General features: G+C 41.9%; 6 protein-coding genes, 3 long non-coding RNA genes and 1 other non-coding gene across 15 annotated transcripts; 5 read left to right on the top strand and 5 right to left on the bottom strand.

The window, feature by feature from the left end:
- Positions 1-19,379: 19,379 nt before the first annotated feature.
- LOC106599005 (phosphatidylinositol 3-kinase regulatory subunit gamma) lies at positions 19,380-60,306 on the bottom strand. 3 transcript variants are annotated; one of them, XM_014190048.3, is made up of 16 exons: positions 60,051-60,306; positions 52,207-52,979; positions 40,472-40,564; positions 30,582-30,656; positions 30,092-30,229; positions 29,444-29,663; positions 28,703-28,788; positions 28,275-28,374; positions 27,875-27,973; positions 27,288-27,468; positions 26,550-26,675; positions 25,921-26,063; positions 25,533-25,709; positions 22,200-22,271; positions 20,705-20,878; positions 19,380-19,994 (listed from the first exon to the last, which is right to left on the bottom strand). In XM_014190048.3, exons 2-16 carry the CDS (start codon positions 52,523-52,525, stop codon positions 19,811-19,813), a joined length of 2,187 nt encoding a protein of 728 aa, XP_014045523.1. In that variant the 5' UTR covers positions 52,526-52,979; positions 60,051-60,306; the 3' UTR covers positions 19,380-19,810. The 3 variants fall into 3 exon arrangements, with proteins under 3 accessions (XP_014045523.1, XP_045570494.1, XP_082829421.1); XM_045714538.2 differs by lacking the exon at positions 60,051-60,306 and adding an exon at positions 59,890-60,032; XM_082973295.1 differs by lacking the exon at positions 60,051-60,306 and adding an exon at positions 57,705-57,790.
- Positions 60,307-62,305: 1,999 nt separating this feature from the next.
- On the bottom strand, positions 62,306-143,020 carry LOC106599001 (microtubule-associated serine/threonine-protein kinase 3). Of its 2 annotated transcripts, XM_014190039.3 has the most exons (28): positions 142,834-143,020; positions 141,145-141,176; positions 117,843-117,931; positions 116,953-117,025; positions 114,356-114,376; positions 114,124-114,202; positions 95,849-96,006; positions 92,343-92,418; positions 90,625-90,834; positions 87,007-87,108; positions 86,582-86,714; positions 82,347-82,414; positions 81,976-82,061; positions 80,145-80,353; positions 79,664-79,802; positions 79,113-79,245; positions 78,074-78,239; positions 76,864-76,965; positions 75,845-75,967; positions 74,892-75,013; positions 73,205-73,386; positions 72,668-72,789; positions 72,260-72,451; positions 71,692-71,918; positions 71,134-71,256; positions 70,496-70,632; positions 69,810-69,997; positions 62,306-66,078 (listed from the first exon to the last, which is right to left on the bottom strand). In XM_014190039.3, the coding sequence occupies exons 1-28, from the start codon at positions 142,870-142,872 to the stop codon at positions 65,270-65,272; spliced, it is 4,140 nt and encodes a 1,379-aa protein (XP_014045514.3). In that variant the 5' UTR covers positions 142,873-143,020; the 3' UTR covers positions 62,306-65,269. The 2 variants fall into 2 exon arrangements, with proteins under 2 accessions (XP_014045514.3, XP_014045513.3); XM_014190038.3 differs by lacking the exons at positions 141,145-141,176; positions 142,834-143,020 and adding an exon at positions 120,208-120,667.
- An 8,153-nt stretch (positions 143,021-151,173) lies between these two features.
- On the top strand, positions 151,174-153,976 carry LOC106599003 (bone morphogenetic protein 4-like). The gene is made up of 2 exons (XM_045715754.2): positions 151,174-151,519; positions 152,120-153,976. Exons 1-2 carry the CDS (start codon positions 151,174-151,176, stop codon positions 152,911-152,913), a joined length of 1,140 nt encoding a protein of 379 aa, XP_045571710.2. The 3' UTR covers positions 152,914-153,976.
- Positions 153,977-160,065: 6,089 nt separating this feature from the next.
- LOC106598999 (uncharacterized) lies at positions 160,066-166,368 on the bottom strand. Its single transcript, XR_001327339.3, has 3 exons — positions 166,261-166,368; positions 165,590-165,912; positions 160,066-165,270 (listed from the first exon to the last, which is right to left on the bottom strand). It is a non-coding gene; the product is annotated as an uncharacterized LOC106598999 (long non-coding RNA).
- A 2,304-nt stretch (positions 166,369-168,672) lies between these two features.
- LOC123741613 (uncharacterized) lies at positions 168,673-189,575 on the top strand. 2 transcript variants are annotated; one of them, XR_014391850.1, is made up of 4 exons: positions 168,673-168,851; positions 172,448-176,744; positions 187,867-187,939; positions 188,135-188,252. It is a non-coding gene; the product is annotated as an uncharacterized LOC123741613 (transcript). The 2 variants fall into 2 exon arrangements; XR_006769074.2 differs by lacking the exon at positions 172,448-176,744 and having other exon boundaries at positions 188,135-189,575.
- Positions 186,864-190,839, bottom strand: LOC106598996 (uncharacterized). The gene is made up of 2 exons (XR_001327336.3): positions 190,778-190,839; positions 186,864-190,617 (listed from the first exon to the last, which is right to left on the bottom strand). It is a non-coding gene; the product is annotated as an uncharacterized LOC106598996 (long non-coding RNA).
- Positions 190,840-192,451: 1,612 nt separating this feature from the next.
- Positions 192,452-194,331, bottom strand: LOC106598995 (uncharacterized). The gene is made up of 5 exons (XR_001327332.3): positions 194,197-194,331; positions 193,439-193,540; positions 193,266-193,323; positions 193,084-193,153; positions 192,452-192,728 (listed from the first exon to the last, which is right to left on the bottom strand). It is a non-coding gene; the product is annotated as an uncharacterized LOC106598995 (long non-coding RNA).
- An 8,704-nt stretch (positions 194,332-203,035) lies between these two features.
- LOC145850254 (CREB-regulated transcription coactivator 1-like) lies at positions 203,036-209,595 on the top strand. Its single transcript, XM_082973057.1, has 8 exons — positions 203,036-203,169; positions 203,579-203,667; positions 205,412-205,497; positions 205,740-205,774; positions 206,338-206,549; positions 206,778-206,896; positions 207,243-207,419; positions 209,569-209,595. Exons 1-8 carry the CDS (start codon positions 203,036-203,038, stop codon positions 209,593-209,595), a joined length of 879 nt encoding a protein of 292 aa, XP_082829183.1.
- Positions 207,246-225,957, top strand: LOC106598992 (CREB-regulated transcription coactivator 1). The gene is made up of 3 exons (XM_082973294.1): positions 207,246-210,434; positions 210,870-211,038; positions 215,057-225,957. The coding sequence occupies exons 2-3, from the start codon at positions 210,885-210,887 to the stop codon at positions 215,263-215,265; spliced, it is 363 nt and encodes a 120-aa protein (XP_082829420.1). The 5' UTR covers positions 207,246-210,434; positions 210,870-210,884; the 3' UTR covers positions 215,266-225,957.
- A 1,029-nt stretch (positions 225,958-226,986) lies between these two features.
- LOC106598990 (mediator of RNA polymerase II transcription subunit 26) lies at positions 226,987-236,509 on the top strand. Of its 2 annotated transcripts, none has more exons than XM_014190026.3 (3): positions 226,987-227,297; positions 232,819-232,893; positions 232,989-236,509. In XM_014190026.3, the coding sequence occupies exons 1-3, from the start codon at positions 227,226-227,228 to the stop codon at positions 234,669-234,671; spliced, it is 1,830 nt and encodes a 609-aa protein (XP_014045501.1). In that variant the 5' UTR covers positions 226,987-227,225; the 3' UTR covers positions 234,672-236,509. The 2 variants fall into 2 exon arrangements, with proteins under 2 accessions (XP_014045501.1, XP_014045499.1); XM_014190024.3 differs by having other exon boundaries at positions 232,816-232,893.
- The last annotated feature ends 8,519 nt before the right edge of the window (positions 236,510-245,028 follow it).

The following is a 245,028-nucleotide window of genomic DNA, read 5'->3' as shown; positions in this document are numbered from 1 at the left end:
AAGCCGAAGAACACCATCTCAACCATGAAGCAAAGGGATGGCAGCATCATGTTGTGGGGGTGCTTTGCTGCAGGAGGGACTGGTGCACTTCACAAAATAGATGGCATCATGAGGGAGAAAAATTACGTGGATATATTGATGCAACATCTCAAGACATCAGTCAGGAAGTTAAAGCTTGGTCGCAAATGGGTCTTCCAAATGGACAATGACCCCAAGCATACTTCCAAAGTTGTGGCAAAATGGCTTAAGGACAACAAAGTCAAGGTATTGGAGTGGCCATCACAAAGCCCTGACCTCAATCCTATAGAACATTTGTGGGCAGAACTGAAAAAGCATGTGCGAGCAAGGAGGCCTATAAACCTGACTCAGTTACACCATCTCTGTCAGGAGGAATGGGTCAAAATTCACCCAACTTATTGTGGGAAGCTTGTGGAAGGCTACCCAAAACGTTTGACCCAAGTTAAACAATTTATAGGCGATGCGACCAAATACTAATTGAGTGTATGTAAACTTCTGACCCACTGAGAATGTGATGAAAGAAATAAAAGCTGAAATAAATCCTTCTCTCTACTATTATTCTGACATTTCACATTCTTAAAATAAAGTGGTGATCCTAACTGACTTAAGACAGGGAATTTTTACTAGGATTAAATGTCAGGAATTGTGAAAAACCGAGTTTAAATGTATTTGGCTAAGGTGTATGTATACTTCCGACTTCAAGTGTATGTATGTATATAAGGATATATGTATGAATGTTTATATATGCATATGTATATGTATGGGTATGTATGTATATGGATATATATATTTACCAAAAGAAGATATGGGGGATTGTAAATGATGCAGACAATTACATTGTTGGAAGCAACAATCTTTCCTCAATATTAAGCTGATCCACCCCTAAAATATTGTAAAAAATACATACCATGCAAAACATAACATACCATACTAATTGGAGTGTCCAGGATTTACATTTACTATGTTATGTTTACCCCTGAGTCCAGGTTAAGATCTTGGAAGTTCCCTTTTATTATCAGTAACCATGCTGCTGTTTCTTGTTTCACCGAACTCGTTTTACTAAGCGTCATGGTGTCATGAGCAATGCACACCACAGCAAAAAAAGTAATACGCCTAATTTCTTGTGAAAGATGAACCAAGTGTCATGGGATTTTTTAGGGCTGTCCTATAATCTTCAGAGCAAACAAACAGGACAGGAGGATAACTTTACGATGACGGCAGTTGACTGTCTACTTTTCTGTACAGCCGGTTCTCCTATATCAAATTTATTCAAATGTATTTATTTATACAGCCCTTCTTACATCAGCTGATATTTAAGGATTGATTGTAGCCTGGGTGGCGGTCTGTTTCTGATCCCTTGCCAACTCCTTATAGAATTGTCATGCCAAACATCAAGATCATGTTTGGCATGACAATGAGTGACAAATAGATCAGGGACCAGGCTACATCTATTGTGGTCTGGGAAGAAACCCAGGCAATATTGTACGCAACAAAGCTGCATGATGTCTTCTGTATAAACAGTTCTCACAAAGTGCCCTGATCCCGGCCTAAAATATGTATTTTTGTTGAAAGTGATCCTTTAGCAATTCGGTTCAAATGCAGTGCATGTTTGATTGATTCCAACCCTCAATGTGTACAGTGCCTAGTGGAAGTTTACACCCTCCTTGCACAGCCTTCACATTTTGCTGCCTTAAAATTAAATCTAAAAAGGGATTCAATTATATTTATTTTCTTACAGATCTACACAACCTAGGGGAGAGGGGATAAGTTGTGCCAAGGGTTAGTTGAGCCACCCCTTGTTTCTATGGAACCATACACAAAATGAATCATGTGACTAAATATTTAGAGATCATGATTTCATGGAGTGAAGGAAGAAATCACATGGAAAAAGTGGTAAGCAAGTTAGGTCCCCAAAAATTATTTTCACAAAGTCAAATGAATGTATAGTGTTAAGAGGTTTCATGATGCTTGTATCTAAATCAAAGTAGATAGTTGACTGTTTATTACATTTGTTGGGGTCTCTATAAGCTTCAATATGAGGTCCTAAACCTAGCATGAAAGTGCGTCCTTGTAGCGGAGTAGGCCAATATAGTCAAAATTGTTGCTTTGGGGTAAATTGTGCCAATATCAACATTTAACCAGAGGCAAGTTGAGCCAATGGCTCCACATACCCCATACAAATTATGATTACATTAGGTCAGTAATATGCATAGCATTTTTGCGATTTGTCATGCATATGAACTCAAGATTTTTCAAAGGTGGTGATAATATTTCATCAACTACAGAATTGTGTAGATCTTACCCCAATCGAGCTCAACCCTGTTCCTAGTCTCAATTTACCCCAGACCTGGGGAAAGTTATGCCAAGAGACCACATTTCTTTGGACAAACTATGTTTTTAAAACTGTTATCTTTACATACATTTTCATTATTTCCAGGAAACACAACATCATGAAATATGTAGATATCTTTGTCTGAAAGAATACTACATTTCTCTTGACGTAGTGATGCCAAATGTTACATTTTCTTTGTCTCAACATACCCCACTCTCCCCTACTCCACCTTTTCAAAGTGAAAGAAAATGATAGAACATGTTCAAATTAATAAAAAATAAAGATGCATTGATTGTGTATGTCTTCACACCCCAGAGTTAATACTTGGGGGAAGCACCTTCGGCAGCCATTACAGCTGTGAATCATTTTGAATAAGATCCTACCAACCTTGTACAACTCTTAGGGCAACATACTGAGTGTTCAAAACTGTAGGTGCAGCTCCTCTTTCCATGACATAGACTGACCAGGTGAATACTATGATCCCTTATTGAGGTCACCTGATACATCCACTTCAATCAGTGTAGATGAAGGGGAGGAGACAGGTTAAAGAAGGATTTTAAGCCTTGAGTCATGGATTGTGTATGTGTGCCATTCAGAGGGTGAATGGGCATGACAAAAGATTGATGTGCCTTTGAACGAGGTATGGTAGTAGGTGCCAGGCGCACCAGTTTAAGTGTGCCAAGAATTGCAATGCTGCTGGGTTGTTCATGCTCAACAGTTTCCCTTGTGTATCAAGAATGGTCCACCCCGAAAGTTAATACAGCAAACTTGACGACTGTGGGAAGCATTTTAAACTTGTAATTTTTTTTAATTTCACCTTTATTTAACCAGGTAAGCTAGTTGAGAACAAGTTCTCATTTACAACTGTGACCTGGCCAAGATAAAGCAAAGCAGTGAGACACAAACAACAACACAGAGTTACACATGGAATAAACAAGCATACTGTCAATAACACAGTAGAAAAAAAGAAAGTCTATATACAGTGTGTGCAAATGGCGTGAGGAGGTAAGGCAATAAATAGGCCATAGTAGCGAAGTAATTACAGTTTAGCAAATTAACACTGGAGGGATAGATGAGCAGATGATGATGTGCAAGTAGAAATACTGGTGTGCAAAAGAGTAGAAAAGTAAATAAAAAACAATTATGGGGATGAGGTATGTAGATTGGGTGGGCTATTTACAGATGGTCTATGTACAGCTGCAGCGATCAGTTAGCTGCTCAGATAGCTGATGTTTAAAGTTAGTAAGGGAAATATAAGCCTCCAGCTTCAGCGAATTTTGCAATTTGTTCCAGTCATTGTCAGCAGAGAACAGGAAGGAAAGGTGTTGGCTTTGGGGATGACCAGTGAGATATACCTGCTGGAGCGCATGCTACGGGTGGGTGTTGTTATTGTGACCAGTGAGCTGAGATAAGGCAGAGCTTTACCTAGCATAGACTTATAGATGACCTGGAGCCAGTGGGTCTGGCGACGAATATGTAGCGAGGGCCAGCCGACTAGAGCATACAGGTCGCAGTGGTGGGTGGTATAAGGGGCTTTGGTGACACAACGGATGGCACTGTGATAGACTGCATCCAGTTTGCTGAGTAGAGTATTGGAAGCTATTTTGTAAATGACATCGCCGAAGTCGAGGATCGGTAGGATAGTCAGTTTTACGAGGGTATGTTTGGCGGCGTGAGTGAAGAAGGCTTTGTTTCGAAATAGGAAGCCGATTCTAGATTTAATTTTGGATTGGAGATGTTTAATATGAGTCTGGAACGAGAGTTTACAGTCTAGCCAGACACCTAGATATTTGTAGTTGTCCACATATTCTAAGTCAGAAACGTCCAGAGTAGTGATGCTAGTTGGGCGGGTGGGTGTGGGCAGCGAATGGTTGAAACGGTTTTACTAGCATTTAAGAGCAGTTGGAGGCCACGGAAGGAGTGTTGTATGGCATTGAATCTCGTTTGGAGGTTAGTTAACACAGTGTCCAGAGAAGGGCCAGATGTATACAGAATGGTGTCGTCTGCGTAAAGGTGGATCAGGGAGTCAACCGCAGCAAGAGTGACATCGTTGATATATACAGAGAAAAGAGTCGGCCCGAGAATTGAACCCTGTGGTACCCCCATAGAGACTGCCAGAGGTCTGGACAACAGGCCCTCTGATTTGACACACTGAACTCTATCTGAGAAGTAGTTGGTGAACCAGGCGAGGCAGTCATTTGAGAAACCAAGGCTGTTGTCAGCCGATAAGAATACGGTGATTGACAGAGTCAAAAACCTTGGCCAGGTCGATGAAGACGGCTGCACAGTACAGTGTTTTATCGATGGCGGTTATGATATCGTTTAGTACCTTGAGTGTGGCTGAGGTGCACCTGTGACCAGCTCGGAAACTGGATTGCACAGCGGAGAAGGTACGGTGGGATTCGAAATGGTCAGTGATCTGTTTATTAACTTGGCTTTCAAAGACTTTAGAAAGGCAGGGCAGGATGGATATCGTTCTATAACAGTTTGGGTCTAGAGTGTCACCCCCTTTGAAGAGGGGGATAACCGTGGCAGCTTTCCAATCTTTAGGGATCTCGGACAATATGAAAGAGAGGTTGAACAGACTGGTAGTAGGGGTTGCAACAATGGCGGCGGATCATTTCAGAAAGAGAGGGTCCAGATTGTCTAGCCCAGCTAATTTGTACGGGTCCAGGGTTTGCAGCTCTTTCAGAACATCTGCTATCTGGATTTGGGTGAAGGAGAAGCTGGGGAGGCTTGGGCAAGTAGCTACGGGGGGTGCGGAGCTGTTGGCCGGGGTTGGGGTAGCCAGGACGAAAGCATGGCCAGCCGGAGAGAAATGCTTATTGAAATTCTCGATTATCGTGGATTTATCGGTGGTGACAGTGTTACCTAGCCTCCGTGCAGTGGGCAGCTGGGAGGAGGTGCTCTTATTCTCCATGGACTTTACAGTGTCCCAAAACTTTTTAGAGTAAGAGCTACAGGATGCAAATGTCTTTTTGAAAAAGCTAGCCTTTGCATTCCTGACTGACTGCGTGTATTGGTTCCTGACTTCCCTGAAAAGTTGCATTTCGCGGGGACTATTCGATGCTATTGCAGTCCACTACAGGATGTTTTTGTGCTGGTCAAGGGCAGTCAGGTCTGGAGTGAACCAAGGGCTATTCGGTTCTTAGCTCTACATTTATTGAAAGGGGCATGCTTATTTAAGATGGTGAGGAAATTACTTTTAAAGAACGACCAGGCATCCTCGACTGACGGGATGAGGTCAATATCCTTCCAGAATACCCGGGCCAGGTCGATTAGAAAGGTCTGCTCGCAGAAGTGTTTTAGGGAGCGTTTGACAGTGATGAGGGGTGGTCGTTTGACCACGGACCCATAGCGGATGCAGGCAATGAGGCAGTGATCGCTGAGATCCTGATTGAAAACAGCAGAGGTGTATTTGGAGGGTAAGTTGGTCAGGATAATATCTATGAGGGTGCCCATGTTTACGGTTTTAGGGTTGTACCTGATGGGTTCCTTGATCATTTGTGTGAGAATGAGGGCATCTAGCTTAGATTGTAGGACTGCCGTGGTTTTAAGCATATCCAAGTTTAGGTCACCTAACAGAATGAACTCTGAAGATAGATGGGGGCAATCAATTCACATATGGTGTCCAGGGCACAGCTGGGAGCTGAGGGGGGTCTATAACAAGCGGCAACAGTGAGAGACCTATTTCTGGAGAGATTCATTTTTTAAATTAGAAGCTTGAACTGTTTGGGCATAGACCTGGAAAGTATGAAAGTAGATTGCAACTTCTCCCCCTTTGGCAGTTCTATCTTGACGGAAAATGTTGTAGTTGGGGAAGGAAATCTCAGAATTTTTGGTGGCCTTCCTTAGCCAGGATTCAGACACGGCAATGACATCAGGGTTGGCGGAGTGTGCTAAAGCAGTGAGTAAAAACAAACTTAGGGAGGAGCCTTCTGATGTTAACATGCATGAAACCACGGCTTTTTCGTTTACAGAAGTCAACAAATGAGAGTGCCTGGGGACACGCAGGGCCTGGGTTAACCTCCACACAACAGAGGGGGAGTAGGATGAGGTCGTCTAGTGCGTTGGGGACAGAGAATAAAGTGAGCAGATTTCTGAGCGTGGTAGAATAGATTCAGGGCATAATGTACAGACGGGTATGATGGGGTGCGGGGACAGTGGAGGTAAACCCATCTATAGCCAAGTTATGCTGGGTGAGGTCACCACATGTGTGGGAGGTGGGACAAAGGAGGAATCTGAGGCATGTTGAGTGGGACTAGGGGCTCCGCAGTAAACTAAGACAATAATAACTATCCTAAACAACAGTGTACAAGGCATATTGACATTTGAGAGAGACATAAAGCGAGGCATAAAGCAATCACAAGTGTTGATTGGGAGAGCTAGCTAAGGCAACAATGGGTAAGACAACAACAGCTAATCAGCTAAGACAACAACAACAGGTAAAATGGCGATGAACGGGCAGAGAGGGTCGGTTAACTACACACAGGGCCTGAGTTGGGGCCGACAGATAAACAAAAAATAAACTAAATGGAGTACCATGATTAATGAACAGTCCAGCAGGCATCAGCTATGTAGCCAAGTGATCATAGGGTCCAGTGAACAGCAATAGATGGAACAGGGAAGCCGCGGGGTAGTCGTTACTACTCTAGCACGCGGGAGACACAGCGTTTATAGTTAGCAGGCCGGGGTAAGTAGAAGCGTCTGCTCCGACATCCGGCAAAGGCCGGTTGAGGGCACAGCAGATGGAGTTAAGTGGGCGGACCAGTCATGGTGGTACGGCGGGGCGCCTTGTCGACAAAGGGTCCAGACCAGATGGCGAAAGAGGTCATTGTAGTTGTAGTAATTTTGTTTGTTAGCCGGGAGATGCGCCTGGCTCACGGCTAACTGGTGCTAGCTTCGGGGCAGGGGAATTAGCCTCTATAGCCACTCGGTAGCAGCGATGATCCGATGCACAGGTCCAGAGCTACGGCAAGGATCCGGTGGAGTGGTGGATTCTAGCCGTGTTGGGGTAGAGTCCGGAAGGCATCGGCTGAGTAGCCAGGTTATCACAGAGTAGGCCGGGAGGTGGGCCTGGCTCAGGGCTAGCTTCGGGGCTGGGTCACTCGGTGGCAGCTAGCTAGCTGTGATGATCAGGAGTAATGGTCCAGGGTTTATGGCAGGAATCCGGCATTGTAATGGAGAAAACAGTCCGATGCTGGCAAGTATTATCCAGTGGCTAACAATGGCTAAATAGCTAGTAGCTAATTATCTTCTGATGGCTAGCTTCTGATGGAGGTTCTGGCTATAAGGTCAAAAAAAATTGCGGATCCGGAAGGTATACCGGAAGGTATATTTAATTTAAAAATGGAAAAGAGATTGAAAATAAATTGAAATATATACAAAAAAGACGAAAAATACAAAGTACACAAAAGGACGACAAACCACATCTGCACTGCTATGCCATCTTGAGAAAAAAAAAAGAAAAAAAACATGGGCCAGCATCCCTGTGGAACACTTTCGACACCTTGTAGAGTCCATGCCCCAACGAATTGAGGCTGTTCTAAGGGCAAAAGTGGTTGCAACTCAATATTAGTGTCACAGATAATGTCGTACTCTTCGGCGAATATGTCGTATGGGAGAGAGAAGGACCAAGGCACAGCGGGATTGTGGACACTCATGTTTATTACTGACAAAACATGTAAGGCATCCACTTGAAAAAAAAACACTAGACAGTACTCACAACATGGACAGTCTTGCAGGCTATACAAAACGCAGTGCAAAATCAATTCCCCACAACCCCAAAGAAAAACACACACACCTATATAGGACTTCCAATCAAAGGCAACTATACACACCTGCCTTCAATTGGAAGTCCCAATCACCAACACAACATTTAACAAACACAAACCACCTGCCACATCCTGACCAAGACTAAGCAATACGCCCTCTGCTGGTCAGGACGGGACAGTACCCCCCCTCAAGGTGCAGACCCCGGGATGCACCTAAAAAAAGAAAAACACAAGAAAATCCCCAATACCCCAACAAAACCAACAAACAATGACCCCTAAACAATAAGGGAGGGAAGGGAGGGTGGCTGCCGTCACCGACGGCACTGTGCTACACCCTCCCTCCCCTCCCCAACCCACCTATCCTGGAGGTGGCTCAGGTGCAGGACGTGGACTTCGTTCCACCTTTGGCGTCGCCCACTTCGGTGGCGCCGCTAGCTGCGCCGGGCAGACGTGCCACTCGGGCTGACCCTGGCAGACGGACCTCTCGGGCTGGGCCGGAGGACAGGAGGGCCACTCGGGCTGGGCCGGAGGACCGGAGGGCCACTCGGGCTGGGCCGGAGGACAGGCGGGCCCCTCGGGCTGGGCCGGAGGACAGGAGGGCCCCTCGGGCTGGGCCGGAGGACAGGAGGGCCCCTCGGGCTGGGCCGGAGGACAGGAGGGCCCCTCGGGCTGGGCCGGAGGACAGGAGGGCCCCTCGGGCTGGGCCGGAGGACAGGAGGGCCCCTCGGGCTGGGCCGGAGGACCGGAGGGCCCCTCGGGCTGGGCCGGAGGACAGGAGGGCCACTCTGTCAGCCCCGAACAGGCGGGCCACTCTGGCAGTTCCGGGCAGTCGGCCACTCTGGCAGTTCCGGGCAGTCGGGCCACTCTGGCAGTTCCGGGCAGTCGGGCCACTCTGGCAGTTCCGGGCAGTCGGGCCACTCTGGCAGTTCCGGGCAGTCGGGCCACTCTGGCAGTTCCGGGCAGTCGGGCCACTCTGGCAGTTCCGGGCAGTCGGGCCACACTGGCAGTTCCGGGCAGTCGGGCCACTCTGGCAGCTTCTGACTAGCGGGCGGCTCTGGCGGCTCCTGACTAGCGGGCGGCTCTGGTGACTCCTGACTGGCGGGCAGCTCTGGTGACTCCTGACTGGCGGGCAGCTCTGGTGACGGACGACTGGCGGGCAGCTTTGGCGACGTACGACTGGCGGGCAGCTCTGGCGACTTACGGGCAGCTCTGGCGACTGTTGACTGGCGGGCAGCTCTGGCGACTGTTGACTGGCGGGCAGCTCTGGCGACTGTTGACTGGCGGGCAGCTCTGGTGTCTGTTGACTGGCGGGCAGCTCTGGGGACTGTTGACTGGCGGGCAGCTCTGGTGACTGTTGACTGGCGGGCAGCTCTGGCGACTGTTGACTGGCGGGCAGCTCTGGCGACTGTTGACTGGCGGGCAGCTCTGGCGACTGTTGACTGGCGGGCAGCTCTGGTGTCTGTTGACTGGCGGGCAGCTCTGGTGACTGTTGACTGGCGGGCAGCTCTGGTGACTGTTGACTGGCGGGCAGCTCTGGTGACTGTTGACTGGCGGGCAGCTCTGGTGACTGTTGACTGGCGGGCAGCTCTGGTGACTGTTGACTGAAAAAAAATCTTGGGGGTGCCTCTCGGTCTCCCTTACCCGTCGTGTTCCCCAGTCCTCGCCAGACTTCTTCCGCTGCTTGGTCCTGGTTTGGTGGGGAATTCTGTCACAGATAATGTCGTACTCTTCGGCGAATATGTCGTATGGGAGAGAGAAGGACCAAGGCGCAGCGGGATTGTGGACACTCATGTTTATTACTGACAAAACATGTAAGGCATCCACTTGAAAAAAAAACACTAGACAGTACTCACGACATGGACAGTCTTGCAGGCAATACAAAACGCAGTGCAAAATCAATTCCCCACAACCCCAAAGAAAAACACACACACCTATATAGGACTTCCAATCAAAGGCAACTATACACACCTGCCTTCAATTGGAAGTCCCAATCACCAACACAACATTTAACAAACACAAACCACCTGCCACATCCTGACCAAGACTAAGCAATACGCCCTCTGCTGGTCAGGACGTGACAATTAGGAAGATATTGTTCTTGTTAAAATTGCTCAATCTCAGTAAATCTGGTTGGGAATTAGTGATGGACATACATATTCAGACATTCTGATTTTCCAGCAGATGTAAGTCAGGACTGAGACTGGACCATTCAGGAACACTCAACACCTCTTGGAAAGCCCTTCTGGTGTCTTTAGAATAAAAATGTGTGTAATGGTCCCACTGAAAAATACAACTATCCCAGGGTTAGGTTTTCAGAAGACTCGGGCAGGTTTTCTTTTAAACTTTTTACCTGGACCTTGATCCTTTCATATTTCTTTTGATCCTGACAAACTCCCCTGCCACTGACAAGCATACAGATAACATGATGCCGCCACCACAAGACTTGAAAATACAGAGGATCAACAACATTATATAAATTTAATACAACACAACACAGGGCGACTCCAACACCATGATTAAGTTTACAGACAACACAACAGTGGTAGGCCTGATCACCGACAACGACGAGACAGCCTATAGCGACTGGCCGGGTGGTGCCAGAATAACAACCTATCCCTCAACGTAACCAAGACTAAGGAGATGATTGTGGACTACAGGAAAAGGAGCACCGAGCACGCCCCCATTCTCATCGACGGGGCTGTAGTGGAGCAGGTTGAGAGCTTCAAGTTCCTTGGTGTCCACATCAACAACAAACTAGAATGGTCCAAACACACCAAGACAGTTGTGAAGAGGGCACGACAAAGCCTATTCCCCCTCAGGAAACTAAAAAGATTTGGCATGGGTCCTGAGATCCTCAAAAGGTTCTACAGCTGCAACATCGACAGCATCCTGACCGGTTGCATCACTGCCTGGTACGGCAATTGCTCGGCCTCAAGGCACTTCAGAGGGTAGTGCGTACGGCCCAGTACATCACTGGGGCTAAGCTGCCTGCCATCCAGGACCTCTACACCAGGCGGTGTCAGAGGAAGGCCCTACAAATTGTCAAAGACCCCAGCCACCCCAGTCATAGACTGTTCTCTCTACTACCGCATGGCAAGCGGTACCGGAGTGCCAAGTCTAGGACAAAAAGGCTTCTCAACAGTTTTTACCCCCAAGCCATAAGACTCCTGAACAGGTAACCAAAGGGTTACCCGGACTATTTGCATTGTGTGCCCCCCCAACCCCTCTTTTACACTGCTGCTACTCTGTTTATCTTATATGCATAGTCACTTTAACTATACATTCATGTACATACTACCTCAATTGGCCCGACCAACCAGTGCTCCCGCACATTGGCTAACCGGGCTATCTGCATGGTGTCCCACCACCCGCCAACCCCTCTTTTACGCTACTGCTACTCTCTGTTCATCATATATGCATAGTCACTTTAACCATATCTACATGTACATACTACCTCAATAAGCCTGACAAACCGGTGTCTGTATATAGCCTCGCTATTTTTATAGCCTCGCTACTGTTGCCTGTCTTTTTACTGTTGTTTTTATTTCTTTACTTACCTACACACACACACACCTTTTTTTTCGCACTATTGGTTAGAGCCTGTAAGTAAGCATTTCACTGTAAAGTCTACACCTGTTGTATCCGGCACACGTGACAAATAAACTTTGATTTGAAACCCTCTGTATTTTCAAGTGTTGCGGTTGGCGGCATCATGTTATGTGTATGCTTGTTATCGGCGGGGACAAGGATAAAAATAAATATGAAAGGAGCAAACTGAGTCTTCAGTTCGGACTTACATTTGCTTTCAAAATTACGGAAACAAGGTTTCAATATTGCTGTCCATCAATGATTCCCAACCATTTCTACAGAGCTTGAGCAATTTTGACAAAATCAATGGAAATACAGTTACCCTAAGTTGGTAGAATCTTATTCAAAATGATTCACAGCTGTAATGGCTGCCAAAGGTGCTTCCATCAAGTATTAACTGGGGTGTGAAGACATACACAATCAAGACATTTTAATGTATTTGTAATTAATTAGGAAATGTTTCTATCATTTACTTTCACTCTGAAAATGTGGAGTAGCAAATCATTTTGAAATGTAATCCTTTTTTAGATACAATTTTAAGGCAACAAAATGTGAAGACTGCAATGGGTGTATAAACATTCACTAGGCACTGTGTACACCAACAACAACAAAATGTCTCCCTCATGTGGTTGAAATTCAATACGGACTGCGTCACAAGTCAGCCTCAACACTAAGTCCACCAGCCTTGAACTGACTGGAATTAAAATGGAATTGACCCCAACTGACAGGGGGCTGGTGAGGGGATGAGGGCTCATAATTACTGGAATAAAGTGAATGGAATGGTACAAACACAAGGAAATTGTGTATGTGTGATGTGTCAGTACCATTCCATTTCAGCCATTACTAGGAAACCGTCCTCCCGAATTAAGGTGCCACCAGCTACCTGTGCTGCAGCTCTATCCCCATTTATCCTCGTCACAGGTTTGACTGAACTCATGCCTACATGTTAAACTTACTGACAAAATACTCATGGAGACCTCTTTCTTTTCTTACATATTTTATTATTATTTTTTTAATCATTGCATCATCCTAAGGAAAGAACCGTACAGAAGTAAGAGTACCTGTTTGAGACAACTCCGAAGCAAGCTGTACACAGAAAACAAAAGAAAAAATGTTGCATCTGAATTATCTAAGACAGACTGGAAAAAGATGAGAAGAATAATAATCTTCCCTACATAAAGATTGTGCACACCACAACCAGGAGAGAAGACTCCCACTGGTTCACCAACAGTGCTCCCTCTGAGTTCAATTGCACTTTGGTGTAGAGTAGCTTTATCAGACAGTCTGGTTCATGTCCATTTACCGTTTTGAAAAAAGGGAAAAACATGATGCCACATCTCGCTACAATAAGAATCATATTATCATACTGTACTTTGATTTCTCCAAAGCAAAGAAAGGCTTGTCAAAATGTACTGCACCAGACGTGCATTCTACGACTGTCACATGATCACAAACACCACCTAGGATGAAATCTACATTGAAGGGTTGCAGAGATTAGATAACAGAAGTAAATGAAAGCATCATTTTTAATTGAGTCTGTTTTGAATGACAGAGAGCAAGTCAACAAATGTACTGCATTTCTCCATCTTAGTGAGACGAGGATGACCTCTTAGTGCAAAATCGAAACCCATGCCTCTTCACATTCCCAATTTCCAAATTAAAATGTACTAGTTGGCTAAACCTCTCTCTCACTCTTGAAAAGCAGTCTGAAAACTAAAGCCTCCCAAATCATCTATGGTTTAATCTACAGCCAAAACCTAACTTGAGACTTGCGACTAACTCCAAAAAATGTATGTATTATTATATATTTTTTTTAATCTCCCATTGACATCAATGCACGATGTGCAAAAACGCAAAGTTAAGATTGTCTAAAGTTTGGCTGTGCATACACAAGGTTCAGTCTAAGAGGATGTAGTCAGCAGTACAGAAGGTAAAGGAACATCATTTAGAGGACTGCCTTTAAAATGCAACCAATCCGTTGGAAAACGGCCTATGTGTCATCGATATGTGTCAGAAACATTTATTCTAATGTCAAAATTTACTACAAAGTGTAAATAGGATAATTTTTGTCATAAAGTCAGTCTGGTCTAAAACGGAGTCTGGAACATACGTGTGTCACAACAGGTTAATTAATGTTGGGTTTTGATTGGACAATGTCCATTTACCCACTAACATGGGATGAACAGCTGCGGTGATTGCTCTCTATCCAATAGCATACACAGTAAGGCAGACGTGCTCAGCAGCTCAGACTTTTAACATAAGACAATGCGTCTCGGATTTTTTTACTTGAGAAATACTGCACCAAACACCTTAGTCAGATTTCTAATTTTGCAACTAAAACATCCTCGGCGAAAACGTCTAAATTAATTACAGATTTCTTGAGTTATCCTAGATTCATTATGGGATTTTGAGGAAGGGAAATAGGCTTCTAGTGTCTAATGGGGGACAAACATCATTAACCAAATGAGGAATCGGTCAGGAAACACACCTCCAAGACTGAAATCTACTTTTTCTAATGAGAAACAGAAAAACACATGCCAATCAGCGTGTTCAGCCTCTCTTTAATGATTCTAAGCCACCCAGGGACCATTCTGCCCTGGGTGCCATTTAAAAAAAAAATATTGTCGATTTTGTTCTAAGCAGACGATGGTAACAATTCTCATTTTGTCATATTGAGGGAGCACTGTTTGACAAGTAAAAAACCACAACATCTAAACAAAAAGAATAAGCAGTCATAACATCTTCAAGTTTAAAATGACAGAGGAAAGAAATAAATCAAATCAATCTATCAGAGTCATTTTTAGTGACAGACAGATTGATTCTCAAACGCATACTTGCTATTTGGTTAATTAGATATCGTAAACATTTGTACTTTTCTGTATGGAGGAAAATATTCAAGCTAGCTTATTTGATAGATTCTGTACGGTTATCATTAACAAACAAAAACAAACAAAACAAACACTTGGACAGACAAATCAATTGGCTTAAAAGCCAAATTAAAAACAAACCCAACTCAGGCACCTTAAAGGAACACTTTCTAATGCCATCATTGTTCCATGTATAAAGGTCTGTTATTCACCGAAGGAGTGTTTCTGAACCATTTACATTTGTACCTTAACTATTGTTGTTGGCAACATGTTTGGATGGTATAAAGTATGTGTTTTCTAGTGCATTTGGGGGGACTTTATCCAATGATTAATAAATGCCCCGCTCTTCGAATCATACATTATTTTCATACCATCTCAAACACTCCCCTGGTGAAACTTTCAAACTGCCTCCTTTTGCTAAATAAAAAACACAACCAGAATCTCAAACTGAGAATACATGTTCATGTCAAAATAAAAAGAATTGCCACCATGATCTGAAATAAAGGAAAATAAAAAGGTGCTTTCCCCATCCTATGGACAAAGCAGATCTGTACAGGAAACTATTTTCTGCTAAAAAAAACTCTCTTATGATCTTAAAAATATACAGGCTGTAGTCTAGATAGCAGCTAGTCCCAGTGTTGATCAGCTCTGTTGTCACCGCCCTTGGTAGGATAGCAACAATGGAGCTTTGCTGAAAGACACTGGTGTCAAGGCTACTGATAATCTCGACTCAGACTTGATACAAACACATATGTGTGAGTTGGTTAAATGGGGCCAAGGTTGACCAATCAGTATGATATCATCATGGACAACTAGATTGAGAGCTGCATTTTAAACATAGATGAGCCTGCCTCCTCTTCATTATAATTATTATGGGTCAATTAAAATCAATAGAACCACAATCAAAAAAGAAGGAAAGCTTGCTGTTGATTATGATAAAGCTCAGTTTCTGGAAACTAGAAATCACTTGGCCCACTGATGAAATGCTGCTGTGGCACGTCAATAGACGTGTTACCATATAAGCTCTGATTAAGTTAGCTTCTGTTTCTGATCCGTTTACAGCATAATTAAATCAGAATATATAACCCAAAACAATATGTCAAGATATATTTCAATATATTTCTTCCAAATATGCTTCAAACCTAAATATTCATCAAACGTACTAAATGTTAATTACTTGTATTCAGTAAATGATATGGTAGAAGTATGATACCTTATTACAGGTATTTTGGAGCAGAGATAAGCAATAATGGGTAATTCATCTGATCATTTTGGAGGGTGCTCGGACACATGCTGTTTCACGATAACAGGGTAAAGGACAATTCAAAGCAACTTCTGCTCCAAGAAAAAGCACAACAATGGTCAACTCACCCTGATCCCTCTTCCGCAAACCAATCTCATTGGGCACAACCACTGAAACACGATCACTGCACAAATGTTAACATTAATGTTAATGCAAGTGACGTTAATGTGACTCCATGACATTCATATAGCATTAGAGAGCTGAGGACCGACCAATTATACCGATTGCATATGAGCTAGCTTCCCTTTCATTTGGTTTGAAACGGGTCACCCATTTTCAAATGGGAAATGGGTAGGCCTGACACAATCAAAACCAGACACGGAACACAGTTTTATAGTATATACAGTTAAACAATTGAATCATGAAAAACAGCAATAATGGACATTAGTCCCTCTTGCCTCAATGTCAATTTCAAAACAGGTTCAGAATACAGGCTACTATTTCTAAGTTTGTCATGCCTCCACCCTATGTATTGTGTAAGGGGACACCAAAGTTTTTTTCACTTTGATTCACAAAGAAAGTCAGATAAAACATCCCTGACAGGGGACGCTTAATAAAAAAAACACTATCATGGCTTACTGAGCTTCACTGACATGGTTTAGGATTAATTCATACTTTTTTAGACCTAGACACACTCAATTAAGGAGTGTGGAACAGGAAAAAGCACATTCACAAAATGATGGTCCGACAGACTGTAAATAAATACGTCAGTAGCTGGGTAAACTGGATCTGAATTCACAGGGTATTGATGTGAAAACACAGAAATACTGCATGCATTCAATTGAGTGCTTATGGAATGAGATTCGGCTTATTAAACAAAACGCGGTGTTGGGCAACGACTGTGTATTCACATTTCTATCCACTCTAGGTTTGATTCAATAAACTATACAACAAACCCCAAAGGAAACTGCCTCGCTCACTGAAGAGGACCAAGCAATAGCCACAAAAAAGAACAAAAGAGAAGCATAACTTAACAAACAACCCATAACTCGCACCACACACACACACACACACACACACACACACACACACACACACACACACACACACACACACACTAAAGGAAAGACGATAACTATGCTCATTTGCCAGTTCTCTTCGAGGGGTGACATTAGTTGCCTGGCTACTCAGACTCCTTGCTCCAGCCAAACGCTATGCCACACCCCCGGACGTTAGTTTCTTACGCAATACCTCCCCGACCCGTCACCGAATGCAAATATATTCGGGGCCACCTGATTGGTCCAGAAACCGATGGGTTGGGCCAGAGCCAGAACACAAGTGGGTAAAGCGGCGGTTTGAAAATTCGTCATTGGCTTTGACACTAATTGGTTAGAGACAATCCAATCGCTGATTACTTTATTTTGCACAACGCCCCTCCTCACCACAAATGACTTCAATGATGGTAGTCTCGGACTAAAGTATGTAGCGAACGACAGAGAAGCGGAAGAATTTAGTGCGGGTCGTCAGGCTATGACATTGGCAAATGCTTTTTAAACAAAGACTACAGTACACTGTGGCTCTGTCTACAGGAGAGAAGCTCTTCTGACAAAAAGACAAGAGCTAAGTAACACAGACAGAGAAGGCACTTCTTAACTTTGTGATTCATACTCTTTTATATCCCTCTCAAGGCACCCAACTAATGTCACTCTGAGTTTAATTCTTGTCTAGTCTTTTGGCCAAGAACTGTGCAAAGCACCATTAAACAGTACCAATGTATTTATCCTTAACATAATTTTTTGTCTCCAACCAACATTTGTACCATCTAATTTCCCATAACTAATTAACCAATCCAATTGCATGACTGTTCAATTGCAATATTTACGCATCATACTTAATCTGTATTACCAAAAGAGCGAATCACACTTTGAGCAAATTATCATGTTTAGAACTGCCCAAAAAGGAGTGGCCATCATTCTACAAATGTTCCCTCTTTCTCAACGAATCTAAATGCAGCATTTAAATCAAGTCACCAAATTTAAATCCTCGATATCCTCAGTTTCATTACATGATGTTTCTTTAAAGGGAAAATCCATTCAATAAAATTGATTCGATTTTTTTCTGTTGATACAGTCCTAAAAAATACCAAAGATAGTTTGAGTGGATTTTCCCTTTAAGTCAAGAATCAACCTTCAAATTTTGGCTGAAGTGTATTCACACAAACAAAGTCTATGCTATGGAAAAGGAATAGAAGCATTGGCAAAGTAAGTCCCTGAAGCCACATAACAAAAGTACTGCTCTGTACCCGTGGAGGGATTCACTCGACAGTGAGTGTGTCTGTAAATCTCCATGTATTCTTATTCACTTACTATTGTTTGTGCATTATACTGGTCTACGACATGAGACGTACACACTTAAAACAGCACGAGTACTAGGGCTAGTGTCTAGGTACTATCCAAAAGAAGGATTTACATGCATTCCGTACTTATAGAAAATCTCGCGAACCTCCGTGGTCATGCTCAAAACGGATCAGATATTTTTTTTGCTACATGAAAGACATCCTTCATTTGGCTCAAGTTTAGCTGGATACTGTGCATCCTCCAGCAGTTTCCCCTGCGGGGGGACACAGTTGGAAAGGAAAGCATTCAATACTTTCTGTTTGCATGGTTATGTACAGCAAATACAGCTTTTAGACTGACAGTCACACTGCCTGTTACTGTCTGTAGATATATGGGTCATATAACAGCTTTCTACAATAATCTGTTTGTTTCTTATGTACAACAATGTTCTACAGCTCTGTGAATCAAGCTTGTGTCAAATAAAAACAACAGTCAAGCTCAAAGAGGAAGTACTGTGAGTCGTAGTAACGCTGTGACAAAAGCAAATGCTTGTGAGAATAACATTGTACTAGACAGGCTTCCTAGAGACTAATCCATACAGTACCGAGAGTTAAGATCCAATAGATTGATGCTCTGTGAGTATATTCATGTAGAAATAAAAACACCAAGAATACTAACAGTAATACCATAGTCAATTATGGCTACAGGCTATAGTATAAAAGAAAGCACTAGAAGCAGAGTTGGGGTCAATTCCATTTGAATTCCACTCAATTCAGAAAGTATATTAAATTCCAATGTAAAATGTTCCTCATTGAAAAGCATTAAAGATCATTGGAATTGGAATTTCAGTGTACTTCCTGAAATGACTGGAATATAAATGGAATTGACCCCAACCCTGACGAGAACAGAAATGTAGAAACGAGCATGGAGAGATTTCTCCACTAGCCATGATTAAACGAAAAAGGGAAACTTCAATCCCTTTAGAAACTGTATTCATCAATACACTATATATTTGATCTATTGTGAATATCATCTATATATTCACAATACACCAAATATATCACATCTCTTTTCATAAAGAATTTATATCTTACAACAAACTGGAGGAGAGCCCACGGCAGTTTCATGGAAATTGGACTTAAAAAACAATATCTATATATATATATATATTTCTAAAGCTGTAGTTTGCTCTCCCTCCCACCACCCACCCACCCACCCCACAGTCCCCTTCTTTCACAACACAGGCTTGTGGTCAATCAAGGCTCTCTATGGCACTTAAGCAAGCTTTTTATAGAATCTAATAGTTTGACCCTCCACCCCAGCCCTCCTTTTCAGCACCATGCATCTGAAAGCTGGCATCAACTTCCCTTTCCCCCCAAATCTATTCTACATCCAGTATCTTTACCCTCCAGCTTCCCGACTCTCTCCTTTCCTCTCTCACTCCTCTTGCTCTTCTAACTATGGTCTGAAAGCTTATATCATAACTGTGTGCTTATGTTGTTTTTCGTCTACGAACACGTCTATGTTTTTTGTCTCATGTTTACTGTGGCTGGTACTGTAGTACGTAGTGTGCTTGATTTGCCATGCTTTAGAAGCTCTGGTCTCCATTGGGGGTCATCATGCCACGCTGCCCCTCATCTGGGGTGCTGCTGCTAGGTCTGGGTGAGGACCGGGTAGGCCAGGGTTACATTCAGCTGGTCGTTGTGTTGGACCAGGGACTCATGCTTGTAGTGGAGCACCAGGTCCTTCAGGGAGCCGTAAAGGTTGTAGGGCTCGGCGAAGCCATAGCCTTTGTCCGTCTTGTAGATGACGCAGTGCTTGGCATCGCCATCCACACTGGGGGAGACACAGCGATTACAATTTTATGCAAACAAACAAACATAAAGATTTCCTTAGTAATTAAAAACCAAAACAACATTTTAGTTATACATTAGGGTTGGTCTGAAGACAAAAAATAAAGGAAATTCACAATCATCACAAGCCCCAACTTTACCCATGCGCTACCAAGGTTTTTCAGGGCACAGCTTTGACCTACTCCACACTGTAAAAACATCCTGTTGTTTTCACGGCAACTTACTGGTAGCCAGTTACCTGTAAGTTACTGTAAAAAAGGTACAATATATTATGTAAAATTCCAAAGCAACTGTAAAGTTTACAATGTACTGTTAAACCAAAGTTTCAATGGAATTTAAGGTTGAATACTGTACTTTATTTTTACAATAACTTACAGGTAACTGGCTGACAATAAGTTACAGTACAAACGACAGGATTGTTTTTACAGTGCAGTAGCTATATGGGTCTCCCCTTTGTTGTCTACTGGTGTCCCCTTAAATCAATGGCACAGTGTACAAATGTCATTTGAGGGGATGCCAACAACATCTATTTAAAATTGGCAAGTAAGAATAGGGATATAGTATGTGGTTTTAGTTACAACCACATACTATTTTCCTACTTGCCAATTTTAAATAGATCAACCCATCAATGAATAATCTTAGCTCTTTCAACTGACACAAAAGGACATGTAACACATTGAAATAAACACTCACACTACAGAGCAGGCATAGGAGCCCTTCTGCGTCTGGCTCTCTCGGATGAGGAAGGTGCCGTCACACTTGTCCCTCAGCAGCTCCTCTGCCTGGGTGCGCTTGATGTCGCCCATGTACCAGGTGCCGTCGTCGTGGTGGGGCGAGCCTTCGTCCTCCTCCACCAGCCAGTAGGAGCTGTAGGAGGGAGATAAAAAAAGAAAACATATTTAACCTTTATTTAATTAGGCAAGTTTAGTTAAGAACAAATTCTTATTTACAACGACGGCCTACCCCGGGCCAAACCCGGACGACGCTGGGCCAATTGTGCACCGCCCTTTTATTTTTTTACATTTTATTTCACCTTTATTTAACCAGGTAGGCCAGTTGAGAACAAGTTCTCATTTACAACTGCGACCTGGCTAAGATAAAGCAAAGCAGTGCGACACAAACAACAACACAGAGTTACACATGGAAAAAACAAGTGTACAGTCAATAACACAATAGAAAAAAAGAAAGTCTATATACAGTGTGTGCAAATGGCATAAGGAGGTAGGAAATAAATAGGCCATAGTAGCGAAGTTATTCACAATTTAGCAAATTAACACGAGTGATAAATGAGCAGATGATGATGTGCAAGTAGAGATGCTGGTGTGCAAAAGAGCAGAAAAGTAAATAAAAACAATATGGGGATGAGGTAGGTAGATTGGGTGGGCTATTTACAGATGGGCTATGTACAGCTGCAGCGATCGGTTAGCTGCTCAGATAGCTGATGTTTAAAGTTAGTGAGGGAAATATAAGTCTCCAGCTTCAGCAATTTTTGCAATTCATTCCAGTCACTGGCAGCAGAGAACTGAAAGGAAAGGCAGCCAACGGAGGCGTTGGCCCTATGGGACTCCCAATCATGGCCGGATGTGATGCAGCCTGGATTCGAACCAGGGAATGCAATGACGCCTCTTGCACTGAGATGCAGTGCCTTAGACCGCTGCGCCACTCGGGAGCCCAAAGATGGGGCGGTTAATGACTTATCGTCTTACTGGATGTCTTTCTAAATCCTTTATAACAGTTTTAGGTTTATTATTAGATGTATTTTGGTGCTGCGGACGTTTGGGGAGATGGTGCAGAGTTTAAAAGCCTTGGGGCCTTTTAGGGAAAGACAACATGATCATTGTCAGTGGGCAGAATTGGTTGCAATGATGTAACTATGTCGTCTTATAAAATTTATTTTCACAACCAGAATATGACATAAATTTGACGTCAATACAGAATATAAGGCAATAGTTTCAAATTCAACATTTACAGATGGCCAGATGTGTAAATGCCAGATGGGCTGGTTAATATTTTGCCTATTTCGGCCTGTCCAACAACTTTTTTTAAGCAAAATTATAATGGGGGTAAAATGGGCGGGTGTATTAGAAATGCCAGAGCCGATTTCTGGTTCCAGTCCGCTCCTGCCCATGTACGTAGCTCTTAACAAGCGATCTAATAACTTGTCAAACATTCCTTCTTCATCACTTACTCTTCTGCCTCGTTCTTTATGCCCAGCCATTCATTAATCTTCTTCTGCCTCGTCCCCTTCTGTGTCAACCATCTGCAAGACAAAAGAAAGAGAATTTGACTCCATTCCTCTTCAATTCAGTTCACAAATACTCATAGAAAAGAATAAGAAGCATAACATAGCATCATATAGCCTAGCATTGTATAGCCTAGCATTGTATAGCCTAGCATTGTATAGCCACCCAACCAACATGTCCAGGTGGGGAGCAACGGCTCTACATGGTTATCTTAGCTGGTACACATTTGGGTTGACCTTTTGGGCAAGACATGGAAAAACCGAGTGAATATGGTCAGGGTCTGTCTATGGGACCCAGTTGGGCCTACTACCAGGGTCGCACATGGGAAAACCCATGTGGACTATAACATGGGTCCTAAATGGGCCCTGAATCATTTTTCACATTGGCAATCTGGTGTTAGTTTTTCAGGAATTATGATTGGGACCCAATCGGGTTAACCATTTAAGTCACACACAGGCAAACCCATAGGTCCCAAATGGGCCCTTTACCATTTATAAAGGGGCTATCTGGTGTGAATATGGCCAGGGATTGTCTCTGGGACCCTGTTGGGCAGAGCACCTGGGTCATGCATTAGAAAACCTGTCCATGGAGAAAACCCCTGTGGGTTATAGTGTGGCTCCAAAATGGGCCCTGAATACTTTTTTAATGCGCTGTAAAAACGGCATCTAATGAAATGTAGAGAAGTTAAATTAACAAAGTTGTGTCAACATTTTCATGTTTGTGCGGGTTTAATTGTGACGTATTATATCATGCTGGTGAAATTCCTGTCAACATAATGTTTGCCTGAAAAGCCATTAGCTAGTGCGTGCTGTCACATTTTCTTTAAAGACTCATGCACATTCAATATTTTGAGGAGCAAGGGCATATGACGGAATTTCAAATTCAGGCGCTAAACCAAAGACTGTACAGTAAACATTGGGGTTCTAACTCCATGTCAAGGCAAGACAACGGGAGCTGGGAATCTACAAAGTGATTTGATCGGTAAGTGGAATGGACTATATGTGATGTTTTTTGTGTGGTTAGCTAGCTAATCAGTTTTGGTATTTTCTGATGTTGCCTGGCTGCAGACTTGTTATAACTAACGATGGCTAGCTAGCTAGCTAATGTTTGGCATTGTTTCTAGTAAGCTAGCTAACGCTATGTTTCTAACTCAAGACGAGCTGAAACAATGTGGCTAGCTAGCTCAAAAATCCTCCTTATTGTCGAGGTAGCTATCTAGGCGCGTCACGAACATACTAGCCCTTGGTTTATTGTTGAGCTAGTTCCTGTCAGTGTTGCCAACTCCTCAGTAAGGAAAGTAGCCATTGGCTGTCCTAAAAGTCGCTAAATGATGGCATCACCTAATTTGCATAACTGGCCATGTGCATGTAATTGTGATGGACGCTGTAGGAGAGGAATAACGTCGTGGGAGAGACAAAAAGTGAGTAAAAAACACCCTAAATATGTTTAGAAGTACAAATGAGCAAGCTGCAGAGAGTGGCACACACAGTGAATAAGAACCAGATATTTGAGGCCATACTCCTCCTTCAGCACTTTATGCACCCCATTGTTAATCCCCGTCATAACAGAGTCCCTATCCCCAGGAGTTTCTCTTTTTTAAGACAACACTTCTCGAGGAAAGCCTCAACAGCACGGGCTATAGATCTGGCATCTCCTCCCTCCAACTCAACAAGCCCCAGAAAAGTTTATACAATTGTCTGCTTGGTGTCACTTAAGTACCTTATCACAACCCCCAGGTACTTAGAAACACTTACATCCGTGGACTCATCGAGGAGGAGGCTGAAACGCTGGTCACCCACATCTGCGACCAACTTTTTCAGAAAGTATGGTGCTAGAACACCATTAATCATTTCTGTGCACTTTGAAGTAAGTGGGTAGCAGCAGTGGAGTCCGAGAAAGCAGCTCTACATGCTTCTCCAATGTGATCACATGCCAGCATGGAACAGTGTTCAGTGATAGCTAATGCCATGGTGGCCTCAGCCTTTTTTGCAGAGTAAATTTTTAAAACCATAAATGGCAGCTTGTTTTGGGTGGAACTGCTTAGCCTTTTGAGTATGTTTTTGAGTTGTCGTGTTTTTTTACATCACTAAGTTTGGTGTAGAAATCAGCCTTACAATACAGGCAGTATGCCCGTGTATCATCTCCTGCTCTGACTGCAGCTGGGAAGGACTGCTGCACGAGGACTGGGACGCCTGTGACTTCTTTGGGACGGGGATGGGGCCCACGAACGATACGTGCTTTCCCGTCAGAGTCTCCAATAACACCAGAAAAAGTCACTAGATTTGTCGCTAGTCGATTTTTTTGAAAATGTGTCGCTAGAGGGGTCTGAATAGTCGCTAAATATAGCGACAAAGTCGCTAAGTTGGCAACACTGGTTACTGTTAGCTAGCTCGTTTTGCATGGGAGCCAACAAAAATGGCTTGCTTGCTGAACAAGCTTGCGTTAGTAGTAAAGGAAACACTCATGATATGTTTGAACCACTTAGTTAACTATGTCGTTCTTTGTGAGTGTACATTTCTCAGTAGCTAATTATACGGCCCTCGCTGTATTTATCGGCCGTTGACTTACTCGGTCCAAGTTTCAAGCCATGTTAATTGCTACCCAGGCAAGTACAATCTGAATCAGAATGACGGCTGCCATTTTTCAGAATGCTGATGAATTGTTCAGGAATCGCTTGGCAAATGATTTGCGATTCACATGCTGTAATATGCTGGGAATGTATTTTTTTAAGTATTTTTTTGAGTGGAATCAATTTAAGGACTCAAGTGTTGTTTGTGGAATTTGTAGTAAAATTAAACTGAAATTAGAAAGTTGGCCTCCTACACTAACTGAACTAAAATTAATACCATGTTCAATTATTGAGCTAGCTAAAATTGGCTTGTTAGAACAGACTGTCCAGAAAACTGATTCTGAATGGTCCAAAATATTAAAGAGTCTTTCAAATGAAAAACAAATAAGGTTACTGTAGCCCTATAAAAATGGTATGGGGTCCACATGGCTGCGTTTATACAAGCAGTCCAATTCTGATCTTGCCCAATTATTGGCAAAAGAGCTGATCTGATTGGTCAAAAGACAAATTAGTGGAAAAAAGAAACAGAATTGGACTGCCTGTGTAAATGCAGCCATAAGGACCCATGTTGTAGCCCACGTGGGTTTTTTCCATGTCTATCCCATAAGGTTAACCCAACTAGGTTCTAGCTAAGAGTCCTTGGATAAAGACTGAATATAAATGTAAGGGCTGGGATAGTATAGCATCATACAGTATAGCGTTTTCTTACACCAGGTACTGGTCCCTGATCTTCCTTAGCTGCATGAGGTCTGGTTTCAGGCTGTTCATCCTCTTGTCGATCTCTCTGTTGTCGGTTGCCTGCTGTTTCAGGTCCTGCTCCAGCTTCCTCTTGCTGTCGTGGATCTCTGTCACCCGAGACTTCAGACGCTCCGAGTTGCTCTGGATCCTGAAGTGAGTGGGAAGAAAGCTCCATAACAGTTTTTGCTCTGAGGTTCATTTGTAGTGGTCTGGTTTGGTTTGACTGTTCTTTACAATACATTGACTGAATGTTGTTTTAAAATTGGCTTAAAATACATGCTACATACATACATAGGTACTAGTTTGATACAGGCTGTGGTATAAATACCCTTGTCACTATGAATAGGCAAAATGCTTACTTCTGGATCTCTTTGTCGTTGCCTTCACGTCGGAACTTCTCGATGGTCTCTTTGCTGTAGCGCTCCTGAGTCTCACACTGCTCTTCGAAGATCTTGATGGTCTCGTTGAAGGCCTCGATGGCCGTGCGCTTCATCTGGAGCTCCTGACAGAGACACAAAGGGGATCACCTCATGACAATTAGGAGGCATGTGATTTTCCATCATGCCGTTTTCACCAGTTCCTTCACATCATTGGTTACAGAGGAAGGATACAAAAAAGACAAATACAAGACAAATCGTTTTGTGACAGAGCTTGAGAGGGGTGGTCCAGAAGTCAGTAGTGTGGACTAATAGTTTCTATACAGTATAGTATGCCTACAGTATAGTAAAGCAATAAGGCCCGAGGGGGTGTGGTATATGGCCAATATATCACAGCTACGGGCTGTTTTTAAGCACGATGCAATGCAGAGTGCCAGGATACAGCCCTTAGCTGTGGTATATTGCCAATATGCCACGAACCCCCGAGGTGCCTTATTGCTATTATAAACTGGTTACCAACGTAATTAGAGCAGTAAAATAAATGTTTTGTCATACCCGCCAATCAGCATTCAGGGCTCGAACCACCCAGTTTATAATAAGCAATATAGGACCTGTGAGGTACGTGTGTACTCCTCGTAGAGCATGTCGTACTCCCAGCTCTTCTCCTGGTACTGCTCGTGGTACACCTTCAGCTGCTCGCCCACCGCCTCAGTGCTGTCCTCCTTCACCAGCTGCTCCTGAGGAGAAATGTTAGCCAGAGCCATATATTTAGAGAGTTGGGGCAACTTTTAAAACAGGACGTCATGTTAGTGCCTTTGAGCATTCCATTTATCCATTCATGACGAGAATCTTGAGCATAGCATTGTTAATAATTCAGAAAATTCAGTGAACTGCTATTGGTCAACATTGCCCATGGGGAGCTAACATGGCTGCCATGGAATGTAATGTCATGTAAATGGGTCATAATGCAGAAACCTCAATGTCCTAACTCTCTAAATATATGGTTCTCACGTCAGCCAACAGTCGGTGAGAATACTCACCAAGCAGCCACTCAGGATGCAATACAAATTCAAATACAGCAATACAAATTCAGCAGGAACTGTTTTCTCCATTTTGGCATCAAAAGTTCAATGAAAAGGCCATTCCAACTTGCATTCTAACTTAATTGCATTATCCAGGAACTTCAGATGCCTAAATGGCAACCCCTCAGATATTTCACAAATATCACCATAGTATCAATTACAGGAGGGTTTTGTGTAGCCTGAAGAGAGGTGGGCCAGCAAAAATACTTTTTTCATTTTCATTGACAATTGTATGTTGTTCAGTTGTTGTTCATGTAGTGTATGTACCTGCTGGAATTTGGAGACAGGGTAGAGGAGCCGGGTGTCCAGCTTGGCGTTGTACTGGGCCAGGGACTCATGGCGGTAGTGGTTGATGAGCTCCACCACCGTGATAAAGGTGAGAGGCTCTGAGAAGCCATAGCGACCTTCCCGGTGGCAGACCTTGATCAGCTTGTTGTTTCCGCCTTTCCTGTGGAACAGTTGAGAAATCAGTCTTAAGTCCTTTAGAAAGTAGTTGTAGTTCTTTCCTTAACGTTTTTTTACTCTGCTCTTTTTCAAATGTGAACCCAAGACATTTGACCTTTTTGGTCATTTAACAGATGCTCTTATCCAGAACGAATTACAGTAATGAGTGCATACATTTTAATACTGGTCCCCCCATGGGAATCAAACCCACAACCCTGGCGATGCAAGCGCCATGCTCTACCAACTGAGCTACAAGGGTCCCAAGTATCGCAATAGCAAACATTCCACATTCAAAAAGGAGATAGAAAATGATACACAGAATCAAGTATTCACAGAGGTTCAGGAATGGTAATGTTAATGGTCCTGTTGACATAACATGTATATATAATCTACTGGGGGCTGCCTCTCACCTGAGGGTCAGTGTGTACTCTCCCTCCAGTTTGCTGGAGGCGTCGCGGACCATGAACGTCCCGTCAGGGGTGTCTCTCATCTTCTCATTCACTTCCTCCCTGGGAACACAACGGCACAGTTAGAGGCAATTGGGAATTCATGAAAGCACCACATCCTTCACAATACAACTTAATCACTTGCACGCAATTATAATAGGCTGTTCAATGTGTGCAGAGTATCCTATACTACAATCCACAATAATGTTTACTATAATCCCGTTTTAATCCACCCAAAAATGCAGTACATTGGATAGATAAGTACTATAATCCTAAGTACTAAACTATAGGCCTACTATTTTGTTGATGTATTAAATGATTTCATTGATTTAGAAATGCTATTGTTACATGAATGGCTCTTTACCTGGAGATTTCACCCCAGTACCACTCCGAATCACTCAGTATGCTGCTCTCAGTCATGGCTGGAGTTGTAGCTTTGACCTTTACTGGCATGGCAGGTAAAGCTACACATAAACATAGACGCCCATTAGTTAGGAAAGGTTTTGACAAGCATCACAGTTGATTAATAGAATAAATGTAATTCAAACAAACAGATCCTGACACACGAAACAAACAACTTTTTGCCGGGAACATTTCATCAGTCTGTACTAATCAGCACTAACTCATTCAAATACCAAACAATTGCAAACTACCATTGCAAAACAATTGCAAACAAGTTGAGCCAACAGTAAATACATTCCATTCTAAAAACAGTATTTCCATCCATTCTAGCTTCTATATTAATTTCTATGGAGCCCTCCATTTTGAAGCACTGCATCTATCCATCTATACCTGGGTGCGGGACTTCCTGTCCCATGGCCATCTCCATCAGAAGCCTTTCCAGTGCCAGTGCAGGGAACTCCTCCCCCACCTCCCACCTGTCAATCAACAACGGCAGGGAGTCAGACACATGGTCATAGGATGTTCAGTCAACGGCAGGTCATTCAAACACATGGTGCTGTGCAGGGAGAGGAAAAGCACTCGACTGCAATCTGTAGTAACAGCATTTGGCCTTATGGATTTCATCTGGAGTCGCACGAGGGAGCGAGATCTAACGGTCACATCCTTTCACTCACCCAGTGACGTTGGAGCTCTCTTGTCTGTTTCACGAGGATATCGCTGTTATGTGGTAACTCAGCAATCTGACACAAAATGGCTGCTGTATATTACCAAGTTAGGTGCAAATACACAATGGTGGGGTTTGATGTTACAGTAGTTACCCAATACAATGTAAAGTGCTTTGAGACCTAGTGAAAAGCAACTAAAAATAAGCAATCTATTAAACTGCTTGCACACCGCACACACCACCAAACGCTGATTGAAAATGCCAAATTGGACAACAAACACCAACCAACACAGACGAGCGGCGTACACTGACCCAACTCTGTTTGTTGGTGTTTGTCTGGGTGATGTGAAAGTGGCTTTAGAACATTGTAAAAACAACCAACTTAAGAATGTTGAAGTGTGTTGGGCCTTGTTTACAGTGTGCAACCTCCTTTATTCTTATGTTAGATTAGGGATTCTCCTACTCACCCAGTGGCGGAGCTGGGCCGGATCAGCAGCGGCCCAAAGACCAGACCAAGGGTGTGAAGGTCCAGGCCATTAAGATGGGAGGTCTGGATCACCTTACCCAGGTGTGTGAGCAGGTAGTGCAGGGTGAGGTGGTGATGCAGGGGCATGCTGGTGGCCCTCTCCAGGACCAGGCTCAGCTCCCTGCCTCCACTGCTGCTCGCCGCCACAGCCTTGGACCAGTCTGTGGGAGGACGGACACCACATGTGTTACGGCAGCCCGTTACGCACACACAACCGCAAGTGCACACACAAACAGGAGCTCTCTCAACACACACACACAACACCCCCTTCTCTTTCTCTCATATGCAGACAGGCATGCAGGCACGCACACCGTCCCTGACATCACCAGGGACCAGGGTAGCAATATAAGTTACAACATTTCTGGGATGCCTGTGAATAGCTCATCCCCAGCACTCCACACTGGGCCTATTCCCTCAGGCAGGAGGGGGGCATGTGATTGACTCGCCATACAATTTATCTGTTTGCTCGTTCGGCTTCATGTGATTCTGTTACTTGCTATTGCCTGGGTCTGTTTCGTCGGGGCTGGGGATGGGTTGGTGGGGGGCACTGGTTGCGCACAAGCAGGGGTGAGTGAAATGTGGCATGTACCCGCGGCGCCCTGCTGCAGCACAGCCTGCAGGTCTGGGTAAACACCGGGGGGGATGACAGGGGACGGCAGCTCCCGCAGGTAGCGGAGTAAACACTCCGACACAGCGCCCACGTCACTACCAGGCCCCGACTCCACCTCTGGGGAAAGAGGTGAGAGAGAGAAACAGTCAGCGGGTCTGACCAAATGGATTTAATTAAATCAGATTTGTCACATGGAAATTCCCTAGAAAGCATTGGGAGCATTTTGACACGCATTGCATGATATTCATACATTTATATAGGATACTAGCAAGTTGTATCCAGTCATACACTGGGTGTGAGAAAAGTATGAACATGCATTATTTATACAAGTAGTACAAAGAAAATGTTGTCACTGCAAATATCCTCACAAATGTAAGTCAGTCAAAGCTCTTCATTTCAATGATTAATGACACATCACTACTAATTCTAACAGAACAAATACATCTGAAGAGTGATAATAATAACTCGCCCTCTCTCTGGCTCTGTGTTGGGCCATCTGAGGCAGATGCGAGACGTGTCCTGTACAGTGTCTTGCAGTCCAGACCTGCAGAAAAATCAAGATGATTTGAGACGTTAGCTCATCGTCCTTCTAAAAGAAACCCTCTACAGTGTGCATGGCAGACAGACAGGTCACATTAAATGTAAAGACCCTAGGGATGTGATTATGAATACACTCCGGGGAGCTAAGATGGAGGAAAGTGGAAGAGAGACATCTGTGTGGAAGAAACAGTCGAAAGACGTTTCAGTTTGAGGAACTGTTTTAGTCTACATCCCAAATGACACCGTATTCCCTTTATAGTGCTCTACTAAGTAATGCAGGGAATATGTAGGGAATAGGGTGTCGTTTGGTACACAGCTAGGTGATTCTTGCTAACTTGGTATTACTCTTGCTCAAGACAAAAATAATTTATTTTGTAATGGATAAAATCACAAATGATTGACTGTTAAATTAATCATCAGATTAATTTTTACATATTTCCCAAAACCTCGCAAAAAATACATCTCATTACCGTAACGCTTGTAAAGTAAGAAGGAAAAAAAACATTGGATGGTGAAAATGTTGCAAATTGGCTAGATAGAGAAGTTATTAGGGTGGCAGGTAGATAACATGTGTGGCATGTTCATAACCTTGATTTTTTTTATTTTCTGTTTTAAACTATTATTAATATTTAAAGTACATAAATATAGAGCAAATTACATTTTATGCACAGCTCAAATAATATGGATTCTGTAATATTATTCTAGAAATATTTTATCATTGATGCATTTTGGTAATGAGAGCCATGTTACGGTAGATGAGACCGCATTAAGGTAATGAGTAAATGGTACTACATTAAGAGCAAAAATATAATTTTGAACCATTTTAACCATCTGAAGAATGAACAACAAATGAATAATGAACACCACATCCCACATCCCACCCCCCTCCCAGTACTTCATGTTTTTTGTGTTCTTTAGGAGTTAACTCTGCCAGAGACTTAAGTCAATTTCTGTTTCGTTTTTTTGGTACATGTGAAATATGGAAATGATACCAAATTCAATTTCATGAGTCACTTACATACAGTCCCTCCCTATTTATCTAATTACATAAATAGCTAAACTCCATTAGTATGCAATTACAATGCAATAGCATGATTACTGTGTTACTAGTGTAGGCTAACTACAGTGTTACAACCAGTGCCTACAATAATGCTAATCACTAATGCTAATCGCTAACTAAATGCCACTTAGCTAAATAGCTACTAGCTAGGGCAAAGCAAACGTTAGCTCGAATACAGGTTGCTACCCATGTTGTAGATCAGCATGTTTGTGCAACGGCATGTTCTGAATCAGATAGTCAATTCTAAAAATGTTGTCTAAATGTTATTGAAATATGATTAGGATCCCCTGGGAAACACCGATCAACACGTTGGTTCCCACCCTTTCATAACTCCTACCTGGCTTTTTCCATTTGTTGTCATGCTAAACACCAACCATAGGATTAGAATAATCATTCTATCTCTATGATTCCAACAGTTCACTCAAATGTTTTGATATATAATCGCAAGTCAAATCGCGATCTTTGATTTAAAAATTGCCCATATCATGCAGCCCTACTAATAACCTGGTAACTTTACCAGTTTATGCAAACATTTTGTGGCACAGAAAGGAAAATGTATATCTTCTTCAGGAGATGCACGTTAAAAGTAAGTAGGTAGGCTATATATCTTAAAAATGTATTTTTTTGCTGCTTTTAAAATGTTGGCGGTGCTTCTAACTTTTCTACCAATGAAAAACAGTGCTACCAATGATTTTTTTTAATTTAGAGCCCAGGTTACAATACAGGTATAAAACCAATGTCATGTGCATTGTTACCAAACCTTTCTGTAAGGGCATAGGAGTCATCAATAACAATCACCCAACACACAGCTGGGTGATTCTTGCTAACTTGGTATTACTCTTGGTACATTTTGAAAAGACCCCACATTTTTGGGGGGAAATGGATAAACTACCATCTCAAAATCAGATAATTATTTTTTTTTACACATTTTCTAAGACCACACACAAAATAAAATCTAATTACCATAATGCTTGTAAAGTTAGAAGAAGAAAAAAACATTGCACGGTGAAAATGTTACAAATAGTTTTAATTGCCTAAAGATACAGGAGAGTTATTACAAAACATTTTCATAAAAAAATATGACATTTTGATTAAGTATATTTTCATTTTAGCCAGTTCTCATTACCGTAACATAATGAGAACTGTACTCCTCAAGCAGCTCTGGATTTCTGTACAGTTGCTCTTTATGCTTCTCCACCGTATTTTTTGATGCAGTCCTCTTTCTTTCCTTACCTGCCAATCTTAATAACAAGATGTTTAGATTAAATCAGATTATGTTTATTAGACTACATTATTAAAACAACCCCTAAAAGGAGAATTACACAAAACAAATGTAGTTGGTCAGATGTTTCCATACCTCAAATGTAGTCGTAATTCACCCAAATTACATTGGCACATTGGTTTCCTTACCCTGTAAGCAGTTGATGGACAAGATAGCAATCCATGCTTTGATTTTGTTTAGCATTTATAGCACAAAACCAATGCAAGTGGATATCCCTGATAAGCAATTTCAAGTTCCATGTCCAAATCGTCCAAATCATCCCAAAGTGTAAAATGGATTGTATAGCTCAATAAAGTTATTTCAAGATGATTTTGAAATTAAATGTGAAAAATGCTAATTTCAAGGATATTCACTTACATTGGTTTTGTGCTATAAATGCAAGGAGACAGTGACCAGGTAAACAAAACCCAAGCATGGATTGCAGTCTTATCTCGTTCATAGACTGCTTACAGGGTAAGAAAACCAATATGTCAGTTGTGTGAACTATCCCTTTAAGTCCACATGCCAGGCCATTCATTGTGTAGCAGCATCTATATGCATGGTGTTGAGGCATACAGCTGGCTCTACACAAATCACTGGCATGGGGTGTGTATTTATCTTGTGAAAAGCCTGAGCTGGCATACACCCAAAACAGTTAGTAGAGATGCTGACTAATGGTGAGTAAACTGTAGGTTATACAAATAAATAGAGTCTCACACTTTATATAAGCTCCCAGTAATGTATTGGGTAAACCACCAACATTTCGGCATCAATGTTCCCTCTAAGCTAGCCCGAGACCGCCGCGCAGATCCCCCGGGAGAGAACTTCACTCAACTTTCTTGTACTGCATTCCTAGTCGATCGCCAAACATTTCTGTAAAAAAAAAAAAACGATGATAAAGCCTTGTGTTCCAATTGAAAAAAAAATAATAATTTAGTCTCGGGCTGTTGCCAGTAGGTGCACCCGATTCAGCTGCCTGAATCAGGTAATCAAACTGACATTTTGAACCATTTCATTTGTCTGAAGGCATAAACTCTGCCTTTCCGGCAGGCCCAGAGAGCAAATCATGTATAGTATAGGCTTACCACTGGCCAATCGGATGGCTCAGATGACCGTGTCTGCAGTAACGTAGCAGACATAAAAGAAAGCTACAACAAAGTTGATACTGTAAGATTTCAAAACGTTTAAAACCATGGCTAGAGAGAGACTGTCAACAAAAACAGCAAAGAGAAGCTGTTTTTATGAGTGCGTTGATGTTTAAAGTTCTTACTCAGCGCCGTCAACAAGCCATAAAATACGCATTCTTCCTATTTCCACTCAGCACTAAAACAAGCACTGCAACAGCAACGAATGAGTAGGAAAGTATCTATAGGCTTGAGGTTGATGTTATTATTAGCGGCTTGGGCCTTTTTTAATATCGAGAAATATTTCACTTTCTCTGTTCATAGGAGTAACAACATGAATTTGTTCATGAGGCAGAAATAATGCGGTGCGACTCGAGTTTTGCCATCAGTTGGAAGACGGTGTCACTTTTTGTCAGCGGAGTAAAGGGAGAGCAGAGGGATAGTAAGAAGCGAACCCTCAGTCTGCTGCTCTCTCCGTCCGCTGAGAGTGACCATCAGATGCAGGCACCGTCAGTAAAATAAAAAGCAAATGATTTAAATGCACAGTAACATTCAAAAGTTTGGACACACCTACTCATTCAAGGGTTTTTCTTTATTTGTACTATTTCCTACATTGTAGAATAATAGTGAAGACATAAAACTATGAAATAGCACATATGGAACCAAGTAGTAACCAAAAAGGGTGCAAAGCTGTCAAGGCAAAGCGTGGCTACTTTGAAGAATCTCAAATATAAAATATATATTTTTTGGGTTACTGCATGATTCCATGTGTTATTTCATAGTTTTGATGTCTTTACTATTATTCTATAATGTAGAAAATAGTACAAATAAAGAAAAACCCTTGAATGAGTAGGTGTGTCCAAACTTTAGACTGGTACTGTATGTAAATAAGATATTTCGGTTTTTAAGTTTTAATACATTTGTAGAATGTGAAATGTCAGAATAATAGTAGAGAGAATAATTTATTTCAGCTTTTTTTTCTTTCATCACATTCCCAGTGGGTCAGAAGTTTACATACACTCAATTAGTATTTGGTAGCATTGCCTTTAAATTGTTTAACTTGGATCAAACGTGTCGGGTAGCCTTCCACAAGCTTTCCCACAATAAGTTGGGTGAATTTTGGCCCATTCCTCCTGACAGAGCTGGTGTAACTGAGTCAGGTTTGTAGGCCTCCTTGCTCGCACACTCTTTTTCAGTTCTGCCCACAAATTTTCAATAGGATTGAGATCAGGGCTTTGTGATGGCCACTCTAATACCTTGACTTTGTTGTCCTTAAGTTATTTTGCCAAAAATTTTGGAAGTATGCTTTTTGGGGTCATTGTCCATTTGGAAGACCCATTTGCGACCAAGCTTTAACTTCCTGACTGATGTCTTGAGATGTTGCTTCAATACATCCACATAATTTTCCTCCCTCATGATGCCATCTATTTTGTGAAGTGCACCAGTCCCTCTTGCAGCAAAGCACCCCCACAACATGATGCTGCCACCCCAGTGCTTCATGGTTGGGATGGTGTTCTTCGGCTTGCAAGCCTCCCCCTTTTTCCTCCAAACATAATGATGGTCATTATGGCCAAACAGTTTTATTTTTGTTTCATCAGACCAGAGGCCATTTCTCCAAAAAGTATGATCTTTGTCCCCATGTGCAGTTGCAAACCGTAGTCTGGCTTTTTTATGCCGGTTTTGGAGCAGTGGCTTCTTCCTTGCTGAGCGGCCTTTCAGGTTATGTCGATATAGGACTCCACTTACTGTGGATATAGATACTTTTGTACCTGTTTCCTCAAGCATCTTCACAAGGTCCTTTGCTGTTGTTCTGGGATTGATTTGCACTTTTCGCACCAAAGTATGTTCATCTCCAGGAGACAGAACGCATCTCCTTCCTGAGCGGTATGATGGCTGCGTGGTCCCATGGTGTTTATACGTGTGTTTGTACAGATGAACATGGTACCTTCAGGCCTTTAGAAATTGCTCTCAAGGAGACTTGTGGAGGTCTACAATTTTTTTTCTGAGGTCTTAGCTGATTTATTTTTATTTTCCCATGATGTCAAGTAAAGCACTGAGTTTGAAGGTAGGCCTTGAAATACATCCACAGGTACACCTCCAATTGACTCAAATGATATCAATTAGCCTATCAGAAGCTTCTAAAGCCATGACATAATTTTCTGGAATGTTCCAAGCTGTTTAAAGGCACAGTCATCTTAGTGTAAGATTTTTTTAAAGTTTAATGTGCCTTTAAAAAGCCTTTAAATTATAAAATGGTAACTCAGTTTTTCCCTATCATTTTTTTTTTTGCAGTGGTGGGATTATGAAGGTTTATGGAAGCATGAGGGGTGGTGGTTGTTCAATTTTTTTTCTTCAGGTTTTCAAAAACATAAATAATTAATAGAAAAACACAATTGGATGTGCGAATATTGCATAAACCACATCAGGAGACAATTTTTTAGGTCCAAAAATATTTTATAAAATAAATCATTTTTTGTGTAGTTATTCTTTAATTCAAGTGTGCATGCACCTAGCACTGTTGTTTGGTTAGCAGTGTATCTGTTGCTCACATAGTGTGATGGAGTTACATTTTACATGCATCAGAAACAGTTATAATTACCCAACTTATAATTACCATAAGGCAACCATATGGCATGGTAATGAGAATTGGTCATTATGGTCATGAGAAGCCCTTAGCAAATTTAGCTAACAATGGCAGAAACCACTATGACTCAGCAAAAAGATTTACATCATCAATTCATGCTCTATTATACTGTAAATAGTTTATTCAATGTTTCTGCTCAAACATCAAGTATTATACAGTTGGGCCTCCCGAGTGGTGCAGTGGTCTAAGGCACTGCATCGCAGTTGCTAGCTGTGCCACTAGAGATCCTGGTTCGAGTCCAGGCTCTGTCACAGCGGGCCGCGACCGGGAGACCCATAGGGTGGCGCACAATTGGGCCAGCGTCGTCCGGGTTAGGGGAGGGTTTGGCCGGCAGGGATGTCCTTGTCCCATCGCGCTCTAGTGACTCCTGTGGCGGGCCGGGCACATGCACGCTGACACGGTCACCAGGTGTGCGGTGTTTCCTCCGACACATTGGTGTGGTTGGCTTCCGGGTTAAGTGGGCATTGTGTCAAAAAGCAGTGCGGCTTGGTTGGGTCGTGTTTCGGAGGACGCAAGACTGTAACTACCAATTGGAAACTGTGGAGAAAAAGGGGTAAAAAAAATATTGTTAAGTATTACACAGTTACGGTAATGATAATATAAAAAAAAAAAATGGGTCAATGGGGTGTACGAGGACTATTATCAAATTTAAACATAATAATAGAGAAAAGACTAGCTTACCTTGTAGCCATCTTTGATCTTCTCTTCTTGGTAGTGCGTTATGGGCCGAATGTTATTAATGAAAAAAACTGTACTTTGTAAAGGAACTTGAAGAAATGCTAAACACGTGATCATTTTTTGGTGTAAAATATGACTCATTTGTAATGTGAATACCCAGAAACAATAACGGTCTTTGAATATGTATCACTTTAAACAACATTTAATTGATTTTAATTAAATATGCTAGTTATTTTATAAATGAAATGCATGTAAAGTCCTACAAAATGTACATTACAGTAATGAGATTGAGTAATATATTTAATAAAAAAAAAAACTAAAATAAGATTTTAGCCTAAAACAAGTTAAAGAGCCAGAAACCAAGCATAGTGAGCATTAATATGTGAAATTGACACGTCTGTCCAACACGTATATATTGTACTTTATACAATTTTGTGGTATTGGGTAGAGTGGGACGAAAGGTGTGTGTGCCCCACCTTTGTGCCTGTGCATGGCTGTGTGTGCACGGTTATTTGTGTGTGTGCACGGTTATTTGTTTGTGTGCACGTCTCTGTGTGTGTCCGTGTATGTATGTAGGGGAAAACTGGGACAAAAGGAACACGTTTTTTCCCTCTAATTACTCAGATCTATGCAGTTAGTGATACCATATCTCATGACAAACAACTTATATGTCTACCATTAGCAACTGTAATTTTGAAGTAGTTTCGCGAGCCAATGCTAACTAGCATTAGCACAATGAAGAAGTCGAGTAGATACGCGAAACTCTAACTTCCTTCATACTGAGCATAGACAAATAAAAATGGTATCCACAAGTTCATCTGACTCTGGGGAAGTACTGTAGATAAAGGGCCTCATTGCCAAAATCCCGAAGTATCCCTTTAAATGGGAATGTAGAGTATGTTTTTCACCATTTTCAATGATTATGCAGGTGCGCTCCAGCTGTCCTTGGCGCACTCCTCGTGTCTTGATAGAATTGTAAAACATTATTCTCTTCACAACTTCACAAACGGCAAACTCATCATGCTTATCACATTTCCATGGCTTGACACATGGTATTCAACCCCAGAATCATAAATATATTTTTTACCATTAACCTGTCGACAAAAGCTTATGCGAGAAGCTGATCGATCAAGTCAATTAATTAAGGCATCATTCTAATGATGTCATATAATTTTCAAACATTCTGTCATTTGTTGAGATTATGCTAACATTTTAAAAGCAATATGAACTAGAGGAGACAATGGCCTGTGATTAAACGTTTATTTTATTTCAGGTCCCTCAGTTAACATTGTGTTACTTTCGTCCCACCCGTCTCTCCTGTAATTTCTCCCAGGCTAAGACCCAAGACTAGCTGGCATGATACTTGAAACCTATGATGGGTTAAGAAAATTACATTGTTGCAACCTTAAACTAAACACCTCTACAACCAACCTTTCCAACCAACCTTTCCAGGTCCGTTTTTTTTTACTTACAGAAACATGTTTTGTAGATAACTGGGCAAAACATTGTCGGCATTGGGCTGTTTTTTTTTTGCAGGGAGCTTGTCCTCCGCATTAGGAACGGGCTGACTTCACTACATCATTCTAGCATCAGTGTCATCTGAGAAAATGGCCGTGTTATTTCGCCCTTTGTTACTTTAGTCCCGGCTCTCCCCTACGCGCACTGAAACTGTGAATGAAGACCTCGTCCTGAGTGGTGTTAGTTGGTAATACAGTGTGAATGAAGACAGTCCTCCTGAGTGGTGTTAACCTCTCTAGCGTAGGGGGCAGTATTTTCACATCCGGATGAAAAGCGTGCCCAAAGTAAACTGCCTGCTACTCAGGCCCAGAAACTAGGATATGTGTGTTATTAGTAGATTTGGATATGATGTCTGTGAGTATAACAGAACTTATTTGGCAGGTGAAACCCCGAGGACAAACCATCCAGGGGCAAAAGAATTTGAGGTCACTCTTTTCAATGAGTTTTCTATGGGGATCTAGATTTCTAAGGCTCTTGCTTGCAGTTCCTATCGCTTCCACTAGATGCCAACAGTCTTTAGAAATTGGTTGAATGTTTTTCCTTTGTGTAATGAAGAAGTAGGGCAGTTCAGAATGAGGGTCAAGTGAAGTGTACTGTTTGTTAGAGGCGCATGACCTGAAAGCACGCTCCACTTTGTTTTTGTCCGGTATTGAACGCAGTTTATCCCGTCTTAAATTTGATCGATTATTTACGTAAAAAAAGACCTAAAGTTGTATTAGGAAAGTTGTTTGAAATCTTTGGACAAAGATTACAGGTAACTTATTAGATATTTTGTAGTCATGTTGCACGAGTTGGAAGCGGTGTTTTTCTGGATCAAACACGCCAAATAAATGGACATTTTGGATATACAACGACAGAATTAATCAAACAAAAGGACCATTTGTGATGTTTATGGGACATATTGGAGTGCCAACAGAAGAGGCTCTTCAAAGGCAAGGCATGAATTATATTGTTATTTCTGAGTTTTGTGTCGCGCCTGGCAGGATGAAATATGATTGTCTGTGTTTGTTTGATGGGGTGCTGTCCTCAGATAATAGCATGGTTTGCTTTCGCCGTAAAGCCTTTTTGAAAACTGACACCGTGGCTGGATTAACAAGAAGTCAAGCTTAAGTTTGACATATTGCTTGTGTATTTTCAAGAATGTTAAATATTTACAATTCTGTAGTTTGAATTTGGCGCCCTGCACTTTCACTGGATGTTGGTCAGGTGGGACGGTAGCATCCCATCTAGCCTAGAGAGGTTAATTGGTAATACAGTGTGAATGAAGACCACTGTCCTGCATGACACCATGAGCACACAGGTGAGAATAAATATCAGGGACAAATAAACACTACAGTATTGGCTGTATAGTGCAGTCTGAGCAGATATGAGACTGGTTTTGGACTAACGGAATACTACCTGAATAATATCATGTATTCCCATTGTGCCTCTCCTCTGAAAGGCGACTACTAGGATACCGCTGTATATTTCTATTTACTGTGTATGTATGTTAATGTTTGCGTTGTGTTGCATTGCCTTGTGTGTGAGTGCGTACCTTTCTTCTCAATGGCATCCACTAGGTTCACCAGGGTAGGGGGAGCAGTTTCTGGTGGTGTGAACTGCTCGGTCAAATCCAGAAGAGAAACAGCTGAAACAACAACACAAACCATGGTTATATTTTCTGGAAAAACCTTAAAAATTAGATTCCAGAAGGCCTCCATTGACAGAGCGCTGCACTACCGGACTATCGCTTGTCCTTTAAAATGTGAATGCATGTGCTTTTCATTTCATATTTGCTCAAGGAAGACCACATATCCCATAAACAGCAGTTGGAGGCAGCCAAAAACACTATTGTCTAGACTCCAGAGACTGAGTCCCTTATACATTACATTTACATTGTCCAAAAATAGAAATAATCCCAGACAAGCAATGTACCATTGAGAAAGGAAAGGGGCTTAGTGAACAGAAAGACGATACACAACCAGAGCCAGCCGGTCTGTTGAGGGACAAAAACTTTTCACCTCACCACAACTACCCCATACAGTAAATCAAACATCTTTTCAGTCACAGAGGGAGAGCGAGGTAGAGAGTGAGGGAGGGCTAACAGAGAGAAAAAGAGATCCCATTTCCCTTCACTCTCCTCGCTCTCCTTTTCCACCCCTCCAGTCATTTCTCTGCGTTTGTTTCGCCTTGGCCCTTTGCCTGAGTGGAGCACAATAAAGGATTTAATCAAAAGCCCTGTGTCCGGCTGCCAGGGCCTCCTTTTCGGGCCCACCGCACCCGAGGCCAGTGCTTTGCAGCCTCCTTCTCCTGGCAGTGCACGGCTGAACCGCGGCTGATTATTGATTTGGGGAGTTCAGACGAAAGCGCAGCGTCAGCACATTCTGCACCTCTCTAGCTCTCTCCCTCTATCCGTTGCACGTTAAACATGGGAACTCCTTTTCCGGAGTGATGAGCGGTAATAGCCTGTGCTAGCATGCAGCAGCAGTGTCCATTTTTGGTGGGTTGATTTTCGCAGGGGCAGACTTAGCAATTTCAAAATGCCGTTGAGGGGACCCTCCCCCGCACAATTGAAAATGTTTATTTCATCTATGTTTTTAATTTCAGTAACTCAAAAAAAAAAAATATATATATAGGCCATGTAAACAACTTTACATGGGGGGAAGGCAGCTGGGGCTCAATTTCAATTGACTCCTTTCAGAAGTCCACCCATGCATGGTCGGACTCTAGCAGCAGTTGCTCAGTTGTCATAATGTTCTTCCCACCAATAGGTATTCTCGTATCTGGTAAGGAAATAGTTCAATAATAAAGGAAATAAATACCTATCGATAAATACAGACTATGCAAGTCATACTAAAATCAAGTAGTTATTCTTTTTAACAGCATAGTACAGTGAATATTCAATTCAACAGGACTGAAGGCAATCCACAGACATGCAGTCTAGCATGGAACTAATATGCACTTGGGGTTGGGGTGGGCCGCAGCCAATAAAATAGGGAAATCAAATCCAATAGGCAAAAATATAGACTATAAAAACCACAAAACAAATGTATTCCAATACTTTGGAGGTGGGTGGCAGGAGAATCAAATGCCATATACTCCTCCAGAAGAATAACTCTACCATCCCTCGCTCTGTCACACACACGCTCAGAGTAGCTTGGGTTTTTGTGCAAATGAGGGGGCGGGTGGGGTGGGGGGGACAGCTGTGGCCCTGGAGTCATCTTTGGGTTTTTGGAGAGAGCACCAACTCATCATTACTCAATTAGAACCACCTCGGCGGTCTGTGTGCTGGCAGGCAGGCCTGCGACTCAACATGTCATGGAGAGAGAGGCAAATGGAGAGAGAGCAGAGAGAGAACACAGACAGACAGAGACAAAGAGAGAACAGATGGAGAGAGGGAGAGAGCAGTATAATCATGTGATAACCGTAACCAGCTTTATTCACGCTGGGATGGGCCGTCTGTGTGGAAGTTTAATGGTCTGTTTTGGTTAGGGCTGTTGCGGTCATGACATTTTGTCAACCGGTGATTGTCACGCAAATAACTACCGGCCTCACAGTAATTGACCGTTAATTAACATAAAAACATTTAGCATCTCCTGGCTTCAACGCATAGTTTACAAGCCACTAATGCAGACATTTGGAACATCCACATCTGAAAATGTCTAAGAAATCCATGTAATATAGCCTACACCATCACAATGAATCCATGATTAATTTTAGACAGGTCTAAAGAAACATGCTATGAAGAACAGAACAGAATAGCATACTCTGAGTTGTCCTTATGTTAGGCCCTGATCTGGCTACACTAGTTCATTTAGACAAGATTTTCTTAGAATTACGTGGCATTATTTTATAGTATGAATAACACAATTGAACATAGCTGAATAAAATAGAAATGATATTGTCTCCAAACGATTTGAGGGAGTGGGCACATCGGCTATTCTGTGTTCAGCAGTTACCAAAGAAACAGGTCCTCCTATATGCTTAATTTAGAGTTATTTATGTAACATTAGTTGTGATACAAATGTTGGGCTATATGGTGCTGCATGATGCCACTCTAATGATGATTTGAAAAAAAAATCAGATGAAAGGCATGAGCTCTGGTTTGCTTTTTGCGCAGGCTGTACACACTTCATCAGTCTCTCATTCACAATTTGAGAAGAACTTGATACTGTCTCAAATTTCCCGGCTGCATCCACTTTGTGTGGTTGTAATGCCCCTCCCCCCCAGAAATCCATGCCTTTTGCGACCAGTGGCCGTCGTGCCCTTGGGCTGAATACTCAATCATCAAGTTTGCAGACGACAACAGTAGTAGGCCTGATTACCAACAATGATGAGAAAGCCTACAGGGAGGAGGTAAGGGTCCTGGCAGAGTCGTGCCAGGAAAATAATCTCTCCCTCAACAAAATGAAGGAGCTGATCATGGACTTCAGGAAACAGCAGAGGGAGCACCCCCCACCCACATCGACGGGACCGCAGTGGAGAAGGTAGAAAGCTTCAAGTTCCTTGGCGTACACATCAATGACAATCTGAAATGGTCCACCCACACAGACAGTGTGGTGAAGAAGGCTCAACAGCGCCTCTTCAACCTCAGGAGGCTGAAGAAATTTGGCTTGGCGCCTAAGACCCTCACAAACTTTTACAGATGCACAATTGAGAGCATCCTGTCATGCTGTAGCACAGTCCGGTGCGGCAACTGCACTGCCCGCAAATGCAGGAATCTCCAGAGGGTGGTGCAGTCTGCCCAACACATCACCGGGGGCAGACTGCCTGCCCTCCAGGACACCTGCAGCACCTGATGTCACAGGAAGGCAAAAAAGATCATCAAAGACATCAACCACCCGAGCCACAGCTTGTTCACCCCTCTATCATCCAGAAGGCAAGGTCAGTACAGGTGCATCAAAGCTGGGACGAGAGACTGAAAAACAGATTCTATCGCAAGACCATCAGACTTAAATAGCCATCACTAGCCGGCTACCACCCAGTTACTCAACCCTGCACCTTAGAGGCTGCTGCCCTATATACATAGGCATGGAATCAGTAGTCACTTTAATAATGGAACACTAGTCACTTTAATAATGTTTACATACTGCTCATCTCATATGTACAGTTGAAGTCAGAATTTTACATACACTTAGGTTGGAGTCATTAAAACTTGTTTTTCAACCACGCCACACATTTCTTGTTAACAAACTATAGTTTTGGCAAGTCGGTTAGGACATCTACTCTGTGCATGACAAGTCATTTTCCAACAATTGTTTACAGACAGATTATTTCACTGTATCACAATTCCAGTGGGTCAGAAGTTAACATACACTAAGTTGACTGTGCCTTTAAACAGCTTGGAAAATTCCAGAAAATTAGGTCATGGTTTAGAAGCTTCTGATAAATGATGTCAATAAGCCTGAGTCAATTGGAGGTGTACCTGTGGATGCATTTCAAGGCCTCCCTTCAAACTCAGTGCCTCTTTCCTTGACATCATGGGAATATCAAAAGAAGTAAGCAGAGACCTCCACAAGTCTGGTTCATCCTTGGGAGCAATTTCCAAACATCCTGAAGGTACCACATTCATCTGTACAAACAATAGTACGCAAGTATAAACACCATGGGATCACGCAGCCATCATACCGCTCAGGAAGGAGACGTGTTCTGTCTCCTAGAGATGAACGCACTTTGGTGCGAAAAGTGCAAATCAATCCCAGAACAACAGCAAAGGACCTTGTGAAGATGCTGGAGGAAACAGGTACAAAAGTATCTATATCCACAGTAAGTGGAGTCCTATAATCGGCATAACCTGAAAGGCCACTCAGCAAGGAAGAAGCCACTGCTCCAAAACCGGCATAAAAAAGCCAGACTATGGTTTGCAACTGCACATATGGGGACAAAGATCGTACTTTTTGGAGAAATGTCCTCTGGTCTGATGAAACAAAAATATATAACTGTTTGGCCATAATGACCATCGTTATGTTTGGAGGAAAAAGGGGACGCTTGCAAGCCGAAGAACACCATCCCAACCGTGAAGCACGGGGGTGGCAGCATCATGTTGTGGGGGTGCTTTGCTGCAGGAGGGACTGGTGCACTTCACACAATAGATGGCATCATGAGGTAAGACAATTATGTGGATATATTGAAGCAACATCAAGCCCTTATCACAGCTTCCCTGTGGCTCAGTTGGTAGAGCATGGTGTTTGCAACGCCAGCATGGTGTGTGCAACGCCAGGGTTGTGGGTTCAATTCCCACGGGGGGCCAGTACAAAAATAAATAAAGTGCCTGAAATTAAATTAAATGTATGAAATGTATGCATTCACTACTGTAAGTCGCTCTGGATAAGAGCGTCTGCTAAATTACTAAAATGTAAAAAATGTAAGACATCAGTCAGGAAGTTAAAGCTTGGTCGCAAATGGGTCTTCCAAATGGACAATGACCCCAAGCATACTTCCAAAGTTGTAGCAAAATGGCTTAAGGACAACAAAGTCAAGGTATTGGAGTGGACATCACAAAGCCCTGACCTCAATCCTATAGATAATATATGGGCAGAACTGAAAAAGCATGTGCGATTAAGGAGGCCTACTAACCTGACTCAGTTACACCAGCTCTGTCAGGAGGAATGGGCCAAAATTCATCCAACTTATTGTGGGACGCTTGTGGAAGGCTACCCAAAATGTTTGATCCAAGTTAAACAATTTAAAGGCAATGCTACCAAATACTAATTGAGTGTATGTAAACTTCTGACCCACTGGGAATGTGATGAAAGAAATTAAAGCTGAAATAAATAATTCTCACTACTATTATACTGACATTTCACATTCTTAAAATAAAGTGGTGATCCTAACTGGCCTAAGACAGGGAATTTTTACTAGGATTAAATGTCAGGAATTGTGGAAAACTGAGTTTAAATATATTTGGCTAAGGTGTATGTGTTACGTTCGTTGTTGGAAGGATTAGACCAAGGTGCAGCGTGGTAGGCGTACATCTTTCTTTATTAAATGAACACCGAAAACAAAACAAAAACAAATACAAACAAAACGTAACGTTCAGAAGGGCTACACAGCACAGAACCAAAAACAAGATCCCACAAACAACAGGTGGGAAAAGGCTGCCTATATATGATCCCCAATCAGAGACAACGATAGACAGCTGCCTCTGATTGGGAACCATATCAGGCCAACATAAAAATACAAAAACTAGAGTACCCACCCTAGTCACACCCTGACCTAACCAAAATAGAGAATAAAAAGGATCTAAGGTCAGGGCGTGACAGTATGTAAACTTCCGACTTCAACTGTATATACCGTATTCTATTCTACTGTATTTTAGTCAATGCTACTCTGACATTGCTCGTCCTAATATTTATATATTTCTTAATTCCATTATTTTAGATGTGTATTGTTGTGAATTGTTAGATACTACTATGTGTGTGACCAATCAAATTTGATTTGAATTGAATATAATAATTATAAACAATCTACCGGCTGCGTGCCGAAGAAGCTCTCACTCACATGGCTCTCTGTCATGTGATAAGGTCTTTCTCACAGGCTACAAGTGAAGACAGACACATCGGGGACGCAACTGAGCAAGTCCTTTTCCAATTCCGAGGCGCATATTGAAAATATTGGAAGAACTGTCCACATTTACTTTTCGTCATCCAACAAGATGAGTAGGACTAGCAAACAGCAAAAGCACTAGCCTGTAAATCTACTATCCCCCACAGTACAAATGTTAACCTATTCTATTCTGTGCGAGATATACATATTCCAAACATAGTCTGGGACAGTTGTTGAATGCAATAGATCCCAAATTAACACAACCAAAAACCTGTTTTAATCAATGAGCCTGACGCAACAGATGAGAACATTTAGCTTAAAATGTTGATAAACTATTAGGCTATTTCTTCACATTAAAAGTGCTGCAATGCAAACGGCAGTAGGCTATAAGTGCAAATGTTCCATTAGCAGGAAAACACCCTTCTCAAAAGTGTCCACAAATGTGATTATGCATGTAATGTTTTTATTATAAAAAGGTGCACTTATATGGTGAAAATTATCTTCCACAAACTTGAACCTCACGTGCTGCATATGTATGCCAGTTAGGCTCTACACCCGTTTTAAAGCAATTTAATGTTCTTCATTTTAAGAAAGTTATTTGGCCACTTTAGTTGTGATACAAACCTTATCAAAATATATAGGCCTACGGGCTAGCCTAAATGACGTGTGCGACTATGATTTGAAAATGTTGCCAAAAAAAAAGCATGCGCTGTTTCTTGCTAAGTTAATATTGTCACCCATCACACTATCCTTGATTTAATTGCGTATTTACATATACTAAATAATATATCTAGACCGATCGTAAAAAATATGTCATCTATGCACTTAAATAGCGAATGAAGGACACTTTTCCCATTATTCATTTTCATGTCAACCAGGTAGGCTATACTCCTGTTGTAAAGATAAGCAATGTGCTTAATGTTCGGAAAGTTGAGAAATAAATATAGTTGGCCGAGCCTATAGAAGGCTGATGGGACCTCCTCTTTTTAATAGAGGCCATCACTCTGTTTTCTCACACAATTGCATAGCCTATAGAAATGTTGCGCAACATGAGCTCATAGGAACTCATGAAGTGTTTGATTACATTTCTGATCACATTTACATTGATGACAGCATGATTAGAGGGACAATAGAGTGCCGAGTACCAGGTAGTTAGCAAGTTGATAAGCTACTGGAGATGCAGTGCAAATATTTTAGCTTCAAATAGCAAGGCCTTCTCCAATCTGCTTCGGCTGTGCTACCACACAAAAGGACTGATTATTTGGTTCAAACATTTCTTGCTAACCTATGGCTATGAATTCGCTAATGCCTTCAAAACATTGTGCAATGTAATATGTAAGACACAAATGTGAGAGTCTGGTAATCATGTCAATTATTTAGAAAAGTTTAGAGTTTGTATTTATTTTGTTCTGTCGCCAAACTGTTCTGTCGCCAAACTGCATATATCATGACAAAATTTTGACTTCTGTTTGTTTGGGTCTTTGGCAGTTACATTTTTTGGGACACCATTTTTGTGTTGTTGATGCAATTCGAAGTTTGGTAGCCGAAGTCTACACCCCTTTGTTGGTGATTGGTCAACAATAATGGGGGGGGTGCTAGGCCCTTCTGTCTGCAGTGCACTACTAGTTTACATGCACATTGTTACACTTGAGAAGTACTGCACCAAACATCTTAGCTAGATGTTAAATTGCGTGACTAGACTGATGCAAAAACCTTTATATTCATGACAGATTTCTTGATTTATCTTCAATTAATTCGGACTTTATAGGCACAGGCTGTGCACTTCTTTGTATTTGGTCTCCGTTAAGGGGTGTCTCATTGTTTATCGAAAACGTGCATTTCTATGCTAATTAAGTTATTAACAAGTTTAGCATTGGCCATTGTAATGTGAATTGTGCAACCAAATCACCATTCAAGTTACACATTTCTGACAGCTATTTTTCCTCACTTGTATATTTTGTACGTACAACCTCTGGATTCAGTCTTCTCATCACCTGCACTGTAAAATAAGTTCCACCTATTTTTGCACCCGAAACCTCAGACTCAACTCAAAGTAACTTCACACCAATTCCAATAGAGAAATCTACATGTGTTTATCGAACATTATTTTCTCTGGATCCTCCTTATAAAACTTTTCTTAGTTGATAAAATAATGTGCCACGTGTATAAAACATATGGATTGTCTTTTAAAAGTCACGGCAGAATTATGCACCTAAAAATGTATCCTATTCCTCATTCCAGCCATCAAAGAATGCATCTGTTATCTGCACAATACATTATGCAATGTAGAACAAGGCAGGAGATTCTGCTAATGATGCGTCAACAGCTCTGTGATGTTATGCAGTAGTGCTGCTCATATTGCATGGGCTACAGTACATCTGTAGTTCTGAACAGTGCATCCCAGCAATGTAGACAGGCCGTGTATTAAGTACCATATCACTCCTTGAGTCAAAATGTGCTTCAGACCCAGATTACATTGATGCGGCCCAGTCTGAGGGGGCCAGGCCACTACGAAGTTATAAAGCTCAGTATTTACATTGCATTGGTTTGCTTGACCACTCTGTTTCGATTTGTTTTATTTTACCCCCAAAATCTATGCTTTTTACTGGGGCATGTAAAAACGAGCCCGAGCAGAAACGAATCCACAAGTGGCTGCCCACAGTTCTCCAGTCACAAAGAAACGTATGGCCCCAACAAAACAAATATATTGTCCTAAAAGCAAGCGCAGTTCCAGCTGGTTCCTACATATCTGCTGCCTGAGACTGGGAAGGCCTCACTCCCCTTCCTTCATTGGATTCTTTGAAAACTGGTTCCTGGTAAGGGGCAGGGAGCAGAGAGAAAAGGCCTCTCCGTTCTGAGAACTGGGGCGGGTGGATAGTTTATAGCTGCCTGGAGACAGTATCAGAAGAGTATGTGAACCAGGGGGATGAGGAGGAGGCGGAGGAGTTTGCAAAAATGCCAAGCCATGGTTCACTTCAGCAGGCAGTAAAAGTGAGGCCAGGGAGAGGAAGGAGAAAAAAAGCCTCCCTCCTCACGAGCAATGCTTCGTTTTAATGTCAAAGGAGAACTGTTGGGACTTTAGCCTGATTTTGATTTAAAATCTGGTGTAATTCCCCCAAATTCCTGGGTTTCTCTGGCAAATAACACAGATTGATGGGAATGGAAGCATCTGTAAAAGCTATCTGAAAAGATTATACCTACTTGTCTCTTTTCAAACTGGCAGGACCAAAGTTTAGAGCGAATCTGAGCGAAAACATGTACTTATGGGATTCTTCCAATAAGCCATTTTATTCTAAGTTAAGTTTCCCTGTGAACATGTAAGAAAGAAACTAGTGTACTCATTACATTATGCCTCCACTAAGCATTCTAGAATACTTATACAAAATCAAGACAAAGCCATGTTCAAATGCATGAACAAATCAGCCCATTGGATAAAGTTAGGTTTGCCGTTTTAACATGCAATTCATATCAATTCAACCAAATATTAAGGCCAAATGCTAAATCTGTAAAAAAAAAAATACAAATAGTAGGCTACACTCACACAACAACAACTAGGGCCTCAATTTCTTGAGGGAGATAGAAAGATGATATCTGTAAAAATCTGGGCCTACCCATTCCTAATCTACAATGCACTATTGGTGCTGGGCCAAATCAACTCCCTGCTCCCTCCCTCCCCTCTCCACTGTCTCTCTTGGCAAAGCATTTGGCACGTCTCCCCTGCTCTATCCAAATCAGAGAGACCTCTGCTGCCCAACTGGTTTCTCTAGCCAAACATCAACTCTGAGGAGCCCCCCCCTAGTCTGGCCTAGGCCTATACGTTCACTTCAGCTTACCATTAAACTCTACCACTGGTTCTTCCAGGTAAAATATTCATCATGTTCCTATCCAGGTAGCATAATCAAGACTTGCAGAATTCCAGTTAGCTCTAATGAGTTTGGAGCAGGCCTGTGCTTGGGCTTAATAGGCCTGCACTGGAGTGCTTACCAAATGAGTCAACATGAATTACAACGAGCCACTGTATAAGTGATGAACTAGAGGTAATTCAAAGTTTAGCTTACCTGTCACTAAAGGGCAGAATGGAGCGTTGGGGAACATTACCTTAGACAGAGGAGGAATGTGCATTTTCAACCCAATACAAATCACATAAGTAACTAGATAAATCATTTTTTATCCATTTTGGCCCAATGAACCACTGGCCTTCCAAAAGAAGAAAGCCATAAATGAGATCTTAGGGCTAAATGCGAGGGAGTGAGAGCGAGGAAGAGCGAGAGAGAGAACTAGGAGTACAGAAGAAGGCAAAAGCCAAGGGTATATTTGAGTTGGAGAGCGCCACAGTAAAAATACTTCATGAATTAATCATCCATATATTTATGCAGTTATATAGTAGTTCAGAGATTAAAAGATTGGACAGGTTATCGCTTGGTGAAACAATGTGATAGTGTTTCCTCACAATCTGACTTATTCATAATAAATAAACTGGAACATTTCTCTACTCAGGGGTAACCCGTTAGAAATGCACTAAAGCAAATCCACAATTTACCTCTCACAAGTTCAGTTGCTAAGTTCCTTAATAACCTCTCATATGTGTACAGGGAGTTTAGCAATACATGTGTAATAGGTATGTAAAAAGATTGCAGCACATCTAATGTGTAGCACTCACTAATGAACTCTTGGACACAACCTTGTACAACACGATTGAATGCAACTCACCCCAATCCTTTGCAGGAGAGTTGAATGGAGGGTCAAGGCAATAATATAGGAGACATTAAAGAAAACCTGACCAAGAGTCTGGTCAGTAACTGGATTAGGTTCAAATTAGAAATTGCTTAGTTGCGTTTGGAATGAGAGAGGTTTATGACAGCTCTTTAGTCTTTACGGAAGATTACAAGGGTCAGTCTGCGGTCGGAGCAAACCGTGAAAGCCTTGGACAAAACAATAAGCCAAGAGCAGCTCAATTAAGACACATTATTAGTAGTCAATATACTAAACCTTTCTAGCAAATATGGACTTCGCATTCAAGGATTTATGTTCTCTTCAAACAACACCGCTGGAGTTGGTTTTTCATAACATTTTTTACAATGTCATCACTATTTTGAGAGGAATGCACAACTCTCCTCAACGTTGAAGGGCAACTTCATTAGAGTATTAATAAACATCTCAAATTGTATTTTTTTTAAAGGAAGTAGTAAAACAAACTATAATGCTGGTGACTTATCTCTGCAGAGACAATCAATCAACAGAATATAAATATCTAGTGAAATACACTGAGTATACTAAACATTAAGAACACCTGCTCTTTCCATGACCGACTGACCAGGTGAAAGCTACATTATGATCCCTTAATGATGTCACTTATTAAATCCACTTCAAATCGGTGTAGATGAAGTGGAGGAGACAGGTTAAAGAAGGATTGAGACATGGATTGTGTATGTGTGCCATTCAGAGGGTAAACGGGCAAAACTAAATATGTAAGTGCCTTTGAACAGGGTATGGTAGTAGGTGCCAGGCACACCGGTTTGTGTCAAGAACTGCAACGCTCTTGGGTTTCTCACACTCGACTGTTTCCCTTTTGTATCAAGAATGGTCCACCACCCAAAGGACATCCAGCCAACTTGACACAACTGTGGGAAGCATTGGAGTCAACATTAGCCAGCATCCCTGTGGAATCCTTTGGGGGCGGGGGGGGGGGGGATACAACTCAACATTAGGAAGGTGTTCCTAATGTTGGATATACTCAGGTCTTACCTTGCTGTGACAGCTCAGGCCCTGGGGCTGCTGGGAGGATTCTTTGGGAGCGAGGCTGACTGGATGGCGGTGACATCCTCACGTGGCCCACAAACTGAACGTATGTCCCTGGGAAGTCCCCCCTCTGCTTGGTGCGCTCGTTGAAGCCCAGCAGCCAGCCTAGGAGCTCGGGACGCTCCTCGTCCCCCTCCTTGAAATTCAGGGAGAGCAGGGAGGCCTTGCTGACGGTCAGAATGTCCCCGGGTTGCAGATCAACATCTTCCTCCAAGTCCTTGGTGTACACGTAGAGGGCACGGTACTGGAAACCCTCAACCGCCATTTTGGGAAACCGAGAAAAGCTGCCGAAGACGCTGAGAGGATGCGAATGTCGGCCCGATGCTACGGCAACCCAGAAATGTACAGGCAGTAGAGGGTGATGAGTAGTGGCCGTTTAGAACTTTCAACCGAAGCTAAGAAGCATTGCTAAAATGGCCGAGTCTATGGAGGAAGGTAGGTAGGGTGCTGCTGCCTCAGAGCAGCCCGGTGTTGGCACTGTGGAGCACTTTCCTCAGCTTGATACCCCGGTTTAACCAAATGATGGAACAGAGGGACAGGGTTGGCAACATGCTCCTTCAAGTGGCAAAAACTAGCTGGAACGGCTCTAAACCTAACTAACCGAGACGTTGGTCTCTTCAGTCTACCTGTGTTGTCTGTGGGGGTGGATGGGGGGCAGAGTAGGACACTATAATAGTACTTGGTTCTTTCAGGCTCCTCACGATCTGGACGGTGACAACCTACAGAACACAGAGGAAAAACAAGTGGTTTTAAGGGAAAAATACATAGACAATGTAAAAATAATCATTTAGAATATACACTACCGTTCAAAAGTCTGGGGTCACTTAGAAATGTCCTTGTTTTTCAAAGAAAATCCAATTTTTTGTTAATATAACATCAAATTGATCAGAAATACAGTGTAGACATTGTTAATGTTGTAAATGACTATTGTAGCTGGAAATGGCAGATTTATGGAATATCTACATAGGTGTACAGAGGCCCATTATCAGCAGCAACCATCACTCCTATGTTCCAATGGCACGTTGTGAGCTAATCAAAGTTTATCATTTGAAAAGGCTAATTGAGCATTAGAAAACCCTTTTGCAATTATGTTAGCACAGCTAAAAACTGTGCTGATTAAAAAAAATATATAATAAATAAAACTGTCCTTCTTTAGACTAGTTGAGTATCTGGAGCATCAGGATTTGTGGGTTCGATTACAGGCTCAAAATGACCAGAAACAAAGAACTTTCTTCTGAAACTCGTCAGTCTATTCTTGTTCTGAGAAATACAATTATGTTAGCACAGCTGAAAACTGTTGTGCTGATTAAAAGTGGCCAGCATGACAGAGTCGCCTCTTCACTGTTGACGTTGAGATTGGTGTTTTGCTGGAACTATTTAATGAAGCTGCCAGTTGAGGACTTGTGAAGCATCCATTTCTCAAACTAGGCACATTAATGTACTTGTTCTTTTGCTCAGATGTGCACCGGGGCCTCCTACTCTTTCTATTCTGGTTAGAGACAGTTTGCGCTGTTCTGTGAAGGGAGTAGTACACAGCTTTGTACGAGATCTTCAGTTTCTTGGCAATTTCTCGCATGGAATAGCCTTCATTTCTCAGGACAAGAATAGACTGACGAGTTTCAGAAGAAAGTTCTTTGTTTCTGGCCCTTTTGAGCCTGGAATCGAACCCACAAATGCTGATGCTCCAGATACTCAACTAGTATAAAGAAGGCCAGTTTTATTGATTCTTTAAATCAGCACAAAGGTTTTCAGCTGTGCTAACATAATTGCAAAAGGGTTTTCTAATGATCAATTAGCCTTTTAAAATTATAAACTTGGATTAGCTAACACAACGTGCCATTGGAACACAGGATGCCCATGTAGATATTCCATAAAAAAAATCTGCAGTTTCCAGCTACAAGAGTCATTTACAACATTAACAATGTCTACACTGTATTTCTGATCAATTTGATGTTATTTTAATGGACCAAAAAAAGTGTTTTTCTTTCAAAACAAGGACATTTCTAAGTGACCCCAAACTTTTGCACGGTAGTGTATATACAGTACCAGTCAAAAGTTTGGACACACCTACTCATTCAAGGGTTTTTTCTTTATTTTTACTATTTTCTACATTGTAGAATAATAGTGAATACATCCAAATTATGAAATAACACATATGGAATCATGTAGTAACCAAAAAAAGTGTTTTATATATTTTATATTTGACATTCTTCAAAGTAGCCACCCTTTGCCTTGATAACAGCTTTGCACACTCTTGACATTCTCTCAGCTTCATGAGGTAGTCACCTGGAATGAATTTCAATTAACTGGTGTGCCTTGTTAAAAGTTAATTTCTGTTGTGACAAGGTAGGGGTGGTATACAGAGGATAGCCCTATTTGGTAAAAGACCAAGTCCATATTATGGCACGAACAGCTCAAATAAGCAAAGAGAAACAACAGTCCATCATTACTTTAAGACATGAAGGTCAGTCAATATGGAAAATGTCAAGAACTTTTAAAGTTTCTTCAAGAGCAGTCGCAAAAACCATCAAGCTCTATGAAGAAACTGGCTCTCACGAGGACCACCACAGGAAAAGAAGACCCAGAGTTACCTCTGCTGTAGCGGATGAGTTCATTAGAGTTAACTGAACCTCAGATCGCAGCCCAAATAAATGCTTCACAGTGTTCAAGTAACAGACACATCTCAACATCAACTGTTCAGAGGAGACTGCGTGAATCAGGCCTTCATGGTCGAATTGCTGCAAAGAAACCACTACTAAAAGGACACCAATAAGAAGGAAAAAAATACTTGCTTGGGCCAAGAATTACAAACAATGGACATTAGACCAGTGGAAATCTGTCCTTTGGTCTTATGAATCTCTGCATGTGTGGTTCCCGTGAAGCATAGACGAGGTGGTGTGATGGTGCTTTGCTGGTGACACTGTCAGTGATTTATTTAGAATTCAAGGCACACTTAACCAGCATGCTACCACAGCGATTCGTACTTCCACCTGGTTTGTGCTTAGTGGGACTATCATTTGTTCTTCAACAGGACAATGACCGAAAGCACACCTCCAGGCTGTGAATGGGCTATTTGACCAAGAAGGAGAGTGATGGAGTGCTGCATCAGATGACCTGGTCTCCACATTCACCCAACCTCAACACAGTTGAGATGTTTTGGGATGGGTTGGACTGCAGAGTGAAGGAAAAGCATCTAACAAGTGCTCAGAATATGTGGGAACTCCTTCAAGACTGTTGGAAAAGCATTTCTTATGAAGCTGTCATCAATGAAAAGGGTGGCTACTTTGAAGAATCTAAAATCTAAATATATTTTGATTTGTTTAACACTTCTGTGGTTACTACATGATTCCATATGTGTTATTTCAGTTTTGATGTCTTCACTATTATTCTACAATGTAGAAAATAGTAAAAATTAAGAAAAACCCTTGAATGAGTAGGTGTGTCCAAACTTTTGACTGGTACTGTGTGTGTATGTGTGTGTGTGATATATATAACTAGTTAGTCGCCTACAATAATCGAAGCATCCCTGTGTCACGGCCACAAAGCATGAAAATGGCGAACTGTGGCAGTGCTATGCCTTTGTGCAATCTTGGTTGGGATGATGCTACTGCGTCATAACGTACCACAGACTCCCCAAGTCATACTGCATCACATTTTCAAATCTCTATTTTGATTAAAAGTCACATATACTATACTACAGTTCTCAACCATTCCCTGATGCTCTGAATGGGATAATACAGATAAATACTCGCAATAGCAATGTTTGAAACACAGAAAAATATGACCAGCCTTACAGTTCTAAAGCATCCAAATGAAAGAATGCGGATTCATTTAAGACCATTTCCTATGAAGGGAAATTGGGGTATTATGTCCGACGTAAGACTGTTCTGTTGCTCCAGAAATATTTCGGCAGGCTTCTCCAAAAGTAGCCTAATCATGCCAAAACCCTTCAATGCAACAACATTGAAAGAAAGTCCTTTCGATGCAAAACGCTCCTTGCTCTTATAATCAAACATGATTCATTGCAGAAAAACATCTCTCCCATGAAATCATTCACATTCATACAAGCTTGCTTTATAAATGTTAGTCAAAAAAGTCCTCAATGGCAATGTAGACCCATTACATCATTGTTTTTGAGATGTCATCTAGGCCTAATAAACTATTCAAGACCAGTTCAGTGACAAAATCATAATCTGACAGTTTTGAAAGGTTACTTTTCATTAATAGGACTGTCTCTTCTCAATCGATTTTGTCGATTAAGTCAGAGCCACAGTAGGAAAATTGGAAAACACGAAGACTACTGTATGCACGGTCAAAGACATTACCTTTGTTTTTACTGTAGCTTCAGCAAGAGGAGTGAAGCGACAAAATAAAAAAGCCAGTAAGTTAACCATCAAAATGGCAACTGCGCCTCAGAGAGAGATTAGGCTTTCAAACTAGTGTTTGGTCCCACAAAGTAAGGCGAGATGAAGTCTCCTTTTCCCCTCTGTGGGTGAAGTGATGACCAAAAGAAAATCAGAGATAGAGCTGTAATGGAGGGGTTGGGCTTGTGACTCGGGACATAAGAGCTTAGAAGCCCCCAGAGTTTTTTGGAGCATCTCTCGAAACATCCAAATCACTACTCTTTGTGATGTCGCTTACGACATGCTCGTCCATTAGGTTTGTTTTTGACTGGATATGATAAGTTGCTGCTAAAATCTAAATAAGCCAAAATTCGAACTGTACACTTCTCAGTGGCGCATCTTCAAATCTGGGTGTACGTGCACTCGAACCTCAGACAACCCCCCCATTCAAAAAGCAAGCAAACATTCTCGTGATCATCTCTGAGTTCTAATATCACCGCTATAAAACCTTAAATAATTATCATGATTACAGGCCGAACCATTGGGCAACACTACTCACCCCACTTCTGAGGAGAGAGGAACTGCACAGACTCACCAAGGCTCTCTGTCCGACATCCTCCGTGTCGAGAAAAGAGGTGCCAGGGTAGACACGTGGCACTGGCATACCCAACCACAGCCCGCAATCCTCACACCACCAACCCCCCCCCCCACCCCTCTCTCCGCCCTCCCCCCGCCCTCACCCACCAAAAAAGTCCATTCCACTTTGCCATTTTTTGTTTGTTTATATTCACAACCTTACAGAAGAAAGCTGCAATCGTCCCGCACTCTTTGGTAGTCCCAATTCAGCATCCCCCCCCCACACACAGCAATATAAATGCTGCAACTAATACGAGTTGAAAGGAGAATCATCTCTGTTACAGTCCTGCACATTGAAAAAAAAGCCTCCATTTCAAGGCAGCAGCTTGCAGGCTCGTCGTTACTGGAGCCATCCTTTTTTCCTCACTTTTATTCAGTCAAGAAACGGCACACTTATCAGGAGAGCCCAAGCGGCTGAGGGAGACCACAAAAAAATTATTAATGAATAAAAGGCAAGAAACTCACTGTTGCTAGAGAGAGGGAAACTAAGCCTGGCCTCCCATTGGCTGCTGTTTGGCCATGTGCTCCGGAGTCACCAGAGAAGCTTGGGCAAATCAAGGAAATGTTCTAATATTAGAAAATGTATCTAGGCAGTGATCAAGCTCCTGACCCAAACAACTCCACCTTTTTTACATTGCACTTTGCATCCTCAAAGACTGACTCGGTTTTTTGAGGAGGACACTGAAATGTATGCAGTATGATAATAAAACAAATATATTTATGAAAAAATGGATTATACAGATACAATTAATGTCTGGTGCTGCAATATTAGGTAAGATATATTTTACAATTACTAGGAATGGACCATTAAAATTAACAAATAACTGATTTATCAAAATCTGGATGACAAATGTATTAAATTCAAAACAGAAGGTTCCTTTACAGCATCAGAGGCATTGTTAGGAGCTAGTGACAAGCATTTTGCCGCACTGTTAGGAGCTAGTGACAAGCATTTTGCTGCACTGTTAGGAGCTAGTGACAAGCATTTTGCTGCACTGTTAGGAGCTAGTGACAAGCATTTTGCCACACTGTTTACAGCTAGTGACAAGCATTTAGCTGCACTGTTTAGAGCTAGTGACAAGCATTTTGCTGCACTGTTAGGAGCTAGTGACAAGCATTTTGCTGCACTGTTAGGAGCTAGTGACAAGCATTTTGCTGCACCCGCTATAACAACTGCTTAACTGTGTACGCAACCAATAAACTTAGATTTTCTTCATTTTAAATCAAGATTAATATAACTAGAAACTCAAATAGACATTTGTATTCTTTGTGGGGTCACCAGTCATACAACCTCATACAAATTAACAGTGTGTATCAACAGGAATAAGCTGTAGGGTTGTTAAGAGTATCTGCAAGCCAAGATATTTTGGTATATAATCATTGCAACTTTCGAACAATTTTGCAATACCTTTATGTCGTAAGTAAGTAAAGTAGTGAAACATAACTCCACCTTAAGTGGTCCTGAACTTCTCAAATATGTGTTGCTTTGTTTGGCTGAAGCTGGAGCTGGCTAGCTTAAGGTCGATACAGCAAAATCTCTGTAAAACACTTGCTACAGATATTGTAAATTTGTCACATTGTGTTAAAACCACGATATAGCCTAGAGGAAATTACACATAGGCCCACTTAACATTTTTACAAATACCTTATATTTTATGAAATAAAGAAATATAAATGAGCAATTCTACGATAATGGAGTGACACTGAGACACAGATTTTTCACTTTAAAAAGTATGTCAAACAAAAAAACAATACATTTTCAGCGAAATTGTTAAAAGCTAATGATGAAAAGTTAAACTGAATAAATATTGGCATGCCCTACCACCTCTCAACACAACTCAAGGTGTTCCTATGCTTTGAAAAAGAGATACAGACGTTCGAGGATGTCCTAAGTAGAAGTCTATTCAACGTAAGTGTTCATATGTAGGCTAGTTGCTTCTCTTTTATTTCTAAATTGGAGAAAAAAAAGTTATAGAGTGTAATAGTTAGTCATTGCTAACCTTTACATAAGCAACCCTACATTACCCTAACCCTAAGTACAATGCACAAAGTAGCTAACGAGTTAATACAACAACAAGAAACTTACACTGAATTTACATAAATTATTACACAGCAATAGCGACTGAACAGACATGTGAACAGGCATTGTTGCCACAGACATTGGTGATCCTGCATGTTTTGGAATCAATCCAAGAGAAATCTGGAAATATAATTTTGGCCGTGTCCTAAACCAATGCACATGTGCAGAATACGCGTAACGTTTAAACAACAAAGCGCACTAAATGTGTAATAACAATATTAGAATGGTCCAAAATATAGGGTTGCTGTCAACTACAGCTAAGTTGCCCATGTTGCAACAATGTAGCAAGTAAAACTCGCACATACACTTGCAGATGACTTGTTCGAGAAATTCGCAACCTTTGCCATTATTTTGTCTGTGTTAAGCACAATGTTGCTACACTGAGTAAAAATGTAGCCCACAAAATAGTGCAACATTGACGTGCCGTATGGGAACTCTGGAAAATATGGTTACAGTAGCTAGCTAGCTCGACTTGGTCGATTTTTACATGTCAATAGAGAGGCGCACGTTAGTACTGCAAGTGGCAGACATTATGCAACTAACTAGGTATTATTTTAACATTTAGCTTACTTTAAAGAAAACGACTTGTTGCAGTGTCCTCGACAGGTTTATAGACCTGTGAAAGTTCGTACTGCCTTGTGTGCGTAGGGCACCTAGTTGAAGATCTTCCACCATTTTCCCGTTCAGAGGCTATAGCACTGGAAATGTGCACCAACTTAGGAAAAACTCACCCGCAGACGCAGATACTTCTTCCAAATATCTCGCTGCAGCGGCACTTTAACACGTCGAAATGCAGACAGCGAGTTTCCTTATCTTTCACCTGTTCTTTCCCTCAATGCTTTAAAGTCGTCCACCTCCTTTGATTACTTCTAGTCCGGTTTCTTTCTTTCTCCCTTTCTTTCTTTTGCTGCACATGACTCTCAGCTCCCTACACAGCCATTTTCCAGCACAGCACGGCGCAGAAAAGTAGAGTGCGTGGGAACTAATATGAACAGCACGGGAAAAAACGAACCCAGTCGGAAAACCGAATCATTGCAGGACGGGAAGCATATGGCCATTTCCATGTAAAAGAACCCATGAGCACCAACCTGTGAAGTTTATAGGATCATGTCAAATTGTGTGTCAAATGAAAGCTAAGAGTCTATATTTTTTTTAATTAAGGCATATATCCATTTATCAACCATTTTTCATCCAAAAAAATTAAGAATAAAAGAAGGCTTGGTCAGTTGGAAAAGGGTTCATAGAAAACATATTTTTCTCATTTTCATCCCTCATGAGGAGGGAGGATAATGAAAGTTCACATAAGTGACAAGTAGTTCGGGTTTTTACTGATATCAATTTTGTTTATTAATTATTAAGTGATTAAATCCAAATCATTAACAGAATTTCAGTAAAATCTGTAACAGAATGTCTGCAATTGAATTGGCTTCAATGGGAAATCATAGTAGGCACAGACCACAAGTTTGGACAGCACAGTACAGTAAAGCAAAGTAAAGTATAGTTTACTACAGTAGAGTACACTAGAGTTAAGTACAGTATAATGTATTGTACTGTATTGTATTGAAATATAGTCTACTGTACTCTACTGTACTGTGCTGTACTGTACTCCACTGTACTCTACTGAGCTCTACTGTGCTGTACTTTGATGTCCAAACTTGTGAAATATAGATGTCTATGACTGGTTCAGATTTGGTCCTGACCAACTAAATGTTGTGTTGTTTGAGGGCAGAGCTCATTAAAATAATAGCCAATGTTTAGAATAATACCCAAATATGCAAATTAGGATATTGCATATCTATGCCTTTGTGTACCTATTCAAGATACATCACCATGAAGAGAATGACATTCATATCCATGCATTTCTGTGCAATACAGATCAGGGACCCATGATGAAATTCCATTACCGTAATTCCGTTACTGGGTATAAATCCACTTCACTTACTGTTGTTCAATAACCAAAATCAAAATAGATTTCTTCAAAGTCAATGTGTCATGTCATAGCTGACACCCCATTCTTTCTGTAATCGTTAAATCTTAATTTGGAGCATATATTTAACAGTTTTGGTAAAACGTGGACACAAAAAACAGTGGGAGATTTTACCTAAATTATGTTACCAAACTTTGCATCTGCACAGTTCTTCCAGTAAATGTTTTTGTAAAATGTTCAGTGTAAATATTTAAAAGTAGTCCTTGTGCATAGTTGTATGGTTTGTTAAATTTTTCAATCAATAGTTTTTTGTTTGGCATACATTTCAAAGTGAAAAATCAGTCTCGGCGCAATTCCGTTATCGTGCAATTGCCCATATGACCATGATAAATATTTCCTCTCCTGAATTGAAGCATTTCAATCATCCTAAAAAAAAGTACTTTGACAATACAACTATTTCATGCCTTTTCATAACAGCATTTTATAAAAATTGATTGATTATACCATAACCTTGTTCAGAATGCTGATGAAGGATAGTCTGTGCTGTATCAGGAAGAGCTAATAACTAGGCTACTCCATCTTTTTTGTTGTTGTTGTTGCCAATTAGCTACCAGGTTGAACAAAGAATATTCAAATTTAGGAAAAAGATTTGGCTCCCGAGTGGCACAGTAGTCTAAGGCACTGCATCTCAGTGCTAGAGGTGTCACTACAGACCCTGGTTCGATTCTGGGCTGTATCACACCTGGCCATGATCAGGAGTCCCATAGGGGCGGCGCACAATTGTCCCAGCGTCGTCCGGTTTAGGGGAGGGTTTGGCCAGGGTAGGCCATTATTGTAAATAAGAATTTGTTCTTAACTGACTTGCCTAGTTAAATAAAGGATAAATAAAATAATGTACTTGGCCTTCAGATGTGAAGACTTATTGTTACAGACGATATATGTTTTGAATAGAGAAATATGCATTTGATCACAATAAGCCTCTATAGTTGTTAGTGTTGTGAATGTGCTTCTCCAAAATGTTGTAAGATGTAAGTCCCAAAAAGAACTGTACACTTCATATTATTCTTCTGCCATTCATTTATTTCAAACACTGTTAGACAATTGAGAGAAAATGAATTTCACACCAACTTCCACCAGAAACCAGTTTGGGAAATATACAATGAAGTTTGAGGGCCACCAAGGTAAGACAAAACAAACATTAATTATGTTTATGGATTACAATTGACCATTACAGATATCCCATTTATCAAACATCAGGAAAAATATGAGAAGGTAGTTGTAATCAGTTGGTTATATTCTGCGTGCACCTCAGGCTTTCACCCCGTTTTATTATTGAAGTTGAATCGAAGACCACTAAATGAATACATTTCAGTTATGTAAAACTACACACTAATTTGGGTGCATTCAGAACAAGTCTTTTTTCTTGTGTTACATTAAACAATGTAAAAGTGCAGAATGGGTAATATATTTGCAATCAAAGAATCAGATAAATTCCCTAGCAAGCAAGACCATGAAAACAACATCTGACTAATATAACAAATAGTTATTCAGTTCAGTGAAAAATGTCTAGCATGAGGACACAGTATTATTTCCAATAAATGGACCACACTTTGACAACATCAAGATCTGGGAAATCCATTTTGAATTGAATGACCTATTTTATTATACCCTCACAAAAATCACACTTACTTGTTTCAAGTACTAATAAAGTATATATATAAAAAAAAGTAGATACGTTTTAGATTTCTGACCTTCTGTTATCCTATCTCGTTCCAGTTGTTCAAGTATTAGTTGGTGACACATTATTATTTGTATTTTAACTTGGTCAATATTCCCATATCCCCAGCCAACTGTGAAACACGTGTTCCTAACATCATCTGACATACAGTAAGACAGTTCATCCTAATATGACAGTTTATCTGAAATAACCACGAGTGGAAGAATTTTTGTTGTTCATTCTATAGTTGCAGAAGAAAACAATGACAGTATACAGTGTTGACAGCCAAACCATTGCCTACATCTTCAAATCTCTCACCATTCTATTAAGTCTGTTGTTCTTGATTGCCAACTTCCGTTTAGGTTAGTTATGGTGTTTGTAAACAGCATAGGCATATCAGCAATGCAACAAGACTGCTTCCATATCCAAATATACAAAACACAGTTAAATTTCTTTGTCCTTCAGGGCTTCTGTGGGAATCCTGCTGATCCCTGTCATTCGTTGTTCAGAATAATTTAAAGGGGGCCTCCCGAGTGGCGCAGCGGTCTAAGGCACTGCATCACAGTGCTTGAGGCGTCACTACAGACCCAGGTTCGATCCCAGGCTGTGTCACAACCGGCTGTGAGACAAGATCAAAATTGGGAAGGGAAAAAGGGGGTACATTTTTTTCAAATAATTTAAAGGGCCAATCAGCAGTTGAAACAATAACAAAGCGTACTCTGCTCCCCGCCACTGTTTCAGTAAAAAGCTGAGGAATTGGCTGGAGAAATGCAACCACTAAAATTCATGATATCAAAAAAATATATAGTTTTAACCATGTTTTGAGGCTTTACAGGGTTTGTTTACATTTACTTTGTTTACAACCACTGGAGAAAAACAAGTTTATATTTTGGGTTCTGATGGGGAACGACAGTTGAACCAAGCTCATGAGGCTTTTATAAATTATAATATTCTACAATCAATGGGTACATATCATTAATTTATAAGTCCAAAAATGGATGGAGCAACTGCAGATTTCCCCCTTCAACAGTGAAGATGGAAAAAGTTCACATACAGGACACATCTGACCCTAAAATGTAAACATTCATTCATATAACATGGTTTTAAAAAAACAGCACAGGGAGACAGTTTCTACATACACTGCACAATTCTTAAAATGCAAAAGGAAAACAAGAGTTCTGAAAAATAATGAGAACAGTGTTAGGGGATAACGCCTAACCTGTGCAAATACACTCTTCCGCTAGATTACATTGTAGGGTAGCTTGCTTCAACAAGCAGGTCAGTATGGCATTGCAGGATCACCAACAATCTAGTATCAAAAAGGTAGCAATGGCAGAACAAAGCGTCCTTTATTTTGTGTCCCGTCAATCATTTTGTGATTTAAACCAATGGAAGAATCAGTGGAGTTTATCCATTTGATGACATCACTGGAATGATTGACAGGGCTTGGCAGCAGGGCTCAATCCTGAAGCTTCCTATGTACAGTACCTCTTATTTAGAAGGGTTCTTATGAGAAATCCATGCTTTGGCACGGGGGCACTATTTCACTATCCCTGTGACCATGAATCATTACTACCACATTATTGTTCTAGTGTGTTAAAGACGGCACTGAATTAAAGGGCTTGGACACACTAAGTACATAAACATTCAACGTATGTTTGAAAGGCCTATTTTGATCAGACAAAATCAGCAGCCATATTTCATGTCATGAAACACTTTTGGAACACTAATAGAATGTTAAGCAATTTAACAGATATTGGAGAAAACATTTTATTCATCGTCTGTCTGCATCTATAAGCCACATCCAAATCTTTGTTCTTAATTTAGTTCATTAACTTGGAGTTTCCTCATGTCTCTATCCATTCACACAACATAATGGGCGCATCAAATTTGTGACATTGTCACAAATAAGGGCCAATAAATGAAGTCATATTCAGCCCGAAACAAATAAAATGAACATAAAATGTAATAAATAGGTTATTTCATAAAAAAAAGGTATTTACAAAGTACAAAAATGTTACAGGTGCTACAGTGAACCTAAAACCAAAGGTGGGAGGGATTAAACCAATTTTGTCTCAACAGTTTCGAGTGTGGTACGAGGCATACTGTAACTCAACCGTGTGAAGTCTTTTTGTTGTTGTTGTACTCTCCCTCCAGTTGCCTCAATTGGCTCAGGCTTGAGTATATTCTCGCGGATAAACATGCAAGCCCTTCATATACGGTACAGTAGCCGGTCAGAGAGCATGTAACCTTAGTCTAGGGTGTGACTCTACCTAGACCTTTCACCTTATTGGAGCAACACTAGACTAATACCCCTCCTTCTCCCTTGGCTTGGATTTCTGCGCTGCTGTACCCTGTGCTCCTCGCCCTGCCACCTCCAGGCTCCAGTCGGACTGAGCTGAGTTGATCCACGACGCCTTGAAACGCGGCTGCCTGATGGGAAGCGCAGGGCTTTGGGCCTCCTTTTCCTCCGGGTCGTCAAAGCTCACCTCCTGCACCGCCTCCTGCTTCTTAAAGGAGTCCCTCCTCTCAGACAGGGCCAGTTTCCTCATCACCACCACCTCATTGGAGCGGTGGTCGCTGCTGGCCGACTCCCTGTGGCTTCTCTGACCGCCCAGATAAAGGCCCTGGCGGCCATGTTGTTCTCCCACACAGACAAACCCTGTGGCGGTATCCTCCAGGTCCTCAAGCCCCTCCCCCTCCGACAGGGGCATCTCCATGGTGTGTCGGCGGGTGGCGTAGGCCTTCTTGTCGCCGTGGTACACCCCTGAGAGCTTCTCAGCCGACTGCACCCTCTTGAGGAGGGGCGAACGGGGCGGCTCGGCGCTGCGGGGGCGCACAGAATGGCGGGCGATGGTGGGAGGGGACAGGGTCTTGCCGTGGAAGCCGTGGAGGCCCTTTGAAAGGCTGGGGAGGGAGGATGGAGAGCACTGGGGGGAGAGGGGCTGCGGAGGGGGGATACAGGCCAGCGGGGAGGGGGGGATGCTGCTTGTAGACTTGCAGCGACCTGCCTTGGTGTAGCGGCCCAGGACGTGAAGGGAGCTGGGACGGGCCTGGGGGACGGGGGAGTTGGGAGAGCTGGAGCAGGGAGAGGAGCTCTGGGGGGAGTTGGAGTCTGAGAGAGAACAGAAGAACATGATGTAGATAAGCCTTTGCTTTGTAATTGCAGAAATCAAACAAACATTCTCACTTTAGTGCTGATAACTGTTTGATAATAGCTAGAATAAACGTTATCCTAAACTTTTTCTGTATGACATACAGTTCCAGTCAAAAGTTTGGACACAAACTCATTCAAGGGTTTTTCTTTATTTTGACTATTTTCTACATTGTAGAATAATAGTGAAGACATAAAACTATGAAACAACATATATGGAATCATATAGTAACCAAAAAGTGTTATATCTAAATATATTTTATATTTGAGCAACCTTTTGCCTTTGACAGCTTTGCACACTCTTGGCATTCTGTCAACCAGCGTCATCTGGAATGCTTTTCCAACAGTCTTGAAGGAGTTCCCACATATGCTGAGCACTTGTTGGTAGGGCTGGGCGATATGACCAAAATATCATATCATGGTATTTTTCACATTTTTGACAGTATTTTATGTTCTTGATTAATAAAACTTCCACATTTGCTTTATGAGTAGTGCGTGACCCTAAGGTGGCAACACATACACTACCGTTCAAAAGTTCGGGGTCACCTAGAAATGTCCTTGTTTTTGAAAGAAAAGCCAATTTTTTGGTCCATTAAAATAACATCAAATTGATCAGAAATACAGTGTAGACATTGTTAATGTTGTAAATGACTGTTGTAGCTGGAAACGGCAGATTTTTTATGGAATGACTACATAGGCGTACAGAGGCCCATTATCAACCAATGGCACGTTGTGTTAGCTAATCCAAGTTTATCATTTTTAAAGGCTAATAGATCATTACAAAATGTTAGCACAGCTGAAAACTGTTCTTCTGATTAAAGAAGCAATACAACTGGCCTTCTTTAGGCTAGTTGAGTATCTGGAGCATCAGCATTTGTGGGTTCGATTCCAGGCTCAAAATGGCCAGAAACAAAGACCTTTCTTCTGAAACTTGTCAGTCTATTCTTGTTCTGAGAAATGAAGGCTATTCCATGCAAGAAATTGCCAAGAAACTGAAGATCTCGTACAACACTGTGTACTGCTCCTTTCACAGAACAGTGCAAACTGGCTCTAACCAGAATAGAAAGAGGAGTGGGAGGCCCCGGTGCACAACTGAGCAAGAGGACAAGTACATTAATGTGTCTAGTTTGAGAAACAGACACCTCACAAGACCTCAACTGGCAGCTTCCTTAAATAGTACCCGCAAAATACCAGTCTCTACATCAACAGTGAAGAGGCGACTCCGGGATGCTGGCTTCTAGGCAGAGTTCCTCTGTCCAGTGTCTGTGTTCTTTTGCCCATCTTAAGCTTTTCTTTTTATTGGCCAGTCTGAGATATGGCTTTTTCTTTGCAACTCTGCCTTGCTTTTCTTTCAAAAACAAGGACATTTCTAAGTGACCCCAAACTTTTGAACGGTAGTGTATATTCTAAATTCTAAATTATTTCAATGGGTCTTTCTCCAGTCGGATTGTTTTATACTATTCAATTCAACTTAAACCAAAAATAATTTCATGCATTTCCATACATTTCTGCACTTCCTGCACTCATTTGAGATTATTTCCACACTGCTACGATATGGGGGAAAAATACTACGCCTTATTTTAAACCAAATATTGCAATTGTGATTTAGATCAAAACACTTGGGTGAACTTTTGGAATCATGGAAAAAGATTGTTTATTATAATTCTATAGTTAGAATATAAATAATAGTGGGAACTTTGCATAGTGTTGTTTGACATGACAACGAATGAAAATGCCATGGACGAGTTATTGTAACAGGGTAGGAAGCAAAGTGATATTCCGTGTTTCCTAGGGGACCCTATAATCTTTGGCTACATTAAATCTTTATTCATATAGCCAACATATTCATGCTTCGCCTATTCCTCTTTGATTTAGAAGATACTATTTCCTCCACCAGTATTGGTATCAGGCTGTATTAGCTAGCTATGTTTGCTCTGACTCAGTACTTTTATTAGCTAGGCAGCTAGCCAGCTAAATAGCGATTAGCATTAGTGGCTAACACGATTTAGCTTAACTTGCTAAGAAAATACAAACTATCTGTTTGCAGATGTAAGAAACACGAACTAATATTGTAATTATAGAACGCTTGTGGGTTTATATTAAGATCAAAGTGAAAACAACATCGTTGTCATCAACATTGACCATGCAGACTGAACGAAAGTGTCTCGTGGTCAAACAACAACAAATGCGCTCCTTGAGTGACAGGGGGTGGGACTAGGTCTGTGTGGAAAGCGAGAGAGAGCAGAGGGATGACTCAAGTAGCGCAGTAAACTATAAAAATGGACGTTATACACGGCGTATCACATTTAACAAACCAAACATTCAAATACCGTTATAGAAGGTCAAGTAAAAACCCAAACCGGTCCGTGCATAAATACCGGTATATAGTAAAATACAGTATTCCGCCCAGCCCTACTTGTTGGCTGCTTTTCAGTCACGCTGCAGTCCAACTCATCCCAAACCATCTCAACTGGGTTGAGGTCAGGTGATTGTGGATGCCAGGTCATCTGATGCAGCACTCCATCACTCTCCTTGGTCAAATAGCCCTTACACAGCCTGGAGGTGTGTTCGGTCATTGTCCTGGTGAAAAACAAATGATAGTCCCACTAAGCGCAAACCAGACACCTCCTCCTCCATGCTTCACAGTGGGAACCACACAAGCAGAGATCATCCGTTCACCTACTCTGCGTCTCACAAAGACACGGCGGTTGGAACCAAAAATCTCAAATTTGGACTCATCAGACCAAAGAACAGATTTCCATCGGTCTAATGTCCATTGCTCGTGTTTCTTGGCCCAAGCAAGTCTCTTCTTCTTATTGGTGTCCTTTATTAGTGGTTTCTTTGCAGCAGTTCGACCATGAAGGCCTGATTCACGCAGTCTCCTTTGAACAGTTAACGTTGAGATGTGTCTGTTACTTGAACTCTGTGAAGCATTTATTTGGGCTGCAATTTGGCTGGTAACTGTAATGAACTTTTCCTCTGCAGCAGAGGTAACTCTGGGTCTTCCTTTCCTGTGGCGGTCCTCATGAGAGCCAGTTTCTTCATAGCGCTTGATTGTTTTTACGACTGCACTTGACGAAACATTCAAAGTTCTTGAAATGTTCCAGATCGACTGATCTTCATGTCTTAAAGTAATGATGGACGGTCGTTTCTCTTTGCTTATTCGAGCTGTTCTTTCCATAAAATGCACTTGGTCTTTTACCAAATAAGCGCATCTTCTGTATCCCACCCCGAACTGATTGGCTCAAACCCACAAATTAACTTTTAACAAGGCACATCTGTTAATTGAAATGCATTCCGGGTGCCTACCTCATGAAGCTGGTTGAGAGAATGCCAAGAGTGTGCAAAGCTGTCATCCAGGCAAAGGGTGGCTGCCTTGAAGAATCGCAAATATAAAATATATTTTGATTTGTTATAGTTTTGATGTCTTCACTATTATTCTACAATGTAGAAAATAGTAAAAAAATAAAGAAAAACCCTTGAATGAGTAGTTGTGTCCAAACATTTGACTGGTACTGTATGCCATTAAATCCAAAGCTTTGGCATAACACACGTTTCTTCAAATACAAATTTACTTGGTCTACCACAAGGGTTGAAACATTGTCAAACGCCCACTTACCAACACAAAACTATGCACGGCACAAAATGGTGGCCTAGTTTCGATCCAATAAAGAGGCAAGCTAGCAACTCACCTCCAGACTGGTCGGGGGCGGGGGAGCGGCAGGGTGTGGATGGCCCAGGTGAGAGGCTCTGGGTGGGGGAGCCAGACAGGCTGTCACTGGAGGAGACCGAATGTTGGAAGCCAGAGGAGAAACTGCGACTGCTCTGCATGGGAGGAGGGGTGTGCTTGGACAGCTTCTTCCAGATGCTACGTCGTCTACTACAGGAGAGAAATGGGATTCAATGAAAAGGCTGTGGGTATACAGGCTTTCAGAAATCAGTTATTAGGCCGATTGGGTATTAGATGATTTTTATAATACTCTGATATATGATTATGTGAACGCAAAACATGGCAATGTTTGCATTCTGTGGCACAGAATTAATATTTTTTACAAATGGCACCCAATAGAGGAGGGCTTTTTGTCTTATCTACCATGACACCCAGATAGCAGGCACTACAGTAGTGGTGACTGGAGTAACTGTTCCTCATATAATGGAGAGCCCTGTAATGTTCTGTCTTCCCTGTGGCTCAGTTGGTAGAGCATGGTGTTTGCAATGCCAGCATGGTGTGTGCAATGCCAGGGTTGTGGGTTCGATTCCCACGGGGGGCCAGTACAAAAAAATAAATAATGCATGAAATGTATGCATTCACTTCTGTAAGTCGCTCTGGATAAGAGCGTCTGCTAAATGACAAAAATGTAAAATGTTCTGATCTTACCTGTCCTGGCCATCCTTCCTCTTGCTCTTCTTGCTGCGTCGAGCCATCTTGCTCTTGTAGCTGGTCTTCCTGGCTGGGCCCACCTTAATGGAGGTGTTCTCCAGGGCCGTGGTCTGCAGCATCACCTTGCTGCCACTCTGGGAATAGAACGGCGATTGTTTTACTGGGCACCAAATGTTCTATGTAGGATAGAGATTGCATATGGAATATATATTTCCTGCTTATAGAACAGTGATCACTGATTTGTAACAGGATTGCACAGGTGAAAGTAACAGGGTCTAATATGGCCACCTGTCACAGGGGTTGGACGACAGGGACAGGGACAACTGCAGTGGGGTTAATATTGACATGGGCAATATAAGGACTGAGGAATTTCTTGGGGTTTCTTTTCAGGGAGACTGGTCTTGAGAAAGGCCTTGTGCTGAAACGTTAACCGGCTATATCCTCCGGTCTTGTTTCCTTTGTCATTTTTGGGGACAAAATGTAGTCATACTGTTTATATCAGAAGGTAGCAAGGAATGAAGGAAGGTAGGAAAATAGGCAAGACAGAGAGAGACAGAGAGAGCGACAGAGACCAAACAAAGAGAGGAAGAAGGAGTATCAGGAAAGCGTGATGGTCCTCTTCCAGTGGGTCTCACCTTGAGAAGCAGCTCCACCACCTCAGTGTGCACCAGCCCCTGGACCGACTCCCCGTTCACGTGGGTGATGAGGTCACCAGCCCTCAGGCCCGCCTCGTGGGCCGGAGTGCCCTCCTCCACACACTACAGGAACACATGAAGAATAACCAACCAGAATGTAACCCTGACTGCTTTTGCATTTATCAATGCTTTCAGAACAAAATGTAAAACAAGACGAAATAATATGTTGGCTATAGAAGAAACCGTAACAGACTGGCACGCGAGCTAACAATAATACTAGTAGATTAAAACCAGCCAGACATTTGGTATTTGAAAGAACAAGTGTTGTTATAAACAAATATTACACATAATGAAATAACTAAACAACACAAACCAATACCAGACCACACAGATAGTTCAACCAGACAGTAAAACCAAGTCCCAATACTGCAGCAGTACTAGGAACCATAGAGATACATACTTGAGTGGCCTGTTCCATGAAAATGTCCCTGACCAAGATGGCCACCCTGTAGTCATGTTGTCTAGTGATCTATTTAATTCTGTGGCAGGAACACTTACCCAGACCATGTGGTGCACGGTGTAGACGTCCAAGTCCCCCATGTAGACGCGGATGGCGCGCAGGGCGAAGCCGAACCTCTTCCCAGAGCTGTGGATGACCACGGGGGGGCGCAGGCTGGTGATGCTGAGGGACAGGTCTCCCCGGCTTGGGGACGAGTCCCGGGATGAGGGGTTGGAGGATAGGGACAGCGACGACTTGGGGCTGCTGGGGAGACCGTCCGTGGTGTCTGGGGGTATGGAGAGAGAACACGTTAGGATTGAGGAATTTCTTGGGGAATTTAACAAAGTATAAGTCAGTAAAAGCATATCAATCATATAGGTTACAGGGCATTGTAGGCTACATACACAATACAGTGGTGTTGTTAGCATTATGCTAACCTCTGAATAGAGTCAGTGGCTGCATCTCAAATGCTTGGCCCGTATAAACGGCAACTTTTGGCCATAGCTCTGGCCAAAAGCAATCTACAGAAATGTATGTTACCAGGAATACGGTACCGTTTGAGACTTGACCTTTCTTAACGTCTGAGTATACTGGTACAAGCTAGCTAGCCCTGGTGGTTTAATTTACCTGGGGTGATGATGAGGGACAGGCCTGAGATGGAAGCTGACTTGGGGACCTTGCAGGCCGCCGGGGGCCTGGGCTTCTCGGGGGTGTCCAGCTGGTGCCCGATGCGGCGGGACGCCCCACGCCTGTAGGAGGGCCGCGTGCCTGTGCTGTTACTACGGAGACGGATACGCCGCAAGTTGGACACTACCCCGTCTGAGAGAGGAGGGAGAGAGAAAGAGAGAGGGGTGGGGGGATAAGTGAATGTCTAACAGTGCACGCTAGAGTATGGGCATTCTTCTCTTTTAGTAATGTAAGCCCAGTACAAATCGCACAAAATCTGTATGGGTGTTTACTTTACGGATATGACTGTGTCTGTGTGTATAGGCCTAAACACATTTGTGTGTGTTAACCAGTGCAATCTAAACTCACCCTCTTCCTCAGCTGCGATGGCGAAGCGTGGCATGGTGTCCAGGCTCTGGGTGCTGTTCATCACCAGCGGACTGGCACTCCTCTCTGACTGGGACGAACTGGAGGAGGCCCTGGGACGCAGGCTAGAGGACAGGAGGGAAAGAGAACAGAATGAAGTGTGATTTCTCCCTTATAACCACACACTGTTAGGAAAAAAAGGTGCTTATCTAGAACCTAAAACGGTTCTTCGGCTGTCCTCATGGGAGAACCCTTTTTGGTTCCAGGTAGAACCCTTTTGGGTTCCATGTAGAACCCTTTACACACAAGGTTTTATATGGAACCCAAAAGGGTTCTACCTGGAACTAAAAATGATTCTGCCTGGAACCAAAAAAAGATGATCCTATGGGGACAGCCAAAGAACTCTTTTGGAACCCTTTTTTCTAGGTGTATAAAAGGCAAATGTAGCAGAATTCTGTCGATGTTTTAGCTAGAGCTAAACTTGTCTCACAAGTACACACCAAACATAGTGTAGTCTGAGGCCCTTTCTCTGTCTCTCACCTTCCTCTGTGGCCCTCCGTCCTCCGGTCCCCGCTGGCCACATGTTTGTGTCCCTCTCCTGGGGAGAGGACACCCCTTCCATCCCACCTCTCCTCCTTCTCCTCACTGTGGCTGCGGTCCGACGACGACAGGCTCTGATTGGATGGCGTTGACGTGGACAGGTGCTCTGTGCTGCTGTACACCTGGGGGGCACAAAGAGGTCAGGGGTCAGAGAAAAGGTCACAAAAAAGCCCAGTGAGATGACAAGCATGCTTTTTAAGGGTGCAATATGCAGAAATCACTCCGGCATATTCTGGTTGCTAAATTATTATAGTTAGCCTAATTTCACAAAACAACCAATGTATAGTGTAGAGCAGGGCTCTCTAACCCTGTTCCTGGAAAGCTACCATCCTGTAGGTTCATACTCCAACCCTGTTCCTGGAGAGCTACCCTCCTGTAGGTTCACATTCCAACCCTGTTCCTGGAGAGCTACTCTCCTGTAGGTATTCACTCCAACCCTGTTCTTGGAGAGCTACCCTCCTGTAGGTTCATACTCCAACCCTGTTCCTGGAGAGCTACCCTCCTGTAGGTTCACATTCCAACCCTGTTCCTGGAGAGCTACTCTCCTGTAGGTATTCACTCCAACCCTGTTCTTGGAGAGCTACCCTCCTGTAGGTTTTCACGTCAACCCTGTTCCTGGAGAGCTACCCTCCTGTAGGTTTTCACTTCAACCCTGTTCCTGGAGAGCTTCCCTCCTGTAGGTTTTCACTCCAACCCTGTTCCTGGAGAGCTACCCTCCTGTAGGTTTTCACTCCAACCCTGTTCCTGGAAAGCTTCCCTCCTGTAGGTTTTCACTTCAACCCTGTTCCTGGAGAGCTACCCTCCTGTAGGTTTTCACTCCAACCCTGTTCCTGGAGAGCTACCCTCCTGTAGGTTTTCACTCCAACCCTGTTCCTGGAGAGCTACCCTCCTGTAGGTTTTCACTCCAACCCTGTTCCTGGAAAGCTACCCTCCTGTAGGTTTTCACTCCAACCCTGTTCCTGGAGAGCTACCACCCTGTAGGTTTTCACTCCAACCCTAATCTATTGCAGCTGATTATAATAGTTAGCTTGTTGATAAGATTAACCATTTTAGTTACAACTGGGGTTGGAGTGAAAACCTAGCTCTCCAGGAACAGGGTTGGAGTGAAAACCTACAGGAGAAAATATAGAAATAACGCACATAGAACAGGGCTTTTCAGGCACGAAGATAGTAACTTTGCAGAACGACATCTCGGAACGCACAACTCGTTGATCCTTGTCACGGATGGGCTACTGCAGCTGGCCGGGTTCCACTCCTATCAGCTAAAAACAAGAAGCAGCTCCAATAGGCACGCGATCACCAACACTGGACAATTAAGGAGTGGAAAAAAATTGCTGGTTCCTGTTGTGTCATGCTGATGGCAGTCAGGATTTGGGGTAAGCAGCATGAGTCCATCCTGCCTGGTGTCAACAGTACAGGCTGGTGGCGGTGGTGTACTGTTGTGGGGAATGTTATCCTGGCACACGTTAAGTCCCTTGATACCAATTGAGCAACGATTGAACACCACGCCCGAAAAAATCAGGCTGTTCTGGAAGCAACAGGTCCGACCCAGTACTAGATGGGTGTACCTAATAAACTGAAAAGAATACATCTGAACGATATGAATAGTTGTTAGGTCATTTCCCACCTTGCTAAAACGATGTGCCACGGAGGAGAACTGCTTGAGCTCCAGGGACGTATCTTCGTCACAGGTCTCATCATCATCATCATCATCTTCCGAATCCAGGTGGCTGTACCGCTCAGACCGGGCTGAAGAGCAACAGAGACACACATTAGTACAAGTAGGGTTGGAAAACTACCAGTAATTTACAAAAGTTCTTTGTAACTTTGGTAATTAACTAGAATTCTTTGTAACTTTGGTAATTAACAGGTACTCTATGGCAATCTATGGTAACTTCGGTAATTTATACTTTAAAAATGTATTCATATAAAATAATCTTAATCTGTGTCCATATCGTCCATGAGTTTCAAGATCATATATCATGGTTCAAGAGAAAATAGCCTAAAAAATGACATTTTCAATTAACTCCGCAACTCTTCCAACAATTGACTTTTTTCACGTCTGCCACAAGTTTGGTGCCAAAACATTTACAACAAAGACATATTGACATGGTAAAATAAATAAAAGCATGTAAAAAATATTAAGGATATTTAATGCTGAAACTTTCATATTAAACACAAACGATGATGGGTTATATTTAGGGTACTGTTTTACAGCTTAGTCATTCTATTTTAAAATCATCATATTTTATTGTTTCAAATCTTAATTTACATATTTTATTATGTTATGAAAATTCCATAACATTTGTAAATATTCCAGTAGTTTAGACTATGAAAAGGTACCAGTAATATACCCTAAATACAAGTCAAGAAAGGAGCAGCAGCATACTACACAGATTAGGTTAAATTGGCCCTAACCCCTGACCCTGGATCAGATATTTTATCACCCCATATGATTAAGATTAGGCTGGCGGGTAAGGAATTCTGACCCTAGATCTGAGGTTAAGACCAACTTATAAACTTCAGTACACAACCACATTTAAAATACTCCCAATGAGAATGGTAAAGCTCGCCACCTACTGTCAAAGTAACTGGTGTCATCCTCAGTCTCCAGTTGGGGGATAAACTCAGCTTTCTGTCGTAGCAGTCCGTTCCAGTCCAGACCCACAAAGAACATGTGCATCTTGACCTCTAGTGTTCCCCCTGGGAGTAACATGGGGATGCATGATTGTATCATCGATTTGATCAAACTATTCATCAATATCATCAACTGAATACACTAAACATTAGGAACATCTTTCTCATATTGAGTCCCTCTTTTGTCCTCAGAACAGCCTCAATTTGTCAGGGCATGGACTCTACAAGGTGTCAAAAGCGTTCCACAGTGATGCTGGTCCATGTACCATACCCCATTTAAAAGCACTTCACTGAAGTGGATTTAACAAGTGACGACATCAGTAAGGGATCATAGCCTTCACCTGGATTCACCTGGTCAGTCTATGTTATGAATAGAGCAGGTGTTCATAATGTTTTGTACACTCAGTGTAGTCAAACCCACATCACTTTAGGTGGTGCATATTTGGTTCATCTCATCAAACCAACTTGGTGATTAAAACAACTATTATGACATTGAACCATTTCAGTAATCTGAAGGGGCTCCCGAGTGGCGCAGCGGTATAAGGCAATACATCTCAGTGCAAGAGGCGTCACTACAGTCCCTGGTTTGAATCCAGGTTGAATCACATCCGGCCGTGATTGGGAGTCCCATAGGGCGGCACACAATTGGCCCAGCGTCTTCCGGGTTTGACCGGGGTAGGCAGTCAATTGTAAATACGAATTTGTTCTTAACTGACTTGCCTAGTTAAATAAATAAACATGTAAAATTGTATTGTGTGTATTTATTGATCTGTGGCAATGATATTGGTCATGTCCCTAAATAGAACTATCTTGTGATAACTTCTTCAAAAGTCTCAAAAAAGTATCCAAGAAGTGACTTGTTCAATCAGATACTTCTAAAGTGTCCTAACATAATACTGTACTGACATCATACCCAAAATAAATACATGTATTTTTATAAATGCAATAAAGTAGCCACCCACCAGTCCCGAGGCGGTCTAGGGGGCTTTGTCTCAGCAGCCTGGTGATCAGGTCCTGGGCATCAGCAGGCAGGGTGTCCTCCCCCTCAGGCCAGATAATGTCATCTGTGAAATACACACGTTTTGGAATACAATTTAATCTGAATTACACACAATACAACATGAAACATTTGGCAATAGTTCAAACAGACTGGTAGTTGTGAATTGTGACATTGGTGACAAGACGTTCTTCTTGACATTGGTGACGAGACGTTCTTCTTGACATTGGTGACGAGACGTTCTTCTTGACATTGGTGACGAGAAGTTCTTCTTGACATTGGTGACGAGAAGTTCTTCTTGACATTGGTGACGAGAAGTTCTTCTTGACATTGGTGACGAGACGTCCTTCTTGACATTGGTGACTAGACATCCTTCTTGACATTGGTGACTAGACGTCCTTCTTGACATTAGTGACTAGAAGTTCTTCTTGACATTGGTGACTAGATGTTCTTCTTGACATTGGTGACTAGATGTTCTTCTTGACATTGGTGACAAGACGTTCTTCTTGACAAGACGTTCTTCTTGATATTGGTGACAAGACGTTCTTCTTGACATTGGTGACAAGACGTTCTTCTTGACATTGGTGACAAGACGTTCTTCTTGACATTGGTGACAAGACGTTCTTCTTGACATTGGTGACAAGACGTTCTTCTTGACATTGGTGATGAGACGTTCTTCTTGACATTGGTGACTAGACATCCTTCTTCACATTGGTGACTAGACATCCTTCTTGACATTGGTGACTACAAGTTCTTCTTGACATTGGTGACAAGACGTTCTTCTTGACATTGGTGACTAGAAGTTATTCTTGACATTGATGACGAGACGTTCTTCTTGACATTGGTGACTAGAAGTTCTTCTTGACATTGGTGACTAGACGTTTGAAAGACACCTGGGAATGTGTGCCTATCACAGAGTCAGACAAGGTAGAGGGGGTGCTTGGATCAAAAAGACAGAGAGCACCATGCAAAAGTGGCAATCAATGGCCAAATATAAGAGATGCACCCTCTAGCTTTTCTAACTGTAATGCATATTTACTGGATCTATTTGACCAGTCAGAGCCACGTTTACCCAAGCCTGGATAAACCAAAGTGAATGATTAAAACAATAATAAACATAGCATTTAGTCTAATTTAACCAGGCTAATGTATCCCATTAATGAGATGACTCTCACCATTGACCACTTGTCCGAAGAGCTGTTCGGGCGTGTCCCCGAAGAAAGGCACACAGCCCACCAGGAACTCATAGAGGATGATGCCCATAGCCCACCAGTCCACCGGCTTCCCATAGCCCTGCCTCAGGATCACCTCTGGGGCGATGTACTCTGGAGTACCACACACCTGGGACAGAGAACCAGAAGAAGGGAGGATTTAAGAATGGACATTGGATGATAAAATGAGTATAGGGCAGGTAGGTAAACAGAATGAGAAGGTATAAGAGAGAGACAAATAGAGAGCGAGAGAGAGAGAGAGATGGAAAAAATCTGATCAAGGAGAGAGAATAAGAAACAACAGTGAGTGAAATTTAAAAACGGCAAAAATTGAGAGAAAGAGGACAGAGAGAGAGATGGAGAGAAAGAACACACAGCAGAGAGAGAGAGATGGAGAGAAAGAGAAGAGAGAGATGGAGAGAGATGGAGAGAAAGAGAAGAGAGATGGAGAGAAAGAGAACAGAGTGAGAGAGATGGAGAGAAAGAGAACAGAGAGATGGAGAGAAAGAGAAGAGAGATGGAGAGAAAGAGAACAGAGAGAGAGAGATGGAGAGAAAGAGAACAGAGAGAGATGGAGAGAGAGGACAGAGAGAGGACGGAGAGAGAGAGGACAGAGAGAGAGGACAGAGAGAGATGGAGAGAGGACAGAGAGAAATGGAGAGAGGACAGAGAGAGGACGGAGAGAGGACGGAGAGAGAGAGGACAGAGAGAGGACGGAGAGAGAGAGGACAGAGAGAGAGGACAGAGAGAGGACAGAGAGAGATGGAGAGAGAGGACAGAGAGAGGACAGAGAGAGATGGAGAGAGAGAGGACAGAGAGAGAGGACAGAGAGAGATGGAGAGAAAGAGAACAGAGAGAGAGAGATGGAGAGAAAGAGAACAGAGAGAGATGGAGAGAGAGGACAGAGAGAGGACGGAGAGAGAGGACAGAGAGAGAGGACAGAGAGAGATGGAGAGAGGACAGAGAGAAATGGAGAGAGGACAGAGAGAGATGGAGAGCTCACCTGTTTGTCTATAAACTCCCTTGTGTCCTTCTCAATGTGTCCCTCATACAGGTTGGTGGTCATGTTCATCAGGCCGATCTTGGACAGGCCAAAGTCAGTCAGCTTGATGTGGCCCATGGACGTGATTAGCAAACTACGCAGGAAGAAAAATACATTAGAAATAATTGACCGTCGAACAAACAGAAAGCTGGATAGTGAACAATGCCGAAAAGCCTTTGTGCAAAGAAGGTCCAGAATGTATGGAATACGCTATATATACACCTATAACCAGCCGCTCCTCTTCAAATGGCCACTTTGAAAAAATATATAAGCCTAGTACTGAAAAAGAATCCATCAACTCTATAGCGGTAGGCAAGTGGAGGCTGCTGAGGGGAGGACGGCTCATAACAATGGCTGGAACGGAGTGAATGGAATGGCATCAAACACCTGGAAACCATGTTTGATGTATTTGATACCATTCCACTCATTCCTCTCCAGACATTACCACAAGCCCCTCCTCCACAATTAAGGTGCCACCAGCCTCCTGTGCGGTAGTTAGGTTTCACACTGACTTGTCAGGTTTGAGGTCTCTGTGTACGATGCCGTAGTTGTGGAGGTACTCCAGTGCCAAGACTGTCTCCGCAAAGTACATCCGGGTCATGTCCACTGGCAGCGGGCCAATGTTCTTCAACAGGTTGGCACAGTCCCCACCTGAGGAAGATAGCAAATAGAATGGAAAAGGCTGACAGCAACAAGCATGAGAGCCTACTTTGATTTGTGTGCTACTGCGACTTGATGCACCTGAGCTCAATTTTGAGCCTCATAGCAAAGGGTCTGAATACTTATGTAAATTAGGTATTTCATTTTTATATACATTTGAAAACACTTCTAAAAACCTGTTTTTGCTTTGTCATTATGGGGTACTGTGTGTAGATTGATGAGAGGAAAAAAATATTGTATACATTTTAGAATAAGGCTGTAACGTAACAAAACGTGGAAAAGGGGAAGGGGTCTGAATACTTTCCGAACTGTATATCTTAAGCAAGAACCTACCTTCTACATACTCCATGACCATGCAGAGGTGGCGTCTCGTCTCGAAGGAGCAGAACATGGAGACCACAAAGGGGTTCTCAGCGAAGGTCAGGATGTCCCGCTCCACAAACACCTGCTGGATCTGGTTCCTCAGCATCAGATTCTGCCGGTTGATCTTCTTCATGGCAAAACGCTGCCGGGTCTCCCTGTGCCTCACCAGGAACACAGCACTGGGACCATGGAAAAGGAGAGAGAGAGCCAGAGAGAGAGACAGAGCCAGAGAGAGCCAGAGAGAGAGCGAGAGAGCGAGCCAGAGCGAGAGCAAGAGAGAGACAGAGTGAGAGAGAGCCAGAGAGAGAGCGAGAGAGAGCCAGAGTGAGAGAGAGCCAGAGAGAGAGCGAGAGAGAGCCAGAGAGAAATCGAGAGAGAGCGAGCCAGAGAGAGAGCGAGAGAGCCAGAGAAAGAGCCAGAGAGAGCCAGAGAGAGCCAGAGAGAGAGAGCCAGAGAGAGCCATAGAGAGAGAGAGTGAGAGCCAGAGAGCGAGCGAGAGAGAGCCAGAGAGCAAGAGAGAGCCAGAGAGCCAGAGAGCAAGCGAGAGAGAGCCAGAGAGCGAGAGAGAGCGAGAGACAGAGAGCGAGAGCCAGAGAGCGAGCGAGCGAGAGCCAGAGAGCGAGCGAGTGAGCGAGAGCCAGAGAGCGAGCGAGAGCCAGAGAGCGAGCGAGCGAGAGCCAGAGAGCGAGCGAGCGAGAGCCAGAGAGCGAGCGAGCGAGAGCCAGAGAGCGAGAGAGAGCCAGAGAGAGAGCCAGAGAGCGAGCCAGAGAGCGAGCCAGAGAGCGAGCGAGAGAGAGCCAGAGAGCGAGAGAGAGCCAGAGAGCGAGAGAGAGCCAGAGAGCGAGAGAGAGCCAGAGAGTGAGAGAGAGCGAGAGAGCCAGAGAGCGAGAGAGCCAGAGAGCGAGAGAGAGCCAGAGAGCGAGCCAGAGAGAGAGCGAGCCAGAGAGCGAGCGAGCCAGAGAGCGAGCGACCGAGAGAGAGCCAGAGAGCGAGCGACCGAGAGAGAGCCAGAGAGCGAGCGACCGAGAGAGAGCCAGAGAGCGAGCGACCGAGAGAGAGCCAGAGAGCAAGCGACCGAGAGAGAGCCAGAGAGCGAGCGACCGAGAGAGCCAGATAGCGAGCGACCGAGAGCCAGAGAGACAGAGAGCGAGCCAGAGAGAACGAGACAGAGAGACAGAGCGAGAGAGACAGAGAGAGAGCGAGAGAGAGAGCGAGACAGAGAGCGAGACAGAGAGCGAGACAGAGAGAGCGAGAGACAGAGAGAGCGAAAGACAGAGAGCGAGAGACAGAGAGAGCGAGAGACAGAGAGAGCGAGAGACAGAGAGAGCGAGAGACAGAGAGAGAGACAGGTTGCTTCTTAATGACAGTATTAAGTTAACTCTTCTGCACTGATGTGAGAGAGCATGATCAGTAAGCATGTATCATATTGCTTTTGCCATATTTTGTTTCCAGATCAGTGCAAATGAAAGAGAGGAATCAGTCTTCACAAAGACTAGTAAAACACAATCTCTGTCCAGAAACAACCTCTAGTCCCTACCCCCTAGGCACTGTGGAGATCTCAGACGATTGGACCGATGTACATAATATGTCGCAATTTGTCCTCACAGCACTAACAATATTTGGACAGGCATTTGGGCAGTGTGTCATAAACATTGGTGTGACATTTGTTGAAGAAATGTTAAACTGCCATTTTAGCCAACTGTATGGCACCACACATTCACTTTCAGTTTCACTTCCCCGTTGAGCACACTCACATTTCCTCAAAGACAGAGACCGCTCTAAAATAAGAGCTCTTCCTCACCCATAGGCCCCGTTGCTGATGAGCTTGATGGTCTCAAAGTCGCTCTCTAGTGGTTTCCTGCGAGAAGGAGTGCAGGCTGCCCGGTTCTGAGACACAAAATGAATGAACAAAGCTATTTGACCCGAACACAAACAAATTTGCCAGGCCGGAATGGCTAAACAAGCTGTGTAACTGTCGCAGTTATGTTTACGTTTAAAAGAGCTTTCATGAGCTTTGTTCTATGCATCTCATCCAAAGCCAAGCCAACTCAATTCTGGAACATGCTAGTAATAGGCCTACACAGTACTTGCTACACTATGCTAATACAATGCTTTCCATCACTATGATCTAACCATCAAGGCTGAACTTGTAACTGTTTCTGGTTGCCTTACCTCAGTGTCGTCGGTGTCTCTGCAGGCCGCTCCGTTCCCAGGACTGGTCTGCTCCAGATGGACCATGTCTACGGTACAACAGCGGTAGAGAGACCATGGTCAGGCACCAAACAGAAGGAAACACCCAAACAAACTGCCTGGATAATACGAGACACTCATTTTCTGTAGTAAAAAAAACATTCAAATGTTTATGTTGCGTGCCTTGATGAACATGACCCTTGCACTGTCACGCTCTTCAACTCAGTGTGATCCCAAGTTGATCTACTGCATTGTCAGAGACAATATGGGAGAATCACTAAGCACAGCATCTTTTCAACAAGTAGCCGCTTGGCCAGGTTTCCAACTAAACCTATAGTGCTTCAAATTAAGAGATAGTGGTTGGTTTGGAACTGAGCCTGGAAACTTAAGGGGAAGACAACCCTGGTATGTACCAGGAAGAGCAACAGAAATAGCCCAAAGGCCGGCAGATGACGATATTGATCTGGTATTGACCGGTTTGTGCCTAAAGATTCTCCATTCAGGCTTCACATGCATTGATTTCCCCCATAACTAGATTTAATGGTGAGAAGGGGGATAAAAACGGGGAAAATATGCATACTTTCTTAACTTCTTATGGCTGGAATCCTGGTAACAGGATCGATAGACAACAGCCAGTGAAAGTGCAGGGCGCCAAATTCAAACTACAGAAATCTCATAATTAAAATTCCTCAAACATACAAGTATTTTACACCATTTTAAAGATAAACTTGTTGTTAATCCCACCACAGTGTCCGATTTAAAAAAGCCTTTACTACGAAAGCACACCAAACGATTATGTTAGGTCAGCAACTAGTCAAGAAAAACACAGCCATTTCTCCAGCCAAAGAGAGGAGTCACAAAAAGCAAAAATAGAGATAAAATGAATCACTAACCTTTGATGATCTTCATCAGATGACACTCATAGGACTTCATGTTACACAATACATGTATGTTTTGTAGAGGTCGACCGATTAATCGGAATGGCCGATTAATTAGGGCCGATTTCAAGTTTTCATAACAATCGGTAATCGGTATTTTTGGACACCAATTTGCCGATTTAAAACTTTTTTTTTTTACCTTTATTTAACTAGGCAAGTCAGTTAAGAACACATTCTTATTTTCAATGACGGCCTAGGAACGGTGAGTTAACTGCCTTGTTCAGGGGCAGAACGACAGATTTTTACCTTGTCAGCTCAGGGATTCAATCTTGCAACCTTACGTTAACTAGTCCAACGCTCTAACCACTTGCTTTACATTGCACTCCACGAGGAGCCTGCCTGTTACACGAATGCAGTAAGAAGACAAGGTAAGTTGCTAGCTAGTATTAAACTTATCTTATAAAAAACAATCAATCAATCATAATCACTAGTTAACTACACATGGTTGATGATATTACTAGTTTATCTAGCCTGTCCTGCGTTGCATATAATCGATGTGGCGCGCATTCGCGAAAAAGGACTGTCATTGCTCCAACGTGTGCCTAACCATAAACATCAATGTCTTTCTTAAAATCAATACACAAGTATATATTTTTAAACCTGCATATTTAGCTAAAAGAAATCCAGGTTAGCAGGCAATATTAACCAGGTGAAATTGTGTCACTTCTCTTGAGTTCATTGCACGCAGAGTCAGAGTATATGCAACAGTTTGGGCCGCCTGGCTTGTTGCGAACTAATTTGCCAGAATTTTATGTAATTATGACATAACATTGAAGGTTGTGCAATGTAACAGGAATATTTAGACTTATGGATGCCACCCGTTAGATAAAATACGGAACGGTTCTGTATTTCACTGAAAGAAAAAAACGTTTTGTTTTCGAGATGATAGTTTCCGGATTCGACCATATTAATGACCTAAGGCTCGTATTTCTGTGTGTTTATTATATTATAATTAAGTCTATGATTTGATAGAGCAGTCTGACTGAGTGGTGGTAGGCACCAGCAGGCTCGTAAGCATTCATTCAAAAAGCACTTTCGTGCGTTTTGCCAGCAGCTCTTCGCATTGCTTCAAGCATTGCACTGTTTATGACTTCAAGCCTATCAACTCCCAAGATTAGGCTGGTGTAACCGATGTGAAATGGCTAGCTACTTAGCTGGGTGCGCTAATAGCATTTCAAATGTCACTCGCTCTGAGACTTGGAGTAGTTGTTCCCCTTGCTCTGCATGGGTAACGCTGCTTCGAGGGTGGCTGTTGTCGATGTGTTCCTGGTTCGAGCCCAGGTAGGAGCGAGGAGACGGACGGAAGCTATACTGTTACACTGGCAATACTAAAGTGCCTATAAGAACATCCAATAGTCAAAGGTATATGAAATACAAATCGTATAGAGAGAAATAGTCCTATAATTCCTATAATAACTACAACCTAAAACTTCTTACCTGGGAATATTGAAGACTCATGTTAAAAGGAACCACCAGCTTTCATATGTTCACATGTTCTGAGCAAGGCACTTAAACGTTAGCTTTCTTACATGGCACATATTGCACTTTTACTTTCTTCTCCAACACTTTGTTTTTGCATTATTTAAACCAAATTGAACATGTTTCATTATTTATTTGAGGCTAAATAGATTTTATTGATGTATTATACTAAGTTAAAATAAGTGTTCATTCAGTATTGTTGTAATTGTCATTATTACAAATAAACCCCCAAAAAAATAATCGGCCGATTAATCGGTATCGGCTTTTTTGGTCCTCCAATAATCAGTATCAGTGTTGAAAAATCATAATCGGTCGACCTCTAATGTTTTGTTCGATAAAGTTCATATTTATATCCAAAAATCTCAGTTTACATTGGCGCGTTATGTTCAGTAATGTTTTGCTTCCAAAACATCCGGTGATTTTGCAGAGAGCCACATCAATTTACAGAAACACTCATCATAAATGTTGATGAAATTACAAGTGTTATGCATGGAACTTTAGATAAACTTCTCCTTAATGCAACCGCTGTGTCAGATTTCAAAAAAGCTTTACGGAAAAAGCACACCATGCAATAATCTGAGTACGGCGCTCAGACACAAAAACAAGCCATGCATATATCCGTCATGTTGGAGTCAACAGAAGTCAGAAATATCTTTATAAATATTCACTTACCTTTGATGATCTTCATCAGAATGCACTCCCAGGAATCCCAGTTTCACAATAAATGTTTGTTTTGTTCGATAAAGTCCATCCTTTATGTCCAAATACCTCCTTTTTGTTCGCGCCTTCAGTTCACAAATCCAAATTCACAACACGCAGGCCAGACGAAAACCAAAAAAAATCCATTACAGTTCAAACGATGTATAGAATCAAACTTTAGGAATCAATCTTTAGGAAGTTTTTATTAAAATCTTCAATAAGGTTTCTACTGGAGAATTCCTTTGTCTTTAGAAATGCAATGGAACTCAGCTACCTCTCACGGGCGCACGCATGACTGAAGCTCATGCCCTTCTGGCAGACCTCTCACTCAATCAGCTCTTATTCTCCCCCATTTCACAGTAGAAGCCTCAAACAAGGTTCTAAAGACTGTTGACATCTAGTGGAAGCCTTAGGAAGTGCAATATGACCCCACAGACACTCTATATTGGATAGGCCAAGACTTGAAAAACTACTAACCTCAGATTTCCCACTTCCTGGTTGGATTTTTTCTCAGGTTTTTGCCTGCCATATGAGTTCTGTTATACTCACAGACATCATTCAAACAGTTTTAGAAACTTCAGAGTGTTGTCTATCCAAATCTACTCATAATATGCATATCTTAGCTTCTGGGCCTGAGTAGCAAGCTGTTTACTCTGGGCACCTTATTCATCCAAGCTACTCAATACTGCCACCCAGCCATAAGAAGTTAATGAAACACCATTTCCCACCACCATGGTAGTGGTTAATGCTACTTCCTGTTGTTGTACCCTACGCAACATACAGGACTAGCATTCCTAAATGGAACATTGTGTTTTATTAAGAAAGTATGCATATTTTCCCAGTTTTTTCCCCCTTCTTGCCTTTAAATCTAGTTAAGGAGAAAATCGATGCCTTTGAAGCCTGAATGGAGAATGTTTTTGGTACGAACCGGTCCACGGGGTTGCGAGGGTAAGACGGAAACATCTCAGGAAACCCTACAGATACCTTCCAATGGCTGGTCATGCTTTAGCCAATGTTTAGATTAGATAAATCTGTGAGGTCCATCCTTCTTTTTACCACTGTGGGATTCTAATAGGATAAGGAAGCCCTGTGGTACTGTACCTTCCAGAGGGTCTCTGGTGAGGCCCAGCTGGCTGATGATGTAGCGCGGGATGTCTGTCTTGATGACCTGGCCCACCTTGGCGTGGCCCTCGGCTGCCTCCAGACGATGAAGGAACTCCTCTGGGTCAAACTCCTATTGGGGTGAAAAGCCAAGAGGAATATGGGTTATTATTATCATCATTTACATTAAATAGATAAGTATATATAAACCAGGGTTATTACAGTTTTATAACCCTGTAACAAGCTATCAAGTACACTCAGTGGTGGAGTACTTTACACTACCTCAATGTACTTAACCTATGAAAAATAATTAACATCATAGAGACTGGGCAAAATGTATCTTGGTCGTTCTGTATCATATTAGTTGTGTTGGTTGGCAATTGCTTTACGGAGCACAACTTCCTGAAAGAGTCTGTGAATCTTACCAGACATTCCAGTAACCTGGCTGGCCTGGAGATGATGATGAGAATCTTCTTCACCAGCTTAATGATGACGGTCACCTCCTCGCTCTCGGATCTCTCGTACGCCTGATGACCAAGATAAAACAATACAGATAGAGACAGGTTATATGCCTGACATATGCCATAGTTACTCATGACAGGGCAGTGATTTGTATGAAACACTGGCTTCAAAACATTACCTTGTGATACTTTGGCTCTTCCGTAACAAAATAATGAGTGACTGTTCTCACTTATGCAAAGATTAGGGTCAAAGAGAGTTCTTTGAACGGCTTCTCATTAGTAATCTGTTAGTACTTGGTTTGTCTATATTAGTGCCTTCTACTGCTGCAATCGTGTAAGCGTAACTTACTCAATTTCACTTACAATTACATTGCAGCATTTTTAAGCCTGAGTATCCAGGCGTGAGAATTAACTTTTTGAAAAGTCCAATTTACAATATTCTACTAACTCGATGCTTTGACAAAGTGATTGTGATAGGGGATCAGAGAGTACTGAGGATCCTACAACACAGTCTAATGTGAGGGCACAACAAAGTGTACATTCAATGACAAGGTTGCATAACACTGTAATTCTGTCCAGGCTGTGGTGCTTTTTTAGGAAAGAGCACATCTTCGGCCTTGGGACAAAAACTGACCCATTATAAGATGACTCAATGTTCTTAAAAACTCTGAGATGCATCCTATATTTAAAAAAACAAATGACCATACTTTCCTAGTTTACATTAACTACGGGGAAAAACTCAGCCAAAAAGCTCTAACAAAGCAGAACATAAAGGTAAGCCATTGTATGTAGAGCAATGGTCAAGCATTGGAAAGTGACTTAATAAGCCCTAGTTACGCAATCACAAGCAAGACTGGAGAGATCCATCTAATGTAAAATGGCAATTGCACCAGCGCCGACTAATAGTCTAGATTAGAATCCTAGTGTCACGCCCTGACCATAGTGAGCCTTTTATTCTCTATGTTGGTTAGGTCGAGGTGTGACTAGGGTGGGTAATCTAGGTTGTCTATTTCTTTGTTGGCCTGGTATGGTTCCCAATCAGAGGCAGCTGTTTTCGTTGTCTCTGATTGGGGATCATATTTAGGCAGCCATTTCCCCACTGTGTTTTGGGGGGTTTGTTTTTTGTGTAGTTGCCTGTGAGCACTCCAGAACGTCACGTTTCGTTTGTTCTTTATTGTTTTGTTTGTGCTGAAGTTTCACTTTATAATAAAGATGTGGTACACTGTGCCTTGGTCCAGTTCTTACGACAACCGTAACACCTAGCACTTTGAGAACCTATCAAACGTCAAAGTCCAATACAATACAAAAATACAACACTGAGGACATTGGAGGCTTTCCAAAGTGCGATCAACGCAAAAACATTTATCTAAAAAAAGAAGACAAATACTGCAGGAAACAATGCAGAAAACATTTGGTTTGAAGGGCCATTTATTTTGTGTCTCACATGTCATGTGACGTGATCCAGTGAACCTTGGCTAATAACACATTCACAAATTGGGGGTGGGATACCAGTGACATCTCAGTAACCTGTCAGTGAAAATACACCAAAAGCAGCAGTGATTTAGCAAGATGCAGTATCTTGAGGGAAAAAACTTTAAACACAAAATTTGACTCAGTCGGGGTATCTCGACACGCAGCAATAATTTCCTCTACAAACCTATCATGGAGGAGGGAAAACACCCTCAATCTGAACGCAGGCCAACTCCCTCCCTGTTGCAATTTTCATTGAACATTCGTACACACTGAATCAGACTTTTAGCTGACTCATTCAGTAGAGAGCCAATAGAAATGGCAGAGCTCCTCAGACCACAGCAATTTGACAGTGCCTAAAAGTTCCATCTCTGAGTACACTCGAGTAAATCTATGAGAGCCTACCTTGTGCATACAGTTGAAGTCGGAAAGCTACATACACCTTAGCCAAATACATTTAAACTCAGTTTTTCACAATTCCTGACATTTAATTCTAGTAAAAATTCCCTGTCTTAGGTCAGTTAGGATCACCACTTTATTTGAAGAATGTGAAATGTCAGAATAATAGAGAGAGAATGAGAGAATGATATATTTAAGCTTTTATTTATTTCATCACATTCCCAGTGGGTCAGAAGTTTACATACACTCAATTAGTATTTGGTAGCATTACCTTTAAATTGTTTAACTTGGGTCAAACGTTTTGGGTAGTCTTCCACAAGCTTCCCACAATAAGTTAGGTGAATTTTGGCCCATTCCTCCTGACAGAGCTGGTGTAACTGAGTCAGGTTTGTAGGCCTCCTTGCTCGCACCCTTTTTCAGTTCTGCCCACAAACGTTCTTTAGGATTGAGGTCAGGGCTTTGTGATGGCCACTCCAATACCTTGACTTTGTTGTCCTTAAGCTATTTTGCCAGAACTTTGGAAGTATGCTTGGGGTCATTGTCCATTTGGAAGACCCATTTGCGACTTAGTATTAACTTCCTGACTGATGTCTTGAGATGTTGCTTCAATATATCCACATATACACATTTTCTTACCTCATGATGCCATCTATTTTGTGAAGTGGACCAGTCCCTCCTGCAGCGAAGCACCCCCACAACATGATGCTGCCACCCCCGTGCTTCACGGTTGGGATGGTGTTCTTCGGCTTGCAAGCCTCCCTCTTTTCCTCTAAACATAACGATGGTCATTATGGGCAAACAGTTCTATTTTTGTTTCATCAGACCAGAGGACATTTCTCCAAAAAGTACGATCTTTGTCCCCATGTGCAGTTGCAAACCGTAGTCTGGCTTTTTTATGGCGGTTTTGGAGCAGTGACTTCTTCCTTGCTGAGCGGCCTTTCAGGTTATGTCGATATAGGACTCGTTTTTACTGTGGATATAGATACTTTTGTACCTGTTTCTTCCAGCATCTTCACAAGGTCCTTTGCTGTTGTTCTGGGATTGATTTGCACTTTTCGCACCAAAGTATGTTCATCTCTAGGAGACAGAACGCGTCTCCTTCCTGAGCGGTATGACGGCTGCGTGGTCCCATGGTGTTTATACTTGCGTACTATTGTTTGTACAGACGAACGTGGTACCTTCAGGTGTTTGGAAATTGCTCCCAAGGATGAACCAGACTTGTGGAGGTTTAACATTTTTTTCTGAGGTCTTGGCTGATTTCTTTGGATTTTCCCATGATGTCAAGCAAAGACGCACCGAGTTTGAAGGTAGGCCTTGAAATACATCCACAGGTACACCTCAAATTGACTCAAATTATGTCAATTAGCCTATCAGAAGCCTCTAAAGCCATGACATACATTTCTGGAATTTTCCAAGCTGTTTAAAGGCACATTCAACTTAGTGTATGTAAACTTCTGACCCACTGGAATTGTGATACAGTGAATTATAAGTGAAATAATCTCTCTGTAAACAATTGCTGGAAAAATGACTTGTGTCATGCACAAAGTAGATGTCCTAACCGACTTGCCAAAACTATAGTTTGTTAACAATAAATTTGTGGAGTGGTTGAAAAACGAGTTTTAATGTCTCCAACCTAAGTGTATGTAAACTTCCGACTTCAACTGTATATTGCATTATACTTTAGCTTAGTCATCCCAAAAACATTCAGCCTACCTCATGCAGTAGCTTCTCCAGGTTCTCCTGTAGCTCTATGAAGTAGCGTGAGGTGACCAGGCCCATCTGGGACTTGTCTAGGCAGTCTCTGGCCAGCTCCACTAGCTGGTGCTGGATGAAGCCCAGCACGCCGTCGGCCAGGGGCAGGTTGCTGTCTGGGGAGCAGTCGGCGAGGATGTCCAGCAGACGGCCCTCCATCTGGGCTGTGGCCTGGAAAATCACATTACATTTAATGATAAACTTTATCTAAAGTGCATTTCACAAATACAGTGAATTCGGAAAGTATTCAGAACCCTTCCCCTTTTCCACATTTTGTTACGTTACAGCCTTGGGTGAAATTAGATTTTTTTCTGTCCCGTCGATGTGGATAGGGGGGTGCTCCCTCTGCTGTTTCCTGAAGTCCGCGATCATCTCCTTTGTTTTGTTGACGTTGAGTGAGAGGTTGTTTTCCTGACACCACACTCTGAGGGCCCTCACCTCCTCCCTGTAGGCTGTCTCGTCGTTGTTGGTAATCAAGCCTACCACTGCAGTGTCGTCTGAAAACTTGATGATTGAGTTGGAGGCGTGCATGGCCACGCAGTTGTGGGTGAACAGGGAGTGCAGAAGAGGGCTGAGAACGCACACTTGTGGGGCCCCTGTGTTGAGGATCAGCGGGTGGAGATGTTGTTACCTACCCTCACCACCTGGGGGGCAGCCCGTCAGAAAGTCCAGGACCCAGTTGCACAGGGAGGGGTCGAGACCCAGGGTCTCGAGCTTAATGACGAGTTTGGAGTGTACTATGGTGTTAAATGCTGAGCAGTAAATCGATGAACAGCATTCTTACATAGGTATTCCTTTTGTCCAGATGGGTTAGGGCAGTGTGCAATGTGATTACGTTGTCTGTGGACCTATTTGGGTGGTAAGCAAATTGGACTGGGTCTAAGGTGTCAGGTAGGGTGGAGGTGATATGATCCTTGACTAGTCTCTCAAAGCACTTCATGATGACAGAAGTGAGTGCTACAGGGCGATAGTCGTTTAGCTCAGTTACCTTAGCTTTCTCGGTGGTGGCAGCATCATGCTGTGGGGATATTTATGAGCGGCAGGGCCTGGGAGACTAGTCAGGATCAACGTAAACGATTAACGGAGCAAAGTACGAAGAGATCCTTGATGAAAATATGCTCCAGAGTGCTCAGGACAGAGTGCTCCAACTGGGGCGAAGGTTCACCTTCCAACAGGACAATGACCCTAAGCACAAAGCCAAGACAAAACAGGGGTGGTTACTGGACAAGTCCCTGAATGTCCTTGAGTGGCGCAGCCAGAGCACAGACTTGAACCCGATCAAACGTCTCTGGAGAGACCTGCCAAGCTTGCAGCGTCATACCCAAAAAGAGTCGAGGCTGTAATCGCTGCCAAAGGTGCTTCAACAAAGTACTGAGTAAAGGGTCTGAATACTTATGTAAATAGTTTATTTCCTTTTATTAATTTTTTTATTTATTTCAAAACATTTCTAAAAACCTGTTTTTGCTTTGTCATTATGGAGTAGTGTGTGTAGATTGATGAGGGAAAAAAACAATTGAATCCATTTCAGAATAAGGCTGTAACGTAAGAAAATGTAGAGAAGCAGATCAAAGTGAAATATAAAAGTAAACAAGACGAACGTATTTAGATCAGACGTGTACATGATGAATCTATTGATGTGCTAGGAAAAGCAGTGTGGCGAGTCAGGAAATAACACCTACCTTGGGAAAGCGCTCTTTGTAAACGTGATTCATCATTACAATCTCATTATCAAAGGTGCCACATGTCCGACCAGGGCTAGAAGAAGAGAAGACAATCACAGTCCAGTTCTTCATTAGAGTACGAATAATCTTAGCGTTAGAACTTTCAAACAGAGTAGAAATTCAAAAGTAAGCACAAAAAAACATATCAAATGCAACTTATGGCGAAGTTTAGTTCAACAGTTATGTAGTCATGACCACACTTGTTGTCTTCAGTTGGGTTTGATTACATGGGTGCCCAGGAGTGTAGGGCTCACCCTTAATAAATCAGGGCAGTCTCATCAGGATCCCCTTAATCGTTAAAAGGTGCAATATGCAGAAATCCCTCCGTCATTTCCTGGTTGCTAACATTCTAAAAGTTCATGTAACAAAACAAGCAGTCATTGTTTAGAGAATCATTGTACCATCTAAACCGCTGTGAAATATATTTTCCATGACCCAAAATATTGCATTTTCAGCAGTTTGAAGCTGGTGTACAAAACCAAAAGTGAAAGACACAAAAACTAAACTTAACGGGAAGCATAGAAATAGCACACATAGAACAGACCTACCGCTTCTTATACTTGCTTTCAATGACAATGACAGATCTATAACTCAAATCTCTATGTGCATTTGGACGGGTCGCCCAATAAGATATATACTGCAGCTTTAAAAAATATCAACATTTGTCCAGACAGTTATTTCTAGGTCACGCCAAAGAACACCTGTGTAATATAACCCTTTGCCTTGTTTGAAATGAATCTGAACGGCATTAAAAAAAATATTCATTTTGTTACGTAATGTATTAAAATAATAAGGATAAAGATTTGACCATCATAATCTCCCTTTGGCCTTTCTCTCTGGGCATTTCGGACTTCAAAACAATTGTTGAAAGAGGAGCCGGAAAACTGCAGGATACACGTTTTGCTTTTTCCTATTTTAAACTAAGTTAGCAAACTTGCCCACCACAATTGCAACCTCAAACAGCTGGCCAAGTCCTGGTATTCAAACTGCAACAAACAGAGTTTAAGAATAACATTTGGTGTCAACAAAATATACAGTTGAAGTCGGAAGTTTACATACACTTAGGTTGGAGTCATTAAAACTCGTTTTTCAACCATGACACAAATGTATTGTTAACAAACTATAGTTTTGGCAAGTCGGTTAGGACATCTACTTTGTGCATGACACAAGTCATTTTTCCAACAATTGTTTACAGACAGATTATTTCACTGTATCACAATTCCAGTGGGTCAGAAGTTTATACACTAAGTTGACTGTGCCTTTAAACAGCTTGGAAAATTCCAGAATATTATGTCATGACTTTAGAAGCTTCTGATAGGCTAATTGACATCATTTGAGTCAATTGGAGGTGTACCTGTGAATGTATTTCAAGGCCTACCTTCAAACTCAGTGCCTCTTTGATTGACATCATGGGAAAATCCAAAGAAATCAGCCAAGAACCTCAGAAAAACATGGTAAACCTCCACAAGTCTGGTTCATCCTTGGGAGCAATTTCCAAACCCCTGAAGGTACCACATTCATCTGTACAAACAATAGTACGCAAGTATAAACACCATGGGACCACGCAGCCGTCATACCGCTCAAGAAGGAGACGCGTTCTGTCTCCTAGAGATTAACGTACTTTGGTGCAAAAAGTGCAAATCAATCCCAGAACAACAGCAAAGGACCTTGTGAAGATGCTGGAGGAAACAGGTACAAAAGTATCTATATCCACAGTAAATCGAGTCATATATCGACATAACCTGAAAGGCCGCTCAGCAAGGAAGAAGCCACTGCTCCAAAACCTCCATAAAAAACCCAGAATATGGTTTGCAACTGCACATGGGGACAAAGATTGTACTTTTTGGAGAAATGTCCTCTGATCTGATGAAACAAAAATTGAACTGTTTGGCCATAATGACCATCGTTATGTTTGGAGGAAAAAGGGGGATGCTTGCAAGCCGAAGAACAACATCCCAACCGTGAAGCACGGCAGTGGCAGCATCATGTTGTGGGGGTGCTTTGCTGCAGGAGGGACTGGTGCACTTTACAAAATAGATGGCATCATGCAGGAGGAAAATTATGTGGATATATTGAAGCAACATCTCAAGACATCAGTCAGGATGTTAAAGCTTGGTCGCAAATGGGTATTCCAAATGGACAATGACCCCAAGCATACTTCCAAAGTTGTGGCACAATGGCTTAAGGACAACAAAGTCAAGGTATTGGAGTGGCTATCACAAGGCCCTGACCTCAATCCTATAGAAAATGTGTGGGCAGAACTGAAAAAGTGCGTGCGAGCAAGGAAGCCTACAAACCTGACTCAGTTACACCAGCTCTGTCAGGAGGAATGGGCCAAAATTCACCCAACTTATTGTTGGAAGTTTGTGGAAGGCTACCCAAAACATTTGACCCAAGTTAAACAATTTAAAGGTAATCCTACCAAATACTAATTGAGTGTATGTAAACTTCTGACCCACTGGGAATGTGATGAAAGAAATAAAAGCTGAAATAAATCAATTCTCTCTACTATTATTCTGACATTTCACATTATTCAAATAAAGTGGTGATCCTAACTGACCTAAGACAGGGAATTTTTACTAGGATTAAATGTCAGGAAATGTGAAAAACTGAGTTTAAATCTATTTGGCTAAGGTGTATGTAAACTTCTGACTTCAGCTGTATATTTACAAATGCAACAGCGGGCTCCGTTGTATGTACATTTGTTGTCATATTATCGTGTTTGTGAGAAACTGGTTGCTCTCAGCACTGTCTAGTTAAAATGCTACATCTAATGGCCACAAAACTTTGGTGCCAACATGGAGGCCTGTTGACTAAAATCTGCCCTATATATATATCTATATCTATATATCTGTGTCACTAGCAAGCACGGGCCAGTCTTAGCAGCTCGGTGCTGGCTGGTTCACGCAGTACACGTCACAGGAAATCTGACCACATCAAAGCACAGCAGAACTCAGACACTCCTAACGCCTGTACAACAGCCTCTTTCTAACCACCACGAGAACCAGATGGGTCAGAGACACGTCTGTCTTTTAATGAGGGGGTGACTAACTGACTAGGAGACACCGTGATGTAAGAACATAAACACTATTATGCAAACAGAGCCTGGATGAAGTCAACAATCTTGGTATTGTAAAGTCGATGGAAAAGCCTTCACCTCTATGCACAGATAAGAATCCACACAAATGTTTGTCAAAGGAAGTACTGTGATTGACATAAAGCCACTAAGTAAGAAGTTACTGTACTTCATAAAAAAGTAGTCAAAGCAATTTCAGCAAAGTACATTTTCCCAATGAAAATACGTCTTGTCCGAACATTAGGAAAAATGTGTTGACCTCATTCCGAAATAGGACTGCTTGATATGTGATTACCTTCGAGGTGTGAAAACATCCTATAAATGTTTTATTTTGGGGTGAACTGTCCCTTTTAAGGGTGTTGGTGATCTGATTGGTGAGTGTGTCTACCTGAGACTGCGGGAGCGGAGCCTCACGGGGGGTGAGGGCTGCCCCTCCTCGTCCGCTACACTCTCTGTGCTCCGGAAGTGTTTAAACAGGAAATGAAGCTCATCTGCCGTGGGCTGGAAGGGCAGCTGGTGCAAGAGCTCCTGGGAGGAGGAGGAGGACTGGGGGAGGAAAAGAGAGAGAGAGAGAAGAGAGAGGGAGAAAGGATCGGTAGGGAGAGAGAGGAGGGGCAGGGAGACAGAGTGAGGGGGGATAGCGAGAGAGAGAGAGAGAGAGAGAGAGAGAGAGAGAGATTGAGAGATCAGTATGTGTTCCAACATATTACATGGCCTCTGAGGCCTTGATACATCAACAAGCCAGAGCTTGGTAAATACACTACCATTAGAAAGTTCGGGGTCACTTACAAATGTCCTTGTTTTGAAAGAAAAATAAATAAAAGAATTGTGCATTATAATAACATAAGATTTATCAGAAATACAGTGTAGACATTGTTAATGTTGTAAATGACTATTGTAGCTGGAAATGGCAGATTATTTATGGAATGACTACATAGGCATACAGAGGCCCATTATCAGCAACCATCACTCCTGTGTTCCAATGGTACGTTGTGTTAGCTAATCCAAGTTTATCATTTGAAAAGGATAATTGATCATTAGAAAACCCTTTTGCAATTATGTTAGCACAGCTGAAAACTGTTGTGCTAATTAAAGAAGCAATAAAACTGGCCTTCTTTAGACTTGTTGATTATCTGGAGCATCAGCATTTGTGGGTTTGATTACAGGCTCAAAATGGCCAGGAAACAAAGACCTTTCCTCTGAAACTCGTCAGTCTATTCTTGTTCTGAGAAATGAAGGCTATTCCATGCGAGAAATTGCCAAGAAACTGAAGATCTCGTACAACGCTGTGTACTGCTCCCTTCACAGAACAGCGCAAACTGGCTCTAACCAGAATAGAAAGAGGAGTGGGAGGCGCCGGTGCACAACTGAGCAAGAGGACAAGTACATTAATGTGTCTAGTTTGAGAAACAGACGCCTCACAAGTCCTCAACTGGCAGCTTCATTAAATAGTACCCACAAAACACCAGTCTCAACGTCAACAGTAAAGAGGCGACTCCGGGATGCTGACCTTCTAGGCAGAGTTGCAAAGAAAAAGCCATATCTCAGACTGACCAATAAAAATAAAAGATTAAGATGGGCAAAAGAACACAGACACTGGACAGAGGAAGATTGGAAAAAAGTGTTATGGACAGACGAATCTAAGTTTGAGGAGTTCGGATCACAAAGAAGAACATTTGTGAGATACAGAAAAAATGAAAAGATGCTGGAGGATTGCTTGACGCCATCTGTCAAGCATGGTGGAGGCAATGTGATGGTCTGGGGTGCTTTGGTGGTGGCAAATTGGGAGATTTGTACAGGGTAAAAGGGATCTTGAAGAAGGAAGTCTATCACTCCATTTTGTAACGCAATGCCATAGCCTGTGGACGGTGCTTAATTGGAGCCAATTTCCCTCTACAACAGGACAATGACCCAAAGCACAGCTCCAAACTATTCAATAACTATTTAGGGAAGAAGCAGTCAGCTTGTATTCTGTCTATAATAGTGGCCAGCACAGTCACCGGATCTCAACCCTATTGAGCTGTTGTGGGAGCAGCTTGACCGTCAAGTCAATCCAACTTGTGGGAGGTGCTTCAGGAAGCATGGGGTGAAATCTCTTCAGATTACCTCAACAAATTGACAACTAGAACGCCAAAGGTCTGCAAGGCTATAATTGCTGCAAATGGAGGATTCTTTGACGAAAGCAAAATTTGAAGGACACAATTATTATTTCAATTAAAAATCATTATTTATAACCTCGTCAACGTCTTGACTATATTTCTTATTCATTTTGCAACTAATTTCATGCATGTTTTTATGGAAAACAAGGACATTTCTAAGTGACCCCAAACTTTTGAACGGTAGTGTATGTGCATGATGCAATCAAAGACACACCCTTCGTAAACTCAATATCTATGTTCATTTTAAAAGTGCTGACAAAACAAACTGTGTTGCATAGACTTCAGGTTAGCTCAGGTCTGAAAATAAAGGAGATTATGGCTGAAAAGATTTCCCTTAGGAAATGTAGACCATCACACTGCTTTACTATGTATTATACTGTGAGACAAACGCTAATGCTTAGTAGATAAACTGTCTTTGATGTTTCTACAGAGTGAACTATATTTCTCAGTTAAATTGGATTTTGTGGGAATGTGCAATAAGGGCACAACATCCTACATCCAGTTGGGTCTAAAAAAGGATTCTGTGAGCTTTCAGTGTGTCACCAGAACCTGTATTTCTATCCACGACAGACCAAGGCGCTGTTGGCTGTGTGTATTTTTCATTTCAAACCAAATGCATGACACGCAGACAGAGTGGAAATTATGAGCTCAAAATTATAAGCTCGTGTTTCACAGGAGGCGAGGATCCGAGGCTCATCTGACCGGAGGAACGCTCCCGAGGAGGAAACCGTAGAGGCACCCGTACCTAGTGCTACATAAAGAGGTTACTGACACTGGGCACTGAATGGGGTATTGTGTGGGAGGGACTGACCTCACTGCCATGCATTTAGCCGTAGAAAATCACGGTCCAGACATAGGGCCCTGGTTAGAACGGGCCCTGGTTAGGTCGGGCCCTGATTAGAATGGGCCTTGTTTGGATGCCCTGGGTTTGACTTCCTGTATACTGTGCAGTACGAGGAAAGGTGCAATGTCATCGAGTACTTTTCTCTGGCTGGTGATGTACAGTTTTTCCACAAGTCTAGGGTTAATTATTAACCTGGGTTTCCCTACATTTCCTGGGCTTCCAACACCCAAACTTTCCATTCAAACCAATAGGTGACTAATTATCTTGGGCTGGGGAAAATAATTATAGCTAGGAAAAAGGGCCCGCAACACTGAAATGGTGCTGGGAGAAACACAAGCAGTGCAAAGGCACCAGCCAATGCCCTGACACTTTGTAAAAAGATCAGAGATTATTTCACTTCAAATTAGGTCATTAATGGCTTTTAATCATGAGGGTAAATTAATAAATCATTGTGCAAAACGTTTAAAAACAGTGTAGTCATCTTCCGAAGTTCCTGTCTTAAGTCAGCTCTACCATAACTCCCTCAAGCCAAAACACTGATGAAAAGCTTAAAATGGATGAGGAGGGCTTGCGAGGTGTTTCATCAGTATTACTGTTCTCCCATGAGGTGACTCATGTTCCCTGCTCTTTGACTCGGTCACACAGCTGGCTTACATAATTCACAGACATGCTGAAAGGAAACCACGGACACTCAACCTTTTCTAGGGGACACAGCCAGTGGACAATATAGAGATGAACATAAACCCATCCTTTGGTGAATCATAAATGGCCATGTGAAGGCCAGGAGACTTAAATCCAGGAACAAGGACAAGCAACACGCACAGAATATCCCAAACGAGCGCCCAAAAAGACAGAATATCCCAAACGAGCGCCCAAAAAGACAGAATATCCCAAACGAGCACCCAAACGAGCGCCCAGAATAACCCAAATGAGCGTCCTGTGTTCCAACGGCACGTTGTGTTAGCTAATCCAAGTTTATAATTTTAAAAGGCTAACACAACGTGCCATCGGAACACAGGAGTGATGGTTGCTGATAATGGGCCTCTGTACGCCTATGTAGATATTTCATAAAAAAATCTGTTGTTTCCAGCTGCAAGAACAGCTCAAATACTCAAAAGAGAAACGACAGTCCATCATTACTTTAAGACAGGTATTCCAAAATTGGGGTACACACAATGTCGTCGGGGGTACGTCAAATACACATTTTCTTTCTTCACATTTTCAGTGAGTTTTTTTCCCCCTCGCCTGAGTAGCCTCATTTCACTGCCAAAAATACAATTAAACCATCCAGTGTTCAGCGAAATAACAACAACGTCAAATACAAGTATCCTAGTCAAATAATTAAACATCCAATCACATTAACGGTTACTCTCTCGCGGGAATTCCACTAACGGTCCGTATGTAGCCAAACGTAGCTGCAGCTCATGTTGGTATCTGTACTGATGGCACAAAAGCCATAACAGGGAGACATAGTGGAGTGGTAACGCGCGTGCAAGCAGTTGCTCCCGACGCCACTTGGGTACACTGCAGCATCCACCGAGAGGCTCTTGCTGCCAAGGGAATGCCTGACAGCTTGAAAGACGTTTCGGACACTACAGTGAAAATGGTTAACTTTGTTAAAGCAAGGCCCCTGAACTCTCGTGTATTTTCTGCACTATGCAATGATATGGGTAGCGACCATGTAACACTTTTACAACATACAGAAGTGCGCTGGTTATCAAGGGGCAAAGTACTGACACATTTTTTTACATGTAGAGACGAGCTTAAAGTTCTTTACTGACCATCATTTCCACTTGTCTAACCGCTTGACCGATAACGAGTTTCTCACACGACTGGCCTATCCGAGTGATGTTTTTCCTCGCCTGAATGATCTGAATATTGGGATTACAGTGACTCTCCGCAACTATATTCAATGTGCGGGACAAAATTGAAGCTATGAATAAGAAGTTGGAGCTCTTCTCTGTCTGCATTAACAAGGACAACACACGGGTCTTTCCATCATTGTATGACTTTGTGTGCAAATGAACTCAAGCTTACGGACAATGTCAAATGTGATACAGCGAAGCACCTGAGTGAGTTGGGTGCACAATTACGCAGGTACTTTCCCAAACCGGATGACCCAAACAACTGGATTCGTTATCCCTTTCATGCCCTGCCTCCAGTCCACTTACAGATATCTGAACAAGAGAGCCTCATCGAAATTGCAACATGCGGTTCTGTGAAAATGTCATTTAAATCAGAAGCCACTGCCAGATTTCTGGATTGGACTACGCTCAGAGTATCCTGCCTTGGAAAATCACGCTGTTAAGACACTGATGGCCATTGCAACCACGTACCTATGCGAGAGTGGATTCTCGGCCCTCACTAGCATGAAAACTAAATAGAGGCACAGACTGTGTGTGGAAAATGATTTAAGACTGAGACTCTCTCCAAAACAACACAACATTGCAGAGTTATGTGCATCCTTTCAAGCAGACCCTTCTCATTAACCTGTGGTGAGTTATTCACAATTTTCAATGAACAAATAAGGTTTTATATGTAAGATGGTTAGATAAATATCAAAATGATTGATTATTATTATTATTATTTGTGCACTGGTCCTATAAGAGCTCTTTGTCACTTCCAACAAGCCAGGTTGTGACTAAAACTCACACTCATTCTTATGTTTAATAAAATGTATCGTATAGTGTGTGTGGCAGGCTTACAATGATGGCAAAAAAACATTTGAGAGTGCGCTGACCCTCGTGCTAGAGGGGGTACGCAGCTGGAGGTTGAATATTTGAAGGGGTACGGGACTATAAAAAGTTTGGGAACCACTGCTTTAAGACTCGAAGGTTTGTCAATACGGAACATTTCAAGAACTTTGAAAGTTTCTTCAAGTGCAGTCGCAAAAAACATCAAGCTCCATGATGAAAATGGCTCTCATCCGCCACAGGAAAGGAAGATCCAGAGTTACGTCTGCTGCAGAGGATAAGTTCATTAGAGATACCAGCCTCAAAAAAATAAATAATAATAATTTGGCATTTAACTGCACACCAAATAGATGCTTCACAGAGTTCAAGCAACAGACACATCCAAACATCAATTGTTCAGAGGAGACTGCGTAAATCATAAGGTAGGCCACTTGATTTGAACAGAGTGGACAGGCTAACATGCATACCGTTGGGGATGGACAAAAGGGTGTGTTCATAACAATTCAACTGTTCAACCTTGTTAACCAGCAAATAAATCCAAGTTTAGCTGGTTACTAGTGCGTGAGAGATTGTTTATGAGACCTAGTTGTGTTAATTTTCTATAATGCCTGCTACAAGATGTTGGTCATGATTAGTGAACGTTCATTATGCATGGATCTGTTAAAAAGCCATCACTAGCCGGCCTCCACCCAGTACCCTGCCCGGAACTTAGTCACGGTCACTAGCCGGCTACCACCCGGTTACTCAACCCTGCATCTTAGAGGCTGCTGCCCTATGTACATAGACATGGAACAGCGGAGGCTCCTCAGAGGAGGAAGGGGAGGACCATCCTCCTTATGGAATTTAATAAAAATAGTGAATCATGAAAAGTTATCCTTTTAGATAAAACTATACTAAATATATTCACGTCACCAAATAATTGATTAAAACACACTGTTTTGCAATGAAGGTCTAAAGTTACCTCAACAGCACTCTGTGGGGTAGCACCATGTAGCCAGAGGAGAGCTAAACTCAGCAAAAAAAAGAAACGTCCTCTCACTGTCAACTGCGTTTATTTTCAGCAAACTTAACATGTGTAAATATTTGTATGAACAGAACAAGATTCAACAACTGAGGCATAAACTGAACAAGTTCCACAAACATGTGACTAACAGAAATGGAATAATGTGTCCCTGAACAAAGGGGGGGGGTCAAAATCAAAAGTAACAGTCAGTATGTCGTGTGGCCACCAGCTGCATTAAGTACTGCAGTGCATCTCCTCCTCATGGACTGCACCAGATTTGCCAGTTCTTGCTGTGAGATGTTATTCCACTCTTCCACCAAGGTACCTGCAAGTTCCCGGACATTTCTGGGGGGAATGGCCCTAGCCCTCACCCTCCGATCCAACAGGTCCCAGACGTGCTCAATGGGATTGAGATCCGGGCTCTTCGCTGGCCATGGCAGAACACTGACATTCCTGTCTTGCAGGAAATCACGCACAGACCGAGCAGTATGGCTGGTGGCATTGTCATGCTGGAGGGTCATGTCAGGATGAGCCTGCAGGAAGGGTACCACATGAGGGAGGAGGATGTCTTCCCTGTAACGCACAGCGTTGAGATTGCCTGCAATGACAATAAGCTCTGTTCGATGATGCTGTGACACACCGCCCCAGACCATGACGGACCCTCCACCTCCAAATAGATCCCGCTCCAGAGTACAGACCTTGGTATAATGCTCATTCCTTCGACGATAAACACGAGTCCGACCATTACCCGACCATCACCCCTGGTGAGACAAAACCGCGGCTCGTCAGTGAAGAGCACTTTTTGCCAGTCCTGTCTGGTCCAGCAACGGTGGGTATGTGCCCTTAGGCGACGTTGTTGCCGGTGATGTCTGGTGAGGACCTGCCTTTACAACAGGCCCACAAGCCCTCAGTCCAGCCTCTCTCAGCCTATTGCGGACAGTCTGAGCACTGATGGAGTGATTGTGCGTTACTGGTGTAACTCGGGCAGTTGTTGTTGCCATCCTGTACCTGTGCCGCAGGTGTGATGTTTGGATGTACTGATCCTGTGCAGATGTTGTTACACGTGGTCCTGTCTCCCTGTAGCGCTGTCTTAGGCATCTCACAGTACGGACATTGCAATTTATTGCCCTGGCCACATCTGCAGTCCTCATGCCTCCTTGCAGCATGCCTACTGCACGTTCACGCAGATGAGCAGGGACCCTGGGCATCTTTCTTTTGGTATTTTTCAGAGTCCGTAGAAAGGCCTCTTTAGTATCCTAAGTTTTCATCATTGTGACCTTAATTGCCTACCATCTGTAAGCTGTTAGTGTCTTAACAACCGTTACACAGGTGCATGTTCATTAATTGTTTATGGTTCATTGAACAAGCATGGGAAACAGTGTTTAACTTCATTGGGATAGGGGGCAGCATTGGGAAGTTTGGATGAAAAGCGTGCCCAGAGTAAATTGCCTGTTACTCAGAAGCTAGGATACGCATATAACTGGTAGATTTGGATAGAAAACACTCTAAAGTTTCCAAAACTGTTAAAATAATGTCTGTGGGTATAACAGAACTCATATGGCAGGCAAAAACCTGAGACAAATCCAACCAGGAAGTGGGAAATCTGAGGTTTGTAGTTTTTTTAAGTGATTGCCTATCCAATATCCTGTGTCTGTGGGGTCAGATTGCACTTTCTAAGGCTTCCAGTAGATGTCAACAGTCTTTAGAAGTTGTTTCAGGCTTGTATTGTGAAAGGGGATCGAATAAGCGCTGTTTCAACAAGTGGTCAAGCTGAAAGACATTAGTTTAGTCTCGCGCGTAGCCGTGAGCGACGCTCGTTCTCTTTCCTTTCTAATGACAACGGAATTGTCCGGTTGGAATATTATTGAAGATTTATGATAAAAACATCCTAAAGATTGATTATATACATCGTTTGACATGTTTCTACGAACTTTAATGGAACTTTTTTGACTTTTCGTCTGGACTTTGTACCCACGCTTTGTGCATTTGGATTACTGGACTAAACGCGCGAACAAAAAGGCTTTCGCCGTAAAGATGGCACTTTTAGGTCTATTTTAGGTCTACTTTTAATGCTATTTCTGACTTTTGTGACACCTCTCCTTCTTTGGAAAATGGCTGTATGGTTTTCTATGGCTAGGCGCTGACCTAACATAATTGCATGGTGTGCTTTCGCCGTAAAGCCTTTTTGAAATCGGACACTGTGACTGGATTAACAAGAAGTTTATCTTTAAAATGGTGTATAATACTTGTATGTATGAGGAATTTTAATTATGAGATTTCTGTTGTTTGAATTTGGCGCCCTGCAATTTCACTGGCTGTTGGCAAGGTGGGACGCTCACGTCCCGAACGATCCCAGAGAGGTTAACCTGTTAGGGCTAGGGGGCAGTATTGACACGGCCGGATAAAAAACGTACCCGATTTAATCTGGTTACTACTCCTGCCCAGTAACTAGAATATGCATATAATTATTGGCTTTGGATAGAAAACACCCTACAGTTTCTAAAACTGTTTGAATGGTGTCTGTGAGTATAACAGAACTCATATGGCAAGCCAAAACCTGAGAAGATTCCATGCAGGAAGTGGCCTGTCTGACAAGTTGTGTTTCATCTTGGCTCTTTTTATTGAAGACTGAGGATCTTTGCAATAACGTGACACTTCCTACGGCTCCCATAGGCTCTCAGAGCCTGGGAAAAAGCTGAACGATATCGAGGCAGCCTCTGGCTGAAACACTTTATCGCGTTTGGCAAGTGACCGAATTGAGTACTATGGGCTTAGGCGCGTGCCCGAGTCGACCGAATGCTTTATTTTCTTTCGTCTGTTTACCTAAATGCAGATTCCCGGTCGGAATATTATCGCTTTTTTACGAGAAAAATGGCATAAAAATGGATTTTAAACAGCGGTTGACATGCTTCGAAGTACGGTAATGGAATATTTAGAATTTTTTTGTCACGAATTGCGCCATGCTTGTCACCCTTCTTTACCCTTTCGGATAGTGTCTTGAACGCACGAACAAAACGCTGCTGTTTGGATATAACTATGGATTATTTGGGACCAAACCAACATTTGTTATTGAAGTAGAAGTCCTGGGAGTGCATTCTGACGAAGAACAGCAAAGGTAATAACATTTTTCTTATAGTAAATCTGACTTTGGTGAGTGCTAAACTTGCTGGGTGTCTAAATAGCTAGCCCTGTGATGCCGGGCTATCTACTTAGAATATTGCAAAATGTGCTTTCACCGAAAAGCTATTTTAAAATCGGACATATCGAGTGCATAGAGGAGTTCTGTATCTATAATTCTTAAAATAATTGTTATGCTTTTTGTGAACGTTTATCGTGAGTAATTTAGTAAATTCACCGGCAGGTGTTCAGTGGGAATGCTAGTCACATGCTAGTCACATGCTAATGTAAAAAGCTGTTTTTTGATATAAATATGAACTTGATTGAACAAAACATGCATGTATTGTATAACATAATGTCCTAGGGTTGTCATCTGATGAAGATCATCAAAGGTTAGTGCTACATTTAGCTGTGGTTTGGGTTTATGTGAGATTATATGCTAGTTTGAAAAATGGGTGTCTGATTATTTCTGGCTGGGTACTCTGCTGACATAATCTAATGTTTTGCTTTCGTTGTAAAGCCTTTTTGAAATCGGACAGTGTGGTTAGATTAACGAGAGTCTTGTCTTTAAAATGGTGTAAAATAGTCATATGTTTGAAAAATTGAAGTTTTTGCATTTTTGAGGAATTTGAATAACGCGCCACGGGATTACACTGGCTGTTGAGTAGGTGGGACGCTTGCCCATAGAGGTTAAGAGGCTCCTCTGTCCTCCACTCGTTACCTGTATTAATGGCACCTGTTTGAACTTGTTATCAGTATAAAAGACACCTGTCCACAACCTCAAACAGTCCCACTCCAAACTCCACTATGGCCAAGACCAAAGAGCTGTCAAAGGACGCCAGAAACAAAATTGTAGACCTGCACCAGGCTGGGAAGACTGAATCTGCAATAGGTAAGCAGCTTGGTTTGAAGAAATCAACTGTGGGAGCAATTATTAGGAAATGGAAGACATACAAGACCACTGATAATCTCCCTCGATCTGGGGCTCCACGCAAGATCTCACCCCGTGGGGTCAAAATGATCACAAGAATGGTGAGCAAAAATCCCAGAACCACACAGGGGGACCTAGTGAATGACCTGCAGAGAGCTGGGACCAAAGTAACAAAGCCTACCGTCAGTAACACACTACGCCGCCAGGGACTCAAATCCTGCAGTGCCAGACGTGTCCCCCTGCTTAAGCCAGTACATGTCCAGGCCCGTCTGAAGTTTGCTAGAGAGCATTTGGATGATCCAGAAGAGGATTGGGAGAATGTCATATGGTCAGATGAAACCAAAATATAACTTTTTGGTAAAAACTCAACTCATCGTGTTTGGAGGACAAAGAATGCTGAGTTGCATCCAAAGAACACCATACCTACTGTGAAGCATGGGGGTGGAAACATCATGCTTTGGGGCTGTTTTTCTGCAAAGGGACCAGGACGACTGATCCGTGTAAAGGAAAGAATGAATGGGGCCATGTATTGTGAGATTTTGAGTGAAAACCTCCTTCCATCAGCAAGGGCATTGAAGATGAAACGTGGCTGGGTCTTTCAGCATGACAATGATCCCAAAAACACCGCCCGGGCAACGAAGGACTGGCTTCGTAAGAAGCATTTCAAGGTCCTGGAGTGGCCTAGCCAGTCTCCAGATCTCAACCCCAAAGAAAATCTTTGGAGGGATTTGAAAGTCCTTGTTGCCCAGCGACAGCCCCAAAACATCACTGCTCTAGAGGACATCTGCATGGAGGAATGGGCCAAAATACCAGCAACAGTCTGTGAAAACCTTGTGAAGACTTACAGAAAACGTTTGACCTGTGTCATTGCCAACAAAGGGTATGTAACAAAGTATTGAGATAAACTTTTGTTATTGACCAAAAACTTATTTTCCACCATAATTTGCAAATAAATTCATTAAAAATCCTACAATGTGATTTTCTGGAATTCTTTTTCTCATTTTGTCTGTCATAGTTGAAGTGTAGCTATGATGAAAATTACAGGCCTCTCTCATCTTTTTAAGTGGGAGAACTTGCACAATTGGTGGCTGACTAAATACTTTTTTGTTCCTGGTTCTATTTTTTTGAATGGGGCATGCTTATTTAAGATGGTGAGGAAGGCACTTTTAAAGAATAACCAGGCACCCTCTACTGACGGGATGAGGTCAATATCCTTCCAGGAAGGATATTTAGGAAGCATTTTAGGGAGCGTTTTACGGAGCGTTTGACAGTGATGAGCGGTGGTCGTTTGACCGCAGACCCATTACGGATGCAGGCAATGAGGCAGTGATCGCTGAGATCTTGGTTGAAGACAGCAGAGGTGTATTTGGAGGGCAAGTTGGTTTGGATGATATCTATGAAGGTGCCCGTGTTTACAGATTTGGGGTTATTCCTGGTAGGTTCATTGATCATTTGTGTGAGATTGAGGGCATCAAGCTTAGATTGTAGGATGGCCGGGGTGTTAAGCATGTCCCAGTTTAGGTCACCTAGCAGCACGAGCTCTGAAGATAGATGGGGGGCAATCAATTCACATATGGTGTCCAGGGCACAGCTGGGGGCAGAGGGTGGTCTATAGCAAGCGGCAACGGTGAGAGACTTGTTTCTGGAAAGGTGGATTTTTAGAAGTAGAGGGTTGAATTGTTTGGGCACAGACCTGGATAGTATGACACTCTGCAGGCTATCTCTGCAGTAGATAGCCACTCCACCCCCTTTGGCAGTTCTATCTTGTCGGAAAATGTTATAGTTAGAGATGGAAATTTCAGTTTTTGGTGGTCTTCCTAAGCCAGCATTCAGAAAAGGCTTGGACATCCGGGTTGGCAGAGTGTGCGAAGGCAGTGAATTAAAATACAATTGAGGAGGAGGCTTCTAATGTTAACATGCATGAAACCAAGGCTTTTACGGTTACAGAAGTCAACAAATGAGAGTGCTTGGGGAATGGGAGGAGTTAGGCACTGCTGGGCCTGGATTAGCCTCTACATCACCAGAGGAACAGAGGAGGAGTAGGATAAGGGTACGGCTAAAGGCTATGAGAACTGGTTGTCTAGTACGTTCGTAAGAGAGTAAAAGGAGCAGGTTTCTGGGCACGGTAGAATAGATTCAAGGCATAATGTACAGACAAAGGTATGATAGGATGTGGATACAGTGGAGGTAAACCTAGGCATAGAGTGACGATGAGAGAGATATTGTCTCTAGAGACATCATTCAAACCAGGTGATGTCACCGCATGTGTGGGAGGTGGAACTGAAGGGTTAGCTAAGGCATATTGAGCAGGGCTAGAGGCTCTACAGTGAAATAAGACAATAATCACTAACCAGATGCAACTAGCTAGTTTAGCCTACTCACACACTCTGCTCAAACAGAGGGATGCTATGTTAGCTTGCTGGCTATGACTATCCAACACAACACTGGAACTCTTCCAAGTCAAGGTAAGCTTTTGGTTTTATTAATTTATTGCCATCGGAGCCCAGCAGTGTAACTGCTTTCTTACTACAATCTACTGCATGATCGTAGCGGATTTACTAACACGTTAGTTCTTGTAGTTCTAGTTGACTATGACGTGACAACAATGTAGGCTATGTGTAGCGGTTGGTCATGATATGGTTTGGCTTGGAAAGTTTTATTTTGCCTGGTCACAGACAGCTGATGTGTTGTGCACTGAAGTCCACAAGCAAAGGGAAAAGGTGAGAGGAGGAAAGCATGTAGATAGTTGCGAAGAGGAATTACATATACAACGAGCAAAGTGATCATGCGGTTTTTATGTGGCTGCTATAAAAGTGAATTGTTTGCGTGTGATCAGGGATGTATTCATTCTGGCGATTCTGTTGAAAAACGTTTCTTAAACGAAAGCTAACGGAACGAAACTGAGATAAACATAGCTGAATTTGTCAAATAGAAACTCACATTTGCAACTGTTGGACTAATGATTACACTCTAGATCAGCTAGATGCAGTAAAAAGTGTTTAAGGCAATATTGAATGTGTCATTGTCGGTCACCTTGATTACTCAATTCTCTTGACTTGTGTACCTACGTTCATACGCTAGGTTGTAGCAACCTCATGATGGGTATAGGGAAAATTAGAGTATCATGTAGTTGCCTAAACCTATCGATGTTACATTGAGCTGGGTGAATGGAATATGAAATAAAGTCATCCAATATGCTGTAATGGAAATAAGGCCATGCTCATAAAAATTAAATAATTCTCCCTCATCTTAAACGGAACCAACCGCCACTGACGTGCAACACTGGTCACTTTAATAATGTTTACATACTGTTGTTACATTTCATATGTACAGTACCTTTGGAAAGTATTAAGACGCCTTGACTTTTTCCACATTTTGTTATGTTACAGCATCATTGTAAAATGTATTAAATTATCTTTTTTCCTCATCAATGAACACACAATACCCCATACTGACAAAGCAAAAACAGGTTTAGAAATCTTTGCTCATTTAAAAAAAAATTAAAACTGAAATATTACATTTACATAAGTATTCAGACCCTTTACTCAGTACTTTGTTGAAGCACCGTTTGGCAGCAATTACAGCATTGAGTCTTCTTGGGTATGACTCTACAAGCTTGGCACACTTGTATATATGGGGAGTTTCCCCCATTCTTCTCTGCACATCCTCTCAAGCTCTGTCAGGTTGAATGGGGAGCGTTGCTGCACAGCTATTTTCAGATCTCTCCAGAGATGTTAGATCGGGTTCAAGTCCAGGCTCTGGGTGGGCCACTCAAGGATATTCAGAGACTTGTCCCGAAGCCACTCCTGCGTTGTCTTGGCTATGTGCTTAGGGTCGTTGTCCTGTTGGAAGGTGAACCTTCGCCCCAGTTGGAGGTCCTGAGCAGGTTTTTATCAAGGATCTCTCTGTACTTTGCTCCGTTCATCTTTGCCTCGATCCTGACTAGTCTCCCAGTCCCTGCTGTTGAAAACCATCCCCACAGCATGATGCTGCCACCACCATTCTTCACCGTAGGGATGGTGCTAGGTTTCCTCCAGACGTGACGCTTGGCATTCAGGCCAAAAAGTTCAATCTTGGTTTCATCAGACCAGAGAATCTTGTTTCTCATGTTCTGAGAGTCTTTAGGTGCCTTTTGGCAAACTCCAAGCGGCCTGTCATGTGCCTTTTACTGAGGAGTGGCTTCCGTCTAGCCACTCTACCATAAAGACCTGATTGGTGGAGTGCTGCAGAGATGGTTGTCCTTCTGGAAGGTTCTCCCATCTCTGGAAAGGAACTCTAGATCTCTGTCAGAGTGACCATCAGGTTCTTGGTCACTTCCCTGACCAAGGCCCTTCTCCCCCGATTGCTCAGTTTGGCCAGGCAGCCAGCTCTAGGAAGAGTCATGGTGGTTCCAAATTTCTTCCGTTTAAGAATGGTGGAGGCAGCCTCCCAAGTGGCGCACTGATCAGTGCTAGTGGCGTCACTATGGATCCGGGTTCGATCCCGGGCTGTGTCGCACCCGGCCGTGACCGGGAGACCCATGAGACAGCGCACAATTGGCCCAGTGTCGTCCTGGAGTGACTCTTTGTGGCCGCCGGGCATATGCAGGCTAGCTTCGGTCGCCAGCTGTGAGGTGTTTCCCCCATGGTGCAGCTGGCTTCTGGGTTAAGCAAGCAATGTGTCAAGAAGCAGTGCGTCTTGGCGGGGTTGTGTTTTGAAGGATGCATGGCTCTCGACCTTTGCCTCGCCGAGTCCGCACGGGAGTTACAGCGATGGGACAATTGGATATCACAAAAATGTGGAGAAAAAGGGGTTAAAAAGTACAAAAAATACAATCAAAAATGAAAATAGATGGAGGTCACTGTGTTCTTGGGAACTTTCGATACTGCAGACAGTTTTTGGTACCCTTCCCCTGATCTGTGCCTTGACGCAATCCTGTCTCGGAGCTCTATGGACAATTCCTTCGACATCATGGCTTGGTTTTTGCTCTGACATGCATTGTCAACTGTGGGACCTTATATAGACAGGGGTGTGCCTTTCCAAATCATGTCCAATCAATTGAATTTACCACAGGTGGACTCCAATCAAGTTGTCGAAACATCTCAAGGATGATCATTGAAAACAGGATGCACCTGACCTCAATTCCAAGTCTCATAGCAAAGGGGCTGAATACTTATGTGAATTAGGTATTGTCGTTATTTATTTTTAATACATGTGTAAAATGTCTAAACCTGTTTTCGGCTTTGTCATTATGGGGTATTGTGTGTAGATTGCTGAGGATTTTTAAAAAAATCAATTTTAGAATAAGGCTGTAACGAAAAAGTCAGGGGGGGTCAATACTTTCTGAAGGCATTGCATATACTGTATTCTAGTCAATGCCATTCTATTAAACTATTGCTGTACTATTTTATCCTAATATTCTTCAGTGATACTACATATTCTATCCAAATACTGTCCTATAATGTCTATACAGCCCATCACATATATACACTATATACGCCCTACACCCAAACAAGGGCACTGCGTTCATCCACCTCTGGCCTGCTCGCCTCCCTACCTCTGAGGAAGCACAGTTCCCGCTCAGCCCAGTCAAAACTGTTCGCTGCTCTGGCACCCCAATGGTGGAACAAGCTCCCTCACGACGCCAGGACAGCGGAGTCAATCACCACCTTCCGGAGACACCTGAAACCCCACCTCTTTAAGGAATACCTGGGATAGGATAAAGTAATCCTTCTAACCCCCCCTTAAAGATTTAGATGCACTATTGTAAAGTGGTTGTTCCACTGGATATTATAAGGTGAATGCACCAATTTGTAAGTCGCTCTGGATAAGAGCGTCTGCTAAATGACTTAAATGTAAATGTAAATATATATTTACACTCTGGTCAGACATTGCTCATCCTAATATTTCTATATTTCTTAATTCCCTTCTTTTACTTATAGATGTGTTAGATTTTACTGCACTGTTGGAGCTAGGAACGTAAGCATTTTGCTACACCCGCAATAACATCTGCTAAATATGTGTATGCAACCAATAACATTTGATTACATTTGTAACAAAAAGGCCATTTTCATAGAAGGCCTTGAAAGCCAGATCAGTGATTATTACAAAAACGCAGGTTAAACTATTTTGATAAAATTTGTGGGTCTTATGATTGTGGAAGGCTTATATTTAGCCGAGGTATAATTTCACAAGCTCTTAAAACCTCTTGGGGCTAGGTGGGACGCTAGCGTGCCACCTGTGGTGCACTCCATCAACAGCAGGTGCATTTCAAGAGCGGCAAATTTGAATCCAAATAAATGTCAAAATTCAAATTTTTCAAAAATACAACTATGTTACACCATTTGAAAGATAAACATCTCCTTAATCTAACCACGTTTTACGATTTCAAAAAGGTTTTACGGCGAAAGCATAAATTTAGAGTATGTTAGGACAGTACATTTACAAGAGTTGTGTGTAATGTTTTGTCAAGTCAAAGACAGGGTCACCAAAACCATAAAACCAGCTAAAATGATACACTAACCTTTTACAATCTCCATCAGATGACACTCCTAGGACATTATGTTAGACAATGCATGCATTTTTAGTTCTATCAAGTTCATATTTATATACAAAAACAGCGTTTTACTATGGCATTGATGTTGAGGAAATCGTTTCCCTCCAATAACCGGCAGTCAAGTCAGCGTCACAAATTAAATAATTAAAATTAGAAAACATTGGTAAAATATTATATTGTCATTTAAAGAATTATAGATTTACATCTTTTGAACGCAATCAACTTGCCAGATTTAAAAATAACCTTACTGGGAAATCACACTTTGCAATAATCTGAGCACTGTGCCCAGAAAAATACGCGTTGCGATACAGACTAGACGTCATGTTGGGGATATCTAAAATCGAAAATACTATGTAAATAATCCATTACCTTTGATTCTCTTCATCAGATGTCACTTCCAGGTATCACAGGTCCATAACGAATGTAGTTTTGTTCAAAAAAGCTCATCATTTATGTCCAAAAATCTCCGTCTCGTTAGCACATGATGTAAGCCAGCCGGACTTCTCGTCATGAACGAGGGGAAAAAATATATTTCCGTTCGTTCAAACATGTCAAACGTTGTATAGCATAAATCATTAGGGCCTTTTTTAACCAGAACATGAATAATATTCAAGGTGGACGAATGCATAGCCTTTTATAACGTATTGGAACGAGGGTACCCAACATGAAGTAGCGCGCCAGGTGTCTAATGGGACATCACCGTTCCATGGCTCTTGTTCGGTCAGATCTCCCTCCAGAAGACTCAAAACACTTTGTAAAGGCTGGTGACATCTAGTGGAAGCAATAGGAAGTGCCAAAATATTCCTAAACCCCTGTGTTTTTCAATGGGAGAGGTTTAAAGTCAATACAACACATCAGGTATCCACTTCCTGTCAGAAAATGTCTCAGGGTTTTGCCTGCCAAATGAGTTCTGTTATACTCACAGACACCATTCAAACAGTTTTGGAAACTTTAGAGTGTTTTCTATCCATATATAATAAGTATATGCATATTCTAGTTACTGGGTAGGATTAGTAACCAGATTAAATCGGGTACATTTTTTTTATCCAGACGTGCAAATGCTGCCCCCTAGACCCAACAGGTTAACTCATTAGATTATTGCTAACTGTTTGAAATGCAGTATATTTGTACAACAAAACGTACTGTATATATTGTGAATCGTGCATAAGTTAGATTTTTTTTTAGATATAATGTCTTACCTGGACTTCCTGTTAGCAACCTTAAATACTGAACTTAAACAGCTACATTTCCTATGAGTTTACTGTACAAGATGGTATTGCTCAATAAACATTTAATTGGTAGTTATATTGAGTACACTCCCTTGTTGGTCTTTGAGGAAGAAGGGCTTACATATTTAATGAGGAAGAGAGGGACGACTTACTGACACTGAAGAGCTGGGGGGGTTGGTGCCATAGCCGGACGAGGGGACGGAGGCAACAGACCATCTTCGCCCATCTGCTCTGGAATAACCAGGAAACAACAAAGAACCTTATGAGCTTTTAAATCTCATACATATCCTCAAGATTTAATCATGAAGCTGTTTAATATGATTAAAGGAGATATAATTTAAAAATCGACAAAAAACAGGAAAAAAGGATCAAATGTTTTCCTACCTTTCAGTGCGGGCCAGGTGGCTGGTTTATCACATTATGAGAAAGAGCCAGAGAGAAAGAAAGGAAAAAAATTAGGACACAAACACATTCATTGACACAGTGAAGCTGTCAGAAGCTCACGACCTGGCGTCAATGTGCTGAACACCTGACAAGATGCCATGAACCCAATGGTACCTGCTTAATGAGTCATTTCTCACACACACACACACACACACACACACACACACACACCACACACACACACACACGTTTCACCACCCTTCAGCTCAACCACTTTTGTAGTAGAAAACAAATAATTCAGTCATTGTCTATATGAATCGTCTACATGAATGCAGCTGCCACTGTATTGAAGCCATTGGATGCAGTTTATCATAGCACAAAGGTTCAGTACACATCATTGCATTTTGTATCAAAGTACAAAGTAGGCTGGTCATTCTTGAAGTCTCGTTGATCATGCATTACGCTCTTTTTGTCTATAAAGCCCTCTTGCATAAACTTCCGCCATGCCTTACTTAATTGTTAACCTTCAGACATATCAATTACCAGACCCAGACCCATTCAATCTCCGCCGAGTTAGGTAAATCTTCCAAGAGTGTGCAAAGCTGTCATCAAGGCAAAGGGTGGCTACTTTGAAGAATGTCAAATATAACATATTTTTATTTGTTTAACACTTTTTTGGTTACTACATGATTCCATATGTGTTATTTCATAGTTTGTGTCTTCACTATTATTCTACAATGTAGAAAATAGTAAAAATAAAGAAAAACCCTGGAATGAGCAGGTGTCCAAACTTTTGACTGCTACTGTATATGTATAATATGCATAACATATATGTGTATAACATATATATAATGCAATGTTTATTGACGTGTTCATGAAGGACTCGTCTGCGAAAGAGACCATGGTCTCACCATGACGCCCTGCTTAGATAAAGGTTAAATCATTTTTGGGGGGGGGCCACAATATTCCTCATGTGTCAGGTTAGAGCCCTGAAAAAGCAGTTTATGGCTGACAAATCAGGTCTGACTTAATGAGATTGGGGTTTCTGTACGTATCAGAGCAAGGATTAGCCAACTGATATAGGATGTCTCTTCGGCTTCATATCCCAGATATATTATTATGAATGATAGTAATATTATTTAATATTAAAGTTCTTATACAGCTGGAGAGGAAGAGAAAGGGAGGCTGTTTTGATGTGCTCATAATCATTCAATACCGATGTGCAGCAGTTTCCGGATAAGCCAGAACAATTATATTTGAGAAGTACTGTGCAGTTAAGTCTCTTTTTACTCACACAGGCAAACGTTGCTTAAGTACATTTATCAAAACAAACTTTCTTGCAGCATCTGGAAAATATTTAGACATACCCCTGGAATATCCCATACAAAGAAAGTTCTTATAACAGCTTTGATTGTATGTCAGTATTTCAAGCACGTCGCCACATGGGATTGTTTACATGGCCAAATAATTGCACACAGAGGACTGCAGTCTGAGTACCAACAACTATCCAAGCACAACACCTTACATACTGCAGCCATAGCATCTACAGCACATTCGGAAAGTATTCAGACACCCTTGACTTTTTCCACATATTGTTACGTTACAGCCTTATTCTAAATTGATTAAATTGTTTTTTTCCCTCTCATCAATCTACACACAATTCCCATAATGACAAAGCAAAAACAGGTTCTTAGAAATGTAAGCAAATGTATTAAAAATAAAAAAAAACAATACTTTATTTACATATATATATATATATTCAGACCAATAGCATCTATGTCCACTTTGGCATCCCCGAACCCTCAGTAAATGTAGCTGTGTCATGTAAGCTGATGCAACCGTGTGCATGGCCAAAATGTTTCATGTGATTTCCCCCACTTATCTCTATAGCTTATGGTGTGGTACACTTACTCCTGTACCATAAAAGGCATTGCCTCACTGTCCTCAAGCCTGACTGGGTTGCAACTGTTTAACACTGAAGGTGATGCTTGTAGCTCGCTAGTGGGCTGGCTCACAGTATATGTGATGCGTGACAGGCTCAGGATAAGGCTGTCTGTATCGCATCATCACGGCAGCCCAGAGTAGTACTGCACACCGACTCTCCCTTTAATTGCGCTGACAAATGCCAAGTCCTATGTCCCACAAGTGGCCCTAGAGCCATTCAGCTGGTTTCACTCTAAAGCACCGTCCTCATTTCTAATAGAGGTATTTGATGCATTGCCGTTGTCATGGAAGAGCGACGAAGGTTCCCTACAGTACCATCCCTTTTCTATGCATTTCTGGGGGGGGTATCCTTTTTGTGAACTAGATATTTTGGCTACCTATTGTGTGCTAAAGTGAAGGTGCCTTTTGACAGTTCTGAGATGAATTCTGAGATGAATTCTGAGATGAATTCTGAGATGAATTCTGAGATGAATTCTGAGATGAATTCTGAGATTAATTCTGAGATTAATTCTGAGATTAATTCTGAGATTAATTCTGAGATTAATTGCATACCTTTTTATTAGTAGGACTCCTTCAATAATACAACCAAATTAAAACGTGAATTCCTTCTACTAAACTGAAATAACTGAAAGGAGGATTGGACTTTTCCTTACCTGCGTGCAAACTGGAAGTTGGCGGAGGCACTCGCGGAGACATTTCGGGGGCTTTCTTGGGGACTACTTCCAGCTGAAACACAACAATTAGGCTCTGTTGGTATTTTATCACTGGAACATGTTTTATTAATGAGGAAATAGGCCATGTTGTTATAACTGCAGTCTGCTGTCATTCTTGGGAGCTGATGATGCACAAGTAAAGGACAAGCTGCCCTAAATCCGAAGCAATCAGTCTCTGGTGGAACTGAATTCAATTAACTCAACGCGTATTTACAACCAAGGGGTCTGGAAAGCACAGGGTTTTGTGATAGGCTTAATGCACGCTCACTTGATAACTCTCAATTACGTCAGTAGCATTAAACGTTTATAAACTGTCTGGACAACCTGATTTGTTATGACGAAGTTAAGCGTATCGGTATGCTTTTTACTATGGCTGAGGATAGCAAGTATCACATTTCCTAAGTCCTTCACTGGGCTCACAATCAATAGCCATGAATGAAAACTGTATTTCTTTCATGTGAAATGTATTTCATCAGTTATTCCCCTAAAGTGATACAAAAGCTAAAGCAATATGTACATAAGCTTCTTTGGAAACTTGAGCTTCAAAACAGAAGCCAAAGAGCGATTTGAGCTTCGTCAGCTCAGCTGCTTCATTTGAATTTGCCTGAGATAACTCTGAACGCACAGTCTAGCATCATGTGGTTAGCTGGTATACTGCACTGGAAAGGTCTGATTGGTCTGCTCTCTCTTTAATGCCACATGCTGATTGGCCTGCTATACATTTATCACATACTGATTGGTCTGCTCTGTTTTTACAACATACTGATTGGTCTGCACTCTCTTTATCGCATGCTGAGTGCAGTGCAGAGACATCTGACAACAACACCTACCTGTGGCGAGGGGGAGAGGTGAAAGTGGTCGCGAGAGCGTGGGCGAGGGGGTCCCGACTGCCAGACTCCTTCTCTTGTTGTTACGGCAACTGTGTGGAAAAGGGAGAGAATTGTTTTGTGTGATACATTAGAGTAGTGGAATGTAAACCGAGTTGTGATATTGGGGCTTGGCTGTAACATGCAGGTGTTCTGATTATATAGCCTGTATGATACACTATGTACATTTCACCACCAAGTACTGAAAAAAGTATTGGACAACTTTGTTTAACACAAATTAGTCAGCTTAGCAGTCCATTGATAAGAACACCGTCTCTGTTATTGGAGGGCTACGGTGCTTGCAGGGCGTGTCCCCACCAGGCTCCATGTCTCCGTGGCCAAGGGTAGATTTACAGAATGGAAGGAACTCATTTTCGGTTTGTTTGTTTCGTAGATGACTGATCCCCAGCCCCATTGTTGACGTTGCGCTGCCACAGGGCCACTGTAATATCAATGCCATCTCGTTGGCAGTGACCTAAAGTAATTGAGTAGCTCAGACGACAACTGAGCCTGACATTTCTGGGTCGGCATGGAGATGAGATTCATGCCCCTCAAACCAAAGGCATTAACTGGGAGAGATGTTTTTTTAATAGCAGAACTCAACTGAGAATAAAAAAGATCCCTTGTAATAAAATGAATTTAATTCATATTTACATTTATCAAACGTTGATCTGTCCATGTCAATTGTTTCACAAGCAATTTTCATTTGCAAAAACAACCTGCCAAGATTAAATCAAAATCCTAAGCAAAACCCTGAGGCAATAGAAAGTACTTCTGTCTCGGTCTCAGTCAAACAACAAGCTGTATTGCTCTGCAGGGACTTGCACAGTACCATGCTTTAGGAAGCTAAGCGCAAATAGTAGACTGACAGATGTACTACGAACCAACAGAGATTGTGGTGAATGCTTGGCGCTTGACGCAGCCGGTGTTAGCTGTCAGACGCACCATGAGATCTTCCACATCCACCAGGATTCAAAAAAAAACTGTAGTAGGCTATGGGCAGACCTGTACGCCACATACACGGAGTACACAAAACATTCAGAACTGGCTCCCAAACTTGGTTCTCGGAGACCCCGAGGGGTGAACATTTGGGGTTTTGCCCTAGCACTACACAGCTGATTGAAATAAACAACTAACTATCAAACTTGAATGATTTGGATGAGCTGCGTAGTGCTAGGGCTAGACTTTGGGATCCAGAGGACCGTGTTTGGGAAACACTGACACAGTGACCAGGTGAATCCAGGTGAAAGCTATGATTCTTTATTGCTGTCACCTGTGAAATCAATCAGTGTAGATGAAGGAGAGGAGATAGGATAAAAGAAGGCTTTTTAAGCCTTGAGACATGGATTGTGTATGTGTGCCATTCAGAGGGTGAATGTGTAATACAAAGTATTAAAGTGCCTTTGAACAGGAGTATCATAGTACTGGTTTGAGAGTGTCAAGAACTTCAACTTGTGTATCAAGAGTGGTCCACCACCCAAAGGACATCCAGCCAACTTGACAACTGTGGGAGGTATTGGAGTCAACATGGGCCAGCATCCCTGTGGAACGCTTTCAACACCTTGTAGAGTCTGTTCTGAGGGCAAATGGGGGTGCAACTCAATATGAGAAAGATGTTCCTAATGTTTAGTGTATTCAGTGTATATTGACTGGCTTGCCAATGTATGCTACTGTAGTGAAATAGCTTTTCTTTGTGATTTCACAAGGATGAAAAATGTTTATGGGAATTTAGAGACCCAAGAAATATTCAACGTTTACACAGATTTTTTTATAAAGTTAATATAACTAAATATTCATGTGAATAAGTTACAGTTTTACTTATATACTTTTGCTAGACTATAGCCTATACTGTAACGAACAAGTTGTGAGCCTTCGGCATGAACAACACTGTGTCCCTCCTTATACAGCTGCGGCTTCTGTAAGTCAAAACATTATAGGAAACAATAACGGCACAGCCTACAATGGCCACGTTTCTCTATCGGAAACAAAACTATGGCGGATGTAATCCGACACATTGTAGTAGAGCAGAGAAATCACAACACAAAAACAGACTGAACATCAACATGAAAAGAAAGGCCAATTTGTGCCATTGTTGTGAATGAAAAGGTACGCTGTTATTGAAGAAAATCTTAAAACAAAAAAAGCATAGCCTTATAGTTATTAAATGCAACGTCATTTTCCTGAATATTTGTCCCTGTGGTCTAAAGCTTTGACTCAGACAACCAAAATGCTAAATGCAATAGGCTGCACGGGCTCATCCATAAGAGACTTGCATGATCACTGATTAAAATAGTTCGACAAGTCGGCTGTTAGAAGAAAATCAGGTTACCTTTTTGATCTTTTCATCATGGCCCCAGTCACAAAACTTGTTTTGTAGCTGGGCAAAACGGTCCAATAGTAATTCTGATCAGACATGATGAATTACAACGATGCAAAGGGGTACTTTGAATCGAGTTTGGTAAATGTCCACTATCTCTTGAATAACACAATTGTTATTTGCTCGAAATGTTTCGGAGAGTACTCGGTGTCCGAAACCAGAAACTCCGACAAGGGTTGGTACGATCTGACTCCATACCCGTGGCAGTTCAGGCAAGTAGGCGCTAAGCAAGCGTTGATGATGCAGTCATCTCCTTATTTCTTCCATGTGAATTTTCGGAAAGGCATCTTTCGCGCACTACACACTGGAATCTTTCTCAATCACCAAAACATGTTAACTCCAGAAACAGCTAACACCGCGCAGATACATGTGTCAGTCCATCAATTGGAGGAGGAGGGATTGCCGCCGAAGGAAGGAAGTTGTCATTTAGACTGGGGGATGTAGCATAATGGCGCGTTTATGTAAAATAATTATAACGGATTTCACCGTCACTGTATGTTGTTCGCATGACTATATAAAAAGCCTTGGGCAAATGGATAAAATATTAACAAGTGTAACTATTATGCTGCTATTCGACTGTAACACGAGTGTTACACAGTACACTAGTGTATAATACACCCTTATGTTATAGGGAATTCTGACATGCACCAGTATCTATGCATTAGAGATGTCGACGATGAGTTGGCCTCTGACGTTTCTCCTCTCCAACGCCCAGGATGCTTCGATTCAAACTCCCATTAGACAGCTCTGCAAGCTTGTCTGTCTGATTTTTACTATGGCTGAGGATAACAAGTATCACATTTCCTAAGTCCTCCACCGGGCTCACAATCAATAACAGACGAACTAAACACCTTCTTTACCTGCTTTGAGGATAACACAGCCCGCTACCAAGGACTGCGGCCTCTCCTTCTCTGGTGGCCGACGTTTAAACGTGTTAACCCTTGCAAGGCTGCTGGCCCAGAAGGCATCCCTAGCTGGTCCTCAGAGCATGCGCAAACCAGCTGGCTGACACTGACATATTCAAGATTATCAACATTGTTCTTGTACCCAAGAAGGCAAAGATAACTGAACTAAATGACTAATCACCAGTAGCACTCACTTCTGTCAACATGAAGTGCTTTGCGTGACTAGTCAAGGATCATATCACCTCCACCTTACCTGGCACCCTAGACCCACTTCAATTTGCATACCACCCAAATAGGTCCACAGATGACGCAATCGCCATCACACTGCCTTGCCCTTGGGGCTCCCGAGTGGCGCAGTGGTCTAAGACACTGCATCCCAGTGCAAGAGGCATCACTGCAGTACCTGGTTTGAATCCAGGCTGCATCACATCCAGCCGTGATTGGGAGTCCCATACGGTGGCGCACAATTGGTCCAGCCTCATCCGGGTTTAGCCGGGGTAGGCCGTCATTGTAAATAAGAATTTGTTCTTAACTGCCTTGCCTAGTAAAATAAAGGTTGAATAAAAATCCCATGATGTAAGAATGATGTTCATTGACTACAGCTCAGCATTCAACACCAAGGTACCATCCAAGCTCATCATTAAGCTTGAGGCCCTGGGCCTCAACCCGCACCCTGTGCAGTTGCGTCCTGGACTTTCTGATAGGCCGCCCACAGGTGGTGAAGGTAGGAAACAACATCTCCACTTTGCTGATCCTGAACACTGGGGCCCCACAAGGGTGCGTGCTCAGCCCCTTCCCATACTCCCTATTCACCCATAACTGTGTGGTCATGCACGCCTCCAACTCAATCATCAAGTTTGCAGATGACACAACAGTGGGCTTGATTACCAACAACGACGAGACAGCCTACAGGGAGGAGGTGAGGGCACTCGGAATGTGGTTTCAGGAAAACAACCTCTCACTCAACGTCAACAAAACAAAGGAGATGATCGTGGACTTCAGGAAACAGCAGAGGGAGCACCCCCCTATCCACATGGACGGGACAGTGGTGGAAAGTTTTAAGTTCCTCAGCGTACACATCACGAACAAACTGATATGGTCCACCCACACAGACAGTGTTGTGAAGAAGGCGCAACAGCGCCTCTTCAACCTCAGGAGGCTGAAGAAATGTGTCTTGTCACCTAAAACCCTCCAAACCTTTACAGATGCACAATTGAGAGCATCCTGTCGGGTGGTATCACCGCCTGGTACGACAACTGCACCGCCCGCAGCCGCAAGTCTCTCCAGATGTCATGTATACTCCCTCTCCAGCCTCTAGGTCATCAGGCTGCTGATTATCCTGCACACCTGTCACCATCGTCTCGCGCACCTCATGACACTCACCTGGATCCATCACCTCCTTGATTATCTTCCCTATATCTGTCACTCCCCTTGGTTCTTTCATCAGGTGTTATTGACTCTGTTTTCATGTCGGTGCGTTGTTTGTGTTACGTGTTTATTGTCTCATTTATTTATTAAAACACTCCCTCCCTGAACTTGCTTCCCGACTCTCAGCGCATTCGTTACACCACAACGCAACACCGGGGGCAAACTACCTGCCCTCCAGGACACCTACAGCACCTGATGTCACAGGAAGGCCAAAAAGATCGTCAAGGACAACAACCACCCGAGCCACTGCCTGTTCAGCCCGCTACCATCCAGGAGGCAAGGTCAGTGCAGGTGCATAAAGCTGGGACCCGAGAGACTGAAAAACAGCTTCTATCTCAAGGCCATCAGGCTGTTAAACAGCCATCACTAACAGAGAGGCTGCTGCCTACATAGAGACTTGAAATCATTGGCCACTTTAATAAATGGATCACTAGTCACTTTAATAATGTTTACATATCTTGCATTACTCATCTCAAATGTATATACTGTGTTCTATACCATCTATTGCATCTTGCCTATGCTGCTCGGTCATCGCTCATCCATATATTTATATGTATATTTTCTTATTCCTTTACTGAAATTTGCATGTATTAGGTAGTTGTTGTGGCATTGTTAGATATTACTGTAATGTCGGAACTAGAAACAAGCATTTCGCTACACTCGCATTAACATCTGCTAACCATGTGTATGTGACCAATAACATTTGATTTTAATTAAACCTTTTTCTTTCAAGTGAAGTGTATTTCATCAGTTATTCCCCTAAAGTGACACAAAACCCTCTAGTTTTGGCAGTAGGGCGCTAAAGCAATATGTAAATAAGCTTCTTCGGAAAACTTGAGCTTCAAAAGAGAAGCCAACGAGTCATTTGAGATTTGGCAGCTCAGCTGCTTCATTTTAATTTGTCTGAGAACTCTGAACATGGGGTAAGATGCCGCTGCCGCCCCGCCTCCGTCCAAGATCAATGTTTAATTTCTGACACCACAAAGCAAAGTATTGAAAAAATATTGTAGGTGGATGATGGCCATACTTAGTTAGGGTAACAAACTGAAGGAAAATAAATGGCTAGATGTAGTTACTTAATAAAATGTATTTTTTAGGAAAGGGGATTTTGCCCAGCTACCGGGCTAAGATTCAAGAGCAAACGGTTTTCAATGGTTTGTAATATACAGTTGAAGTTGGAAGTTTACATTTAAACTCAGTTTTTCACAATTACTGTCATTCAATCCTAGTAAAAAGTGTCCCTGTCCTAGGTCAGTTAGGATCACCATTTTATTTTAAGAATGTGAAATGTCAGAATAATAGGAGAGAAATATTTATTTCAGCTTTTATTTATTTCATCACATTCCCAGTGGGTCAGAAGTTTACATACACTCAATTAGTATTTGTTAGCATTGCCTTAAATTGTTTTACTTGGGTCAAACGTTTTGGGTAGCCTTCCACAAGCTTCCCACAATAAGTTGGGTGAATTTAGGCCCATACCTCCTGACAGAGCTGGTGTAACTGAGTCAGGTTTGTAAGCCTCCTTGCTCGCACACACTTTTTCAGTTCTGCCCACACATTTTTAATAGGATTGAGGTCAGGGCTTTGTGATGGCCACTCCAATACCTTGACTTTGATGTCCTTAAGCCATTTTGCCACAACTTTGGAAGTATGCTTGGGGTCATTGTCCATTTGGAAGACCCATTTGCGACCAAGCTTTAACTTCCTGACTGTCTTGAGATGTCGCTTCAATATATCCACATAATTTTCTTACCTCATGATGCCATCTATTTTGTGAAGTGCACCAGTCCCTCCTGCAGCAAAGCACCCCCACATGATGATGCCACCCCCGTGCTTCATGGTCGGGATGGTGTTCTTCGGCTTGCAAGCCTCCCCATTTTTCCTCCAAACATAACGATGGTCATTATGGCCAAATGGTTATATTTTTGTTTCATCAGAAGACATTTCTCCAAAAAGTACGATCTTTGTCCCCATGTGCAGTTGCAAACCATAGTCTGGATTTTTTATGGTGGTTTTGGAGCAGTGGCTTCTTCCTTGCTGAGCTGCCTTTCAGGTTATGTCGGTATAGGACCCGTTTTTACTGTGGATATAGATACTTTTTTACCTGTTTCCTCCAGCATTTTCACAAGGTCCTTTGCTGTTGTTCTGGGATTGATTTGCACTTTTTGCACCAAAGTACATTCATCTCTAGGAGACAGAACGCGTCTCCTTCCTGAGCGGTATGACGACTGCATGGTCCCATGGTGTTTATACTTGCGTAATCTTGTTTGTACAGATGAATGTGGTACCTTCAGGCGTTTGGAAATTGCTCCCAAGGATGAACCAGACTTGTGGAGGTCTACAATGTTTTTTCTGATGTCTTGGCTGATTTATTTTGATTTTCCCATGATGTCAAGCCAAAAGGCACTGAGTTTGAAGGTAGGCCTTGAAATACATCCACAGGTACACCTCCAATTGACTCAAATTATGTCAATTAGCCTATCACGCTTCTAAACCATGACCTAATTTTCTGGAATTTTCCATGCTGTTTAAAGGCACAGTCAACTTAGTGTAAAACTTCTGACCTACGGGAATTGTGATACAGTGAAATAATCTGTCTGTAAACAATTGTTGGAAAAATGACTTGTGTCATGTACAAAGTAGATGTCCTAACCGACTTGCCAAAACTATAGTTTGTTAACAAGAAATGTGTGGAGTGGTTAAAAAAAACGAGTTTTAATGACTCCAACCTAAGTGTATGTGAACCTCCGACTGTAACTGATTAAATATTGATTAAAAACACACACTAAACATTTCATAACAATGACTAACTTAACATAATGGCATTTTCCCACAATTTTTTTATTGACATAGAGCTCACAAATTAATCCCACCCCAGTTCAATTTGAGCATAGCTCGTGAGCCCACCTCTGACACTGCTCGCACAGTATCCAGTCCCCACCGGTAACAGAAGAGCTCGTTACAGAACAAGCATTCTGCATCCCCTTCTTTTAGTGTGTCTGTTGTGGTTTTGGAATCTGGAACAAACTTTTTCAGTGGCATCACAGCTTTCTTCAGTGTCACTGGTTTCTTTCTCCCTTTGTTTTATTCCTTCTCTCTTAGTTTATTGCCTTGTTCTCCAGGAACCTCTTGTGGGGTGAGGCCGTCAGGACTGTAGCCGACTCAACCTTTCTTTTCCTACGCCTCGCCTCCTGTATCCTTGGCCTGTCAGACAACTCCAATATGACCTCTGCCGCTGTTTGTTGTAGAACTGGTACTTTTAACAAAGACAAAAAAATAAACAACAAGAACTCATGAGTATTGATTCAATAAACAATTATTTCTAATCACTCTATGCTTCTATATACAGTATGTGTTTTTTCTTGACAACATTCAGAGCAAGGTCACTGGAGACCTGTGGGTGCTGGGTGGGTTGCAGGTTGTGGCGGAGGTTGATGTTGTGGCAGGGGTAGAGGTCATGGTGAGGGTGAAGCCAACAGCTCGAACCAGACTGGTTGCTTGTGGGATACGGATGGATAATTTTGGGTGCAGCTTCATAAAACTGTGAAACCAGTCCGCCTGCCAACCAGCTTTCTTTATTGAATGTGTTTTGGATTTCCATCCTCTCCGCAAGGTCAAAGGCCAGTTTTCAGACATCCCATGATGTAAGTCCAAAAAGGGCTCTTTCCATGTTTGGGATATGACTCACCAGGTCACATTTGAAAGAGCCAGTGAAGACTGGTAACCCACCCAAATGGCTGTGGCCTGGGGTTTTGGCCTGCTTGTCTCAGTGCCTCAGCGTTTTGGGTGGCACATTAAAAGCACGGGCATCCACCTTAATGCCATGCCCATTTTCAATAGCATTCAGGGCACAACGAAGCACATCTTTGCCATAGCCACCACAATCATATTTTCTTGTAAACTCTCATCTGAAAATATATATTTTTAAGTATCTTAGAGAACTGATCCCTAATCTGACCCTAACCATAAACCCTAACCCCTATTCTAACCCTGGCCCCTATTCTAACTGACCCCTAATCCTAACCCTGCTAACTGGGAGCTAGCTAGCATTGCTAGCAGACATTAGCTCATGCTAACTAGCTGGCTAGCATTTATTTCACTCAGACTTTCTGCAAGTGAGGCTGCTAGCTCGCTAAAGGGGCAAGCCAGTGTCTAAATTACAGCTAAAAACAAATGGTCAACCATAAAGGGGCGAGATCTCACCCCATTAGTGAGGGGGGGCATCTTTCCCCCAACATAGTAACCTAACATATTACTACTTTACTAAAAAACAATCAACATTGTTAACTCTAAACAAGTTAATTTTTTATGTTAAGGCTTCCCAACATGTACAGTGGCTTGCGAAAGTATTCACCCCCTTGGCATTTTTCCTATTTTGTTGCCTTATAACCTGGAATTAAAATGGATTTTTTGGGGGGGTTTGTATCATTTGATTTACACAACATGCCTACCACTTTGAAGATGCAAAATATTTTTTCTTCTGAAACAAACAAGAAATAAGACAAAGCAGAACTTAAGCGTGCATTACTATTCACCCCCAAAGTCAATACTTTGTTGAGCAACCTTTAGCAGAAATTACAGCTGCAAGTCTCTTGGGGTATGTCTCTATAAGCTTGGCACATCTAGCCAATGGGATTTTTGCCCATTCATCAAGGCAAAACTGCTCTAGCTCCTTCAAGTTGGATGGGTTCCGCTGGTGTACAGCAATCTTTAAGTCATACCACAGATTCTCAATTGGATTGAGGTCTGGGCTTTGACTAAGCCATTCCCAGACATTTAAATGTTTCCCCTTAAACCACTCGAATTGCTTTAGCAGTTTGCTTAGGGTCACTGTCCTGCTGTGAAGGTGAACCTCCGTCCCAGTCTCAAATCTCCGGAAGACTGAAACAGGTTTCCCTCAAGAATTTCCCTGTATTTGGCGCCATCCATCATTCCTTAAATTCTGACCAGTTTCCCAGTCCCTGCCAATGAAAAACATCCCCACAGCATGATGCTGACACCACCACGCTTCACTGTGGGGATAGTGTTCTCGGGGTGATGAGAGGTGTTGGGTTTGCGCCAGACATTTTCCTTGATGGCCAAAAAGCTACATTTTAGTCTCATCTGACCAGATTACCTTCTTTCATATGTTTGGGGAGTCTCCCACATGCCTTTTGGCGAACACCAAACGTGTTTGCTTGTTTTTTTCTTTAAGCAATGGCTTTTTTATGTCCACTCTTCCATAAAGCCCAGCTCTGTGGAGTGTACGGCTTAAAGTGGTCCTATGGACAGATACTCCAATCTCCAAAGTGGAGCTTTGCAACTCCTTCAGGGTTATCTTTGGTCTCTTTGTTGCCTCTCTGATTAATGCCCTCCTTGCCTGGAGTTTTGGTGGGTGGCCCTCTCTTGGCAGGTTTGTTGTGGTGCCATATTCTTTCCATTTTTAATAATCAATTTAATGGTGCTCTGTGGGATCTTCAAAGTTTCTGATAGTTTTTTATAACCCAACCCTGATCTGTACTTCTCCACAACATTGTCCCTGACCTGTTTGGAGAGCTCATTGGTCTTAATGGTGCCACTTGCTTGGTGGTGCCCCTTGCTTAGTGATGGTGCAAACTCTGGGGCCTTTAAGAACAAGTGTGTGTGTATATATGCTGAGATCATGTGACAGATCATGTAACACTTAAATAAAGTCCACCTGTGTGCAATCTAACTAATGTCACTTCTGAAGGTAATTGGTTGCACCAGATCTTATTTAGGGGCTTCATAGCAAAGGGGGTGAATACATATACACGCACCACTTTTCAGTTCTTTATTTTTTAGAATTTTTCGAAGTTATTGTTTTCACTTCACCAATTTGGACTATTTTGTATGTCCGTTACATGAAATCCCCCAAAAAATCAATTTCAATTACAGGTTGTAATGCAACAAAATAGGAAAAACACCAAGAGGGATGAATACTTTTGCAAGGCACTGTGTATACAGTTAGTCATAAGTTTACATGCACCTTAGTCAAATACATTTAAAGTCCGTTTTTCACAATTCCTGACATTTAATCCTAATAAAAATATCCTGTCTTAAGTCAGTTAGGATCACCACTTTATTTTAAGAATTTGAAATATCAGAAATAGTAGAATTATTTCAGCTTTATTTTATCACATTACCATTGGGTCAGAAGTTTACATACACTCAATTAGTATTTGGTAGCATTGCCTTTAAATTGTTTAACTTGGATCAAACGTTTTGGGTAGCCTTCCACAAGCTTCCCACAATAAGTTGGATGAATTTTGGCCCATTCCTCCTTACAGAGCTGGTGTAACGGAGTCAGATTTGTAGGCCTCCTTGCTCGCACACTTTTTCAGTTCTGCCCACAAATGTTCTATGGGATTGAGGTCAGGGCTTTGTGATGGCCACTCCAATACCTTGACTTTGTTGTCCTTAAGCCATTTTGCCACAATTTTGGAAGTATACTTGGCGTCATTGTCCATTTGGAAGATCCATTTGCGACCAAGCTTTAACTTCCTGACTGATGTCTTGAGATGTTGCTTCAGTATATCCAAAATGTTTCTTACCTCATGATGCCATCTATTTTGTGAACTGCACCAGTCCCTCCTGCAGCAAAGCACCCCGACAACATGATGCTGCCACCCCCGTGCTTCACGGTTGGGATGGTGTTCTTCGGCTTGCAAGCGACCCCCTTTTTCCTCCAAACATAACAATGGTCATTATGGCCAAACAGTTTATATTTTTCTTTCATCAGACCAGAGGACATTTCTCCAAAAAGTACAATCTTTGTCCCCATGTGCAGTTGCAAACCGTAGTCTGGATTTTTTTATGGCGGTTTGGAGCAGCGGCTTCTTCCTTGCTGAGCGGCCTTTCAGGTTATGTCGATATAGGACTCGTTTTACTGTGGATATAGATACTTCTGTACCAGTTTCCTCCAGCATCTTCAAGGTCCTTTGCTGTTGTTCTGGGATTGATTTGCACTTTTCGCAGCAAAGTACGTTCGTCTCTAGGAGACAGAACGCGTTTCCTGAGTGGTATGACGGCTACGTGGTCCCATGGTGGTTATACTTGCGTACTATTGTTTGTACAGATGAACGTGGTACCTTCAGGCATTTGGAAATTGCTCCCAAGGATGAACCAGACTTGTGGAGGTCTACCATTTGTTCTGAGATCTTGGCTGATTTCTTTTGATTTTCCCATGATGTCAAGCAAAGAGGCACTGAGTTTGAAGGTAGGCCTTGAAATACATCCACAGGTACACCTCCAATTGACTCAACTGATGTCAATTAGCCTATGAGACGCTTCTAAAGCCATGACATTATCTGGAATTTTCCGAGCTGTATAAATGCACAGTCAACTTAGTGTATGTAAAATTCTGACACACTGGAATTGTGATACAGTGAATTATAAGTGAAATAATCTGTCTGTAAACAATTGTTGGAAAAATGACTTGTCATGCACAAAGTAGATGTCCTAACCGACTTGCCAAAACTATAGTTTCTTAACAATACATTTGTGGAGTGGTTGAAAAACAAGTTTTAATGACTCCAACCTAAGTGTATGTAAACTTCCGACTTCAACTGTATGTATAAAACAAAAGAATGGCTCTAATTTCATTGGATTATATCTTTAACTTTTTCTAAATGACAAAACATATGATCAACTAACCTTAAAATCGTTTTGATGGAATGACTTCAAAAATGTTGATGAAACAGAACATTTGTAGTTGATCAAGACTACTAACGGCCAGAGGATTGGAGGTGCCAAATAGGATCTTTTGCGGTTTATCATACATTTTAATTTGACCTTTTTTGGAAGTACATAAGATTAAATCTTTAGTTGCTCAGCAAAACTCTGTATTTTGACATTATAGCCTAATGCTTGCAGAGCTGTCTAATGGGAGTTTGAATCTTGGAGCTTTCTGGGCGTTAGAGAGGAGACACATACTCATTGTCTACATCTCTAATGCACAGATAGCAGGGCATGGCTGACAGTGAGGACTTGTGAAGAGCAGAATCAATAACCTCTGCATAATCCAAACAATTGCTTTGTGAGGTGTTAAATTCCTTTATGGAAATGCAAGCTGAAAAGTAGGCAGGTGTGCCGGAGCCAAGTGAGAGCAGGTGTGCCGGAGCCATGGCCCAGTGAGACATGTGTTCCGGCCCGCGTCGATGGAAAAATAAAACACTGGGTTAAATCCTGTGGAAATGTACCATAAAAGTATATTTTATCATTACATAATAAATAATGATTTATCTTCTAATAAAAACATAGCAGAGAAATGTACAGCATGTTCAATACCAACTAGGCCTTTATAAGCCTATCCAAAAAGAGACTTAAGTTTAACTTTTCACCTCATTCAATAGAAAAAAAATGTAGAGAAAGTTCCCCGGTCAATAAACAATCAAAATACATTTCAGGACTTTATTTTGCAATACTTCGCATTATAAGCCATTGTGTACAAAACATTAAGAACACCTTCCTAATATTTAGTTATTAGGAAGGACGTCTACCATAGATCGCTAAAATAATGATTATGATCACACTTCATCAATTTAAATATAATGGGGAGACATTTGACAGCCAAGCCCTAGTTATCAGTGTAGCCCATTATCTTCTAGACATGACGTTGAAATACCTTCAAGCCTACATTAAAAATCTCCAGGCTTTTGTCACAAGGGGGCGGCAGGCAGCCTAGTGGTTAGTGTTGGGCCAGTAACCGAAAGGTTGCTGGACCGAATCCCCGAGCTGAGGTAAAAAGACAGTTAACCCACTGTTCCCCGGTAGGCCGTCATTGTAAATAAGAATTTGTTCTTAACTGACTTGCCTGCTTACATAAAAATAAGAATCAATTCAATTTGAAAAAAAATAAGATTTACCGGGGCAGTATGGAAAAAATGGATCCTGTGTGAATCGTCCTCTGGAATAGCACACGCTAGGAATACCTGTCCAAATAGGGCTATAACATGGCAAAGAATAGGCTTATCAGCGTAGTGAGCCGCATCATGGGATGATTCAGGGCTGCAGAATAACAGTGCATTCGGAAAGTATTCAGACGAATAGGCTTATCAGGAAATGTATTAAATAAAACATTTTCCTCATCAATCTACACACACAATACCCCATAACGACAAAGCGTGAACTGTTTGTTTTTTTTAATTCAATTTATTGAAAATAGATGATAGAAATCTAATTTACATAAGTATTCACACCTCTGAGTCAATACTTTGTAGAAGCACCATTGGCAGCAATTACAGCTGTGACTCTTTCTGGGTAAGTCTCTAAGAGCTTTCCACAACTGGATTGTATAACATTTGCCCACTATTCTTTAAAAAAATTCTTCAAATTTGCCTGTGCTTAGCTCCATTCTGTTTCTTTTTTATCCTGAAAAACTCCCCGGTCCTTAACGATTACAACCATAACATGATGCAGCCACCACCATGCTTAAAAATATGGAGAGTGGTACTCAGTAATGTGTTGTATTGGATTTGTCCTGAACACAACATTTTGTATTCAGGACAAAAAGTTCATGACTTTGCCACATTTTTTTCAGTATTACTTTAGATGGCATTTTTTTTGCCTTTACCTCCCTTATCTCACATCATTTGCTCACATTGTATATAGTCTTATTTATTTATTTTTTTTTATTTTTTTTCTACTGCATCATTGATTGTATGTTGTTTTACTCCATGTGTAACTCTGTGTTTTTGTATGTTGTCGAACTGCTTTGCTTTATCTTGGCCAGGTCGCAATTGTAAATGAGAACTTGTTCTCAACTTGCCTACCTGGTTAAATAAAGGTGAAATAAAAATAAAATAAATTTTAAAAAAAGATGCATGTTTTGGAATATTTTTTTCTTCTCAAAATGGTACAGTAAAGAATGCTTACATGCCATAACATACATAGTGGAGTATTTGTGCTAAATTCATCCATTGAGTTTGCTGACAAAGTATTTTAAACATTTATTTAATGTGTAATGAATGCCATTAAGTCATGTAAGTAGTTTGGAGGGGTGCATTTTCTTAATGGTGCATTTTTTTTATGACTACTCCATCTCTGTTCCCCACACATACAGATAATTATAAGGTCCCTCAGTCGAGTAGTGAATTTCAAACAGATTCAACTACAAAGACCAGGGAGGTTTTTCAATGTCTTGCAAAGAAGGGCACCTATTGGTAGATGGGTAAAAATAAACCGCTCAGGGATTTCACTATGCCACTTATGGTGACTTTAAAACAGTTAGTTTAATGGCTGTGATAGGAGAAAACTGAGGATGGATCAACATTGTAGTTACTCCACAATACTAACCTAAATGACAGTGTGAAAAGAAGGAAGCCTGTGCGCAGAATAAAAATATTCCAAAACATGCATCCGATTTTGCAAAAAGGCACTTAAGTAATACTGTAAAACATTTGGCAAAGAAATATAAAAAATGTCCTGAATACAAAGCATTATTTTTGGGGCAAATCCAACACATCACTGACTACCACTCCTCATATTTTCAAGTATGGTCGTGGCTGCTTCATGTTATGGGTACGCTTGTCATTGTTAAGGACCAGGTGAAACAATACTGCTAGTACGAACTCGAACCCAGGCGCAGAGTAACACAGCAAGCAGAGGTAAGGGTAAATCCAGAACTTTTACTTAGTCTAAACAGAAACAAGGCAACCACACAAGAGCACACTAAATAAAACATGATACCTAAGCAAGGATACAGGCCAAATGAGAAACCTAAATAACAAGGCAACCAGATGAACAGAGAAAGTAATAGAACACAGGTGAATCCAATAAGAAATAAATCAGGGTAATCTGGAAAGTAGAAAACAGGGTAAGTGTGCCCTCCAGTGGTAACCTAAGGAAACAACAATAAAAAAACTGAAACTGTGACAGGACAACTTCCTTGATTCCACCCGCAGAGGCAGAACCCTAGTAGGCAACCAGACCATCTGGCCCGGATGCAGAAGAGGACTCAAACGGCGATGACGGTTAGCCTGTCGTTGAAACCGAGCTGAAAACCTCAGGAGCGCTGACCAAGCCCTCTTCCAGGTCCGGCAGCAACGAGAGATGAGATGTTGAGCAGATGGAACCGCCACTTCAATCTCCTGATCTGGAAACAGAGGAGGCTGGTATCTGTACAAAACCTGGAATGGTGACAGGTCAGTGGAGGAACACTGGAGAGTGTTGTATGCGTACTCCACCCAGGGAAGATGCTGAAGATTCCAAGTGGTGGGGTTAGCGGACACAGCACCGTAAGGCGGTTTCCAGATCCTGGTTCACCTGCTCTGTTTGACCGTTGGACAAACTGGCTATCACCCTAAGTCCTCGGGTTGATGAACCCAGAAGAGTACAGAATGCCCTCCAGAATCTGGTGGCAAACTGGGGGCCCCGGTCGGAGACGATGTCTAGAGGAAGTCTTGGAAGACGGAAAACATGCTGAATAACTAGCTGAGCAGTCTCACTAGCTGAGCAGTCTCACGGGCAGATGGAAGCTTAGTCAGCGGAATGAAATGTGCCGCCTTGGAAAAGCAGTCCACAATGACAGTGTGGCCCTCTGAGGATGGAAGACCCGTGATGAAATTCATAGAGAGATGAGACCAGGGTCGAGAAGGTGTTGGCAGCGGACGAAGAAGCCCAAGAGGCTGCTGACGAGGAGTCTTGTTCCCGGGCGCATGTCAGACAGGCAGCCACAAGGGTCCGTGTGTCCGCCCCCACCCGAGGGCCACCAAAACCACCTCCTCAGAAACTCTAGCGTTCGCTGCCCTTCCGAATGAGAGGTAAGACGCGATGAGTGAGCCCACTGAAGTACCTTGGACCGTGCCTCAAGAGGAACAAAAAGTCTGTTAGATGGACAGCTGTCAGGAACTGCCTCCCTACCTTGCGCCTCCCTCACAACAGTCTCTATACCCCAGGACACCGGTGCGAGGATAAGCGACCTGAGGATGATGGATCCAAGCGACCGATCCTCACTAGAGCTGGGGAACTGGCGAGAAAGGGCATCCGGCCTCACGTTCTTAGACCCTAGACGGTAAGATAACGTGAATCTGAACCGAGTGAAGAAAAGAGCCCAACGAGCCTGTCGGGGACTGAGGCATTTAGTCTCCTGGATGTAGGCCAGGATCAAGTGGTCAGTCCAAACCGTGAAGGGATGTTCCAAACTCTCCAACCAGTGCTGCCACTCCTCCAAAGCCAGTTTGACTGCAAGAAGCTCCTGATTGCCGACGTCATAGTTCCTCTCTGCTGGAGTGAGACGCCTGGAGAAGAAGGCACAGGGATGAAGCTTTTGGTCTTTAGCAGAGCGCTGAGACAGAACCGCACCCACGCCAACCTCAGAGGCATCCACCTCTACCACAAAGGGAAGAGAAGGATCCGCATGAACTAGAATGGGTGCAGAAGAAAACCGTCATTTCAGGTCCTGGAACGCCTTCTCAGCAGCAGGGGTCCAGCTTACATGCCCAGCCGAGCCCTTGGTGAGCGCTGTCAATGGCACAACCACCGAACTACAGTCTCTCACAAACCTCCGGTAGAAATGAACAAAAACACTGGACTTGCTTGACTGTGCTGGGCCACGGTCAGTTGACCACCGCTTCTATCTTTTTGGGAGTCCATCCATACACAGCCCTGAGACACAATGTACCCCAGGAAGGAGATCTGTGGAACGTAAAACTAACACTTTCCGGCCTTCACGAACAAGTGGTGAGAGAGGAGTCTTTGAAGAACCTGGCGAACATGTTGGCTGTGTTCAACCATGGAACTGGAGAAGATGAGGATGTCATCCAGGTACACAAACGCGAACTGGTGAAGGAAGTCGCGCAGCACATCATTCACCAAGTCCTGGAAAACGGATGGAGCATTAAGTCCAAATGGCATGACACGGTACTCATAATGTCCATTTGGGGTGTTGACTGCCGTCTTCCACTCGTCTCCCTGTCTGATGCACACCAGATTGTACGCATTCCGTAAGTCCAACTTTGAGAAAACCGTAGCTCCCTGGAGTCTCTCAAAGGCTGACGACATAAGGGTAACGGTTCTTGATGGTAATGCTATTTAAACCCCGGTAATCGATACAGGGACGTAATCTCCCATCCCTCTTTCCAACAAAGAAAAAAACCCACTCCTGCAGGTGAAGTGGATGGCCGAACAAAATCATCCACCAGTGCCTCCTTAATATAACTGTTCATGGCTGCAGTCTCTGGACCTGAGAGAGAATACAGCCCTCCTCTCAGAGGACTGGTGCCGGGCAGGAGGTCGATGGCACAATCGTTGGACCTGCGGGGAGGCAGTTTGCTGGCCCTTCGTTTGCTGAAGACCTGACCCAGATCCCAGTAATCCCGAGGTACGCGGGAAAGATCAGGCTTGTCATCCCCAGCTGGGGGAACAGGAGAATCGGAAGCCTCCAGATGAGCAGGGCCGGAAAGATGTGGGGAGTTGCTGGCAGGTGGACTGGCATGAAGAATTCCATCCCAGAACACTTCCCGAGGGCCAGTCAATTTGAGGATTATGGATAGAAAGCCATGGATGTCCAAAAATCAGGGGAAGCTCAGGAGAGTCCACCAAATGTAACTGGATAAACTCCACATGATAATCCAGGACTCGTAGCTGAATAGGCATGGTGAGTTGCTTCACCTTCCCAGACCCTAGGGATTGACCATCCAGCGCAGTGACCGACAACGGAATGTCAAGCTTAGTGAGAGGCAGCCCCTGTTGGCGAGCTAATGTGTGAACCAGAAAACAGCAAGTAGTCCCAGGGTCTATGAAAGCAGGAATGTCCAACTGCCCATTGTCCCACCGCAGGTTGGCCAGAAACAAGGTGTGTACCATGTCAGCAGTTGGAGACTGTATCTGACTCGCCAGTATTCTCCCTTCTACTGATGAGTCATCCCGTTTCTCTTTCAGCTCGGGACAGGAGGCACGGAAATGTCCAGACTGTCCACAGTAAAGACAACGTTGCTCGTTAATCTTGCAACTTTTCTCCAGAGCGGAAAGTCTGGTGCATCCCAATTGCATCGGCTCCTCTGGAAGGTATGATGGAGAAACAAAGCCGAATTGAGAACTCTGACGGGGTGCAGGACAAGCAGACGCAGCATAAGGCAGTGGAACAAACAAAGAATCGACTTCCTCAGCGGAACCCAAAACACTGGAAACTCGGAACACCTCCGTCCTCTCACGACGGCGTTCCTGAAGCCGGTTGTCAATCCGGATGGCCAGGACGATAAGCTCCTCCCAGGGTTGTCCCGGGGAGCCAGTTCATCCTTGAGAACCTAGCTGAGTCCATTCAGAAAGGTTGAGTGAACTACCTCTGTATTTCGGCGAGCGTCCGAAAGTCAATGGCGTAACCCGCTACGCTCCGGCTGCCCTGCCGAAACTCAATGAGTCTTTGAGCAGCGTTCCTGCCACTGATGGGGTGATCAAAAACCCTCTTCATCTCCTGGGTGAAGCTTTGCCAATTAAAACAAATGTCTGATTGCTGCTCCCATATGGCCGTGGCCCAGGCCAGAGCCCGTCCTGAGAGCAAGGAGATGACGTATGCCACTCTGGAATGCTCGGTGGGAAACGTTGATGCCTGCACCTCGAAGACCAGCGAGCATTGGAGCAGGAACCCACGACACCTCCCAGGATGCCCCTCATAGCGCTCCGGTGCCGGGAGATGAGGCTCCTGAAGGGAGGAAGACGCTGAGCTGGTAGGGAGTGGAGGGTTAGGAACAGCCACGGGTGCAGCAGCTGTTGCTCCCATCTGTCCTGTCTGCAGAGTGGACGCAAGAGTTCTTAAATCATCCGACAATGTCTGCAGCCGCACCTCATGGCGACCAATCACAGTTCCATGGTGGGTGAGAGCCGACTGTAAATGTTGAAGTTCGGAATGTTCCTCGGACGACGGTCCATAGATCCATGGTTGGTTTAGGTCTACTGAAACAATACTGCTAGTACGAACTCTAAACCAGGCGCAGAGAAACACAGCAAGCAGAGGTAAGGGTAAATCCAGAACTTTTACTTAGTCTAAACAGAAACAAGGCAACCGCAAAAGAGCACACTAAATAAAACGAGACCTAAGTAAGAATACAGGCCAACTGCACATCTATCAAATTTAATTGCTATATTGTAATTATTTCGCCACTATGGCCTATTTATTGCCTTTACCTCCCTTATCCTACCTCATTTGCACTATTTATTATTATTGACAAATTATTATTGACTCATTATTATTGACTGTATGTTTGTTTATTCCATGTGTAACTCTGTGTTGTTTGTGTTGCACTGCTTTGCTTTATCTTGGCCAGGTCGCAGTTGTAAATGAGAACTCATTCTCAACTAGCCTACCTAGATAAATAAAGGTGAAATAAGAAAATAAAAAACTGAGGAACCTAAATAACAAGGCAACCAGATGAACAGAGAAGGTAATTGAACACAGGTGAATCCAATAAGAAATAATCAACGTAACCTGGAGACTGGAAAACGGTAAGGGTGCCGCCCTCCAGCGGTAACCTAAGGAAGCAACAATCAAAAAACACAGAAACTGTGACACCAGGGAGATTTTTTGGCTTAAAAGAAATGGAATATAGCTAAGCACAGGCAAAATCCTAGAGGAAAACCTGGTTCAGTCTTCTTTCCAACAAACACTGGGAGACTAATTCAGAACAATAACCTAAAACACAAGGCCAAATCTACACTGGAGTTGCTTACCAAGACAAGATTGAATGTTCCCGTGTGGCCTAGTTACAGTTTTGACTAGATTTGGCTTGAATCTATGGCAAGACTTGAAAATGGCTGTCTAGCAGTGGAGGCTGGTGGAGGACAGGCTCATTGTAATGTCTGGAATGGAATCAAACATCAAACCACGCTTGACTCCGTTCCATAAACTCCATTCCAGCCATTACAATGAGCACTTCCTCCTATAGCTCCTCTCACCGCCTCCACTGATGCCTAGCAATGATCAACAATGAACTTGACAGAGCTTGAAGAGTTTTTTAAAGAATAATGGGCAAATATTGTACAATCCAGGTGTGCAAAGCTCTTAGAAATGTACTCAAAAAAGACTGGTGTTTCTAACATGTATTGTCTCAGGGGACTGAATACTTACATAATCAAGATATATTTGTGTTTTTTGTCATGAATTTTGATAAATGTTAGAATATTTCTACCACCTTGACATTTCAGTATTTTGTGTAGATTGTTGATCAAAAATGATAATGAAATGAATTTTAATCCAACTTTGTAACACAACAAAATGTGAGAAAAGCCAATGGGTGTGAATACTTTCTGAATGCACTTTACATCAACAACTGAAACAAATATCAAAAGCTCGTGTTTGGGTGGACTTTTCCTTTATGCTACTTAACATGCTGGCAAAATGTTGTGATCAGTGCTAATGTATGAGCCAACTAGACAAGATGATCACGAGCAGCACTCACCTCAACTTTCCACAGCCTAATGGTAGACGTAGACTAACCAATATCCACATGGAAATTCAGTGAAAAGAAAAATCTGACATTGATTTATCAGCGCAAAATGGTGCTGAAATGCTTCTGTTTTATAACAATTGGATAACTTTGGGAGTTTCAGTAAGAAACAATTTGATGCCTTCAATTGCATTAGCCTACTTTATTCCAATATTTTCGTCTTTCAGTGATATATTGCCACAGTAATACTTCATGGATCCATCCAGTTATGGTTAAGAAAAAAGTGCATGTATTGGGCTATGCGAAGAGATGGGTGAAGTGACATGCCTTACAAAGTTTAGAACAGGCAGATGGATACTAGTAACGGGCGCTGCCTAACAACCATCTAGAGCTTAAGAGCGTTTTGCGTGCCAATGCCATGACGTCGGTTGGCGGAAATAAAAAAGTAGAGGCTTTGTTGCCGGCAATACCTTTCATATATTAAGAAAAGTCGTCAAAGTTGGCGGGATGCTAAAAGTTGTTGGGAAAAGAATTGGTTTGAATGGTGTGTTAGACTCATTGCAAGTCTGTAGGCCTACTGTTTAACCACATTACTTCACTCCACTAAAGTGGCTAAGGACCAAATATGGGTCTGCCCACTCATTTCTGTTTTCCATTCAGTCTACTCACCAAGCCAACTCTTGTCCTTTGCCTTGACTGACATGTCATTATGAAACATGAGTAAAATCCAGTGCATGATGTGTGAAATTATTTATATTGAATTGCGTAACCAAATGTGTATTTCCAGACTAGTCGACAAGGCCTTACAGCGCATGCCTCAGGACTATACACAATACATATGGTATTTTCATACAATGTGTGGAGGTACACTTTAACTTTTTTTTTAAAATCACATTTACTGTTAAGTAAAATATATTTCACCCCACCAGTAATGTTCCCTCTAGACTGCGCCCTTGCGCGGCAGCGCACTTTCTCCAGGTCTGCCGCGCAGAGGAAATGCCATGCCGCAGAGACACAAGAGATTGAACTTCACTGAGTACGCCCCTTTAGTTTGCACTATATAGATCAACGTTTTTTTTTCCCGTGATCGAATAAACATTGTCAGCCCCTTTTTCAATGCAACAAACCAAAACAAATCTAACTTTGCAAGAATGAGTCTCTGATTTTGTTGAGGCAGCAACACAATGTTGTAGGCAGAGCCAGAGCGCAACAGAGTAGAGTTATATTGGCGGGGTAGTCCACGAGCGGTGAGAGCTGCGCGTGTGGACTTTTGTTGATATTCTTTGCTAGTTAGCGAGTTATTCGCCCAGTTCTATATAAGTATAGGTCAGCAATGGGGTGTTACTGCTTCCTACAATAGCACAAAATGTGTAGTCTACATTTCAAGCTGTCTTTGAAAATCCACTCAGGTAAAAAGCTTATGTCTTAATTAAAAGGGGCAGTGTTTTATTTCAAGATAGGCTTGAATATGCAGAGGAGTAGCCTACATTGTCTAATTCTCTGTATGGTCATAATTCATTTTATTTTGTAAAGTGGTTTCTTGCATCATACAAGTCAATTTACAGTCACCTATTTGGCCCATGGTGTTACAGACCAAGTAAAACGATCATTAATGAATGTCAAGCCCTTCATAATGTAAAAACGTTTTAAAAGTCTCATGCAATGTAGACCTGCACTTAACACCACATATATGCTACTGTAGGATATATCATGGAAATGAACATCTATTTCCAAGTGAAAAATGTATGGGATTTTCTCCCTTGGTTTTGTTATTAGGCCACATTATGCTCAGATAGCCACAATAGCTACTGTCACAAACTGTAAAGGTACAGCCTCAGTGTTCACTGTAAACGTGCGCCGGAAGTTGCACAAAATTCTCACAATGTTCAAGTTTCTGTTCAAAAGGCCTACAATTTGCGCAATGTCTCAAAGAATTAGAGGGAACATTGCTTACTAGTATCTGCATCCTCCGTTTTACCACTAGGCACTAGCGCTCACTGTGAAACCACATACGCAGCTTTTTAAGAGGTGTTGCCTCTCATGGAAGTGCCAAGTAAAATGTCTGCTACTATGATAAATTGTTGACATATAAAAACACCTTGTAACACCCTGTGATTTTGTATCAAATAGTGTAACAAGAGCAGTGATAACCAGTGATGTTCTTTAGTGATACTTACATGTTTCCCCTTCGTGGAAGGCTCAGCTCTTTCTGGAATTGAGAAAGAAAGATACATTAAAATGGTGACAATGGCAGTAAAGCCTTGCTTGATATCAGAGGCTGCTGAGGCACATAATAATGCCCGAAACGGAGCAAATGGAATGGCATCAAACACCTAGAAACCATGTGTTTGAAACATTCCACTAATTCCTCTCCCGTCATTACCACGCGCCCATTCTCCCCAATTAAGGTGCCACCAACCTCCTGGACTTGATATACATTCCAAACACACCCGTTACATCCCCGAGGCATGGAACTAAAGGGTTAATGATTCTTAGAAACAAAATGAAAACAACCATTGATGGAGGTTTTGATTAGTCTTTCAAAGCCCCTCCACATCGAAAATGATTCATACACAATCTGTGGCCAACGGTACAGACGGAAAGACTGGCTGATTATTTATGCACACCGTATGACAGCTATGTCCCCTGCTGCTCGTTCCCCTCCTTTATGGAAACATCTTATAGCTCTGGCCTAATTGTGGATGTCTTAAGTAGGTCTTCTCATTCATAGCTGCACATTATGTATGTTGTTCTTTTTGCTTTGGTCCTGAAGCCCTTGCATATAGGCAGGCCTATGTTCATAATAATGTACACGACATGTATGCCAAAAATGCTGTGTCACAGTGTACTCTATTTTCAAAGATAAACGCAGGTTGTTTTGTTAACCAAAAGTACATTCTCAATTTTGATTTTTCACGATGCAAATCAGCAATCAAATTAAAATTGCAGGTCCATGTAAGGTGGATGAACCAATCAATGTAACAGAATGAAAATAGGCATTTTGAATATGTGGACAAGCACATTTCCACCAACATCTCTTTCATAATGGATTTAGAGCAAACAATGGTCAACGGATTTAAATAGCTAAGCCTCTACCCGAGTAATTGGTTGGAATGAAAAACAACAAAACGCGTTAGGCCGTCGGGAGGGCTAGGATTGACTCAGTTACAACCTACTGGCTATAAGACACATATAAGTGAACATAAAGGGATGTTTCTCTACCAATCATCCATCCCTGAATCCAATTGAGCCCAACGCCCATATCACCACAGCAACCTAGTGATGGCAATACAGCTGCGTTCCTTGAGTCACAATCATTATGGAAACGCTCTTTGTTTTTTTTGAAGGAGAATAAGACATCTATAAAACATCATGCCTGTCTGTAGAAAAAAACTGTCTGTGGTTAAATGTATGTATTAACTACACTTGCGCATCCACAAGCTCGCCCTTCAGTGCCACCGCCTACTCAAACGAAGGGGCATCATTCATTCATATGTGTACAGAATGGATCGATATTGTAGCCTATTCATGACCATTTCAAAACAATGTGGCAGTGGGACAATACATTCGATGCGAATTTGTTTTGAGATATCCATCATTTGTGGTCACAACTGGATAGAACTACCCTTGAGGAGACCTAAAAGTGCGCCCAATGTAAACCGTTTAGTAAACAGCAATTGACAATCATTAAATATCCCTTGAAATAGAGAAAGAAGAGAAACGCATGTGTGCCCTAATGCGGGTCAATACATGTTTGTGTAGACTATCATTAATTGTCGAATGCCACAACACAAATGCAAAGCCTGAGTGTATTATTTTCATCTTCAGTAGCTATGCTGATGTTTTATTATTATGGGGGTTCTTACCTGCAGCCCACGACGTCTCAAAATGTTTGGCTCGTCCATTGTAGAAAAATAAATTATTACAATACCGCTGACTCCCTTTTTCCAATTTCATTCAACCCATACTGCGTCCTCCTGTATCCTGCTCATCATCAATGCGACTGGATGAGAGCTGAACAAAACCGAGAATTTCGTTTAATTGTCAGGTGACCGGGCAGCGGTGAGAATTGGGAATGAATGTGCAGGGAGGGACTTCTGACAAATCGCCTATGGGTGGCAGTGGGCTGATTCATTCAGTTCGGTAACCCTAGCCTATATCATTGAGCCAATGCAACCTTTTTTCAACCCTGGCTAACTTGTTGAAAGTTTACATGGGGATTTTTTAATCAGGCAAGTATATGCATTAATGACCTATTTGCAGTACATCCATTCTAATATATATATATATATAGCCCTGTTCTGTGTTTGTGTGAACACAAGAAGCAGCCTATTGCTTAAAATCCCATTCAGATGTTGTCTATCATGTTGATATATACTGAACAAAAATATAAACACAACATGCAACAAGTTACAGTTCATATAAGGAAATCAGTAGTTTGAAATAAATTCATTAGGCCCTAATCTATGGATTTCACATTACTGGGCAGGGGCACAGTCATGGGTGGGCCTGGACGGGCAAAGGCCCACCCACTTGGGAGCCAGGCCCACTGAATGGGGAGCAAGGCCCAGTCAATCAGAATGAGTTTATCCCCACAAAAGGGCTTCATTATAGACACAAATACTCCTCAGCTTCATCAGCTGTCCAGGTGGCTGGTCTCAGATGATCCCACAGGTGAAGAAGCCAGATGTGGAGGTCCTGGGCTAGCGTGGTTACACGTGGTCTGTGGTTGTGAGGCCGGTTGGACTTACTGCCAAATTCTCTAAAACAACACTGGAGGCGGCTTATGAACATTCAATTATCTGGCAACAGCTCTGGTGGACCTTCCTGCAGTCAGCATGCCAATTGCACGCTCCATCAAAACTTGAGACATTGTGTTGTGTGATAAATTTTAGAGTGGTCTTCTATTGTCCCCAGCTCAAAGTGCACCAATGTAATGATCATGCTGTTTAATCAGCTTCTTGATATGCCACACCTGTCAGGTGGATGGATTATCTTGACAAAGGAGAAATGCTCACTAACAGGGATGTAAACAAATGTGTGCCCAACATTTTTTAGAAATAAGCTTTTTGTGCGTACGGAAAATGTCTGGGATTTTTTATTTCAGCTCATGAAACATGGAACCAACACTTTACATGTTGCGTTCATATTTTTTGTTCAGTATATAGTTCATTTGACCCTTTATATGTGTGCACTATAGTGTTCCATATGTTGTGTAGCTCTATACAGTGGGCTATACATTGCAGTCACATCATCATTGGCTCATGCAAATTACATTTTTAGACCAGGGTGGACTGCGACCAGAAATTGGCCCTGGCATTTCTAACACACTGGGACCATTTTTTTACTTGATTCCCCTATAACCAAATAATTGTCAGTTATAAGTCAGAGAGACCCACTAGGCAAAAAAGGAACCAGCCCATCTGGCATTTTCCCGAAATGCCAGATGGCCAGTCCGTCCCTGCCTTCAGATGACCAAGAACAATGGTGCAACTCTGACAGTCAGATGGAGAAAGGGCTTGATGATCTATGGTGCCAGTCTCCAAGTGGCACCACAATGTTTTCATACAACAATGGCTGTGTCTTGTCATGCGGTGTCACACATTCATTGATGTGAACCGGTAAAATGAATCATTCCTTGTTCTCATTTTGGGCATTGTCTCTAATCCTGAGTTTAACCCAAGGTCATCTTCCTAAGTAAGCATTAATATCCCCAAAATGTTGAGGAGGAAATAATGTAGGCCTAGTATGTCTGTCATCTATAGAGGTTTCATGTCATCACGGTCCAATCTTTTCCATATCCCTTCTCATTTAACATGTCTTTTTATATCTCATATCCACTTATCTTCTCTTACCATGAAATTGTTGCAATTATTTTCAGTCAAGAGGGGATTGAAAAACTATGCATCCAACTTTATCATTATGATGGTTTTGCTCGAGGCACAATGTTGAATGTTTACAGGCCACTTTTTTTGTCCTCTTTTTGCTATATGCCCTTTGCATTGGGATGCGAGGCAGGTCAATTGTAAATGATCAACGATAGTTAGGAGAACTATTCAGCCATGAAAATGTGATAGAAAAATCTCTCTTTCTCTCTCCTCCTACGGTTCCTCGTCCACAACAAGCCATAGCAATAGAGCAAATTGAAAGTACACCCGGTTGCCCAAAAGGATTCAACCAGATGCATGTACTGTTCTGTGATGTGGGGAGTCAACAAGGACATGTAGTACAAAAATGAAACTTGCTACAGATCTGCTAAGTTTAAATCATTCCTAAGCACAATGAAATACTTTTGATTCCAAATGAATGTAGCCCAGCTATAGTCTGTCTTAAAAATATCCCAATTTTTCTTTCTATACATCTGTAGAGGACACATTAGACCTTATACACTATCATGATTCTTTATGTAGGCCATTACATGTTATCAATAGCAACTCCAAAATGAATTCAGCCCCAGGATTCAGATGTAGAATGAATATGCCCCTAAACACTGATCCAAGCCCAGATTGGTATTTTCTCCGTTAATGGTTCTAGTTAGGACTTGTGCCAGATCCTAGATCTGTGTGTAGGACAATTTTTACCCAGAGCATATCTACTTAAAGGGGCAATCAGCAGTTTCTACATTTTTTTTACTAATTAATGATACTGTATGATGTACCCATTGACACTTCATGAATATAACTTATAGATAATGCCTCATGCTTAGTTCAACGGTCGTACTCCATCAGAACCCGAAATATAATCTTGTTTTACTCCAATGTTTGTTAAAGTAAATGCAAACAAACACTATATACCCTCAAATCATGGTTAAAACTATATCCATGAATTTGAGTGGTTACATTTCTCCAGCCCCATCCCTCAGCTTTTTAATGAAACGGTCAGGGATGACAGTTTGTTATTGTTTCTTCTGCCGATCGCCACTTTAGAACGCATTATATTCTCAGTGCCACTAGAGGGAGACATGCAGCCATTCTACAGTATGTCCTGTTAGGCTCCCTCACTGGAAGCTACATCTTCACCCTGCCTCCTTGACAATCTGCCCTGAAGATCCTTTCACACAGTGTGTGTGTGTGTGTGTGTGTGTGTGTGTGTGTGTGTGTGTGTGTGTGTGTGTGTGTGTGTGTGTGTGTGTGTGTGTGTGTGTGTGTGTGTGTGTGTGTGTGTGTGTGTGTGTGTGTGGGAGGATCGATGTTTACACTCTGTCTCCTGATGGGACACCACACAGCGTACACACGCAAACATGAGACTTGTTTGTGAATGGAGCATGAAGCAAACCATGCAGTCCTACAGAAATACATTTCACATCTTCATAGGAAATGAATAACTCATTTAAATGAAAGATGCCATGGGGTCAATTTATACAAATGTAGGATCTTAATTTGAGCCAGTTTGCTACATCAGGCAAATATTCGTGCAGCAACAGGAAATGTGAATTATTATGTGGATTATAATTATAATTCATTTTTGTAGGGGTTGATACAACACTCCTTCCGTGGCTTCCAACTGCTCTTAAACGCTAGTAAAACCAAATGCATGCTTTCAACCGTTCGCTGCCCGCACCCGCCCGCCCGACCAGCATCACTACTCTGGATGGTTCTGACCTAGAATATGTGGACAACTACAAATACCTAGGTGTCTGGCTAGACTGTAAACTCTCCTTCCAGAATCATATTAAACATCTCCAAAATCAAATCTAGAATCAGCTTCCTACTTCGCAACAAAGCCTTCTTCACTCACGCCGCCAAACTTACCCTAGTAAAACTGACTATCCTACCGATCCTCAACTTCGGCGATGTCATCTACAAAATAGCTTCCAATACTCTACTCAGCAAACTGGATGCAGTCTATCACAGTGCCATCCATTTTGTTACCAAAGCCCCTTATAACACCCACCACTGCGACCTGTATGCTCTAGTCGGCTGGCCCTCGCTACATATTCGTCGCCAAACCCACTGGCTCCAGGTCATCTATAAGTCTATGCTAGGTAAAGCTCCGCCTTCTCTCAGATCACTGGTCACGATAACAACACCCACCCGTAGCACACGCTACAGCAGGTATATCTCACTGGTCATCCCCAAAGCCAACACCGCGTTTCCTTCCAGTTCTCTGCTGCCAGTGACTGGAACGAATTGCAAAATCGCTGAAGCTGGAGACTTATATTTCCCTCACTAACTTTAAACATCAGCTATCTGAGCAGCTAACCGATCGCTGCAGCTGTACATAGTCCATTGGTAAATAGCCCACCCAATCTACCTACCTCATCCCCATATTGCTTGTATTTACTTTTCTGCTCTTTTGCACACCAGTATCTCTACTTGCACATCATCATCTGCTCATTTATCACTCCAGTGTTAATCTGCTAAATTGTAATTACTTCGCTACTATGGCCTATTTATTGCCTACCTCCTCACACCATTTGCACACACTGTATATAGTCTTTCTTTTTTTCTGTTGTGTTAATGACTGTACGCTTGTTTATTCCATGTGTAACTCTGTGTTGTTGTTTGTGTCGCACTGCTTTGTTTTATCTTGGCCAGGTCGCAGTTCTAAATGAGAACTTGTTCTCAACAAGCTTACCTGGTTAAATAAGGTGAAATATATATATATATATATTTTTTTCGTAAGTAAAAATCAAGTATGAAATTTATAAGTGGAAATTACACATTTCAGAAGCCTTTTTAAATGTCAAATACACTACAAGTCTTACATTTCCTGCATTGTGGTAAAGTTTTCCTGCAACAGGATGATCAAATTAAGATCCTACATCTGTATGAAGTTGAATGTTATCTAAGTAGGGCTTAGAGTTTTTCCAGGTAAGGTCACATTGTCAGCAAAATTCAGGTCCTTCCTAATGAAACACATTTCAGGGGCAATTGGGTGAGATATTTGGGAAGAGAATGCTCACTAGTGCTTATGTTTCTTATGAATGACTATGGTTCAAACCTATTCAGATTGTAGATATTCAAGAAATGTAATAATTCATGAATTGAAAACTTAATTGAAAGCTCAATTAAATAGAATTGACCCAAAGTGACATCTTTGCTTGTGAGACCTGCATTGACATTGCTACATTGTATAAAATAATTGCTATAAAATGATAGTTATGCCATGAGCAAAACATTTAAAATACTGATACGTTCTTATAAAACGATTCAAGCTACTCAACAATACACCTTCTAAATACATATACCAACTCTTGAAAAGAGCATGCCCAAATGTCCACCCATTCCGTTAGTTAGATGGCATTGAAAATTAAGTGAAGAATGAGTGGTCACCCATATAGGCGACAGGGTTGGGATCAATGCCAATTGAAGGCAGTCAATTGAGGAAGTAAACAAAAATTACAATTAAATAATCTGAAAAAGGGCATTTATTTTCAATTACTTCTCAATAAACTGAAAAGTAGCTATTTATTTCAAAAGTTTTACATTTCTGAATTTTTGATTCAAATCACTTCCTGAATTGACTGCCCCTAATTCGAATTAAGTCCAACCCTGATAGGCTATACAACACTGTCACTTCAAACATGCTATTGCCCTTGTGGAATCCAGAATGTGATGGGAGAGACAATGCTCTATCATCAGTTCACAGGTGATGAAATTGTTGCAGTTTGCCATCCAGTCTCAAAAATAGAACATTTCCTTTGTAATGCTGGCAGTTGGCTTAAGGCTGATTACTCAATAGCCTGTCATGAGAAATGTTATGTCACTGTCGGTCTGTCGATGATTCATACTTGGTCACCTTTCACACACTTTTAGCCCCAAGGTGGAAATCACAGGGCACATGATTATTTCATCATGTCAGTGACTGTTAGAAAAAAAGGTGCTATCTAGAACTTAAAAGGGTTATTCGGCTATCCCCATAGGAGAACCCTTTGAAGAACCCTTTTGGTTCCAGGTAGAACCCTCTCCACAGATCCATCCACTATAATGAATGATTACAGGATATACAGTAGTGTACGTCATTTACTTGACAAATGATGCGTCAGTATAAGCTAAATAAATATACACCACTAAAGGACACCAATAAGAAGAGACTTTCTTCAGGTAGCCTGTTGGTTAGAGCATTGTGCCAGATTGAATCCCCGAGCTGACAAGGTAAAAGTCTGTTGTTCTGCCCCTGAGCAAGGCAGTTAACCCACTGTTCCTAGGCCGTCATTGTAAATAAGAATTTGTTCTTAACTGACTTGCCTAGTTAAATAAAGGTTACATTTAAAAAAAAATAAAACAACATTTGGCCAAGAAACACGAGTAATGGACATTAGAACGGTGGAAATCTGTACTTTGGTCTGATGAGTCCAAATTTGGGATTTTAGGTTCCAACTGCCGTGTCTTTGTGAGGAGGAGGTGTGATGGTGTGGGGGTGCTTTGCTTTGTGATTTATTTAGAATTCAAGGCCCACTTAACCAGCATGGCTACCACAGCATTCTGCAGCAATACGCCATCCCATCTGGTTTGCGATCAGTGGGACTATTATTTGTTTTTCAACAGGACAATAACACAAAATACACCTCCAGGCTGTGTAAGGGCTATTTGACCAAGAAAGAGAGTGATGGAGTGCTGCATCAGATGACCTGGCCTCCACAATCACCCGACCTCAAACCAATTGAGATGGTTTGGGATGAGTAGGAACGCAGAGTGAAGGAAAAGCAGCCAACAAATGCTCAGCATTGAGAGAATGCCAAGAGTGTGCAAAGCTGTCATCAAGGAAAAGGGTGGCTACTTTGAAGAATCTCAAATATATTTATATTTTATTCTAAAATGGATCGAATTGTTTTTTTCCTCTTCAATCTACAGACAATACCCCATAATTACAAAGCAAAAACAGATAAAAATAAAATAAAAAAAATATCACATTTACATAAGTATTCAGACCCTTTACTCAGTACTTTGATGAAGCACTGTTGGCAGTGATTAAAGCCTCAAGTCTTCTCTGGAATGACGCTACAAGGTTGGCACACCTGTATTTGGGGAGTTTCTCCCTTCTCTGCACATCCTCTCAAGCTTTGCCGGTTTGGATGGGGAACATCACTGCACAGTTATTTTCAGGTCTCTCCAGAGATGTTCGATCTGGTTCAAGTCCGGGCTCTGGCTGGGCCACTCAAGGACATTTAGAGACTTGCCCCAAAGCCACTTCTGTGTTGTCTTGGCTGTGTGCTTAGGGTCGTTGTCCTGTTGGAAGGTAAACCTTTGCCCCAGTCTGAGGTCCTGAGAGCTCTGGAGCAGGTTTTCATCAAGGATCTCTGTACTTTGCTCCGTTCATCTTTCCCTCGATCCTGACTAGTCACCCAGTCCCTGCCTCCGAAAAACATCCCCACAGCATGATGCTGCCACCACCATGCTTCACCGTAGGAATGGTGGCAGGTTTCCTCCTGACGTGAAGCTTGGCATTCATGCCAAAGAGTTCAATCCAGAGAATCTTGTTTCTCATGGTCTGAGAGTCCTTTAGGTACCTTTTCGCAACTCCAATTGGGCTGTCATGTGGTTTTTACCGATTGCTCAGTTTGGCCAGCCACTGTGTTCTTGGGGACCTTCAATGCTGCAGACATTTTTTGGTACCCTTCACCAGATCTGTGCCTTGACACAATCCTGTCTCGGAGCTCTACGGACAATTCCTTCGACCTCATGGCTTAGTTTTTGCTCTAACCTGCACTGTCAACTGTGGGACCTTATAGACAGGTGTGTGCCATTCCAAATCATGTCCAATCAATTTAATTTACCACAGGTGATTTACCAATCAAGTTGTAGAAACATCTCAAGGATGATCAATGGAAACAGGATGCACCTGAGCTCAATTTCGAGTCTCATAGCAAAGGGTCTGAATACTTATGTAAATAAGGTATTTGTTTTTTTATTTTTAATACATTTGCAAAAAATATCTACAAACCCATTTTCACTTTGTCATTATGGGGTATTGTAGGTAGATTGACGAGGGGGAAAAAAATATTTAATCAATTTTAGAATAAGGCTGTAACCTAACAAAATGTGGAGAAAGGGAAAGGGTCTGAATACTTTTCGAATGCACTGTATATACAAATACATATATATTTAAATCCTTTACATAATGATGACAATACATACAGTATAAGCGCGGAAGGAGTGCTCACCTGACAGCGGAGAGGTGTGGCCATGCAGGAGCTGTATATATGAAAGCATGTCTGGAATTTCATTCATAACATTGACATCTCCTCTGAGAACAAACCTACCATGCCTAGCTCAGTCACACAGTGCTTTCTCTTCTCTCGGGTGGTCCTCCTCTTCAGCCTCTGTCAGGGGGAGGGCCGGCCCCGCCTCACCCAAGAAGGTACACCCCGCCTGGGGCAGGAGGAGAACCAGAGGGCCTTGGTCTTGGAGGCAGTGAAGACAGGGATCCTGAGCTCCATGGGGATGGAGAGGGAGGCCAGGCCCAGGGAAATGGCTTCAGAAGAGGAGCTGATGAGGATGCATAGGCTCTACAGGGAAACACTGAGGCAGCTGAGAAGGAGCTCCAGTCAGGAGGGGGAAACCCAGCATTCCCCAAGGAGGGCATCCACTGTGCTTCATCCAGCCATTGGTGGGTCCTTACTTAAAGACACATCGCTACTGTACTGGATTCTACCACAATACAGGACCTGACTGTTGACATTCAAGCTTTAGATAGTGATTTGACTGCATGGAATTTTGCCTTTATGCAAAGTGTATTAATAACTTATAGAAAAGGTCTGAGCTTTGTAAAAGGTGTGTACCTGTGTACCGAAACATTCTCCCACGTTTGTGTCTTCAAGAAGAATTCAAATTCGCTTTTATGACAAAACTAACAAAAAGCCTTCAAACACATTTTTTTTATTAATCTTAATGTACCTGTGAGTGTTTTCTGAAACCATATGTTGTGAGAATGAGTGAGTCATGCTCTGAGGAGCAATTTTGTCTTAAAGGGCTTCATTTTTGTGTGCACTCCCGACAAAAGCCTACCATTAACATTTGGTCTTAGCAAAGGCTTGATAGTAACACAGTACCTCTTCTCCAAAGCTTTGTTTTAAATCGTTTGACGTCACTTTCTTTTTTTGACAAGACACATCTGTTACAACTCTTAAAAGCACAACCTATTCAAACCATGACAGTAATTCTAAGAACTTGAGCATTTGTGTAACAACCCTCTTTTCACCTCTTTCAGTGGAGCCTCTCAAAGTGCTTTGGCGTGATGAGGAACATCCATCAGATGTGCTTTGGTACAGAGCTGTATTCCACAAGAACTCACACATCAGGAAGGAGCTCACTTTGGCCCGGGCTGAGCTGAAGCTCTACAGACAGCTGTTGGATGGTTCTAAAGCTGCCGAGCCCACGATTAGGGATGAGGTTCATGTGAAGATCTATGAGACGAAACCGCTGAACTCTTCTCTATTGATTCACCCAGAGAGCCTTGTTCAGACGGTCGCTGCAAGAACTGGTGATTTGACTTTGGACATCAGAACTGTGGTTGGTAAGTGGAGTGGGAGGTCGAACGGCCACTCTCTGGTTGTGGAAGTAGAACTGGCCTTAGAAGAGGGAACTGATCCCAAGAGGACCCCTCAGATGGTCCTGGAGGTAGACCTTGTAGAACCTAGATCAGCAGGCAGAAGAAGACGGACTCGGTCCAACAAAGAGGACAACTGTGACGAAGACGGTCGATGCTGCCGAAAATCCATTAATGTGTCCTTCAAGGAGATTGGCTGGTCAGACTGGGTCGTGGCCCCCGCTGGTTACAACATGCATTTCTGCGACGGCTCCTGTCCACACAACTACAAGCCAGCCAGCATGCACGCGCAGGCAAAGTCTCGTCTTCACCACATCAACAAGGGAGCAACACCTCACCCCTGTTGCGTGCCGGCAGCCTACGAGCCTGTGATCCTCATGCACTATGACAGTTGGGGAAAGTTGAAGCTCACACCCTTCAATTACTTGATTGTCAGCAAATGCCACTGTGCTTGAGTCCTTCGGGGCAAGCCCAGGCAAGGACAAAAAAGAGTCAGAACAAACCTTTTCCTTTAGTGCTACATACTGAAATAGAATGGATAATGTTTTCAAAGTATGTAAGAAAATAACATTTGTCATGCTCAATTAGTGACATTACTAGTGTTCTTTTCAACAGCTAAGCAAACAAAAATACCCAACATTATCCATCACCTATGGATTTTGAGAGAAGTTACTCTGGAGCGATGACTGAAATGTACTATTTTATTTGGAAGATAAACTTTGTTAGTCTCATGTGGCCCATAATATCATATTCTGCCAAGACTATGTAACAAATTATATTATTTATTGTAATTTATTTAACAGGTTCTAAAACTTATGTGTATTGTTTGTAGTGTAGTTTTCAATGTTACACTATTTAGCTTGATCCTTACATCACTGTAAATATGTATTCAATTGAATGTAATGCTATGTACAGTATTATTTCCAAACATTTTGGAAGTTTGTCCGGAAAAAAAATTATTTTTAAAATGTCAGTTACTGTAGTGTGGATATTACACCTACTGTTTGTTGGATTGTTGTGCCTGAATGCATATGTACACAGACTTTACAACAAATATTTTTTACTCTCAAATTATGTTTACCCCATGTGTTTAATTCCTTAGCAACAGTAAAAGAACTTGAAATGATTGTGCTTTACGGAAAACCATCTAGATAATATTTCAAAGTTAGGGTGTGCCGTAAAAGATATGATAGCCAATATCTTGCAGCTGTAGTTATAAACCATTTATACAGTGGCTTTGACCAAAGACTGAATGACCTACGGGACAAATGAACTAAGTATTTGATTTTGCATAACAGTAAGAATAGCACACAGAACACATTACGACATGAATTGTAAACTCAGCACCATGAACAGATATCATATCTCTAAACAATAAATACAATTTATTTTAATGTAATTTAATGTGAAAGGAATGTGAAAGGCAATACTGTATCTCGATAACCACAATGAAATATTATACAGATAAGTTTGGATAAATAAAGAGAACAAATAATGCTAAAGATACTGTTTGATAATTATAAGCATCATATCTAATTTTTTATCAACGACAAAGATAACAAACCAATAAACAGGTAGCGGGCAACTTAACCTGATGGTTTTTCTATCAAACAACTTAATAAACAACAATCATTCAACAAAAAAACTCAATATATAACACAATTGTTTTGGGATATAACCCAACATTTTGGTGTGTAGAAGGCCTATTTTGTAAATTGTGAGAGAGATTTTAATATGAAAGTCAGAGGATAGCCCATTTCAAAATACATTTTACAGTGTATATATACACAGATTTGAATATAAACATATAAATATAAACATTTACAAATACAGTACAAATGTGTATTTGCGTATGTTTATTAAAATATTTTATATACTGATATAATTTCAAATTGTGTACTCTAAAGCGTTAACACATTTTGGGAAGCATACATCATTGGAGGCTCCTCAGAGGAGGGAGGGGAGGACCATCCTCCTCGGTGAATTTCATAAAAATAAAATGGCGAAACATGAAAAAAGTTAGCTTTTTTAGATAAAACTATACTAAATATTCACGTCACCAAATAATTGATTAAAACACACTGTTTTGCAATGAAGGTCTACAATAGCCTCAACAGCACTCTGTAGGGCAACACCATGGTGAAGCCAGAGGACAGCTCGTTTCCGTCCTCTGGGTACATTGACTTCAATACAAAACCTAGGAGGCTCATGGTTCCATAGACTCACACAGTAATTATGACAACTTCCCGGAGGACGTCCTCCAACCTATCAGAGCTCTAATCTAGTACTGAAAGCATAAGCTATAGCTAGCTAGCACTAAAGTGCATAAAATGTAATGAGTAGTTGACTCAAAGAGAGAGAAATACAATATTTGAACAGTTTAAAAAAAAATGTATTTATTTATAAATGAAGGAGAAGCAAGTGAGAGAGGGAGAGAGAGAGAGAACTAGCTAGCTATATTTCATATTTTGTTTTCACTTTCAATTTCTCTTGGCTAGAGAATGTAGCTAGCTAGTCTAGCCTACTCAAACATCTGTCTCAAACAGAAAGAGATGCTATGTTAGCTAGCTGGCTATGGCTATCCAACACTGTAACTCTTCCAAGTCAAGGTAAACTTTTGATTTTATACATTTATTGCCACCGGTGTAACTGTGTACTGCATGATTGTAGCAGGTTTACTAACACGTTAGTTCTAGTAGCTATGTTGAATAGCTATGACGTTAGATAACATGGTGACATTAATGATGTAGGCTGTGTGTAGCGATTAGTGGTTATAATATGAAGGTTTGACTTGGAAAGGTTTTTCCACCTGGTTACAGACAGCTGATGTGTTGTGCACTGAAATCCACAAGCGAAGGGAAAAGGTGAGAGGATAGTGCGTAGATGCGAGAAAGAATTCTACAACAAGCAAAATGATCATGCTGTGATCAGGGGTGTATTCATTCCGCCGATTCTGTTGAAAAACGTTTCACAAATGGAAGCAAACGGAATTAAATGGGGATAAACATACCTGAATTTGTACAATAGAGACTCTCATTTGCAACTGTTGGATTAATGATTACACCCTAGATCAGATAGATGCAGGTAAGAGTGCACAAGGTGGTATTGAATATGTCACTGTCTGTCACCTTTTCTCTCGACCTGTGCTCCTACGTTATGAATTATCATTCTTAGGCTAAGTTTTAGCAACCTCATGATAGGTATATGGAAAATGTGAGAATCGTGTAGTAGCCTAAACCTATCAATGTAATATTGAGCTGGGTGAATGGACTATCAATGACACTCATCCAATATGCTATAATAGAAATAAGGCAATGCTCATTAAAAAAAGTGACCTCCCTCATCTTAAACGTCACTGACCGCCAATGGCATACAGTACTATGTACTGAGTTCACATGTCCATTACTTCAGTAGATTGATGAGGGGTGTGGCATAAGTGTCCGGGAAGTTGAATATAAGTAAGTCATCAATCTCCGGACATATACAAATATTGACAAATTTTGCCGTCTTCATTTGGTAAAAGTACAGCTAATGTACACCAGGAAATTCCCCAAGTTCTTTGTTCATGCTTACTAAAAGTCCATCCTCTATTTCTCCACAGCCAAGACCTGATATTAACACCCTCAATCTTACGTTTTGAAAGGTCTTGTTACCACCCAATGTATACAATTTGCAGGGAATGAAAATCTGAATCAGTCTTCATCATTGTGCAAACTTGGGTGGGTGGCGTTGGATGTTGAGTGTGGTTAGTCAGGAGGCAGTGTTATAACGGGCTTTGAAATTAAGCTGTTTTTAACATTCACTCTCTTTCAGATGTACTCACTGTGGCGTGATAAATCTGAAAGGTATCCCATTACAAACTACAGTCCCAGTCAAAAGTTTGGACACACCTATTCATTCAAGGGTTTTTCTTTATTTGTAGTATTTTCTACATTGTAGAATAGTAATTTTCTACATTGTAGAATAATAGTAGACATCAAAACTATGAAAAAACACATATCGAATCATGTAGTAACAAAAGTGTTAAACAAATCAAAATATATTTTATATTTGAGATTCTTCAAAGTAGCCTCCATTTGCCTTGATGACAGCTTGCACACTCTTGGCATCCTCTCAACCAGCTTCATGAGGTTGTCACCTGGAATGCATTTCAATTAGCAGGTGTGCCTTGTTAAAAGTTAATTTGTGGACATTTCTTTCCTTCTTAATGCGTTTGAGCCAATCAGTTGTGTTGTGACAAGGTAGGGTGGGTATAAAAAGGATAGCCCTATTAGGTAAAAGATAAAGTCCACATTATGGCAAGAACAGGTCAAATAAGCAAAGAGAAACAACAGTCCATTATTACTTTAAGACATGAAGGTCAGTCAATCCAGAAAATTTCAAGAACCTTGAAAGGTTCTTCAAGTGCAATCGCAAAAACCATCAAGCGCTATGATGAAACTGGCTCTCATGAGGACCGCCACAGGAATGGAAGACCCAGAGTTCAAATTGAGATGGTTTGGGATGAGTTGGAACGCAGAGTGAAGGAAAAGCAGCCAACAAGTGCTCAGCATATGTGGGAACTCCTTCAAGACTGTTGGAAAAGCATTCCAGGTGAAGCTGGTTGAGAGAATGCCAAGAGTGTGCAAAGCTGTCATTAAGGCAAAGGGTGGATACTTTGAAGATTCTAAAATATATTTTGGGGTTACTACATGATTCCATATGTGTTATTTCATAGTTTTGATGTCTTCACTAGTATTCTACAATGTAGAAAATAGTAAAAATAAAGAAAAACACGAATGAATAGGTGTGTCCAAACTTTTGACTGGTACTGTAGGTCAAAGTGATTTTTGCTTCCTTTCTACGTGTGTCCTTTAAAACATTAATGAAACACTATACTACTCACACAAAATTCACTGCTGGAACTTTTCCAACACACAGGGAGACTCAATCTTAAATGTTTTTGGGCCATTTCTTCAGTTTGAGCATCGCTTCCTCATTTTCAATGCTTTTGCTATTCCTCAGCATTTGACTACCCTAGACATGAATTGCATTTATCTACCTAAAGTTTTAGATCCTCATTAAAACTTATCATGGTTGAAACACTGCCGAAAATACCCCCCAGGGGTATTTTCTTGATTAGTCTACATTAATGTCTGTTGCATGAACCGGCGTTGAAAAACAGATGTTTCCTGATAATACTGTGCGTATAAAAGACAGCAGATAACAGCGAGCAGACATTAACTTTGCATTGCTATTTATTTTTCTGGCTAGCTCCTGTCTTTTCTATCCTGAGTTCACAATTCTACTAATTCAGCTCTTATCAGCTTATCACCCTCTTCAACCTTCCTGAACTTTCGTTGGTTTTGCTATCAGTCAGCTGAGCACTTAGACATAATGTAGCTGGGCCCTATCCTATCAGAACCTGTTACTGGGTCAACGGGTAAAACAAATAACATTTCCCTTGCGTTGCGAGACATCATGTTTGAACAATCACACTGACTAGCTTCTCTTCATCACCAATGACCAAACGTAATTTAATTAATCAAGCATCCAAATATGCATTCTCTCAGTGCAGGAGGAATGTTATTTATTGCTCATCCCCAGACAACCCATCACCAGTCCGCTCAACAGATGACTTCACTTCACACTATTTAATAACCTATGGTCAGATTCAAAAAGGGCATCCCCTGTCTTCTACTGACTGTTCCTTTCTATTTTATGAGACAGGAGAAGCTGAAATCAAAGCCATCAGCAACTCTCTAAGTGACTGTAAGTTAATTATGATGAGGGATACCTGGAGAAAATCTGACCTCTCTGAAAGGAAAATGGATGGCGCTCCCTTCAGTAATATATATTTTTACCTGACCCTCCCTGAACGCTTGGAAAAAAACAAGTGATCCTTCCCTATACCCAGAATAATAATTCAAACATAAAGTGGATAGCAGAGAGCCTGTCTACCGTTTAACCTCACTCCTAGGACAGAGCAGAGCCTTAGATATGCAGTTTTAGAAACTGTTTTAGAATCTGAGAAGATAAATTAACAAACCAGGCATGCTTAGCTCACTGCATGAGACTCAAAACCAAAGACTTGCCAAACTCGTATTTAAAAAAAAATGACTAAGGCATTTTTCATATCATTACTATTTAATTCCAAGTAATTATTTTTTACAATTTTATTTTATACAACCTAAATGCAAACTGTATAGGCATGTTGTTGAAATGCTGAGTGCTCCTGCCAGCCTGTAGCGTGTCACAAATGCTTCACAATGAATTTTTTTAATGGCGGGCTATACAGCAGTGTTGTGTTTGAGACAACCTAAAGCGAGACTGATTCAAGACCAAGACCAGAGCAAATCGAGTCCGAGTCAAGACCAAGACGGGGGTGTGGGTGGGGGGGGGCGAGACAGAGTCAAGACCGAGACCAGAAAAATGCGAGTCCAATTCAAGACCATGATTGTAATTTTATCAAATCACCACCACAATAAGAGTTCTAAATGTCCAGTATTTCTGTGTTCATATTTCAGAACAACATATGGATTCTTTAGACATTCAGAACAGAAAAAAAATGCATGCTGAGGGAAAATAGAGCCACTCTACAAAATATTACTAACCCAAACACAGTGCGGAACAATGGGCCTTTACGCATTCATAGAAGGGCTTGGGATTTATAAAATAATAATTATAATAATAATAATATTATTTTCAATGATGTTCTGATTTAATCTCTTCAGTTTTTGTTGGAAAGGAAAGGGTTAACACTGAAGAGAAAAAAAATCCAATCAGGATTTTTCTTTGCTGGTCTCTGCGGAGATAAATCGAGTTAGCTAATTCATCCATTGGCTAGGCCATCAGAAGCTAAATAAAGGCATCTGCCATTCACCTGTATCAGGGCAACATTTTGGGGCGACAGTGGAATCATTCAATCATATTTTGACTTAAATAAAAGGGACAGTTTTTACAAAAACGTATGGGAACTTCTTCCTTCTTGAAGGCCAACAGGTCACTCAGCAATAGCGAGCAGTAGGTTTCCTATGATCTAACTAGCTGGCTTTTGTTGTCAGCTAGATTGCAGCGGCTGCAGCAGGTGTTATCAAAGAGGATATTGGTTCTAATTTGTTAGCTTCGCCCTTTTGAAGAATAACTTTCAACAAGAAGTTCAGTTTCAAATGATCATCGTGGGTGTTTTATTGCAGTGCGCTAGCTGTTGTTAACCATCTCTTCAAAAATAACTTGTATGTGAAACATTGTTGCATTTAAAGTGCAACTGACAGCATTTTAGCAACATTAAATCTTATTCAAATCTGTTCATTTACACCCCCAGGAGGAATATGGCACTTTAAAAAATATATATTCTGACAAGCAACCACTTAGATACAGTGGTGGAAAGAATATCCAATTGTCATACTTGATTAAAAGTACAGATACCTTAATAGAAAATGACTCAAATAGAAGGGAAAGTCAACCAGTAAAATAGTACTTGTGTAAAAGTCTAAAAGTATTTGGTTTTAAATATACTTCTGAATCAAAAGTACATTTAATTGCTAAAATGTACTTAAGTATCAAAAGTAAAATTAAAAGTATAAATCATTTCAAATTCCTTATATTAAGCAAACCAGACGGCACAATTCTCTTGTGTTTTTTATTGACAGATAGCCAGTGGCACACTCCAACACTCAGACATCATTTACAAACAAAGCATTTGTGTTTAGTGAATCCGCCAGATCAGGTAGTAGGGAAGACCAGGGATGTTCTCTTGATAAGTGCGTGAATTGGACCATTTTCCTGTCCTGCTAAGCATTTAAAATGTAACAAGTACTTTTAGGTGTCAGGGAACTGTATGGAGTAAAAAGTACATAATTTTCTTTAGAAATGTAGTGAAGTAAAAGTTGTCAAAAATATAAATAGCAAAGTAAAGTACAGATACCCCAAAAACTACTTAAGTAGTACATGAAAGTATTTTTACTTAAGTACTTTACACCACTGCTTAGATCTGGTCATTTCCACTTTTTCAAAAATTCTTAGAATGTTTGGGAATTACGTATACTAAGGCATTTGTGAAAATTCTCTAGCAATATAGAGTGGGAAAGCGGCCGTTATACTGCAGTAAATAGAACAGAATTAAAACATCTGTCTTGTCCAGGAACGGAGTCTTCACAGACCGGTGCGGTATAGCCGATCAGAGCTACAGTAGGCCTTTATACAAACAAGCCATTTGTCACACGGGCCTGTCATCATTCACTTTGAACTGGACTGTGTGTTTACAGGCAGTAGGACCTGTCATCATTTACTATGAACTGGACTGTGTGTTTACAGGCAGTAGGACCTGTCATCATTTACTATGAACTGGACTGTGTGTTAACAGGCAGTTGCAACAGTGTGACTTTATATCATTAGAACGCATTCGCCAAAAGCCACAAAATACACCTGAATGGATTTTTGATAATATGTAAACACCACGGAAGTCCTCTTACATATGGGAACTTTACAGTCTTATTGATGTAACAACCATGAAAAGGTAGACTCTCTCGGTTATGCACATCAACAAGATGGGGAATTGTAGCCTCCTCGTCCTTTGAGTTTTCCTATAGATTTTTCAGATTTTCACTCTCAAAATATCACTTTTTAAAAATAAAACAAATACAAAAATTTGATGGTCTAAGTCCACAACAATGCTTAAACCACATCAATCTGATTGGGTGGGCCTGTCAGGGCCCGGCTCCCCAGTGGGTGGGCCTCTGTCCAACCAGGCCCATCCATGTCTACACCCCTGATGCAAACAGTACATGATGACAATTGAGCATCACAAATAGCCAACTAACCAACACTGTGGACTAAACTTTTTCAATACATGGTTTGCATACCCGTTGTTGCCTTAGTTAGCATTTACTGGCTGATATCATAAGTTGAAATGTTTTTCCTACCCTACCACTACCGATGTCATTCTTCTGTGAGCTGCTCCATGCCAAAACCAGCTGAGAGCTGCACACTCTTGCTGCCTGCAGATGATATTCAGCTGAAACTAGGTTATATGTGTGGCTACTTTGTGCATGGTTTCCCTATTGTACTACATAATTGATAAGTCGTATACCTCCACTACACTACTTCGATACGCATCAGTAGGGATTAAGAAGTGAGTATACTGTATGCAATGCCCACTGAAAAAACAATCATATACCTTCATCGATACCACAAAATAAAAACAGACAAATAAAGCTTTTTACTCCAATTTGACGACCCTCATAAAATCCGACATAGCACAAGTATTCCAAAGTGTTATGTGAAAACAAGCATAGAAAACAGCATTGGCATTAATACAAATAAAAAAACAACAAGGCTAATATTATATTATAATTATTTAGGTGACAACCTGGTTGATTAACAAGATTGGGTTGTTAAGACATTTGTTTTTAAAATTAAGAAATGTGGGACACAAAAAAAGGCAGTGTAGAACAACAACCCCATCATGCATTGCTCTAATAACTTTCAAAAGATTGTTCCTAAGTTTGTCCCCCAAAAATGTATTTTCCTATGAATGAAGTCGCACAAAAATGTGTGTATTTTCCTATTAATTAAGTCGCACAAAAAATTTGTGTCTTTTCACACAAATTAAGCCACACAATAACACACAAAATCTGCTGAAAATCTATTTGTACATATTTGCATGAATTGAGTGTGAGATTGTGTTGGGTTTATACCTGAGTATACCCTCCACTACACTATTGGACCTTTGTGTTTTTACAAAAGTTCATTGGTATTACGGTTGCTGTCCTTTCAGAATCACAAACCTGTCACAAACTGAAGGCCTATAGGTTCACCAGTGTGCAAACATGTCTATAATAGATAAGGCTGTTAAGATATTAATGTTCCGAGAAAGGAGTGTATATATTTGGCCTATGGAAGTGGTTTTATGCACTGACTGAATCAGGGTTGCCAGGTACAAGGCCTGAAAACTAGCCCAAATAATTTTTTGCAGCAAAAGAGGACTTGCCACATTTATCCAATAAACACTTTTTCCATAACGTTATCGAGTGAATTAAGAAGGAATATTGAGTTAATTTTTTGCGACGTAGACTAAGAAGCAACATTTGGTTTTCCATTAAAATAATAATTATTGCGAGTTTAAGAATATATCGCAAGAGAAAAGATAAATCGCCCTTATTAAACTCTCCAGATAATTTTCCCTCAATGGATGTCGATTTAACTTGTTTTGACTGCTATGATTAAGCAAGAAAGCCCAATCTGGTGTGGTACATGGCCAATTTACCACGGCTAATGACTGTTCTCAGGACATATGCCTTAGTCGTTGTATATTGACCATATACCACAAAGAACAGCCCTTAGCCATGGTATATTGGCCATACCTCCTTGGGCTTTATTGCTTAATCATAGCAGTCAAAACAAGTTATTTGTCATTCCTGTGGTACACATCTGATAAACCATGGCTTTCAACCAATCAACATTCAGGGCTCAAACCACCCAGTTTATAATTGTAGCATGTGCATAACTATAGATAAATCCGAAAGGAGAGTTTGAGTGATGAAAGTTGGACAGAGGATCTTCAAATCTCTGCGCAAGAAACACTTGGATGAACTTTAAAAAAAAAAAGTTAGGCTATTTTCTGTCAATTGTGCCTTCATTGTGTGCCAGATGTTAAGACTACAAACCATTATAAATGGTCTATTTGCGAGATTGACTTGTTATTTCAATAGGCATAGGCTAATGACTAAAATCTGGGTTTATAATTGCAATTAAACTTTGCCGTGGTTTACTGAGATAGATGCAGGTAGTCTATAGCCCATGATAGGCCAACATGCCAACATATCATTTCAGGGAAAAGTCCACAATGAAACTGACATTAAATGTGGAGAATGATACATTTGCTCCAGGTAGGCTACATAAGTGACACAAATAGGTTTGCAATGACACCAGTAATATAATCATTTCAACATATTTATTGTTTCAAATGGAAGGCCACAGTAGCCTAAAATGGAATAGAACTGAATAGCCCACTGGATGGCCAACAGATGCAGATGTAGCCTATCATTCTCCACATTTAATGTCATTTTCACTGTGGACTTTTTCCCATAACAGAAGCATGCGAGGGTGTTCCATAACTTCCATTTAAAGTTTCAACTCGCACAGCGCTCCAGACCCTGGAACTGAGCATGAGTAAAACCCTTCGCTTGATATGGTTAACCATGAGAAAAGTCGACATTAGAATGCAGTTTACTTTCAACCACCTCTGATCAAACTTATCTAAACAGCGCTAGTGGCCTAAAGTCCTTTTCCAATGCTTTGTTGCTGTTCTGGCGCATTAATATATGTTTTATGTAAAAAGTGTGCCTCCATAATGACCAATCTAAATAGCCTACCTACAACTGGTCAAAAGTGGTCACAAAGTGCACTGGTGCTGCTCTGTCTCCGTGACTCAGCTTCCTCTGCTGCAGCACTCTCTCAACCAGTACTCTCAACGCACACACGCACCCCTCCGGCCCTCTCCCTCTCCCCCATTCATATGCTCACTCACTGACTCACTCACTCAGTTACAGCCTGCTCACTGCCTGAAAGTCAGAGGCAGCAGGTCACAGTGAAATATATGTATATATTTTTAAGAGAAATGCCATGGTGGTCACGTGTGGCTCAGTTGGTAGAGCATGGTGTTTGCAACGCCAGGGCTGTGAGTTCGATTCCCACGGGGGACCAGTATGGGAGGGAAATGTATGAAATGTATGCATTCACTACTGTAAGTCGCTCTGGATAAGACTGTCTGCGAAATGACTAAAATGTAAAAAAATAAAAATAAATGTAATGTAAAATGGTGCAGTTTAGAAGTACTGCCAAAAATCTGCCACCCATGACCAATACATTTTCCCCCGCAACATTGTTTTCAAAGTTTCCAAATTTGGCAAGAAAACCACAAAATTGCAACACTGGACTGAATGGAAGCTGATAATTATGAGTTTTTTACTCTGTTGGTCTAGGCAAGAAATTATGAGTCCTCACTGTCCGAGACCGAGTCAAGACCGAGTCCAAATGTATCAGACACCGAGACAACACCGAGACACTCAATATGTGGTCTCGAGACCGTACTCGAGACCGGTCAACAAGACTGCTATACAGGGCCTTCAGAAAGTCTTCACACCCCTTGACTTTTTCCACATTATGTTGTGTTACAGCCTGAATTTAAAATGGATGAAGACTTTTTGTCATTGGCCTACACACAATACCCCATAATGGGGGGGGGAAGAAGCCTTGGACTCACCTCCTGAAGTGGCAGTGTACACAGCACAGCCAATCTTTTAGGCAACACGCCCCTCCGGGGAACAATTGGGAAAATGTCGACTTCTCCCTAACTACAGAGTGAAAAAGTTCACTGTAAAAATGTTTTACATTTTGGCCTAAACTGCTACGTATATTTAAATTTGCCCAAAACAGTTGTTGCCCTGTACTGAACCTAGCAGGCACTAACTAAAATATGTACAATAACATAACATACCTTTTAGTCTGTAAAACAAAGCAAAAGATTCTAATTAAGACAAATGTTTTTGTCAATATGGCCAAGTTCCTTCAGAGGTGGATAAAACATAAAAGCCACCAGAACATATTGGCTCCTTTGATTCCTCTTCCTGTCCTAGTAAAATATGACTCCGTTTGGATTTGAATAGGGTCATCTTTATGGCTGTAACTATAAAACATCTGGCATTATATAAATATCTTCCTCCTCAGGGTCAGGAGGCAGTATGTCCAGGCTACAGGACATGTCGTTGCTGTAAATTGCGTCATCGAGTAAATCACACTGCAGATATACGTCCTCAGGTTCAACGGGTGACCTGGAGAGACAGGTAGACATGGGCCAACATCAGAACATGCTTCCCCGCACAGTTATGCCACAACAAACATGGCCTATGTGTGCTCACTGTTGTGTGGTCAACATTTGTCAACTCTGTTAAAAGTCCATTGTTGAGTCATTGATACACAGTAGGATTAATACAATTCAATTGTGAAAATTAAAGAATGAAATCTTGGAAATGAACAGTTTGCAAAAGGCAAAGACAAACTCAGATTTTCCTCAATATAATGACCTAATTAACTTCCAGTGCACTTTGTTTGAACATTTCAACCCAAACTAATCATCATCATGTAGCCTACCTGTTCATGTTGATGGTTGTTTTGTTGGAGTCAGTGAAGTTCTCGTAGATAGGGCTGGGATCAGCGGGTGGTGGTCTGACCATGGCCGAGTATTGGGAACCCTCAAGCTGACGTGTGTTGACCTCTGTGCTCTTGAGTTGATCTAACTGCCCCATATTCCTCAATTTACTGCGCTTGGTATAGATCAGTGCAATCACTACTCCCAGAACAATGAAGAACAGAGGAAGACCCACAGCATATCCCACAGAAGAACTTAAAGAAGCTGAGTCTAGGCAGTCTGTGGTAGAGTTTGCAGAGAGACAAGTTGTATTAGACATCATGACCTGTGAATGAAAAAATGCATTATTGGATGACAGCAGTTTGGGGTGTTGAAAAGAAGGGTAGCCTACTATGCATAAACAGTCTGGTATTTAAGGCATTCAATAAATTATGTCATTAACTAAACTAACCAAACCCAGGTCATCATTGCAAAATAATCTCAATAACCTATGAGCTAAATAAACGATTCATTAAAATTGAAATCAACAACAAATTAATTAATAAGAAATATATTAATACAACGCATATCCTAAGAACATTTTCCAGATTCCAGTATTGTTTGAATAGCCCCCAGATAGCACCCATGAAATACAGAAGATCAGTAGGTCAGAACCAATAAAAATGTGTTTTACCAGGCCTTGGTGAGAAGAACAGAGTGCTCTAGTTGGTCTATAAGCGAGAGATGATGAAGTTGTTGACTGAACTTCGAAGTTCCCTTTTTTCTACTGTGAAAAAGTGGAACTTAGCAAAAATGAAAGTCACATCAAGATTTCCTGTGAAAGCCTCATTACCTCATAGAAAAAATAGAACACACTGCACGGAAGACACAAGTTTGGGACTTTCATTTCTTTACTGTACATGATTGCTGAATTGTTCACTGTTCAAATAGCAATTGTTTTATAGTATAATTTAACTCACTCATATGAACTGATAAGCAGTGAGTCAGTGTGCAATAATGTTTTGAATCACTCCTATCCAGAACACATTTGACATATGTTTTTATGTCCATAGCCCACACAATTTGATGTAATTTCCACCAGCAAACTATTTCTGTGAAATTATATTATAGCTGCTAGGCTTACTTCAATTTCATGTGATACATTTTAATGTATCTTCTTTTCACAATGAGAACTGTCTGCATACTGCAGTGGTAGGCTACCACATCTCAATAGATTTAGGAATAAAATGCTTGGCTGTTCAAATGAACCTAACTATAATGTGTATTGGCAGAGAGGTTTTATAATGTGAATTTGAAAAAATAAAATACGTTTTTTTTCCTGCTAAAAACCAGTTTTTGCTTTGTCATTATGGGTTATTGTGTGTAGATTTATGAGTTTATCAATTTTAGAATAAGGTTGTAACATAACAAAATGTGGAAAAAGTCAAGGGGTCTGAATACTTTCCGAATGCACTGTATTTCCTGCTGACCATGACCAGTGGCATTGGAGAAGCCTTGCAAAGGAAGTATACACCACAAAGACAACTTCATCAGTTTTCAGAAACATATTTCCAGTAAGGCTGTGTGACATGCAAATTCAGTATTTTAGCAGGTGTCTGACATACACAAAACAGAAATGACAGAAATATCAATCTGGAAGAACAAACTGGTCTCTCGCCAGATTCATAACAATAGAAGACAACAGGGTTTTCTACCACATGCTGTTATCTATACCCAATTTAACATGTTTACCACAGAAATCATTAAATAGCAACAATGTGAAAGCAAATCTGGGCACCACATTAGACGGACTGTCCATACAACTAAGACAACAGAAGCACAACAGAGTAGTGAAAACAATTTGCTCTTTAGATATACCTCCCCCTGCTGTCAGTAACTGCCTTGAGCATGAGTTACCATGAATATCTCAATCCCACAAAACGTTAAATACCTTATCCATCCACCACGAATATATCCATCTACCTATCTAAAGATATTACACCTTTTATCACATATTTATACATCCATTTTTCAGAAATGCTTCTCTTTTTTGGGGCATAGCATTGGCACAGGTTTGTGTTTTAGCTGGATATTCATTTTCACAGCAAATATTGGCTGCCATCACCAATGTTTTGAGGGAAGGGGCTGGGGGGGATCTAAAGTGAAGTGGAGATGAAGTCGGGGTCAGGGAAAAAGTTCTCTCTATTTAAATTAAATTGATAAACTATGGAACCATTTTAGTTATTTTTGTGATTACATGTCTATGTACAGGGAAGCCTGCTGTAGCTGTTTATGTAACTAGATTAATGTAAACAATATCTGAGGAGCAGGACACAGAAATCGGCTAAGATGTCATTTTATCCATGCTACCTATAGCCTTTTCACTGAGGCTCAACTTCAAGGTTTTTTTCAGGGTTTAGCTGGCAATAACAACATAATCCCACACACCCATTGCCCTGGTATACCCTCTTCAATGGTTTCCTTGGTTACTTTACAGCCAATTTATTTCCACTACTCTGAATAGTGGGTGAAACAGCATATTGTTTCATTGTGCTTGGACTGCGCCTGTAGCTCTTTAGCCTTGTGTGTCTGTGGGGAAAAGAAAACCATTCGATTTTTTTTGCCAGTATTGGTACTTTCAGCATGTTAGTGACTGATGTGGTTGACAGTGGTTTATGCATTTGATTCCCAGTGAGAATTCTAAAAGCACACTCATTTGAGTGGGGACATCTGGCCAGTGGCTACTAAAGACTACAAAAACTGGAAAGTAACAGACACACAACTGCTTTTCTCTATAGGCTATAGCTTTCATCAGAGGAAAATAATGGGAACAGGATAGAGTATTGTTATACCATGTACAGTACAGTGGGTTTAGTGGCTAAACAAGGCATTCAAAATAAGAAGAACCTTACCAACATGTTCAATAGAGGATCATTTATAAAAGTTATCATTGATTTTAGATTATCCGCAAGTGGACAGTGGATAAAATATTTAAGCGACAGTGAGGGGGAAATGACCTATCACTTTTTGCATTTTATCCATCCCTGGTGAAAAATGTGGGAAACGCGGGCGCTCCAGATGTGCGCCTTAACTACGCCCACGCGCAAGGACGTGGGCACGCAACGTCTCTTGAGGGAAAGCGGAGCAGAAGAGCGAAACATGGCGACATCGAACAATCCGCGGAAATTTAGCGAGAAAATCGCTTTACATAATCAGAAGCAGGCAGAAGAGACAGCAGCATTCGAGGAAGTGATGAAAGATTTGAGTATTACCCGAGCAGCGAGGGTAAGCGTGTCTGTTTTTAGCTATTTGCTGTGATTGCTCGCGACCTGTCAAATGCAGTAATATGTGTGGTGGCACGTAGTTTGGCCAGAGAGGTAAACAATAACAAACAGCCCCATATGCCAGCAAATATTATTTGCATGAATGGAAACCAGTCTCCTTACTATCATATTCGTGTAGTTAGTTATTCTCAAATGGAGAGGAATCCTGAGGCCAATCGTCTTCAAAAGTTGCACAGTATTATAGCTGCTCCAGTGCAAATATGGGGCGTGCATGCGTGTTTGACAGCGCGCATCAAAATAGAGCTTTGGTTATTCTGCCTGCACTCCAGGCGAGGAAGAAGCGTGAGATGAACAGCAATTTCTATGCATTGAAGCATTTGGGACAGCAGTATTTTTAGTATATAGATAAACAAAGACATTTAGCCTAATAATCAGGTGGAAAACCCAGTCGTGAGACTGAACAGACAAGTAGAGTACATTTGATTGACAGCGTCATTTTAAAGACGAGTCAACCCCGCACAGATTATGTTGACGGTAAAGCGCATGCCGCACCAAAATATTGGTATCTGCATCAATGTCATGTCAGTGGTCTCGGCTGTAGTTAAATTTCCCGACAAAATAGCATGGGTGCATTTGAGAAACGTTGCCAGCAGAACCCGCGCATTTTAAATAGTTTCAAATGGACTGGTATGGGAAAATAATGACAGAAGTTTGTATTTTGAATTTTGTGGTCGCACATTGAGATTCGTGGTTGCAAGTACGATTTGCAAATGTGTAATTTAATTAGACAAGCTTGTATCATCATGATGTGTGAATTTTTTTTAACAATTTGTCATTTGAATACATTCAATAAGATTTGCAAGCATAATTTATTTTCTGAATTATTACCAGAGGTGAGACCAAGTCACTATTATTCGAGTCACAAGAAAGTCTCAAATCACAAGGTCCAAGTCTCAAGTCAAATCCAAGTCTTGCATTCTAAGAGCAAGTTAAGTCCAGTAGTCAAATGTTTTTTTTTAAGTCAAGTAAAACAAAATCTATACAGGCAATGACTCTACTACAAATCTCTATCTATTTATTGAGGCTAAAACAGCCCTTTTCATTATTTTGTCTACAACACATTTGGATTATATTGCCTAAATTAATTTGAACAAATTCAAGCTTCATAATTAAGTTAACAACTTCAAGCAATTTTGAAATTCCCCCCCCAAAAAACTGTAGGCCTATGCTAGTAATTGACCCCCTTGTGGCCCCCCTAAATGTGGAGTATGAAATAATTTTTACATAACTAATTTTTGCTATCGTTCTTTATTAGACAGAAAATGCAAATAAATTGTTGAATGATTATGAACATGGTCTTTTGCCTGCTAATGCCTGTAATGCAGTGAAGAAAACGATATGACAACAATAACGTCTAATGTAACTGGCCCCTCTAACAGTACAACTGGCCCCAGCTTAGACCCCCCAGTTGAAATGGTCTAGAACCGCCACTGTCCTCTCTACCTACAAGTTTACGTTTGCGCTGCACCCGATCTTATAGCTGTACAGTCAATCAACAATCTGTTCGCTATCTCTGTGGTTTTCAAATTTTGACTTGCGACCCTAAAAATATGTGGTTCAAAGCTTGCGACACAGGGCGAACACACACAATCTCTGTGCAAATGTAGCCTGTCATTGCAGCCATAAATGATAATGCAGTTTCAAAACGCAACATAAAGAAATAAAGTTAATTTCTTAAAATAATAATATGGGGGGATGCATGCCAGCAAAGCCACTACACAACACTAAACAATACATTATACATACATTGCACTATAAGGGGAAAAACGGTGCCCACAAACTGTTAGGGCCAACATAAAGCTGTCCCAACACCTTACCACTGCCACACCTGGCTAACAGTTCATTCAGCCTAATTTAAAAAAACATAGCTGATATGGCTGACTTGCTTAAACAAATGTGGTTTCTACTGACAATTGAGATTTACAAACTATAGCATAAGGGGACGACAAGCGGATAAGAGGCAATCCATCATTTGATTGAGACATTAATGAGCGAGCTAGGAAAGACGTAGTAAATATAACTTTTTAAATTTGTTCAGAACATTGGCCGTTCTTACAGTGTTCTCCCTGTACACCAAGTCAGAACAGTAGGATAAATGAAGGGGGCATATAAGCAGACAATGAAAGCTCTTAAAAGATTGATTACATTTCTCTAAGACAGGTTATAGGCTACATGTGCACCACCAAGTCAGAATAGTAGGCAAAATTTAAGGGGAGAAAATAGACCAAACTATTAGGGTGAGGCACATGGACAACTAACAGCTTGGACTATTAACACAACATACACTTAGTATTACTTTCTTAGCTACAGTATACATATCTCCCTGGCATATTACATAATTTATGCAGCAGCATACAAGACATTTTTGGATTCACCTTGTTGTGCTGTGCTCTCTTGAACAGGAAGGTGGTGCGGCGGTCCTTCGTGGGAACATTTTGTCTTCAAAGTCAGGCATTCTCTGGATTTATGGTGCTTTCGGGGGGGGATGACGACGACAAGTTTGAATCATGATGATGCCAGTGATCTTCAGGTCATAGCTCTAGAAAGAGGCCCGAGTTCCCGACTTTTCTGAGTTGGATGACCGTTCAAAACGTATTTTCCCAGTCGGAGCTCGTGTTTTCCCAAGTTCCCAATTGTCTTGAACTCACTGAAGTCAGATTTCCCAGTTCCGAGTTAAGTTGTTTTGAGCGCGCCAGAAATTATGCTGGATTGACAGCATGGCCAATGTTGAATATTTATAATTTGAAGTTTGGAAAAGAGACCCTTAAACCCAGACTTGGGACCACACAGCCACTCCACTGAATAGCAGGCTAGTGATTTCTATGCAATGCTTGCAGTTAGCGACCAATTCCATCAAAACCACTCATTGTTGAATTTGCGATTTCCAACTTGTTGTGTAATGTTTATGGCCGATGAGCACCGATAAGTTTTATCTATAATTTCTCTTCGTTATTTCTCTTCATATGACAAGGATTAAAAAGGATTTCTAATCAAATTGTATTTTTCACATGTGCTGCTTACTTACAAGCCCTTAACCAACAATGCAGTTAAGGAAAAAGTGTTAAGTAAAAATATTGATATAAAAAATAACAAATAATTAAAGAGCAGCAGTAAAATAACAATAGCGAGGCTATATACAGGGGGTACCGGTACAGAGTCAATGTGCGGAGGCACCGGTTAGTCGAGGTAAGAGGTAATATGTACATGTAGGTAGAGTTAAAGTGACTATACATAGATAATAAACAAAGAGTAGCAGCAGCGTAAAAAGACTCCAGCCACCCTAACCATAGACTGTTCTCTCTGCTTCTGCCCGGCAAGCGGTACGGAGTGCGAAGTCTAGGACCAAAAGACTTCGTAACAGCTTCTACCCCCAAAGTATGATGTTGAAACGATCAGTCCAATCAAAGCTACTGTAGATCTAACGTGAATTGACGTAATTTTATCTGTGGCCAATGACCTTGAGCCTTCTTGGATGGGTACTTCTAATGTAACTATGGCAGCACCCAAAGGGCTTTAATTTTTTTGCTCTACCCTTAGATTTGGCTCTCCCGTTGTGACGTTCCCCTGAGGCCCATCTGCTAGCCCCGGCCTGCTAGCTGTCTGAACTGCCGTGCGTCCAGCTCGCCTAGCTACTCAATGGACCCTATGATCACTCGGCTACACATGCCTCTCTCTAATTTCAATATGCCTTGTCTACTGCTGTTTTGGTTAGTAGTTTTTGTCTTAATTCACTGTAGAGCCTCCAGCCCTGCTCAATATTCCTTAGCTAGCCCTTATGTTCCACCCCCCACACATGCAGTGACCGCACCTGGCTTAAATGGTGCCTCTAGAGACAAAACCTCTCTCATCGTCCCTCAATGCCTAGTCTTACCTCCACTGTACTCACATCCTACCATACCCTTGTCTGTACATTGCCTTGAACCTATTCTTCCGTCCAGAAATCTGCTCCTTTTACTCTCTGTTCCAAACGTACTAGACGACCAGTTCTTATAGCCTTTAGCTGTACCCTTACCCTACTCCTCCTCTATTCCTCTGGTGATGTAGAGGTTAACCCAGGCCCTGCAGCCCCCAGCATCACTCCCATTCCCCAGGCGCTCTCATTTGTTGACTTCTGTAACCATAAAAGCATTGGTTTCGTGCATGTTAACATTAGAAGCCTCCCTAAGTTTGTTTTATTCACTGCTTTAGCACACTCCGCCAACCCGGATGTCCTAGCCGTGTCTGAATCCTGGCTTAGGAAGGCCACCAAAAATCCTGACTATCCCTAACTATAAAATTTTCCGCCAAGATAGAACTGCCAAAGGGGGTGGAGTTGCAAGCTACTGCAGAGATAGCCTGCAGCGTTCTGTCTTACTATCCATGTCTGTGCCCAAACAATTCGAGCTTCTCCTTTTAAAAATCTACCTTTCCAGAAACAAGTCTCTCACCGTTGCCGCTTGATATAGACCCCCCTCGGCCCCCAGTTGTGCCCTGGACACCATATGTGAATTGATCGCCCCCCATCCATCTTCATGCTTAACACCCCGGTCGTCCTACAATCTAAGCTAGATGCCCTCAATCTCACACAAATCATCAAGGAACCTACCAGGTACTCTTGCTCTAAATCTGTAACCATGGGCACCCTCTTAGATATCCTGACCAACCTGCCCTCTAAATACACCTCTGCTGTCTTCAACCAGGATCTCAGCGATCATTGCCTTTGTGCGTACTGGGTCCGCGGTCAAACGACCACCCCTCATCACTGTCAAACGCTCCCTAAAACGCTTCAGCAAACAGGCCTTTCTAATCGACCTGGCCCGGGTATCCTGGAAGGAGATTGACCTCATCCCGTCAGTAGAGGACACCTGGTTGCTCTTCAAAAGTGCTTTCCTCACCATCTTAAATAAGCATGCCCCATTCAAAAAAATGTAGAACTAAGAACAGATATAGCCCTTGGTTCACCCCAGACTTGACTGCCCTTGACCAGCACAAAACATCCTGTGGCGTTCTGCATTAGCATCGAATAGCCCCTGCGATATGCAACTTTTCAGGGAAGTCAGGAACCAATATACACAGGCAGTTAGGAAAGCTAAGGCTAGCTTTTTCAAACAGAAATTTTCATCCTGTAGCAATAATTCCAAAAGGTTTTGGGACACTGTAAAGTCCATGGAGAATAAGAGCACCTCCTCCCATAGGAAACACTGTCACCACCGATAAATCAACAATAATCGATCATTTTAATAAGCATTTTTCCACGGCTGGCCATGCTTTCCACCTGGCTACCACTACCCTGGCCAACATCTCAGCACCCCCTACAGCAACTTGCTCCCCCCGCTTCTCCTTCACCCAAATCCAGACAGCTGATGTTATGAAAGAGCTGCAAAATCTGGATCCCTACAAATCAGCTGGGTTAGACAATCTGGACCCTCTCTTTCTAAAATTATCCTCCGAAACTCTTGCAACCCCTATTACTAGCCGATTCAACCTCTCTTTCGTATCGTCTGAGATCCCCAAAGATTGGAAAGCTGCCGCGGTCATCCCCCTCTTCAAAGGGGGAGACACTCTAGACCCAAACTGTTATAGACCTATATCCATTCTACCCTGCCTTTCTAAAATCTTCAAAAGCCAAGTTAACAAACAGATCACCGACCATTTCGAATCCCACCGTACCTTCTCCACTATGCAATCTTGTTTCGGAGCTGGTCATGGGTGCACCTCAGCCACGATATCATAACTGCCATCGATAAAAGACATTACTGTGCATTCGTCTTCATCGACCTGGCCAAGGCTTTCGACTCTGTCAATCACCACATTCTTATCGACAGACTCAATAGCCTTGGCTTCTCAAATGACTGCCTCGCCTGGTTCACCAACTACTTCTCAGACAGAGTTCAGTGTGTCAAATCGGAGGGCCTGTTGTCCGGACCTCTGGCAGTCTCTATGGGGGTGACACAGGGTTCAATTCTCGGGCTGACTCTTTTCTCTGTATATATCAACAATGTCACTCTTGCTGCGTTTGATTCTCTGATCCACCTCTACGCAGACGACACCATTCTGTATACATCTGGCCCTTTGGACACTGTGCTAACAAACCTCCAAACGAGTTTCGATGCCATACAACACTCCTTCTGTGGCCTCCAACTGCTTTTAAATGCTAGTTAAACTAAATACATGGTCTTCAACCGATTGCTGCCCACACCCTCCCACCCGACTAGCATCACTACTCTGGACGGTTCTGACCTAGAATATGTGGATAACTACAAATACCTAGGTGTCTGGCTAGACTGTAAACTCTCCTTCCAGACTCACATTAAGCATCTCCAATCCAAAATTAAATCTAGAATTGGCTTCCTATTTCGCAACAAAGCATCCTTCACTCATGCCGCCAAACATACCCTTGTAAAACTTACTATCCTACCGATCTTTGACTTCGGCGATGTCATTTACAAAATAGCCTCCAACACTCTACTCAGCAAACTGATATAGTCTATCACAGTGACATCCGTTTTATCACCAAAGCCCCATATACTACCCACTACTGCGACCTGTATGCTGTCTTTGGCTGGCCCTCACTACATAACTGTCGCCAAACCCACTGGCTCCATGTCGTCTATAAGTCTTTGCTAGGTAAAGCCCTGCCTTATCTCCGCTCACTGGTCACCATAGCAACACCCACCCGTAGCACTCGCTCCAGCAGGTATATTGCACTGGTCATCCCCAAAACCAACACTTCCTTTGGCCGCCTTTCCTTCCAGTTCTCTGCTGCCAATGACTGGAACGAATTGCAAAAATCTCTGAAACTGGAGTCTTATATCTCCCTCTCTAACTTTAAGCATCAGCTGTCTGAGCATCTTACCGATCACTTTACCTGTACACAGCCAATCTGTAAATAGCACACCCCACTAACTCATCCCCATATTATTACTTACCCTCTTGCTCTTTTGCACCCCAGTATCTCTACTTGCACATCATCAGTCCATTTACCACTATAAATATTCTGATGTGAATCAAAAATATGCATTCTCAGAGTTCTGTCACTGTTGTCATGTTACCAAGTGATTCGTACATTTGTAGAAAGACATTCGCCAGTAAAATGGTTTGAGCAGATCTGGGGGCAGGACCTTTTTACTCCTGGCCAATCAGCTAAAACCACAGCCGCCTATTGCTCCAACCATTGGCTGGATTGTTCCATCAATCAAATCTCAGGAATTAGCTTGAAGAGGAAAAGAGAAGTCATTTCTACAAAGTAACAACCTTACTTAATCCTCGACCTGAAGTACTAGAATAAAACAATCTACTTGAAGGTAATCATCTATTTCATATGTGTACATCGATTTATTTTTTTGTGAAAAGGTGTGTTTAACGTGAAATATAATGGTACATGTCAGACAATTGACAGCAGCTAATGTTAGCTAGCTAGCTAAATTTAAACTTGTTCTTGGAGTTTATTCACAAGGTTAGACAGAGAATAACATGTGTGGATATATTTCTATCATGCAGAATTGTAAGCTTGTAACTTGAAGTTCATTCAATAATACAGACATGGGTGATTTCTGTCCCAGCAGACTGAACTGCGTGCAAGTTTTTGTAAAATTTAGATCACTTAGTTGAATGAGGTGTTGGTGAAGCGCTGGAACAAAAACCTATACACTCCAATGTAAAAAAAAATATTGACTTGACTAAATAGAGGTACCATTTTATTTAGTTAATCTATGCAGGTTTCTCGTCTGATTTCCAGGAGCCTGGTGGAGATACAGTAGATACAACCATACTCCAAGGCAGGAGTCCTGCAGGCCATTTCCCTGCATCCAGGTTGAGACCTGCTACCAGCAGGAACATGGAACACTCCATGTCAGTAAGTAATACATCATTTCAAAAAAAATATATACAATTCCTATGGAAAGTATTCAGACCTTGACTTTCCACATTTTGTTACGTTACAGCCTCAGTAATACACACACAATACCCCATAATATCCCACAAAGCGAAAACAGATTTTTAGAAATTTTAGCAAGCGTATTAATAAAAATTACATTATTTCTCAATTCTGTATACTTCTGGCCTTTCTTTGGACACTGTGTTAACTAACCTCCAGACGAGCTTCAATGCCATACAACTCTGCTTCCGTGGCCTCCAACTGCTCTTAAATGCAAGTAAAACTAAATGCATGCTCTTCAACCGATCGCTACCAGCACCTATATTTCACTGTTCACCCCCAAAGCCAATTCCTCCTTTGACCGCCTTTCCTTACAGTTCTCTGCTGCCAATGACTGGAACAAATTGCAAAAATCACTGAATCTGGAGACTCATATCTCCCTCACTAACTTTAAGCACCAGCTGTCAGAGCAGCTCACAGATCACTGCACCTGTACATAGCCCATCCGTAAATAGTCCATCCAACTACCTCATCCCCATACTGTTATTTTTCTTTTTGCTCCTTTGCATCCCAGTATCTCTACTTGCACATTCATCATCCTGTTTCCATCTACAACTTGATTGCAGTCCACCTGTGGTAAATTCAATTCATTGGACATGATTTGGAAAGGCACACACCTGTCTATATAAGGTCCCACTGTTGACAGTGCATGTCAGAGCAAAAACCAGGCCATGTGGTCGAAGGAATTGTCCGTAGAGCTCCGAGACAGGATTGTGTCGAGGCACAGATCTGGGGAAGGGTACCAAAAAATGTATGCAGCATTGAAGGTCCCCAAGAACACAGTGGCCTCCATCATTTTTAAATGGAAGAAGTTTGGAACCACCAAGACTCTTCCTAGAGTTGGCCGCTCGGCCAAACTGAGCAATCGGGGGAGAATGGCCTTGGTCAGGGAGGTGGCCAAGAACCCGATGGTCACTCTGACAGAGCTCTAGAGATACTCTGTGGAGATGGGAGAACCTTCCAGAAGGACAACCATCTCTGCAGCACTCCACCAATTAGGCCTTTATGTTAGAGTGGCTAGACGGAAGCCACTCCTGAGTTTGCCAAAAGGCACCTAAAGGACTCTGACCATAAGAAACAAGATTCTCTGGTCTGATGAAACCACGATTGAACTCTTTGGTCTGAATGCCAAGTGTCACGTCTGGAAGAAACCTGGCACCATCCCTATGGTGAAGCATGGTGGTGGCAGCATCATGCTGTGGGGATGTTTTTCAGCAGCAGGGACTGGGAGACTAGTCAGGATCGAGGGAAAGATGAACGGAGCAAAGTACAGCGATATCCTTGATGAAAACCTGCTTCAGAGTGATCAGGACCTCCGACTGGGGCAAAGGTTCACCTTCCAACAGGACAACAACCCTAAGCACATAGCCAAGACAATGCAGGAGTGGCTTCGGGACAAGTCTCTGAATGTTCTTGAGTGGCCCAGCCAACGCCTGGACTTGGACCCAATCTAACATCTCTGGAGAGACCTGAAAATAGATGTACAGCAATGCTCCCCATCCATCCTGACAGAGCTTGAGAGGATGTGCAGAGAAGGGAGAAACTCCCCAAATACAAGTGTGCCAAGCTTGTAGCGTCATACTCAAGTCTATAATCGCTGCCAAAGGTGCTTCAACAAAGTACTGAGTAAAGGGTCTGAATACTTAGGTAAGTGTGATTTCAGTTTTTGTATTTTTTATAAATTAGCAAAAATTGGGTATTGTGTGTAGATTGATGGGGATTTTTTAAAATAAGGTTGTAACCTAACAAAATGTGGAATAATTCAAGGGGTCTGAATATTTTCAGAAGGCATTGTGTATATAATACTCATATGAGGAGTCTAGAAGCCCTATGCACCATAAATCTGTCTACTCCTGGAGTAACTCCATGTCAAAGAGACTCAGAGGGTTTGGCAGGAGGCCTTGGGCTAATGGGGGGTCAAGGGTGAGGGCTTAGGGGCAGGGTTCGTACGGTCATGAAAATACTGGAAAAGTTATAGAATTTTGAAATTGTGTTTTCCAGGCCTGGAAAAGTATCAAATCCCAAAAGTTTTGGAAAAGCCATGGAAATTACTTTAATAATATGTTAATATAATTTATTTAGAGGCGAAATAAACGCACACCTATTTAGGTGAGGTGCTGGCTAGCGGAGTGGAACACTTAAAAAAAATAATAAAGGAGCGCCGCACACTCTAGGAGCTCAGATGCAAAAATATTTATGTCCAACGTTTCGACAGACAAGCTGTCTTCATATCAGCATCACCTGCATTTGTGCGAGATGAGTGGGTTGTTGCTCAAGGAGAGAGAGACTGTCAGACAATGCAGCAACAGGTAGGCCTACCCCAGGCCTGGGCAATTATTTTCCATGGAGGGCCACATTAGAATATATTTTTGCCATCGTGGGCCAGAATCATATTACAGGATTATACATCATGTGTATGACTGTGTTGACATATCTACTGTAAATCACATCCAGATATGCTACTTATTTTACTTTTTTAACATGCACAGAAATAAACCCCATCCGTGTTCTCCTTTTGGTAGGTATTTTCATTATTAAACATGCAATGAACTACATGGAGGGAAAAGTACATTCAGCACCACGAACAGAACTCTTGTTAACGGGTATGCACAAAAACACGAGAGAGCTCAACATTACATTTAAACTACTCAATCAGTGTGAGGAGTGAAGTCTCTGATGGGTGTTGACTAGAGCAGTGAAGTCAGGTATAGTTTCTGACATCGTTATGCACAGGATTGCTTAGAGGTGAGAGTCAGTAAGAGATGATCTGACTTGTTATATTTCATCACTGAAAATGTCTGTTCACATTAGAGGTCGACCGATTAATCGGAATGGCCGATTAATTAGGGCCGATTTCAAGTTTTCATAACAATCGGAAATCGGTATTTTTGGACAGCGATTTAAAAAAATAAATAAATGTATTCATTATATATATATATTTTTTAAGACCTTTATTTAACTAGGCAACTCAGTTAAGAACACATTCTTATTTTCAATGACGGCCTAGGAACGGTGGGTTAACTGCCTTGTTCAGGGGCAGAATGACAGATTTTTACCTTGTCAGCTCAGGGATTCAATCTTGCAACCTTACGTTAACTAGTCCAACGCTCTAACTACCTGCTTTACATTGCACTCCACGAGGAGCCTGCCTGTTACGCGAATGCAGTAAGAAGCCAAGGTAAGTTGCTAGCTAGCATTAAACTTATCTTAAAAAAAACAATCAATCAATCATAATCACTAGTTAACTACACATGGTTGTTGATATTACTAGTTTATCTAGCCTGTCCTGCGTTGCATATAATCGCTTAGGTACACGTTGCTCCAACCATAAACATCAATGCCTTTCTTAAAATCAATACACAAGTATATATTTTTAAACCTGCATATTTAGTTAATATTGCCTGCTAACATGAATTTCTTTTAACTAGGGAAAATGTGTCACTTCTCTTGCAAACAGAGTCAGGGTATATGCAGCAGTTTGGGCCGCCTGGCTCGTTGCGAACTGTGAAGACTATTTCTTCCTAACAAAGACAGCCGACTTGGCCAAACGGGGGATGATTTAACAAAAGCGCATTTGCGAAAAAAGCACAATCGTTGCACGACTGTACCTAACCATAAACATCAATGTCTTTCTTAAAATCAATACACAGAAGTATATATTTTTAAACCTGCATATTTAGCTAAAAGAAATCCAGGTTAGCAGGCAATATTAACCAGGTGAAATTGTGTCATTTTGCGTTCATTGCATGCAGTCAGGGTATATGCAACAGTTTGGGCCGCCTGGCTCGTTGCGAACTAATTTTACAGAATTTTCCATAATTATGACATAACATTGAAGGTTGTGCAATGTAACAGGAATAACGTTTTGTTTTCGAGATGATCGTTTCTGGATTCGACCATATTAATGACCTAAGGCTCGTATTTCTGTGTGTTATTATGTTATAATTAAGTCTATGATTTGATAGAGCAGTCTGACTGAGCGATGGTAGGCAGCAGCGCGCTCGTGAAATGGCTAGCTAGTTAGCCGGGTGCGCGCTAATAGCGTTTCAAACGTCACTCGCTCTGAGACTTGGAGTAGTTGTTTCCACAGGGGTAACGCTGCTTCGAATGTGGCTGTTGTCGATGTGTTCCTGGTTCGTGCCCAGGTAGGAGCGAGGAGGGGGACGGAAGCTATACTGTTACACTGGCAATACTAAAGTGCCTAGAAGAACATCCAATAGTCAAAGGTATATGAAATACAAATCGTATAGAGAAATAGTCCTATTATTCATATAATAACTACAACTTAAACATCTTACCTGGGAATATTGAAGACTCATGTTTAAAGGAACCACCAGCTTTCATATGTTCTCATGTTCTGAGCCAGGAACTTAAACGTTAGCTTTCTTACATGGCACATATTGCACTTTTACTTTCTTCTCCCAACACTTTGTTTTTGCATTATTTAAACCAAATTGAACATGTTTCATTATTTATTTGAGGCTAAATAGATTTTATTGATGTATTATATTAAGTTAAAATAAGTGTTCATTCAGTATTGTTGTAATTGTCATTATTACAAATAAATAAATACGTTGTTTTTTTTTAAAAATCGGCCGATTTAATCGGTATCGGCTTTTTTGTCCCGCCAATAATCGATATCGGCATTGAAAAATCATAATCGGGCGACCTCTAGTTTCACATATAGGTTGACCCAAACTGTTCAAACATCTTCTGAGCATGACTCCTATTCTTTGGAAAGTTTTGTTCATCGAGAGATGCATAGAACCTCGTCAGTGACATTGTTTTGAATAGTTCTCCAATCATTGTATCAGACTGAAGATCGATAAGCTCAAGTTGCAGGTCAGTGGGGCATTATCCACATTGAAGGTGAAAGAAGAGGAAACCAAGCGCATGTCATTTTCCAACACTTTGAAATCCTCAAAACGACGAGAGAACTCACCGTTTAAAGCACGCAGCAGCGATGTATACTTCTCCCGCTGGTCATCTGATAGGGAACAGACTAGTAGTGTCAGAAGGTGGGTGAGATTGTTGGCTTCTACTTGGCGGGTCAGGAGTAATTTTCCCTGTACAACTGATGTGCAAAAAAGGCCCTTCCCTTCTAGTTTGGAATTCAGTTCATTCATAAGTGTCATGATGTCCACGGTGAAGGCAAAATCAGCCAACCATTCTTTATCTTGCAGTTGAGGGAAATTCATATTTTCCTTTCATTTGCAAAAACTCCGCAATCTCCAACTTCAGGTCCCACACCCTTTTTAAGCACCTTCCCCAATCTGTCATCTCACCTTTTGTGTGGTAGGGGAGATCTGCATGACACAACTCTCTTCTAACAGTTAGACAAACTGCCTGTGGTTTAAAGATTTTGCTCTTAGTCACTTTAGTGACTATCCACAACATGGCTCATTTTCAGAACACATTTACAGAGCACCTCCTGATGAATAATGCAATGCAGGGAAAAAAAATTCTGATCTGGATTTAGCTCAGCTACTTGATCTTGTGTCCTTTTCAAAAGGCCAACGCTTTTTCCTGTCAAGTTTGGGCACCCATCAGTGGTCACACTGGATAACTTTCAAAACTCAGTCCCAGCTTTGCCACACACTTATTAACCTCCTCCAACACATCTTTCCCTGTGGTTGTACTCTTCATTGACTGCACTGAAGCAAACTCCTCTGTAATTTCAAAGTCTGGGGTTATGCCTCGTATGAATATCAACAACACACCGTGTCACTGTTCGTCTTGACAGGTAAACATTTTTAAACCGCTCTTTCTTGTCGGGGCAAAGTATTGCTGCAGAGTCAATACATTTTTTTTTTTATGAATTCGCCCTCAGCGAATGGCTTACTATGTTTAGCAATTTTGTGGGACAATACATAGCTAGCTCTCGCAATTTCGTCGTTTGCTGAATGCAGTTTTGTGAAAAGTCCTTGCTGCTTTTGCAACTGAGAAAGCAACTCTTTCGATGCAGTTGCCCTCTGCTCAGAAAACGTATTCCTATATTTCTCTGCCTGCTTCGTCTGGACGTGTTGGGACAAGTTGTAGTCTTTAAACCTCTTAGGGCTAGGGGGCAGTATTTTCACGGCCGGATGAAAAACGTACCCAATTTAAACAGGTTACTACTCTGGCCCAGAAAATTAAATATGCATATTCTTAGTAGATTTGGATAGAAAACACTCTGAAGTTTCTAAAACTGTTTGAATGGTGTCTGTGAGTATAACAGAACTCATATGGCAGGCAGAAACCTGAGAAAAATTGAACCAGGAAGTGGGAGAAATGAGAATTGTAGTTTTTCTTTTGAATCCCTTGAGAAACTACAGTGACATAGGATTCACGTTGCACTTCCTAAGGCTTCCATTGGCTGTCAACAATCTTTAGAAACTGGTTTCATCCGTCTCCTGTTACCGGGCAGAAAATTGTGGCTCAGTCAATCAGTGGCCAGTCTGAGGACAGGTGTCTCGTGACGCGCGTGCACCCGAGTTTGCTGTTTGTTCTTTTTCTTCTGGGATGAATACCTATTGTCCGGTTGGAAAATTATTGCAATTTTACGTAAAAAAATACCCTAAAGATTGATTGTAAACATCGTTTGACATTTTCTACAAACGGTAATGGAACTAAGTTCTGTACTCAGAATATTGAACAATGTGCTTTCTCCGTAAAGTTATTTTGAAATCTGACAAAGCGGTTGCATAAAGGAGTAGATTATCTATTATTCTTTAAATAATTGTTATACATTTTGTCAACGTTTATGATGAGTATTTCTGTAAATTGATGTGCCCATTCACCGGATGTTATGGGGAGAATACATTTTCTGAACGTCACGCGCCAATGTAAAATGGGGTTTTTGGATATAAATATGAACTTGATTGAACAAAAAATGCATGTATTGTCTAACATGATGTCCTAGGAGTGTCATCTGATGAAGATTGTCAAAGGTTAGTGCTTAATTTTAGCTGTATATCTGGTTTTGTGACGGCTATCCGTGCTTGGAAAATGGCTGTTTTTTTGTTTTTTTTGCTAAGGTGCTATCATAAAATAATCTAATGTTTTGCTTTCACCGTAAAGCCTTTTTGAAATCGGACAATGTGGTTGGATTAACGAGAAGATTATCTTTAAAATGCCGTATAATACTTGAATTTTAATTTTGAGATTTTTGTGTTTTGAATTTCGCGTCGTGCTATTTCACTGGTTGTTGTCCAACCAATCCCGTTAACGGGATTTTATCTCGAAGGGGTCCTCAATTTAAGACAGCGATGCTCTCTTTGCACACTAAGCACAAAGCTTTCCCTGATACTTCAATAAAGAAATATTTCGATGTCCACTCTTGCTGTAACACCCCACATTCATTGTCTACTTTTCTTTTCTTTGAAAAACTCATTTTTGCGCAATTCCTAGCTAGCTACTATTTGTAACTGTGACGTGTGTGTCAGCCTGTCAGTCACTGTCTGTCTTCGTGCAGTTGTCATTTTATACGTGCCTTCAAAATAAATGTCCCACAAGTGGTGGGAATTAAATCATTACACAAAGGCGAGTATTCATTGGGCTTTTAATTTGAATAACAAATACGTTTTTACTTTTATTTAAACTTTTTTATATAAAACAAACAATTGACTGTCATTGTATTAGTGACTTGAATCATGTGAATTACATTTTAGTAAAAAAAGATTAGATTTATCGGATTGTGGCTTCAACATGTTTTGTAGATACTTCCAGTTGATTTGGGCATTCAATGTATGGGACATTGCAAGTCAATAGATGCATGTCAGCCTGCAAAGTAACCACTACATGCTAATAGCTAAACTAGAAAAGGTACATTTCCTGAATAAAACCTGTAGGCTTGTTCAGCTGAGTAAAAATATTTGTATCCTACAAAAGCTATTTAATCTGATATTTACTGAGCAAATTATTTCAAAAGGCATAAAACGTATTTGGTTAAATGTTGCAATGTTATACAGTACCAGTCAAAAGTTTGGACACCTACTCATTCCCAGGTTTTTCTTTATTTTTTACCATTAGCTACATTGTTGAATAATAGTGAAGACATCAAAACTATGAAATAACACATATGGAATCGTGTAGTAACCAAAAGTGTTAAACAAATCAAAATATATTTGAAATGAGATTCTTCAAAGTAGCCACCCTTTGCCTTGATGACAGCTTTGCACACTCTAGGCATTCTCTCAACCAGCTTCATGAGGTAGTCACCTGGAATGCATTTCAATTAACAGGTGTGCCTTGTTAAGTTAATTTGTGGAATTTCTTTCCTTAATGCGTTTGAGCCAATTAGTGGTGTTGTGATAAGCTAGGGGTGGTATACAGAAGATGGTCTTTTACCAAATAGGGCTAAGTCCATATTATGGCAAGAACAGCTCAAATAAGCAAAGAGAAACGAAAGTCATTCATTACTTTAAAAAGGTCAGTCAATGTGGAAATTTAAGAACTTTGAAAGTTTAAGTGCAGTCGCAAAAACCATCAAGCGCTATGATGAAACTGGCTCTCATGAGGACTGCCACAGGAAAGGAAGACCCAGGGTTACCTCTGCTGGAGAGGATAAGTTAATTAGATTTACCAGCCTCAGAAATTGAAGCCCAAATAAATGCTTCAGAGTTCAAGTAACAGACACATCTCAACATCAACTGTTCAGAGACTGCGTGAATCAGGCCTTCATGGTCGAATTGCTGCAAAGAAACCACTACTAAAGGACATCAATAAGAGACCTGCTTCCAAGAAACAGGAGCAATGGACATTAGACCGGAGGAAATCTGTCCTTTTGTCTGAGTACAAATTTGAGATTTTTGGTTTCAACTGCCATGTCTTTGTGAGACAGAGTAGGTGAACTTCATGATCTCTGTATGTGTGGTTCCCACCGTGAAGCATGGAAGAGGTGTGATGGTGTTTTGCTGGTGACACTGTGATTTATTTAGAATTCAAGGCACACTTAACCAGCATGGCTACCACAGCATTCTGCAGCAATACGCCATCACATCTGGTTTTCACTTAGTCCCACTATAATTTGTTTCTCAACAGGACAATGACCCAACACACCTCCAGGCTGGGTAAGGGCTAATTGACCAAGAAGGAGAGTGATGGAGTGCTGCATCAGAGGACCTGGCCTCCACAATCACCAGACCTTAACCCAATTGAGATGGTTTGGGATGAGTAGGACCGCAGAGTGAAGGAAAAGCAGCCAACAAGTGCTCAGCATATGTGGGAACTCCTTCAAGACTGTTGGAAAAACATTCCAGGTGACGCTGTTTGAGAGAATGCCAAGAGTGTGCAAAGCTGTCAAAGGCAGCTTCATTAAATAGTACCCACAAAACACCAGTGTCAACAGTGAAGAGGCGACTGAAGAACAGACACTGGACAGAGATATAGCTTTTTCTTTGCAACTCTGCCTAGAAGGCCAGCATCCCGGAGTCGCGCCTTCACTGTTAACGTTGAGACTGGTGTTTTGTGGGTGCTATTTAATGAAGCTGCCAGTTGAGGACTTGTGAGGTGTCTGTTTCTCAAACTAGAGACACTAATGTACTTGTCCTCTTGCTCAGTTGTGCACCGGGGCCTTCCACTCCTTTCTATTCTGGTTAGAGACAGTTTGCACTGTTCTGTGAAGGGAGTAGTACACAGCATTGTACGAGATCTTCAGTTTCTTGGCAATTTCTCGCATGGAATAGTCTTCATTTCTCAGATCAAGATTAGACTGACAAGTTTCAGAAGAAAGGTATTTGTTCCTGGCCATTTTGAGCCTGTAATCGAACCCACAAATGCCGATGCTCCAGATACTCAACGAGTCTAAAGAAGGCCCGTTTTATTGCTTCTTTAAATCAGAACAACAGTTTTAAGCTGTGCTAACATAATTGCAAAAGGGTTTTCTAATGATCAATTATCCTTTTAAAATGATAAAATTGGATTAGCTAACACAACGTGCCATTGGAACACAGGAGTGATGGTTGCTGATAATGGGCCTATGTAGATATTCTATTAAAACAAAATCTGCCGTTTCCAGCTACAATAGTCATTTACAACATTAACAATGTCTACACTGTATTTCTGATCAATTTTATGTGATTTTAATGGACAAACGTGCTTTTCTTTCAAAAACAAGGACATTTCTAAGTGACCCCAAACTTTTGAACGGCAGTGTATTTTGATTCAACACTTTATTTTTTTGGTTACTACATGATTCCATGTGTGCTATTTCATAGTTTTTGTCTTCACTATTATTCTACAATGTAGAAAACAGTAAAAATAAATAACCCTTGAATGAGTAGGTGTGTCTAAACTTTTGACTGGTACTGTACATCAAGGGTGGTCAACCATCCTCTAGGAGAGCTAATGGTGTGCAGGCTTTTATTCCAGTCACCCTCTAACAAACCACATTTTAGAAATTAGCTGCTCAACCGGACCTGGATAAACTGGCTCTGTTTGAGCAGGGCTTGATCAAAAGCCTGCACACCCAGTAGCTGTCCAGCCTCAGGTTTGAACACGTATTTTATTTAGTTGCCCAACAGGTATTCTACTTTTTGGGGGGTTAATTGCCTTGCATAACACGAGATGGTACATGGGATCAGAGAGCAGCCTCGCAGTGCCCATACCACATTACACTGACTTTTTTTTATTTTATATATGGACATAGACACTGCTAATTGTTGGTCATGGAAATTTGGTTAAAAGACATGAAATTCTACCTAAAATGTGTATTAACCCTGTGAGTGAAGTTATAGGCATGAAGATACCACTTCAACCACAGAGTAAGACTGCCTTCAAACCAAAATGCATTAAACGCATATCCAACACAGATGTTTGGTCAGGAAAATGCTGTTCTATGTTTTTAATTAGTTGAAGGATAGTCTGCTACTTTTCTGACGGACAACACAAGCCTCTCCCCCAACACACTCCTCCTTTGGAAAACCATTGAGTTGCTGTGTTTCATGCATCCATTTGTCTGATTGGAAGGCACCCTTTATATTCCTCAATATTTAACAAAGTAAATGTTAACTCTTGCTCTCTCATTCAATTGCATTCTGTACCGCTATCCATTTCTCTACAGGTGCTACAGAAAGAATATTCCAAGGACCACCAAAGCCTTCTGACCAACAACCTGCAATCTCTCCAGAGTAGAAGTAAGCGCTGCTGGTGGTAATATACTTTACGCACTATGTAAACCTCCTTAACTATGGCTGTCTGTGTGATGACATATAGCATATTATCCACGGCCACTCGTTGGATTGGATTTACTGTACTCACTCCAATTCATGCTCTCTCCTCCCTCTAAAAGTCTCCCAGACAAACTAACGTGTCCATCCCCCTATCCCTAGGTGAGTCTGCTGGGCCATGGAACTCTTGAGAGGCACGTGTAAAAACCTGCCACCCTGTTGTTAGCCATCAGCAGACAGTTAGTTCCCTGAGGAAGGATGCAACTGTCAAGGCTTGCCAATGGCCAAATGTAGGGGAGAGGGGGTCGATCACCAAACGCAATAAAGTTTTGTAGTTGTCTACTCATGTTCATTTAAAAAAAAAAAATGTAAAAACGATGTTGTTTAATCCATATAATTGTATTTTTAAATGTTGCGATATGCCTGGCTGGGCCTCTTGCTTTTCACTGACAGTCGCAAGTCAACTGTTTTGGTATTTGCAGCGCACGCTGCCCAAATTGCGGGCCCTTCTGACTGTAGGCTATGTGATTTTAAAACTATTTTTTATTTAAGAAGCAATTGATCCTCTGTGGCTAAATCATCCTTTCTTGTGTAGTAGCCTATTTTGAATGATTATGTATTTCTGTATAGACAGGAGTAAACTAATTAGGCTATATAATTCAATTTACTTCAGGGAAAGCTTCCCCTAGCCATATGGACATGCCCCCTGTTCCTTTTTAATGTGGCATGAACACAACCAGTCATGATGTTTTCATCTGATTGTTAAACAATCACTGCTCCTGTAAGATACCCGTACACATTTGTCCACTCACAAAATAATTTCAGCATCCAAACCCCAACGGTGCACTATGCATCTGCAATTTGATGAGTGGAAAGAGACATCTGTTACAAAACACCTACATGTATTGTACTGACATTCTGTGATTGTCATTAGGCCTACACTTGTAGCCTGAATTGATGCATCCATTGTTGTCCACATGCGCCTCGGTCTCAGCCACTCATCTCCGCCTTGTTGACAAGTATCTCGGCCACTCATCTCTACCTTGACAAAATGTAAGTGTTCACCTCAAACCACAATGCAATTTGGCTCATAAACCACCCGGTTTCCAGTCAATTCGCAAATGTTGGGGCATGTTGTATTAATTGTGATAGGCTCATGTTTTACCGGTACGGTGTACCCACACTATTTATCTTTGCGTACTGGACTGTGCCACCTTACTTTCACCCCCTGTGTATATAAGACATCACACAGGTGTGCCTACTAAATACATATCCCAGACAAGCCTGAAGAATAGGACAAATAGACATGTGAATGTCAGTTCTTTCAGTCGACTCATTTTGACATTTCACTACTGGACACGCCCTCTTTTGCGGTCATAGTTTGGCCAATCAGAGCTTTGTGGGTGTACGCCATAAATGTCTATAACACCCGGCACCGCTCTGGTTTCCTCATTCTTAGCCTCTTCATAAGTCTATTTGGTTACTTGCCTGTTAAGCAGCTTTCTTCAGAAAACTAGCTCTCAATTTAACTGTTCTTTTAGTGAGGATTAACACCCCAGCACAGAGCATTCAGTGGCTAATTTTCAGGAATTCTGCTAACTTCACTGAGTGAAATTCAGAGTTAAATAGCTAAACTTTTAAAGTGTCTTGGCTAGTTAGTGGGTTAACTGCCCCATTGGTGTTTTAGCTAGCATCCTCTGGGCTAAACCGCCATTCGATTTGTTTGGCTAGCATGAGCGGTGCTGTTTCTTCAGTGTGTTACCCCACCATTGAAGCACCACCCCTTTCACATCCCCCTGTGAAAGATAACCCACCCATTTGTTCTACCTCGAGTTACTTAGTTTACACACCGAGTCAACACTTGGCGCTGCAGAGGGTAGTGCGAACGGCCCAATACATCATTGGGTCCAAGCTTCCTGCCATCCAGGACCTATATAATAGGCGTTGTCAGAGGAAAACCCATAAAATTGTCAGACTCCAGTCACCCAAGTTATAGACTTTTCTCTGCTACCGCACGGCAAGCGGTACCAGAGTGCCAAGTCTAGGACAGTAAGGCTTCTACCCCCAAGCCATAAGACTGCTGAACAGTTCATAAAATTGCCACAGGACAATTTACATTGATTTCCCCTCCCCTCTTGTACACTGCTGCTACTCGCTGTTTGTTTATTACCTATGCATAGTCACTTCACCCCCACCTACATGTACAGATTACCTCAACTAGCCTGTACCCCTGCACACTGACTCAGTACCGGTGTCCTCTGTATATAGCATTATGTTATTCTTATTGTGTTAAATTTTATTTTAGTCTACTTGGTAAATATTTTCTTATTGAACTGCACTGTTGGTTAAGGGCTTGTAAGTAAGCATTTCAAGGTAAAGTCTACACTTGTATTCGGTGCATGTGACAAAGTTTGATTTGATTTCTCACGCGATGGCTCAGCTAGCTGGCTATCATCACTCAGGTGCAGTTCTTGTGTCTGTAGCAGTTTTCATGAATGAGTGGATACATAATACATGTTAAATGACAGACAGAGATAAGGAGACTCTTGCTGTGATGTAAGGTACAACTGAAGGCCCCAATATTCAGTCAGGCAGCTGGAAGCAGGTGTTTCACCATCCAGGCCCATGTCACAGCATGCAGAGGCCTGATGGGGAGACGACAAATACATGATGTACCTTAATCACCAAAGCCGTGTTAGCATTTACTGCACATGTTGCTAAACAATCCAACCATTTTGTAAGTGTCAATGATATGAATGGGCAATTCACATACAATATCCACTTCATAAGCATTGGCTGTAATACCTCTAGGGTCCTTTGGTTGTCTTGCGGTTTTCTGCTTTCTAGTGATCTTACTCCCTCCACCTGAAATGCAATAACAAAAACATGAATAACAATAATCCTAGTCAGTCAGTTTAGCGAACTGTGCTAATTAAAAACACTCAAGTAAATGTGTACAAGCCTATACAGCCAACTTATACAAAAACAATACAGCCGGTTTACAGGAGGGGCATATCTTGCCAACTTTCAGTCCCCAATTAAATCAACAAACAGGCAGTGTAGCAAAGTAGTTTGACAGTGTTCAAAAGTCAGTAACATGTCTAAAATATAGCTAGAAAATACCGTTTTTATTTTCTAGAAACTTAACATTTAGGTAGTGATTGTGGGAGTTTTTCTCCCAGCAGTTCTAATTTAGCTAACGTAGTTTATGGCATAAACTTTATCAGATGGTTAACTAGCAAATATATTTGTTTTCCCCTCGCATCTAAAGCTGCCTGCTAAAGCTACCGTTAGCCAGTTGATAGTAAAACTAGGATGAACGTCTGAAGCCAGCTTGCTAAAGTTAACTTAGCTGCTGTCAATGGAGTTCGTCTGAAATGTACCATTTTATATTTCACATGATAAACAAACTACTGTCATGCCTTTACACAAAAAAGAATCGATGTACACAAAGGTTACCTTTATTCTAATACTTCAGGCCAAGTAACATTAATGTTACTTTGTAGAAATGACTTACCTTCAAATTACTTCCTGAGATGTGATTGATAGAACAATCCAGCCAATAGTTGCAGTATTAGGTGGTTTTGGCTGATTGCGAATCTCTTTCTACAAATGAACAAAACCTACAAGTTCACGAGTCTCTTGGTAACGTGACAGAACCCCCGAGCAGATATCTGCAAGTGTATTTTTGATGCACAGCAGAATATTCAGTCGTAAATTGACTTGTAATAATTAAAATAAATGATGCTTCCAAATCTTATTGAATGTATTCAAATGTCAAGTTACACATTTGCGACCATTGTTACATTTCTCACACGATACAAGCTTGCGAAATTACACATTGCGATTCGTACTTGCAACAACAAATCTCAATGTGCGACCATGAAATATAAACTCCCAGAGTTCTTTCTGTCAACCTTATTATCACATATGCGGGTAGAGCTAGTGACATTGGCATAGTGCACTGACTGAAGTACCCCTTGGTTTATGGACCACCACCGCTGACTGCAGTGTGCAACTCGGGGCGGGTCTCAATGTGGGCGGGGTCAAACGCTTGACCCCGCCCAACCTTTGTTTTGTCTGAGGTTTGACAGTCACACTGAATACAAACGCACACGTTTGCGCAAGTCACACATTGAATACAAACGTATTTCATTTTAAGATCGTAAGAAATATTATATAAAGTACCAGCAGATGTGTTGTAACACTTTTTGCTTCATGCTATATTTGAGACAAGCTACTGATATTGTTGCAGTGCAGACTTGTCATGTACTGTTAAAATTGTGTTGATAAATGTTAACTTTAATTATATTATTTCATTGAGCATATATACACACAGTTACTACCTATCCTGATTTATAATGCTATTTACTTTCCTCATGAGAATGTAGACTCTATACCATACAGACATACTGACAAGCTGAATGTGCTTTGTACATTAAGTGATACCAGCTCCAGTAAAAAGATCAGAGACTCAGGTGACTTCTACGTCATCTTTACTAAACAACATAACACAATTAACACAGCAGACAAAAACAAGGTTTGCCACTCCTCAAAAATGGCTTCAGTCCTGCTCCTCAAGAGGCAAAGACAGTCATTTTCTTGTTGTCAACTGCCTCCACATTGAACATCTCATCTCTCTGTAACTGGAACATGAATGGTTCCTTGGAGAATCCCAATTACACTAGGGAGGGAAACAGTGCCTTTAAATGTTTGTAGTTCACACCACATTGCTGCGTCCAGGGTGTCCCTTTTCCTTGAAGAAAAAGGAAGAATAAATATTAAGAGTAGTGCCTCATTGTGTCATCAAGTCAAAATACACCCTACTTTCACAATACCACCATGCAAACAAAAGCCACAGTGACTAAAGGGGTTTTCAGTGATATCTAGAACTACTCAAGTCATCACAACTATTATATCTTGCCATGCATCAAGCCTTCAGCATTACACACAGACTACATACCCAGTTCACAGCTCCCAGTTCGTCGTGCATTTTGTTTTCAGTATCGTCTAGAAAGAAAACAGATGGTGGTCATTAAGTAATGTAAGGGAACCTCTAGGGAGGTGTGTACAATAATGCACCTTATTTTAGCTAATAGCCTATACAGTACCTGATCCTGCAGAGCTGGATGCTGACGTGACATGCTTTGACTTCTTGGGGGGGACGTCTTCTACATCATCCTGAATATATTGGAGAGGGGGAAGGGGTTAAGTCTTTAAACATTGGTTTAAGACTATCACTCATCATATGAGAAAGGGGGGTTTAAGACTATACCACTCATATGACACCTACATGTAGTGTGCTTTGTTTTCGCCTCCTTTTTCAATCATTCAACTTCTCTTCTTCAGACCTTAGTGAGTGAATGACACATTCAATATGAAAATATATTCAGGTCAGTCTGGCTACAGTGAAACAAGTGATTTTAAGGATGCAAATGAAAAGTTTTTATAATGTTCAAGACTTACGGCATTGGAAAGTTCTGCAGGAGAACTAGGCACCACCATCGCTTAATTTGCTGCATGTTTTCCTTTGAAAAAGAAAATCAGCCAATCGGATGGGAGTCCCAACTACAACAATAATGATAATAGTTAATACTTTTTTGAACACAGTTGGAACTGAATTAGCCTAAGTATTTTTCACAACATGTATGGATTTTGCTGGACCAGAAAATGTATTTTCGACTGCAAACACACCATTTCTCGCATCAATGTACTCACATGCCAAAAATCTTTAATTGGACACTGTTTCAAAGCAATGTGTATACTTTCTTCGTAAATTTGTTTAAGTTTTTCTTATTTAACTTCAGTTTGCAGTGTGGACAAGTTACAATTACTTTTCTTGACTTGCCATGTATGTTGGGACCTGGTGATTTCATTATTGCATATACTATGTGTAGGCTGTGTAGACTCGCTGTGTGTAACTAAGGGAATGGCATCAACGATACACATTTAGAGCCAGCCAAACACAACAAGGCATACATTGAAGAAACACAGAAAAATCAACAATCAAATCGATTACATAACTGTACATATAAACCTAGGCTTACTGCTCAAGTAGGCAAATTTGTCCAAATAACATTCCCTCGTGAGCAATTAGCTAGCTCATGTGCAAATTAACGGTATGCTAACATCGGTGCGGTAGTTGGTCATATAAACACATACCACTGCACTGGTATAACATGAATATTACAAAGTACATTATGCATAATGACAGTCTCACTCACTTCCATGGTTTATATTTTTATCCATGTAGGTTAGGTTCGATTAAGTTTCGCTTTCGTTGACGTTAACACCGTCAACGTCTACCTCAATTTGGGTGACCTTGAAGGGTTCGGTTAAACGCATTTGACTCCGCCCACATTGATCCCGGCCCCGAACTGCACACTGCAGTCAGGGGCTTCTCTTATGGAATGGTGTAGTATTGGCTATGGGCGGGGTCGACCCGGGCTGGGCCTGCCCACCACACATTTTCATTGGTTGAGACCTATTCGCATTCCACTACGTAGCCTGGGTATTGAAACGTCAGCACGTACATGCAACAGATAAGCTAGCTAGCCACTCTAGCTAGCTAGTTAGCTGATTAACATTCTAGCAAATATGGTCCAGAATGAAGATGGGCAGAAACTGCTTCTCCAATAGAAATTCCAAATCACACTTGTAAATGTTGTCATGGAAACTTTGGCTAGCTATGCTCATGCGCAGAGACTCGTCATAGGGTTTAACGGTCGTCTCGCACTGAGCTGCGCAGGTACAGGCCGTCAAATCAAAGGCACTCTTTATATATGAAGTTGTTTTTGACACATTAAAACATGTCAGTTCGAGAACATTTTGGATCTAAGTAAGAATTGTTCACTTCTCTCATTGACGTCTCAAGCTCCACACCCCGGCCTGGTCTGCTTCGCAAGTGTTTCCATAAGTCTTGCGATGTTGCGCCTCTGGGTTTAGAAACTGATTTTGACCAATGGGTAAAATAATGTTAATTCTATAGATAATCCTATTAAGAAAACCAATGGTCCAAACCTCACGTCTCTATCATAATCCACTCAAAAGCATGGCCGTGAGACTACAGTACATATGAGGACACCGAGGTCCAGACCTATGTCATTTTTTCTAATTTGAAATATATATATTTTTGTTAACAAAAAATCTATATATAAAGTATTTTGTACACAATAAAGGAAATAAATTATGGGTCAACATGTAAATATTGCTTCCAACGTTGATCAAAGTTTTGGCTCCCGGAGTTGTGTTTTTAGCAGCATATTCACCACTCTCTCAAACGGCTAACACCGCCCTCTCACCATAATGAACCATTTCTTTTGTCTGAAAAGACAAACTCTGTGTTCTCGGCGGACGGGAACTCTTAGGCTAAATTAGTGCAGCTACTGAGATGGTCAATCAGATAGCTCAAATCACCGTGCCTACTGTGCTTCCACGTCCCCGGCCACAGCGAAGTTCGATACTAGCCTACATAAGATTTAATAACTTTTAAAACCATGACCACAGAGAGACTGTCAAAGAATACAGCTACGAGCTTCTGTTTTTAGGAGTGATTTCATGTTGAATTTTTCATTCATCACTGTCAACACTTTTTATTCAACACTACTAGAAAACATAATGCGCTTCTCCCTACTTTCACTCACGCTGCAACTGCAATGAATGAGTAGCCTAGTGTATCGATAGCCCTGCGTTTTTATTATTATTATCAGCTCGTACACCCACTATTTTAATATTGAAGAATATTTCACTTTCTCTGGTCATAGGAACAACATACATTTCTGCATGAGGCAGATGCAGTGCAACTTGAGATTTGCAATCAGGTGGAAGACTGTGTCCCCTCTCTCTAGTCAGTTCCACCGGAGGAAAGGAAGGAGAGAGCAGGGACCATGAGAGGCGGACCCTCTGCTGCTCTCTCCCGCCGCTGAGACTAATGCTGTGTTAAAAACAACTGGGAACTCGGAAATGTACGACTTCCGACTTCAGTGCGTTCAAAGACAACTGGGAACTCAGGAAAAAACGAGATCCGACTGGGAAAAATATTTTTGAACGGTCATCCAACTCGGAATTCCAAGTCAGAAACTATTTCACTGACATCATGATTTGACCCCAGAGCTCCCAGTTGTCTTGAAAGCACCATTACCATCAGATGCAGGTACCATCAGTCCAGTAAAATAAAAAAAGTGAATAATTTGCAAATTATTTACATTTATGCTCAGCTGTGCCTTGCAAGTGCTACACCAACTGATGATCTATTTTGTAATCAAATCTCGAGTTTTGGAATATAATATGTCTGAGAATAACAATATCGGTAGGCCAGGCATATAGGCAAAATGCTGTGATAAAGTATTAGGCCTACTGCCCAAATCGCATTCTTACAGAACTGTTTTTATTAGGTCAATGTTAAAACATTTTAAGTCATGTTTTGAAAGAATCTGAGCAGTAGATCTCAATTTGCTTTTTGACTGCGAAAGTGATCACTGGTGTAGACCATGTATCTGATGCTGTCTGGACCAAAAGAGTATGGCATGTCATACTATTTCTGTCCAGACAGCATCAGATACATGGGCTACATATAGATGGGTACTGTTTTGCTCGCTTGGATGCTCTCTTTGGTGATATATACTGAACAAAAATATAAACGCAATATGTAAATATGTTCCCATGTTTCATGAGCTGAAATAAAAGATCCCAGAAATGTTCCATATGCACTAAAAGCTTATTTCTCTCAAATTTGGTGCACAAATGTGTTTACATCCCTCTTATTGAGCATTTCTCCTTTGCCAAGATAATCCAGCCACCTGACATGTGGCTTTTCAAGAAGCTGATTAAACAGCATGATCATTACACAGGTGCCAAAAGGCTACTCTAAAATGGGAAATTCTGTCACACAACACAATGCCACAGATGTCTCAAGTTTTGAGGGAGTGTGCAATTGGCATGCTGACTGCAAGAATGTCCACCAGAACTGTGGCCATAGAATTAAATGTAATTTCTCTACCAGAAAAACTTAGTTTAGAGAATTTGGCAGTACGTCCAACAAGCCTCAACCGCAGACCAAGTGTATGGCATTGTGTGGGCAAGCAGTTTGCCGATGTCAACATTGTGAACAGAGTGCCCCGTGGTGGTGGGGTTATGGTATGGGCAGGCATAAGCTACTGTCCTCGAACACAATTGCATTTTATCGATGGCAATTTGAATGCACACAGATACCGTGACGAGTGCATCGATGACGTTGTCCCCACAGTGACAGTACGTAACCCAACCAGAAGCCATGGATTACAGGCAACATCCACACTGAGCTAAAGGGTCAGGTAAAGCGTCAATACAGGACTTAGATTGAATCCTAGTACACCGGCTCCGACGCTCGTCAGATGTAGCAGGGCTTGCAAACTATTACAGACTACAAAGGGAAGCACAGCCGCGAGCTGCCCAGTGACACGAGCCTACTAGACGAGCTAAATTACTTCGACAACTCCTATACCATGCGGTGTCAGAGGAAGGCCCAAAGAATTGCCAAGACTCCTTGCCCATTTGGCAATGTCTGATTTCTGATTGTCATAACACACCACGTACACCACCAATAAGCTGAGCTTCTCAGTCACTTTTTCTTCACCTCACATAAGGCAACAAAGTCTTTTTTTTTACATTTTATTTTACATCGAATGATAAGTTCCTCAGTATTTGAAAAATCTTTCCAAACACTCTTGGCCTCGATGTGAAAGAGCAAAATATCATGATCTGATGATCCCATATATCCAATGGAAGCGTTATAAAAATCAGCTGTCTGTCCCGAGCTCACTGGCGCAGGAAACTCTGAGGGCCCGGAATAGGCTAGTTCAGTGGTGACCAACCCTTTCTGAGTGAAGATCACTCAAAATGCAAGCCGAGATCTACGGCTCAGATTTGTTTTATTTTTACATGACTTAAACGTAAGCCTATGCAACATTAACCTATTAAAAACAGTACTGTAGCAATGAGGTTTGTGCAGTAGGCTATATGCCAAATACATTATCACCGCATATTGGCTTTGCTTGAATTGCCTTGCCATTGCATTGTTGTTCTGACCATTTAAAAAATATATACATTTCAAAATTTGAGGTAGGCTATATGATCATACTCGTAATAGATCAGTTGTATTACTCGTGAGGCACAGCTGAGCGAGCATACATTTAAATATTTTACTGGGCTGATGGTGCCTGCATCTGATGGTCAGTCTTAGTGCAACCTGGTCTCAGAGCATAACCTTAACCCTTTTAGCTAACTCTTCCCCTAACCCAAACCTTAACCTTTTAACCTAACTCCTAAACTTAACTCGAACCTTAACCCTAACCCCTAGTAAACGTTATCGAGCTAGCTAACATTAGACATCTAGCTAGAATTTGTAACATATCATACGTTTTGCAAATTCGCAATATATTGTCCATTTCGAAAATTCGTAACATTGTACATTTTGCAAATCGTAACATATTATAAGATATGGTGTGTCTCGAACATCCACAAATTAATACATAACATATCATCTTAAATAATGTTGCAGATTTACATACAGAATAATACGAAATGCTCGGAGGCCAGGTTGCTCAGCAGAGGGAGAGAGCAAGAGGAGACAGGGGTCCGCCTCTCAGCATCCCTCCGCTCTCCCTTTCCTCCATTGACAATCACCAAAAAGGGACACCGTCTTCCAGCTGATGGTGAAACTCGAGTCGCACCACATTATTCCTGCATCATGCACAAATTCAGGTTGTTACTCCTATGAACAGAGAAAGTGAAATATTTCTCGATATTAAAAAAGACCCAATCTGCTAATAATAATGCAAGCCTATCAATACACTTTCCTAGTCATTCATTACAGCGGCAGTGTTGGTTGTAGCGTGAGTGGAAGTTTGAAGAGTGCGCATCTTAATAGCCTCTAAAAGTGTTGAATAAAAAGTGTTGACAGTGCTGAGTAAGAACTTAAACATGAACTCACTCTTAAAAACAGCAGCTCTTTGCTGTATTCTTTGACATTCTCTCTCTGGTCATGGTTTTAAACGTTTTGAAATATCACAGTATCAACATTGCTGTGGACTTTTTTTAAGCCTGCTACTTTACTGCAGACACGGTAATCTGACCCATCCGATTGACCAGGGCTAGGCCTATAGTGCACTTGATTTGCTCTCCGGGCCTGCCATGAAGGCAGAGTTTGTAGCTTCAGACACATGAAATGGTTCAAAATGGGAACACTTCAAGGAATTTAGCTCTCTTCTTGGCGAAACTCGAGCTGAGGTCAGGAAAGATGAACACCTTGCATCCGCAGAAGTGTAGCTGGTCTCTGCCCTGCCTCTGGAGGATGCGCTCCTTGTCACGGTAATAATGAAAACGGATGATAAACACTCTAGGCTTGGAGTTGTCGTCTCTGCCCGCTGGGGAAGTGTCAATGCGGTGGGCTCTGTCCAGCTTCGGGGTAGATGGAACGATGGCTGGACCTAGCACCTCCACAAAGAAGTCTGACATGAACTTAACTGAGTTCCCTCTAAGTTTCTCTGGTATACCAACAACCCGAAGATTGCAACGATGAGAATGGGATTCCAGGTCATCGGTCTTGTTAATCAGTTTTTGGTTTTCGGAGCTCAGACGGGCAACTGTTTTCTCATTCTCATTTTCTCACTATGCGGTTACTGTAGTCACACAGGTCATGTTCAAAGCCGTTAAGTTGGTGGCCTTGTTCATCCACAGCGGCTCGGACACCATCCAGGACGGCGGAGAAGGTGGCCAGAGCAGCATCGATGACAGTTTTGAGCTGAGTGGCAATGGTAGCTGTAATTTCCGAGATCAGAACCATACAGAAGTTCTGAAGATCTGTGGGGAGTGTGACCGCATGCGTAACGGTTGGACTGGAGTCTGCGCCAGTACCATTCACGTTTGCCATCGCGGTTGAAACGTTAGTTACAGGTCTTCTGCTCCTCAGATTGTGTGACATTTGAATCAAAAAGGTAACTTAAGAACTCATCAATCAAATCTGCTATGTAAGAAAGTGGAATGCAAAGTAAAAATTTGCCAAAATTAACTACTGTAAATTCCGGACTATAAGCCGCAACTTTTTTCCCAGCTTTGAACCTCGCGGCTTAAACAATGACGTGGCTAATATATGGATTTTTCCTGCTTTCAATTTTTTTTCTCCAAAAAAAACACATTCTGTGACGTGCTCAGTTTTTTGGCGGCATGAAGTTTTCATTAGACCAATGAAATTGCCGAACGGGTTAAGGTCAAACAACTTTTTGGTTTACTGTTTAGATTAAATCGAGCGCTCTCAAACTTCCCATCAGTCTGATTACGGTAGTCATTTTGTCACCCTCATCATGGCAAAGACACGGAGAAGTGCATATGATGCAGCTTTCAAGTTGAAGGCGATTGATCTGGCTGTTGGAAAAGGAAATAGAGCTGCTGCACGGGAGCTTGGTCTTAATGAGTCGATGATAAGACGTTGGAAACAGCAGCGTAAGGAATTGACTCAGTGCAATAAGACATCTAAAGCTTACTGCTAATTTTTAATTTTTTGTTACAAGCCGTGTTTCGTTTAAGCCTATTTATTTTTGTTACAAGCCATGTTTCGTTAAAGCCTAATTATTTTTGTTACAAGCCGTGTTTCGTTAAAGCCTGTGTAAAGTTCATTTGTTTCAATGTACCGGTAGGCACCTGCGGCTTATAGACATGTGCAGCTTATTTATGTTCAAAATTAAAAATTAAAAATGTAATTCAGTGGGTGCGGCTTATATTCAGGTGCGGTTAATAGTCCGGAAATTACGGTAATGCGTAAGAGCCTCATCCACAAGCCTCTTCTCCATTCACATGCTCAATCGGAAGCCCCTCCATTTTGTTTTTTAATGATTTGTTCTATTGCCTTTTGAATATTTCATAGCTAACATTATCTGACTCCATGTTTGCTTATTGTTTTGTTTCTTAACTCTCTTTCTTCAGTTACAGAAGACCCAGTATTTACAGCTGGGACAAAACCGTGGGCAGTACTATGGCGGATCATTGCCAAATGTCAATCAGATTGGAAATGGCACCATTGACATGCTTTTTCAGGTAAGTGTGTTTGTAGGACTCTGATTTGAAATATTTGTGGTCTTACCCAAAATTGAACACGTTTACTCTTTTGTTGACATATATTTGGCGATCATTTACAGTTGAAGTTTACATACACCTTAGCCAAATACATTTAAACTCAGTTTTTCACAATTCCTGACATTTAATCCTCGTAAAAATTCCCTGTCTTAGGTCAGTTAGGATCACCACTTTATTTGAAGAATGTGAAATGTCAGAATAATAGTAGAGTGCATGATTTATTTCAGCTTTTATTTCTTTCATCACATTTCCATTGGGTCAGAAGTTTACATACACTCAATTAGTATTTGGTAGCATTGCCTTTAAATTGTTTAACTTGGATCAAACGTTTCGGGTAGCCTTCCACAAGCTTCCCACAATAAGTTGGGTGAATTTCGGCCCATTCCTCCTGACAGAGCTGGTGTAACTGAGTCAGGTTTGTAGGCCTCCTTGCTCGCGCACGCTTTTTCAATTCTCCCCACAAATTTTCTATAGGATTGAGGTCAGGGCTTTGTGATGGCCACTCCAATACCTTGACATTGTTGTCCTTAAGCCATTTTGCCACAACTTTGGAAGTATGCTTGGGGTCATTGTCCATTTGGAAGACCCATTTGCGACTAAGCTTTAACTTCCTGACTGATGTCTTGAGATGTTGCTTCAATATATCCACATAATTTTCCTCCCTCATGATGCCATCTATTTTGTGATGTGCACCAGTCCCTCCTGCAGCAAAGCACCCCCACAACATGATGCTGCCACCCCCGTGCGTCACGGTTGGGATGGTGTTCTTCGGCCTGCAAGCCTCCCCCTTTTTCCTCCAAACATAACGATGGTCATTATGGCCAAACTGTTCTATTTTTGTTTCATCAGACCAGAGGACATTTCTCCAAAAAGTACGATCTTTGTCCCCATGTGCAGTTGCAAACCGTAGTCTGGCTTTTTTATGGTGGTTTTGGAGCAGTGGCTTCTTCCTTGCTGAACGGCCTTTCAGGTTATGTTGATGTAGGACTTGTTTTACTGTGGATATAGATACTTTTGTACCTGTTTCCTCCAGCATCTTCACAAGGTCCTTTGCTGTTGTTCTGGGATTGATTTGCACTTTTCGCACCAAAGTGCGGTCATCTCTAGGAGACAGAACGAGTCTCCTTCCTGAGCGGTATGATGGCTGCGTGGTCCCATGGTGGTGTTTATACTTGCGTACTATTGTTTGTACAGATGAACATGGTACCTTCAGGCGTTTGGAAATTGCTCCCAAAGATGAACCAGACTTGTGGAGGTCTACAATTTCTTTTCTGAGGTCTTGACTGATTTCTTTTGATTTTCCCATCATGTCAAGCCAAGAGGCACCGAGTTTGAAGGTAGTGCTTGAAATACATCCACAGGTAAACCTCCAATTGACTCAAATGACGTCAATTAGCCTATCAGAAGCTTCTAAAGCCATGACATCATTTTCTGGAATTTTCCAAGCTGTTTAAAGGCAGTGAATTATAAGTGAAATATTCTGTCTGTAAACAACTGTTGGAAAAATTACTTGTGTAATCACAAAGTAGATGTCCTAACCGACTTACCAAAACTATAGTTTGTTAACAAGAAATTTGTGGAGTGGTTGAAAAACGAGTTTTAATGACTCCAACCTAAGTGTATGTAAACTTCCGACTTCAACTGTATCTATGTAGCTTGTGACTGGTTTGTTTTGTTGGTGTCTGCAGACTCCCTTTCAAGGTTCAGGTGACACCAGCAGGACAACACGGCATCATGGATTGGTTGACAGAGTTTACCGGGACAGAAACCGCATCACGTCCCCACACGGAAGGCCCCTCGACAAACATGGACGCCAAATATCCTTTACTGTCGATTTACGTAACTGTATTTTTAATACACTTAATTTTACAGTCTCTTATGCAATGGAAATTTGATTACGAATGACATGGTAATATGGTAATTACATTAATAATATAGACTGTACTCTATGGCGCCATGGTGTTTTACATCGTTGACTTCAGTTGTGAGATGCTACAGATTTGTATTGCCCTTAACCAGGGGTCTCACATTGATAGCTGTCCATATGGCTCGGTGTATCTGTCACCCCCACCTGACACCAGTTGGAGGAGGTAAGATAATCCAACTCTGTTGTGGCATGTGATACTGTTTGGATTTCGTTGTGAAACGTCCCTTGACTTTTCACAACTGATACATTTAGTCACCCCTAAGTGGTGTAAGTCTCTTTCCCTGTGCTATAGGACAAACTAGGTGGTGTAAGTCTCTTTCCCTGTGCTATAGGACAAACTAGGTGGTGTAAGTCTCTTTCCCTGTGCTATAGGACAAACTAGGTGGTGTATGTCTCTTTCCCTGTGCTATAGGACAAACTAGGTGGTGTAAGTCTCTTTCCCTGTGCTATAGGACAAACTAGGTGGTGTATGTCTCTTTCCCTGTGCTATAGGACAAACTAGGTGGTGTATGTCTCTTTCCCTGTGCTATAGGACAAACTAGGTGGTGTATGTCTCTTTCCCTGTGCTATAGGACAAACTCGGACTCTGCGCTGCATCAGAGCACTTTGAACCCACAGGATATTTTTGCAGGAGGCTCACAGGACTTGCAGCTTAAACGAGGTGCGTCGGATTTGAACTTGATATACTTAATATATAAGAGTTTTATAAACTGAACAAAAATATAAAACGCAACATGCAACAATTTAAAATAATTTACTGAGTTCATGGAAGGAAATCAGTCAATTCAAATAAATAAATGATGCCCTAATCTATGAATTTCACATGACTGGGAATACAGATATGCATCTGTTGGTCACAGATACCTTTAAAAAAAAAGGTAGGGGCTTGGATCAGAAAACCAGTCGGTATCTGGTGTGACCATCATTTGCCTTATGCAGTGTGACATCTCCTTCACATAGAGTTGATCAGGCTGTTGATTGTGGCCTGTGGAATGTTGTCTCACTCCTCTTCAATGGCTGTGCGAAGTTGCTGGATATTAGCGGGAACTGGAACACGTCGATCCAGAACATCCCAAACATACTCAATCAGTGACATGTCTAGTGAGTATGCAGGCCATGGAAGAACTGGGACATTTTTAGCTTCCAGGAATTGTGTACGATCCTCTCGATATGGGGCCGTGCATAGTCATGCTGAAATATGAGGTGATGGCGGTGGATGAATGGCACGACAATGGGCCTCAGGATCTCGTCACGGTATCTCTGTGCATTCAAATCGCCATCGATAAAATGCAATTGTGTTCGTTGTCCGTAGTTTATGCCAGCCCATACCATGATCCCACCGCCACCATGGGGCACTCTGTTCACAACGTTGACATCAGCAAACCGCTCGCTCACACAACGCCATACATGAGGTCTGCGGATGTGAGGCCTGTTGGACGTACTGCAAAACTCTCTAAGAAATGAACATTCAATTCTCAGGCAACAGCTCTGGTGGACATTCCTGCTGTCAGCATGCCAATTGCACACTCCCTCAAAACTTGAGACATCTGTGGCATTGTGTGACAAAACTGCACATTCTTTTGTGGCCTTTTATTGTCCCCAGAACAAGATGCACCTGTGTAATTATCATGCTGTTTAATCAGCTCACTGATATGCCTAAAGCCACATCTGTCAGGAGGATGGATTATCTTAGCAAAGGAGAAATGCTCACTAACAGGGATGTAAACAAATTTGCGCACCACATTTTTGAGAAATAAGCTTTCTCTGCGTATGGAACATTTCTGGGATCTTTTATTTCAGCTCATGAAAGATTGGACCAACACTTTACATGTTGCCTTTGTACTTTTGTTCAGTGTAACATTACCATTAGTTCATCATTAGATTTTGTTTTTTTTCTGGTCAGGTGGTTAACAAAAAGTCTTGGCCCTATAATGCCCCAATGCTCTGTTTCCAGTTTGTAGGTGAATTTTTTAATTCACCGCAAATTAATTAACTCTGTCATTATGAGGAAGGTGATATACGATGTATTGATGATTAAATATTTCTTAATGGCTTTGCCAGCTACCCTTTATTGTACTATTGAATACTCTGGTGTACATGATAAAAGGCTGTCTTTAAAGGCTGTAGACATTACTCATAGGATGAATATGAATATCCAAGTGATTCTCAATGTGACATACTAATGGCTGTCTGAAGCGTATTCCTTTTATTGAGAAACTTGTTTGAAAAATGATATCAAATCATGTATTTATTTAATTTTCCTTTCACTGTTATGGCAAGATGAAAATAAGGGTAATTCAATATGTACTTTTTTGCTTTTTAAAATTCTAGATTAGTGACAATTAGATGAATCGAACTCATTTCCCTCTCTCTTTCTCCCTCTCGTCCTTTCTTTTCCTCTCCAGTGCTTCTGCTTCATGTACCAGGGCCAGAAGACACAGAATCAGATATGGACAAAGACGAACAAAAACAGAACTGGGATGGTAAAAAGGTGAAGTGCACTCAGATCTGGTGATATATCTTAACGCCATTGTTCTACAGCTCTGGGTTCTATTGTATTGTTCTACAGCTCTGGGTTCTATTGTATTGTTCTACAGCTCTGAGTTCTGTTGTATTGTTCTACAGCTCTGAGTTCTGTTGTATTGTTCTACAGCTCTGAGTTCTATTGTATTGTTCTACAGCTCTGAGTTCTATTGTATTGTTACTGAGTTGTCATTTTTATTTTTCCCTCAGAATGTTTCATCAAGGTCCAAGGTCCCAGGAATCAAGTGAGTACTTCCACAGACTAAAATCTAACCATCCTGACTTCAGTATAGCTTTGTGAAAGGCTGATTATGACAGCCCACGACAGTTGGCGGTTTAGTGATGATTTGATGTTTTTCCAACTGATGTTTTGGGACATCATTGACATACTTCAAGAAGTGTTGTGGAACCAGTGAGTTCTGGCTGTGTAGGATGTTATGTTATTGTTATTTTGAGAATGTGAACAGGGTCCCTTGCAGAAATCTTAGTACTGGGCTTAATAGGAGAGAAAACAATTGGAGGCAATTTCCCTTCCTTTCCTTTGGGGTCATGTTGAAAACATGAAGAGAAGTATATATCTGGAAAGCATTTGCTGGTAATGCTTTATGCACAACTTCCTGTCCAGCTCGAAGGACCATGTGAAAACCGACAGTGGAAATATTGCTGAAGTCGGGGAGGGGGGTATTCTCATTTATCTTCCTATGCTATTTTACATACACTGCAGCAGCCTGTGAAATCTGCTGACTGTGCATATAATACCTCTACTGTCATTATGGGGATACCAATCATATGTTTTTTCTATTTTCAGCATATTCCCGTCTCCAGATCAGGAACTGACCGCGTCACTGATGCCTTCAGCCCAAAACACGGGCGGCGGCTCCCTGCCTGATCTGACCAACATCCAGTTCCCCCCTCCGCTGCCCACCCCCCTGGACCCTGAGGACTCTACCATCAGCGCCTACAATAGCACGGGAAACCTGGCCACCAGCCACTCATTCAGCTTCAGCTCCACCAGCCAAGGTGACCTCTCAGTCCTCCACCTTCCAGAACCATAGATGTACAGAGTTTGGAAACACAGTCAGAAATTCTGAATTTTCATGTTGGCACCAGAAGTTGGGAGATGATGACACCACATGGTGCCAACATGTCAGACAGTTTGCCGAAATGTATCTTATATACGTCTCTCTGTCTCTAGCTTTCTATGACAGTTGGGATTCTGAAAGATATGTTTGCTGTTTTGTGTCCCAGCAGGACAGACCACCGCCCAGCAGGGCAGACAGGACAACAACATGGTCAACCAGGACTCCCACCAGCACCAGTCCCTACAGCTCTCCCCCACCCTGTCGCCACCCCTCACCCTCGCCCAGGTAGTACGTACCGTACTCTTCCCTTCTAGCATTGCGATTGTTACATTTCTGAATTACTTTTCTAGTGTATTTACAATGATTGTACTCTGTAGTTGTTTCCCCCCTGTTTGAATGTACTTAAAGTAAGTTGCTATGGATAATTGGAGAACCTGTCAAATGATTAAAAGGTAATATACCAGGAGCCTTCAGAGACTCTGAACATCCAAGAGTGTTTCTGAAATTGGGGATTGTACTAAGTTTAGTCATCGCTCTACTTTCGATCACACTCTCTATCACATTTCTGTGGACATCATATTCAGTTTTCCCCCACTGACTAATTTAGAACTCCTATGTCCATCCGTCTCAGGCAGAGACCATAGACGCCATGACACTGGAGGCACAGTTGTCCCAGTACACGTTCTTCAGCCAGCCCTCTTCTCAACAGCAGCAGCAGACCACTCAAGGACTGACCAGGCTGGTCCAGCTCCCCTCCCCTCCGAACACCTCTTCCAGCCAGACACAGAACTCCATGGATATGAACTTGGTAAGCTTACCTTCTCAAACCCTTCCCTCTTCAAAACTTTCCTTATCCTACACTCCTGTCCATAAGAAAAGATAGTGCTGAAACCGACTTAGTGTTCCTACACTATTTAACAAAATGTAGTTTTTCCTGTTCGGCTATCTTTGGTTTGATCTTGAAGTCAAAGGAACTAGTCTTCTTTAAGGAAGATGGCTCTGTGCAGGCCAGTCAAGTTCTTCCACACCGATCTCGACAAACCATTTCTGTATGAACCTCGCTTTGTGCACGGGGGCACTGTCATGCTGAAACAGGAAAGGGCCTTCCCCAAACTGTTGCAACAAAATTGGAAGCACAGAATCATCTGGAATGTCTTTGAATGCTGTAACGTTAAGATTTCCCTTCACTGGAACTAAGAGGCATGGACCATGAAAAACAGCCCCAAACCATTATTCCTCCTCCAACAAACTTTACAGTTGGCACTATACATATGGGCAGGTAGCGTTCTCCTGGCATCCGCCAAACCAAGAGTCGTCCATTGGACTGCCAGATGTTGAAGCGTGATTCATCACAGAGAACGTTTCCACTGCTCCAGAGTCCAATGGTGGCAAGCTTTACACTACTCCAGCCGAGGCTTGGCATTGCGAATGGTGATCGTAGGCTTGTGTGCAGCTGCTCGGCCATGGAAACCCATTTTATGGAGCTCCTGACGAACAGTTCTTGAACTGACTTTGCTTCCAGAGGCAGTTTGGAACTCAGTAGTGAGTGTTGCAACCGAGGACAGACAATTTTTACGCGATACGCTCTTCAGCACTCGGCAGTCCCATTCTGTGTGCTTGTGTGGCCTACCACTTCGTGGCTGAGACATTGTTGCTCCTAGCCGTTTCCACTTCACAATAACCGCACTTACAGTTGACTGGGGCAGCTCTAGCAGGGCAGAAATCTTACGAACTGACTTGTTGGAAAGGTGGCATTCTATGACAGTGCCACATTGAAAGTCACTGAGCACTTCAGTACAGGCCATTCTACTGCCAATGTTTGTCTATGGATATTGCATGGCTGTGTGCTCGATTTTATACACCTGTCAGCGACGGGTGTGGCTGAAATACCCGAATCAACTAATTTGAAGGGGTGTCCACATACTGCTGTTAATATAGTGGAGCATACCTTTTCAGAAAGGAGCCAGTCAGTCAGCCAGCCAGTAACGCAGCAGATCAGCCAGCCAGTAACCCAGCAGGTCAGCCAGCCAGTAACCCAGCAGGTCAGCCAGCCAGTAACCCAGCAGGTCAGCCAGCCATTAATTCAGCCATCCAGTAACCTAGCCAGTAACCCAGCAAGTCAGCCAGCCATTCATTCAGCCAGCCAGTAGCCTAGCCAGTAACCCAGCAGGTCAGCCAGCCAGTCAGACAATTAGCCAGTCAGTGAGTCTAACTAAAATATGATCCTGTATTAGGGCTCTTTCCCCCAACAGTACCGCAGTAGGGCTGGGTCTTCGGCCAATCAGTCTCCAACATCTCCAGTCTCCAATCAAGGCTTCTCACCTGGAGGCTCGCCTCAAGTAAGGGCGTGTGAGCAAAACCCACTGACTGTATACACTGTTCTTCCATCGTAGTTCTGTTTTCGTCGCCGGCTGGGCCCCTTGGCTGCCCCTTTCGGCTGCTCTTGTGCCACCAACCCCCTGCCACCCCCATCGTCTTGTCTCACAGTGTCACTGATCCCGTTCTCCTTGTTGCTTCTCTGTGTCTGCATCCTAAGTGGCCTCGTAGCATAGTCACTAAAATGACACACTTTAGTCAGTTGGTTGAGTTAGGAAAATGTACTTGGTAGTTAACATTTAGCTACCAGAGATTACTTTTAGCCTTGCTAGAGTTTTGAATCCCTTGTGCCTCCACAAGTCCCTGTAGTCTAGATGTAAGCTGTAAGTTCTATGTAAGTTTATAATATAAACTAACTAATTGAACTGAACATAACATTGAACGACTAAGTCATCTCTTGTTAGAGGAATCATAAAAGCTTTCACTCAGTATCTAGGCTACTAGCTAAATGCTTCGGTTGACTTTGCCCATCGATTCTTTCTGTCACCTAGACGGCTAACCTACAGTGTTGTGAGTTACATGCGGTGCGGCAGACAGTCCATGTGCTGTTATCATGCCCTTGCCCGCTGTTCTTTTGGCAGGGCACAGATAATGTGGTTCTGAACTGAAAAGGGCATGGCGAAGGCTGCCTTACTGAGTCTGCCTGTGAATATAATCCAATTATTTATACATTAAGGCAGACGATGAAAGCGGAAACATTTTCAGCTTTTATAAGAATATGGAATTAAAACTTCAAGAGCATTACTGGATGATTTGAATGTTTTTGAAATTCTAGCTTTACCCACGAAAGGGATTTCCATATGATTTCATTCTATTTCATGGTTTAATTTTATCTAAGTTATTAAGAATTCTTAGTACAAGACATGCATGGTAACCAACTCCATACACCATTGTTGGTTGTGGGTTGATGACATTTATGAAGTTCTTTTGAGTAGTATTCAGTGCATGTTGACATTGGCTGGTTGGGCACTTAACAGCAACAACTGTCGAACCATCTTTAAAGGTGAGATGGGCAGGTTACTATGATGACTTAATTAATCAACTAATGGATGAGATTGAGGTTGATTGCACAGCAAATGAATTGATGGGCTTGCGAAACATGATTCCTGCTGTGTTTGTACTCTGTCATGCTTTATCTATTGTCTAGGCAGCAGTATGTTATTGTTTGCTTTCAGGATTGCAGATGTGTGCGGTGATTTCGGTGTTGCCTGAACCCAATGGTTTGATGTGAATGTCTTGTGAATTGTGACAATTCAGTTGTGGTGTGATTGTGCTCTCTATCGGCTCTTCCTTTCCTGTGTTTTATCCCTGTACATTATCATCATGGTATTGTTTTTAACAAGGGGATATGCTTGTGTTCTAGCACCACTCCATATTGGGTAGTGTATTTGCTGACTTCTATGACCAGCAACTCACATCCAGACAGACCAGTGCTCTCTCCCAACAGGTAAGGTTTAACATCCTACCTCAGAACTAATTATGCGAGCTAATATTAGTTACATTTGATATGGCATTATATGCCAATATCTTGGTATCAAAGCACAGTATATTAATACAGGGTTACCCAAACTCGGTCCGCAGGACCCCAAGGGGTGCACGTTTTGGTTTTTGCCCTAACACTACACAGGTGATTTAAATCAACTAATCATCAAGCTTTGATAATTTGAACAAGCTGTGTAATGATAGGGCAAAAACCAAAACGTTCACCCCTTGGGGTCCCCAGGACCAAGTTTAGGAAACACTGGATTAATAGTTTCCATTTTTTTCCCATTGTACTGAATCTTTATATTGACCATTTGGCACCTGTTAATAGTAGAGAAATGAGCCCTTGTTGTTGAGTGTTGGCTAACCTCATGTTCTGTTTTCTCTGTTCCTCGAACAGCTGGAGCAGTTCAACATGACAGACAACAACAGTCTGTACGGCCAGTGCTCCACTCTCAACTACTCCCAAGCAGCCATGATAGGTTTGATGGGTAGCCACAGCAACCTGCAAGACTCCCAGCAGCTGGGCTACAGTAGCCATGGCAACATCCCCAACATCATTCTCACAGGTACTATTCTGCCACACCAGGTAGCTCACTCAAGCCTCTGCAAGGCTAGGTAGTGGAATAGAGCTCACTTAATGTAAACACTCTCTCAATACAAAGCTCTAACCTTTGTTATGTCTAGGGGTCCAATGCACACCTTGCTCTACCATAAGCTGTCTGAATGTTTGCATTTAGCATGAAAGGGAGTGTAAGCAGACTGGCTCTAACCAGAATAGAAGGAGGAGTGGGAGGCCCCGGTGCACAACTGAGCAAGAGGACAAGTACATTAAGAGTGTCTAGTTTCCTCAACTGGCAGCTTTATTAAATAGTCCCGGCAAAACACCAGTCTCAACATCAACAGTGAAGAGGCGACTCAGGGATGCTGGCCTTCTAGGCAGAGTTCCTCTGTCCAGTGTCTGTGTTATTTTGCCCATCTTAATCTTTTATTTTTATTGGCCAGTCTGAGATATGGCTTTTTCTTTGCAAATCTGCCTAGAAGGCCAGCATCCCAGAGTAGCGTCTTCACTGTAATTTGTTTTTCAACAAGACAATGACCCAAAACACCTCCAGGCTGTGTAAGGGCTATTTGACCAAGAAGGAGAGTGATGAGTGCTGCATCAGATTACCTGGCCTCCACAATCACCCGCCCTCAACCCAATTAAGATGGTTTGGGATGAGTTGGACCGCAGAGTGTAGGAAAAGCAACCAACAAGTGCTCAGCATATGTGGGAACTCCTTCAAGACTGTTGGAAAATCATTCCTCATGAAGTTGGTTGAGGGAATGCCAAGAGTGTCAAAGGCAAAGGTGGCTACTTTGAAGAATCTAAAATCTAAACTATATTTTGATTTTTTTTTTAAATTGGTCACTACATGATTCCTTATGTGTTATTTCATAGTTTTGATGTCTTCACTATTATTCTACAATGTAGAAAAGAGTAAAAATAAAGAAAAACTCTTGAATGAGTAGGTGTGTCCAAACTTTGACTGGTACTGTATATATGTATATTATTTTACTGCTCTGGGGATATAATTATTGATCACTATTATATATTGATTTTTACCTTACATTTTTTTCACTCTTTATGCGACGCACAATGCAGAGAACACCGGAAGAAGAATTATCATTGAATTACCACAGTGAATTATTGTAATGTTTGTTTATGTGTCAATTAATCCCATAAGGGATGGGTTGCCAATCGGCGATTTGACACGAAAATAAAATGTAATTTTTTCATTTCATTCATACAGAGCATTTGCTAAGTATTCAGATCCCTTGATTTTTTTCCACATTTTGTTACATTAATGCCTCTCTGTACTTTGCTCCATTCATCTTTGCCTCGATCCTGACTAGTCTCCCAGTCCCTGCCACTGAAAAACATCCCCACAGCATGATGCTGCCACCACCATTCTTCACCGTAGGGATAGTGCCAGGTTTCCTCCAGAAGTGACGCTTGGCATTCAGGCCAAAGTGTCCAATATTGATTTCATCAGACCTGAGAATCTTGTTTCTCATGGTCTGAGAGTCTTTTGGTGCTTTTTGGCAAACTCCAAGCGGGCTGTCATGTGCCTTTTACTGAAGAGTAGTGGCTTCCGTCTGGCCACTCTACCATAAAGGCCTGATTGGTGGAGTGCTGCAGAGATGGTTGTCCTTCTGGAAGGTTCTCCCATCTCCACAGAGGATCTCTGGAGTTCTATCAGAGTGACCATTGGGTTCTTGGTCAACCCCCTGTCCAAGGCCGTTCTCCCCTGATTGCTCAGTTTGCCCGAAAGGCCAGCTCTTGGAAGAGTCTTGGTGGTTCCAATGTTCCTCCATTTAAGAATGACCTTGGGGACCTTCAATGCTGCCGACATTTTTCGTTACCCTTCTCCAGATCTGTGTCGACACAATCCTGTCTCGGAGCTGTATGGACAATTCCTTGAACTTCATGGCTTTGTTTTTGCTCTGACATACACTGTCAACTGTGGGATCTTATATAGACAGGTGTGTGCCTTTCAAAATCATGTCCAATCAATTGAATTTACCACAAGTGGATTCCAATCAATTTGTAGAAACATCTCAAGGATGATCAATGGAAACAGAATGCACCTGAGCTCAATTTCGATTCTCATAGCAAAGGGTCTGAATACTTATGTAAATAAGGTATTTCTGTTTTTTGTATTTTATACATTTGAAAACATTTCTATAAACCTGTTTTCACTTTGGCATTATGGGGTATTGATGAGGTGCAAAAAATAATTTAGCAATTTTATAACAAAATGTGGAAAAAGTCAAGGGGTCTGACTGCACTGTATGTGCGGTGTGTTCTTTGATATTATTGCAGTCCGCAAACAAATACTATAGGTTCATGCCGCCACTTACTGTTTTGGATGTATATCTGCCAAAATAAATAACAAAATATAACTAAACAAAATAAACAAAAGAAAACTCAAATGTACTCCTTTATTCAGATTGAACTGCCAACGCCCATCCCTACAGGCTCTGGAGCATCTTCTGACAGTATTCTTTGCAATGTTTCGGCAGTGAAGTCCTGGAAACCCAAAAACCTTTCAGCAGCAGATAAATCAAATCAAATGTATTTATTTATAAAGCCCTTCTTACATCAGCTGATGTCACAAAGTGCTGTACAGATACTATTATGTCCAGTTTCTTGGACTTTTCGTTCCTTTGTGCAGTACAATTAATCACATGCACAATAAACACCATAAAATTCACCTTCTTCACAATTAGCATTTCAGTTTCCCTCAACTGTTTAACAACACTCTGAATCTAAAGATTCAGTGGAGCATCCACCGCCATATCTAAAGCTCCCCACTCTCCTTCAACTATTTTACTTGCCTCCGTGTAGGAGACCTGCTGTATAGCTCTGACCCTCCGTGTAGGAGACCTGCTGTATAGCTCTGACCCTCCATGTAGGAGACCTGCTGTATAGCCCTGACTCTCCGTGTAGGAGACTTGCTGTATAGCCCTGACTCTCCGTGTAGGAGACTTGCTGTATAGCACTGACTCTCCGTGTAGGAGACCTGGTGTATAGCCCTGATTCTCCGTGTAGGAGACCTGCTGTATAGCCCTGACCCTCCGTGTAGGAGACTTGCTGTATAGCCCTGACCCTCCGTGTGGGAGACGTGCTGTATAGCCCTGACCCTCCGTGTGGGAGACGTGCTGTATAGCCCTGACCCTCCGTGTAAGAGACCTGCTGTATAGCACCTGTGAGCAATAACTTATCAATCCACCTGCTCTTTCAGCACCTGGCCCGGTTTCTGATGCCCCCTAGAGGTGGGAAGTGGAAGTGTAATGTTTACCTGTGCGCCAAAGCACTTCATTCCGAACACTAGCTAAATTAATTAAGTTGAGGTTTTCTGTATTTATTTTCATTTTACTTTACTTGACACTCAATTGTAGTTTAATCTAGTACAGGCTTAACTGAATGAACAACAAAGACGGAATTCAATATGACATTTTATTAAATAGTTTGGGGAATGGTCCTGTCTCCGAGGGAAGATCCTCGGAGCCAGATGATGTGATGGCAGGTAGCCCAATGCGGGACTGCTGGCATCAAAACCCTCCGCTGGGGGAAAGGAGTTCCAATGGACAGGGCTTAAGTTTATTATAGCTGGTGGTGTTGGGGAGGTGGATGATTGTCGAAAACTGTTGCTGAGAAACAGCAAGTGAGAGTGCATGGGTAAATTGACATGCATCCCAAGATTTATGCCCATTGGTTGAGAGAGAGGAAGGTGATAATTGCAAGAGTGAGCCCATAGATTGAACAGCAAATGTGAGGAATGTGCATTATTGTGCCATGCTGATGATAATGTGTTTGTATTCATTCCCACAATGCCCGTAGAATAGGAAACTAAGTGAATTATGTTATGCTTACTGGATAATGTTAAACAAGCATTCAGACCAGCCTTCCTGTTTTGAACATTCGTAAACTACATTTATTGGCTGCTCCTTGAAATATTTAATGAGATGCTATTCTTTGGAGTAAACACAACAGAAAGACCCTGACCTCTCCTCATCTCTCTTTACTCATGTATGTTTTAGCCACCGGAGAGTCACCACCCAGACTGTCCAAGGGGTTGTCTTACAGCTCTCTGTCGGCTGACATCAGCTTTGACGCAGACTCTCAGTTTCCCTTGGACGAGCTGAAGATCGACCCTCTGACCCTGGATGGGCTGTACATGCTCAACGATCCTGACATGGTCCTCACTGACCCCGCCACGGAAGACGCCTTTCGGATGGACCGGCTGTAGAGCCGATGCCAAGTTGACCGACTGTCTCGGAGGAACCCGGCCTGAGGGGAGAGGGATATTTTGGGAGTGTGGTAGCTTGTGGCTAGGCCCCAGCTGTGCAGTGTATTCATCCCACACTGCCACCTCCCTTCACCAGCCACCCCTTTCTAGGAGCCATGGTAAGATGAGCTAGTAGGGAAATGGTCGACAGAGTTTGCTTTCTCCCTTCCGGATTGAAAAGATGGAAGGGCGACATTGTCATGTTTGGTGGATATTGCGCTTAAGGTTCTGCCTGTGACCAGTCTGTGCTAACCACAAACTTAACTTGTTTATTTATTTATTTTATTATATGCCTCCTGCCTGCCTTTCTGTTGGATGCTTTGGTTTTTGTAAAGGAAAACAAAGTAGGATACAAACTACATTGGTCTGACCTTCCATTTGAAGACATGAATTGATTAAAATCATGTCTGTAGTGGAAACTGTTTATCTTTCTCTCACCTGCCATACTAGATTAGCATGTCTCATTATCACCCATCTGCTTTTTCACAACCGCCCCTCTATTGGCTAATCTTGCCAGTCTCACATTTTCATCAGTGCACTTAACCGCCCGCGCAGTCATTAATTCACACTATACAGTGCCTTCAGAAAGTATTCACACCCCTTTACTTTTTCCACATTTTGTTGTGTTGCGAGGTGGGATTAAAATGTCCTTTTTTGTCAATGATATACACAAAATGCTCTAATGTCAAAGTGGAAGAAAAATTCTAACATTTAAAAAAAAACTTTATGGAAAATTAAACACTATCTTGATTAGATAAGCATTCAACCCCCTGAGTCAATACAGGTTAGAATCACCTTTGGCAGCGATTACAGCTGTGAGTTTTTCTGAGTAAGTCTAAGAGATTTGCACACCTGGATAGTACAATATTTGCCCATTATTCTTTAAAAAAGTATTCAAACTCTGTCAAGTTGGTTGTTGATCATTGCTATACAGCCATTTTCAAGTCTTGCCATAGATTTTCAAGCCGATTTTAAGTAAAAACTGTAACTAAGCCATTCTATGTCATCATTGTAAGCAACTCCAGTGTATATGGCCTTGTGTTTTAGCCTATTGTCCTGCTGAAAGCTGAATTTGTCTGCCAGTGTCTGTTGGAAAGCAGACTGAACCAAGTTTTCATCTAGGATTTTGCCTGTGCTGAGCTCTATTCCATTTTATTAGATTTTCTTTTTTAAATCTCCCTAGTCCTTGCTTATGATAAGCATACCCATAACATGATGCAACCACCACCATGCTTGAGTGGTATTCAGTGATGTGTTGTGTTGGATTTGCCGCAAACATAACGCTTTGTATTTAGGACTAAAAGTTAATTGTTTGCAGTATTACTTTAGTTTTTTATTGCAAACAGGATGCATGTTTTGGAATATTTTTATTCTGTACAGGCTTCCTTCTTTTCACTCTGTCATTTAGGTTAGTATTGTGGAGTAACTACAATGTTGTTGATCCATCTTCAGTTTTCTCCTATCACAGCCATTAAACTCTGTAACTGTTTTAAAGTTTTAATTGGCCTCATGGTGAAATCCCTGAGCGGTTTCCTTCCTCTCCGGCAACTGAGTTAGGAATCACGCCTGTATCTTTTTAGACTGGGAGTATTGACACACCATCCAAAGTGTAAATAATAACTACACCATACTCAAAGGGATATTCAATGGCTGCTTTCATTTTTTTTACCCATCTACCAATAGGTGCCCTTATTTGGGAATCATTGGAAAAACTCCCTGGTCTTTGTGGTTGAATCTGTGCTTGAAATTAAGTGCTTGACTGAGAGACCTTAAAGATAAACTACAGTGGCTTGCGAAAGTATTCACCCCCCTTGGCATTTTTCCTATTTTGTTGCCTTACAACCTGGAATGAAAATTGATTTTTGGGGGGCTTGTATCATTTGATTTACACAACATACCTACCACTTTGAAGATGCAAAATATTTTTTCTTGTGACACAAACAAGAAATAACTTTGTAGAGACAGCTTTTGCAGCAATTACAGCTGCAAGTCTCTTGGGGTATGTCTCTATAACCTTGGCACATCTAGCCACTGGGATTTTGCCCATTCTTCAAGGCAAAACTGCTCCAGCTCCTTCAAGTTGGATAGGTTCTGCTGGTGTACAGCCATCTTTAAGTCATACCACAGATTCTTAATTGGATTGAGGTCTGCGCTTTGACTAGGCCATTCCAAGACATTTAAATGTTTCCACTTAAACCACTGAAATGTTGCTTTAGCAGTATGCTTAGGGTCATTGTCCTGCTGGAAGGTGAACCTCCGTCCCAGTCTCAAATCTCTGGAAGACTGAAACAGGTTTCCCTCAAGAATTTCCCTATATTTAGCGCCATCCATCATTCCTTCAATTCTGACCAGTTTCCCAGTCCCTGCCAATGGAAAAACATCCCCACAGCATGATGCTGCCACCACCATGCTTCACTGTGGGGATGGTCGTCTCGGGGTGATGAGAGGTGTTGGGTTTGTGCCAGACATAGCGCTTTCCTTGATGGCCAAAAAGCTTAATTTTAGTCTCATCTGACCAGAGTACCTTCTTCCATATGTTTGGGAAGTCACCCACATGCCTTTTGGTATGTGGACACCTGCTCGTCGAACATCTCATTCCAAAATCATGGGCATTAATACGGAGTTGGTCCCCGCTTTGCTGCTATAACAGCCTCCACTCTCTGGGAAGGCTTTCCACTAGATGTTGGAACATTGCTGCCAGGACTTGCTTCCATTCAGCCACAAGAGCATTAGTGATGTCGGGCATTGATGTTGGGTGATTCGGCCTGGCTCGCAGTCTGTGTTTCAATTCATGCACGGGGGAATTTTCATGCTGAAACAGGAAAGGGCCTTCCCCAAACTGTTGCCACAAATTTGGAAGCACAGAATTTTCTACAATGTCATGCTGTAGCATTAAGATTTCCCTTAATTTAAACTAAGGGGCCTACCCCAAACCATGAAAAACAGACCCAGACCATTATTCCTCTTCTACCAAACTTTACAGTTGGTCCTATGCATTGGGGCAGGTAGCGTCTCCTGGCATCCGCCAAACCCAGATTCATCCATCGGCCTGCCAGATAGTGAAGCGTAATTCATCACTCCAGAGAACGTGTTTCCACGGCTCCAGAGTCCAATGGCGGCGAGCTTTACACCACTCCAGCCGACACTTGGCATTTGTGTGAGGCTGCTCGGCCATGGAAACCCATTTCATGAAGCTCCCGACAAACAGTAATGTGCTGACGTTGCTTCCAGGGGCAGTTTGGAACTCAGTAGTGAGTGTTGCAACCGAGGACAGACAATTTTTACGCGCTGTGCGCTTCAACACTCGGTGGTCCTGTCTGCGAGCTTGTGTGGCCTACCACTTCGCGGGGGAGCTGTTGTAGCTCCTAGACATTTCCACTTCACAATAACAGCATTTACAGTTGACTGGGGCAGCTCTAGCAGGGCAGAAATTTGACAAATTGACTTGTTGGAAAGGTGGCATCCTATGACGGTACCACGTTGAAAGTCACTGAGCTCTTCAGTACAAGCCATTCTACGGCCAATGGTTGTCTATGGATATTGCATGGCTGTGTGCTCGATTTTATACACCTGTCAGCGACGGGTGTGGCTGAAATACCCGTATCCACTCATTTGATGGCGTGTCCACATTCTTTTGTATATATAGTGCAATTGTATGAGTGGGGTACAGAGATGGGGTAGTCATTTAAAAATAATGTTAAACACTATGATTGCACACAGAATGAGTCCATGCAACTTATTATGTGGCTTGTTAAGCACATTTTTACTCCTGAACTTATTTAGGCCGTAACAAAAGAGTTAAATACTTATTGACTCAAGACATTTCAGCTTTACCTTTTTATTTCATTTGTAAGCATTTCTAAAAACATAATTCCACTTTGACATTATGGGGTATTGTGTGTAGGTTAGTGACACAAAATCTAAATGTAATCCATTTTAAATTGAGGCTGTAACACAACAAAATGTGGAAAAAGTCAAGGGGTGTGAATACTTTCTGAAGGCACGGTAGTTGTATTCATTGGTGCAGTTTTTTTCTCTGAATTTGACCAGTATTTTATTTTGGTTTCTTTCCAAACTTGACGTTGTAGTTTCAGTCCATAAATTCTGTCAGCGTTTCAGGGTTGCACAACATGATTTAGTGCTGAAGGGTATACTACAAAGCGGGTTCAATGCGTTAGCCAGCTAACTTGCCTAAATATTCAGTAGTAACCTGTAATTTTTTGTCAAGATAAACTTGAAATGGTCAAGGTCTAATTGACTCAACGACCAAAAACGCATATCTAAGTTTAACTTTCTTCAGGACCCAGAAAATCAATAGTTATTTCTGGTTGTTTATCAAAGTTAGCTGGCTAACTCATTGATCCTGCTTTGTAGTATGTATACCCCTCAGGTAAACAGTTAAGCGGTTTCCTTTGTTGAACAACTAGGAGTGCTAACCCTCATCTTTAGCTTGTGATTGGCCACGGCAACCAAAGTAAGGCCTAAATTCAAGTTAGACAATCCTTAAAAATCACTTACAACTCTGTTTGTAGAGTTTTCAAAAAAAGAGCTGTCATAGGGTCATTTTGGCACTTAATTCCTGAAATGACATTTAATCTCTACTATGGTAGCTGATTTGGAGATGCAAACAAGATAGACATGAAATCTGAATGAATCACTGTGATAACAAGATTCTGCCTTATAAGATTACATCATATGGAAAGCTATGGTCGCCAATCTCTCCATTAAAAAATGTTGGTAATTGTGCAACTTGTTGAGACTCTTAAGCAGTGAAGTTTAAACCTTTATCAAGCATCCCCCATTGTTTTCCAATGCCTAGGCCTGACTCAGATTGGCACTAGTATGAGAATATGAGGTAGGCCTCATTCAAAATGCCACTAGTGTGAAAATATGACCAACGCCGGACTGAAATTTGCTCTAGCGAGAATATGACCAAATTGAACACAACTAAGGGAGGTGTATCACTGCTTATGTTGTTATCCACTGCTTTTCACTAGTTACCATTTTGCTTTTCATATTTACATTCACACATTTTGTGAAGTGGTACTGTATTTCCCATGTCAGCCTAATTGGTCTAATTGGCCCATGTCAGCCTAATTGAGCTGAGGTATCACATTCTGGTGCCCTTAATTGTGATTTAGATGCTTTGCTTCCATTAGTTGTCATTTCTAAATTGGATATTGCTTATGATGTCTATGCAAAACAAATGGAATTGGTTGATTGAGGACTGAGCGTTATTAGCGATCTAATAGACATAAAAGTACCTAAACTAAATTACCTTGTTGAATTGTACAGTACCATTTTGATTGCCTTTTCTCAGCAAAGAAATGAGCATGTTGGCATGTTTCATTTGCTACATTTTAATTGACATTTTACTTAGTTTTTTACACTTCACATTGGAGAATTCAAATTATATATTCTGCACTTTGGCTTTGGCAGAAAAAGTATAAAAGCATGACAAAAGACAAATGCTGCATATATTAGAAAATTGACCCCTTCATGTGAATCTCATGGATGTGTCAGAGGTAGATTTTACTGATAAAATATGATTATTTTCTGAAGAAGAAGAAGATTCAACTGCCTCTATATTAGAACAGCATTGCTGCAACCAGAATGTATTTAATCACATCTTCATACAGTATTATCATAATCTTGACACCTTCATTTGTCTCGTGTGTGTGTGTGTATGTGTGTATGTGTGTGTGTGTGTGTGTGTGTGTGTGTGTCACATGTTTTCCCCTCATTGTCATCAGCTCTTCAGTCTTTTCTGGATGTATAGTGTCAGAATTTCAGTATTGTTGCGGCTGTAGGCTTTACAGTTTACCTGTTAATGTTAAGTGAGCTTGCTTTTTGTGAGTAATTTCCTTGGATGTACCCATGACATTATCCTGCATTTTACTTTGCACTTTACTCACAACATTAAAGCATTGAGCCCTGGGACTTTTTCACCCCCCTCTGAGCGACTGTTATGTGCACTGGACCTGTTTCCCCATGTGTTTGGTCAAACTTGACTTCTTGTTAAAAAAAGAAAGTGTATTTTTTAAAAGCATATGTTTATAGTCTATATAAAAAAGTTTTTTTTTTTTTTTTACTTAATCAGCTAGTATTTTTTGTGAGGCGTCTGATATTGTGACTTTGAAATGCTCCAATTTTGGAAGCCGATATTATAAACTTTGTATTTTTGGATAGAAGATTTCTCACTGCAGAACAGATACGGCTGGTCATGCTCCTGTTGTGCTTCAAGCGTAGCTACAAGTACAATACAAGCAGGGTGAAGTAATCATGTAATTGGGAAGCAATTAGATGTAACACAATTGATGCATCAAAGAGTGCTGTGGGAAGCCACTTTAATGGTTAATATTAAAATATGTACTAAAGATGTCATAGACAGGAGTGAGAACAGTCGTCTTGTTGTGCATAGAGTCTATATAAACAAAACCCACTATTATCATATAATATGCACTATTTAACTGTGTCATTCGCTATCTATACTTCAGTGCTGTGTGAGTAAATTCACCTTGAAGAAATACCACTAGTTATGTGATTTTTATCAGTCAGATATGTGCTCAATTCAGAATTTTAGAATTGACTCCCATTCAATTCATGAGTTCAAATTTGAATTGGCCACACCCCACAGGATGTAGAATTTGAGTTTGATTGACAGGAAGTAGAATTAAATTCTGTGCAATTCAAAGAAATTCCACTCAGACATAGAGCATGAGTTTTTCACTGAATCTGACAGGTCACACATCCAGATACCAAATAATATATGACTTTTCTCTGGAAACAATGTTCAAATTCTATTTCAGTGCATAGAATAGCCAATTATATTTCCACCAACTATTTCATTTGTTTGGCTTATTTTGAAGGCTTTAGGGCCAAATTGAACTAATGCATTCTGGGAACTAATGCATTATGGGAAATGTAGTATTTTCCCTATATTTGACTAAATTTAAGAGATTAATGAAATATAATATCTTAGAATTTTCACATTCAGGTTTTGTTTTCCTTGATCATTGATTTTAAGAGTTTGTCCTGAAATCAATATTTTATATGCATGTATATAATGACATGTTTTATGTACAAGATGTATATTTGTATAGACTACACCTAATATAGAATAGAAGAGGCATTTTAATTTCACTGAATTCAATTTTATTTCCTTTTCATTCAAATTCAAATTAGAATTCTGTATCCTGTTTACTACTTCAATTCAAATTAATGTAATGAATTGAGGCATTTTCAATTCTGAATTGGTCATTTGTAGAGAGAAATATGAGGGAATCTTTTCAAACCCTGGTTTTGGTCTTCATTTCTTTTAGTTGACCTTTGAACGTGTTTGGCTTCCACCTGTCATTTTCCTTTTCAGTAGTGTTACAGACTTTATTTGTCTTTTGATACGCTTGCGAGAAAAAAAAACGTTACTGTGTGGAGAAGGCATATGGTACATTCCTTAATGTGCAGCTACTGTAATGCAATAGCAGAAAGCATAATGCATTGTGATCTTACACAAATGATGAGCTGTCTTTGTGCTATCTTGGATTTTGTGTTATTTGAAAGGTTCATCTAAATTCTGGTCTCATGTATGTTAGTGTATTTTTCGCTATGTTCACAGTAAATACATGCAGATCACCATTTACCATAGATACAAGGGACACCTTCCTTCTTACATGTTTTTTTTGTATTAATAAATTCCTTGAATCTGTTGGTTCAGTGTGAGCTGGCCAAGCATGCAAAACATTATTGGTTACAGATCTGAATGTCAGAACAGTTTTGGCTGCCAGAGTGGTTCTGAAATCAGAAGCAGTCTGGATTTCTAATCTTTAGCGCTTGATTTTTACTTTTTGTGTGTGGAAATGTTTTCTACTCCTTTTTTCTGATTACTTTGCATGAGTTTCAAGACAAACTTTTTCTTATTTTTAGCTTGATTTTATATGTTATTTTTTTTCTATCAAGCACAATGTCATGCAAAAGATTATATTGGAAGAAAGGTGGAATAGACTTTGTTTAAATGTGGTTTAATGTTCTGTTACGTTTTCCTCGTATGGTCAATTGTCTGTCTTCGATTCGAACAGTGGCAAGGCCTCACACAAACTGAACTGCTATGTCCAAAAGCAACAAAAAAAATGTTTTATCAGCATTTTATTCACATGGAGATGCAATTATTTGGTGTACTACCTATACATTTGATCTTGTATGTGTTTATGCGCTAGATGCCCACTGAAGTGTATTATGTTTGCCAAGTGTATAGATTAACTGTGTATATTGCTTTTCGGTAGAAATGTTTTTGTGCTTTATGTGATATGTCAAAAGTGAAAATGTGTGTTACATGCAGTGATAATTAATGTGCTGCAGTATGTCATTGTTCTTCTGTTCTGTTTTTCTGACTTAAAAGTATAGGTTTACCCAAAACATTTCAGACTGATCCAAACATCCAGACTGATGTTTTTACAATCAGTTGTCTTTTCTTTAAAAAAAAAAAAAAACGGTGTTTTTATGTAGTAAATCTTACTGATTTGATAGATCTATTATTACTGCCACAATTTTTGCACCAATATTCGGGTGTCCAACGGTTTATACTCAAAACGTTTACAGAAGCAAACGTTTACAAAGAATGGAGCCGGTTCGGATGTTTTGTGTGTGTACGTTCATATATCTTATCATGGATAGAAATTGATAAACCACATGAACTACAGGTAGATATCAGTTCGGTTATAAAGGACTGTTTTGGAATTGTAATAGTATATCAGTCATACAAATCAACTGTGTGCAAAAGGAAATGGCCAAACACAAAGGTCCTTCTCTAAATAAGGGGAAAGATGTTGTTTTAATATGAAATGGACCCTTGCAATCCACACAGGATACTGTAAACCAGGAGTCTGTAAACCCCCATCATAAGTTAGCAAAAATACATGGTTTCACGTCTTGTCTTATCATTAGGTGACTGATAAGAGCAAGAAGTAATCAACAATGTAAAATAAATAGATTTGGTAGATATTTTTCACCACCCCACATTTTAATTGGAAGAGGAAGTATAAACTCTAATATAGCCTATTAGCTAGAAACCCATTTTCTCTAAGAGCAGCTGTTTAGCTGGTTAAACAAAGTTTAGTTGTGTTTTGGCAAAAATGTATGTCCAAGTCAAGAAAGCTAACCAGCAGTTGTATTATATTTTATACTGTAGGTATGTAATTTAAAATCAGTTTATTCTGTTGCTAGTGATGTAAATAAATATATATTTTTGCGGACCCCGGGTTGAATAACCCTGCTGTAAACCCATCAACTTCCCCGTGACACCAGACAGGTAATCAGCCAAACATGGCTATCTCAACATTTTAACATATGCCAACTAGCCTGGTTGCCTGGCTGAATCAGCAGTTGACAGCTTCCCTTAATGTCATGAGTGTGACAATGGAGCTGTCCAATGCTGAAACCGACAGATCCAGGCTGTATAGCTGCTAAATAAATTACTGTATTTACAACGTATTACGTTCAGAAATTGTCCCTTTAACTCTTATTTATAGTTCCAGTAATGCACTTATTTTGGAGCACATTGTTATCTGTCCTTCACTAAAATGTGTTTCTGTCAATGTTGAAATACTCTTGAAATACTCTAATTTCCCACTGCATCTCAAAAGTTACATTTTCATTTTTGTTAGACTGAGAATTACATAAACTTAAAACTGTACACTTGTCTATGAATTGTTTACATTTAGAAAAGGAAAATATTTGAGGAAAATATAAATCGGCTTTATCTTAAGTTTATTTCTCACTGCTTAACCTACTGCATTAAGACTGACATGTGACTGACATTTTCAGCTTGATACCTTGAAGTAACTCTTTCTACATGGTATCAAATTTGTAAATATCTCCTTATGATGTAAAAAAGTCTTGATGTGATATTTTTTGCTTTTAGCAAGAATTTAGCTCTGACTAGGTTAGGTTAACCATGTGCAAACACACTCTGTGTGACTAAAACCTGCTCACCCAAAGCATCTCCAGTAGGATAAAATGCAGATGTCAATATAAGTCTGTAAATGTTTTATTTATTATAGTGGCAATACATGTGAAAAGGGAAAATCAACCAGACAGATGAAATGGAGATAATCATTGTTTGATCATTCAGGATAGTTACCACAACAACAAAAAAAACTAGAAATCCTCTGATATGTGCATTTAATGGGGGATGGCCCACTCTAGTGGTCCCTTTCTCATACAACGGCAGCTAAATTGTAATATAATGTATTTTCTTTTCAGTACTATTACTCAAATGTTGCAAATGTATTTAACTGCAATGTCTGGATACTACACCTACTGTACTCACAGCAACAGGACAGTTATGCTCATCGAATATGCAAATCCTAGCATTCAGCAGAACAGCTTGGCAATCCTGTACTTTTGTTGAGCTGACCCTTTAAAATTAATGGATCAAATCTTGTTCTTTTAAATTCTGCTTTTATATAAAACGGGAAAAAACAGACCAAAAAATCCAAGTGGGCTGTATTAAATGTGTGCTAAATAACTGAAAACGGATGTTAAGCTTCTATTCGAATCATACCTAATGTATTTTTCTTGTGTGAAGGCTTCAGTCTTTGTATCTTTGCATTACTATTTGTAAATGAAATTAGATTAAATAAAATCTAAATAAGCATATCAATGTGACTGACCCCACTGAATGTTGTTGGCCCATGGTTTTATTGTTGTACAATGTCTCCATCTGGTGATCATGAGAGGTAGGATGGCTGTAGAGAGCACAAATATTATGTTCACACACTAAGATGATAATAATAATAATAATAATAATATTTGTAGAGCCATTGTACCTGAAGCGGTCACATTCAAGTCTTATGTCAGCTAAAATATAATAACTACTTATCAACTTTTCAGAAAGAGAATGCATTTAGTTCCCATCAATTGGCAATTTTTTTCCACATCTTTGGGAGTTTCCCAGGTGAGTCGCTGGAAAGAACATTATTCACCTGGTTCCCCTGGTCCCTCTAGTCACATCTTGTAAAGGCCCAGCAAATGAACATTTCAGCAACAGTTTGGAGGAAAGCAATGCTGACAATAACTATTTTAACTGCTTGGGCCAGTAAATAGTCCACACTATTAGACTACAAATAATCATTGACCTAATCAAGTCCAGTGAGGTTTCCATAGGACCATATGTTCACCTAATTTAGCTTTTCATTGCATAAGAACAATACAATGCAGGGTCATACACAAAAGGCACCATCAGTAGGAATAACTTCCTATTGAAAAAAATGACATGACACAACTGTGTCAACTCTGAACAGTTAGAACTGAACACTTACATTTTTACATTTTAGTCATTTAGCAGGCGCTCTTATCCAGAGCGACTTACAGTAGTGAATGCATACATTTCAAACATTTCATTTCATACGTTTTTTTTTCTTCTGTGCTGACCCCCCGTGGGAATCGAACCCACAACCCTGGCGTTGCAAACACCATGCTCTACCAACTGAGCTACAGGGAAGGCTGTAGTGTTTAATATAAGCTACAATTAATTTCACAGTAGGTTATTGTAAGCAAATGTTATTGAAAACACAGTAGTTGGGCCTTCACACTAGGCCTTCACTTACCCTAGGTGTGTTTAGGTTTAGCTACGTGCGCGGGTCAAGTGTGCGTCCATTGCATCCCATAATGCAATAGGCCGTTGTGAATGATCCAGCAGTCAGCAGCTGGTGGTGAGTTTCCAGAGCGCCGAAGAGGCAGAAGCAGGCGATAACCGTTTCCGAATCAATGTGACATTATACGAACGTTTAAGCGTACAGGCATTAGATAAATATGCGGCTCAAGTATCTAGCATATCTCCATAAAGGCCCGTGAGTGTCGGCAAGTACCAAAGTATTCGTTTTGGAGGATTCCTCCCCCGTCCGCCGGATCGCACCAAACAGGCAATGACAACGGCCTCAGCAACTCCGCAGCAGATGAGAGACCGGCTGCTGCAGGCCATCGATAGTCACAGCAATGTGAGTAGCTAGCAACACGATGTGGCTATCTGGACGAATACTTGCCGTCATATTTATTTAAAAATAATATGCCAAATATCCACTGATAAATTATAGCTAATAATACAAGCTTGTGAGTTGACACCTTGCTTGCTAGCTTAAGTTAGCTACTGACTTATCTACTGTAGGTAGTTAAAGCTAGCCAGCTTGCTACGCTAACTTCGTTGCTAGCGTCGCCAACAGGGTAATGTTTACCAAGCTATGTTGAAAACAAGTTAGCTTAACTCTTGATACACTAAATCGATATCAGACAAAATAGCGTTAGCCTAACTTTAGTTAGCTAACAATCTAGCCCACTTGACACTTGACTTTTCTCCCATTCCTCGCCCGCGTCGTCATACACGTTGTTGCGTAGCTAACAGTACATAGCAAGCTAATAGCTACCAAGTACCTAACTTAGCTAGCCAAACAACTAACGTTAGTTAACTTGTCAATGAGTGAGGTCGAACTTGTTTTGTTATTTATTGGCAAGCTTATTTTCTAATTCCTTCACCGAACTAGTTAGCTAACTGTGGCTAGTTAGCCAATGAGCCAGCGAATGAAACCTCTGTTTCAAACAAGTGTTTATCTGTTAAATTCTAAGTAGTTAACAGTAGTTGGCTAGGTAATCACATGACATGTGTTATCCAATACCTATCTAAACACCAGTAGTGATTTTGTTGGCTAAGGTTTAGGTAGCTTAGTTAACTTAACTAGTAGAAAGCTACCTAGCTACAGTACTAGCTACATTACTTAGCTGCAATGGCTATACAGTTGACTCCTCATTGCAAACTAGTTAGCTAGCTAAGATTATAAATAGCATACGGTCAGGTTAACATGGCTAGCCTCATGTCACGTAACGTTACCTAGTTGTCAGGCTATCTTATTCAGTGTTTCCTGCTATGGATAAGATAATGTAGCTATCGGTAGCTAGTTATGTGCAACAAGCTACTGTATCATGCTTTAAATAATTGTAGTAAAAATAAACGTATTTTCACGATTTCAGTTGTATCATCAAAATCAATACATCAAAGCACGTTTTGGGCTCATTCAGTAGTTTTTACGTGATTAAGTAGAATCCTGTTGATATTCCTAAAACATAAATTGAAAATGGTACTGTTGGTGCTTCCTGTTATCGATTTTTGATTTGTAGTCCAGTGTCAAAATATCAATTTTAAATGTCCAAATTCATAACATGCAGAAATAGGTTGTGATATTTTGAAGATAAAACAAAAATTACTCTGTACACATACATGTGTTGAGAACTTATATTTTGCTAAATTACTACCTTATAAACTACTCACACCAACATTTACCAAGTGGCTTGTACTGTAATCAGTACTGCGCACAAATTATTTGTTCACATTGATATTGTATATTAATCAATGGATCTTGGAAAATAACCACGGCAACATGTACTATTTGCGCTCTTCTAAAGGACTACATATAGCCTACCTGTCGATAGATGAGAACCTGTAGTAACCATTTATTAGCTCATCTCCTTGTGCCACAATGTTTTTACAGTAGATAGCCAAAGGAAACCCAGCACTTTTGTTTGACTGCATCATTTTATTGAATCATTACCTCCGCTAGTTCGACAAACCAAAAATATGAATCTGTTTAAAGCAATCGATTTAGTGTCATTGAGGGGGGAAAATGTCCTTACGACAGTGATGTGGTTGTCTCACTTAGTTGTCTTTAAATGAATGCTATCTGTAAATCTCCCTGGATAAGAGCGTCTTGTAAATGTAATCTTGATGACTAACTTACATTTACATTTAAGTCATTTAGCAGACGCTCTTATCCAGAGCGACTTACAAATTGGTGCATTCACCTTATGATATCCAGTGGAACAACCACTTTACAATAGTGCATCTAAATCATTTAAGGGGGGGGGTGCGGGAACTGTGCTTCCTCAGAGGTAGGGAGGCGAGCAGGCCAGAGGTGGATGAACGCAGTGCCCTTGTTTGGGTGTAGGGCCTGATCAGAGCCTGAAGGTACGGAGGTGCCGTTCCCCTCACAGCTCCGTAGGCAAGCACCATGGTCTTGTAGCGGATGCGAGCTTCAACTGGAAGCCAGTGGAGACAGCGGAGGAGCGGGGTGACGTGAGAGAACTTGGGAAGGTTGAACACCAGACGGGCTGCGGCGTTCTGGATGAGTTGTAGGGGTTTAATGGCACAGGCAGGGAGCCCAGCCAACAGCGAGTTGCAGTAATCCAGACGGGAGATGACAAGTGCCTGGATTAGGACCTGCGCCGCTTCCTGTGTGAGGCAGGGTCGTACTCTGCGAATGTTGTAGAGCATGAACCTACAGGATCGGGTCACCGCCTTGATGTTAGTGGAGAACAACAGGGTGTTGTCCAGGGTCACGCCAAGGTTCTTAGCACTCTGGGAGGAGGACACAAGGGAGTTGTCAACCGTGATGGCGAGATCATGGAACGGGCAGTCCTTCCCCGGGAGGAAGAGCAGCTCCGTCTTGCCGAGGTTCAGCTTGAGGTGGTGATCCGTCATCCACACTGATATGTCTGCCAGACATGCAGAGATGCGATTCGCCACCTGGTTATCAGAAGGGGGAAAGGAGAAGATTAATTGTGTGTCGTCTGCATAGCAATGATAGTCTTCCCTGTGGCTCAATTGGTAGAGCATGGTGTTTGCAACACCAGGGTTGTGGGTTCAATTCCCACGGGGGGCCAGTACAAAAAAAAAATATATATGTATATATTAAATGTATGCATTCACTACTGTAAGTCGCTCTGGATAAGAGCGTCTGCTAAATGACTAAAATGTAAATGTAATAGGAGAGACCATGTGAGGATATGACAGAGCCAAGTGACTTGGTGTATAGCGAGAATAGGAGTGTGCCTAGAACAGAGCCCTGGGGGACACCAGTGGTGAGAGCACGTGGTGCGGAGACAGATTCTCGCCACGCCACCTGGTAGGAGCGACCTGTCAGGTAGGACGCAATCCAAGCGTGGGCCGCGCCGGAGATGCCCAACTCGGAGAGGGTGGAGAGGAGGATCTGATGGTTCACAGTATCAAAGGCAGCAGATAGGTCTAGGAGGATGAGAGCAGAGGAGAGAGAGTTAGCTTTAGCAGTGCGGAGAGCCTCCGTGACACAGAGAAGAGCAGTCTCAGTTGAATGACCAGTCTTGAAACCTGACTGATTTGGAACAAGAAGGTCATTCTGAGAGAGATAGCAGGAGAGCTGGCCAAGGACGGCACGTTCAAGAGTTTTGGAGAGAAAAGAAAGAAGGGATACTGGTCTGTAGTTGTTGACATCGGAGGGATCGAGTAGGCTTTTTCAGAAGGGGTGCAACTCTCGCTCTCTTGAAGACGGAAGGAACGTAGCCAGCGGTCAAGGATGAGTTGATGAGCGGGGTGAGGTAAGGGAGAAGGTCTCCGGAAATGGTCTGGAGAAGAGAGGAGGGGATAGGGTCAAGCGGGCAGGTTGTTGGGCGGCCGGCCATCACAAGACGCGAGATTTCATCTGGAGAGAGAGGGGAGAAAGAGGTCAAAGCACAGGGTAGGGCAGTGTGAGCAGGACCAGTGGTGTCGTTTGACTTAGCAAACGAGGATCGGATGTCGTCGACCTTCTTTTCAAAATGGTTGACGAAGTCATCCGCAGAGAGGGAGGAGGGGGGGGGGGGGGGGGGATTCAGGAGGGAGAAGGTGGCAAAGAGCTTCCTAGGGTTAGAGGCAGATGCTTGGAATTTAGTGGTAGAAAGTGGCTTTAGCAGCAGAGACAGAAGATGAAAATGTAGAGAGGAGGGAGTGAAAAGATGCCAGGTCCGCAGGGAGGCGAGTTTTCCTCCATTTCCGCTCGGCTGCCCGGAGCCCTGTTCTGTGAGCTCGCAATGAGTCGTCGAGCCACGGAGCAGGAGGGGAGGACCGAGCCGGCCTGGAGGATAGGGGACATAGAGAATCAAAGGATGCAGAAAGGGAGGAGAGGAGGGTTGACGAGGCAGAATCAGGGGATAGGTTGGAGAAGGTTTGAGCAGAGGGAAGAGATGATAGGATGGAAGAGGAGAGAGTAGCGGGAGAGAGAGAGCGAAGGTTGGGACGGCGCAATACCATCCGAGTAGGGGCAGAGTGAGAAGTGTTGGATGAGAGCGAGAGGGAAAAGGATACAAGGTAGTGTGAGTAGGGGGGGGAAGGTGAGAGGGTGAGGTCAAAAGAGGAGAGGAGTGGAAAGGAGGCAGAGAGGAATGAGTCAAAGGTAGACGTGGGGAGGTTGTCACCCAGAACTGTGAGAGGTGAGCCATCCTCAGGAAAGGAACTTATCAAGACGTCAAGCTCATTGATGAACTCTCCAAGGGAACCTGGAGGGCGATAAATGATAAGGATGTTAAGCTTGAAAGGGCTGGTAACTGTGACAGCATGGAATTCAAATGAGGAGATAGACAGATGGGTCAGGGGAGAAAGAGAGAATGTCCACTTGGAGAGATGAGGATTCCAGTGCCACCACCCCGCTGGCTCGATGCTCTAGGGGTATGCGAGAACACGTGGGCAGACGAGGACAGAGCGAGGGTAGCAGTGTTATCTGTGGTAATCCATGTTTCCGTCAGCGCCAAGAAGTCGAGGGACTGGAGAGCAGCATAGGCTGAGATGAACTCTGCCTTGTTGGCCGCAGACCGGCAGTTCCAGAGGCTGCCGGAGACCTGGAACTCCACGTGGGTCATGCGCGCTGGGACCACCAGGTTAGAGTGGCAGCGGCCACGCGGTGTGAAGCGTTTGTGTGGCCTGTGCAGAGGGGAGAGAACAGGGATAGACAGACACATAGTTGACAGGCTACAGAAGAGGCTACGCTAATGCAAAGGAGGTTGGAATGACAAGTGGACTACACGTCTCGAATGTTCAGGAAGTTAAGCTTACGTTGCAAAACTCTTATTGACAAATGATACAGTACTGCTGGCTGGTGAAGTAGGCTAGCTAGCAGTGGCTGCGTTGTTGACTTTGTTTGAACGTGTAGCTGGCTAGGTAACCTCGATAGTTTCAGTACTACACCTTATCATGATACAAAAGCAACTATGTAGCTAGCTAACATAGCACTAATCAAGACGTTCCTTTGTAATGTATTTAGTTTCTACAATGCTGCTCGTCGGTAATAGTTGGCTAGGTTTGGAAAAATGGCGTCGCGGGGGACGAAAATAGCTGGCTAGCTAACCTCGATAATTACTCTAAACTACACAATTATAAAACTATGATAAAGACCACTATGTAGCTAGCTAACACTAGCTGGCTAACTTCCATAGTGTCTGTGCAGCAGCCTGAACGTTCAACATCACTAATAATTGGCCAGATTGCTTGTTAGCCAGTTGATAACAGCATAGCGTTTAGCTCTAGCTAGGTAATAGGCCAGCTCGCAAGCCAACTGTTGTTTACTTAGAAGTGTCAGCTAGCTAGTAACTGCAGTTGCTTGACACCAACTTTTTAAGTGACTTGACTGTTGAGCAATATTGTGAGAAATTCTGTGTTCTGATCACCACTTTTGCTCCTTCCAGCAGATTTGCAATATGGTGGCAGTATTAGAAGTTATCACATATTTGGAGAAGTTCCCTATCACCAAAGAAGCTCTTGAGGTAAGACCCAAAGCTTTGTACGTTTAAAAAAAAAAATGTATTGTTGATTCTGGTGTTCTTAACCACTTTTTATAATTTTTTTATTACCAACTTAGGAAACTCGCTTGGGGAAACTGATCAATGATGTGAGGAAGCAGACCAAGGATGAAGACCTTGCCAAGCGTGCCAAGAAGCTTTTGCGGAGCTGGCAGAAATTGATTGAGCCGGGGCAAAATGAGACTCCATCGCGGGGGGCCGTGTGTGTCCCGGGCTCTGCCAATGGCAGTGCCCACCCCTGTCGGACTGACATTCCACCCCCTGATGTCTCAATGGCAAGCAAGGGTGTCCCAGAGGTGAAAACTAGAAATGACGTCCACAACATCCACTCGCCAAAAGCAGAGAAGTCAAGCAGCAGAAAGCGTAGAGGGGAGCAAAGGGACAGTGTGCACTTAACGGACAAAATCTCCAACTTGTCCCCCTACGAGCAGATGTACAACACCCCACCACCCACAAATGGGATTGCAGGTAGCCCTGAGGCTCCCCCATCGCCGGACAGGGCCCGGACAGAGCACCTAGAGAATGACAAACATTCTAGAATCCCTGTCAATGCTGTCAAGCCTCACCCAAGCTCCCCGGGCCTCACCAAACTACCTAGCACTTCTTCTTTACTCAAGACTGCTGTGTTGCAGCAGCAGGCAAGGCTGGACGAAGGAGGCGGTGGGCAGTATCAGGCCAAAAGCCCCCACTGTCTCTCATCAAGTCTGCGGAGTCCGCGAACTATGAAGCAAGAGACGATGTCCAAGCGCTCTTCAACATTTGCACCAAAAGGGAATATCCCAAGCCCAGCTCGGAGCCCTCGCTTGCTGTCGTCCCAGTCTTTAAAGTCCCCGTCTTTAAAGTCCCTAGCCGAAGTATCTCATGTGGATGGGCTGCCACCCCCTGCCCATAGGGCCTCACTGCACTGGCCCGGCTCCTCAGAGGTCACCACCCATCCCCCACGCAACGCTGCAACACTGGAACCCCCGCCGGTGTTCCCTCCAACCTCCCAGCCTGCCCCAACCAACTCTGAGAGCTCAGAACTACAGAGACCCACCCCCTCCTCCTCTGTAGTGGTGGTCAAGGCTGAGGCAGAAGTCGCTGCCTCCAGCTCGGACCGCAAAAAGAGGAAGAAGTACAGGTCCAGGGACTACTCTGTCAACCTGCAGGGGCAGGACACAGAGGACCAAACGAGGCCTGTGCGGTTAAAAGAGCGCAGGCTAACGTTTGACCCTGTGACGGGGCAGATCAAGTCCATGGTACATAAAGAACCCTCTCAGGTGGAAGGACCCCCAAGGCCACCTCCCCCTGAGCCCCAGCAGAGGACTCACCTGCCCCTGCAGCAGCATCCCGCTCCCACCCCCAGCCCCTTCCAACAGACTAACTGGAAAGAGCTGTCCCGAAACGACATCATCCAGTCCTACCTAAACCTTCAGAGCAACGTGCTCACATCCTCGGGGGTCCAGGCCCCCGGCGCACACTTTTTCATGTCAGAATACCTGAAACGGGAGGAGAGCGATGTTAGGGAGGCGAGGCGAGGAGTCCACGTCTTGCAGCTGGACAGCTCGGTAACGGACACACCGGGGGTGAGCCGAGAGGTGACTGACGAGGACCTCCACAGAGTACATATGGAGCACTGGCAAGGGGTAAACGGTTGCTGCGACACCAAGGGCACTTGGTACGACTGGACAGAGTGCATATCTTTGGATCCGCACGGGGATGAGAGCAAACTTAACATCCTGCCATATGTCTGCCTAGACTGAGTAGATGGAGTGTCTCTGTCACTTGACAGAGGAAGGAAAACTATTTTTTTAGCCACTGTGAGTTGTGGAAAGCCAGAACTGCAAAACTCCCTCCGTGCCTCCCTCTCAGAGATAATCGAATGAGGTTTTGGTTAAAAAAAAAAAAAAAGTTGGTTGGTTGGTTGGTCAAAGGGCTGCCGTTTCAGTTCTTTTTTTCTTTCTTTCAAAGATAAAAAATAAAAAGAAAGTTGCAGAAAAGATGTGCCCCTGTTTGCAGTGCTGCTACTAACAAGGAATTGCAAACTAAGCTCCTAGTTGAGGGTTGACTGGGGTTTAGGTGTCCAGTCGAGGCACAGTTATGCTCAGAAGGGGTTGAAAGAGTTCATCTAGCACAAGTAAAGCCGAATGTGTCCAGCAAGTGGAATACTGGCACCAATTTGGCAGTTACAAGAAGCTTTATGTGACACATATATATATATAAAAAATAAATTATAAAATGTCTTATCATGTATGCATCTATTTATTTGACCTTTTCTGTTTTTTGGGGAGGTTTATCGAAACAGATGTACTAAACCTGTAGAGCTTTTCTGTTTGCATCACAAAATGTTGACCTGTTCTGCAATGCAAACGAGGCATACCATTGTTTTGCACAGTCTTTTATTTTTATTGGCCGATGCGCGTTAGTTATCCAACATTCCATACTCCTCACATCTCTCTCCTCACTCTGTTCTAATGTACCCATGCCATCATACACTTATTCCCGGGAGGAAATACTTGAAAACAAATTTTGCCTGTTTTTGAATGTGTTCAATCCAAAAAGTATATATTTTTTTTAATCTGTTTACTTTTTCAATTAATTATTTGTTAAATGTACCTTTTGTATTTCCTCCCATATCCCCTAGCAATCCTCACCCAGGCAGAACTGTGAGCAAAAATGTCAAAACAGAGGGCGCTAATGCATTAAAACTGTAAACAATTGTGAGGACAAGAAAATACGGAAATGTTTGTATGCGCGAACTATACTTGTCACCATTCCTTTAGCTATCATTTTGCCTTATGGAATTTCATCACAAGATTTTTAAAGTTGAACGGCCTTAGTGAATGTACAGAAATGAGACCTTTTGTATTTAGTTATACATTGGTAGATAACTTTTGTAATTCCATAATTGACACAAAGTTACGTGTAGATAAAAATACACAACACCTGCAAGTTCAAATTTTTGTACATAGTTTTGACATCCATGTCAAAATTCCCTCAGATCTTTTAAGTTTGTTTTGCAGAAATGTTCTACTCACTGAGAAGCATGCATGATGGTGAATGAACGAGCATAGTTTCTTTAGCTTTTTTTGTTAACTACATAAACCTAGAGTGCTGTGGTACCATCACACGTTCTAAACTTTTTCCATGTGACAAACATGATAGTTCAGAGAAGTAGTTTTTTTTTTCTTCCTTTTCTCATCTTGCATTGCTACTGTTCTCCACATATAACATGACTTTAGATAGGCGAAGATCAGACTGTGTGCCGCTAAATCCATCCCTACCAATGTGCCTTTGAATCTGTATTTGTTCCGCATAATACTCCTGTCCTTGGAGCTAGGTTTATGTGTGGGACAATTCCAAATTCTATGTCCGATAATGCTGGAATATGCACCGTTTTTTTTGAAGCAATGGTCCTTAGTGAACACTGGTCCAGTATGGGTAAATTGCAGACTGCGATATCACTCAAACACAGCTCGCAATAAAGAAATGTTAAAGATGATTGATGTGGATCTGGTCAGTTTTGACTGGGACATCTTTATTTGTTCAGTGTTTAACATCTCTCAATAGTTTGAAAAATAAAGTGACATTCTAAACCCTCTGCTCTATTTTCCTATTTGCGATAAGACTTAATTCTGACACAATATAAACCCAACCTGTAGTCAGGTTGGGGTTAACTGTTTAATCTTGGCATTAATATGGTACGTTCAATGAAGTAAATGCGTATGTCTATGGGTACATAACTACTTTGTTTTTCATTGTGTATTCTGTGTCCTCATGGGGGAGCACTTCGGTTGGTTTTAAGCATGGAGTTGAATGGGCAATGACAAGTTCTATGGTTAAACAGAAATGTATATCATAGCTTTATGTTTTTGAATTAGGTTCTGTGGCTGTCCTCATTGTTATGATAAACCGCAACAACTCAACTCCCTTTCTTCCTCCTGATCGCATAACCGAGTCTCTACATGCATTTCAGAACACCTCCGTGCTGAATCCTCCAATCAACCCATGACTAAGCTGCTCAGTGCACTTTTACCTCACCTGAGTTGTAGTCAGTGAACTGCTGCTCCTTCTAGATGACTCCTCCTCTTTAGACTTATGAATTATCATTACACATCCATGGCGTCACCTCTCTGACAACCAGCTGCACTCCTGTGACTGTCTGGAAACATGTCACTGAGGACCAGATCAGAGCTCTGTTGCCTGTTGGGTCTTTGGGCCCTCTAAGTTCTCACTTGTGACCTCACTTCTCTTCATTCTCTGGTGGTTGGTGGCTGTTCATATCAGATTCATGGCCCTGTTGCTTCCCTACCCCTTGCCTTCAGGCAATGATCAAATGATATACAGTTGAAGTCAGAAGTTTACATACACTTAGATTGGAGTCATTAAAACTTGTTTTTTCAACCACTCCACAAATTTCTTGTTAACGAACTATAGTTTTGGCAAGTCGGTTAGGACATCTACTTTGTGATTACACAAGTCATTTTTCCAACAATTGTTTACAGACAGATTATTTCACTTATAATTCACTGTATCACAATTCCACTGGGTCAGAAGTTTAAATACACTAAGTTGACTGTGCCTTTAAACAGCTTGTAAAGTTCCAGAAAATGTCAAGGCTTTAAAAGCTTCTGATAGGCTAATTGACATCATTTGAGTCAATTGGAGGTGTACCTGTGGATGTATTTCAAGGCCTACCTTCAAACTCAGTGCCTCTTTGCTTGATTGACATAATGGGAAAATCAAAATGAATCAGACAAGACCTCAGAATATTTTTTTAGACCACAAGTCTGGTTCATCCTTGGGAGCAATTTCCAAATGCCTGAAGGTACCACGTTCATCTGTACAAACAATAGTACGCAAGTATAAACACCATGGGACCACGTAGCCGTCATACCACTCAGGAAGGAGACGCGTTCTGTCTCCTAGAGATTAACGTACTTTGGTGCGAAAAGTGCAAATCAATCCCAGAACAACAGCAAAGGACCTTGTGAAGATGCTGGAGGAAACAGGTACAAAAGTATCTATATCCACAGTAAAAACGAGTCCTATATTGACATAACCTGAAAGGCCGTTCAGCAAGGAAGAAGCCACCACTCCAAAACCGCCATACAAGAGCCAGACTACGGTTTGCAACTGCACATGGGGACAAAGATCGTACTTTTTGGAGAAATGTCCTCTGTTCTGATGAAACAAAAATAGAACTGTTTGGCCATAATGACCATCGTTATGTTTGGAGGAAAAATGGGGAGGCTTACAAGCCGAAGAACACCATCCCAACCGTGAAGCACTGGGGTGGCAGCATTATATTGTGGGGGTGCTTTGCTGCAGGAGGGACTGGTGCACTTCACAAAATAGATGGCATGAGGATATGTTGACGCAACATCTCAAGACATCAGTCAGGAAGTTAAAGCTTGGTCGAAAATGGGTCTTCTAAATGGACAATGACCCCAAGCATACTTCCAAAGTTGTGGCAAAATGGCTTAAGGATAACAAAGTCAAGGTATTGGAGTGGCCATCACAAAGACCTGACCTCAATCCTATAGAAAATTTGTGGGCAGAACTGAAAAAGTGTGTGTGAGCATGGAGGCCTACAAACCTGGCTCAGTTACACCAGCTCTGTCAGGAGGAATGGGCCAAAATTCACCAAACTTATTGTGGGAAGCTTGTGGAAGGCTACCCAAACCATTTGACCCAAGTTAAACAATTTAAAGGCAATGCTACCAAATACTAAGAGTGTATGTAAACTTGACCCATTAGGAATGTGATGAAAGAAATAAAAGCTGAAATAAATAATTCTCTCTACTATTATCCTGACATTTCACATTCTTAAAATAAAGTGGTGATCCTAACTGACCTAAGACATGGAATTTTTTCTAGGATTAAATGTCAGGAATTGTGAAAAACTGAGTTTAAATGTATTTGGCTAAGGTGTATGTAAAGTCCTGACTTCAACTGTGCCTCTGCCAGACACCCACACCATCCTGCAAGGATACAGCAGCAGCCAAACTCCCAGCCTGGTCTCATAGACTCGACGTAACATAGTGAATGTAAATCCGACACACTCAAATTAGTATGATACTGTATGTTAGGTTTGGCATGGTTACATAAGACAGATGGTTACTTAAGGCAAAATCAAAAGTATGAGGGTTTGTCGTGCATATAACGCAAATGTCTAGCAGCTGAAAGGTTGCGAGTTCGAATCTCATCAGGGACAAATTTAAAATTTTGTCAACTACTTACTACTTTTTAGCTACTTTGCAACCAATGTTCCCTCTCATTTTTTTCAGCACTGAGCAAATTTCAGGTCTGCTGAGTGCAAACTTGAACTTTGTGAAAATTTTGTGCAACTTCCACCACACATTGACTGTGAACACTGAGGCTGTACCCGCTTTAAGTTACAGTTTTAATTGTGGCCATGTAGACTACTGTGGCAATTTAATCATAATGTAGGCCTACCAGAGTGGTCTACCATCTAAAATGGAGAAAATGCATCCCATAACATTTTAACATTGAAATAGCTGTTCTATCATTCTGCCTACAGTAGAAGCCAGTGTGTGGTGTTTAATGTAGGCCTACATTCCATGAGACTTAAAAAAACAAAACATGCAGGGCTTGACATTAACCTGTTTATCCACTTGTCCTTCAGACAAGGAGGTGACTAAAAATGTTGTTGTGTTGTTTAATGCAAGAAACCAAAATGACTAAAATGTAAACCACTTTACAAAATAAAAAGAATTATTATTCCCACACCATTATTACAGAGAATGAGACAAATTATGCTTCCCTCTGCCTATTGGCTACTTAGTTTATTCAAGCCTGTCTCAAAATACAACACTGCCCTTTTAAGACAAAAAAGCTCTTTACCTGACTTGCCTTTCAAAGATGTCTAGAAATGTACACGTTTTGTGCTCTTGTTGGAAGCAATCATCCCTATTGCTGAATACGAATGATATATAACTGGACTAATAACTCACTAACTAACAAAGTATATGAACACAATGTGCACACATTGTAACGGTTTTGACTTGAGGTTATCGTTTATAGGGGTGCCAGGTAGGTTGTGCCTACCAGAGAAAATATTGGTTTCTCCTTTTGGTTTGGAAGGGAATGAGTCCCATCTGGTCCGTCAAGTCTACACCAATACAAAGGACTCATGTAAAAGTCAGGATGGAAATACACTTTTCATAAACCCTTAAAACATTGGAAAGAACTTAAAAAACAACTATTCTTTTGCGTGGGTTGTATTACCAACATAAATCATCAAACACACAACAATATAACAAATAATGAGCACTGGTTCCTCCAGAAATGTCCTGTACGTCGGGCCTAAAAAGAGTCCAGCCCGGTAAACAAGTTCAGGGAACTCAAGTGACCTTAGTCACGCAATGTTTGTCCGTTCATACCAGTGTAGCGTAAACCCAGTGTCAATCATACAATCAAAATAACATATTTTACCACACAACTATAAAGCGTATCACATCTTAATAAATCCTCTACTACAACTAACTACATAAATCATCACGGTATACACCACACCAAAACAAATGAAATGCCGTATACAAAAAGGTTGTGGTCAGTCTGACAAGCCAATCCGCCGACAGATCTCCAGCGGAGAAAGGCCACGAAGAACAACGGAGAGGTGTAGTCCACGGACGCAAAGAGTGGATCCGATCCTGGGTAAACTTGCTATTAGGCTACAAAGCACACTTTTATAGGCAACAAAACAAACGGAAGAGAGAAGCTTAAGAACTGAGGGTTGAACACATCCTCATTCACGTCTCCATCACAAGCGCCCTATTGGAAGGAGAAGCACTATTTAATTGAGAATTAAAGGGAAAGCGCCATATTGGAAGGAGAAGCACTGAGACGGTTCAGAAAAATTCAGGGCCGTCACAACATGGCTACATGCAGCTCTCGCTTTGATCTAAAAACAAGCGCATCTACTCACGACCACTCATGAGGTAAACACAGTCCAGTTCAAAGTAAATGGCACAGATCCCATAGGGCGGAGCACAATTTGTCCAGCATCGTTAGGGTTAAGGTTTGGCCCGGGTAGGCCGTCATTGTAAATAAGAATTTGTTCTTAACTGACTTGCCTAGTTAAATAATGGTTACATTTTAAAAAATCCATATATGGCAATGGTCTATTTGCATATAGGCCTACTGCAGCTCTGATTGGTTATGCCGCACCGGTCTGTGTAGATTAAGGGCTGAGTAGCGCTTGTCAATGCAATAGAATCCTACTCTGATGCATTCTGCCTAGAACAAAGTTTGCATAGTTTGTTTTGTTTCAGTATGTTGCATTGAAAGTGGCTAATATTTTGTTGATTCGATCACAATTGGCACAGTAAAGGGAAATGTTGATAGTGTTAACGGGACAAACTCCAGAACAGTGGTCACCAACCTTTTCTGAGTCAAGATCACTTTGAGTCAAAATGCAAGCCGAGATCTGCCGCTCAGATTTTTTTTTTAATATGACTTAAAAAAAGTAAGCCTATGCAACATTAACCAATTAAAAACTACTGTAGCAATGAGGTTTGTGCAGTAAACTATAGGCCCAATACATTATCACCGCATATTGGCTTTGCTTGAATTGCTGTGCCATTGCAATGTTGTTCGGGCCATTTTTTAAATGTGAGGTAGGCTATATGATCACACCGGTAATAGATCCATTGTGCTGTATTCTCACTCAGCACAGCTGAGAATACATTGCTTTTTATGTTTATTTTACTGGGCTAATAGTGCCTGCATCTGATGGTCAGTCTCAGCAGAGGGAGAGAGCAAGAGACTGAGGCTCTGCCTATCAGCATCCCTCCCCTCTCCCTTTCCTCCACTGACACTCACCAAAAAGTGACACCGTCTTCCAGCTGATGGTGAAACTTAAATTGCACCATATTATTTCTGCCTCATGCAAAAATGTATGTTGTTACTCCGATGAACAGAGAAAGTGAAATATTCCTCAATATTAAAAAAGACCCAAGCCGCTAATAATAACATCAACGCAAGCCTATAGACACTTTCCTACTCATTCATTACTGCTGCGGTGCTTGTTGTAGCGCTGAGTAGAAATAGGAAAAACATGCATTTTATGGCTTATGAAAGTGTTGAATACAAAGTGTTGACAGTTCTGAGTAAGAAGTTAAACATCAACTCACTAATAAAAACAGCATCTCTTTGCTGTATTCATTGACAGTTTCTCTCTGGTCATGGTTTTAAACATTTTGAAATCTCACAGTATCAACTATAGGCCTATACTGCACTTAATTTGCTATATGGGCCTGCCATGAAGGTAGAGTTCAGACATATAAAATTGTTAAAAATGGCAACAGTTTGCCTACCTGGCCACAGGGCAGCTGAATCGGTGCACCTACTGACAACACCCCAAGACTAATTAAAACAAAGTGTAACCTATAAATGTTTGTGTTTTTTTTACCCCCTTTTCTCCCCAATTTCATGGTATCCAATTGGTAGTTACAGTCTTGTCTCATCGGTGGAACTCCCGTATGGACTTGGGAGAGGCCAAGGTCGAGAGGCGTGCGTCCTCCGAAACACAACCCAACCAAGGCGCACTGCTTCTTGACACAAGCCCGCTTAACCCGGAAGCCAGCCGCACCAATGTGTCGGAGGAAACACAGTAGACCCGGCGACCGTGTTAGCGTGCATTGCGCCCGGCTCGCCACAGGAGTCGCTAGAGCAAGAAATCATTGGGTTTTTTACAGAAATGTTTGGCGATCGACTAGAAATGCCGGTTGGTGACCACTGCTCTAGAAAGTTGAGTGAAGTCCAATTTCGTACTTCTCTCTGTGGGCTGATATTTCTGCATGGCAGGCTGTGTGGCAGTCTCGGGGCTACGCAGTTTAGAGGGAACGTTGTTTGCAACTACTTAGCATGCTAGCTAACCCTAACCTTAACCCTTTTAGCTAACCCTAACCTTAACTACACTGCTCAAAAAAATAAAGGGAACACTTAAACAACACAATGTAACTCCAAGTCAATCACACTTCTGTGAAATCAAACTGTCCACTTAGGAAGCAACACTGATTGACAATAAATTTCACATGCTGTTGTGCAAATGGAATAGACAACAGGTGGAAATTATAGGCAATTAGCAAGACACCCCCAATAAAGGAGTGGTTCTGCAGGTGGGGACCACAGACCACTTCTCAGTTTCTATGCTTCCTGGCTGATGTTTTGGTCACTTTTGAATGCTGGCGGTGCTTTCACTCTAATGGTAGCATACAACCCACACAAGTGGCTCAGGTAGTGCAGCTCATCCAGGATGGCACATCAATGCGAGCTGTGGCAAGAAGGTTTGCTGTCTGTCAGCGTAGTGCCCAGAGCATGGAGGCGCTACCAGGAAACAGGCCAGTACATCAAGAGACGTGGAGGAGGCCGTAGGAGGGCAACAACCCAGCAGCAGGACCGCTACCTCCACCTTTGTGCAAGGAGGAGCAGGAGAAGCACAGCCAGAGCCCTGCAAAATGACCTCCAGCAGGCCACAAATGTGCATGTGTCTGCTCAAACGGTCAGAAACAGACTCCATGAGGGTGGTATGAGGGCCCGACGTCCACAGGTGGGGGTTGTGCTTACAGCCCAACACCGTGCAGGACGTTTGGCATTTGCCAGAGAACACCAAGATTGGCAAATTCGCCACTGGCGCCATGTGCTCTTCACAGATGAAAGCAGGTTCACACTGAGCACATGTGACAGACGTGACAGAGTCTGGAGACGCCGTGGAGAACGTTCTGCTGCCTGCAACATCCTCCAGCATGACCGGTTTGGCGGTGGTTCAGTCAAGGTGTGGGGTGGCATTTCTTTGGGGGGGCCGCACAGCCCTCCATGTGCTCGCCAGAGGTAGCCTGACTGCCATTAGGTACCGAGATGAGATCCTCAGACCCCTTGTGAGACCATATGCTGGTGCGGTTGGCCCTGGGTTCCTCCTAATGCAAGACAATGCTAGACCTCGTGGCTGGAGTGTGTCAGCAGTTCCTGCAAGAGGAAGGCATTGATGCTATGGACTGGCCCAGACCTGAATCCAATTGAGCACATCTGGGACATCATGTCTCGCTCCATCCACCAACGCCACGTTGCACCACAGACTGTCCAGGAGTTGGCGGATGCTTTAGTCCAGGTCTGGGAGGAGATCCCTCAGGAGACCATCCGCCACCTCATCAGGAGCATGCCCAGGCGTTGTAGGGAGGTCATACAGGCACGTGGAGGCCACACACACACTACTGAGCCTCATTTTGACTTGTTTTAAGGACATTACATCAAAGTTGGATCAGCCTGTAGTGTGGTTTTCCCCTTTAATTTTGAGTGTGACTCCAAATCCAGACCTCCATGGGTTGATAAATTGGATTTCCATTGATTATTTTTGTGTGATTTTGTTGTCAGCACATTCAACTATGTAAAGAAAAAAGTATTTAATAAGATTATTTATTTCATTCAAATCTAGGATGTGTTGTTTAAGTGTTCCCTTTATTTTTTTGAGCAGTATATTTTAGCTAACCCTCCCCTAACCTTAATCCTTTTAGCTAACCCAAACCCTTTAACCTAACTCCTCAATTTAACTCTGAACTCATAGCCTAGCTAAAGTTAGCCAACTAGCTAGAATTTGCAACATAGCATACATTTAGCAAATTCGCAACATATGGTTCGTTTTGCAAATTCGTAATATATTGTGCGTTTTGTAAATTCCTAGCAAATAATACGAATTGTAATTCGTAACATATCATACAAAATGGGTGATGGACATCCACAAATGAATACCATAAGAAACATAACATACAGTACTAAATGAGGTGTCTCGGATTTACTTACAGAATAATAGGAAATTGCTTATGATACTGAATTGGGCTAAGGATGTTGGATAACGTTGTTGGTAGGTATCCAAATGAGTTCAGTATGCCATTTTCATTTGAGACTAAGAAGTGTAATGTCATGGATTATCAAGATAATATTCCACAGACTCGAATTGAATTGACAACGACACTAAGGCTGCGTTTAGACAGCCAGCACAATTATGATTTTTTCCCCCCACTAATCAAATCAGCTCTGAAAAAGAGCTGATGTGAAAATATCTGATGTGATTGGTCAAAAGACTAATTAGTGGGGGAA

This window comes from Salmo salar, chromosome 03 (assembly GCF_965601325.2).
Source record: "Salmo salar chromosome 03, fSalSal1, whole genome shotgun sequence".
NCBI classification, from domain to species: domain Eukaryota; kingdom Metazoa; phylum Chordata; class Actinopteri; order Salmoniformes; family Salmonidae; genus Salmo; species Salmo salar.
The sequence above is the reverse complement of the archived record's forward strand: the minus strand, read 5'-3'. Positions and strand labels throughout refer to the sequence as shown.

What these genes read in the sequence shown, in the direction of transcription:
- LOC106599005 (XM_014190048.3), bottom strand. Translation starts at nt 52,525, where the DNA reads ATGGCGGTTGAGGGTTTCCAGTACCGTGCCCTCTACGTGTACACCAAG. An exon ending in AACACAGAGCCAGAGAGAGG is followed by an intron (nt 30,230 to 30,581) that starts GCGAGTTATTAT and finishes CTCTTTCCCCAG; the next exon opens with AGGTGGAGTCGGGGCCTGGT. An exon ending in GCTGCAGCAGGGCGCCGCGG is followed by an intron (nt 29,664 to 30,091) that starts GTACATGCCACA and finishes GTCCTCCCACAG; the next exon opens with ACTGGTCCAAGGCTGTGGCG.
- LOC106599001 (XM_014190038.3), bottom strand. Translation starts at nt 120,293, where the DNA reads ATGTCTGATCAGAATTACTATTGGACCGTTTTGCCCAGCTACAAAACA. An exon ending in GGGAGTTTATAGACAAACAG is followed by an intron (nt 78,240 to 79,112) that starts GTGAGCTCTCCA and finishes TCTCTGTCCCAG; the next exon opens with GTGTGTGGTACTCCAGAGTA. An exon ending in AGGAAGGATGGCCAGGACAG is followed by an intron (nt 69,998 to 70,495) that starts GTAAGATCAGAA and finishes TCTCTCCTGTAG; the next exon opens with TAGACGACGTAGCATCTGGA.
- LOC106599003 (XM_045715754.2), top strand. Translation starts at nt 151,174, where the DNA reads ATGCCTAGCTCAGTCACACAGTGCTTTCTCTTCTCTCGGGTGGTCCTC. An exon ending in TGTGCTTCATCCAGCCATTG is followed by an intron (nt 151,520 to 152,119) that starts GTGGGTCCTTAC and finishes CACCTCTTTCAG; the next exon opens with TGGAGCCTCTCAAAGTGCTT.
- LOC145850254 (XM_082973057.1), top strand. Translation starts at nt 203,036, where the DNA reads ATGGTGTTTTACATCGTTGACTTCAGTTGTGAGATGCTACAGATTTGT. An exon ending in CTTCAGCTCCACCAGCCAAG is followed by an intron (nt 206,550 to 206,777) that starts GTGACCTCTCAG and finishes TTTGTGTCCCAG; the next exon opens with CAGGACAGACCACCGCCCAG. An exon ending in ACTCCATGGATATGAACTTG is followed by an intron (nt 207,420 to 209,568) that starts GTAAGCTTACCT and finishes TTCTTTTGGCAG; the next exon opens with GGCACAGATAATGTGGTTCT.
- LOC106598992 (XM_082973294.1), top strand. Translation starts at nt 210,885, where the DNA reads ATGACAGACAACAACAGTCTGTACGGCCAGTGCTCCACTCTCAACTAC. An exon ending in CCCCAACATCATTCTCACAG is followed by an intron (nt 211,039 to 215,056) that starts GTACTATTCTGC and finishes TGTATGTTTTAG; the next exon opens with CCACCGGAGAGTCACCACCC.
- LOC106598990 (XM_014190024.3), top strand. Translation starts at nt 227,226, where the DNA reads ATGACAACGGCCTCAGCAACTCCGCAGCAGATGAGAGACCGGCTGCTG. An exon ending in CCATCGATAGTCACAGCAAT is followed by an intron (nt 227,298 to 232,815) that starts GTGAGTAGCTAG and finishes TGCTCCTTCCAG; the next exon opens with CAGATTTGCAATATGGTGGC. An exon ending in TCACCAAAGAAGCTCTTGAG is followed by an intron (nt 232,894 to 232,988) that starts GTAAGACCCAAA and finishes TTACCAACTTAG; the next exon opens with GAAACTCGCTTGGGGAAACT.